The sequence below is a fragment of the Panthera onca genome, chromosome C1 (genome assembly GCF_046562875.1).
Source record: "Panthera onca isolate mPanOnc1 chromosome C1, mPanOnc1 haplotype 2, whole genome shotgun sequence".
Classification (NCBI taxonomy): Eukaryota; Metazoa; Chordata; class Mammalia; order Carnivora; family Felidae; genus Panthera; species Panthera onca.
The window spans coordinates 29,674,391-29,962,748 of record NC_138346.1 but is presented as its reverse complement, the minus strand read 5'-3'; the positions used below and the strand labels follow the sequence as shown (position 1 = coordinate 29,962,748).

The following is a 288,358-nucleotide window of genomic DNA, read 5'->3' as shown; positions in this document are numbered from 1 at the left end:
GGCGTTATCGAATCGGTGCCTCCAAAGTGCACTGAGACCTTTGGCTACTTCTCCAAATACGTTAGACAGAGGTTCCACCTCCGTCCACTAGAACCACCTGGGAGCTTTTCAAAGTTACTGCTTCCTGGGTCCCACTTCATAATAATTGAATCTGAATCTCTGGGGATGGGGTCTGGGCATCAGAATTTTGTAAAACTCTTTGGGTGATTCTGATGTGCAGCCAGGTTGAAATCACTACCTTAGAGAAAGGGATCCGGAACGGGAGAGACAGACCTTGTAATAAACACAGCATATAAATCTCAGAGTAACCCTGCAAAAAACTTCAGAAAAGTTTTTAGAAGTGTGCAAAGAAATACAATCAATGGTCACAATGGTAATTATGTCCAATAGGTCTGGGAACAACAAATTAGAAAATAGTGATTTGTTGTTGCTCCTGTACGTAGAGATACATATCTCACATCGATTGTCATCTTAAATCCTAAAAACAAGTGATCCTGGTAGATTCTATTTTATTCTGCAGAGGAGAAAAAACAGAGTTCAGAGGTGTTGTGACTTGCCTGAGACCATTCCAGTAACAGGTGCCAGAGATGAGGTTCAAACCCGGTCCAACTGACCACAGAGCTGAAGCTTCTTGCACTACACCATACTGCCCCCTACCGACTCCGTCCTCTGGTCATCTCTGCGTGAGAGCTCAAACCAGCAGAGCGTGGCTTTGTTCCACCTCGGTTGGAAACAAGTGCAGGTCCCGTGGCCACTCAGATTTTCCGTTGCTGGGTGCATTTCCACAAGTATTGATTTTGGAGTTACAAATAAATTTCAGCGACTAGGTGAATATGCAAACATGGTGTCTGCCAACGATGAAGATCAACTATATTTAATAATATTGACAGTAACAGTATTTAGATATAAGTGACCTTTGCCTCCTCATTTCTCCATTTTTCTAAAATTCCTTTCATGTGTACTTTTATAAGTAAGTAATTTAGTTTATTTTACTTTTATAAGAAAGATTTTAATTTAGTTTAGTTTATAGTTTACTCTAGACTAAAAATCTTTTCCATGGCATCCATCTGTTTATAGCCCTATTTCTTCTAAAGTCTGGCTTTGACATATTTCCATGAGAATTGCTTTTAAGTGCTAATTGAAAAGGTATATTTCTGTCCCGCCCCTTTCAAAACTACTAAAATAGAATCTCTAAGGAACCCAAGAAGCTGCAGTTGTCAATGTCCTCCACGTTACTCTTACATATGCCAGTGGTAAAAGACATTTGCTCTTGCAGTCTCCAAAGAGTGAGGGTGAAATAAGCATATTTCAGCTAACGTGGCTGAAAGAATTCACCACTCAAAAGCCACTCTCGAAGAACTACTGAAGGCTATACTTGACTGTAAGACAGGAATTGAACCTAGGAGAAAGGATTGGAGTGCAAGAAGCAATGGTGAGCAAAACAGTTGGCAAGCATATGGTAAATCCGAAGAATTGCCTATAGCAAACAAAACAAAATAAAAAGGGGGTGGTTAAAATGAAGGAAAATTAAATTAAAATAAGAGACTACCATAAAATGGGGGAAACAAAGGTGTTAAACCATTCTGAAATCTTGGTGGAGTTGGAGAGAAGAAAGGAGATGCTGGTTAAATTTTTGTTGGAGGCATAGAAGCATGACCTAAAGGTAAACAACAAGATAATAAAACTATAAAGTATAATTTTGAAGTCTGCAGGAAAAAAAATAAAAAACTGTGATAACCATAAGAGAAAGGAAAACAACAACAACAACAAAAAAGCAAAGACAGGAGGAGAGAATGTTTCAAACAAAGAGAATGTGTGGGCAATGTAATAGAAGTGAAGACACTCTATTGTCAGATCTGAAATTTGATTTTATTCTATTTACATGCTAATAACTCAGTCTATTATGGATTCATGGGTGTTGGCAGAAGACACAAGATTCTTGGATAAGATACAAAAGACTTTATTACTCACAGCCTGGCAAGGAGCATAAGCATCATAAGCACAAAACAGCATGTTTGTGTCAGTTCGCTTGTTTCCGAGGCCCTGTGACAATGACACAGAGGGCCCACATAGATGTTTACACGCAGTAGGACATGAACCTGAGCTGGGGAACCTGTTCTTTTGTAGCAAGTGGTAAGCAAGCTTGCTCTTTGTCCAAGAGGGAGACATTGCCTCATCTCCAAAGCTTGATTGCTGCAGACACAACTCAGAAATGGTCCTGGTAAAGATCACTTAGGGCCTTGCCTGTTTGGTACATCCAGCAAGATATTTAGGAGCACCAGAGACCCACGGAGGAGTAGCTCTCAACACATATAAGTGAGAATCTGAGAGTAAATCGGTTGGCTGGACTGTAAGGTGCATTGGGTTGGAGAGGAGGGAAAGGAGTGGGGAAGGAGTGGGGAGAAGTAATGTAATAAAAAGTCCCACTGTTAAGGGCCTTTGCATGGCTGTTGTAACAAAATTCCCCACAACTAGGTGGCTGAAACAGCAACATTTATCTCTCAGAGCTCTGCAGGCTGGGAAGTCCAGGATCAAGGCCCCAGCAGGACTTATGTAACATCTTAATATAAAGAACATAGGGGCGCCTGGGTGGCTCAGTTGGTTAAGTGTCCAACTTCGGCTCAGGTCATGATCTCACAGTTTGTGAGTTCGAGCCCCTCATTGGGCTCTGTGCTTAGAACCTGGAGCCTGCTCCAAATTCTGTGTCTCCCTCTCTCTCTGCTCCTCCCCTGCTCATGCTCTGTCTCTTTCTCTTCTTCAAAAATAAAAACATTTAAAAAAAATATAAAGAACATAAATTTGTGGAAAAGTGTCAAAAAAAAGTACTTTGAAAGCTTCTAGAGAGTGGCAAATTGGGGGAAGGTGGATATATGGAGAAAACTAATAGAAGATAAGGGTTCTTTCACGAAGGTTTCAGCAAGGTATGCAGGTATTACCATCTCTGAGGGAAGAGTATAGAGTGGTCTCCAATGATTAAGAATGGAGACAGGGGGAGGACAGAGAAGTTTTTTTTTAAGATTAAAAAAATTTTTTTTAAGTACTCTCCATACCCAGTGTGGAGCTTGAACTTACAACCCTAAGATCAAGAGTCACATGCTCCTTCAACTGAGCCAGTGAGGTGCCCCAGAGAATTTTCTTTGTGCCTGTTTCCCCTCAGTTGCTTTCAGCTCATAATAATCCTCGTGCCAGAGTGGCATATTTTGGGGTGGTATACTCTGAACCCCTTCAACCACTACATTCATGAATTATGTACATTTAAAAATATACATGAAAATAGATTGAAGAAAGATAAAATGCATAGATATATATATTCAATACTGAATATATTCAATATTCAAGTTCTAATATTTTCTTCCATCTTGCACTAGATTGTTTTATGTACCTTAGTACATATCACTCAGTTTGGAGACCATTGCATCTTAGGATAGTTATCTTTAGAAATGTATCCGTGATATCATAATTTATTTTCTATGATCTACTTACCAGCAATTGGGCTTTTTTTTTTAATCAAAAAATGCTGCAATGAACATTCTTGGACAGAAATACTTGTTAATTGACGATGTCTGTAAAGTGAATTTTTTTATAGTAGTAATGTCGAATCAAATGCCATATGCATTTTACATTTTGGTAGATGTTCTCAAATTGCCCTATGAAAAAGCTACACTAATTCACATTCCAAATGATAGTCTGTAAAGGTCCTCCTTCCCACTTTCTATGAAACTTGGTATCAATCTTTACAATTTTGTCCAATAAAATAGGTGAGAAATAATATATTATGGTATATAAAAATACCATTTAAAAAATAATTAAATTCAAGTTCAAACATTTTAAATTGAAATTAAACCACTGAATTGTGTGTTTATACCCTATGTCATTTTTTCCTCCCTTTTGGGTATGTATCTCTTAAAGCTCTGGGTAAATGAAGAAAATTAGCCCTTCATCACATATGCTGTGAGTATTTTCCCAGGTTGCCTTTTGTTTGTTGAATTGTTTGTGACCATGCAGAAATGTTTATTATTTTTTTTACATTTATTTATTTCTTTTGAGAGAGAGAGAAAGAGAGAGAGAGAGAGAGAGAGTGTGTGTGTGTGTGTGTGTGTGTGTGTGTGTGAGTGGGGGAGGGCAGAGAGAGAGAGAGAAGAGAGAGAATCCCAAGCAGGCTCTGCACTGTCAGCGCGGAGCCTGATGCAGGGCTCCAACTCCTGAACCACAAGATCATGACCTGAGTCGAAATCAAGAATCTGATGCTGTCTGGCTGAGTCACCCAGGTGCCCCTTAACTTCTTCTTCTTCTTTTTTTTAATGTAGTCAAATCAGTAGCGTTTCTGTAGAGACTTATGCCTGGAGCAGCATGAGGAAGGTGGTAACCTCAGCATCCACCTCCTTGAATGCCAGGTTCAGAGCTAGGGTGGGAAGGTGAGACTTAGGGTTTGTGGTGTGGGGGCTGTGGTTTGGGAAAGATCAGCAAAATGGGGGCAGATTAGGAAATTCTTAGGATAGCGAGATCACATGGGAAATATGAGTGAGGGCTCTGGAGCCAGCCTTTGTGAGTTCAATCCCAGGACTAATATTTATAGAATGACTTTGGCCAGGGGTGGGAGGGCAGGTAATGACACTTCCTGTGCCTTTGTTTCTTCATGGAGAAATTGTTAGTATTTTATCTGAGGTTTACACGAGATGAGGCACTGTGCCAGTGCCTGGCAGACAGAGTACTTTATAGAGAAGAAATAAAGAGAACTTGGGCTGGGTTGTAGGAGAAATAGGAATGAATAGACATATTGAAAGATTTGTAGAATGTAGGTGAGGAGGATCAAGAAGAATGCATCACCCCCTTTCTCTGGTTAAAATCATGACCATATTAGTGAAAACAACAGGGGAACACAGTGATGCTGTGGCAGGAAGGTTCGACAGAGACCCGAGAGCCACATAACTTGTTCCAAATTCCAACTCTACCCCTCACTAGCTTTGTACCATTGAATAAATCACTAACAGTTTGGAATAATGATTCCATCTCTCTTATAGATGAAGAAATGAAAAGTGAGCTAATATATGTAAAGCACCTAGAATACTATTTGGCACAGAGTATGTACTTAAAAATATTAGCCATTATTATTATTATTAATTTTTTTTTTTTTGCATTATGTCAGGTACCATCTCATTTGAGTTTTCTGAGATCCTTGTTCCTTTCTTTTTTTTTTTATTAATATATGAAATTTATTGTCAAATTGGTTTCCATACAACACCCAGTGCTCATCCCAAAAGGTGCCCTCCTCAATACCCATCACCCACCCTCCCCTCCTTCCCACCCCCCATCAACCCTCAGTTTGTTCTCAGTTTTTAACAGTCTCTTGTGCTTTGGCTCTCTCCCACTCTAACCTTTTTTTTTTTTTTCCTTCCCCTCCCCCATGGGTTTCTGTTAAGTTTCTCAGGATCCAAATCCTTGTTCCTTTCAATATGCACGCACCAATTGTTAAGATGTTCCCCATTTCACCAGGTCCTAACTATTGGGGCTGACTTAAGTCTGCCTTTCCATATTCTGGATCTATCTTATTCCACGCTAAGCTAATAGCATTCTGTGTTATTAATAGGCATTGATAACTTCATGTTATCCCTCTCAGATGACATTTGCATTTTAACAAGAATTTTCAAGGCCTTGACTCAAAGGAGTGACTAATGTGGTTATTTTAGGTATCCTGGCAGAGAGAAACGGTCCTTGGGCTGGGCGAGCTTTCCTAAACTCTAAATTTATATCAAGCCAACAGCTGCCTACTCTGCTCACTCAGAATATGGTGTGGGGGTTGTATTGGTGATTGAAGAATGATTTTAAATCAATTAGCCAGTATTTTTGCCAGGAACTGTATTAGGTAATGTGGGGAAGAATGTAAAGATGAATAATCCTTGTTTCAAGGAACTTATAACCTCACTGAAGAGATCAAGATGTAGAATAACGAAAAAGGTAGTTATTCTCATTGCCACGGTCATAACAGATGTGAGACTGTTGCCTAATGGTCAGTATACCAGTGTGAGGTTTTCAGGGCTAGGTCAAACCAGGAAGGAGATTATCTAAAAAGCTGCTCATAAGATCGTTTTACCACAGAGCCAAGGCAAGAACAAGTGCGTAGAAATGGAGCTGGCTCTGTGGCCAGAAGCACTGAAGGGGGAGATAATGCACTAAGTTTTGCATCAGATGGAGCATCTGGGTGAAGCATTAAGAAAGACCGAGAGCCTGGGCCAAGGACGTGGGAGACCCATGGAACCTAGCATGTATTCACATGTATTCTGGCATGGCTTACTGAGGCGGGGATGGTTCTTAAGGAGACCACACTGAGATGAACAAATAACATCTGCTTCCTTATTCGTAAAATGAGGAAGATCGAAACACATGAGCACTGAAGTATTTCCCAGCTCTGGTAAGTAAATGATTCTAGGACCGGACAAAAGGCAGTCATAAGTAATATTCACATGAGCCACATAGACCCCGGTTTGCAAACCATAACCCATCATAGTTCTTTTGTTCATTTGCTGGGAAGTCTTTCTAGGTTCTTACCCTATCACTTGGATGTGGTAAGAAAATGTAGATTCCGTACCTCTCCAAAACGGAAATGATCTCTCTCCTTTACAAATTCCTGCAAAGTTAGGAGAGGGAAGGACAAACAAATTTAGCCCAAGTCAATGATTGAAATAGTCTTCTTAATCTTTTGTCTTTTAGTTTTTAGCCTTCCTCTCCCTGCTTGCCTTACTCCAAGATGGTGTCCTGATGTATTTGCTTATATAATCCCATGGTATTGAGTGGAGGGAGTCCTTGTGTTCACACAGCTGTGTCTCTGCTTCCTCAGTGATAACAATCTTCTACCTGGTTACAGCCAGTCCTGAAAGCATTCAAGGCTGAAACCGTTTCCTAGTTTAATTTGTGTTCTGGCCTTCCCAGTTTGGTCAGGGCCCACTGGTTTCTCTGGCTGAATGGGTTGTGCCCCAGCCCTAGCACATGCTGTGGGAAGCCCTTGAGGCCTGGTTATGACTCCCATTTGGATCTGGCCCAGTAACTCTGTACACGGTACATTCATCTTTTGCCTAACTAACACTTTTTCTTGAAACCCCCTCACCAGGCTTCCAACTGTAATTGAATCCCGTTACACTTCTCCCAAACCATTCTCACCATTGATTTGCTTTGTTGATAGATAAGGTGATTGTGTTCCAGACGTTCAACATGAACCAGAACAAGTTTTTTGCCCATGAAGTTTTCCAACTTATCTGAGTGTTTCTAAGTCCCCCTTAGCCTTTTCACCCATTCAGTCATTATATACTGAGTACCTATTATGTTTTAGGCTATCTAGGTGCTGGTAATGTAATGGTGAGCAATGGTGAAGAGTAGGGTCCCTGTTCTCATGGAGCTTATAGCGATGGGGGTTACGCACAGTGAAAAACTCACCAAACAAGTAAATAGCTGTGACTTTTTAAGTGTTATGAAAGAAACGGAAAGGATTTCTGTGGTCCAAAATAATAGAGACTTATTTGAATACCTATTGTATCAGGAGTGGTTTGGTGAAGGTTTCTCTGATAAGGCACTTCACCTGAGAAGGGTGAGAGGTAGCCAACCATGTGAAGATGGATACAGTAAATCAAGGCATAAAGAACAGCAGGTGCAAAGGCCCTCCACGTTGAAGAGCCTCAAGATGGGTTGGAAAATGACTCACAGGTGTAAGATTTTCCTTCTATTCTTATAGACAAGTGACATAATTTTCAGGCATTAAGATTACTTATTAGAACTTGCTGAGTATTAACCAAGGCCCAGACTAGGGTGAAACAAGTGAGGCACTCACTTCAGGTACAAAATTTAAGGGATGAGCAAAAAACTCACTAGTCACACATATGAAATCAAAATCAGTGTAAAAAATCAAGGATGGACAAAATATCAAAATTTTAAAGAAAAAGAGAATCAGTATTACCGAGTTTTCCTTTTGCCATAGGCTCCAATATGGCTTGGATGGCACTGGTATTAAGGATCGTTGTCAGGGTGCCTGGGTGGCTCAGTCGGTTAAGCGTCCAACTTCAGCTCGGGTTATGTTCTCATGGTTTGTGGGTTCAAGCCCCATGTTGCACTCTGTGCTGACAGCTTGGAGCCTGGAGCCTCTTCAGATTCTGTGTGTGTGTCTCTCTCTCTGCCCCTCCCCTGCTCATGCTCTGTCTCTCTCAAAAATAAAATAAAAGATTAAAAAAAAAAGATTGCTGTCATCTGTGAACAAAGATAATTTTACTTCTTCCTTTCCTATTTGGATGCCTTTTCTTTTTCTTGCCTAATTGCCCTGGCCAGAGTTTTCAATACTATAGAAGTGGTTGAATAGAAGTTCTGAAAGTAGGCATCCTTGCCTTGTTTCTGATCTTAAAGGAAAAGCTTTTGGTATTTCACTACTGACTATGATGTTTGCTGTGGGTTTTTTATGACTTTCATTATATTGAGGTAGTTGTCATCTGTTACTATTTGTTTAGCTTTTATCACGAAAGGGTGTTGTATATTGTCAAATGCTTTTCCTGAATTATTTGAGATGATCATGTGGTTTTTATCTTTCATTCTGTTAGTATGATGTGTTACATTGGTCAAGTTTTATATATTGAACCATCCTTGCATTGAAAGAATAAATTTCACTTGGCCATGGTGCATAATCCTTTTAATATATGGCTGAATTCAGTTTGCTAGTATTTTGTTGAAGATTTTTTGCATCAGTGTTCATAAGGGATATTTATTTGTAGTTTTCTTTTCTTATAGTGTCTTTGTCTGGCTTTTGATACCAGGGTAATGATGGCTTCTTAGAATGAATTAGAAAGTGCTTTCCATCTTCAGGTTTTTTTGTAACAGTTTGAGAAGAATTGGTTATTAGTTCTTTAAATGTTTGGTAGAATTTGTCAGTGAAATCTAGTCTTGGACTTTTCAGGTCCAGGGCTTTTCTTTGTCAGAACAAATTACTGATTCAATCTCTTTACTAGATATAGGTCTATCCAGATTTTCTATTTCTTCATGATTTAGTCTTGGTAGGTTTTGTGTTTCTAAGGATTTGTCCATTTCGTTTAAGTTATCCAATTTGTTGGCTTGCTATTGTTCAGAATAGTCTCTTAAAATCCTATTTATTTCTGTAGAATTGGTAGTATTGTCTTCGTTTTCATTTGTGACTTCAGTAATTTGGGTCTTTTTTTCTCTCTTAGTCTGTCTAACTGAAATTTTGTCAATTATGTCCATCTTTTTGAAGAACCATCATTGATTTGACTGATTTTCGCTGTTATGTTTCTATTCTGTATTTCATTTATTTCTGTTTTATTTAATCTTTATTATTTTCTTCTTTATTCTAGCTTTGGGATTAGTTTGCTTTTCATTTTCTAGTTCCACGATGTGTAAAGGTAGGTTGTTGACTTGAGATCTTGGTTAATGTGAGTATTATAGTTATACATTTTCCTCTTAGTACCGCTTTCACTGAGTCCTATATGTTTTGGTATGTTGTATTTTCATTTTTGTTTATCTCTAAATATTAAAAAAATAATTCCACTATAGTTGTTTTTTCCCCTTGAATAAAACTATATATATGTGTATATACATATATATATATGTGTGTGTGTGTATATATATATACACACATATATATATATACATATACACACACATATATATGTATATGTGTATATATAATTTATTGTCAAACTGGTTTCCATACAACACCCAGTGCTCATCCCAACAGGTGCCCTCCTCAATGCCCATCACCCACTTTCCCCTCTTCTCCACCCCCCCATCAACCCTCAGTTTGCTCTCAGTATTTAAGAGTCTCTTATGGTTTGCTTCCTTCCCTCTCTGTAACTTTCCCCTCACCCCTTTCCCTCCTCCCTGGTCTTCTGTTAAGTTTCTCAGGATCCACATATGAGTGAAAACCTATGGTATCTGTCTTTCTCCTCCTGACTTATTTCACGTAGCATAATACTCTCCAGTTCCATCCATGTTGCTAATGGTGTAAGAAAGTGGTCTAGTTTCAAATGGCCAGATTTCATTCTTTCTCATTGCCTAGTAGTATTCCATTGTGTATATAAACCACATCTTCTTTATCCGTTCGTCAGTTGATGGACATTTAGGCTCTTTCCATAATTTGGCTGTTGTTCAAAGTGCTGCTATAAACATTGGGGGTACAAGTGCCCCTATACATCAGCACTCTATATCCCTTGGGCAAATTCCTAGCAGTGCTATTGCTGGGTCATAGGGTAGATCTATTTTTAATTTTTTGAGGAACCTCCACACTGTTGCATTCCACGAACAATCCAAGAGGGTTCCTGTTTCTCCACATCCTCTCCAGCATCTATAGTCTCCTGATTTGTTCATTTTAGCCACTCTGACCTGTGTGAGGTGGTATCTCAGTGTGGCTTTGATTTGTATTTCCCTGATGAGGAGTGACATTGAGCATCTTTTCACATGCCTGTTGGCCATCTGGATGTCTTCTTTGGAAAAGTGTCTATTCATGTCTTCTGCCCATTTCCTCACTGGATTATTTGTGTTTTGGGTGTGGAGTTTGGTGAGTTCTTTATAGACTTTGGATACTAGCCCTTTATCTGATATGTCATTTGCAAATATCTTTTCTCATTCCGTCAGTTGCCTTTTAGTTTTGTTGATTGTTTCCTTTGCAGTGCAGAAGCTTTTTATCTTGATGAGGTCCCAATAGTTCATTTTTGCTTTTAATTCCCTTGCCTTTGGAGATGTGTCAAGTAAGAAATTGCTGTGGCTGAGGTCAGAGAGGTTTTTTCCTGATTTCTCCTCTAGGGTTTTGATGGTTTCCTGTCTCACATTCAGGCCCTTCATCCATTTTGAGTTTATTTTTGTGAATGGTGTAAGAAGGTGGTCTAGTTTCATTCTTCTGCATGTTGCCGTCCAGTTCTCCCAGCACTATTTGTTAAAGAGACTGTCTTTTTTTCCATTGGATATTCTTTCGTGCTTTGTCAAGGATTAGTTGGCCATACTTTTGTGGGTCCAATTCTGGAGTCTCTATTCTATTCCATTGGTCTATGTGTCTGTATTTGTGCCAATACCATGCTGTCTTGATGATTACAGCTTTGTAGTAGAGACTGAAGTCTGGGATTGTGATGCCTCCCGCTTTGGTCTTCTTCTTCAATATTACTTTGGTTATTTGGGGTCTTTTGAGGTTCCATACAAATTTTAGGATTGCTTGTTCTAGCTTTGAGAAGAATGCTGGTGCAATTTTGATTGGTATTGCATTGAATGTGTAGATTGCTTTGGGTAGTATTGAGATTTTGACAATATTTATTTTTCCAATCCATGAGCATGGAATGTTTTTCCATTTCTTTGTATCTTCTTCAATTTCCTTCGTAAACTTTCTATAGTTTTCAGCATACATATCTTTTACATCATTGGTTGGTTTATTCCTAGGTATTTTATGATTTTTGGTGCAGTTATGAATGGGATCAGTTTCTTTGTCTTTCTGTTGCTTCATTATTGGTGTAAAAATGCAACTGATTTCTGTACATTAATTTTGTTTCCTGCAACTTTGCTGAATTCATGTATCAGTTCTAGGAGACTTTTGGTGGAGTCTATTGGGTTTTCTATGTAGAGTATCATGTTATCTGCAAAAAGTGAAAACTTGACTTCATCTTTGCCAATTTTGATGCCTTTGATTTCATTTTGTTGTCCGATTGCTGATGCTAGAACTTCCAACACTATGTTAAACAACAGCGGTGAGGGTGGACATCCCTGTCATGTTCTTGATCTCAGGGGGAAAGCTCTCAGTTTTTCCCCATTGAGGATGATGTTAGCTGTGGGATTTTCATAAACAGCTTTTATGATGTTTAAGTATGTTCCTTCTATCCCGACTTTCTTGTGGGTTTTTATTAAGAAAGGATGTTGTATTTTGTCAATTGCTTTTTCTGCATCGATTGACAGGATCATACGGTTTTTATCTTTTCTTTTATTAATGTGATGTATCACATTGATTGATTTGCGAATATTGAACCAGCCCTGCAGCCCAGGAATGAATACCATTTGATCATGGTGAATAATTCTTTTTATATGCTGTTGAATTCGATTTGGTAGTATCTTGTTGAGAATTTTTGCATCCATATTCATCAGGGATATTGGCCTGTAGTTCTCTTTTTTTTCTGGGTCTCTGTCTGGTTTGGGAATCAAAGTAATGCTGGCTTCATAGAATGAGTCTGGAAGTTTTCCTTCCCTTTCTATTTTTTGGAAGAGCTTGAGAAGGATAGGTATTATCTCTGCTTTAAATGTCTGGTAGAGTTCCCCTGGGAAGCCATCTGGTCCTGGACTCTTATTTGTTGGGAGATTTTTGATAACTGATTCAATTTCTTTGCTGGTTATGGGTCTGTTAAAATTTTCTATTTCTTCCCGTTTGAGTTTTAGAAGTGTGTGGGTGTTTAAGAATTTGTCCATTTCTTCCAGGTTGTCCAGTTAGTTGACATATAATTTTTCATAGTATTCCCTGATAATTGCTTGTATTTCTGAGGGATTGGTTGTAATAATTCCATTTTCATTCTTGATTTTATCTATGTGGGTCCTCTCTCTCTCTCTCTCTCTCTCTCTCTCTCTTTTTGAGAAGCCTGGCTAGAGGTTTATCAATTTTGTTTATTTTTTCAAATACCAACTCTTGGTTTCATTGATTTGCTCTGTTTTTTTAGATTCTGTATTGTTTATTTCTGCTCTGATGTTTATTATTTCTCTTCTTCTGGCTTTGGGGTGTCTTTGCTGTTCTGCTTCTAGTTCCTTTAGGTGTGTTGTCAGATTTTGCATTTGGGATTTTTCTTGTTTCTTGAGATAGGCCTGGATTGCAATGTATTTTCCTCTCAGGACTGCCTTCACTGCATCCCAAAGCATTTGGATTCTTGGGTTTTCATTTTCATTTGTTTCCACATATTTTTAAATCTTCTCTAATTGCCTGGTTGACCCATTCATTCTATAGTAGGATGTTCTTTAACTTCCATGCTTTTGCAGGTTTTCCACACTTTTCCTGTGGTTGATTTCAAGTTTCATAGCATTGTGGTCTGAAAGTGTGCATGGTATGATCTCAATTCTTTTATATTTATTGAGGGATGTTTTGTGACCCAGTATGTTATCTGGCTTGGAGAATGTTCCATGTGTACTCGAGAAGAAAGTATATTCCATTGCTTTGGGATGTAGAGTTCTAAATATATCTATCAAGTCCATCTGATCCAATGTGTCATTCAGGGCCCTCATTTCTTTATTGATTCTCTGTCTAGATGATCTATCCATTGTTGTAAGTGGAGTATTAAAGTCCCCTGCAATTACCACACTCTAATCAATAAGGTTGATTGTGTTTGTGATTAATTGTTTTATATATTTGGGTGCTTTGGAATTCAGTGCATAGACATTTATAATTGTTAGCTCTTCTTGATGGATAGACCCCGTAATTATTATATAATGCCCTTCTTCATCTCTTCTTATAGTCTTTAGTTTAAAATGTAGTTTGTCTTATATAACTATGGCTACTGCAGCTTTCTTTTGACTTCCAGTAGCATGATAGATGGTTCTCCATCCCCTCACTTTCAATCTGAAGGTGTCCTCAGGTCTAAAATGGGTCTCTTGGAGACAGAAAATAGATGGGTCTTGTTTTTTTTTATGCATTCTGATATCCCATGTCTTTTGGTTGGAGCATTTAGTCCATTTACATTAAGTGTTATTATTGAAAGATATGGAATTAGAGTCATTGTGTTATCTGTAGGTTTCATGTTTGTAGTGATGTCTCTGGTCCTTTGTGATCCTTGCAACATTTCACTCACAGAGTCCCCCTTAGGATCTCTTGTAGGGCTGGTTTAGTGGTGATGAATTCCTTCAGTTTTTGTTTGTTTGGGAAAACCTTTATCTCTCTTTCTATTCTGAATGACAGACTTGCTGGATAAAGGATTCTCGGCTGCATACTTTTTCTGTTCATCTCATTGAAGCTTTCCTGCCACTCTTTTCTGGCCTGCCAAGTTTTAGTAGATAGGTCTGCTACGTTGTATGTTAAGGTCCATTTATCCCTAGCTGCTTTCAGAATTCTCTCTTTATCCTTGTATTTTGCCAGTTTCACTGTATGTTGTGCAGAAGATCGATTCAAGTTAAGTCTGAAGGGAGTTCTCTGTACCTCTTGGATTTCAATGCCTGTTTCCTTCCCCAGATCGGGGAAGTTCTCAGCTATGATTTGTTCAAGTACACCTTCAACTCCTTTCTCTCTCTCTTCTTCTTCTGGAATTCCTATGATATGGATATTGTTCCGTTTGACTGCATCACTTAGTTCTCTAATTCTCCCCTCGTACTCCTGGATTTTTTTATCTCTCTTTTTCTCAGCTTCCTCTTTTTCCATAATTTTATCTTCTAATTCACCTATTCTCCCCTCTGCATCTTCAATCCACGCTGTGGCCGCGTCCATTTTATTTTGCACCTCATTTATAGCATTTTTTAATTTATCATGACTATTGTTTAGTCCCTTGATCTCTGTAGCAATAGATTCTCTGCTGTCCTCTATGCTTTTTTTCAAGCCCAGCGATTAATTTTATGACTATTATTCTAAATTCTTGTTCTGTTATATTGCTTAAATGAGTTTTGATCAATTCATTAGCGCTCACTACTTCCTGGAATTTCTTTTGAGGGGAATTCTTCCATTTCATCATTTTGTATAGTTTTCCATCCCTTATGCATTTTAAAAGCTTATTATGTGCTCTGTACCTGCGAGCACTGCTATATTAAAGGAGGGTCATACACTGTCCAGGGCCTGGCCCTTCAGGAGGTGTTTTTTGGAGAGTGTTACTTGCTCTCTGTTGTTGTGACTTTGGTTATCTTATTACCCTACTCATAGTGATATTTTGGACCTTCCACCAGGTGTGCTTTGATTTGTTCCTTGGAGTAACCCTGAGTTCGCAATGGCAGAGGCCCAGCAACCATTGCCTTCTCTTTCCTTCTTGTTGGGTCCTTCCTAGGGGATGGGCAGGATCCAGAAGAGGCAGACTGTCTCCCTCTCTGAGCAGGGCAAGAGCCAAAACAATATTTATTTCTATTTTTTTAAAGAATATATAATTATTTTGGTGGTCCTTTTTCTCCACGTAATTCCTAATTATTTTTCAATTTCACCTCCTTTTACATTAAAAACATTTTTTTTAATGTTTATTTATTTTTGAGAGAGAGGGAGATGGAGTGTGAACAAGGAAGGGACAGAGAGAGAGGGAGACACAGAATCCAAAGCAGACTCCAGGCTCTGAGCTGTCAGCACAGAGCCCGATGCGGGGCTTGAACTCACAAGCTGTGAGGTCATGACTTGAACCAAAAAGTCAGATGTTTAACCAACTGAGCCACCCAGGTGCCCCCCAATTTTTTTTTATTACATTTCTTTATTTTTGAGAGGCAGAGAGAGACAGAGCACAAGTGGGGGAGGGGCAGAGAGACAGGGAGACACAGAATCCAAAGCAGGCTCCATGCTCTGAGCTGTCAGCACGGAGACTGATGCGGGGCTCGAACCCAGGAACTGTGAAATCGTGACCTGGGCCAAAGTTCGATATTCATCCGATTGAGCCACCCAGGCGACCCCTCACCTCCTTTTACATTTTTAAGTTAAAAACATATTCTGGGAGAATTTGAGCCTATACTTGCTTATTGCTTCCCTATTGTCTTAAAAAAAATTTTTTTTTATATTCATTAATCTTTGGGAGACAGAGAGAGACAGAGCACAAGCGGAGGAGGGGTAGAGAGAGGGAGACACAGAATGTAAAGCAGGCTCCAGGCTGCGAGCTATCAGCACAGAGCCCCACGCGGGGCTCGAACTCAGAAACTGCGGTATCATGATCTGAGCCAAAGTGGGACGCTCAACCCTCCGAGCCACCCAGGCGCCCCTTCCCTGTTGTCTTTGACCGATTCTTGAGTCGTTGTCTAAAATGACAACAGGCTGCTAAAGACTTGATTTCCTCCTACACTTGATAGCCTGCCATATCAGTTTGTTCCATGTTACAAGGAACATGTAGACATTCTCTTCGTTAGCCAGACTTTTGAGTTCACTGTACCACATGCACGGTGTGATTCTTCAAAGTGTGGCAGAGATAAATCCTGGCCGGGAAGGTGCTAGTGGGCTAGAGGTGCTCAGAGTTAATTTTCTGGAGAAGAGACGTTTGGCACTGACTTTCTGGGTCCTGTTCTCAGAGCATCCACTTGGAGCATCGAGCGCGCAGAGACTTCAGCTGCACACGGAGCCTCCACAGCAGCGGCGGCTCCAGCTCAGTGAAACACAACGCAGCACCTTCAGCCAGCGCAGGAGCCGCACTTGCCCACTGTAGTTAATAGACAGTGTTATGTTAGTTTCAGGGATATAATATAGGGATTCAGCCATTCTATACATTACCCACTGCTCATCATGGTTAAGTGTATTCTTTAATCCCCATCACCTATTTCACTCATCTCCCCTACCAACCTCCCCTCTGGTAACCATCAGTTCTCTAAAGTTAAGAGTTTGTTTCTTGGTCTGTCTCTCTCTTTTTACTTTGCTCATTTGTTTCCGAAATTCCACATATGAGTGAAATCATATGGTATTTGTTTTTCTCTGATTTATTTCACTTAGTATTATACTCTCTAGCTCCATCCATGTTGTTGCAAGAGGCAAGATTTCATTCTTTTTTATGGCTTAATAATATTCTATTGTATATATGCCACATCTTTACCCATTCATCTGTCAATGGGTACTTAGGCTGTTTTCATAATTTGGCTATTGCAGATAATGCTGCAATAAGCAGAGGAGTGCATATATCTCTTTGAAATTGTGTTTTTGTAGTTTTGGGGGTAAATACCCAGGAGTGTGATTTCTGGATCTTGGGGTAGTTCTATTTTTAACTTTTTGAGAAACTTCCTCCCATTCTGTAGGAGTTTTTAGTTTACTTTTTAAAAAATTTTCTCTTTATTTTTTTTCTCTTTCTCTCTCAAATAATAAACATTTAAAAAATTAAAAAAAAAGTGGGGGGTGCCTGGGTGGCTCAGTTGGTTAAGTGGCCGACTTCAGCTCAGGTGATGGTCTTGCAGTCTGTGGGTTCGAGCCCCACATCAGGCTCTTTGCTGGCAGTTCAGAGCCTGGATCCTGCTTCCGATTCTGTGTCTCCCTCTCTCTCTGTCCCTCCCCTGCTTGCTCTCTGTCTCTCTGTTTCTGTCTCTCAAATAATAAACATTAAAAAAATTTTAAAAAGTTTCTCTTTATTGATAGTTCCATTTTGCGTACACATTATTTTCTTGACTTTCTTTATGTCTTCCGTTAGTTCTTTGAACATGTTTTAGATAGTTGTTTTAAAGTGTTTGTTTAATATATCTGCCATTAGGTCTCTTTTAGGGAGAGTTTCTCTTACTTTACTTTTGCCCTTTGAATGGGTCATACTTTCCTGTTTCTTTGTATGTCTTGTGATATTTTTGGTTAAAAGCTGGACATTTGAATCTAATTGCATGACAACTCTGAAAATTGGATTCTTCTCCTTCCTCAGGGTTTGCTAGCTTTGTTTTATTTTCCTATTTTTGCTTTTGGCTGTTGCAGGCTGTCTTTGTACCAAGTATCGGCCTAAGATGTAAACTTAGTCTTCTTGGTTCTTTTCAGAAACAGTACATTTCCCTGGCATGCGTGGAGACTTTTTACTTCTACCTGCATATGTGGTTGCTTTTTAATGTCCTAGTCCTCAACGTCTTGCTCCCAAAAGGAGAACAAAAGAAAAAAGGAGGGTGGAAAGGTGCTGGCCTTTTAAATGCCATAGGAATCATTTCAGCCCAAGGGAGAAGGCTTGTAGCAATTGAGGGAGGTACAACAACTATGCTGCTACCTTTTTTTCTACACTTCTGTGATCAGAAGCAACAGTCAGTTATCAGAGAACAGATTCCCAATGTTTGGTACAGGGTCCTTTTTACCCATCCTGGTTCCCACTGCTTGCATGCTCCTAGAACCTGCTATGAGGCTGTAGGGTGTGGGATGAGTAGCTGCTGTGCCAAGAGATAAAATTGACTGAAATTAACCACAATTTACCACCCGAGTCTTACCCTGAAAGTTGCAAACCTTCAGTAGGCTACAGAGTTCCAAAAATGTTACATCAGACAGATTCTGTCAATGTGGTTGTCTAGGTAAGGTGACTGATTCCTGGTGTTTCCTACTCTGCCATCTTTCCAGAATCCTCTATCCTCCTAAGGATTACTAAAATTTATAATTCACAAAAGATGTTTGGAATGTCTGTAAAGTTTGAGAGGACTGGTCTTTATGAGTACATCTTATGTGTTGATTTGAGTTGATAATGGCTTTCTGTTCATTTAATAATTATTTAATAAATATTTTTCAACATATATGAAAAAAATATATTTTGTGAGATATTTTGATATACTTTTGATATATTTTGGTAATTTTTGATATATTTATCAACATGTATGGATAATATAAATACCAGAATATTTTTCCTTTGTTAGATTTTTTTTTTCTTGTATCATCATCTTGATTATTCTCAAATTCTTCTTCCACTGGGAATTGGGAATGGACAGAGTAAACCATAGGAAATGATTGAGAAGTGTCAATATATCTCATAAATCAATAGGTAAATTAGTTTGAACAGGCTTTATGGTGGTTTAGGGTAGAAATATGGTTTAGAGATTTAAGCGGCTATTTGACTCACTCACCACCTGAGAGGAGGTGATGGGCCAGGGCTGTGGCCAATAGGGCTGAGAGATGGAGTGGAAACTCCCAATGCAATTCTGTGGTGAATCTGAAATCAGAGATGTAAATAAAGCTGGAAACAGTTGTGTAGGAGTTCTGAGATTCAGGGGGCCATTAGGCAAGCTCTGGGGACAGCCACAGCTGAGAAGAGCTGGAGGCTGCTAGGACAGCCAGTGTTTGAAACAAGAATCATGACTTCCGCGGTTTCCCATCCTCTGTGTAGCAGTCAGAAGCATTGATTAGGAGGGGGGTGCTATGAATATATTAAGAGTAGAATCAGACAGTATCACCCACTTAGTTAATCTCCTTCAAAACTATCTGAGCTGTGACCTTCTCTTGCTATGTCTCTATGCCTTTGTTCAATTGTACTTAGATTGCAATCAGGTTAGAAAAGGCAGGTAGACCTCTCATTGTATTCTTTATCAACCTTACCACCCGACAGTTGGTTTGTTGCTGATTTTCTATTTTTCTGGACTGCTGAACTACTTGCACTGGGTAATCAGAAATCCTAAGGTATACCTATAGAGGAAGACCTTGGATATCAGTTGGCCAACTTCCAGAAGAAACAAGGCTCAAGAAAGACCACTGTCTTCATCTTGGATGTACATATGTAACTATAGTTAGCCTAGAAAGCCTGGGAGTTTGTTAGTGTTCTCCTGGAAACACAGTTGCAGTCCCTGTACCCTTGATTCTGAACATTGTGCTGAGAGTGAGGCCACCTGTCCCTATATCTGTATTTTTTTCTCAAAGAGCTGAGTGATTGCCTAGAACAGCTGTGGGTATTTGTGTTTTATTTTTATAAGCCCTAAGCAACTGAGTGAAAAGCAAAGCCGATTATGTCATTGAGTCCTTTAATATGTATGAACAGGATAGCAGAAAACTGAGTCAACCATGGCAAATATAAGGTTTATATGGAAGAAGAAACACTGAAATTTGGTGGGGAATCAGTGAACAAAGAGGCCAAATATTTGCTTTTTGAGGGGAAAGACTGTTTTCGTTTTCTTTACGTTCATTTTAGATAAACTATCTTTACACAAAGTTTCTTTAAATCCTACAAACACTGACTTTATCAATGCAAGATGGCAGACGAAGCGTGGTGGAGGACATGCTACATATTAAGTCTAGCGAAGAGAGTTCGATCTTTATGAGCAGTAACCCCTACAGATTGGTTTGTTCTTTGGGCTGTTTAAAATAACGTTCCCTTTTTTTGAAGCCTACGGAGTTTAAATGTTACTGTAAAGTTCAACATTCACTCTGAAAACTTACTTGTGGCATCATAGCATTAAGTCAAGAATTTAGATAGCTGGAGCCAAACTTCTGGCATTCGTGTCAAATGCCAGAGGGCCTTTGGCCACTGGCTGTCATCAGTCTCCAGGTCGGTGTAAGTGAGAAGGCAGTTTTATTTAGTATTGTGTAGCATCTCACTTGGAATTAAAAGTATCTTGCATGCTTGGATCTACTACTACATTTTTGGTGGTGGTGGTGGTGGTGAGTGGTGACATTTTGGGAAGTAAAATAAATAGAATTTCTAATCTTAATATGAAGACTCATAGATTTCCTTCTAGCCAACAAAACTGTCCCAAAATTTGGGGCATTTTGCTCTTTCTTTTCCTTCTTATTTTAAGGTGAACCCAGTGTCTCATCCCAGTTTGTTATATTTTTCTTCTTTTTTATGAAAATGCAACTTAATTCTTATTTTTAAAGCTTTGGAAAACACAGAAAAACTAAGAATAAGAAAAATCCTATTCTAAAGGGCAAGTGTTGTTAGTATCTCTCTTATTTTTGTTCTGTGTGTGTGTGTGTGTGTGTTTTCATGATCAAAACCATATTATATGTACAATTCTGTATTCTTAAAAAAATTAACACTCTCATAAGCTTTCTCCAGTGTTATTAAAAGTTCCATAAAAAATTCTACCACTTTCTCTATTTCCTTCCCATTCTCTTCCTTCAAAGTTCTTGTTGGGGGCACCTGGGTGGCTTACTTGGTTAAGTGTCTGACTCTTGATTTCAATGCAGGTCATGATCTCAATGTTGTGAGATGGTGCCCCACAGCAGGCTCCATGCTGAACGTTGAACCTGCTTGAGAGTCTCTCTCTCTTCCCCTACCCCTCCCCTTTTTGTGCTCACTTGCTCTCACTCTTTCAAAATAAATATAAAAAAGAAAAGAATTTATAAAAAAATAAAGTATTTCTTGTCTCACTTTTTTCTCTTTCTTTCTTTCTTTCTTTCTTTCTTTCTTTCTTTTTTGTCAAAATGCCATTAATGAAATGTTTGCTTCTGGAAATGTTTGCTTCTGGACAAGACAGCATACTAGGGACTGACTTTTCCCTAAGGTCTATGAGGAGATGGCTGTGTCAGTCCAAGGAGGCAGCAGCTAGCTTTTGTGGGCACAATACCAAAGAAGAGTGAGCCTTCTAGAAGTAAAGCTCTGAACATCTGAAGAGCATCCCCTCTGAGTTTCATCTGAGGACTTAACATATGTCCGTGAGGAAATGGCTCAAATTTAGGGAAAGAACTACCTAGAAGGACTAGAAAGAAAAGTAATTGGGGTTCATGTAGGGCTTGGAAGAGTTTGTATTCCCCATCAGCCAGAGTGGATAGACTTCCCAGATTATGGAAGTCAGACAGTGCACTCAGAAGGATAACGCTGTTTAGGAGTGGGACAAAATTTACTCCAGATTAAAAGATGTTCTGGTCTTACATTAAAAAGCATAAAAGCAAGCCTCAACAGGATTAAACTGTTTCCAAGTAACTTTATTCCAAGAAGAAAGCTCAAGAGTATTTGTAGAAATATGAGGGAAAAATCTAGCACCCAACAGAGTAATATTAACAATGTGAGGTCCAATAACAAGTTACTAGGTATTTGAAGAAGTATGAATATATGAACTATCATGGGAAAAAACCAGTCAATAGAAATAGATAACACAAATTATGGAATTAGTAGATAAGAACATTAAAACATATTGTAAATATTTCATGTTCAAAAAGGTAGATTAAAATATGAATACATTAAGGAGAGACTTGAGAGGTATTTTCAAAAACTCAGAGCAAACTTTAAAAATTGAGAATACAATGTCTGAAATAAAAAAGTATACCAGATGGAATTAACAGCAGATGAATCACCTGAGAAGGAAAGATTAGAGAACTCAAAGACATGGCAATAAAAACTACTTAAAAATGAAATACAGGATAAAAAAAAAAGAATTGAAGAAAACTGAACACAACTTCAGTGAACTTATGACAAGGTCAGCCTAATACATATATAATGGAAGATCCCAAAGTAGGTAAGTGGAGACAGAAAAAAAAAAATATTCAAAGAAATAATGGCTAAAAAATTTCCAGATTTGGTGAAAACTCTAAATCCACAGATCCAAGAATCTCCAGGAACTCCAGGCATAAGAAACATGCAAAAAACTATACCAAGTTACATCATAATCAAATTTGTTAAAACCAGTGATAAAGAGAAAAATCATAAAATGAAGATGTGAAAAAAACAAAGATAAGAATAAATATAAACTTATACATGGGAAACAATACAATTAAAGAAGACTTAACTAAATGGAGATTTAGCTGTGTTCATGAATTAAAAGATTAGGTGTTAAGATGGAAATTCTCCCCAAATCACAGTCCAGTATGTTTTTTGTTTTTTAGCAATTGGCAATCTGATTTTTTAATTTTAATTTTATTTATTTTAATATAATTTATTGTCAAATTGGCTTACATACAACACCCAGTACTCATCCCAACAAGTGCCCTCCTCAATGACCATCACCCATTTTCCTCTGTCCCCATCCACCCCCAGTTTGTCCTCAATATTTAAGAGTCTTTTCTGGTTTGCCTCCCTCCCTCTCTGTTTGTAACTTTTTTTCCCCTTGCCTTCCCCCATGGTCTTCTGTTAAGTTTCTTAAGATCCAAATATGAGTGAAAACATATGGTCTCTGTCTTTCTCTGCCTGACATATTTCACTTAGCATAATACTCTCCAGTTTCATCCACGTTGCTACAAATGGTCAGATTTCTTTCTCATTGCCAAGTAGTATTCCATTATATATATAAACCACATCTTCTTTATCCATTCGTCAGTTGATGGACTTTTAGGCTCTTTCCATAATTTAGCTATTGTTGAAAGCACCGCTATCAACATTGGGGTGCATGTGTCCCTATGTGTCAGCACTCCTGTCTCCCTTGGGTAAAATCCTAGTAGCCTTATTGCTGGGTCATAAGGTAGTTCTATTTTTAATTTTTTGAGGAACCTCCACACTGTTTTCCAGAGCAGCTGCACCAGTTTGCATTCCCACCAACAGTGCAAGAGGGTTCCGTTTCTCCACATCCCTACCAGCATCTATAGTCTCCTGATTTGTTCATTTTAGCCACTCTGACCTGCGTGAGGTGGTATCTCAGTGTGGCTTTGATTTGTATTTCCCTGATGATGAGTGATGTTGAGCATCTTTTCACATGCCTGTTGGCCATCTGGATGTCTTCTTTGGAAAAGTGTCTATTCATGTCTTCTGCCCATTTCCTCACTGGATTATTTGTGTTTTGGGTGTGGAGTTTGGTGAGTTCTTTATAGACTTTGGATACTAGCCCTTTATCTGATATGTCATTTGCAAATAACTTTTCCCATTCCGTCGGCTGCCTTTTAGTTTTGTTGATTGTTTCCTTTGCAGTGCAGAAGCTTTTTATCTTGATGAGGTCCCAATAGTTCATTTTTGCTTTTAATTCCCTTGCCTTTGGAGATGTGTCAAGTAAGAAATTGCTGTGGCTGAGGTCAGAGAGGTCTTTTCCTGATTTCTCCTCTAGGGTTTTGATGGTTTCCTGTCTCACATTCAGGCCCTTCATCCATTTTGAGTTTATTTTTGTGAATGGTGTAAGAAAGTGGTCTAGTTTCATTCTTCTGCATGTTGCCGTCCAGTTCTCCCAGCACCATTTGTTAAAGAGACTGTCTTTTTTCCATTGGATATTCTTTCGTGCTTTGTCAAGGATTAGTTGGCCATACTTTTGTGGGTCCAATTCTGGAGTCTCTATTCTATTCCATTGGTCGATGTGTCTGTTTTTGTACCAATACCATGCTGTCTTGATGATTACAGCTTTGTAGTAGAGGCTAAGGTCTGGGATTGTGATGCCTCCAGCTTTGGTTTTGTTCTTCAATATTACTTTGGCTATTCAGGGTCTTTTGTGGCTCCATACAAATTTTAGGATTGCTTGTTCTAGCTTTGAGAAGAATGCTGGTGCAATTTTGATTGGGATTGCATTGAATGTGTGGATTGCTTTGGGTAGTATTGAGATTTTGACAATATTTATTCTTCCAATTCGTGAGCATGGAATGTTTTTCCATTTCTTTGTATCTTCTTCAATTTCCTTCATAAGCTTTCTCTGGTTTTCAGCATACAGATCTTTTACATCTTTGGTTAGGTTTATTCCTAGATATTTTATGGTTCTTGGTGCAATTGTAAATGGGATCAGTTTCTTTATTTCTCTTTCTGTTGCTTCATTATTAGTGTATAAAAATGCAACTGATTTCTGTACATTAATTTTGTTACCTGAGACTTTGCTGAATTTTTGCAGATGAGATGATATACCTGGAAAACCCAATATACTCCACCAAAATCTGCTAAAAAACCAACTCTTAGTTTCATTGATCTGTTCTACTGTTTTTTGGATTCTATATTGTTTATTTTTGCTTTGATCTTTATTATCTCTCTTCTGCTGGGTTTGGGTTTTCTTTGTTGTTCTGCTTCTGGTTCCTTTGGGTATGCTGTTAGATTTTGTATTTGGGATTTTTCTTGCTTCTTGAGATAGGCCTAAGTTGCAACGTATTTTCCTTCTAGGACTGCCTTTGCTGCATCCCAAAGCATTTGGATTGTTGAGTTTTCATTTTCATTTGTTTCCACATATTTTTTTAATTGCCTGGTTGACCCATTCATTCTTTAGTAGGATGTTCTTTAATCTCCATGAACTTGGATGTTTTCCAAACTTTTTCCTGTGGTTGATTTCAAATTTCATAGCATTGTGATCTGAAAGTGGGCATGGTATGATCTCAATTCTTGTATATTTATTGAGGGCTGTTTTGTGACCCAGTATGTGATCTAACTTGGAGAATGTTTCATGTGCACTCAAGAAGAATGTATATTCTGCTGCTTGAGGATGAAAAAGTTCTAAATATATCTGTCAAGTCCATTTGGTCCAGTGTATCATTCAGGGCCATTGTTTCTTTATTGATTTTCTGTCTAGATGATCTGCCCATTGTTGTAAGTGGAGTATTAAAGTCCCTTGCAATTACCACATTCTTACCAATAAGATTACTTATTTTTGTGATTTACTGTTTTATATATTTGGGTGCTTTGGAATTCAGTGCATAGACATTTATAATTGTTAGCTCTTCTTGATGGATAGACCCTGTAATTATTATATAATGCCCTTCTTCATCTCTTGTTATAGTCTTTAGTTTAAAATGTAGTTTGTCTTATATAACTATGGCTACTCCAGCTTTCTTTTGACTTCCAGTAGCATGATAGATGGTTCTCCATCCCCTCACTTTCAATCTGAAGGTGTCCTCAGGTCTAAAATGGGTCTCTTGGAGACAGAAAATAGATGGGTCTTGTTTTTTTATGCATTCTGATATCCCATGTCTTTTGGTTGGAGCATTTAGTCCATTTACATTAAGTGTTATTATTGAAAGATATGGAATTAGAGTCATTGTGTTATCTGTAGGTTTCATGTTTGTAGTGATGTCTCTGGTCCTTTGTGATCCTTGCAACATTTCACTCACAGAGTCCCCCTTAGGATCTCTTGTAGGGCTGGTTTAGTGGTGATGAATTCCTTCAGTTTTTGTTTGTTTGGGAAAACCTTTATCTCTCTTTCTATTCTGAATGACAGACTTGCTGGATAAAGGATTCTCGGCTGCATACTTTTTCTGTTCATCTCATTGAAGCTTTCCTGCCACTCTTTTCTGGCCTGCCAAGTTTTAGTAGATAGGTCTGCTACTTTGTATGTTAAGGTCCATTTATCCCTAGCTGCTTTCAGAATTCTCTCTTTATCCTTGTATTTTGCCAGTTTCACTATGATATGTCATGCAGAAGATCGATTCAAGTTAAGTCTGAAGGGAGTTCTCTGTGCCTCTTGGATTTCAATGCCTGTTTCCTTCCCCAGATCGGGGAAATTCTCAGCTATGATTTATTCCAGTACACTTTCAGCCCCTTTCTCTCTCTCTTCTTCTTCTGGAGTTCCTATGATATGGATATTGTTCCATTTGACTACATCACTTAGTTCTCTAATTCTCCCCTCATACTCCTGGATTATTTTATCTCTCTTTTTCTCAGCTTCCTCTTTTTCCATAATTTTATCTTCTAATTCACCTATTCTCCCCTCTGCATCTTCAATCCACGCTGTGGCCGCGTCCATTTTATTTTGCACCTCATTTATAGCATTTTTTAATTTATCATGACTATTGTTTAGTCCCTTGATCTCTGTAGCAATAGATTCTCTGCTGTCCTCTATGCTTTTTTTCAAGCCCAGCGATTAATCTTATTACTATTATTCTAAATTCTTGATCAGTTATATTGTTTGTATCTGTTTTGAGCAATTCTTTAGCTGTCATTTCTTCCTGGAATTTCTTTTGAGGACAGTTCTTCCGTGTCATCATTTTGGCTAGTTTTCTGTCCCTTATGTGTTTTAAAAGCTTGTTATGTGCCCTGCACTTGTGAGCACTACTATATTAAAGAGGGGTCATACACTGTCCAGGGCCTGGCCCTTCAGGAGGTGTTTTTTGGAGAGTGTTACTTGCTCTCTGTCATTGTGACTTTGGTTACTTTATCTCCCTATTCATAGTGTTGTTTTGGACCCTTCACCAGGTGTGCTTTGATTTGTTCCTTTAAGTAGCCCTATGGCCTAACAGGTTGTCCCGGTGGGTCCCAGGAAGCAACTCTGTCTCTTCGTCTCAGACTCTTGGGGTTCAAAGTTCTTTGACTTCACTACTGCTTTGTTTGAGAGATGAGGGAACTTCGGATCCCTCTGCCTCTCTGCCATGTTGGTCCCAGCTTCAACAGATCCTGTCACATAAATACAGAGGCTCTTCTTATTTTATAGACCAGAGACTGATGCACACAGAGGTCGACAGCTGGCCCAAGGAAGGTTGGGAAGGGGTTGCCAGCAGGGCAGAGTTGCCCCAGAGTCTGTGCACATAAGCCCGGTGGTATGCAATCCCACTCTTTGCTCAAAACCCTCCTCACTTTTTTTTTAGATTTTTTTTTAAATTTATGTTTTAATTTACATCCAGGTTAGCATATAGTGCAACAATGATTTCAGGAGTATATTCCTTAATGCCCCTTACCCATTTAGTTCATCCCCCCCCCCCCCACAACACCTCCAGTAACCCTCTGTTCTCCACATTTAAGAGTCTCTTATGTTTTGCCCCTCTCCTTGTTGTTATATGATTTTTGCTTCCCTTCCCTTATGTTCATCTGTTTTGTCTCTTAAGTCCTCATATGAGTGAAGTCATATGATTTTTGTCTTTCTCTGACTAATTTCACTTAGCATAATACCCTCCAGTTCCATCCACATAGTTGCAAATGGCAAGATTTCATTGTTTTTGATTGCCAAGTAACAGTCCATTGTGTGTGTGTATGTGTGTGTGTGTATATATATATATATATATATATATATATATACACCACATCTTCTTTATGCATTCATCCGTTGATGGACATTTGGGCTCTTTCCATACTTTGGCTATTGTTGATAGTGCTGCTATAAACATGTGTCCCTTTGAAACAGCATACCTGTATCCCTTGGATAAATACCTAGTAGTGCAATTGCTGGGTCATAAGGTAGTTCTATTTTTAATTTTTTGAGGAACCTCCATACTGCTTTCCAGAGTGGCTGCACCAGCTTGCATTCCCACCAGCAGTGCAAAAGAGATCCTCTTTTTCCGCATCCTCGCCAACATCTGTTGTTGCCTGAGTTGTTAACGTTAGCCATTCTGACAGGTGTGAGGTGTTATCTCATTGTGGTTTTGATTTGTATTTCCCTGATGGTTAGTGAGGTTGAGCATTTTTTCAGTGTTGGTTGGCCATCTGGATGTCTTCTTTGGAGAATTGTCTATTCATGTCTTTTGCCCATTTCTTCACTGGATTATTTGTTTTTTGGGTGTTGAGTTTGATAAGTTCTTTCTAGATTTTGGATACTAACCTTTTATCTGATATGTCATTTGCAAATATCTTCTCCCATTCTGTCGGTTGCCTTTTAGTTTTGCTGATTGTTTCCTTCGCTGTGCAGAAGCTTTTTATTTTGATGAGGTCCCAACAGTTCATTTTTGCTTTTGTTTCCCTTGCCTCCAGAGATGTGTTGAGTAAGAAGTTGCTCGGCCAAGATCAAAGAGGTTTTTGCCTGCTTTCTCCTCGAGGATTTTGATGGCTTCTTGTATTACATTTAAGTCTTTCATCCATTTTGAGTTTATTTTTGTGTATGGTGTAAGAAAGTGGTCCAGGTTCATTCTTCTGCATGTTGCTGTACAGTTTTCCCAGTACCATTTGCTGAAGAGACTATCTTTATTCCATTGGATATTCTTTCCTGCTTTGTCAAAGATTAGTTGGCCCTACTTTTGTGTGTCCATTTCTGGGTTCTCTATTCTGTTCCACTGATCTGAGTGTCTGTTCTTGTGCCAGTGCCATACTGTCTTGATGATTACAGCTTTGTAGTATAGCTTGACATCCGGGATTGTGATGCCTCCTGCTTTGGTTTTCTTTTTCAAGATTTCTTCGGTTATTCAGGGTCTTTTCTGGTTCCATACAAATTTTAAGATTATTTGTTCTAGCTCTGTGAAGAATGCTCATGTTATTTTGATAGGGATTGCATTGAATATGTAGATTGCTTTGGGTAGTATTGACATTTTAACAATATTTGTTCTTCCTACATAGGAGCATGGAATCTTTTTTCCATTTTTTTGTGTCTTCTTCAATTTCTTTCATAAGCTTTCTATAGTTTTCAGTGTATAGATTTTTCACCTCTTTGGTTAGATTTATTCCTAGGTATCTTATGGTTTTTGGTACAATTGTAAATGAGATCGATTCTTTGATTTCTCTTTCTGTTGCTTCATTATTGGTGTATAGGAATGCAACCAATTTCTGTGCATTGATTTTATATCCTGTAACTTTGCTGAATTCATAAATCAGCTCTAGCAGTTTTTTGGTGGAATCTTTTTGGAAAACCCTCCTCACATTTTAAATCCATCTGGTAAAGAAACTTTTTCAACAATCTGATTTTCAAATTCATATGGAAATATAAAGAAGCCTGGAATAACTAAACAACTTTGAAAAAGAATAAAGTTTGGGGCTTCTAATACTTGATTTTAAGACTTATTATAAAGATACTGTAATCAAGGCAGTATGGTATCAACGTAACCTTGGAAAAATAGTAAAAATCAATGGGTAAAAGTGACTTCATGGGAACTTTGAGTACTAGGTAGGAGATGGTGAAACCCTAGTGCAGTCCAAGACCCAGGAGAGTTGTTTTGAGAAGACATGCTTACAACAAAGTGGCTGACTCACTGTGGTCCCAGCTACAGAAATAAAAACTATATTACTTAAAACAGTATGGTACTATGGGCGCCTGGGTGGCTCAGTCGGTTAAGCATCCGACTTCGGCTCAGGTCGTGATCTCGCAGTTTGTGAGTTCAAGCCCTGCGTCGGGCTCTGTGCTGACACCTCAGAGCCTGGAGCCTGTTTCAGATTCTGTGTCTCCCTCTCTCTCTCTGACCCTCCCCCATTCATGCTCTGTCTCTGTCTCAAAAATAAATAAACGTCAAAAAAATAAAAAAAAAATAAAACAGTATGGTACTGGCATAAAAATAGAATATGGAACAGTGGAACAGAATACAGAGCCCAGAAATAAACCCACTCACCTACAGTCAACTAATATTTTATGATGGAGCCAGGAAAACTCAATGGGGGAAGGACAGTCTCTTCAAGTAGTGTTAGAAAAACTAGATATTCACATGCAAATGAATGAATTTGACTCCCGTCTTATACTACTCTCAAAAATTAACTTGAAATGGATTAAAGACTTAAGCAAGATCTGAAACCATAAAACTCCTTGAAAAACTCCTTGACATTGGTCTTGGCAACTAGTTTTTGGATATAACACTGAAAGTTCAAGCAACAAAAACAAAAATAAACAAGTGGGAGTATATCAAACTAAAACTCTTTGGTACAGCAAAAGAAACAGTGAATGAAATGAAAAGGTTGCCTATAGATGGGAGAAAATATTTGCACACCATCTATCTGATAATATGTTAATATCAAAAGTATATAAGAGACTCATACAAATCAAGAGCAAAAAACAAGTAATTCAATAAAAAATGAGCACAGGAACTGAATAGACATTATTCCAAAACAAAAAGGCAACAGGATCATCAGGGAAATGCAGATCAATGCTGTAATGAGATATCACCTCACACCTATTAGAATGGCTATTCTCAAAAACCTCCAAAACCCCAAACCAAAAAACCCAAGAGATAACAAGTGTCGATGAGGATATGGAGAAATTGGAACACTTGTATCTTGTGGTGGAAATGTAAATTGATACAGCTGCAATGGGAAACAGTATGGAGTTTCCTAAAAAAATAAAATTGGATTTACCACATGATTCAGCAATCCCACTTCTACCTGTCTGAAGGAAATGAAATCATTACCTTGAAGAGATATCTTCATCCCCATGTTCACTGCAGCGTTATTTGCAATAGCTAAGACATAGAATCAACCTTAGTATACACTGACATATAAATGGATAAAGAAAATGTGGTACATATATACATAGAATATTATTCAACCATAACAAGGAAGGAAATCCTGCCATTTACAACAGCATGGATGCACCTTGAGGACATTATGCTAAGTGAAATAAGTCAGACAGTGAACTACAAATACTGCATGATTTCGCTTACATGTGGAATCTAAAAACACCGAATTCATAAAAACAGAGTAAGACGGTGAGGTTGAGAGAAATGGGGAGATGTTGGCCAAGGTGCACAAACTTCCAGTTGTAAGATGAATAAGTTCCGGGAATCCAATATTTAGCCTGGTGACTATGGTTAACAATACTGTATTACATACTTGAAAGTTGCTAAGACTGTATACTTAAATATTCTCACCACACACACAAAATTGTAATTATGTGAAGCGATGGAAGTAGTAACTAACCTTATTGTGGCAACCATTTTGCAATATACATATATGTACCAAACCATCACTTGGTATACCTTAGACTTTTTAAAATATTATATCTCAACTATATCTTAATAAGACTGATAAATAAGTAAATGGGAAGACTTCTTTAGTCTTCCTTAGAGCAGAAAACCAGTTACTAAATGTAGAAGAATACATGGTATTAGAAAATCTTCATTTGGCAAAAATCAGAGTAATAATTAACAATAATGGTCATCAAAGCAAGTGAGTGAAAGTGAGGTGAAGACTGAGATTTTATATAGTGAAATTATCTTTCCTCAAAATATTATTGATTACAAAAAGGGGAAAGATACAGCATTACAGTTTTAGGGACCTGACAAATACAGTCTTAACCATGCGAAGTTAACACCACTAGCAACAGGACTTTTGTAGAGATGGGATGGACCACCTACCCAAAGTTGGTTCAGATGTCGAGACCGATGAACACACACAGACACACACAGTCACACACACACACGCACACCTACCCAAAGCTGGTTCAGATTTCGCGACTGATGAACACACCCAGACACACAGATACACGCACACACACATGCACACACACCTACCCAAAGTTGGTTCAGATTTTGAGACTGCTGAACACAAACAGATATAGAGACAGAGACACGCACACCACACTCACACACTCATACCCCAGGACGGAGAATAGGGCAGGACCCCATGCAGATCTGAAAATGGCTTGGGAGGGCAAGGAGGGTGACTGTTTTTGGCTTTTATTTTGTTTAAGGGATGGAGTTTTTAGGCACGGACCAGGGATTGCATGGTTTGAATTTCTCACCTACACCAAAAGAGGGAGCATCTGAGCTTTCGTATCAGCATGCCCAGCCGCGGGCAGAAGGAGAGGGATAGAACTTGAAAGCCATCAGCTGTCAAACATCTGAAATGAAATCACATTCTTTATTATAGGGGCCAGTTAATGCCATGATCCACCCAGTAGATACAATGAGAAGAATACACCATCTGTGACAGTCTAGCAAAAATATGTTACCTGGGTCTAATCTTAAGAAACATCAGAACAAATCTGTGTAGAAAAGAGTTCACGCAGGAGACTTTAGAAAAGACGTTTTCTTAGAAGGCCCTCCTTGTGAGATTGGCCCTTGTTGGCCTCTGGGAACTTGGATTTCGGAAGTGTTCCCACCACACTAACCGACAAGAGTAGCTAGCTCACTGTGCCTAAACTGTTTGTACGAACGATGTGGTTTATGCTAATGCCTGTTTCCTTCTGGGAGCCTGGAAATTTGCTAGGCAGAGGTGCCTAATGTGACTGGCCCCCAGTAAAAATTTTGGGCACTTGAGTCCCTGATAAGCTACCCTGGTAGACAAAGTTCACATGTGTGAACTCTAGTCACACTCTAGAGTCACACTCTAGTATCTCTAGTCACTGCTGGGGAAGTTAAGTGTGTCCTGTGTACCTCCACTGGGAGAGGATTCTTGGAAACTTGCCCACAGTTTTCTCTGGACCTTGCCTATTGTGCATTTTCCCTTCACTGGTTTTGCTTTGTATCCTTCAGCTGTAATAAATCATAGCTGTAAGTAAGATGATACGCTGAGCTCTGTCATTTCTCCTAGCAAATCATTAAAACAGGGGGTGATCTTGAGCGATCCTGACATTGAAAGACATTCTATAAAATGACTGTCCTATAATCTTTTTGTTTTTTTTTTTTTTTTTTTTTTTTGATTGTCCTATAATCTAAAGGAATGTCAGAGTGATAGAGTCAAGAAAGGCATACCAGTTGGGAACAATAGGAGATCCTGGACTGGATGCTTCAATAAAACGGGTTACTTCTGGGATAACTGGCCAAACTTGAAATGGGTCTCTGGGTGATGCATATATAGGAGTTTCTTGTGCCAACTTTACAACTTTTTTTGCTAAGTTTAGAACTGTTTTGAAATACAATATTTTTCAAAATTCTGAAAGCATATTTTTACTGGCTGCATAATATTCTACTTAATGATGCTACCATAGTTTCCTTAACCTAATGGTTCTCAACCCTGATGCATGTGAGACTCACTTGCAGAATTTCAAAAAATATGCATACCCAACTCCTACCCCCAGATAGTTTGAATCAGTTGTTCTGATATACAGCCTAAGCATCATTATTGTAAAAATAGAGTTCTTTAAGGGATTCCCATGTACCACAGTTGACAATCACTAGGCTTAAAAAACTATGGTAGCAACCAGTCCCGTAATAATTGACTACTTAGGTGGTTTCTATCCATAATATTTCAGTAAGAATCTTTGTACATAAAGCTTTCCCTTGACTTCACATCAATCCCAGAAGTCAAAGGGTATGAATATTTTTAAGGCTCCTTTTGCTATATTTCCAGATTGTTTTCTTTTTTTAAAATTTATTTTATTATTATTATTTTTTATTATGAAATTTATTGTCAAATTGGTTTCCATACAACACCCAGTGCTCATCCCAACAGGTGCCCTCCTCAATACCCATCACCCAGCCATCCCTCCCTCCCACTCCCATAAACCCTCAGTTTGTTCTCAGTTTTTAGGAGTCTCTTATGTTTTGGCTCCCTCCCTCTCTAACCATTTTTTTTCTTCCCCTCCCCCATGGTCTTCTGTTAAGTTTCTCAGGATCCACATAGGAGTGAAGACATATGGAATCTTTCCTTCTCTGTATGACTTATTTCACTTAGCATAACACTCTCCAGTTCCATCCATGTTGCTGCAAAAGGCCCTATTTCATTCTTTCTCATTGCCACGTAGTATTCCATTGTGTATATAAACCACAATTTCTTTATCCATTCGTCAGTTGATGGACATTTAGGCTCTTTCCATAATTTAGCTATTGTTGAGAGTGCTGCTATGAACATTGGGGTACAAGTGCCCCTATGCATCTAGATTGTTTTCGAAAAATAAGTATCCCAGCGTCTGTTTTACCACATGTACATGCAGCATTTTAAACATTTTTGTTAATATGATAGACAAAAATGTCATCTTGTTTTAGTTTTTATTTATTTGATTTCTTTACAGGCTGAAGTGTTTACAGTTGTTCTTGCCCCTCATGTTTCCTCTTTTGGAAATAATCTTCAGAGCTTTTTATGTACTGGGGCAATAGACTTTCTCTGATAGGTTTATGTAAGTGCTTTATCATAGTCATTGCAGTATTTCCCCAGTTTGCCAGCTTGCCTTTTAATTTTGGGCATTTTGCTTTTTGAGAAAGAACATTTTCTTGGGAGTGAGAAAATATGCTGCAGCAGCAAGAAGAATTGCCAAATTCAAGGCTTGTTCTATATCTGGAAGGAGTTCCTAAGACAGAGGAGGAAGGAAATACTGCAAGCTTTGGCTAAGGGGCTCTGTGTTTTGTGTTTTTGAGGTATTTTGGGATAAGGAACACGTATTAAGCCCCGTACAGTATATTTTGATTTTAATCATAGGTGCCCTGTTTTGAGGACTACATTAGAGTAAATGACACGCACTAAATGACTGTTTTTCTCCTTGGCCATAGAGTTTTTGGTAAGTTGGATACTAAATTAATTGTAGCACAGCCTTGAAAATAACAACTTGTTCAAAAAAGGAGTTCACGTAAGAAGTGCCATGTGGGTTGGCAAAAACAGATAGGAATAAGTTTATTGTACTATTTATTATTGAGAAAAATATTCTGGGCTAACCCCAGCCATAATCACTGCAGTATTCAGTGTTTCAGGACAAGAACTCATCACAAAATGATGTTATTTCTGAAAATGCTATAAAAACACATCAAAAGGAGAGAAATGGATTGCACATAGAGATGAGAAATCTGGGAGAGTCTGCAGAAACCTATTCACCCCACCCAGGTTAGTGGATTGCTTCAGCCACGTGGGGGAGCTCACAGCTCACTTCCCTCAGCCGTTACTCCACCCCCCCAAAGAAGGTGACAGCAGACATTGCATTGGCCAAGTCCAAGAACACCGTTTAGGACACTGTGCTAAGGCCTAGAAGTTTTTCTGTGCTGAAGGAAAAGTTACATGCAGTTCCTGGTGGCAGAATTTCTTTTCGGCTCCTCATTTTGTTGGGTTTTCTCTCTTTGATTGGCTTTTTGGGAAGACCAGTTTCCCCTTACAGCTGCGGTGATAAAGAGGGCCTTGCTTAGGTGGAGATACCTGCTGCCCCTGTAAGGTCTTGGGGGAGATGGATGGTTTCTAGAAACTAGGAAAAACTTTTCTTTCCTTCCTTGTTTTAATTGTGGTTTGACTGGAATTGTCTTTCTCTCCCCATCAGAGCCAAACAATGAGAATGACTGCAGGTCAAGCAACACCCTCTGGGTAATGAGAGAGAACTGATTGCAGTAGGTTAGGAATTCATTTCAAGGGCAAAGAAGGGCTCTTCTCACAACAGGGCTTCTCTGTAGAAAATCTTGGACGGATGGTGTCAGCAATTGTGGACAGTATATTCACATTCAAATGTTTTGTTTTCCTTCTTATCTTCTTATTCTTAAGTTGGTCTGAGATAAATCTTGATAAGGGCAGGAGCTTGGAGCACTAAGAATGTCTGATAAACCAGAGCTATGAAATTAATCACTAAACAGATGAAGAGCAGTGGAAGTCCTTCTCTCTCTGTTATTTCCTTCCTCCCACCTTCCTTCTAAACTTCCCTCCCTCCCTATCCTTCCTTCCCTCTTTCCCAGCCTTTCTTCCTAACCTTCTTTCCTTCCCTCCCTTCCTTCTTCCCTTCCCATCCTTCCCATCTTCCTTCCTCTCCTTCCTCCCCCTTCCTTCCTTCCCTCCCTCCCTCCCTTTTCCTTCCTTCCTTCTTTCCTTCCTTCCTTCCTTCCTTCCTTCCTTCCTTCCTTCCTTCCCTTCCTCCTTCCTATCCTTCCTTCCTTCCCTACATTCCTCCTTCCCTTCCTCCCTCTTTCCCTTCCTTCTTCCCTTCCCATCCTTCCCATCTCCCTTCCTCCTACACTTCCTTCCTTCTTTCCTTCCCTTCTTCCTTCCTCTTGTCCATTCATCTTTTTTCTTTTGGAGGTGGTTCCATCTAAGATATATCAATAATTGCTTTTCCTGTTTAAAATTAAACTTTTAACTATATAAGTGATTCCTGAATGCTATATTCTCCTTCCAAAAAACCAGAAACCTACAGCTAACGCTGCTGAGGAGGCCTATTGCAACACTATCCCAGTACCCCAGTGCTGTATCTCAGGCATGGTTGCAGAGTAACTAAAGGAGGGCTGGCACCAGATTGCCTAGGTTCAAATTTAACTCTACCAATTGGCTGACTGTGCAACTCTAGGGAAGTTACTTAACCTGTCTGTGTCTAAGTTTCCCTATGTGGAAAATGACAATGTTATTAATACCTACTCCACTGGGTAGTTTTAAGGATAAATGTTATAATATATGTAAAAAACTTAAATATCATATCAACTTAATAAACACTTAATAAATGTTAGCTGCTATTACGCCATTTCCAACTTGAGATGTATATACTTCTCAATTTCCAGTGGTAACCACTATTGCGAGCTTTCAGAATATCATTTTAGTATTCTTTGTGTGTGTTTGTGTGACAAAATGATATCATATTATATATATATATATTTTGCAGTTTGCCTTTTTCAATTAGCAGTGATGTTTTGTGATTTATCCATGTTGACACAAATAGATCTAGTGTATTCCTTTTAAAAATTTATTTATTTATTAACTTTTTACTCTTTGTTTAAATATATAATTTATTGTCAAATTGGTTTCCATACAATGTCCAGTACTCATCCCAACAGGTGCCCTCCTCAATGCCCATCACCCACTTTCCCCGCTCCCCAACCCCCCATCAACCCCAGCTTGTTCTCAGTATTTAAGAGTCTCTTATGGTTTGCCTCCTTCCCTCTCTGTAACTTTTTATTTCCCCCTTCAGCTCCCCTCTGGTCTTCTGTTACGTTTCTCAGGGTCCACGTATGAGTGAAAACATAAGGTATCTGTCTTTCTCTGCTTGACTTATTTCACTTAGCATAACACTCTCCAGTTCCATCCATGTTGCTACAAATGGCCAGATTTCATTCTTTCTCATTGCCAAGTAGTATTCCATTGTATATGGAATCTTCTTCATCTTCTTCATCCATATCTTCTTCATCCATTCGTCACTTGATGGGCATTTAGGCTCTGTCCGCAATTTGGCTATTGTTGAAAGTGCTGCTATAAACATTGGGGTACAAGTGCCCCTATGCATCGGCACTCCTGTATCCCTTGGATCAATTCCTAGCAGTGCTATTGCTGGGTCATAGGGTAGATCTATTTTTAATATTTTGAGGAACCTCCACACTGTTTTCCAGAGCAGCTGCACCAGTCTGTATTCCCACCAACAGTGCAAGAAGGTTCCTGTTTCTCCACATCCTCGCCAGCATCTGTAGTCTCCTGATTTGTTCATTTTAGCCATTCTGACCTGCATGAGGTGGTATCTCAGTGTGGTTTTGATTTGTTTTTCCCTGATGAGGAGTGACATTGAGCATCTTTTCACATGCCTGTTGGCCATCTGGATGTCTTCTTTGGAAAAGTGTCTATTCATGTTTTCTGCCCATTTCCTCACTGGATTATTTGTGTTTTGGGTGTGGAGTTTGGTGAGTTCTTTATAGACTTTGGATACTAGCCCTTTATCCGATATGTCATTTGCAAATATCTTTTCCCATTCTGTCGGTTGCCTTTTAGTTTTGTTGATTGTTTCCTTTGCAGTGCAGAAGCTTTTTATCTTGATGAGGTCCCAATAGTTCATTTTTGCTTTTAATTCCCTTGCCTTTGGAGACGTGTCAAGTAAGAAATTGCTGTGGCTGAGGTCAGAGAGGTTTTTTTTCCTGATTTCTCCTCTAGGGTTTTGATGGTTTCCTGTCTCACATTCAGGTCCTTCATCCATTTTGAGTTTATTTTTGTGAATGGTGTAAGAAAGTGGTCTAGTTTCATTCTTCTGCCTGTTGCTGTCCATTCTCTCAGCACCATTTGTTAAAGAGACTGTCTTTTTTCCATTGGGTATTCTTTCCTGCTTTGTCAAAGGTTAGTTGGCCATACATTTGTGGGGCCAATTCTGGAGTCTTTATTCTATTCCATTGGTCTATGTGTCTATATTTGTGCCAATACCATGCTGTCTTGATGATTACAGCTTTGTAGTAGAGACTGAAGTCTGGGATTGTGATGCCTCCCGCTTTGGTCTTCTTCTTCAATATTACTTTGTTTATTCGGGGTCTTTTGAGGTTCCATACAAATTTTAGGATTGCTTGTTCTAGCTTTGAGAAGAATGCTGGTGCAATTTTGATTGAGGTTGCATTGAATGTGTAGATTGCTTTGGGTGTTTTGAGAGACAGAGACAGAGTGTGAGTGGGGGCAGGGCAGAGAGAGAGACACAGAATCTGAAGCAGGCCGCATGTTCTGAGCTGTCAGCACAGAGCCTGATGAGGGGCTTGAACTCACAAACTACAAGATCATGACCTGAGCTGAAGTCAGATGTTTAACTGACTGAACCACCCAGCACCCCCCCCCCCTTTTAAACTGTATTTTCATTTTAAGTTTTTATTTTAATTTCAATTAGTTAACATACAGTGGTATATTAGATCTAGTATATTCCTTTTAACTGCTATACAATGTACTATTGTGTATCTATAATTTCTTTAGCTATTTTCTTTTTTTAAATTTTTTAATGTTTATTTATCCTTAACAGAGAGAGAAAGACAGACAGACAGAGACAGAGCGTGAGCAGGGGTAGGGCAGAAAGAGAGGGAGACACAGAATCCGAAGCAGGCTCCAGGCTCTGAACCGTCGGTACAGAACCCCACACGGGGCTTAAACCCACAAACTGCGAGATCATGCATGACCTGACTGAAGTAGGTTGCTTAACCAACTGAGCCACCCAGGTGCCCCCTCTTTAGCTATTTTCTTATTGGTGGATGGTTAAAATGTTACTTATTTTTATCTATGGCAAATAGTGCTGCACAGAACCTTCACATAAGTGTCTGTGCCATATTGTGCATATGTGTTAGTTTCTTGCAGCTAGAAATCTATATGTGGAACTGCTAGGGTGTAGGGTGGAATTAATTTATACTCTCTCCAGCAGTATCTGATAGTACTCCCTTCCTTAAAACCTAGCAAAAGCTCATTAATAAAATGAAACATTTCTGCCAATCTAATGGAGAGAAATAATATTTATTTAAATGTTTAATTTTATTAATGACATAATATTATTTTAATTTGTATTTCCATGGTTTCTAGTGAGACTGAACCTGTTTTCATGTGTGTTCTGGTTATTTCTATTTTCCCTTCTGTAAATCTTCTGTTCATAACCCTTATTTGGATTTTTATCATGCTGTTAGTCTTCTTCTTATTACTCTGTAAAATAATCTTTTGTTAAGTATAAGGCAAATACTTTCTCTTAATCAGTTTTGCTTATTTTTTAGCTTTGTTCATGGAGTCTTAGATCATTCACACCTAAATTTGGATGTAACCGGGTTGATCAGTCTTTTTTCATGTGTTTATCATTTTACTTTTAGCATCTTATTTAAGACACCCTTGTGGCTTTAAACTTGGCACAAGTTTATAAGGATATCTATCTATATATCTATATCTATATCTATATATCTATATCTATATCTATATCTATATCTATATCTATATCTATATCTATCTGTATCTATCTATCTATAAAACCATATCCATATATCTGTATATATGTGTATATATATGTGTATATATATGTGTGTGTGTGTGTGTGTGTGTGTATATATTTCTCTCCTCCCCACCCCCTGCAGTGGACCCTTTCTCTACAGGGCTGTGTCATCTTCTTGGCCTATGGTGCCAGAACACTTTGGTTCTACATAACATGTTTCCTCAGAGACACAGGAAACACTGCAGACCAAGAGGGAGAAGGACTCAAAATCCAATTTGGGATCAGTAAAGGATTGCTTGGGCTTTGGAAGCGCAGCAAATCTGGAATGTGGAAAGGAACAGCACTAGCTTTAAAAATACATTTTTGTCTTGAGAGCAAGTGGAAAGAGAACAGCAGGAAGGATGCCACTGGGGGGACGAGTGTGAGCCCACGTGTTGTAGAGGAGGAATGGGGCCAACCTAGGAACAGTGCAAGTTTGGAAAGAAACATCTGACTCTACCTGAAGAAATATGAATTCCTTGAGGGAAATGGAAATGGAACACAAGAGTAAGGAATTAGGTTGCACCACCTCAGAATATGAGGCAGAGAAAGCAGTATTGCTGTTGGCCTGAAAGAAAGTTGGAAAATACATAGGAGATGACACAGTGCTGTTTTCTGCACCACCAAAAGCTTGAGAAACGTCACCCATGGTGACTCCAGCTCAGGAATTCACTGATGGAAGATTCTCCAGGTGGTACAAATGTGGAAGCAGAAGGGAACTCGAACCCCAGATGAAGGGTTGTTAAGACTGAAAAACTCCAGGGGTGCCTGGGTGGCTCAGTCGGTTAAGTGTCGAACTTCGGATCAGGTCATGATCTCACGGTTTGTGGGTTTGAGCCCATGTTGAACTCTGTGCCGAGGGCTCAGAGCCCAGAGCCTGCTTCAGAGTCTGTGTGTCCTCTCTCTGCTCCTGCCCTGCTCCTGCTCTGTCTCTCTCTGTCTCTCAAAAATAAGTAAATGTTAAAAAAAAAAAAGACTGAAAAGCTCCAAAGTTTAAACCGGTCACATCTTCAACATAGATGACATCACAGCTTCAACCACCCAACCAAGCAAACAAACATATGACATCTGGTGGGGGGAAAAAATAGAGATGAGCAAGAATTGAGACTATGGGGACTAAAGACCGTGAACTGTGGGTGCTTGGAGATGTCTCTTGTAAATGGGCAGCACTGTTATAAGGGAGCAGATACTTCACTCTTAGATGGGGTTTAGACTCAGCTCAGCATTTGGACACAGGAATATGGGAACAGATGTGAAAGCAAATTAAGAAATTTCTAATATGCAGAATGAACACCAATAATAAGAAAAGGAACTTAGAAAGCTCTGGGAATTGGGGAGACTCTCAGTCTGAATTTCTGAATCATGCAGGAAGAGGGACAGTCTAAAGGACTGGTGGATTTTTCAACAAATTTTGGAATTTTGTATTCCTATTAATCTCTTGATTGCATTTCTTCTGCGTTTAAGGTCATGGGGGTCGATGGGGTGGAATCTGAAAAACTGCATGGATCATCCTGGCAATGTTTCTTTCTCTTTTACCGCTTTCTCTTTAGAACGTGTCTGTACTAGTCTTACAGTAAATATGCATTTGAGCATTATCCATTCCTCGGATAATTCCTGTTGCCTTTGGTTAGATTACTTCTGCGTGTTTGGAAGGAGGGCCATTCTTAAACAAAACTATGATATTTTTTAACTTCTGACTCCTGATGTGCAGATTTATCTATGGCTACATGGGTCTTTATTTTCTTTCCAAACTTCCCCATCAAATGGTGCTCTGAGCGTATCCTTACAAATTTCCACCTCTGCTCCAAACTTAAAGGACACAGCTATGGGGAAAAACCAAAATAAACAATAATTAATATTTTCATGGGCCAGAAATGGAAACACTCAACAGTAAGCCAGGATTGCAGCATTGACCTCCTGGGCTATAGGTCTAGAAATAGGCAGAGTTAGGGGTGTCACTCCTGCAGGAGAATGAAAACCAAAGTGACCCACATGTGGTGAGGCACCAGGGCAAGCATCACTGTGTAAAAGCAAAGGCTAGGTGGGCCTTCCCTGGAAATGAAAGGCGGTTGAAATACCTCTGATCCCTGCTTTCAGCTTGCTTTCATAAAGCTGAATCCCTGCAGGGGACAGGAGGAAGTAGAGCAAGGCTGGCAGCAGGACTTGTTTGGCTTAGTAAGTAGATCTAAAATAGCCCCATCATTCTATGGTTGGTATTGTTCCTCTAGCGTAAGACCTGGTTCTGGACTTGGGTGGTAGGTCTCCCTGGGGACTGAGTGAAGGCAACTGCAAAACTTACAGAAAGGAGTGATCACAGAAAGAAAAAAAACAAGACAAAACAACAGCAAGAACAACAACAACAACGATGAAGACCAACTCCACCTAAGATTAGCCCATCCACATAGAAATTCACTTTTAGAAAAACTACTGCTAAAAAAGATAGTCAACAAAATAATCAGAAGGATTCACTCCTAATGAAATGCAAAATAATAGGAGCATATCAAGTGATTTAAAAAATTATGTTCCATATCTTCAAAGAGATAAATAAGAAGAAGTGACAAAATAGAAGTAGGCAGATCTAAGAAAAGAACGGATAGACTACAAACAAAAAGAAATTAAAAATTGTGAGAGTGAGGGCATCTGGCTGGGCCAGTTGGTGGGGCATGCAGTTCTGGATCTTGGGGTCATGAGTTTAAGCTTCACATAGAGCTTGGGTGTAGAGCTTGAAAAAAATGTGAGAGTGAAAATAAACTAATGAAGTAAAAAACTTAATAGAGTAAACACTATATTGGACACAGTAAAAGAGCATGTTAGTGAGCTGGAACTAAATAATATTCTAAGTAATATCACATTTTCCCTCTTCCTCTGACAGTCTTGTCCATGAAGGTGCTTGTTAGATGGATCCTTCTTTCTAAGCTTCTTCACTCTAGGTGTTTTTCTACATAACTTGTTTTCTCCTATGGATTAAATTTCCTCCTATACCCCAAAAGACATGAAAATATTAGTCACAAGAATAATTGTACAATTATCTGTAACTGCAAATACAGCAGATGATACATGGACCATGATAGCTTTTATTATTGAATCGTCTACTAGAATAGTAAAGCTGTTATTTAGCCAATATAAATGTTATACTTGCCACAAATTGGCTTCTAAAGTCTCCCCTGCTTTTCTACAATAGGCATTATGATGAATAAATTGCAGAGGTTCCATGTATTCATATGACACATAAGTTATGCTTATAGAATTATTCTGACAAGCTTATCTTCTCTTTACCAGTGTGTTCTCTTCATAAAATTGATTTTGAATTTTGAAAATTGCCTATAAGACTTTGGTCTTAACTGACAGGAAGGTCTTTACATATACCTACTTTGAAGGCACTTCATTTTCAGAATTCACTTAAGGAGGTAGACCCAACTTAAAAGGGTTAAATTTGCTGAGCAATCCAGAAATCAACTTCAAGTGCCAGTAGGACAGGTCTTAGCTATTTATGGGATCACATATATGCTTGGAGTTCCGAAAAAGGAATTTGGTTAGTGGGTAGAGTTTTTAAAAAAAATTTTTTTTGTTTTACATTTATTTATTTTTGAGAGACAGAGAGAGACAGAGCTTGAGCAGGGGAGGGGCAGAGAGAGAGGGAGAAAGGAGAAAAGACAGGATTTAAAAACCATTAAGTCTCTATAAAAAGGGGAGCACAGAGTCTGAAATTCTGCAGCTCAATACTGGCAGAGCTCTGGTGGGAAGGGCAAATCTCCAGGAGCAGACAGCAAGGTCCAAGGGGTCCTCAGGCCATACAGGGAGAGGCAGTTCCCCTGCTGGAAGAATATTTGGTAGAGGCTGTGCAGTCTTCCCACAGGCAAAGGTCCCAGTGGACCCTGGGGAACAACGACGTTTGCTGGTGTTGGAACAAGGACATTAGGGTGAAGCCTGGTGCCGGATGTGTGTTGTGATTTACCATAACACCTGAAACACTGCTGCTACACAATCACGTGAACTTTTTCTGGGGCAGGCTGGCACCCAGCCACAGTCTCTGGGCAGCGTGGTCATGCAAACATTCCTGGGGGTAAGCCGGCACCCAGCCATTGCTTGGCTAGACCCTCCCCCAGAGGGTTGGAGTGGGTCAAAGCTGCAGGGTCCTCATAAGTGAGGGATTTGGAAACACAGTCCCATCTGAGATAAAACTCTGGAGGAAAGTGTTGCTTGGCAGGCTGATGGCTTGGTTGTGGACAGTGCAGAAGCAGGGAGTGGATGGAAGCTGGAAACAAAGGAGAGGTCCTTGATTGCCAGTTGGCAAGAGCACAGAGTTCTCTCTTTTTTAAAAATTTTTTTTTTATGTTTATTTATTTCTGAGACAGAGAGAGACAGAGCATGAGTGGGGGAGGGGCAGAGAGAGAGGGAGACACAGAATCAGAAGCAGGCTCCAGGCTCTGAACTGTGAGCACAGAGCCTGACGTCGGGCTCAAACTCACAAACCGTGAGATCATGACCAGAGCCGAAGTTGGTCGCTCAACTGACTGAGCCACCCAGGCGCCCCGAGAGTACAGAGTTCTGATACTAGAGACTGGGTAGCTGGGTGACACCATTTTCACTCCTGCACTACAAGGATCCACCCCAATAAACTGAACAGTGCCATCTGGTGAAGAATGAAGCCGTTACACCAAACCCTGTCCAATTGCACCAACCACACTCTAGAGGAGCACCACAAGTCTCTATCTGCTTAGTTTACAGACTATAAAGTGCTTCATAGTTTGGCTTCTAGGGGAAACTTTTTTTTCAATTTTTTTCTTTTCTTGAACACAGAAAGAGAAAAAATTTATTTTTATTTTCCGTTTTTATAAAAAAGATTCTTCTTTAATTTTTTTCTACTATTTTTTTTACTTCTTTGTAACTTTTTTATTTAATTTTTTTAAATGTTTATTTATTTTTTTTGAGAGAGAAAGAGAGAGCGAGGGGAGAGGCAGAGAGAGAAAGGGAGACACACAATCTGAAATAGGCTCCAGGCTCTGAGGTGTTAGCACAGAGCCTGATGCAGGGCTTGAACTCTGACCAGAGAGATCATGACCTGAGCTGAAGTCAGACGCTTAACCAACTGAGGCATCTTGGCACCCCCTTTGTAATTTTTAAAAAATTCTGTTTTACTTTCATCATTTCATTTTATTCTATTTTTTTATTGTATTCATTTAAAAAATTTTCAAACATATTTCTTTTTTTCCCCCCTTTTCTTTTCTTTCCCTTTTTTTCTCTATTCTATCAATCTTCTTTCAACAACCAGACCAAAACACACCTAGGAGCTGATATCCTTTATTTGATTTTTTTGTGTTGTTTTTAATTTTTAAATATTTATTTATTTAATTCTTTTTCTTCCTCTAAAATGATGAAATGAAGGAATTCATCCCCAAAGAAAGAACAGGAAAAAATGACAGCCAGGGACTTAATCGATTCAGATACAAGAAAGATGTCTGAACCAGAATTTAGAATCACAATAATAAGAATATTAGGGGTTGAAAAAATAATAAGAAAAATACTGGGGTTGAAAAAAACATAGAATCCCTTTCTGTGGAGATAAAAGAAGTAAAATCTAGTTAGGATGAAATTTAAAATGCTATAACTGAGATGAAATCTTGAATGGGTGCCATGGAGGCAAGGATGGATGAGGCAGAGCAGCGAATCAGTGATATAGAGGACAAACTTATGGAGAATAATGAAGCAGGAAAAAAAAGGGGGAAAGTAAGGCAAAAGAGCACAATATAAGAATTAGAGAAATCAGTGACTCATTAAAAAGGGGTAACATCCAAATCATAGGGGTGCCAGAGGTGAAGAGAGAGAAAAAGTAATAGAAGGTTTATATGAACAAGTAATAGTAGAAAACTTTCCTAACCTGGGGAAAGACACAGACATCAAAATCCAGGAAGCACAGAGAACTCCCATTAGATTCAACAAAAACCAACCATCAACGAGGCAAATCATTGTCAAATTCACAAAATACACAAACAAGGAATGAATCATGAAAACAGCAAGGGAAAAAAGTCCTTAACCTACAAGGTAAGACATCAGGTTTGCAGCAGACCTATCCACAGAAACTTGGCTGGCCAGAAAGGAGTGGCAGGATATATTCAATGTGCTGATTCGGAAAAATGTGCAGCTAAGAATTCTTTATCCAGCAAGGCTGTCATTCAAAATAGAAAGAGAGGTAAAAAGTTTTCCAGACAAACAAAAACTTGAGTTAATGACCACTAAACCAGCCCTGCAAGAAACTTTAAGGGGGAGTCTCTGAGGGGAGAAAAGATGAAACAAAACAAAAAAGACCAAAAGCAACAAAGACTAGAAGGACCAAAGAACACCACCAGAACATGAACTCTACAGGCAACACAATGGCAATAAATTCATATCTTTCAGTACTCACTGTAAATGTCAATGGAGTAAGTGTTCCAATCAAAGACATAGGGCAACAGAATGGATAAGAAAACAAGATCCATCTATATGCTGTTTACAAGAGACCCACTTTAGACCTAAAGATACCTTCAGATCGAAGTAAGGAGATGGAGAACCATCTATCATGCTAATGGTCGCCAAAAGAAAGCCAGAATAGCCATATTTATATCAGACAATCCAGATTTTAAAATAAAGACTGTAACAAGAGATGAAGAAGGGCATTATGTCATAATTAAGGGGTCTATCCACCAAGAAGACCTAAAAATTGTAAACATTTATGCTTCAAACTTGGAACACCCAAAAATATAAATCAATTAATCACAAGCATACAGAAATTCATTGATAATAATACTCTAATAGTAGGGGACTTCAACACCCCACACACATCAATGAACAGCTCATCTAAACAGAAAATCAACAAGGAAGCAATGGCTTTGAATGACACACTGGACCAGATGGACTTAACAGATATGTTCAGAACATTTCATTCTAAAGTAGCAGAATACCCATTCTTCTCAAGTGCACATGGAATGTTCTCCAAAATAGATCATATACTGGGACACAAATCAGCCCTCAGCCAAGTACAGAAAGACTGAAATCATACCGTGTATATTTTCAGACAACACTATGAAACTCTAAATCAACCACTAGAAAAAATTTGGGAAGACAACAAATACTTGGAGACTAAAGAACATCCTACTAAAGAATGAATGGGCTAACTAAGAAGTTAAAGAGGAAATTAAAAGGTACATGGAAGCCAATGAAAATGATAGCACCACAGGCCCAAACCTCTAGGATGCAGCAAAGGTGGTCATAAGAGGGAAGTATATAGCAATCCAGGCCTTCCTAAAGAAGGAAGAAAGGTCTCACATACACAACCTAACCATATACCTTAAAGAGCTGGAAAAAAAACAGCAAATAAAATCCAAAAACCAGCAGAAGATGGGAAATAACGAAGATTAGAGCAGAAATCAATGCTACCAAAACCAAAAAAAAAAAAAAAAAAAAAAAAAAAAAAAAAACCAAAAACAAACCAAAAAAACCAGTAGAACAGATCAATGAAACCAGGAGCTGGTTCTTTGAAAGAATTACCAAAATTGATACGCCCCTAGCCAGTTATGTCAAAAAGAAAAAGGAAAGGACCCAAATAAATAAAGTCAAGAATGAAAGAGGAAAGATCACAACCAACACTGCAGAAATACAAACAATAGTAAGAGAATATTATGAGCAATTATATGCCAATAAATTGAGCAATCTGGAAGAAATGGGCAAATTCTTAGAAACATATAAACTATCAAAACTGAAACAGGAAGAAATAGAAAATTTGGACAGACCCATAACCAGTAAAGAAATCAAATTAGTAATCAAAAATCTCCCAAAAAGCAAGAGTCCAGGGCTGGATGGTTTTCCAGGGGGATTCTACCAAACATTTAAGGAAGAGTTAACACCTATTCTTTTGCAGCTGTTCCAAAAAATAGAAATGGAAGGAAAACTTAAAACTCATTCTATGGAGCCAGTATTACCTTGGTTCCAAAACCAGACAAAGACCCCACCAAAAAAGAGAACTACAGACCAATTTCCATGATGAACATGGATGCAAAAATCCTCAACAACATACTAGCAAACTGGATCCAATAATACATTAAAAGAATTATTCAGCATGACAAAGTGGAATTTATACCTGGGATGTAGGACTAGTTCAATATCCACCAAACAATCAATGTGATACATCAAATCAGTAAAATAAAGGACAAGAACCACACAATCCTCTCAATAGATGCAGAGAAAGCATTTGACAAAACACAGTATCCTTTCTTGATAAAAACCCTCAAGAAAGTAGGGATAGAAGGATCATACCTCAAGATCGTAAAAGCCATATATGAAAGACCCACTGCTAATATCATCATCAATGGGGAAAAACTGAGAGCTTTCTCCCTAAAGTCAGCAACGTGACAGAGATGTCCACTCTTGCCACTGTTATTCCACATAGTATTGGAAGTCCTAGCCTCAGCAGTCAGATAACACAAAGGAATTAAAGGCATCCAAATCAGCAATGAGGAAGTGAAACCTTCACTCTCTGCAGATGACATGATACTCTATATGGAAAAGCCAAAAGATTCCACCAGAAAACTTCTAGAACTGGTCCATGAATTCAGCAAAGTTACAGGATATAAAATCAATGCACAGAAATCAGTTGCATTTCTATACAAAATGATGAGGCAACAGAAAGAGAAATCAAAGAATTGATCCCATTTATGATTGCACCAAAACCCATAAAATACCTAGGAATAAACCTAACCAAAGAAGTGAAAAATCCATACACTGAAAACTATAGAAAGCTTATGAAAGAAATTGAAGAAGATACACACACACAAAAATGGAAAAAAGATTCCACACTCATGGATTGCAAGAACGAATATTGCCAAAATGTCAATACTACCCAAAGCAACCTACATATTCAATGCAATACCTATCAATATAATGTTTATCACTCAGCTAGAACAAGCAACTCTAAAATTTGGAAATGGAACCAGAAAAGACCCTGAATAGCCAAAACAATCCATCCTGAAAAAGAAAACGAAAGCAGGAGGCATCAGAATCCTGGACTTCAAGCTGTATTGCAAAGCTGTATCATCAAGACAGTATGGTACTGGCACAAAAACAGACCCTTAGATCAATGGAACAGAATAGAGGACATGTATGGCCAACTAATCTTTGATGAAGAAGGAAAGAATAGCCAATGGAATAAAGACAGTCTCTTCAGCAAATGGTGCTGGGAAAACTGGACAGCAACATGCAGAAGAATGAACATGGACCACTTTCTTACACCATACACAAAAATAAACTCAAAATGGATAAAAGACCTAAATGCAAGACAGGAAGCCATCAAATTCCTCGAGGAGAAAGCAGGCAAAAACCTCTTTGACATTGGCCGCAGCAACTTCTTACTCAACACGTCTCTGGAGGCAATGGAAACAAAGGCAAAAATGAACTATTGGGACCTCATCAAAATAAAAAGCTTCTGCACAGCAAAGGAAACAATCAGCAAAACTAAAAGGCAACTGACAGACTGGGAAAAGATATTTGCAAATGACATATCAGATAAAGGGTTAGTATCCAAAATCTATAAAGAACTTATCAGACTCAACACCCAAAACAAATAATCCAGTGAAGAAATGGGCAAAATATATGAACAGACACCTGTCCAAAGAAGACATCTAGATGGCTAACAGACACATGAAAAGATGCCCAACATCACTCATCAGGAAATACAAATCAAAACCACAATGAGATACCACCTCACACCAATCAGAATGGCTAAAATTAACAATTCAGGAAATGACAGATGTTGGTGAGGATGCAGAGAAAGAGGAACCCTTTTGCACTGCTGGTGGGAATGCAAACTGGTGCAGCCACTCTCGAAAACAGTGGAGTTTCCTCAAAAAACTAAAAATAGGACTATCCTATGATTTAGCAATTGCCCTAGTAGGTATTTATCCAAGGGGTACAGGTGTGCAGTTTCGAAGGGGCACATGCACCCCAATGTTTATAGCAGTGCTATTGACAATAGCCAAACTATGGAAAGAGCCCAATGTCCATCTACAGATGAATGGCTAAGAAGATGTGGTATATATACAATGGAGTATTACTCGGCAATCAAAGAGAATGAAGTCTTGCCATTTGAAGCTACGTGGATGGAACTAGAGGATATTATGCTAAGTGAAATTTGTCAGAGAAAGACAAATGTCATATGATTTCACTCATGTGAAATTTAAGATGCAAAACACATAAACTTAAGAGAAGGGAAGCAAAAATAATATAAAGACGAGGAGAGGGACAAAACATAAGAGACTCTTTAATACAGAGAACAAACTGATGGTCGCTGAAGGATGGTGGGAAGGGAGATGGGCCAAATAGGTAAGGGGCATTAAGGAAGACACTTGTTGGGTTGAGCACTGGGTGTTATACATAGGGGATGGATCACTGAAATCTACTCCTGAAATCATTATTGCACTATATGCTAACTAACTTGGATGTAAATTAAAAAAAAAAAAGAACATGTGGGAATGGATAACAAAGAAGATGGAATATTACATGGCTGTAGAAAAAGAATGAAAGCTCCCCATTTACAATGACATGGATAGACTTAGAGGGTATAATGCTAAGTGAAGTAAGTCAGTCGGAGAGACAAATACTGTATGATTTTACTCAAATGTGTAATTTAAGAAACAAGTCAAACAAATAAAAAAGAGACAACTCCCCCACCCAGACTCTTAAATATAGAGAACAAACTGGTAGTTACCAGAGAGGAGGGAGTGGGAGGATGGACGAAATAGATGAAGGAGATTAAGAGTACACTTATCATGATGAGCACTGAGTAATGTGTAGAATTGTTGAATCACTATATTGTACAGCTGAAACTAATATATAACACTATGTGTATGTGTACACACATAAACAAAACTGAGTTAAATTTGCAACAGAAATGGAAAACGTGTTTGCACGGGGCCAGTGGGCTGGGAAGAAGAACTTGATAGTAATTGTACAATTATAAAATAAATTGTAAAATACAACCAAATGACACGTTATATAGATTATTTAATTATATAAGTGGATAAATTTTTATTTCACATTGTTCTGAAGATTCTGGCTAATGCAATTAAATAAGAGAAACAAATCAGAAAGGAAAACAAAACCAAAAACTTAGTGGCTTAAAATAGCAACTGTTTTATTACCTCTAATTGCTCTGTGTGTTGATTGAGAACATTTGGTGGTGTTTGTGGTCTTTTTTGTGGCTGCAGTTAGATGCTTACTGGGGTCCTTGGACAGCTGGGCCTCTCTCCCTGTCAGGTAGGCTCAGAATTCTCTCCACATGACCTCTCCGTATAGTCTTTCTTTTTAGTAGGGTGGCTAGACTTCTTATGTTGTGGCTCTGGACTCCCCAAACTAAATTCCAAGAAGGAGAAAGCAGAAGCAACTTCTCTTCCTAAAGGCTTGAAGTGGCACTGTGTTACTTCTGGCACATTTTGTTGGGAGTCTGGAATCAGTGTAACAGGAGACTACACAAGGGTATGGATTCCATGAGGCACGCACTTTGGGAGCCATCTTTGAAAATTAGCTCCCCCGCAGTGTTTGTGGCTAGATGTTTGCCATTGGAAGACAGCAAAAATGAGGTAATAATTCCTTAATGATGGACATGATTGCATTAGAGGTTTTGCTCCAGTTCAGGTAGAAAGCTCCTTACATGTATGTGTATGTAGACATTTGAATATTTGAAAGTGCCCACACTTACTGCCTAATGACAGATTATTCAGAGAACATTTATACCTTGCTAAGTGAAGTGATATGGGGGTTAACATCACATACAATGAACTCGAGGCTAGAAGCCAAGGAATTCCTCATCTGAACCAGAAATTGCTGCAATACAGGAGTGTGACTTTGGACAAGTCTATACTTCCCTAGCTCACTCTTTCCTCATCTGTAAGAACCCTTCTGTGTTTGAAATTCTAGGACTCTAATCACCTGATATTAGGACTGTAATCACCTCATCAGTCCAATACTACTCTCAAGACTGAGCTAAAATATTACCTCCTTTGTCATCTCTTTCAACATCTAATGTCAGCTCTTTCAACATCTGAATCATGACCTCTGTAGAGTGATATAAATTTCTCAGATTTACAGCAGGCAGAGTATGCAAAAATGTTTAAATGTTTAACCACATTTACACAACAATTGAATTGCTAAATCAGACCATAATTCAAATTATTTAGCAATGGGCCGAAACATCAAGTTTGTCATTTTTTTAGTTTCTGGATGTAAAACATAGGGGTATGTTTCTATGTAGATGCCTGTTTTAATAATTGTGTTAATAGTGCTCACTTTGGCAGCACATATACTAAAAAAAAAAATGGGAATAATTGTGTAAATATATATAAACATGTCTGTTTTAGTTGGGATAGACTAGCTGCTAGACAAATAACCCCAGCATTTTTTTGGCTTTGCATAATAAAAATTCAGTTTTTGCTGATGTTCAACATGGGTTTTGGTCAATACTTTCTCTGATGTACTAAATGCTCCATTAGAAAAAAAGTCTTGGTTTAAAACTGATAATTCATTATCAGCTCAAGTCTTGCTTTGTAGTAATTCCTTTGATTTCCAGCACATTAAAATCCAAAGTGATTGGCAGGTTGTAGTCTGAAGAATGAGAAGAAATACATTTCATCATTTCAATAATTTTGCATCTTGGTAGCTCCCTCAGCTCTTTACCATTTTCACCTCCAAATAGCCAGTCGTTAGAAGCATGGAACTGCTCACTCTCTAGCCCACTAGAGATAGCACTGGCTAGTACTTTGATAATGGGCTTATCAATGCTCACACTGTCAGATTTATGAAGTGGAAGAAAGATATTTTAGTAATGGGGCAAAATTCACTTCCAAGGAGGATATCTCAGCCATATTGCCGGTTCATGTCAAACACAGATCAGTGGAAAGATAGACTCCCTGACCATCTGCTAAGGCGGTACCCTTTTTTGGTTAACTCTCCACATCTGTCACTGGGATAAGTGCATCTCAGTAATAACATGTTGAAGGTGAAAAAGACAATAAAAAGATACTGTATTTTAATTGTCTTTATGTTTGTTATACAGTATCTTGTTTCCAGAAATGGTTTAAATTTAAAAATTGACTTAGCTGGAGTTGTTTGGATGGAGAGAGAAGTCACTGTCTTTAAAGTATAGAAAATGTCAAAGTTTAACCGCTGTTCTCAAGTCTAACAATGACTGCAGACTAGATTATGAAAATGGAGTTGAATAGGGTCTTTTTCAAGCTTACAATGAGTCTGTTTTAGTCTCAGTGATGTTTTGGCCAAAAAATTTTTTCCTTGGATGCTAATTAGATCCTCCTCCTTAGTTATACTTAATCTTCCACTTTGAAAATTCTACTAAGTACCACCTAATGGTTAAATTTAGAATAGAAATTAAGGAATTATATTGCTGCTATCAACATAAAGTTAATATATTTCCATTGTGCTAAATTGAAAAATGCAGAAAATAGAAAAGAGAATGATAATTGCCCCGATCTTATTACTCAGAGACATCTACATTTATCATCTTGGAGTTTTCTTTTCCAAATATAGATACTTTTTACAAAAGTTAAATGGTTGTAGTCATGCTCTTCATCTTGATTTTTTACTGAGTATCATAAGCATTTTTCATCTCATTACAGATTCTAAAAACTTGTTTTTGCCGAGATACTTTATAATTATAAAAATGTCTCAGTATTATTGTAGAAAATTTAGAAAATACATAAAGGTAAAGAGAAGAAAACAAAAATTTCCCCTAATCCCATCAACCAGTAGCTCTTTGGCCATTTTTTTGGATATTAATATTGTACATATATTTTAAATGATTGAAATTGTAAGTCATATTCAATTTTGTATTCTGTTTCTATCACTTAATAGCGCAGTATAAACATTTTCCTATGTCATCAAAACTCTTTGTACATTAAGTTTTAAAAGTTTTATAAAATTTGAATATACGATAATTTATTTTATCAATACCTTGTGTGCAAAAAAATGTTATGTTGAGTATCTTTGTATATAAAATTTTGTTTGTATTTTTGAAATTTTCCTCAGGAGAGATTTCTAAAAGCCCAGAATTTGAAAATATTAAGACACATAGTTCACATTTCCAGAATGGTGTACCTGTTTGCATTTCTACCAGCAATGAATGTGTACTTGTCTCACACTGCATTTTAATATTTAAAAAAAAAATGTGTAGATGATAGATGAGGACCAACATCAGGTCCCTCTGATCAAGCTGATTCTGAATGGTCAGTTCAGTATCCTGGGGACTTCAGCCATTTGAATCTTATACCCTCCATTCTGAACTTAAGGCAGGTTTCCCAACTGATATTCTTAAGTACTGTATATAGTGCAAAGATATCAAGCCTCTTGGCCTTTGGAGTACCTAGGTGGGGTCTGAGGTGACTGGAACCCTTGGGATAGTCACCTCTGGCAGACATCAGATTTTTCTGTTTACCTCAGTGTGCCATGCAAATATTATTAAATATTATTTTTAATGCAGGCCTGAATGTGACTAATATTGGGGAACACCGCTTCCCAGTTGTCTTGATCTTTCTACGGTTTTGTCTTCCTCAGATATACAGAGTCATGGTCAAGAACAAATATTTTGTGAGCCAACCAGTCTTTCTTCATTGCCTCCCATCATACATACATACATACATGCTATGATGTTGATGGTGGTGGGGCATGCTCACAGTATCTGCAACCTACAATATAACTTGGTAAAGCTCAACATTTCTTATTGTGGGCTGAAACAAGCTCTTTGTAAGGTTGCAAGACTACCTGGGACAAAGAAAATCTCTATTTCTTGAAAGTTTAGACAGCATTTAGGCAAGGCTCTGCATTACAGCGGAAAAGATCACACTTTCAGAGATCTTTAAGAACTTTCCTTTAATCAGGGGCACCTGGGTGGTTCAGGTTACGTGTCTTCGTTTTGGTTTTGGCTCAGGTCATGATCTCACAGTCCATGCGATTGAGCCCCACATCAGGCTTTGCACTGGTAGCTTGGGATTCTCTCTCCCCCCTCTTTCTGCCCCCCCTGCCCCCATTCTTTTTCTCTCTCTTTCAAAATAAATAAAGAAACGTTAAAAAATTCTTTTAAAAAAAGAACTTTCCTTTAATCATGCGCTTCTGATATGACAGTGTAGTAGCAGTAAATATTTTCCAATAAATCACTGCAACTTGCAGGCAAAGCATCTGGGTAGAAGCAGCTTCACAGTCCCCAGGTGCTCCCGGATTTAACAGTCACCCAACTTGACAGTAGACTGTCAAGATATGTTCAGTTTAGTTTTGGTTAAATTCAGTGGGAAATTCTCAGTCCTGATCTTCCTTTTTCTATCAAGCACTGGCACAATTGATCACCCCCTCTTTCTTGAGACCTGACTTTTACCTGGCTTCCAGGCACCACACTCCTCTGGTTTTTCTTGTATCTCACAAGCTGATCCTTTCCAGTCTTCTTGCCCATCTCTCCTTCCTCTTACAATTGGAGTGCTTCCAAGGTCAGTTCTCAGTTTTTCTATCTCCACTCATTTCCTTGGTGATCACGTGCAGTGAGGTGATCTCATGGCTTTAAATACCACCTACATTATGACTCCCAATTGTATCTTTTCCCTATGAACTCCATTTTCATATATCCAACTGTTGCCTGTTATAGTAGGAAAGGCCAAGTGGAAGGCACTAGAACTGACCCTATTTAGGAAATTGGTAAACCCAAACCAATATTACATTCCTGAAGGGAGTGTGGAGGTTAGTGTTATCATCAAGAACTTGAAAGATGTAGGAGCGGTGATTCCCACCAAATGCCCATTCAACTGTCCTATTTGGCCTGTGCAGAGGACAGATGGATCCTGGAGAATAACAGTGGATTATCATAAGCTTAACCGAGTGGTGTTTCCGGCTGCAACTGCTGTGCTGTCTGTGGTTTCGTGGCTTGAGCAAATTAACACATCCCCTGATACCTGGTACGTAGCTATTGATCTGGCAAATGCTTTTTCTCCACCCCTACCTGTAAGGTCCACTAGGAGCAGTTTGCTTTTAGCTGGCAAGACCCAGCAATATACATTCACTGTCTTACCTCAAGGGTATATCAACCCTCCAGCCCTGTGCCATAATTTAGTTTGTAGGGATCTGGATCACCTTTCCCTTCCACAGAATGTCACATTGGTTCGTTATATTGGCGACATTATGCTAGTTGCACCTAGTGAGCAGGAAGTAGCAACGGCTTTAGACTTAGTGTTAGGACATGTGTATGTCAGAGGTTGGGAAATAAATCCAGCTAAAATTCAGGGTTCTTCTACCTCAGTGGCATTTCTAGGGTTCCAGTGGTATGGGGCGTGTATTCTTTATTCCTTTAAGGTAAAGGATATGTTGTTGGCTTGTTCCTTACTCAAAAAAAGAGGCACAACACCCAGTTGACCTTTTTGGATTTTGGAGGCAGCATATTCCTCATTTGCGTATGTTACTCTGGTCCATTTCCTGAGTAGCTCAAAAAGCTGCTAGTTTTGAGTGGGACCCAGAACAAGAGAAGCCTCTGCAATAGCTCCAGGTTGCTGTGCAAGCTGTTCTGCCACTTGGGCCATATGAGCCTATATATCCAGTTGTACTAAATATGTCACAGGCAGATAAGGATGCTGTTTGGAGTTTTTGTCATGCTCCTATAGACGAATTGCCACCTAGGCCCTGAGGATTTTGGAGCTAAGTCCTGTCATCCTCTGCAGATAACTACTCCCTTTTTGAGACAACTCTTGACCTGCTATTGAGCCTTAGTGGAGACTGAAAACTTAACTATTGGAAACTAAGTTAACTTGCACAGTGAGCTGCCCATCATTAACTGGGTGTTACCTCCCACCAAGTCATAAAGGTGGATGTGCACAGCAATACCAGAGGGAAGTGGTATGTTTGTGATTGAGCCGGAGCAGGCCCCAAAGGCACAAGTAAGTTACGTGAAAAAAGTGGCCCCAAAGCTCATGATCTTTCCGGAATAGACACTTACTCTGGATATGGATTTGCCTTCCAGCATGCAATGTTTTTTGCCAAAACTACCATCTGTGGACTTACAGAATGCCTACCCGCTGGCATGGTATGCTGCACGCCATTGCTTTGGATTAAGAAACTCAGTTCCAGCAGAAGAAGTGTGGCAACGGGCTCATGCTTATGGGCTCCTTTGGTCTTACAGTGTCCCCCACCATCCTGAAGCAATTGGTTTTAAAGAATGGTAGAATGGCCTTATGAAGACTTTGTTACAGTGCCAGCTAGGTCACAATATCTTGCAACCTGGGGCAAGGTTCTGTGGAAGGCTGTATTTGCTCAGAATCAGCATCTAATATATGGTGCTATTTCTCCCAAAGATAGAAATCATGGGTCCAGGGAACAAGAGGTGGAAATAGGAGTGACACGAGTCACTGTTACCCATAGTAACCCACTGGCAAAATTTTGCTTCCTGCTCCCATGACCTTATTGTCTTCTTGTCAGAGGTCTTAGTTCCAAAGACAGGAATGCTTCCTTCAGGAGACATACTGGTGATTCCATTGAACTAGACTGCTGTCCAGCCACTTGAAACTACTCATGCCTCTGAATCAATAAGCAAAGAAGGGAGTTAATGTGCTGGCTGGAAAAAGTGATCCTGCCGACCAAAGGAAAATTGGACTACTACTCCACAATGAAAGTAAGGAGTGTATCTGGAATGCAAAAGATCCCTTAGGGTCTCTCTCTCTCTCTCTCTCTCTTTTTCTCTCCAGATTAATTAAGATAATTGGCATATAACATAGTGTAAGTTTAAGGTGTATAGTGTGACGATTTGATACACGTATATATTGTACATTGATTAACACGGTAAGATTAACACCTTCATCACCTCACACAGTTACTTCAAAAAACTTTTTTTTAATGTTTATTTATTTCTGAGAGAGACAGAGACAGAATGCGAGTGGGTTAGGGGCAGAGAGAGAAGGAGACACAGAATCTGAAGCAGCCTCCGGGCTCTGAGCTGTCAGCACAGAGACCAATGCGGGGCTCGAACTCACTAGCCGTGAGATCATGACCTGAGCCGAAGTCAGACGCTTAACCGACCGAGCCACCCAGGTGCCCCTCACATAGTTACTTTTTATGATTTACTCTCTTAGCAACTTTCAAGTATATAATGCAGCATTGTTAAACTATAGTCATCATGCTGTACATTAGATCCCCAAAACGTATTCATCTTATAATTGGAACTTTGTACCCTTTGACCAACATCTTTTCATTTTCCCCAATCCCTAGCCTTTGGCAACAACCATTCTACTCTCTGTTTCTATGAGTTCAGCTTTTTTAGATTCCACATGAATGAGATTATACAATATTTGTCTTTCTCTGCCTGACTTGTTTCACTTAGTGTAACGTCCTCAATGTCCATCAATGTTGATGTGAATGGCAGGATTTCCTTCTTCGTTATGGTTGAAGAATATTCTATATGTATATATACCACATTTTCTTCATCCATTTACATGACTATGGATACTTAAATTGAATCTATGTCTTGGCTATTGTGAATAATGTTACAATGAATATGGGGGTGTAGCTATCTATTCAAGATAGTGATTTCACTTCCTTCAGATATATACCTAGAAGCTGAGTTGCTGGATTACCTGGTAAATCCGATTTTAATTTTTTAGGAAACTACATACTATTTTCCATTTTGTCTGTATCCCTCCAACAAGTGTACAAGGCTTCCAATTTCTCCACATCTTCACCAACACTTGTTATCTCTTGGTTTTGTTTTTTTTTTTTGATAATAGCTTTTCTAACAGGTGTGAAGCAATATCTTATTGTATTGATTTGCATCTTCCTGATGATGGGCATTAGTGATGTTGAACATCTTTTTATGTACTTGTTGGCCGTTTGTATGTCTCTCACCATTGAATGTAATGTTACCTGTGGGCTTGTCATATGTGGACTTTATTACATTGAGGTACATTAATTCTAAAGCGACTTTGTTGAGAGTTTTTTTAATCAAAAAAAGATATTTCTATGATGAATGGATGTTAAATTTTGTCAAATGCTTTTTCTGCCTCTGTTGTGAAGTTGGGTGCTAACTGCACTCTGTCTCCCCTACAAGGAGGTGTTTCTTTCCATGCTGGGCTGGCCAGGCTTGAGAAAGTCATGACAGGGGTAATGAGAAACTCTTTCCTACTGGCTTCAATCAATTTTTCCTTATTTTTGGGCTCCACCCAGGTGCTGTAATGCCTCACCTGGAATCTATTTTCATGCATGGATAGTTATTCCAATTGGTGTTGCTGGTAGGAGACAAGTACTAGAAATTCTTATACTGCCATCCTGCTTGGGCATCTCTGAGTATCACCATGCCCCGTGGTAAAGGTCAATAGAAAACTACAACAACCAATCTAAACAGGAAAACTAATGACTCAGACCCTTCAGGAATGAAGGTTTGGGCCATCCCACTAAGTAAAGAATTACAATCAGATGAAGTGCTGCCTGAAGGCAAAGGAAATACAGAATGGGTTTTGTAAGAAGGTAGTCATAAATACCCGTTACAGGGGCACCTGGGTGACTCCGTTGGTTGCGCATCTAACTCTCGATTTTGGCTCAGGTCATGATGTCACAGTTGTGGGACTGAGCCCCGCATCAGGCTATGTGCTGAGTATGGAGCCTGCATGTGTGTGTACATGCACTCACTCTCTCAATAAATAAATAAATAAATAAATAAATAAATAAATAAATACCAGTTATAACCACATGACCAGTTACTGTAACTGCCAGGAGTATTTCCTCCTTATAAATTTTTTTGATTACAAATGTGTATATTTACATATATACATGTTTATATTTATAGATATCCATCATATATGTATCTATCACATATATTATACATATATATGACATACATCTCAAATGTTTTTGTTTTCTTCCTTCTCTTATTCCTTTATTATGTAATATAGAGGTATGGAATTTATGTCATAGTATTTATTGTTCAATTTACATCACAGTATTTAAGTTACCAATTTGAGTTATGGATATCAAGGAGAAGAATAAAAGTCACTCCAGGACTTTATGCCCTCTTCTGTGGAAAGAGCTAGTCCATTTTTGTTTGTATGCATGATAGTTATATCATGTTTGGCAGAATTATGACCTTGTTATTGTCTTTATTCTGAGATTAAGTATGGTTTAAGGAGATTTATATGGGTGCCAAGCTGACAAGGGGTGGACTTTGTGAATGGTTAATTTTACATGTCAACTTGACTGGGCCACATGGCCCAGATATTTGGTCAAACATTCTGCTGGATGTGTCTATGAGAGTTTTTGCATGAGATAAACATTTGAATTGGTAGACTGAGTGAAGCAGATTGCCTCCCTAATGTGAGTGGGCCACATCCAATCAGCTGAAGGCCTGAATAAAACAAAAAGACTGACTCTCTTGTGAATAAGAGGGAACTCCTCCTGCCTATTTGAGCTGAGACATTGATTTTTTTCTGGCCCTTCGACTCAGACTGAAACACTGGCTCAACTTTGGTCCTGAGCCTACTGGTTTTCAAATTGGAACTTACACCATTGGCTCTCCTGGTTCTCAGGCCTTCAAAGTCAGGCTAGAATTATATATTGACTTTCATGGCTTTCCACCTGCTGGCTAAGATCCTGAGACTTCTCAGCCTCCATGATTGGGTGAGCCAATTCCTTATAATAAATTTCTTTACGTGTGTGTGTGTGTGTGTGTGTGTGTGTTTGTCTGTGTATATATCATATTGGATATATTTTTCTCTAATACAGTGCTTTTTTGAGTAATATGAATTACCAGAGTTCCAAGCCATGAGGCTACCTTTAATAAAATAAACTAGAGTTTAGATTTTTAATGTACTCATAACTAATACAGTATATAAATATTACAGTAAAACTATTTGATCAGAATTTATAATTATTAATCCAAGATGATAATTTTGAATTTTGCCATATACCAATAGACATTTTTTAATGGTTAATCCAATTTTTTTCAAACTTCTAAATCCTGTTTTAAAAATCTTGTTTAGTGTCTACTACTAACTAACTAGTTTGGAGCAAGTTACTTAAATTTTTGGGGATTCACTTTTCCTATCTCTAATATATAATGATACTGAACTAAATATTCTCCAAGGTTCCTTTCCATTACAGTGAGTGATCTGTGGCATTTCAGAATCTTCTGAGGTGAGAAAAAACATGGTGGACTGTATTTTTCAGAGAGCCCAATAAATAGCTGCCTAGTTGTCTCAACAGATTCTGTACAATTTAAAGGAGGGTTGGAGGCTGAAACATCACTCTGTTACTGTTGGAGGACTTCTATTCTCTGTGGGCAGCTCAATCCCAGTAGAAGAGAAAGGGAAGTTGGTCTGAGTATGTCCAGCTCAGATTATTCTTTTCAATTTTACTCATCAGATAAATCTCATCTGTACCCCAAAGGTGGAGACAGTAAAGGGACAAAGAGAAGCTAGGAGTAGAATGTAATAGACTTCCAATATGCTTTGGAAAGAAACATAGAGAATGGAAGAATAATTTCTCGCTAACAATATGTCAGAGCAGAAGGTATAAACTGGGAGATTAAAATAGGTAACCATGTGTCAAATTACAGAGGCACTTGAAACCAAAGACAATAGAGAGTCTCTGTAGGTACCTGAGAAGGAGCAAGGTGAAAACTAAACAAAATTTAAAGAAAAGCATAACCCAGTGATAAATTAAGAAAAAAAAATTTGGAGAGCAAAGAGGGATTGGATGGATTAGAAAGGAAAGAGGTGATAAAGGGTTAGGCATTTTGTTTTTGAAGGACATATTTCAAGAACAGAAGGGAGATACACGAAACAGGGTTATTCTGTCTTGATCTGAAGGACAGAGTTCATATGATCTAGAGTGGAAGTTATGCCACTATGGTCTTTGGTTCAGTGTAAGAAAGAGTTCAGGATTAGAACTATTGAAATGTGTGTTGGGCTACAGTCAGGTTTTTTTGTGCAGAGCAAGAGGAATGGTTGTGAGCCAAGTGTGGCTCACTTTCACGTTGTCTTTGAGTTCAGGAGGTATTTTTATTTTATTTATTAATTTAATTTAATTTAATTTAACTTAATTTAATTATTTAATTTTTCTTTAAAAAACTTTTTAAAGTTTTTTGTATTACTTTTATTTTAGTTAGTTAATATACAGAGCAATATTGGTTTCAGAAGTAGCATTCAGTGATTCGTCACTTACATACAACACCCAGGGCTCATCACAAGTACCCTCCTTAATACCCTCACCAACCTAGCCCATCTCCCACCATTTTAAAACATTTGAATAAGTAGTTAATATTTAATCTCTTTTAAAAGTCACCACAAATCTGGATTTCCAATTCCTCTTGAAATATTAGGAGAACTAGCAGCAACGGGCCCATTTAACTGAAGATCACAACTGGATAGAGCTGTGTAGGGACTGCCCCATGTAGACAAGGCGCGTGTTCCCTTTTGGCCACAGGCCCAACAACTTCTTCTTCTTCTTTTTTTTTTTTCCTTTTCTTTTCTTTATTTATTTTGGGTGGGGGGGAGAGAGAGGGAAAGACAGAGCTCATGCATGCAGGGGAGGGGCAGAGAGAGGGAGAGAGAATGAATTCCAAGCAGGCTCTGCACTGTCAGCGCAGAGCCCTATGCGGGGCTCAAACTCGCGAGCTGTGAGATCATGACCTGAGCCGATCCAAGAGTCTGACACTTAACCGACTGAGCCACCCAGGTGCCCCCCCACCACTCCTAATTGCATGATACCTTCACTTTTTTCATTACCTGTCTGGTCCTTCTAGGCATTTGACTTTTCTATTCCTGTTATAGATGGAATCTCTGTTCTGAGAGGGAGGATGAATTTAATGACTTTTGACCCAGAACTTCTTTCATACCATGATTTCTTCTATTTTTCTCTAACTTTATGTTATTTTAAATATGACCAGCTTCCTTCTGTTGTGCTATTTTCATTATCCAAATTTTCAATATTCCGGTAATATTTCCTTTTGCTTTGGAACAACCATGTGAACTTTCCATCTGCAATAAACAAAAATGGCCAGCAGAATCTGCAGATAGGTTTGATCCCAGGCAAAATGAGTATGTGGCCAAATTTGTTAGAGGCATTGCTTCTCCCTCTCCCATCCCAGTACTCCCTCATTGAAAATGGAGGCCCCCTTGTTATAGGCGCATTCTTTCAGCTTACCCTCTCTAATCGTTGCTTAACAAAGCCCCACGGCACTCTGCATGGTTCCTGGTTGACCTGTTGGACTGTTTAGCATATCTTAATTTCTGAGAAATTATTCCAAAGCCATGACAGAAAAGCTATATACTCCATAGTCACCCTAAGGAATACTGATCACAAGGGATTAGATAAGTGAGAAAATGATTCTAGAAAAGCTAGGGAGAGATGCAAGGACCATGAGGGGACAGAAGCAATGGGAAGCTAGATGGCCAAGGGAGCAGTGGTAGGGCAGGGGAGGGACTGGCAGTGGAGGGATAGAGCAAAGTGTGGGTGCATAGCAGAGTGGGTATAGGTTGAACTTCTTCAAGTAGAGATCATAACTACTGTTGTTACCTTTATGTATCCTGGTACTGGACTGGAGGTGGTTCCTTTTGTGTTTCCCTCACCTGGTTGACTGAGCATGGCTTGCATCTCATTTCTTCATAATGATTGACAGAGAGCCAATAAAATAGATGAACACTTGGTATGATGACAAAAGGAAAAGAAACCCTAGGTACTAAGGAATATATATATTAATAATAACAAAACCCCTACAATATAATATGTATATGCAGTGCTCTACCCCATATGGTGGCTTTTCACTCACAAACATTGCCCCATTTCTCAGAAGAGTCCCAGAAAATGAAATGAAATACGCGTCCTTGGGTACCACCAAACTACGGCTGATGATTTGTCCCAAGGCTCATGCTATAGTACAGCATCGTTGTCTTCCATGAGATAAATATTAAATATCAGAGACATAAACCAAACCTGTTACTTCCTTATGATAATTTATATCAACCAGCAAACATTTAACTAACTGTAAGTTCCAAAATATGATCATTGGCAAGTTTGCAGTATGTTAGAATTTATCAAACACTTTCATAGATACCACTTTTTAAATTCCTCATAAGGCTGAAAGATGACCTTTGATTCTTCAGCCTTGAGTTGCATGTTCCTCCCACTGCACAGTTGTGCCTTCTGCTGTTCCCAGCAGTTCCTGAGTTTTGCGAAGGTACGTTTCCCATACGCTGTTCAGTAAGGCAGATCAACACCAAATGTGTTGTGTATCCCCAAAAGAATAATGTTGTAATTGAGGATTGCCTTCTTGACTTAGAACGTGAAATACCAGGGTCAGTAAATCGAAGATTAACTACCAGTATTTCTCTTTAAAAGACAATAAAATGGAAATGAATGTGTATACATTTTGATTGCACAGGGCTCAGATATATCATAAAGTTGATACAAAGACCAGAACGGGGGCGCCGGGGTGGCCCAGTTGGCTGAGCATCTGATTATTGATTTTGGCTCAGGTCATGATCTCACCGTTCATGGGTTTGAGTTCCGTGTTGGGCTCCATGCTTGCAGCACAGAGCTTGCTTGGGATTCTCTCTCTCTCTCCCCCATTTGTGCTCTCTCTCTCTCTCAAAAGAAATAAATAAACTTGAAAAAAAGAAGACCATAGCAATCCTAGCTCTACTATATTATAAATATGCCCCATCTAAACAAATACATTGGGTAAAATAGCCGTCAATTACATGTGCAAGAAGCCCTATGTATTTAACGTAACAGTGTAAAATATTCAATGATACTGTCTTAAGTTCTACATGCAACCATCCTTTAAGAAACTACCACTTGTGTAGTTTTAGTTTAGTAGCAAAGATGGATGAGGCATACTTACACTAAAAATTATTCATTATTTATCTGACATTCAAATTTAACTGAATGTCTTGTATTTTCATTTGCTACATCTGGCAATGTAAGCCAGAAAGGTCAGGCATTTATTTGTTTATAAGTTTTTTATTTTTTATTTTCTTAAAATGTTTATTTTTGAGAGGGGGGGGTGCACAAGTGGGGGAGGGGGAAGAGAGAGAGGGAGACACAGAATCCAAAGAAGGCTACAGGCTCTGAGCTGTCAGCACAGAGCCCCACGTGGGGCTCGAACTCACGAACGGTGAGATCATGACCTGAGCCGCCCAGGTGTCCCTGTTTATAAGTTTTTTAAAAGTTTATTTATTTATTTTGAGAGAGGGGGAGAGAGAGAGACAGAGAGAGAGAAAGTGCATACATGTGTATGCGTGAGCAGGGGAGGGGTAGAGAGAGGGAGAGAGAGAATCCCCCAGTTGAGTAGGGCTCAGACTCATGAACAATGAGATCATGACCTGAGCCGAAACCAAGAGTTGGAAGCTTAACTGACTGAGCTACCCAGGCGCCCCAATAAGTTTTTCATTTTAATTCCAGTATAGTCAACATACAGTGTTGTACTAGTTTCAGGAGTACAATATAGTCATTCAACAATTCTACCCATTACTCAGCACTTATCATAAGAAGTGTAGTCTTTAATGTTTATTTACTTTTTTGAGGCAGAACATGAGTGGGGGAGGGGCAGAGAGACAGAGAGCCACAGCATCTGAAACAGACTCCAGGCTCCGAGCTGTCAGCACAGAGCCCCACACAAGGCTTGAACTCACGAACCGTGAGATCATGACATGAGCCGAAGCTGGACCCTTAGCCACCTGAGCCACCCAGGTGCCCCGACAAGTGTACTCGTTAATTCTTTTCACTCTATTTCACCCATGCTCCCACCGAACTCCCCTCTGGTAACCACCAGTTTGTTCTCTATAGTTAAGAGTCTGTTTCTTGGTTTGTATCTCTTTTCTTACCTTGCTCATTTGTTTTTCTTCTTAAATGCCACATATAATTGCAATCATATGGTATTTGTCTTTCTCTGACTGATTTATTTTGCTTAGCATTATACCCTCTAGCTCCGTCCATGTTGTTGCAACTGGCAAGGTTTCATTCTTTTTTTATGACTGATTAGTATTCCATTGTATGTACACACACCACCTCTTTAAAAAAATTTTTTTTAACATTTATTCATTTTTGAAAGGCAGAGAGACAGAGCTTGAATGGAGGAGGGGCAGAGAGAGAGGGAGACATAGAAACCGAAGCAGGCTGCAGGCTCTGAGCTGTCAGCACAGAGCCCGATGCGGGGCTCGAACTCACGGACCGCGAGATCATGACCTGAGCCGAAGTCGGACGCCCAACTGACTGAGCCTCCCAGGCGCCCCCACCACATCTTCTTTATTCATTTATCTATTGCCAGACGCTTGGGCTGCTTCCATAGTTTGGCTATTGTAAATAATGCTGCAATAAATATACAGATGCATATATCTCTTTGAATTAGTGTTTTTGTATTTTGGGGGTAAATACCTAGTAGTGTGATTGCTGAATTGTAGAGAAGTTCTGTTTTTAACTTTTTGAGGAAACTCCATGCTGTCTGTCTTCCACAGTGGCTGCACCAGTTTACATTCCCACCAATAGTGCACGAGGTTTCCTTTTCCTCCGCATCCTCATGAACACTTATTGTTTCTTGTATTTTTCATTTTAGCCATTCTGACAAGTGTGAGGTGATATCTCACTGTGGTTTTGATTTGAATTTCCCTGATGCTGAGTGATGCTGAGCATCTTTTCATGGGTCTTTCGGCCATGTGTATGTCTTCTTTGAAGGGGTTCATGTCTTCTACCCATTTTTTATTGGATTATTTGTTGAGTGTTGAGTTGGGTCAGTTCTTTGTGTATTTTGAATACTAACCCTTTATCGGATATGTAATTTGCAAATATCTTCTCCCATTCGGTAGGGTGCTGTTTAGGTTGGTTGATTATTTTTTTTTTGCTGTACAGAAGCTTTTTATTTCGAGGTAGTCCTAGCGGTTTATTTTTGCTATTATTTCCCTTGCCTCAGGAGACATATGTAGAAAGAAGTTTTTATGGCCAATGTTAGAGAATTTTCTGCCTGTGCTCTCTTCTAAGATTTTTATTGTTTCAGGTCTCACATTTAATATATTCTGAGTTTATTTTTGTGTACGGTGTAAGAAAGTGGTCCAGTTTTATCCTTTTGCATTTAGCTATCCAGTTTTCCCAACACCATTTGTTGAAGAGACTTTTTCCCATTGCATAGTCTTGCCTTCTTTGTCAAAGACTAATTGACCATATAATTGCAAGTTTGTTCCTGGGTCTTCTGTTATGCTCTATTGATCTATATGTCTATTTTTGTGCCATATACTGTTTTGATTACAACAGCTGTTTTGATTACAACAGCTTTGTTATATAACCTGAAGTCTGGAATTGTGATACCTTGAGTTTTATTTTTCTCTTTCAGCATTGCTTTGGCTATTTGGGGTCCTTTGTGGTTTCATACAAATTTTAGGTTAGTTTGTCCTAGTTCTGTGAAAAATGGTTTTGGTATTTTAATAGGGAGTGCATTAAATCTGTAGATTGCTCTGGGTAGTGTAGACATTTAACAATATTTATTCTTCCAACCCATGACATGGAACGTCTTTGCATTTCTTTGTGTCATCTTCAATTACTTTTATCAATGTTTTCTAGTTTTCAGAGCACAGGTTGTTTACCTCTTTGGTTAAGCTTATTCCTAGGCATTTTAATATTTTTGGTGCAACTATAACTGGGATTGTTTTCTTAATTTCTCTTTCTGCTGCTTCATTATGAGTGTTTAGAGATGCAACATATTTCTGCACATTGATTTTGTATCCTATGACTTTATCGAATTTGTATGTCAGTTCTATTTTTTGGTGGAGTCTTTAGGGTTTTCCTCATACAGTATCATGTTATCTGCAAACAGTGAAAGTTTTACTCCCTCCTTACCAATTTGGATGTCTTTTATTTCTTTTTCTTGTCTGGTTACTGTGGCCAGCACTTACAGACCTATACTGAATAAGAGTGGTGAGAGTGGACATCTTGGTCTTGTTTCTGACCTTAGGGGAGAGGCTCTCAGTGGTTCCCCATTGAGTATGATGTTGGCTGTGGGCTTTTCATATAAGGCTTTTATTATGTTGAGGTACATTCCCTCTAACTCTACTTTGTTAAGGGTTTTTTATCATGAGTGGATGTTGTACTTTGTCAAGTGCTTTTTCTGCACCTATGAAATGATTATATGGTTTTTATCCTTTCTTTTATTGATGTGATGTATCACATTTATTGGTTTGTGAATACTGAACCACCCTTGCATCCCAGCAATAAATCTCACTTAATTGTGGTGAATGGTTTTTCAAAGTATTGTTGGATTTGGTTTGTTAGTATTTTGTTGACAACTTTTGCATCTCTGTTCATCAGTGATACTGGCCTGTAGTTCTCTCTCTCTCTCTTTTTTTTATGGTGCCTTTATCTGGTTTTGCTATCAGGGTAATGTTGGTCTTCATAGAGGAAGTTTTCCTTCCTCTTCTGTGTTTTGGAATAGTTTGAGAAAAATAAGTATTAACTCTTCTTTAAATGTTTGGTAGAATTTTCCTGAAAAGCTGTGTGGTCTTGGACTTTGTTTGTTGGGAGTTCTTTGATTACTAATTTAATTTCATTGCTGGTAATTGATCTGTTCAAATTGTCTATTTCTTTCTGCTTCAGTTTGGGTAAGTTATATGTATCTAGGAATTTATCCATTTCTTCTAGGTTGTCCAATTTGTTGGCATATAATTTTTCATAATATTCTCTTACAATTGCTTGTATTTCTGTGATGTTGGTTGTTATTCCTCCTCTTCCATTAGTGATTTTGTTTATTTGAGTCTTTCCTCTTTTTTTTTTTGAAGTGGTCAGGCCTTTATATCCCTCCCTAAACCAGTTCAATGTGGATCACCCATGGAATGGTGTGATCTTAGGCATGCCTGGGAGTGGTATTACTCTCTGACATCGAAGCAATCCCTAAAGGGGCTGACATCTGAGAGTGTCTGCTGATATAAGTCCCATCAGCTAGGGCAACAAACCTTTTTTGAGGGACATTCTGGGCATCACAGCTCCATGTTAATTATACTATCTTTTTGCTATTTTTTTTTAAGGTAAGTTCTGTGCTCAACATGAGGCTTGAACTCATGACCCCGAGATCGAGAGTCACATGCTCTACCAACTGAGCCACTCAGGTGTCCCTATTTTTGTTGTTTTTAATGTTTCCCTACAGTAACCAGAAACAATGAAAAATCATTTAATTAACTTTAGTACAACAATTAAAGTGAAGATTATTTTTTTCAAAACCAGTCTCTGCAATATTCAAATACTGCATACAAAAGTAAATGTGTAAGAATGGTCATTGTTCTTTTCTTTCATTATTGTCTGTTTACTAATAAGGACTAGGGGGGCCATACATATGAGTTTTTCTAAGACATTTTTGGCTTACATGTCCTCTTTTGGCTTAAATATTAATAACACCCATTTCACTCTCAAAAGTTCCTCGGTTTGGAAAAGAAATTCTTTTGGTGTCCTTATTAGGATCCTCTTAGTGCTTCTCATGGCCAATGGACATTATTTTCAACTTCTGTACAATGAGAAACGATATTGTTGGGCTTTATAACCCCATAGAGGGACCCACTCTCTTTTTCTAGTTTCAGTTTAAGAAAAGTTCTTATAAGGCAAGGATCTCCCCTCTCCTTTTCTTTTCTTTTTAATTTTTTTTAATGTTTATTTATTATTGAAAAACAGAGGCAGAGCACAAGCAGGGGGGGGCAGAGAGAAGGGGAGACACAGAATCCGAAGCAGGCTCCAGGCTCTGAGCTGTCAGCACAGAGCCGGACGTGGGGCTCAAACTCACAAACCACGAGATCATGACCTGAGCCGAAGTCAGACGCTTAACTGACTGAGCCACCCAGGCACCACTCCCCACTCCTTTTCAACATCATACTGGATTCTAGCTAATGCAATAACACAAGAAAAGGAAATAAAAGGTATACAGATAGGAAAGGAAGAAGTAAAATCGTGTTTCTTCACAGGTGATATCATCTATGTAGAAAATACAAAAGCATCAACAACAACAAAAGTCCTGGAACTGACTAGCAATTATAGCAAAGTTGCAGGACACAAGGTTAATATACAAAAGTTAACTGCTTTCTTATATACCAGCAATGAACAAGTGGAATTTGAAATTAAAAACACAATACCATTTATATTAGAACTCCCAAAAGTAAAATACTTAGGTATAAATCTAGCAAAATACGCAAGATCTATATGAATAAAACTACAAGACTCTGATGAACAAAATAAAAGATATTTCATGTTTATGGATAAGAAGATTTAATATTGTCAAGATGTCAGTTCTTTCCAACTTGATCTATAGATTTAATGCAATCCCAATCAAAACCTCAGCAGGTTATTTTGTGGATATTGACAAAGGTACAATCCATGAAAGAAATAATTGTAAGCTGGACTTCATTAAAATTAAAAATTTATGCTCTGCAAAAAACAATGTCAAGAGAGTAAAAAGACAAGCCATAGATGGGAGAAAATATTTGCAAAAGACACATTTGAGAAAGGACTGTTGTACCAAATATACAAAGAACTCTTAAAGCTCAACAATAAAAGGGGTACCTTGGTGGTTTGGTTGGCTAAGTGTCCAACTCTTGGTTTTGGCTCAGATCATGATCTCATGGTTCATGAGTGTAAGCCCTGCTTTGGGCTCTGCGCTGATGGCATGGAGCTTGCTTGGGATTCTTTGTCTCCCTCTCTTTCTGCCCCTCCTCCTCCTCTTCCTCTCTCTCTCTCAAAAATAAATAAATAAACATTAGAAAAAGCTCAACAATAGAAAAAACAACTGAATTTAAAAATGGGCCAATGACATGAACAAATATCTTGCCAAAGAACATACACAGATAGAAATAAGTGTATGAAAAGATGCTCCATGCCATATGTCATCAGGGAAATGCAAATTAAAACAACAATGATACCATTACATATCTATTAGAATGGCCAAAAATCTACAACACTGATAGCACCAAATGCTGGCAAGGATGTGGGACAACAGAAGTTCTTATATATTGAGATGGGAATGCAAAACGGAACATTCACTTTGGAAGACAGTTTAGTGGTTTCATATAAAACTAATCATACTCTTACCATATGATCAGCAAGCATTCTTCTTGGTATTTACTCAAAGGAATTGAAAACTTACGTTCACACAAAAGTCTGCACACAGATGTTTATAGCAGCTTTATTCATAATTGCCAGAACTTCAAAGCAACCATGATGTACTTCAATAGGAAAATGACTAAATCAACAGTGGTGCATCCAGACAATGGAATATTATACAACACTAAAAATACATGAGCTATCAAACTATGAAAAAATGTGAAGGAACTGTAAAATTACTACTAAGTGAAAGAAGCCAGTCTGAAAAGGCTACATAATTCCAAATATATGTCATTCTGGAAAAGGCAAAAATATGGAGACGTAAAAAGTTTAGTATTTGTCCAGAGCTGGGGGAAGAAGGGTAAATACGCAAAGCATAGAGGATATTTAGGGCAGTAAAAATACTCTGTATGATACCATAATGACGGATGTATGTCATACATTTGTCCGTATCCATAGAATGTACAACAACCAAGAGTGATAGTTATGTAAACTATGGGCTTTTGGTGATAATGTGTCAGTACAGGTTCATCAGTTGTAATGAATGTACCGCTGGTAGGGGATGTGATAACGGAGGAGGCAGGGAGTATACGGGAAATTGCTGTACCTTGCCTTCAACTTTGCTGCAAACCTTAAACTGCTCTAAAAAAAGTCTTAAGAAAGTTTCAAGTAAGGACTTGATTGGCCATAGTGAGTCAGTCAAATGTGCCTGGAAGATCAAACAGTGTGAGTGGTCCATCTTAGGTCAGGTACCTGATTCTAAATGAACAAACTATGGCTGGATTTGGAGAGGAACTCGGGGAGCAAGACCATGGATTATAGACCTAATCATGGGGACCTATTTCTTAGAACATTTTCAGAAGTGGGGAGATACCTGAGTAGGGGAGGTTCCCCAAGAAGGGTCCACTACAAATTAATTTAACACAATGTGTGGTGCTACTTGTTACTTGCACAAAATCTATCACTCAAATTTCAGATGCTACCCTTTCATGAACATATTTTAGGATTTTTTTTTTTAATTTTTTAATATATGAAATTTACTGTCAAATTGGTTTCCATACAACACCCAGTGCTCATCCCAAAAGGTGCCCTCCTCAATACCCATCACCCACCCTCCCCTCCCTCCCACCCCCCATCAACCCTCAGTTTGTTCTCAGTTTTTAACAGTCTCTTATGCTTTGGCTCTCTCCCAACATATTTTAGGATTTGGATGGTTATGCTCACCTTATCTACCCTGGTCATGATTTTAAATTATTATTTTTTAAAGTTTATTTATTTCTGAGAGAGAAACAGGGCATGAGCTGGAGAGAGGCAGAGAAAGAGGGAGACACAGAATCTTGAAGCAGGCTCCAGGTTCCAGTTTCCGGCTCTCAGCACAGAGCCCCACGCAAGGCTTGACTCACAAATGGTGAGATCATGACCTGAGCGGAAGTTGGTCGCTTAAGAGACTCAGCTGCCCAGGCGCCCCGTATACTGTTCATGATTTTAAAGTCTTTGAAAATATCCTCATTATTTATCTTGCCAGATGGTATGGTTCTTATCTTTTTAGGTGTTTTCATCTGGCAGCAGCTTGGTCATTTAAAATGCCTTTTCCTGGATCATGTTTAATTTCTTTATAGGACTTGTATGTCATAGTTTGGTGTGTCATATTTTCTATTTGATTATCAGTATTGTTTTGCTGTCATTTTTAGATAAAGTTGTTTTATTCAGGAGGCAGTCAATTCCACAGTCTGTTTCCCACATTGGAGTTGAAAGGGTGTGTGTGTGTGTGTGTGTGTGTGTGTGTGTGCGCGCGCGCGTACGCGCATGTGTGCGTGTTATTGCCAGCTGCAATTTGGATAATAAACCATGGGTGCAGTGATGTTTGAAGGTGGGATGTATAGCTATTTAGATATATAAATAGTTTAGGTTACTCATTTCAAAACTTACTTGTTGATAATAAAATTCTTTTATTAGTTTTTTGGCCATGTCACACAGCCTCAGAAAATTTGTTTATAGTTTATCTCAGTTCACCCAAACATTTTATTACATGGAAAAACTTACTGTGTTCTGCGGGATAGGGCATTTTAGCATGCAATATACCCCTTAGATAATTTATCAGAATAGCAAGTAAAAAGTCTTAAAACTTGTCTCTGGAGAATCCTCAAGTTTCTCTTTTCCTTCTGGAGAAGTGACTTTCTGTGTCGATCATTTGTTCTCTGTCCCTCAGCCACGTCTGTATCCACGATATGAATAGTCTAATCCCATGACAAGCTAACAGAGATAATCTAGCTGGCTCAGCTTTAATTTATGTGCTGCAGTATAGGAAATGACAAAAGGTGAGCAAAAGCATATTATATGATCTAAGGAGCTCTATAAATGTTAGCTGTTCTTTTTGCCTTAGAAGAACAGAATAAAAATATATAATGACTACTGATCAAGGTTTAAGCTTTCATAGTTATGTCTTTAGAAATCTCAACACGTTAATATGTTGGCAAAATATAATATTAATACTTAATAGGGTAGATTAATAAATGTTGCTAATTATAGTGTTGATCAGATTAAACTAAATCTAATGGGTGATGACGTGGTTAATTTAAAGTATAGAAAAAATTAAATTCTCTAGTAAGTGAGATTCTTGGCCCTCTCTTAGGGAGTGGTACTTCAATGTAAGAAACAAATATCTGCACCATAATTGATTTTGTTTTGGAATTATACAAATAATTGTATAGAATGGCTGCATTCAGAATTCTCTAGTAAGGAGTTAGGAACATAATTCTGAACAGTTCTGTGTATGGATCAATATGTCGGTGGTTTTAAACAGACAAAATAAAATTTTAAATTGTATTTATAGCCAAGTGCCATGATTTAAAAATATTATAGATCCTTTCAAGAGACAGTTTCAGGTATTTTGTTTTGGGGCGGTGGTCAAGTAGATTTTGCTTCTTTAGAGTCAGGCAAACATGGCTCCTGACCCAACTCTGCTTCTTAGTGGTCACATGACCATGGACATTTCTTCACTCAGTCAAACTGGGGGCAATAATGGTAGTTCCTTGGGCACCTGGGTGGGTCAGACAGTCAAGTGACTGACTCTTGATTTCGGCTGGAGTCATGGTCTCATGGTTTGAGCCCTCATCGGGCTCTGCACCGACGTCGTGGAACCCATTTGGGATTCTCTCTCTCTCTCTGCCTCTCGCTCTATGTCCCACCCCTGTTTCTCTCAAAATAAATAAATAAACTTTAAAAAATGTTTAAAAAAAAGTAGTTCCTTCTTAGAATTGCCTGAAATTAAATGAGGTGTCTAGATAAAGGGCTTAACTCAGTATCTGGCACACAGTAGGTGCCGTATAAATAATTCCTCTTCTCCCTCCTCCTTCTCCTTGTTATTGTCTTGTTTTTATTATTTCTTGTGTTCTTTTCTGTTTCTCACTGAATTTGGGACTATCTAAAACAGGATTTAAGAAGCTACAGTTGTCGAATTCTGAAGATATACTGAAGGTAGTACAAGAAAATTCACTAGATGAAAAAATTATCCCTTGGAAATATCTGAGACACAAAAGACTAGAGAGGTAGGAGGACAATAGCTATTGTATTTGGATGGATTTCCTCTGAGGTTGCACGGGGCCTCCCCCACAGTACTTTTCGTTCATGTTGGACAGCTTCCAGTGCTGCGATGTGCGGCTCCTTTATGCAGCCAGACTATGGGACTGGGTGTAGAGGGACTGGTCCTATTGGGACCGAGACTTCAGAGCTACAACCTTCTTTGTGTTTACAAAGCAATGCCATATGGGAGATCGGAAATGGATTACACTGTAGACTGACCAGGATTTTTGCAAGTCAATTTTTTTTTTTTAAACAAACCATGTACACAGCATGATAGAAAGTACTGGAAAGCCTGGAAAAAGAAAACCTGAATCCAGTCCCAGCTCTGCCACAGATTGATGTGACCTTGAGCAACAAGCTTAAACTCTGCTCCTTTGCTTCTATGATTGTACAATAATGACTTTGAATTCCTAGATGATCTCAAAGGTAATTTCTGACTCAAATGTTTTCTAATTCTATATTTTCTTAAGTCCTGTGGCAATTATACTAAACTGTTTTTGTTTTTTTTTGTATCATTCCTGGTTCAAGGTTAACTTGTGAAAAGAGCAGACATGGGGAAAAAGACCTCAGGAACAGAATAGGACTTGAATTCAGGGTTCCAATTCCAGTTATGATGTCAAGCAGCTGTATGATCTTGGGAAATCCATTGGCCCATTGCATTTAACCCTAGCTGCACATTCAATTAATCTGGGAGGATATTAAAAACACTGATGTTGGATCCCACTCTTGAAGATTCTAAATTGTCAGGCATTGATAAGTTGTTAAAGCTCTCTAGGTAATTGGATGTGCAGCCAGGGTAGAAAATCACTGCAAAATCAGTGAGCCTTAGTGTCCTCACATCTTAAGATAGAGCTTCTAAAACATGATAGTATTTGCTCTCTCCATGTCACAGAATTGAGGATCAAATAAAATAAAACAGATAAAACTACTTTGTGATGTGTAAATGCACAGTAATTATTAAAGCAGACATTATTAAAGGGCTTAGCTATTGTTACTATGCAAATGTTAGGGATTATCATAGGTATATTAATTCTGTTGCTGGGGTTCTAATCTTTTCCGATAAAATTCAATTGCTGTCTCTAAAAGTAGTTGAGGTCCCCCCACCTCCCACCCAATCCTATGTGGCAATTTCCTTCTGCAGAAATTCCTGGTGTTGCTCTGGGACCTGGTGAAGGCTTAATGATTATGTGTTGACTCAGATTATTCTTATTAACCACAATTCCTCTAAGCTTTGCATAGCATATATCATCACCACCAATCACCACGACATGCTGCTTTATCCCTTTGCGCTACAGCTTGTAAATGCTCTAAACTGTGGGTAAACTAGCCTAATGTGTGTGTCATGGGGAAAAAAAATTAAACTGTGTTTCAAATGTATCTTATTCTGTCAGGAAGTCTTAATTATCCTTCCTATAACATAATATTGTTAATATAACAACTGTTATATTGTTATAAACTTAATTATAGTTTTTTTCATATTTTAAAAATTTTATTGGAGAGAGGAAGAGAGAGTGAGAGAGCATGCACCAGCGAGGGAGGGGCAGAGGGAGAGAGAGAATCTTAAGCAGGCCCCCTGCTCAGCACAGAGCCCAATTTGGGGGTCTGATCTCACGATCCTGGGATCATGACCTGAGCCGAAATCAAGAGTTGGATGCTCAGTCGACTGAACCACCCAGGCACCCCCTTAGTTTTAGGTTTTAAGAGGGGTCACCTTTCTTTAGATATTTTCACACTTCGGCAGTTTGATACATTTTTGTGTGTTCCACTATTCCCCTAGAAATGTCTGTGGCCATTGCAGTTTTGATAGTAAATATCTTTTCTTTTCCCAGAAAAATAATACTGTTGGAACACTGTTGGAATAAGTCACATCCTGACTTCTGGAATTGTTCCACTGTGGTCTCTTCTTCAGAACGAGCACAGGTATATTTACCAGAGACTTGTAGAGTGATTTTTCATGAACTTGAAGGTTGCCTGAGATGTTGGGTGTGGCCCTGTGTCAGGAGAACATATCTGTTGCCTCACAGCCTCTTAGGACTGAGTTTTGGGGAATGCAGGCAGATCACTGATGGCAACAGGCTCCAGGAAGGGCTGCCACTGAGCGTTACTCCATCCCCTCAGCTGTCATGGCTGTAGCATTTATTCAGCATCTGTCTGCTCACCAGAAAATACACCTTGGCAAAACAAAAGAAAAGTCTGGGATCTTTCAGTATCTGTGCTTTTTGGGAAATGGTTTCTGACATTCCCCTCCATTGTCTAAGTTTGGGAATTATCTCTAAAACAGAGTAATGCTTCTTTCCTTAAGAATCCCTTCAAGTGATGCATGTGAATTAAGAATGAAGCAACTACACGGGGCGCCTGGATGGCTCAGTCAGTTAAGCGTCCGACTTTGCCTCGGGTCATGATCTCACGGTTCATGGGTTTTAGCCCCGAGTCGGGGCTGTGCTGACAGCTCAGAGCCTGGAGCCCACTTCAGATTCTGTGCCTCCCTCTTTCTCTCTCTGCCCCCTCCCTGCTCACGTTCTGTCTGTCTCTGTCTCTCTGGAATAAATAAACATCAAAAAAAAGTTGAAAAAAAGAATTAAGCAACTATATTGTTAATTAAATGGATAGTTAAATTTCAGTGAGAAGTGGCTTTGTTTGGAGTTAGAGTCATGTATAGCATTGCATATGCTTTTCTGCTCACAAGCATAGGAGATAGTGCAGTTGAAAAATGTTAACCTTAAGATAGATATATATACACACATATAGTTAAAAATGGTAAGTTGACAAACTAGGCCTGTAGGCTGCATGCTTTTTACATTTTTAAAAGGGTTGTAAAAAAAAAAAAAAAAAAGGAATATGCGTCAGAGACCATATGGCACACAAGGCCTAAACTATTTACTATCTGGCCCTTTATAGAAACTGTTTGCTGACCCTTGAACCACGTGCAAAGCACCAGTAATAGATCTCACTCCTTTTTTTTTTTCACTTTCCCCAAAAGCACACTGTCTTCTTTCTTTGGTGATATTAATTGCCACTCGCAAACTCAGTCTTCACAGCCATTCTAAAAAGAGAGGGAGAAACCTCCCTGAGCGGAATCTGTACCGGATCTGCCCCCAGCCAGCTCTCTTGACACTGAGCCCAGCCACCCTTGGCCCTTGTTTGTGCTGTTGCTGTCACTCTGCAGACCGCTCCCCGACATCATTGCCATCCACTAGTTTGCTGCATGCCTTCTTTGACCTTGGCTTTTTGGCCAAATCGTTCTTCCATTCTAATTATACTTGTGCATCTGCTCTGTTACGTCACCCTCCTTTTTTGCCAGCTTTCACCCACCAAGGCCCCTTTTCTGTGATGCCTTTATCTCCCTTCTCCCCCAGAGTCTCAGTGCGCTAGAGGCAGAGGCCTTCCAAATCTAATATTTCTACCCTTACTTTTACATGGTCTTGTCCAGGCCCAGTTTTCTCACTGGTTATAAAGTGGGTCCAGTTCTGCCCCTGTAAAGAGAGGACTTCTGGTGTCTTCCAGAACCAGACCAACTGAACCACTTACGTGAGCAGTATGGCTACTCTTTCTGGACACTGGTCGCACATCCCCTTGTTTGCGTTCACTTGGTGTCCATATCACTCGGTTAATTTCCTTCCCAAGGATCTTCTGGTCTCCTGCCTTCACCTACGACTGCAGCAGATTTCCATGCCTGTCACTTTGACCAGGCCACTCCAATGGTCCCTGATGTCCTTGGAATGCAGCACACATATCTAACCAGAGCTATCACAGCACTCAGACTTCTCATACATCCCTTTCTACATTCGAATCCAGCTTGCTGAATGCTTCCCTCTTCTGCCTGTGATTGGCTGTCTACTCAGCACACATTTATTGAGTGCTGACTCCATTCCAGGTACTATTGTAGGCTCTGGGCATCAGAGATGACCAGGATGCAGCCTAGTTCAGTATTTTTTTGAGAGGGGAAAGGTGACAGCACAAACATGAATATAGAGCAAAGCACCAGGTGGTGGTTAACGAAGTATTAAATATCACGAGAGCACAGATAATATTTGGAACTAAACTGCATAACCATAAATATTCTAAACTATCTGATAAGAATATTTCCAATCTAACAAATTATCCACTTAAAGAATATTTAATTCTGGGTGGGGAGGGTACCTGGGTGGCTCAGTTGCTTAGGCGTCCAACTCTTGATTTCAGCTCAGGTCATGATCTCACAGTTGTGAGATCCAGCCCTGCATTGGGCTCTGTGCTGGGTACAGAGCCTGCTTAAGATTCTTTCTACCTCTCCCTTTGCCCCTCTCCCAACTCATACGCATGTGCGCGCACACGGGTGCTCTCTCCCCCCTCCCCTCAAAAAAAATTTTTTTTTGATTCAGTTTTTAACCTTCACTGAAATATATGGTTTAAGGAACAAACTTCTGGTAAGTTTTTCTGAGTGATTTACTCCTTCTGTAACTCACTATCTCATTTGCCTCCAGCCATGCCTGTAAACATTAAAGTTCTGCAAATAAATGCAGTCTTTTGATTATAGTGCAAAAGACAACTTCCTGTAAACACTCCTGCTCCTTATTAGAAACTGAAATGAGTCCTCATTCTGTTCCTTGAGTGCATGGAATGGTGGCTTAAACTGGTATGTTCACTTGGTCCAGGTTGACAGATAGCTTTATTTACTGGAATAGACTTTTTTTTTTGCACTTTATTTATTATTATTTTTTAATATGAAATTTAATGCCAAATTGGTTTCCATATAACACCCAGTGCTCACACCAACAGGTGCCCTCCTCAATTCCCATCACCCACCCTCCCCACCCTCCCACCCTCCATCGACCCTCAGTTTGTTCTCAGTTTTTAAGAGTCTCTTATGGTTTGGCTCCCTCCCTCTCTAACTTTTTTTTTTCCTTCCCCTCCCCCATGGTCTTCTGTCAAGTTTCTCAGGATCCACATAGGAGTGAAAACATATGGTATCTGTCTTTCTCTGTATGACTTATTTCACTTAGCATAACACTCTCCAGTTCCATCCATGTTGCTACAAATGGCCAGATTTCATTCTTTCTCATTGCCAAGTAGTATTCCATTGTATATATAAACCACATCTTCTTTATCCATTCATCAGCTGATGGACATTTAGGCTCTTTCCATAATTTGGCTATTGTTGAAAGTGCTGCTCTAAACATTGGGGTACAAGTGCCCCTATGCATCAGCACTCCTGTATCCCTTGGGTCAATTCCTAGCAGTGCCATTGCTGGGTCATAGGGTAATCTATTTTTAATATTTTGAGGAAACTCCACACTGTTTTCCAGAGTGGCTGCACCAGTTTGCATTCCCACCAGCAATGCAAGAGGGTGGAACAGGCTTTGAGACATTGTCACTAATTGCAGGAGAGTCCTTTCAAATAACTGCATCTTTGCGTCTTTCATTTCCTTCTTTTTTCTCATTCCTTGTACACCTCCTTCCTCCCAAGCCCTTTTTCAAGATAATAGCATTATATCAAATATAAGTTGGGAAAACTTAGCCAAGACATGCTTGTCTTGGGACACCCTCAAGAACACTGACCTACAAGTAGGAACTACAGGGAGGAAGAAGTGTTCATCAGCTTGCTCCAGTGTGACTCCTGCTATAGTGCACCACACATTTTTGTTTATTCATTGATGACATATTTTCTGAGTGCCTTCTTGGTGCCACAAACACCATACTAGGTTCTAGGGACAATACTGAGCCAAAGGGATCATTACTGCTGCCCTCATTTGGGGGAAACCAGCATCAGTTACAAGTTTACATTAATACATGTGTGATAATAAGTTAATATCTTAGTTATGATATAGAGAGGATGAGCTAATATTAGTGTTTAACCCCGTAACAGCTCTGTGATCTCTGGTCTCTGTATTATCTGTCTGCCTTCCTCCCTCCTTCCATCTCTTTCCCCACTCCCCACCTCTTCCTTCTTTGTTAAATGGGGGTTGTTGGGGTGGAAAAATTTTCCTCTATATTTCAAAGGTTCTTCTGGCCGGCCTAAGAGTTAAACTGACACAAGACAGATTAAAGGAGAAAAATAAAATTTAATTTCATACATATGAGAACTCTACATACATGGGAGTTCTCAAAACAGAAAGGTGAACTGAGATATATACACTATCCTGGGCTGAGGAATGGGATAGGCGCTGGGGGTTCCAAAGGAGAGAAGGTCAATGCACCTGGCAATAAGAATAAGCACATGTTTGGTAATTAGATGCTTGCATTGCTGTATGGGGGTCACTCAGATAAATGTTATCCTTGGTAGTAACTCTTATTCTGAGAAAGATCCCCAATTTAAATTCTTTTAGGCAGTTAAGGGAGGGGCAAACTTTTCTCTTGAGCCCACAGGGTTTCCATTGCCTTCAGCTCTAAATAATCCACATGCCAAAGTGGCACATTTGGGGAAGCCTTTTTCTGAACCTCTTTAGGGTGGAGAATATGGCCAACAACACTAAACCCTGTCATCACTATGGTGCTTTATACTCGTAGTTTTTTCTTTTAGTTTTGGAACTCTGGATCCCCCGCAGTGGATGTTATAATCTCCATTTTAAATACTAATAATGGAGTAAGACAACATTGTTATCACTCACCGCCATTGGATGGATGAATAAAGGAAAGCTTGCATTGTGGGGCTTTGGGGGCAGAAATATGTCACAGGCCCTAAATGGAAACAAACCATAGGATTTAGTGGCTGCTAACCTACCTAACTCAGGGACTCTGGATTTACATTTTTTTACAGCAGCAAGAGAAAAATCGCCCCCTTACTCTGAAGAAGTCAGGGCTGGATCTCAAAATCTGTGGTGTGTCCTCCCCAGTGCAAGTCCACCCAGATGGCTGACAAACGATGGATTTCCCCAAATAGCTGCCACACACTTGGTTTCTAAGTCTTCCCAGATACACCCAGTCACGCTTTCTGAACTTTTGAGCAAACACCCTTCCGGGTTCTTCAGCTTTCGGAAAAGCCCCTACGCATAGGCACAGGGGACAGAGGCCCGGGAGTGGGGGTGGGGCGGAGGGGGAGCGCCCCAGCTCTGGGGATTCCTGCGCAGGAGTCTGGCTCGCTGCGAGGCCTCCTGGCTCAGCGCGCCCACCAGCCCTCACCAGCCTGCAACGAGCAAACGTGCTTCGCAGTCCTCTTTTCACCGGCTAAGAGCCAGCTGAATGAGGAGCAGCGCTATTTTTACCTCTCCGGCCGCAATCCTTTATATTAATTTGCAGGAAGGAAATAAATAAAGGATTAGGAAGGAAATGCTTGGCCTTAGGGTCTCCCGGAGAAGGGGGTTGGAATAGGAGGGGGGAGTATTTAAGATCTGGGGTGGTGGGAGAGGCAGGTAGATTTCTCTGGTTGATTGTTTCTCCCAAATCATCTTTGTCTCTGGCCTGGAAACCGCGGTACGCTTCTTTCTTCCCCTCTGGCTAATCTCTTATTGCCAGCCACCCCCCTCTCCCGCCCCCACCTCTGAAGATGCCACCGTCACCTCTGATGCTGCCTGGGATGCTGCATCACTCTGCTGCTTTTTTTCCCTCTCCCTTTTCCTCCACGATAAAGCATGCGCAGTGCGTCCTGTGCCAGGCAATAGCAAGGCATCCGTATCGGCATCAGCATCAGCATCAGGACCCGAAGGCGCGCTCGGGCGCGCTCTCGAGGGCGGGGCGCACGCCCGCGCCGCGCGCCCCCGCGCCGCTCGCTCTCACGCGCCGTCTCAGCATCCTCAGCCCCAGCAGCAGCCCCCGCAGTTGCTGGAGCGGCCGCGCCCGCCGCAGGGAGGGAGGAGCATCTGGGGAGGCTCCAAGTTGGCGGAGCGACTAGGACCCCCGGACTCTTCAGCGGCCGCCCGGGAGGGGCTGAGAGGCGAGCAGGGGAGGGGGCGCCGCCCAGCCCCTAGTCCCGAGCCCCGAGCCCCGGCCCCCTGCCCGCGGCGGCACCATGCGCGCTGAGCCGGCGTGACCGGCTCCGCCCGCAGCCTCCCCGCAGCCCAGCCCGGCGCTCTCGCTGGCCACACCGAGCGGCGCCCGGGAGCTATGAGCCATGAAGCCGCCCGGCAGCAGCTCCCGGCGGCCGCCCCTGGCGGGCTACAGCCTTCCCCGAGCCTCCGGCGGCCCCCGCGGCGGCCCCGCCGGCCCGGCGCCTGCCCGCGCCCTGGCCCGCGCGCCGCCCTGCCGCCTGCTCCTCGTCCTTCTCCTGCTGCCTCCACTCGCCACCTCGTCCCGGCCCCGTGCCTGGGGGGCTGCTGCACCCAGCGGTGGGTATGGCCCCGGTGCCCTTTGCATTGCCTTGCCTGCGGGCCCCTGCAGAGGAAAGCGAAGGGCACGCGGGTCCGTGCGCTCCGGACACGTCCCGGGCCCGGCCTTTCCCAGCCACCCTGCCTGCCTCTCCACCTCTTTCCCAAACCCCTGTTCATTCCAGTTCACTTTTTGAAGTCCGTTTCTGTTGCATTCACTAAAAACCCATTCCAATTACTGTCGGTTCCACTGGAAGGTATTTAGTGGATGCGGGGTCCCTCAGCGATCTGTGTAACTTGGCGGAGGGGAAACCGGTGGACGGTAAATGCAGTGAGGGAGCAAGTTGCTTCTTGGGTGGAGAGCCTGGATGTGAATGCGGGAGGCTGTAATAATGATAGTGGTAATGTGTTGTTTCCTCACATCGCCTGCTGGGTTTATTCACTGCTGTTGGACTTAAGATGGGGGAGGGAAACTTCGGAGAGAGAGACCTTTAGTTTGTAATTCTCAAAATGCTTGTCATTATAATGAACAATTAACATAATATGATATTCAATACGTCGATGATTGGAAATCAGTGGAAGCAGAAAGCTGGCCTTGGCAGGAAAATAAAAGGAATTGGAACGCTGCCAGCATCTGCTTCCCTCTATGGCAGAGAATTTTTGCTCGTCTCAAAGTTTAAAGAAAAAGGAATTGTCTGTTTTGTTTAATGCATCAATTGACAACCCGTGCCCGTGAATTCAGCACTCCAGTTATCTTAGGAGCATTCTTAGCTCTCCGATGGGATACTCCTAGTCAGAGTCCCATTGAGCTTTCTGTAGACTCAAGGGATGGAGAAGAGGGTCAAAACCTCTGAGCATGTTCATTTAACGTCTTCCTTCAAGTCCATTCCACCCCCCCACCCCGACTCCCCATACTTAGAAGTGTAGATTTGAGACTGGTTAGAAATACACATAAAAAACACTAAGACAATAAATAGTACATTGTCGTATAAGCCTCACTGGCCATTAACCTATCCAGGCCATTTCATTGTTGGGATAACTTGCTTTGCTGTGTCTCTACTTCTTACCTGCTTATAAATAGAAAACTTTGTTTTTGCAATTGATGGAAAAACATTGTAGTACGTATGTATTTATTGGGCATATGTGTGTATTTGTGTATCTTTGTGCACCCCCCCCCCCCCCCAGCTCCGCATTGGAATGAAACTGCAGAAAAAAATTTGGAAGTCCTGGCAGATGAAGACAACACATCGCAACAGAATAGCAGCAATGATACCAGTTACAGGAATGCAATGCAGAAAGAAATCACACTGCCTTCAAGACTCATATATTACATCAACCAAGACTCGGAAAGCCCTTATCATGTTCTTGACACAAAGACGAGACACCAGCAAAAACATAACAAGGTAGGCATGGGTCTGGGTATGTAAAAGTAGCTGCCATGGAGAGTTGTCTTTTGATTTGATTTGCTGCCAGAATCCGATTTCACAAATTTTACTGCAACATTTTATTAGGAAATCAATCAATATTATGATAGAGACTGGAGGAAGTAAACCTGGGATCTACTGGGATAGGATTGCTGTTTGTTTTTTTCTCTCTGACACTAATGTGGAATTTGAATTTCTTATGGCTTTTTAAATCCAATAGCTGAAATGTGGTCCATGTGTCTTTAAGTTGCATTGGACACTGAAGGGTAGTTAAGTGAGTATGTTTATGGTCCTGACTTATTTCTGTGAGGCTTTTTATAAGGGTGCAGTGTTCTACACCCCATGATGAAAACTGCTTTCAGTCTGCAAACAGAAGATTGCTCTATGAGGCTATTTGTCTGCAGAGTCCCTATCACTTTCACATAGAAACTGAGTGTTTAACTTTGATTTTAAACTTCTTTAATTGATCAGAGTAAAAAATACTTTTTTTCTGACATATTTTCAGCAGGTAAACAATTTGGCATTTAAAAAGATTATAGCGAATATATACAAACTGTTTATGTAATATAGAGACCAGTTTTGGCCATCATAGTCCTTCAAGACTTCATCTGCATTCGTTGTGAGTCGTTGCTTTACTTTCCAGTTGGTTCAGAAAGTGACACTGATTTTTAAAAAGGCATTCAACAGAAGATGAGGGGCTTAATGTCCAAAGAGTTTGAAGGATCTTTTTTTCTTGCTTACTGCTCTTTATTTGAGTTAGTAATATTTTGGGTGCCAAGCAGATTTATACAACGGGTTGGTCATCAGTGCCTCCGTTCTTTATCAGGAGCAGAGAATAGAGTTTGTATGTCAGATATTTTACTTTGGACTATACCTGTTCAATTGAGAAAAGCAGTAACTGTCTAACATCTAGTGTTTAAGAAAAGTATCTGTGGTTCATATCATTGTTTTGATTTGTTTTCTAAAACATAGGTAAGTGGTAATGGTATTTATTCCCATTTTACAAATGAGGAGTTAGAAATTTAAGGCTTTTGGGTGATTTTCCGAAGATTGTAAAATGGCTAATATAAACTTCAAGAGGCCTGAACATTTCATTTTTATTATTTTTTACAAGTCAGGTTTCTGAGAAAATGCTTCCTATTCAATACAGAATATTATTAGAGCAGCTAATTTTGTTTCACAGTATTGTGATGTGGCTGTTACCCACCTTGGCTGAGATGAACTCCAGGACTCTGTTCTCACGGCCCTATGACATCTGCTCCTGTGTAACTTAATGACTTGACTCCTGGATCCTGTCTGCCCATTTGTCTTGTTGATAGGATGAGTGGATGGTGACTTTAAGGAAGACGAATCCAAGGCCCTTTTGAGAAGTGCATTGAGACCCATTTTCTGGCTGTCCTAATTAATGAAACCTTCTGTGGTTGGGTGGTAGGCTCTCGAACTCCGGTGCCTTTGCATAGGGTGTTGGAGGAATAACACACACACACACACACACACACACACACACACACACACACAAGTTGCCTTAAAGTGTATTTCAAAGAATGCTCAATTCCTCCTGAGCTGAGACTTAAAAATATTTCAGAGGAATATTTTTATAACTCAAGTTTTAAAGGCTATGACTGATGCCTATCTTCTGGTCTAATGTTATGTGGTTGCTTTTTGGGTAGGCCATGGTTTGACTCCTGTATATCTTAATTTTTATGAAAATATGGTTTGTTAAACCTTGTCCTGCCACTCACGTAGATTTCTCACCACGGAACACATACTTGCTGTTGGGGCGCGGTGGTGGGGGTTCTTTTTATCTTAGAAAAAAATGCTTATACAGAAATTACATTTGGAAGCGTTTTTCTCCTTTTCTTATTAGTTCAATTCAACACACACTGGTTGCACATTTTTCCCATGCAAAGGAGTATGCTAAAGATTCAGAGATAAGAGATAAGGGTGCACAGATGGACAAGGCACCGTCTGACCCCCAGGAGACACTAACATGAGATAAGCAAGATTCTAAAAAGTGCCCCCCGCCGCTACAGGTATAAACAGCGTCTTGTGTCGTGAAATTTCCCTTTGTGTTCTGTGATTTCCCTTTTATTTCTGTTTTTAAGCATTTCTGGAACGAGGTGACAAAAAGTGTCCCATAGGTTTCCTGCTGTGTCTTAAGATAACTGACTTGCCAGTAATAGTCATGGGAGACACTTGTCAGTTCAGCTGCTTTACAAATGTTTCAGCAAAGAGAGATTCGATAGAGTTTCATCATCCTTGCTTTTATACAAGAAGTTTTGATTTTAGTATGTGTATTATGTACCTTTTTTTCCTTTCCTGATTTCATTGCACTCAAGCACATTTTAATGAATGCCTTAGAAATGCTGAATCACTGTGCCATTCTCGTGGATCCTCAGACCGGGGGTACAGGTGTATAGGGAAGTTCCCAGAGAGGGGTTGCAAGGCAGAGTTTTACATTTATTTCACAAACATGGAGTGTTGATCAGTCCTTATTACTTTACAACTGTGCAAGTGAAAATGTTATTAACTCTTTCACAATTCACGAGTTTAAAAACAGATGATGCAAAGCACCTCTGTAATAGTAGTGTTTCTGAAAACCTTAAAGTTCTCTTTGTCAGAGATTGTTTAGGAATCTTTTTGTCTCCAGATAAGGTGATGAATAACTTATTGTCCAAACTGTGCCATTTTTGAGAGTGACAGTGGGCACGCTTAATCATCAAGCTAGGATAATAGACATAAACTGAGATGGTCAAGAGCAGATGGGGAATGTGGTCACCTTGGATTGAAATGGTTATATTCCTTGAGTTTTGGTGCTTACCCCAATTCAAGTTTCTTTATAGACAGTTTTATTTTCTGATGAATTAGTGTAAATTTTTCCTTACTAGGAAGTCAGTTTACCACCTTGTAGAAGTTTCAGGGTCTGAAATGGAAACATTTAGTTTTGCTTTGTTACCAAGACTTACCTTTTTTTATTTTTTAATGTTTATTTTTGAGAGAGAGAGAGAGAGAGAGAGAGAGAGAGAGAGAGCTAGCGTGCGCAAGTCGGGGAGGGGCAGAGAGAGTGGGGGTGCAGAGGATCTGAAGCCGGCTCTGTGCTGATAGCAGAGAGCCTGATGTAGGGCTTGAACGCAAACCGCAAGATCATGACCGGAGCCACAGTTGGTCACTTAACTGAGTGAGCCACCCAGGTGCCCCAAGATATTTATAAGCAAAAATGGATGATTACTAAACGCAAGCATTTTATGAACCACTAATGCAATATATTAATTAAATGGACATACATTTAAAAAGAGGGAGAAACAATTTGGATTCATTCATTCACTCACTCATTCATTCATTCATTCTGAGATAATCCTATGAGATCTGTTCCTAAGAAAGTTAATGAGCCTGTAGAAGAGGAAAAATAAATTTCCCTCTACCCTTCTAAGTTCTGGGCTGAGCCACACCCTGCAATAAAAGACAGCTTAACAGGAGGAAAACAAACAGAAGTTTTATAACATGTGTACCTCCTGTATGCATGGGGGAGACCCAGGAAAACTGAGTAACTCTTCAGAATTGCCCAAGTCACTACCTTAGATAATATCTTCAGCTAAAGACAAAAGAAGATGTTGGGGGTGGGTGGGTGGGGATCCAGTTGTGGGAAGCTATCAGGAAAAACACAGTAAGTGGTGAGAGAAGACTCTGCTTTCTCCATTGATGAGAGTTTCTAGATGCTTAGAATCATTGTCTTCCAGAGAGAGAGAGAGAGAGAGAGAGAGAGAGAGAGAGAGAGAGACACCCTTACAAATGGAGAGTTCTTATAAAATGGAAACCACTCTTTTTTTTTTTTCAACTTTTTTTTTTTTTTTTTTTTTTTTTTTTTATTATTATTTTTGGGACAGAGAGAGACAGAGCATGAACGGGGGAGGGGCAGAGAGAGAGGGAGACACAGAATCGGAAGCAGGCTCCAGGCTCCGAGCCATCAGCCCAGAGCCTGACGCGGGGCTCGAACTCACGGACCGCGAGATCGTGACCTGGCTGAAGTCGGACGCTTAACCGACTGCGCCACCCAGGCGCCCCTGGAAACCACTCTTACAGAAGGGTAACTTGTGCTCTGGTTTTCAGAACTTCTCCTGTGTCTGCTGTTTCTTAGAAATAATCAGACTAAAATAGTTCTTATGTCAAAGAAGTATATTTAGGATGGTGTATTCTTTCCCTTTTAGACCTTTTCGCGGAACTTTCCTTTAGTAACAAATTAGTTACCCTGTATCCTGCTCCCTTGGGATTCTTTTCTCTTCCTGTTGGGAAGGGATGGAAGAGGTACACTATGTATAGCACAGAGTCTAGGGAAAAGAAATGTCACCTCCTTTGACTTCCGTTGGCCTGCACACAGCTCAGTCTTTTGTTACCTTCCCTATTGTGGGGAGCCAGAGCTGGTGTGTGGAATTAAGAATACGCAGAATGAGGGGGCACAAGCCACCCACACAGGGGTTGACAGGTAGGTCCCCAAGCACCTGAGCAGTCCTCCGTCCCAAGTCACGATGAGCAGGACATAGACAGCAGAGAGAGCAGCAAGCACCTGTTACTTATGAGGCATTTGGGGCCGAGGTCACTAAGTTTTCAAGGGCTTAACTCCTAAATGCTAATTCTATTTTATTTTTTATTTTTAAAAATGTTTATTTATTTATTTTGAGAGAAAGAGCATGAGCAGGGGAGGGGCAGAGAGGGGGAGACACCATCCCAAGCAGGCTCTGTGCTGTCAGCACAGAGCCTGATGCAGGGCTCAGTCCCATGAACCGTGAGATCATGATCTGGGCCGAAATCCACAGTTGGACATTTAACCTACTGAGACACCCAGGTGCCCCCTAAGTGGTTATTTTAAAAGGTGCCCTGGGAAAACCAAAGTGGGAACTGAGAGTGGGAATCCTGAACTCAAGTTCTTATCTAAATGTCCAGACTCTGGGTGTGAGCAGGGTTATCAGGCTATAAAATGCTTAGGCAGCAGCTCAGAAACAACAACAAAAAAGTTGTTTTTCTCATCACAATTGACCCTGTGCTGCTTAGGAATTAATCTTTAGGAAAAATTTTAGGCACTGCCAGGATGGTGGAGATATTAAAAGGCACGGGCAGAGTTTTGGTCACGTAACCCATGAACATTGGAACAAAGCAAAATGTCAGTAGACACGTGACAGTTTGAAATCCTGTCCGTAACCATTCCCTTCTCTTGTTGAGATCCAGCCAAGAAAATAAAGCCCTTGAATAAGGTTAAGGTATTTGTTTGGTAAAACGCTTGGGTGAGGGTATGAAACACTTGTACCTGTTGGGCCATCTTTTGTAAGTTTCCCAGAATTTGTCCAGAATTACTGATATACATGCAGCAGGTGATTCCGTTTACAGCGCGTATACCTCCTTCCTCGGCCAATAAGTAATCTGAAGCTAAACGGTTATACAAAACCACCTCTGCTAAAGAATCGTGTTGTTGTTGCATTAACAACGAAGTCTTGGTGGGGCGCCTGGGTGGCTCAGTCGCTTAAGCATCCGACTTTGGCTCAGGTCACGATCTCACGGTGCATGGGTTCGAGCCCCGCGTCGGGCTCTGTGCTGACAGGTCAGAGCCTGGAACCTGCTTTGGATTCTGTGTCTCCCTCTCTCCCTCTGGCCCCTCCCCTGCCCTCACTCTGTCTCTGTCTCTGTCAAAGATAAATAAATAAACATTAAAAAACTTCTTTAAAAAGACTCGGGTTTGGTGTAACAGCCCAATGTATTCAGCCAGAGTTGCTGGCCGGTGGGTGTGTGCCTTAATAATTTGCTTCTGGGTGCCTGATTCAGCAGTGCCTTGTCCAGTCCCTATGAGATAGTAGCAGGCCTGCACCTGACGTAATGGGTATGAACCCTGCACACTGTTGATGTGAGGGAGGCAGGAAGACAGACTGAGGGTTCTGCTTAGTGGTTTGTGAGGGTAGTCCTGGGGAGACCATAGTACACGTATATAGACAGACAGAATTTCCCAGGGGCCAGCAGGGATGCAGATGTATTGGAGGTTGAGGGAAGAACCAAGACCATGGGGACTGTGCTCCTTGGGACAAAGTGCAGGTCGCATTCATCCGTGTGGTGTCGGTGCCTGGGGCAGATATGGAGGATTGTAAAGGGCACATGCGGACAGACTCCTGCAGGTGCCACATGCTGTCTCGCAAAGTGTCCGGCATGGGAGCAGTTGAGCACCACGGAGAGCTGCGGGCAAGCTGCAGGGACCGGTTGAGTGCCTTCTGTTGGGCGAATGGGGGCCGAGTCAATAAATCAGCTGAGTAGAAACTTGGGAAATAGCCTTTGCTGAGCTCAGTAACATGCCCAGCAGTTACAGCAGCCCCCCAAAATGAGCTTGATTTCTGTCCATTGTGTAAATATATTAAGACTATATTGGAGGGCTTGAACAGGAGCTCTGAGTAGTGGCTTTGTGGGAGGGTCCCCCCCAGGGTGGTGTAGAGAGGTGACCCTGTAACTGTGGTCCTTCCAGTGGGTGTAGAAGGGGATGCTGCGGTGGTGGCAGGATCTGCAGTCAGGAAGGGGTCCTCTCAATGGAAGTTAAATTCACTGAGTCCCAGGAGGATGCATAATGTGGGCCAATCTAATGGGTGTGGGGAAGGCAGGCAACCGAGTGAAGTGTTTAAAAGGGCTCCCATAAGGTTGTGAGATGGACGCATACCTTGGCCTTCCCAAACTCATAGGCTCAGCAGAGAGCAGCTTGGCAGCCAGAGTCCCACCCCACACCTGAGCAGCCAGCATTGTGGTAAGCAAGAGGTAAACACGTTGTTAACTGCAAAATACCCCCCAAGGGGGTCATCACTAGGGAGTTTAGATAAACAGGTGTTCAGTTCCTCAACCAAGTCTGCTGTGTCTTTTCTGGGTGTCATCTCTGCCATAGTGGAAGGTTGCAGAGGCGGTGTTTGGGATGAGGTTGTGTCCCATGACATTGTGGGCTTGGGTGTTGTCATCTCCAGCGTTGCCACCGGTGGAGGGAGCCATCCCAGAGAGAGGGGTGGCTCTCTCAGGTAGTTACCCAGGAGGGGAACTGAGGGATCAAGGGGTCTAATAAGGTTGCAGAGATTTGGGGTGCCCAGATTAAGGTTTGCTTGAGCCATCAAGAGCACTTACTAGTATCACAAATTCTCAGTAAGTCTGAGGGGTCGTTGGGTGCACCTTGTAAATAATTAGGCAGTACCCTTCTCCAAGGAGGTCTCCATCCATAAGTAGTAAGGGTTGGAGGCACATGTGTAGCTTGGTTTAAAGGAAACTTAGTTATATGGTCCCAACAATTTAATGTTTGGTTCTCTATTACCAGAGATGAGTCTGAACTACATAAGCCTGTCAGCCAATTAGGGTTGAAATCAGGGCAATGTAATGGCCAGTACCCAGAGGTCAGGATATCTGTGAACATGTAAGCAGGGCTGGTGGCCTTTAAGCTAACATCCATACCTGGTGGCTTTTGGGTGCCACACCTCTAAGGGCTGACTTCCAACACGTGCTGTCCTTCCATGCTGGGATGCAATTGTGAGTGAGTGCTTTATGGTCCAGCGACTTTGTAGTGTTGCTTCTCTGGGTTGAGGAGAAGCCCTATGACCCGGAGGGCACTCAAGGCCCAGAGTAAGGCCAGCAGCAGTGAGCATCTGTATTTTATAGTTTTGCACCTCCCCACTGACTGCCCCATGTGAAGATTTATTAAGGGGTTGTTGTGGGTCAACAGTTCATTGGTAGCCTCCTCCAAAGCGGGGTAGGGCCAAATGGTGTAATCGTATCGCCATGCTGTCATCTCCTCATGCTGGTGTCAACCAGCCTGAGTGCCTCTCCCCCCCCCCCCCCCTTTTAGAGCTCCACGCCATCCCTTTAGTGGGTCTTGGTGCAATTATTTCCACCTCCTTTGGGGAGGTATGGTTAGGAGAAAGCAGCCCTCCACTAAAGCCACCATACCTTGGAATCTCAGGCGGAATTTGCATGTCAAGCAGGTAAGTGTGCTCCAACAGCAGCACAGTGGGTCGATGTTCTTATGGGCCAGGACTAACTATGACCAGGGGGTCATAGCCCCCTTGCCCCTGATTGGGTTGCCAAGGAATTTTGGAAGGTGAGATGGCCAACATTTTAAGTCTGTGACGGGACTCAGAACTGTTGGGAAAAATGTAGGTAATATTGTCCTCTAAGCTGAAGACATCAAATTCCCCCATGATCACAGTCACAGGCAGCATGGCCTGGTGAGCCCAGTTGGTATGATGATCATGCTGGCCGTATGGCCTAGAGTTTAAAGTGGTAAGTGCCCTGGCAGCCAGAAAGTCCATTTAGGAGTCCAATTACTACTCTGTAACTTAAGGGGCAACTTGGGAGATGAAAGTACCACTGGATACCCTGTAGGAGAGCCCAGTGCGGTGTTATATGGGCAATAAAATGAGATCCTTGATCTGTGTCAGTGGTGTCTGGAGGGCCAAATGGGGACAGGATGTACTTAGAAAAGAAAGAGATTACCTGCCACCTCTACAGAGAGGTGTAGCAAGCAATAGGCCAGTAGAACTATCCATAATTGTCAAGTGGATAGTGCCTGCTGACAGAGGGAATGGCCCTATGAAACTGACCCCCAGAGGCGAAGAGAGTGGTCCTCTTCCAGAACTGCAGCATGACAGGGCAGTGTGCAGTCTGTGGTTTAGGAGCATAATTTGCCATTCAGAACAAGCAGAATGCCCTCTGGTGGGCCCAGGTCATTATGGCAGCAGCTCCCCCATGCCCTGAAGAGATAAGGGACCCTTTGGCCAGGGAATAAAGAGCATGGAAGTGGTGACTAAGAAATGTCAGAATGGTGGAGCCAACAATTGATTGATGCATGTGTGTGTGTGGGGGGGGGGGGGGGCGGGGAGAGGGGCTGTAGTTTGGTGATGGCGGGTGGAGCAGGTGGAGCCGGTGGACTCACTGGTAAAGAGTTGGTGGCTGAGCTCCAACTGGTAGTGACCTAGCCAGGGCATCCACCTTTCAGTTAAAGACAACCCCTGGAGCTTGAATGTGCTGGAGCTTTGAATGTGCTGAAACGTGGGTAACCTTAATTATGACTAGTGCCTGGCCAATGTCCCTTCAAATTGGGACACCCCCAATGGGATGGCCTTGAGTGGGAAAATTGTCCTGCTGCCATTGGCCTGATCAAAACTCTAGTCCATTAGCAACCTCCCACGAGTCAGTAAAAATATGGACAAGAGGCTTGTCATGGGCAATGGCACTCTGCACAGCCATTTGTACTGCTACAAGCTCAGCGAGCTGAGTTGACCCGACTGGCCATCTTTGGTAAGTGTGGTGCTGCTGGCAGGATAGTATGTTGTCGTTCTCCAGAAGGCTCCACTGGGTACAGTGGTGGTGCTGCCATCGGGGAAATACACAGACTCCCCTTCTCATTCCATCAGCTCTTCCCAGGGGTTATCCCAGGTCACCAGGGACTAAGGCAGTGAACACACTGTCCATCAGTTCTTCAAGGGGACCGAGAGGACTGAGGAATGGGGAAGTCACATCCTCCTGTAATTTGGAAAGACCTGTCACATCAGGTTTAATCTGTTTCTGAAGGAACCATTCCCGTTTTAGCAGAGAGGCATTTATAGCTGTGTGAGCCTCCATTGGGAGGCATCCCTTGTCCATGTCATAATGGTAATGTGGGTATAAAGGACAACAGGCTCCATTCCCACAAAAGCCTCTGTTTCTTTCCTTTGTTTTTTAATTTAATTTTTTAAAATTTACATCCAAATTAGTTAGCATATAGTGCAACAATGACTTCAGGATAGATTCCTTAATGACCCTTACCCATTTAGCCCATCCCCCTTCCCATAACCCCTCCCATAACCCTCTGTTTCTTCCCCATATTTAAGAGTCTCTTAATGTTTTGTCCCCCTCCCTGTTTTTATCTTATTTTTTCTCCCTTCCCTTATGTTCATCTGTTTTGTCTCTTAAAGTCCTCATATGAGTGAAGTCATATGATTTTTGTCTTTCTCTGACTAATTTCGCTTAGCATAATACCCTCCAGTTCCATCCATGTAGTTGCAAATGGCAAGATTTCATTCTTTTTGATTGCCGAGTAATACTCCATTGTGTATATACATACCACATCTTCTTTATCCATTCATCCATCAATGGACATTTGGGCTCTTTCCATACTTTGGCTATTGTTGATAGTGCTGCTGTAAACATTGGGGTGCATGTGCCCCTTTGAAACAACACACCTATATCCCTTGGATAAATACCTAGTAGTGCAATTTCTGGGTCGTAGGGTAGTTCTATTTTTAGTTTTTTGAGGAACCTCCATACTGTTTTCCAGAGTGGCTGCACCAGCTTGCATTCCCACCAACAATGCAAAAGAGAGCCTTTTTTTCCTCATCCTCATCAACATCTGTTGTTGCCTGAGTTGTTAACGTTAGCCATTCTGACAGGTGTTAGGTGGTATCTCATTATGGTTTGATTTGTATTTCCCTGATGGTGAGTGAGGTTGAGCATTTTTTCATGTGTCGGTTGGCCATCTGGATGTCTTCTTTGGGAAGTGTCTATTCATGTCTTTTGCCCATTTCTTCACTGGATTATTTTTTTGGGGGGTGTTGAGTTTGATAAGTTCTTTCTAGATTTTGGATACTAACCTTTTATCTGATATGTCATTTGCAAATATCTTCTCCCATTCTGTTGGTTGCCTTTTAGTTTTGCTGATTGTTTCCTTCACTGTGCAGAAGCTTTTTATTTTGATGAGTCCCAACAGTTCATTTTTGCTTTTGTTTCCCTTGCCTCCAGAGACGTGTTGAGTAAGAAGTTGCTCGGCCAAGATCAAAGAGGTTTTTGCCTGCTTTCTCCTCAAGGATTTTGATGGCTTCTTGTCTTACATTTAGGTCTTTTATCCATTTTGAGTTTATTTTTGTGTATGGTGTAAGAAAGTGGTCCATGTTCATTCTTCTGCATGTTGCTGTCCAGTTTTCCCAGCACCACTTACTGAAGAGACTGTCTTTATTCCATTGGATATTCTTTCCTGCTTTGTCAAAGATTAGTTGGCCCTACTTTTGTGTGTCCATTTCTGGGTTCTCTATTCTGTTCCATTGATCTGAGTGTCTGTTCTTGTGCCAGTGCCATACTGTCTTGGTGATTACAGCTTTGTAGTATAGCTTGACATCCGGGATTGTGATGCCTCCTGCTTTGTTTTTCTTTTTTAAGATTTCTTTGGTTATTCGGGGTCTTTTCTGGTTCCATACAAATTTTAGGATTGTTTGTTCTAGCTCTATGAAGAATGCTTATGTTTAGGAGTTGCATTGAATATGTAGATTGCTTTGGGTAGTATTGACATTTTAACAATATTTGTTCTTCCTATCTAGGAACATGGAATCTTTTTCCATTTTTTTTGTGTCTTCTTCAATTTCTTTCATAAGCTTTCTATAGTTTTCAGTGTATAGATTTTTCACCTCTTTGGTTAGATTTATTCCTAGGTATTTTATGGTTTTTGGTACAATTGTAAATGGGATTGATTCCTTGATTTCTCTTTCTGTTGCTTCATTGTTGGTGAATAGGAATGCAACCGATTTCTGTGCATTAATTTTATAACCTGCAACTTTGCTGAATTCATGAATCAGTTCTAGCAGTTTTTTGGTGGAATCTTTTGGGTTTTCCGTATAGAGTATCATGTCATCTGTGAAGAGTGAAAGTTTGACCTCCTCCTGGCCGATTTGGATGCCTTTTATTTCTTTGTGTTGTCTGATTGCTGAGGCTAAGATTCCAATACTATGTTGAATAACAGTGGCGAGATTGGACATCCCTGTCTTCTTCCTGACCTTAGGGGGAAAACTCACAGTTTTTCCCTGTTGAGGATGATATTAGCGTTGGGTCGTTCATATATGGCTTTTATGATCTCGAGGTATGATCCTTCTGTCCCTCCTTTCTTGAGGGTTTTTATCAAGAAAGGATGCTATATTTTGTCCAGTGCTTTCTCTGCATCTATTGAGAGGATCATATGGTTCTTGTCCTTTCTTTTTTTGATGTGATGAATCACATTAATTGTTTTGTGGATATTGAACCAGTCCTGCATCCCAGCTATAAAATCCCACTTGGTCGTGGTGAATAATTTTTTTAGTGTATTGTTGGATCTGGTTGGCTAATATCTTGTTGAGGATTTTCACATCCATGTTCATCAGGGAAATTGGTCTATAGTTCTTTTTAGTGGGGTCTCTGTCTGGTTTGAAATCAAGGTAATGCTGGCCTCATGGAAAGAGTTTCAAAGTTTTCCTTCCATTTCTATTTTTTGGAACAGCTCAACAGAATAGGTGTTAACTCTTCCTTAAATGTTTGGTAGAATTCCCCTGGAAAGCCATCTGGCCCTGGACTGTTGTTTTTTGGGAGATTTTTGATTACTAATTTGATTTCTTTACTGGCTATGGGTCTGTTCAAATTTTCTATTTTTTCGTGTTTCAGTTTTGGTAGTGTATATGTTTCTAGGAATTTGTCCATTTCTTCCAGATTGCCCATTTTATTGGCATATAATTGCTCATAATATTCTCTTATTATTGTTTTTGTTTCTGCTGTGTTGGTTGTGATCTCTCCTCTTTCATTCTTGATTTTACTTATTTGGGTCCTTTCCTTTTTCTTTTTGATCAAACTGCCTAGTGGTTTATCAATTTTGTTAATTCTTTCAAAGGACCAGATTCTGGTTTCATTGATCTGTTCTACTGTTTTTTTGGTTTCGATAACATTGATTTCTGCTCTAACCTTTATTATTTCCTGTCTTCTGCTGGTTTTGTTTTATTTGCTGTTCTTTTTCCAGCTCTTTAAGGCATAAGGTTAGGTTGTGTGTCTGAGATCTTTCTTCCTTCTTTAGGAAGGCCTGGATTGCTATATACTTTCCTCTTATGATCGCCTTTGCTGCGTCCCAGAGGTTTTGGGTTGTGGTGTTATCATTTTCATTGGCTTCCATATACTTTTTAATTTCCTCTTTAACTTCTTGGTTGGCCCATTCATTCCTTAGTAGGATGTTCTTTAGTCTCCAAGTATTTGTTACCTTTCCAAATTTTTTCTTGTGGTTGATTTCGAGTTTCATAGTGTTGTGGTCTGAAAGTATGCATGGTATGATCTCGATCTTTTTGTATTTACTGAGGGCTGATTTGTGTCCCAGTATGTGGTCTATTCTGGAGAACATTCCATGGGCACTGGAGAAGAATGTATATTGCTGCTTTAGGATGAAACATTCTGAATATATCTGTTAAGTCCATCTGGTCCAGTGTGTCATTCAAAGCCATTGTTTCCTTGTTGATTTTTTTGATTAGATGATCTGTCCATTGCTGTGAGTGGGGTGTTGAAGTCTCCTACTATTATGGTATTACTATCAATGAGTTTCTTTATGTTTGTGATTAATTGATTTATATATTTGGGTGCTTCCACATTTGGTGCATAAATATTTACAATTGTTAGGTCTTCTTGGTGGATAGACCGCTTAATTATGATATAATGCCCTTCTTCATCTCTTGATACAGTATTTATTTTAAAATCTAGATTGTCTGATATAAGTGTGGCTACTCTGGCTTTCTTTTGGCGACCATTAGTGTGATAGATGGTTCCCCATCCCCTTACTGCCAATCTGAAGGTGTCTTTAGGTCTAAAGTGGGTCTCTTGTAAACAGCATATAGATGGATCTTGTTTTCTTATTCATTCTGTTACCCTATGTCTTTTGATTGGAACATTTAGTCCATTGACATTTAGAGTGAGTACTGAAAGATATCAATTTATTGCCATTCTGTTGCTTGTAGAGTTGGAGTTTCTGGTGGTGTTCTCTGGTCCTTCCTAATCTTTGTTGCTTTTGGTATTTATTTATTTATTTGTTTATTTATTTATTTATTCATCTTTTCTCCCCTCAGAGAGTCCACCTTAAAATTTCTTGCAGGGCTAGTTTAGTGGTCACAAACTCCTTTAATTTTTATTTGTCTGGAAAACTTTTTATCTCTCCTTCTATTTTGAATGACAGCCTTGCTGGATAAAGAGTTCTTGCATATTTTCTGATTCAGCACATTGAGTATATCCTGCCACTCCTTTCTGGGCTGCCAAGTTTCTGTGGGTAGGTCTGCTGCAAACCTGATCTGTCTTCCCTTGTAGGCTAAGGACTTTTTTTCCCTTGCTGCTTTCACGATTCTCTCCTTGGAAGGCCTCTGTTTCTATCAAAGCCCAACAAGCGGCCAGAATTTGATGTTCTAAGGGGGTGTAGTGGGTAGCTGTGGAAGGCAGCCATAAGGTGCAGAAGCCCGTAAGGCAGCCAGGAGGAGCTGTGTTTAGTTCATAGACTCCAAGGTGCATAGTCCATGGTGGCCAGTGCCTCAACCCAGGAGGAGGAGCTGTGGGGATCTGGGGGTCAACTGATGAATTGATCTTTGTGCCAGCGGTAAGGCTGTTGTTGAGTCTCTCCCCAGTAAATGTGGGGGATTTGCATGTAACTGCATAAATGGGTTTAAGAATGATGTGTTGTCTCCAAAATAGGATAAGACACGTTGGACTTGCCATAGTATGATGGAGAGCTGAGGAGTTACTAACTCACATTTAACCACAAAGGAAATTTCTCGGCATTTAGAGGACCAGTTAGTACTCAAAAATTAAACAGTTGTGGCTTGTCCTTGAATTTTATGTGGGGCAGTAGCGTACCCTCTATGGTGTGGGTGGGTCACCAGCTGTGTTGGGGCCTCTCCCACCCCATCCTCCGAGGGGCCCTACATTAAAATGTCATCATTACAACACCAGGTGGTGCAAGTGACACTGTGAGGATATTCAGGTCTTGCTGGCCAAGACTATGGGCAATAGCCAGCTGTTAAGATAGCTCATAGGCAGCCAGGTGAAGGTATTTTGGGTGCCTTCAAACGTGAAGGTGAAATGCCATTGGGACTCCTCAGTGACTGATACTGAACACAACGTATTAGCTAGATCCATCATGGCAAAGTAGTGCCCTGGAGCCCTCTGGATGTCCTCAGTTAACTGGAAAATATTGAGAATGGGAGCCTGAGCTCTCATAACAGGGGGCGCCTGAGCATTTAAATTTCAGTAGTTGGCTGTAAGACACCACTTATTAGTAGTGGGCTTTAATATCAGCGAGATGGGAGAATTGAAAGGAGAAATGGTGTGTTTAATGACTTCCTCCTTTAATAAATCTTGAATTATAGACTGCTGTCCCTCTGTCCCCTGTCACAAGAGATATTTGGGGGGCATTTAACATCTTAATTGGGAGCTAGCAGTCATAGGACTCCGGTATACAGCTCCCACTAGAAAGATCAAGAATTTGGGTTTGTTCCAGATGGCACAATGGCATGTCAAGGCAACCACACCTATAACAGGAAAGGGTAGGGCCAAAGGGGCCATCACCATTAAAAGATTTTTCATAAATATTGTTCCAGTAGTGACATCCAATAGAAAACGAATACCTTGTACTATCCTGTTACTCCTTGTCCCTGGCTTATGTTTGGAGGGATTCCTGAGCAGCACTATAATTTGGGCTCCAATGTCAATGAAAGTGGTAAAATGTCTGGTATGTGTGTCATAATGGATAATTAGGGAAGTCCCCAGAGGAGGGACAAGTTCAGGGTGCCTAGGGCAGGGGCATTGGCAGCCCCTCTCAGAGATGAGGGTATGGGACTCTGGATCCTGCCACTGGGCCTGGAGCGTTCTGAGGGGCAATGGCATCTGCCCTCATTGGGGTTTGTAGGGGACGGCCGACAGTCCTTTGAAGTGCCCTCAGTGCCCGAGCAAAGGCTTCTAACTTATTTTTGGGCTGTGCAGAGATTAAATCATCAGGGATTGTGATTGGTGATCTCTGGAGTAGAGTGGCCAATACAGTGAGGCCTGATGGTCATCTCAAGAGGGAGGGGGATGGGTCAAGGCACTACCTGTCAGTGAGGACTGAAAAGAGTCCCAGGAACCCCCAAATCCCCTAGAGCTCCTCCATTGGTTTCCTGGCTGAGGGAGCAGTGGGTTCTGTTCACCTTTACTAGCAAACACGTTTTTGGCTTCAGGAAAATTCTTTTTCATGTCTTGCTACAGCACTGAAGCAGTCTAAAGCCTGTTGTATTGTGTCTGACAGTTCTGTGAGTTGTAATAGCATGTTCTTATGCCTGGGGGGGGGGGTTGCCGTTTAAGAACTTAGATTATGGCCCTAAGGGCATCTCCTCTGGGTTGGAAATGGTCAGGGAGCCTGTGAGACCATGATACTCAGCAAAATGATATACCCATCAAACCATCCCAATTTGACATAAGAGGAGGTGCGCTTCCTCTAGAGTTGCCTACTGGTAGTGACCCTAAACTTGGTGATAACGCAACAGGCAGATGGGCCCCATGCCAAACTATAAAAATCCAAGTGAGGAGAGGCAGTGTCTTCCTCCTTATTCCTGTGGACTCTGGAGGTGTGGGGTGGTCTCTTCCTCAGAACCCATCCCCCCTTTTTTTTGTTTCATTTGTGTCTCCTCTCCTAGTGGCTTAATGCATTTGGGAGTGCCCCTGCTGTGGTGAAAAATCTGGGGGTTCTTTAAGATGTCTCTAAGGGCCCTCACTACTTTGGGATTTTTAAACAAATTACGAATTTTGGGGTCTTTGACCACTCTAGCCAGCTGGTGCATCTCAGCTGCTGTAGGCAAAAGCTTGAGGCCAGTTCCAAAGACTCATAAGAGCCAATCAGTGCCCTTCTTCTCCTTCCTTTGGACAAAATTTTCTAGAAAATGTTTCATTTGTATCATGGTATAGTTAGGTGTCTCTGTTTTTCATTCATGCTGATTGTCATTCAATATTTTGGCATGATGGGTAATAACAGGGGACACCTGGGACAGAGGTTATTTTTTCCCCTGGCTCATAGGCTGCTGCCTCCTTTGCTAGGGTATCCCAGTCAACTTCCAAGGAGTTGGGGTCCACCTCCACTAGTGAAATGTTAGCCAGTGTACCAGGGAAAGCCCCCAAGCCCCAAGAAAGTAGCATTAGTGATTAGGCATATATGTATGCCACTGTGCTAAGTAAAACCTAAGCCATTTGAGCAGGGGTCTTACAAGAATCTGACCTCTTCTGGGAACTTGGGAGGGGCTGGTACCAGATGCTTGGGAGCCCTACTTAATTGAGAATTTGTTTTGCTGCACCATGGCAGGCATGGGACTTCTGGTGTCCCAGGGAGTTGGGGACAATCTGTGACAGCAGCCAGGAATGCAGCAATGTAGAAGAAGCTTGCCTTGATAGTGTTTGCTCACCCGGGTGCCATGATGCCCCTGGTAGAGATGTCACGGGATAGGGCTGGTTTCCCAAGCTCGGCACGTGGTCCTGATTACTGATGCACTGGGCCCAGCAGCCTGCCTCCCCTTTTGGCACTGACCTAGGGAAACTCTCCTTAGTTCCTAGGACCTGATAGCTGGAGCCCCTGGTCCCTGCCTGAAGGATCATCCTTAGTTATCTCACCTTGGCTCAATGCTGAACTTTTGCGTATAATCATAGCCCAACATCTCCAGACCCAACACACAGTGGGGTCTCGTTTAGAGACTAATGGGAAACCCATCCACCTCAGACTGAGTTCTGCTGGTTGTCCTCTGTGGCAGAGTCTGACCTTGCACAGCACTCTCAATTTAGGGTGGGGACTCGAGACAGTACCTGGCAGGAGCAATACATAGCTGCACAAAGCAACTCCACAGACCACTAGTGGGTAATGGTTCCTTCCTAGGGAGACTGAGCAGTCTGGGAGAGGAAGTTCATAAGCCATTTGTGGCTCAGAGTAATCGTATGGGATACAAACTCTGCCCATATTCCGTCCTCATTGCCAGTTGGGAATCCTACACTCGAGCCCTTATCTGAATGTCTGGACTCTGGGTGGGAGCAGGGTTCTTATGTTGTAAAAAGTCTAGCAGCAGTTCAGAGAAACAAAAGTTGTTCTCCTTATCAGATCTACTCTCCACCACCCCAGATTGAAGAGAGAGAAGAGAGATGTTTAAATGAGTTTAGATCATGATGATTGTTATTACATCCCACTCTAATGCAGAACAAGGCTGGTTCCACATTTCCTCACCATCCAGAAGCCAGCTGCTCCCTTGTGCTTGGTGTGGGACAGCAGAATGAGTTACAGGGTCCTTTCTCAGAATTCGTACAGCGGTGACCATTAGGTTATATGATATTACAAACTTTTGTGCTGGCCTCACCGTTCTGTCCCGGTTTTCCAGGTGTTCCTAAGCAGTTATTACAAAATCGTAGTATATAAAATTCAGGCTTGTAATGGTTTTGTATGTAATTCCTGGCATGTTGTAGGCTGTCACTAAATAGCTGTTGAATGAATTGAGGATTGGACACTCATATGATAGAAAGAGTACAGTGCTTTCTGTGAAATTTCATGTTATAATCGAATTGGCATTCAAAAGATCCTCATGTTACTGTTGAGAATTTTTGGCATAGTGACATATCAGTAGGAGAGATAATTTTGATCTTGAGTTTTTAGTGCTGGATAAATCACACTCGCTATATATTTACATTACCTAAAATAGTGAAATCATCTATATCAACAGTTCTTAGATCATCCCTATCACTGTCACCCATTATTAACCATTAATGTGGATAATCAAGAGCTGACCACGTGGTAGTTTTTGTTATTGCTGTGGGTTAGTTCTCAATGGTGGAATAAGAGGTGTATCCACTCATGGTTTCCAATAAATCAGATTTACATCTGTTAGACATTCAGTTCTGCTTGGTTCAGCAAACATTTATTGAGTAACTCTTTTCTTTTTTTAATGTTTATTTATTTATTTTTGAGAGAGAGAAAGAGAGAGCCAGCAAGCAAGCACAAGCAGGGGAGGGGCAGAGAGAGAGGGAGAGAATCTTAAGCAGGCTCTGCACCGTTAGCGCAGAACCTGACGCAGGGCTCGTACCCATGAATCGGGAGATGATAACCTGAGCCAAAACCAAGAGTCGGATGTTTAATTGACTGAGACACCAAAGTGCCCCTTGAGTACCTGTTAGGGATCAGGCACCGTGCTAGACTCTGAAAGAAGTGGCAAAGAGTAACGCCCAGTCCCTACCATTGCTCATAATTGAATGGGCATCAGAAACAAGGCAGTTGGTGGTGAGTGGTTCGTGTCAGTGCAGTTGCCAGTTGTAAGAACAAAAATCTGTGGGCACCCAGGAAAGTCCAAGAAAACCTCATGGAGGAAGAAACAATTGAGCTGGCCCTAAGGAGCAGTTAGGAGGTAAGTTTTCAGGAGGTGGAGAGGGGGTGGAAGGTGGAGGGTGAAGGACACCTACAGAGTCAGCAGGCAAAGGCTCTGGCCTGTTTGGAGGCAGTGGGGAGTTTGGTGCGGTGGGTGTAAGAAGGGGAAACCGGGGCGCCTGGGTGGCTCAGTTGGTTAAGCATTGGACTTCGGCTCAGGTCATGATCTCGCAGTCTGTGAGTTCGAGCCCCGTGTCAGGCTCTGTGCTGACGGCTCAGAGCCTGGAGCCTGCTTCAGATTCTATGTCTCCCTCTCTCTCTGCCCTTCCCTGCTCATGCTCTGTCTCTCTCTGTCTCAAAAATAAATAAAAACATTTAAATAAAAAAAAAAGAAGGGGAAACCCAAGTGTGGGAAATTCAAAATCATTAGGCATTAGTGTTATGTTTGTAGTCAATTAAAAAGAAACTCACTAATTCCTCTAAAAACCCAGTAATGTACATGCTTATAGATGTGGCAGTATTTATTTCCTTCACAGTGAAATAAATAAACTTATTTATTTATTAAAAATCAGGTGCAAATGTATTTACTTATGAGAAGACAAATCACAAGTTAACAATTTTGTGTGTGTATGTGTTTCTTCCAGTTGTTTTCAACTGTTTTTTTTTTCTTTTTCTTTTTTTTTTTCTTTTTTTGCAGTTGAGATCTATAGTTAGTGTCTTTGTAAAGAACAAACAGCTAGTCAGTAGCAGACAGAGCCAGGATTTGAACCCATGTCTTATCCTTCACAAAGCACATGCAGGAGAGAGACTAGGGTCCATGGGAGTGGTCAGTGGTGAGTGTGAAAGTCAAGGGGTTTGGATATTCCAACTGAGATGGTGAAGCCCTGCGAAGTCAGGAGGTGAGCACATTGTCGGTGGAATGTTGATTGAGTGTCAGTTCTGTGGCTGCTCAGGGAATTCACCTTCTGGTGGCAGAAGATAGACCATAAACATAGCAAGGCTAGCACCAGCAACAGTGACACAAAGATGTCAGGGATTGACAAATGCTTGAGGAAGAAATAGTGTATATGGTAGAAGATGGGGTGGGGTGATTCTCTTGAAGAATCAGAAGATTGGGACAATTGTCTTGGGTGGGAGTCACTCCTCTTTACATGGGGTTAGCACATGCTGTTGACTTCAGTCTCCCCACTCCTTGCTGCTGAACACCCAGCCTTCCTCGTTTCTGATTCTTGCTTGGGCCCTAGAGATGTTTCTTTGATCCTTTGGTCCCATGTAGTCTGGACTGTATTTGATCACTTCACCCTGGATTGATTTGATGGCCTTTCAGCGGTCTGTGCTGAGCTGTGCCGTTCAAAGTCTTGCTTCAGTATGTGTTTCTAGGTAATGTTTCCTGCTCTTTCCGCATAGGGGTTGACCTATTCCTGCTAACTATGTAACTATAGTAAAACATTGGTTTGTGAGCATAATTCGTTCCAGAAACATGCTTGTAATCCAAAGCACTTGTATATCAAAGTGAATTTCCCCATGAGAAATAACAGAAACTCAGATGATTCATTCCACAACCCAAAAATAGTCATATAAAAATGATTACAATACTGTAATATAATACACAATAATAAAGGAAACACAAAATACATAAAAAAATTAACCTGTACTTATCTTTGAAAATCTTCGTGACTGGTGTGAGGGAGACGAGAGAGGAGGGTTGTTGTGTAGGACGACTTTCACTATCATAATGGAATCAGTGCTATCTATTGGCTCATTGGAATCTGTTTCTTTTCGTGCAACTTTAACAAGGAACCTATCCAATGACACTTGCTTTTGCCTCCTTTTGAGGATTTCGAGGAAATGTGACATTGCATTGATGATCATCCACAATCCCGTAGCGAGAGAGGAAGGCAAAGAGGAACCGTTGGCTCAGCTGGGGTCATGTGACATTCGGCGTCACATACTACTCGCATTGCGAGACATCTCTTGTTTATCAAGTTAAAATTTATTAGAGATGTTTGCTTGTCTTGCAGAACACTAGCAGAACAAGTTACCCGCAATCCAAGGTTTTATTGTAGTAATGTCAGTCTGTCTCACTTATTCTCAGGCTTTGTTAACAGAGTAGGCCACTGTCCTTCTCTCTGGAGCCAGGCAGTAAACCAGGACCATTTAATTGCTTGATGCAGTTGCCTGGGCTTGGTGTCATCACCCAATCTGAGAGTCAGGTCAGTCGGGAAGAGAGCTGTCCGTCTGCCTTCCTCCTTTTCCCCAGTGGCACTGCTGTTTTTCAAGCCATCTGACAGTGAACCTGGGGAGTCATCTTTGACTCTTTTCTCTCCTTCATCTTCTCTCTATAAATAGTCACTTATTAAGTCTTGACGTTTCTCCCTTGAATGCATTCCTCCTCCTCTCTCTGTATTGTGTTCTTGTCATTACCTCTTGTCTCTCTCTGTCAGCCCATCAGTCCCACTGCTGACAGATTAATCTCGGAACACCTACTTTATCCCATGACTCCCTTTATTCACATGCAACAAGCATGTTTCAGCTAGGTGGATTTTACTTGTGGAGCGAAGGAAACAATGTGAGGCATTCTGGAGAAGAGCTGGCGCTCCCCTTCCACACACTGTATATGTGTTTGCTGTTCTGCAGTCCCTTCGGCATGTTTCCAGGCCTGTTTACCCAAAGGTCAGCTCATCACAGGAAGTCATTTTGTCTGGATGATTCCACTCATATCCGTCCAAACTCTGGGGATAGTTAGCGAAAATCCTTGTGATCAGTGGTAACAACCTAATCTGTCAGTAATGAGTTCTCAGGCCTTTGTTTTAGAGTCAAATACTCTTAAATTCCTGCTTCAGAAGATCCTGTCTTTTCCATCTTTAAGATCTGAGTAATTAATTATTTCTACAGTATAAGTCTTTATGAATAAAAATATTTTATGCCTGTCCAAAATGTACGTACTCACAAGGCTTTATTCACACAAAATGTTTGATTCAGAAATGACGTGGGTGCCCTTTAACCTTATGAAAGACTCATTCATTCACATAATTCATTCATTCATAATCTGCTCAGCATCTGAGTTTGGTAGTTTTACAAAGGAGTCTTTTGTGTTTAGAATTTATATAAATTCAGTACAATTTTAATCAAAGCCATTGCTAGGGATCTTATTATAAAAAGGGTAGGTCCAGTTACCGTAATTTACTCAGAGTAATGAGAAGTTGAAAACAATCATGTTCATTCATAGCAAATTAGGCTAAAGTTTTTGCTTTTTATAGAGTAACATGAAAAGTGCATTCTTCATCATGGGGTACCCATCCTGGGACAGAGCCAAATCTGTGAATTGGCTCTATGCTCCAAATAGGTATGTATGTATGTATGTGTGTATTTATTTATCTATTCATTCATTCATTCATTCATTCATTCATTTATTATATAGGTTCCTCCTATGGCTAAAGAGTAGACAGAGGCTACTTTCCTCATCTGAAGGATTTCAAATTAATGAGTTCAAGGTCTACTTTCATTTCTGTTGTGAAAGATATTTATTTGTTAACTAAATGTTCTCTATTTAGAAATAAAAAGGATGGAAATTCGAGTAAGTCTCCTCTACTGATAGACACTAATTGGAGAGAGTTAAGTTCAAGGAAACCAAAGAACAGAAGTATAAATAGGACCCGATAACTAATAACTGTATTGCTGTTTAATTTAGATCTATTATAATATAGTCGAGGACATTCACCTTCTTCTTATCTGCGTGGCGTGCCCACTTGAGGGAGTCATGCTGGCTCATTTTTAACCCTAGGTGGATACTGGGAACAGGATAATCACATGCTCCTGGACCACTTCCTTCTGCCTTCAGTGGCGTAACGATTAATTTTAGAAGTCAAATCTAAGCACACCTGGAGGCATATCATAAAAATATTCCAGGACCACGAATAAATTGATTTTTGAGTCTTGCCGATGGGCTCCATTAATAACATAAATCAATCAACACTTAGGGGAGTCCCTCATCTTCCATGTGTCTTCTTCCTTTTTACTGTTTCAGCTAAGTTGAATGCATTCAGTCAGCTTGCAGTTCACTCCACCTTACACTGACGACAGCAAAGATAGTATGTTGCCTTTGTAGTGACCTAAACAGTTTTACCGAGGCGTCTTCACATCTAAAACCTCGCATAGTCCTCGAAGCCAACAAAACAGGTTTTGTTACTAGTGATGCTTATTTCTGCCTTCTAGAAGAGAAACCCAAGTCCAGGGACGTCAAGTCAGTTGCCCCGGTCTTGAAGAATCGTTGGCATGATGAGAATGACCTGAACTTCCAGTCCCTTAGTCCTTCATCGCACACATCTGTGGGTTGGACAGGGGACGTTTCCGTCCCGTTTAGACAACTTTCCTCGCTATGAAGAGGGTCTATGAACTAATGACACCAGAAAACACAGCTGCGTATACTTTGGCCTTCTGTACCCGGTTGGTGTTTTTGCCCTTGCCCCCGCCCCACATGAGAACTCCAGATAAATAATTTTGCTTAAACTCCTGACATGTTTGCAGTTGTTTGGCTTATCTGCCTACCATTTCTTGTTACTCTTCCTTAACTTTCTTTTTTTTTCTCTACCGGATTTCCTTCCTTGTTAACTGAACCAAGGGTGTTCGTATTTGGAGTTCCCAAATTATAAGTTAGACATTTGACCACTCTAGAAAAGCTTTTCTCTTTTGGAAAAATATTCTCTAACACAGGAGGCTGCAGCCTGAAGAAATAGGTCTTTGAAACAGGCTGAATTTACTAAGAACTGGTTCACTTACCCTCTATTTTTTACTAACACCCGATTTAAACTTTTTGTCAGCATGTGATAACCAGTGCTCCTCACAGACGTGATGTTATTTCAGTGCAAAACAGGGAAATTGACACCTTAATGATACAGTATAGGCATTTATTTGTGGGGAGAATATGACTTGGCGCTAGGTTGTTTAGAATGTCAGATATTCTTTGACTTCCTTTACTAACTCGTTTGCGACACGGTGTGGGGGAAGGATGGTTGGGGACGCAAGGGTCATAGCTGTTAATACCAGCTATGCTAAAGCTCCAGTTTTCTTCTCAATAACACGGACATAATGATAGCCCCCACCCCAGAGGCTGTGCCTGGCTGAAATGGGATTGCCCGTGTAAAGCGGTTTGCACAATGCCTGGCGTATAGGAAGTACTCAGTAAATGTTACCCATTAATTGCTAGGTATAGGCCTAGGGAATCCAAGCTGTGAACTGCCCTTTTATGAATAAAGGATTGTTTTGCTCAAAAAGAAAGTGGGCTTGAAAGTAATTGTGAGGACATTTGTGGGGAGGGGTGACGCTCAGGGTCTCCCTGGTTTTACGGCTGCAGGTGAGCTTGACTGAGTCACCTCAGAGGGAAGCGGCCTGCTTACGCAGGAGTAAATACTCGGAGATGCGGGGTGGTGTCTTAGGGCCGCAATCCTGTGAGCCGGGTTGAGGCAGGAGTATGTCAGCGTGGTGTTTGTACTCTGGAGTATAGAGGAGTCTTCCTAAACCCTCGGCAACGATCAGGACTCTCTGGGGCAGGCTCAGAATCAGGCATTTTGTTGTAAGGTGAACTGTTTTCTTTGCGGAGCTAATTTAATTACAAAGCTGGGTACGGTGTGGCACCAGATACTATAAATAGCACGTATCTGTATATTTTCCCTAAAAAATGGCCCAATTAGATAAACATCCACATACTTCTCCTCCTTCTTCCCGCTCCCCAAGTCCCCAGACAAAACCAAACGAAACCCAAGAAATACTTTCATCTGCAGTGCATGGTTTTCTGGCTTGGAATGAAATGTAACAATGATAAAACTATAATAAATGGAATAATCGATAGACCCCCTAACCGGAAGCATTTAAGAAGGTGAAGATACCAGAAATAGAATTCTGGGTTTTCAAAAATGTTTATTTATTTTGAGAGAGAGAGAGAGAGAGAGCGTGCGCACGTGCATGCACATGCACACTTGTGCCCCCGAGTGGGGGAGGGGCAGAGAGAGAGGGTGAGAGAGAGAGAATCCCAAGCAGGCTCTATGCTGTCAGCACAGAGCCTGGCATTGGTGTTTGATCTCATGAGCCTCGAGATGGTGACCTGAGTCAAAATCAACAGTCAGGTGCTTAATTGGCTGAGCCACTCAGGTGTCCCCCCCCCCCCACCCCACCCTTGTAATTAATTGATTAATTAATTAATTAATTTAGATGCTGGGATATTACTAAACATGCCATGACCAGGAGGCAAAATTTTGAGCTTTGCGTCTTAACTGCCATTAACCAAGAAGAGTTCATATACTGATTCTCTTATAAATCACAGCTAAAAACAGTGAATTATTTTAACCGTTTTAAGTGTATATTTCTGTGGCATTAAGTAAATTCACATTATTGTGCACCAACGCCACCATCCACCTCCAGAATGTTTTCATCATTCATTCGGTGGATGTTCTCACTGAAACTCTGTCTCCAGTAAATATTAACTCTCCCCTCCCTCCTTTCCCTAGTCCTCAACAACCACCGTTCCTCTTTTCCTCTCTGTGAATTTGACTATCCCGGGTACCTCATATAAGTAAAAATCATACAGTATTTTTCCTTTTGTGACTGGCTTATTTCACTTGGCATAATGTCTTCAAGGTTCATCCATGTTGTACCCTATATCAAAATTTCCTTTTCTTTTTAAAGCCGAATGATATTCCTTGGCATGTATACGCCACATTTTGTTTATCCCTTCATCTGTTGATGGATACTTGAAATGTTCCACCTTTTGGCTGTTGTGAATAATGCTGCTGCGAACATGGGTGTATAAATACCTGTTTGAGACCCTGCTTCCAGCTCTTTTGGGTTCATACCCAGAAGTCGAATTGCTGGAGCATATGGTAATTCTATTTTTAATTTTTTGAGGACTAACCATAACATTTTCCACAGCAGCTGCATTGTTTTACAATCCCACCAGCAATGCACAAAATTCTAATTTTTTTCACACCTGCGTCAACACTTGTTTTCTGTTTGTTTGTTCAGTAATCTTAATCCTAATGGCTGTAAAGGAGTATCCCCGTGTGGTTTTTATTTGCACTTTCTGATGATTAATGATGTTGCACACTTTTTCATTTGCTTATTGGCTATTTGTATATCTTCTTTGGAAAAATGTGTGTTCAATCCTTTGCCCATTTTTTAATTGGGTTTGTTGTTGTTGTTGTTGTTGTTGTTGAGTTGCAGGAGTTCTTTATATATTCTGGGTATCAGTTTCTTATCAGATATATTTTCTCTTATTCCATGAGTTGAGTTTTCTTTTGATAGTATACTCGAATGCACAAAGTTTTTAATTTTGATGAAGTTCAATTTATTTTTTGTTGCTGTTGCCTGTGCTTTTGGCGTTATATCCAAGAAATCGTTGCAAGATCCAGTGTCATTAAGTTTTTCCCCCTGTATTTTCTTCTAAGAGTTTTATAATTTTAGCTTATACATTTAGGCCTTTAGATTCATTTTTAGTTTGTTTTTGCATATGGAGTAAGTTAAGGGTCTAACTTCATTTTTTGCATGTGGATATCTAGTTTTCCCATCACCATTTGTTGGAAAGACTGTCCTTTCTCCATTGACTGGTCTTGGCACCCTTGTCTGAAACCATTTGATCGTATGTGCGAGGATTTATTTCTGGGCCCCTCAGTGCATTGTCTGTATGTTCATCTTTATGCCAGTACCACACTATTTTGATTACTGTAGCTTGGTGGTAGGTTTGGAAATCAGGAAGTGTGAGACCTCTAGCTTTTTTCTTTTTCAAAGTTGTTTTGGCTATTTACAGTCCCTTGAGATTCCATATGGATTTTAGGATGGATTTTTCAATTTCTGCAAAAAATGTAATTGGGGTTTTTCTTTTTTAATAGGGATTGAGCTGAATCTGTAGATTGCTTTAGGTCATGTTGACATTTTAATAGCATCGAGTCTTCTAATCCATGAACACAGGATGTTTTTCCATTTATTTGTGTTTTATTTTATTTCTTTCATCAGTGATTTGTAGTTTTCACTGTCCAGGTTTTTCACCTTTTTCATGTATAAAACTGAAGCTAATATTTGTATGTTGATTTTGTATCCTGCAACTTTGATGAATTAATTTATTAGTTTTTATAGTTGTGTGTGTGTGTGTGTGTGTGTGTGAGAGAGAGAGAGAGAGAGAGAGAGAGAGAAAGAGAAAGAGAGAGACATCCTTACGGTTTCTCATAATTCTGAGATTCTCGCACGTTGGAAGGTGAGTAGGAATTATCTAGTGTGGACTCTTATTATTTGAAAGTGAGACAAATAGCTCCAGCAATAGTTGGTGTGAGGTGATGCCGGGAGAAAAGAGTTTTTGAAAAATAGAGTCAGAGGAAGCGTAAAGAATAATTTTCCAGAGATGCTGCCGGTGGGATCATAGTGCCCTCTGATTTACCACCAAGAAGTCCTTGGTGGGAGCTTCCGGTGGGGAAATTCCAGAGAGCAGTCTTGAGAATCAGAGGGAAGGAATATTACAGTAGGTGAAAAACTGATGACAGATTTTCATATATAAACATGCACAGCCTCACTTGTAAAATTAGTGCAAATATCTGTGAAAAGTTAGTAGTTACTCTACTTTGTGTACATGGTTTAAGAATTCAGAGTTCATAACAGAATAAAATGAAGAGTGAAAGTCTCTCTCCCGACACTCCCCAAAGGCTGCTAAATTTTTATTTTTAGTTCTTTTAACATTGAATAATTTATCTCTGCCCTGTTTTTAGATCCATCAACCTAAGATATTATCTTTTGTCTGCTTGCTATGAAATGTGAAGAATATATCACACTATGTTATGCTCCTTCCTTTCTTTCCCTTACCTCTTGATGTTTCCTTCTCACATATTTTTAATTTTCTGGTAGTTTTAGAATGATTTTTATCCTCAAAATGGACTTGGAGAGGGAGGGCATAGCGTTAGAATTAGTGGCAAGTTGCTGTCTTTGGCCTCTGGAGAGAGCTGGGCAGGACAGTGAAAGCAAAGTGCCTTCCTTCGATGAGTTACCAGGAGCTCTTCCTCAGCCTTGGCAGGTTGATGGGGAGGGAGGGAGAAAAATTCTGTGGAGGAAAACATTGCGTATTTCCTTCCTCCATTATTTTTTAAAGGGAAGAAAGGACCAGAGGCTGAAGGGCCTGTTAGGATTTTGTTCTAGTTATAATGGGAAGCCACTGGTGAGTTTTAAACACGGAAATCACATCATCTGATTTGTATTAAAAAAAATTATTCTGGCTGTGTCACAGACGATGGGCTGTAGAGGGGCAAGAGTGACAGCAAGGAGACGGGTTATGAAATGCTTGCAATTGTCCAAGGTAGAGTCTGTGTGGCCATCACTAGGGTGGTAACAGAGGAATTACAGGGAAGTGGGATTTGGGATGTGTATTAGAAGTCGAGCTTCCAGGTTATTGGTGATTTGAGGGTGAGTGGGCTAGTAAAAGAGAGGAGCTGTGGTAGACAGAATAATGCCTTCCCCACTCCAAGATGTCCACATCCTCATCCCCGGAACCTGTGAGCATGTTACCTCCCATGGTAAAAGGTGGCTCTGATCACCAAATTCCAATGTGTGGAGGGATTCTCCACGCCAGCAAGCGATTCTCAGGACACCAGCAATTCTGACACTGTTTACCGGGGGGGATAACATCAGATCCCACAGGTTAAGGGGTCAGACCTATGAGACTGCTCCTCAAACCCCACTTCAGATACCAGTTGCAACCCCAGGTTACCTACCACCTGTGCTTTTGGCTATAAGTAAGATGTTTCTACAGCCCCCTCTTTGGGGTTGATTAATTTGCTAGAGTGGCTCGCAGAACTCATAGAAACACTTTACTTGCTAGATTATGGGTTTATTATAAAAGGATGTATAACTCAGGAACAGCCAGATGAAAGAGATGTCTAGGCAAGGTGGAGGTAAAGGGTGCGGAGTTTCCTGCCCTCTTGGAATGTGCTACTCTCCCTAAATCTTCACGTGTTCACCAATCTGGAAGCTCTCTGAACCCTCTCTCTCCTTTTAGGTTTTTATTGAGGCTTTATTACATAGGTATGATTGATGAAATCATTAGCTATCAGTGACTGATTGAACCCCCAGCCTCTGTGTCCTCTCCAGGGGTTAAGGGTTGGGACTGAAATTTCCAAACCTCTATTCATGGTTGGTTCCCCTGGCAACCAGCCCCCATCCTTAGGTGCCTTCCAAAAATCATCTCATTAACATAAACCCAGTTGTGGTAGGAAGGAGCCTGTCATGAGTAACAAGATGACATTGCACCATTATGGATCTGAAGCGATTTCAGGGACTGGGGACAGAAAACCAAATATTACAACAAATGGCACTCCCATTGCTCTTATCTCAGGAAATTCCAAGTGTTTTTGGAACCGTGAGCAAGGAACTGTGGACGAAGACCAAATATATATGAGAAATACCTTTTGGTCATCTGGATGACTAAATATTTATATTTCTTATAAATCACAATATTGTATGTGGCAAAAGAGATTTTGTAGATGTGATTCAGTTAAGGATCGTGAAATTGGAAGGTCATCCTGGAATATCTGGGTGGGCCCAGTGTCATCCCAAGGGTCCTTGTAAGAGTCAGAGTCAGAGAAAGAGATATCATGATGGAAGCAGAGGTTGGGGCCACATGAAGAAAAACCTAGAAGCCAAGGCAAATAGGCAGCCTCTAGAAGCTGGACAAGGTAAGGAAACTGATTCTCCCCTTGAGCCTCCAGAAAGACTCTAGACTTCGATTTGGGACTTTTGACCTCCAGAAGTTTAAGATAATAATTTGTGTTGTTTCAAGTCACAAAATTATGGAATTTGTTATTGCAGTAAAAGGAAATTAATACAGAAATCAAGAACGATTATAAGGCTTACAGAAGTGTTACTGTTTCCCAACATGGAAAGGGCTGGGGAGGAAAGTTGAAAAGGAGGCTAAGAAGAAACTGACTGTGTGCCCTTCAGGTGGACTGTTGGTCATCTGTGTGGGTATGTTGATGAGTAAATTGGCCATGGTCTCCAGGATGGGTCGGGATGAGATAGAACTATGGGAGCCACCAGTATATAAATGGTATTTGGAGACCTGGAGTTTTATACCCACGGAGGAAGCATATTACATTAATCATGGCAAGACAGCTCAGTAACTTCTAAACAGAAGCCACATACTGACTTATCCCCCCTCATTTCATGCTGTTTAAATTACAGCTGTTTTCTTTTGAGTCACCAAATGACATTTCAAAAGATAATAAGCTGCCACTTTGGGAAGAAAAAAAAAACAACATTAAGCATCCTTGTAAAAGATCAAGTTTCAGGACTGCGTAGCTGCAGTATTTCTTCATTGTTTTTGGAAGAATGCATATGAGCTCATTTAACAGATTTAAACCTATAGCTTTATTTAGGGGGTTTTCTATGGTATAAATGTTCAGATTTTGCTTCTTATTGGTTAGACAACATTTAACTTTTGAAAGAACCGAACTCTCCTTTTCTGTTGGTATCAGTTGCTTCCTGCTGTTTTGTTTCAAGGGCTTTGGTAACAGCTGAAAATGAACTTGGAAACCAAGGTTAAATTTTGTGTAAAGGCAACACATCTAGAGGAATCTACATAAATTCATAGATTTCCTGACCATGTAGAACGAGGGTTCTCAACCAGGGAGGATCTACTCTCCCCGGGAGACATTTGGCGATGTCGGGAGATAGTTTTGGTTGTCATACTGCGGATGGGATGCTACATGCTGCGGATGGGATGCTACTGGCATCTAGTGGGTAGAAGCCAGGGATACTGTCAAACAAATGTCTGGCAGTGCATAGATGCATGCAGCCGAAACTGTCAGCAGTGCTGTGGTTGAGAAACCATGTTATATAGAACTTTCGTAAACCTACGTACGGGTTAGGGAAATGGCAACACTTTTCTTTCCGTCCTTTAACGTATACACTGTTTCCTACATAAATCTAGTTGTGCACTGAGACTTTTTATCTTTTACTGCTCTGACATGAGTGCTACAACAATCTTGCAGACTCTATAGTTTCTATTTTGTGAGAAACTAACTAATTTAGTGTTAACTGGAATGGAAGGCAGAAAGAAAAGAATTTTCTTGAAGTCTTAATTGAAATGGCTTTTTTCTTTCTTGGCTAAGATAAAACTGTTAAATTTTTTATAGTCTTATATTTACGGAAGGATTTTCATAGTCCAGAAGAAGTTTTTTGTTTTTGTTTTTAATGTTTATTTAGTTGTGAGAGAGACAGAGAGAGACAGGGACAGAGCGTGAGCAGGGTAGGGGCAGAGAGGGAGTGAGACTCAGGATCGGAAGCAGGCTCCAGGCTCTGAGCTGTTAGTGCAGAGCCCGATGGGGGCTTGAACCCGTGAACCACAAGATCATGACCTGAGCTGAAGTTGGATGTTTAACCAACCGAGCCACCCAGTCACCCCATATAAAAAGTTTTTATTTAAAAAGTTTTAAAAAAATATTTATTTTTGAGAGAGAGAGAGAGAGAGAGAGAGAGAGACAGAGAGACAGAGAGAGAGACAGAGTGTGAGCAAGACCTGGGGAGAGGCAGAGAGAGAGAGAGAGAGAGAGGAGAAACATAGAACTTGAAGCGGGCTCCAGGCTCTGAGCTGTCAGCACAGAGCCCAACGTAGGGCTAGAATTCACAAACTGTGAGATGGTGACCTGAGCCAAGCTGGACAGTTAAACCAACTGAGCCACCTAGGTGCCCCAAGAAGTTTTTATTTTGGACTATTTATCAAGTATTCCTAATATCGTGCCCTCTCTAGTCATGACTAATTAGATATCGCCCTGATATAGTTATTTGCTTATTTTAGGGAAAAAATCACCTAAAATAACTATAATTGAAGTAAAGTGAAATTTCAATTATTGCTTTATCTCTTTATTGCTCTTTGGAACTGTTGAAACAAAAACATTGTGATTTAAAAAAAATAATCAAAGAAAAATTTCCTTACTGCCATTTGGTAACTTAAGTAGCAGTTCAAGGAACAGATTTAAGAATGAAGAGGTTTATACAGTGCTCTCGAGTCTTCTCATTTCTAAATTTTGCAATATAAACTTTAATTACCAGGTTGGTTAGAGACTTTTAGAAATGTACATTATTTAGTAGGGTGGTGTGGAGCATACCTTGATCTCTGTGACTTAAGATCAGGCTCCTAAGATGATAGATACAGTTAGTAAATTAAAATCAGTAAGTGTATACGTTTAAAAGTTTCCAAAAAGTGATATAATAACAATGTATACCTAAAAGCAGTGATATATTTGAAATACTAAAAGCTGTTAAGATAGTGTGACTTCCAGAATATGGAAATTAGTGTGGGAAATCAAAGGTCAGAACTGTGCTGTTTTATAAGAATACCATATATATGCATATGTATGTATGTATGTATGTATGTATACATACATACACATCCATGCATATAATCTATGTACTTTGTTACGGAACTGATCTCCTCATTTGCTGATCATTCTTTTGTAATTTTAGCACATACATACAAGACATGAAAATGATGCTCTTGGACTTCAGTTCTTTTGAGGGGGTTTGTGGTGCATAATATACCTCTTGGGTTCCAAAGTGACACTGTTTTAATTGAAAATGTTATTTTAAAGCCCAGTGGAGTGGGTTGCTTTGTACTGACTTCTTTAGTTTTCCCCAAGTTATCTTATTTTCTCCTTTACACCCTCGCTATTTCAGAAACTAGGTTATCTGTTGAAGTATACACTCCTCACTAGTTCTTTTACTGGAATATTTTTGTATTCCCAGTATTAATTCATTTATTCACTCATTAATTCAATGCTTAATCCTTCATTTACTCACTTATTGCTTCTTAAAGTACGTAATCACTCAGTAAACATTAATGAAAAGATATATCTTTGTGCCTTATATCTAACTGCCTATTCTACATCTCCAGTTGGATATATAAGGTGCATATCAAACATAATGGTCCCAAACAGAAATCTCTCTATCACTTGCTCTTTCTGTGGTGTTGCTCATGCCACTACATTGCTTACTTCTTCTGGTTATTCAGGCCAAAAATTCTGAACTCTTCCTTGTCTCCTCTAGTTCATTCATAACCCATATCTAATCTGTAAGCAACTCCTGTTGACTTTGCTTTCATCATGCACCCAGAATCTGACCGCTTCTTGTCAATTCCACTGTTACCCCTAAATCCAATTTACCGTCAGCTTTTACCTGGATTATTGCAACAGTCTCGTAACTAGACCCTCTGCTTTTTCCCTGGCCCCCACAACCCTTGACCTTTCGGCTGTTGTCAACACAGTAGCCTGAGTGAACTTTGAAAAATGGAAAGGAGGGGCATCTGGATGGCTCAGTTGGTTGAGCATCTGACTCTTGATTTTGGTTCAGGTTATGATCTCGTGGTTGTGAGATTGAGCCCTGTGTCGGGCCCCATGCTGGGCGTGGGGCCTGCTTAAGATTCTCTCTCTCCCTCTGCCCCTCCCCCACTCACCCTCTGTCTTTCCAAAAAAAAAAAAAAAAAAAATGGAAAGGAGATCATGTCACTCCTTAGCTTAAAATATTCAGTGACTTCTTATTTCATTAAGAGTAAAAGGCAAAGTTCTTAACAGTGGCCTACAAAGCCCTGTATGATTGACACCTCATTGCTTCTCTAATTCATTGCCTATGACACTCTCCTTGACCTATTCCACTTGACTCAAAATTGGCTTATTCTTTAACATACCAAATATACCCCTGCCTCAGGGCTTTTGCAACTTGCTGTTCTCTCTGCCTGAAATTCTCTTTTCCCAGGTATCCAGGTGACTTGTTCCTTCATCTCCCAAACTTTGCTCAAATCGAGAGTCCTCCTCTGTCTCCCTCCCCCCCCCCACCTCATTTAATACTGTCACCTCTCCATACTCTGCAACTCCTAAATTTCTGTGCCTCTTTCCTATTTTATTCTTTTTTGCCTACTTGGCTAAATTTATTCCCAGGTATTTTATTCTTTTTGGTGCAATTGTAAATGGGATTGTTTTCTTATTTTCTTTTTCTGCTACTTTTTTCTTAGTGTGTAGAAATGCAACAGATTTCTGTATATTAATTTTGTATCCTGAGACTTGATTGAATTCATTTATTACTTTTTTAAAAAAATTAATATTTATTTATTTTTGAGAGAGAGACACACAGAGTGCAAGTGGGGGAGGATCAGAGAGAGGGGGGACAGAATCTGAAATGGGCTCCAAGCTCTGAGCTGTCAACACAGAGCCTGATGTGGGGCTTGAACTCACAAATGGTGAGATCAGATCTGAGCCGAAGTTGGACACTTAACTGACTGAGCCATGCAGGTGCCCCCATTCATTACTTCTAATAGTTTTTTTTTAACAGAGTTTTTAGAGTTTCCTATAAGTAAGTATCATGTCATCTGCAAATAGTGATAGTTTTACTTCTCCTTACCAATTTGGATGCTTTTATTTCTTTTTCCTGTTTGATTGCTGTGGCTAGGACTTCTAGTATTATGTTGAATAAAAGTGGTTACGTAGACATCTTTGTCTTTTTCCTGATTTTAGAGGAAAAGATTTCAGTGTTTCACCATTGAGTACGATGTTAGCTGTGGGTTTTAAATATATAGCTTTTATTCTATTGAAGTATGTTCCCTCTAACCCTACTTTGTTGAGAGTTTTTATCATGAATGGATGTGGAATCTTGCCAAATGCTTTGCCTGCATCTGTTGAGATGATCATATGGATTTTATCCTTCTTTTGGTTAATGTGATGTGTCACAATGATTGATTCGTGAATATTGAACTGTCTTTGCATCTCTGGAACAAATCCCCATTGACTGTGGTGAATGATCTTTTAATGTATTGTTGAATTTGGTTTATTAATATTTTATGGAGGGTTTTTGCATCTGTCTTCAGCAGGGATCTTGGCCTGTAGTTTTCTTTTTTCTTTCTTTTTTTTTTTTTTAAAGTTTACCTATTTATTTTGAGAGAGAGGGAAAGAGAGAGAGAGGGAGAGAGAGAGAGAGAGCAGGGGAGGGGCAGAGAGAGAGGGAGGTAGAAGGAATCCCAAGCAGGCTCTGCATCAGTAGTGCAGTAATGCAGTTGAGCCTGACATGGGCTCAAACTCTGAACTATGAGATCATGACCTGAGCCAAAACTAAGAGTCAGACACTTAATCAGCTGAGCCACCCAGATGCCCCTGTTGTTTTCTTTTTTTCGTAGTGTTTTTGTCTGTATTTGGCCTCAGGGTAATGCTAGTTTTATAGAATGAATTTGGAAGCTTTCCCTCCTCTTCAATTTTTTTTTGGAATAATTTGAGAAGAAAAGGCATTAAGTCTTATTTCAATGTTTGGTAAAATTCACGTGAGAATCCATCGGGTCCTTGTTTCTTGAGAGTTTTTGATTCCTAATTCAATTCCATTACTAGTAATCACCCTGTTCAAGTTTTCTATTTCTTCCTCTTTCAGTTTTGGAAGATTGTATATTTCCAGGAATTTATTCATTTCTTCTAGGTTGTCCAATTTGTTGGCATATAATTTTTTGTAGTATTCTCTTATAGTTCTTTGTATTTCTGTGATATCAGTAGTTATTTTTCTTCCTTAATTTTTGATTTTTATTTGAGGTATCTCTTTTTTCCTTGATGAGTCTAACAGTTGGTCAATTTTATCTTTTCCATTATTTTTTTAGTCTCTGTTTCATTTATTTCTGCTCTAATCTTTATTATTTCCTCTCTTCTACTAACTTTACTTTATTCTAATTTTTCTCATTCCTTTAGGTGTAAGGTTTGATTGTTTATTTGAGATTTTCTTGTTTCTTGGGATAGACCTGAATCACTATAAATTTGTCTCTTAGAACTGCTTCTGCTGTTTCCCAGAGATTGGACTGTTGTGTTTTCATTTTCATTTGTCTCCATGTATTTTTTGATTATTTCCTTTGATTTCTTCATTGACCCATTGGTTATTTAGTAGCATGTTGTGTAGCTTCCATATGCTTGTGTTTTTTCCAGTTTTTTTTTCTTGTAATTGATTTTGAGTTTTAGACTGCTGTGGTTGGAAGAAATGCTCGATATGATTTCAGTTCTTAAATTTATTAAGATTTGTTTTGTGGCCTAACATGTGATCTGTCCTACAGAATGTTTATGCACACTCAAAAAGAATGTGTATTCTGATGTTTTTGGATGGAATGTTCTGCATATATCAAGATGTTTAAAAAAGTTTTTTTTTAACGTTTATTCATTTTTGAGAGACAGAGACAAAGCATGAGCGGGGAAGGGGCAGAGAGAGGGAGACACAGAATCTGAAACAGGCTCCAGGCTCTGAGCTGTCAGCACAGAGCCCGATATGGGGCTTGAACTCACAAATTGCGAGATCCTGACCTGAGCCGAAGTCGGAAGCTCAGCCAACTGAGCCACCCAGACGCCCCTGCATATGTATCCAGATGTTAACCAGGTGTTAAGTTCATCTGGTCTAATGTGATATTCAAAGCCATTGTTTCCTTGTTGGTCTTCTGTATGGATGATCTATCTATTGATGTTAAGTGAGGTATAAAAGTCCCTTACTATTTTTTTAAAATATTTATTTATTTCTGAGAGAGAGACAGAGTGTGAGCAGGGGAGGAGCAGAGAGAGAGGGAGACACAGAATCCAAAGCAGGCTCCAGGCTCTGAGCTGTCAGCACAGAGCCCGATGCAGGGCTCGAACTCACGAACTGTGAGATCATGACCTGAGCCGAAGTCGACGCTTACTGGCTGAGCCACCCAGGCGCCCCTAAAGTCCCTTACTATTATTGTATTACTGTCAATTCCTCCTTCTTTACCTGGTGAATTTATCATCATCTAACTTGTTTTATTATTCTTTTTAAAAATATTTATTTAATTTTGAGAGAGGGAGAGAGAGAGAGAGAGAGAGAGAGCACATGTGCACATGAGTGGGGAAGGGACAGAGAGAGATGGAGAGAGAGAACCCCAAGTAGGCTTCATGCTGTCAGTGCAAAGCCCCGTGTGGGGCCCGATCCTACGAACTGTGAGATCATGACCTGAGCTGAAATCAAGAGTTGGACGCTTGACTGACTGAGCCACCCAAGTGCTCCTAACTTGCTTTTAATTTATTTGTTGATTGTGTTACTCCCCTTGCCCTCCAACACACACTAAAATACAAACTCTGAAAAACCAGAGCTTCTGCTGTAACACGGTAGATACAATAATTATCTCTTGAATCAGTAAATTATTTCATATATGATGTAGATGCCAATGAGGTAGGATGTAAGCTGAGAAAATGGAGATATTTCAGAGTACTGTTTTATATGTTTTTAAGATTCTGTGTAATTCTGGGTTCTTATCTGGAGATTAAAATGGAGTTTTAATGAATCTAAAACATTCTGTAGACATAGTGAGATTATCATTTGCTTACCAAAATAGGCACAATATTCTGTGTAAGAGTCAACATTCTAAATGTTAGTTTCAAAAATTATGTGACTGCATGCTGAATGGTTGGCATTTTGCAGAATTCTGTGAAAGATGAGTGTTAGAGAAAATGAGGTCACATCAATATTAATTTTTCCGTATCCAGCTTTGAGTAAAGCATGTGTATGTAGCACACATGATACCTGTTTTGAGTAAAATTGTGATACATGACAATTGTGGAGTCTCTGTGTCCAGAAATAGATCTTAGTAGTGTTACTGAGGAAGTCTAAGGGCACCTGCATGCTTGTAAAATGGGAAAATCCATTTTTGGGTTGGCCCCTAATTTGGAAGTTACTCTTACTATCTAAAAGGGCAGAACACAACACATCCATGGCCATAACTGAGGTCAGAATTTAGAGCAAAGGACAGAACCAGACACAACTGAGAACCAGCAAACATAGAACTCTCTTTACATCAAAAATGTGGATGGAGCTGGATTCCTGTAGACAAAAGGAAGGTCCACCCCCTAACACAAAATATTGTGCCACATATCTCCCAGAGAGTAGTTAAGGAAAGCAAAGACATCTTGGGAATTCCGCCATCACACAGCTGTGTATTTCTGATGAAGTCATATGTGTAGCCTGAGAAATTTCTTCAAATAGAAGTATAGAGATCCCAACACAAATCAGCTTTGGGCAAGAACAGTGTGAGACCCACCAGTGAAGATCAGTAGAATCAAGATGCCTGAAGAGATGAGAGATCTGGCTGGACAGGTCTGTTTAGCCTTCCTTGGAAACTAGAAATTAATATTTCAATTTATATCATTTGTGATTTGCTGGATATAACGGTTTTCAAGTGAACTGTGTATCGTAATTTTCATTTTGTATTTCAGACTTATTTATTATTAACTAATCCTATGTGGTCATCCTAAAGATCCAAGTTAAAGAACTTTCTTTGCTCTGGCTAGATATTTGAGCCCCCTGGGGTCTTGTAGCCAACATTTCAAGGACAAGAGTAGGCAGACAAAGAAGACAGGGCTTCTCATGGGGTGCTATTTTACAGAAGCTTTTTTTCTTTGGGGATAGTATTAACATTATATAAGCAAATTAACAAATCTGTCATGTAATGAGTCACAGATATTCAGCATGGAGCTTGGTGGTGTTTGTTTTTCAAAACGTATGCCCTATTTCTATTCTTTTATTTAAATTATTAAGTGGGTATTCAATAATTCTGGCTAGAAGGACAAAATATGTTCTCTTTTATGACAAAGAGTGTTAGCAGAGAGAGAATCACTCCTTGGGGTTGCACAGTTTGGTCATGTAGAAATTGATGAGGCAAAAAAGGTGAATCACACCTCAGCTACTAGATTAATGCATCAAATTAAACGTTACTATTCAGGAAGGCAGCAGAAAGAAACTGCTTCCATGGTAACTGTTGTCATAGTTGTATTTTTACTCGTCTTTCAGAAAATGTATGAAAGCTAAATAATATAGCTGTAGTGATGCTTTTAATGATTTGCCCATTTTCAAATAGCAAGAGCTCTGGAGGCTTATGATTTCATCTCTCTCTTGAGTTGGTATTGTCAGCTTCATATCCAGCAAACATCAATCACTAGGGGTAAATGTGTGGAAGGCAATCCATAGAAATGTCCAAAGATGCTTTGTCACTGAAGGTGTATTTTTTCCAGAGTTCTCCTGGGTTACTAAATGATCACCCAGGAAGATCTTAGTGTGGTTCTATAGGGCTAAAAAAAGACCCCTCCCAGGTATTTCTAGCTTCTCTTCTTTGGCTGGCCATGAGGAATATTAAAACTACATTTTTAGTGGAGCGCCTGAGTGGCTCAGTCGGTTAAGCGTCGACTTCGGCTCAGGTCATGATCTCGTGGTTCGTGAGTTTGAGCCCTGCGTCGAGCTGTCAGCCCTGAGCCTGGAGCCCGCTTCAGATTCCGTGTCTCCCTCTGCTGCTTGCACTGTCTCTCGCATTGTCTCAAAATTAAAAATAAACATTAAAAAAATTTTTTAAATACGTTTTTAGTGCAACTACCTCATGATTTATAAACTGGAATATCTGTTTGGATTATCAATACCTGTTTTTCCTCTTTCTCTTCAGGATCTATCTTTTGTCTGTATCAGATTTAGAGAGCACTTCAAACTGAGTGACAGTAGGTGAGAAGAAGGAAGAAGATGAAAAGTGGATTCTCTTTAAAACTGGTTTATTTAGCAAAACACTCTTGGAAAAGATTTGGTCAGATGTTAAACTCAACATGGCATCCTTTTTTTCTGAATCGTCAGACTGGATAGTTGAATGTTGGCTAGATTTCTTTCAGAATGGAAGTTCTACCTTTCTTGGCTAGGTTGGCTAAGGGAACAAGGTCAAGCAATGACTTGCCTCCGTCACCGGGAGAGGCTGATCAGTCCGTGGCCTGTGAGGACAGTGTGCTTTGCTGTTGTTGTGGTGTTGTTTCTGTAATATCCATCAAGGTTGGGATTCCAGCTTTCTAGTTTAAGGCTAAAAGATAGATTGATTACAAAATACATTGGTATATTTTAGACTTGTGTGTGTTCACGTGACTTACTGATCTCGTGAAATGCTTTATTTTATATTAAACTGCCATGTTTTGATTCCGACCACAATTCAAACTGTAGTTTCATGTTCCAGAATGGAAGACATCCTGTGTTTTACTTTAAAAGCATGTTTCTTAGGTCTCTGTTTGTTAGCAAACACTTAGAAACACCTTGAAATTTCGTCCTGTTAAATCAATTTTAGGGCTACCTGAATTCTAGCTATGTTTAAATGCCAAGAAAGACTTCTCCAGTAAGCTTTCCTCAGCCCTCTCCAGTCCTCAGGATTCTGGCTCCTTATATTTAAATGTACTTGTTACCCATACCATACAATTGTTAACATTAGATTGGGGAATTAATTGTGCTTAAGTTGTATGTGGCATCTTTATGGATACTATTCATCATTATTATTATTTAACTGAAGTATTTAACTGAAGTTTCTTATTCTTTGTGGTTTCTCATCTCATTCCCCTTACTACATTGTAAACTTTCATATAAATACTAATTCTTCTATATCTTTACATTTGTCACGGTATCTCCCACAACGTTGGGATTCAATGCAAATTTGCTAATGGGTTAACCAGTAATCCTGTGAATTGGAACATGCTAGAAGTAAACATGATAATGTTCTCTCCCACAAGCTACCTATTTAAATGCATCTTGGGAAGAATTTTCAGCAAATTACCTTAATTTGCAAAATTGCCTTCATGTAACGTTTGCAGCTGTTCCACATCTCAGGAAAATGATTCATATTATTTTAAAGACACGGCAACTTGAACAAAGTCAAAGCATAATGACACGACAACTTGAACAAAGTCAAAGCATAATGCCTAATGGTAATTAGCAATAAAAAATATTAAATTTGTGAATTTTGCAGAGGATAAATGCACACTGGATTTTCTAGAAGGTGGCCAGCTATATTGGGAAGGAACTTTTAAGGTGGAGCTGACTGATAACCTTTCCAAAACATTAATGTAGTTTTCTTCTCCCCCCCCCCCCCCCCCTTGTCCTTCAACTTTGCCCCTTCTTCCTAAATTATTGAGCTCTTTCTATGTGGCCAAACTTTTCTAGGAACTTCCCTCATACTCATCCTGTTGGTAAGCTATTATTATTTATATTTTAATGACCAGAAAACATTGAGGTTGGATGGATAAGGACTTTTGGCATAACTTGGCACTTTTTCCTCACTGAACTGAAGCCAACACTTCATCTTTCTTCCTTTGATGTGTGACCTTGAACAAAAAAAATCATTTAACTTCTGTGTGCCTTCTAAAAATGCTTTTCTTCTACAAAAGGGCAATCACAATGTCTGCCTACTAAGTCAACTGCACAGGGTACCATATTATTCTGATTGGTCGAGATAATTAAAACACAAGGAATATAGGGCGTTGTTATTTTCATTATATAAAAGTCTTGATCACATTGGTGATCACCAGTGTGCACACTTAGGATCAGGGGTTGGAACCAGATTATAGTTAAAATGATCTATTAGTGTTTCCTTTTGAACATTCAAACTCCTAAGATATATTTACATATTTGAGTTTTTACACTGTACAGGAAAAAGATCCACAAGCTAGATTTCTGTGTTTCTTTAGCTGTGTGTGGGATAGACCCAGATGCGTTATTTACAGAAAAGCCTGTGTGATCTAAAGAAGGTGATGTATTTTCCTCAAATGTATTCCAATTTAAACTAGATAGTTTATTTCTTATTGGAATTTAATTATTCAGGTTGCTGGATTCTGGGCCTCCTGTGACACAGAAGAGAAAACCACTCTGTGTAACCCAGTGATGCAAGGCTGCATAGCAAAGCTTCTTCCTTCAACCACTCAATCCGTTACAATGAAGCAGGCTCCTTGTAGGATATGATTGTAGGGGAAAAAACTATAAGCAAAAACATAAAGGATGAGAAGAATATTTCCTGAAAAACTTATAGTTTTTTTTTAAAGTTTATTTATTTATTTTGAGAGAAAGAGAAAGAGAAGGAGAGAGAGGGAGAGAATTCCAAGCAGGCTCTGCACTGTCGGCATAGAGCCTGACGTGGGGCTTGAACTCACGAACTGTGAGGTCATGACCTGAGCCAAAATCTAGAGTCAGATGCTTAACGACTGAGCCACTCAGGTGCCCTGAAAAGCTTATAGTTTATACACGCAGATGCAGACCCACACTCGCTATGAATATAACATTTTCGTGAACATAGGACGAGCAATATTATGGCAATGAGGGACATAAAAATAAGAAAGAAATTACCTCCAGTGTCACTAGTAATCAGCTATTTAGCTGTTTTACTCTTTCCATGATTCTTTGCAGTAGAAAAGACAGTTTATTGATCCTGGGTTCCTGGGTTCTAACTCTAATTACAACATTTTGATTTCTCTAGCACCTTCTTTCCTAGAAGCCCACAGCTCTCTTCTTTAGGAAACAGAGCTGGAATTATCCCACAGCTCTCTGCTCGGGACTGCTTCATACTTTCCAGGGCTTCTGCAGGCCATTTGGAAAGCATTTGTTTGTCTTACTGATATGCCGCTCCAGACAGGTTTTCTTCATTACTTCAGTGAGTGTTTCCCTAAATAAACTGAATATATCTTAAGAGCAGGGTAACTTCTTCCAAACTTTCTTCTGTTTCCCAAACCATATACATTACAGAGCATATTAAAGTACATTACCCGCTCAGAGGATGCTGTGATGGACAGTGTAGAGACCTCAATTCAAGTAGCTCCCTTTCTACTGAATTATGACATTCAGTCTCAAAATATTTTCTGAATTCAGGGAAAGTTTAAACTTTCCACTTCCTATATTTAGTTTCAGTTATGTGTACGAGTCCTTGCCAAGTAGTGAAGAATATTGATTGAATACTCATTATGTGTGAGGCATTTTTGCATGAAAACATACGTACTCTGGAAATGTCTGATTTCTATTCTAGAAGTCGAGAGAGTCATCTTTTTCTCTTGTCGTCATGTCCATATTAATGTTAACTGTTCTAGAATATAAGTCCCAAGAAAACGTAACTATGTATCTTCAGCTTATGTAATGTACATGATTGCTCAATATCATAACATAGCTCGCTAAGACGCAAAACCAGTCTTAAGACGCAAAACCAGTCTTCACTGAGGAACCTGACAGTCTTCCAAAGTTATTTAATACGATACCATTAGGTGCCATCTACTAAAAAGAAAAAAAAAAAACCCTAGAAATACAAAAGCACATTGTTAAATGTGTAAATTGTTCTTCAGTGAAGGAGGTTTGTGTATATAATTGAGTTTAGTTGTTTTTTGTTTATAGAGTTCCTGTAATTTCACTGTTCCAGATTCTGAGTCAAAAGAAAAATATCGAAGTGCTTAGGCAACAGCTGTTTTCAGTCCTTCAGGGTGTAATTCTGAGCCCAGGGCTATGCTTATTCTTGTCGTGAAATGATGCTCTTTGACTGTAAAACCCTGCATTCTTTCACACTGCTTTTATAGTGACTGTCCTTGTAAAAACAAGTGTTAATCATCAAGTCTGTTTAACAAATATCCCAAAGGAGAAATAATCCATTACGACCTTATGTGTGGTTCATGAACTTTTCTCTAAAGTATATCTGTGATCCAATTTTGTATTACTGAACACATTTCTAAACCTCACTGTATGGTTCCTTCTTTGTAAAAAAAGTCATGTGTTATAAAACCTTCTACTCATCTTGGCCATTCTTCTGATGTTTCTGTCATTTGAAAGAAGGGGGTTACTATGAAGTAAAAACAATATCCAAAAATGTAATTTGTAGAACAATAATGATGAGAACTTGTTTTACCTGATTTGAAAACATAGTTTAATTGGACAATTTTCAAAACTGTATAGTATTTTGTAACATAAAAAATGATCAGTTAGTTGATATGGAGTAGCAGAGATTCCAGTAGTTAAAAACTATTTTAATCATGTTTCAGACGGAGCAGAAATTACAGAATGATAGGGGAGAAGTAGCATTTGTCAGGTACTTATTTCGATATAGAGAAGAATCTGTACTCTGTACAAATGCTGAATGTATAACAATGGAAAGAGCAATGGAACATAAGAAAAATAATGTATACCATTGTATTGAAATTCCTTAAGATGGATACAAATGTATTAGATGAATATACCAATTCTATTTGATATATGTACAAGGAAAATGAATGCTTGGGGAAATCTTAAATCATTTATAGGAAAATGTGCTGCTTCTTTGCATTAAAATAAGTTAAAATGTTAAAACATTCTTACTGATAAAGGTAATACGATCAGATATTTTCTTTCCCCATGGAGAAACAGGGATGTTGTTGATGGCACTGTAAGTGTTTCAGTTGTGGACAGTAATCTGTCAATATGATTTAGTTATAATATCTTCATTGATGATGGTGGTGGTGGTGACTGGGCATGTGCCAGGCACTGTGCTGAGTAAGTGGGGGCACATTTGGAGGAATGCTTGCTGTCTTGGCCACAGGTATGTCTGTGTGACCAGACATGTCATTGAGCATGTCACACAAAGCCCCACAGTCTCTGGAGCACCTTTTCAGATTCATTGTTTGACATTTCCTTCAAAAGCTGTTTGTTTGTTTTTTTTTTTTTTGTTTTTTTTTTTTTTTTTTTTTAATTTATTTTTGGGACAGAGAGAGACAGAGCATGAACGGGGGAGGGGCAGAGAGAGAAGGAGTCACAGAATCGGAAACAGGCTCCAGGCTCCGAGCCATCAGCCCAGAGCCTGACGCGGGGCTCGAACTCACGGACCGCGAGATGGTGACCTGGCTGAAGTCGGACGCTTAACCGACTGCGCCACCCAGGCGCCCCTGTTTGTTTGTTTTTTAAGTTTACTTATTTTGAGAGAGAGACAGGGAGAGAGAGTGAGCAGGGGAGGGGCAGAGAGAGGGAGAGGCGGAATCCCAAGCACGCTCCGCACTGTCATCGCAGAGCCCGACACAGGGCTTGAACTCACCAACCATCAGATCATGACGTGAGTGGAGATCAAGAGTTGGACGCTTAACCAACTGAGCCACCCAGACGCCCCCTCCCCCAAAACTGTTTTCTTTATAAGCCATATTAATTTTTTAAAAAGTAAAAAAACTTTTTTTCCATATTCGTTTTTTACTCTATTGTTGTAAATGTTTCCCCCCATGCCCTGAATGTCTTCTCTTCGTCTGGCAGGTGGATTCTTTTTCATCTTTTGGAATTTTGTTCAAACTGCACCTGGTCAGTGAAGTCTTGGTCCCTGTGGCACCTTAGACCCACCGAAGCTGGCAGGTCTCCCTGGAGGGGAGGGGCTGTGTTCCAGTCATCCTTATGCACACAGTGAGACTTAACACCTGTGTGGAGAGTGAATGAATAAAAAAAAAAAAAAAAGGAAAATCCCAATAGTGATGTTATTTGCCCGCTCTTTCATTAAATTCTGTTAAACTGAATCTTATCACATTGACTCAGTATAAGTTTATTTAATCCTAGAACTCCCAACAAGGCTATAAAATGGGGTAAGCAGTTATTACCAGCTACCTTATCGTACAACAGGCTTCTGTTGGGGTTTGTACTTGTCTCGTTGCTTATTTGCTGTAAGATGAGCCTTTCAGTGGTTAATGTCAGGTTCTTTTAAGTTGCTTAAGGCAGTAATTTATCACCCTTTTTAGGCCAGGGTGGCATTAATGAACTCTTCTCTCTATTTAATATTCTTAATAGAAAATATGCTTAAGGGCCTATCTTTTTGTAAATTTAAATCCAACTTAGTTAACATATAGTGTAATAGTGATTTCAGGAATAGAATTTAATGATTCATCACTTACTTATAACACCCAGTGCTCATCCCAAAAAGGGTCCTCCTTAATTCCCCTTGCCCATTTAGCCCATCCCCCAATCACCTCCCCTGGAGCAACACTCAGTTTGTTCTTTGTATTTAAAAGTCTCTTATGGTTTGCCTCCCTCTCTGTTTTTTTTAAAAGAAAAATTTTTTTAATGTTTATTTATTTTTGAGAGAGACAGTCAGAGCACGAGTGGGAGAAGGGCAGAGAAAGAGGGAGACACAGAATCCAAAGCAGGCCCCAGGCTCCGAGCTGTCAGCATAGAGCCCGACGCTGGGCTCGAACTCAGGAGCCATGAAATCATGACCTGAGTTGAAGTCGGAGGCTTAACCGACTGAGCGACACGGACGCCCCTCCCTCTCTGTCTTTATATTATTTTTGCTTCCCTTCCCTTATGTTCATATGTTTTGTATCTTAAATTCCACATATGAGTGAAATCACATGATATTTGTCTTTCTCTGACTTATTTCACTTAGCATAATACACTCTAGTTGCATCCATGCTGTTGCAAATGGCAAGATTTCATTCTTTTTGTTTGCCAAGTAGTATTCCATTGTATATATAAACCACATCTTTTTTATCCGTTCATTAGTTGATGGACATTTGGGCTCTTTCCATACTTTGGCTATTGTTGATAACGCTGCTGTAAACATTGGGGTGCATGTATTAAGAGCCTATCTTATTCTCAAGAAGAAAGTTGTTTTTTTCCTTTAAACTTTTGGGACCCAGAAATGAAAAAATTTCCCTTGTATGCATTATTCATCAAAATCTTCATGCAAAAATTAATGCTTCAAGACACAGAATGAATTTAGAATAAGAAGAATATGGTATTTATGTCAGGAGATGAAGGTTCTGATGTAGATGACCGAGACCTCAGTTAACAAGACAGGAATTTCTTTCTCTGTCATGTAGTCATCTGGATGCAGGAAGAGCCCGAATCAAATATGATGACCGTATTCTGCATGGTTGTTGGGGGTTTGGCGAGTTGTGCCAAGGTGTTAGGTATTTGGGCTCCTTGTTTCTCATTGCTTTGTATTTCAAATTTAATACTTATTAATTTCATTTTTATTTCATGTTTTGATTATTATTTTTAATTTTTTAAATATTTATTTATTTTTGAGAGAGAGAGAGAGAGAGTGCAAGCATGAGTCGGGGAGGGGCAGAGAGAGAGGAAAACACAGAATCCAAAGCAGGCTCCAGGCTCTGAGCTGTCAGCACAGAGCCCGATGCAGGGCTTGAACTCACGAACTGTGAGATCATGACCTGAGCTGAAGTTGGACGGATGTTTAACCGATTGAGCCACTTAGGCACCCTATGTTTTGATTATTGTAGTGATTATGCGGTTAGCAGTTGTGCTTGACTGGAAGTAGAAGTTATGGTTTATAGTATTTTATGGGTTTGGCGTGGCAAAATAGTCCTGACAATAAATATTTGGCTTAGAAGTTCATATGTTTTGAGGAAGGGCCATTAATCTCCAACTGTTTGCAATACCTTGTGATACAAGTTGTTCAGGCTGGGATGGAAAGTGAGCCCACATCATGGTGCAGAGTAGAAGCAGATGAAGTGTTCCTGGAGCCCTGAGGATGAAGGGTTCACTTCCAACCTGCGTGTGAAGGAGGGCTTCGTGGAAAGTAATGCAGTTGGGCTGCCCTTGAAGGATGAGTAGGGTAGGATGAAGACAGAGAGGAGCATGGGTGGTATTGCCGGGAGGGGTCGGGGAGGGGAGGAGGGGAAAGTACCAGAGCAGGAGGATGCAGTGTCTTGTTGCCATGCAGGTAGCACTTCACAGATGGTTTGTGACACCACCGTGCCTGAAGAATGGAGTTTGTAGGAAGGATGTTTTCAAGCAGGGAAGAGAAGGGAAGGGAGTATAGATGTTGCATTTATTCTTGTCTTTAAAAAATTTTTTTTTCTTGATGGAAGGATAGAGGGGAATTTTATCTTGGGTAAGACTTTAACAAAACTCCATTGATTTGTTAACTTACATTTTTCGAGATAATTCTGTGAGCTAAACTAATCTTTAACACCTAGTACATATGACTCCTGTTTAGATGGGATTATTGTTGTATTTTGAGTTAAGGCACAGTAACGACAGTATTTGTTCTTTTTTCTTTAGGTGTATTTATTTATTTATTTATTTTTGAGAGCGAGAACATGCATACCATCAGGGGAGGGGCAGAGAAAGAGGGAGAGAGAGAATCCCAAGCAGGCTTCTCACTGTCAGCGCAGAGCCTGACTTCGGGCTCAATCTCATGAACTGTGAGATCGTGACCTGAGCCAAAACCAAGAGTTGGACGCTCAGCCCACTGAGCCATCCATGTGCTCTAGTAATGACAGTATTTGTAAATGTGTGACTTTTTCAGGGGGACATACACTCTGAGGGTTCCTGAGGGGCATGGGTCTAAGTGCTTTCTGAAGTTAAAAGGTTGTGGGTTCGCATTTTACTGCCACATTCTGCTGATAGATCATTTATAGAAAGTTCTAGTATCTGATGAAGAACAGAGTGCTGACATGAGTTTTCACTTAGGTGTGCAGAAAGAATTGGTTAGCTTTGTGCGCAAAATAGGCTGAAATCCAGCCTTAATTAGTCAGACTTTTGCATAATTCATCGCAGTCACTTTGAAAGTCCAGCTGAATATGCTCTTGATTTTGATCACAATGGGTTCATTTTAAAGGACCGATTGTCTTTTATTAGTTCCGTGCTACACAGGTGTTTATGTCTTTCAAGTAAAGCCATGACAATGCACCTAGTATCCTTTTAAAGAAATGGATTGTTACACAGGGATCCATAAAGAAGTGCATCAATCCATAAAAATGTTTTTCTTATTTAATATCATTGCTACCAATCTAATCAGCTTTAAAGACAGGAAGGTAAGCTAAGTTTGTTTCTGTCTCTTTGAATCCATAGGCTGTCCATCTGGCCCAGGCAAGCTTCCAGATTGAAGCCTTTGGCTCCAAATTCATTCTTGACCTCACACTGAACAAGTAAGTGTTTGGTTATAATCCTGTTAAGAAGCAAGTGCAATAAAACTTTACTTCATGATAATGGTTTAGTCAAAATAGTGTCTGTTGTTGAAGCAATTGATATTTTTTAGCTGACTATGTCATATTGCACTTAAAGAAAAATATAAAAGTCTGAAGTGAAGTCTGTCTTTTTTTCTTTTCCTGAAAGAGAAGGCATTTAACATCTAACTTGTTAAATATCTCCAGTAGAGTACTTACATATTATGATTTTAAATGGAATAAGTCTTTGAAGTAATGCTAGTTAATCAGTGTTAACTATGGTCATTACTATATATAGGAAACATGATGAATTACTGACTTAAGTATAATTAGACTTCAGTCTAGAAATTTCCATTTTACTTTTCATTATGCAATTCACATGACTTCTGTATGAAGAACAAAGAAAATCATGACTTGCGATACCTATTTTGAGAAGGTTCTTCCTTTGTAATTTTCTCTAATACAGGTTTTTAGAGATTGGTCCTGATGAAAATCCACCCAGTTTTTCTCTGAGCATGTGTTTATGTTGATATTTAAATGCCGTTTCCCAAGTTGGAACCGATTGTACAGATATCTTTGTACAAAGCATGAGCAAGCGCTATTTACTGAAGCAGGCCTCTTCAGCTCTAATTGAGCTAGCAGTGAGCCTTTCTTGGGTGAAGGAGATTTCCTGTATGGTTCTCTTCAGCTGAGGGAACCAGGAGCTCCAGTGAATATTTTAAATTCTCCTCAGTATCTTGACCAGAACTGAATCTTTGCCAGAAAGGTGCCACATAAGGCCATCAGACACTGTAATGTAGGCAGCCGCAGTCAATATCTGAGAAATTGCAAAGGAATATATAGAACAACTATTAGATTTCTTATATGCCAAATTCTGTGAGCTCGGCAGAAAAAAAAAAACAAAATAAAACGCAGAGTCAGCTTGGGTGTTCCTTACTCAAGTTTTGTTGCAGCTTTAAGTCAGAATGAATCAGCAGAACTCAGTTTCCGGTGGTAAAGCTGTTGCGGGTTTTCTTCTTTGAGTCTGCTGAGCATTGGTTGAGTGCCTTTTCACCCCGCTGTGTCAGCACTGTCCCTGCCTAGGAGATTTGTCTTGCCAAATCTTAGACTGTGTTGAGTAGCGAAGCATGGCTAATTTTAGTTTGTTTAAGGTCCTCTGTTCCTTTAACTCTTACTGCAATGGAGACTGTCATTCCAAACTGAAGGGTGGTCATAGCAACTGACATTGCCATGTATTTTGAACATTAAAATGGCCACGACATGTCACGGCCACGACAGAGCCTCCCAATCGAATGACTGAAGAAGTCTCCAGTGGACTTAGAGATCTGAAAACACACGAGAAAATCATTTACCAGTAATATTTAACATGCAGAGTAACCAAGTTGAGCACCTACTGTGAGTGGCCCTTGCCTTGAGGAGCTTCTTGTTTAGTCCAGAAATGTTGATAGGTAAATATACAATTTTAGAAGAGTGTGAAATTTGCTGTGCTAGAGATAAACGTGGAGTTCTGTGGTAGCACCAAAAAGGCAGCTCTTCAGGCGGGAACAGTGTGGAAAGGCATCCTGGAAATGGTGACAGTTGAGCTGAATCTTCTAAGACAGGTGCTAGTGAGGAGGAGAGTTGTTGGGGAGAGGGATAGGAGAGGAAGAGGAAATGGAGAATTGTGTCTAGACAATTCTTAGTGTGTGCTAAGGAGCCAGGCACATGCAGCTGTGGGACATGTTAAGGAAGCATGAGACTTTTATTGAACTTCATGGTAAATTACAAGGTTGAGGCAGAGGGAGATGAGTCAGAATAGGTAGGCCCAGGGACAGCTCAACTCATGCAAGATCTCGTCTGTCATGCTTAAGAGCTTGGCTGTTATCCTCTAGAGTCTGAAAAATAAAGTAAGGGAATAAACTGAAGTTCTGTTCTTAAGAAGTGCCCAGAGGCATGGAGAGGGAATGCTCTCAAGAAATCTTCAGTTGATAAAAATCTTCAGGATTGCTTTGATATGGATGACAAGGCAGAAAGAAGAGTTAAAGTTAATAGGTGCCTTGATCAGATAGCTAGGTGGAAGGTATCCAGCAGAAATGGGCAGCACAGGGAACAACTCTTTAAATGATGAAAAGGATCTGAAATCAGAATAGACATAATTTATTTGAAAGGTTTGGGACATATATGGGGCCATGCCTAGGAGGTAGGTGGAAATAACAATCTGAAGCTCAGGGAAGAGATGGGGGCTGGAGATAGTAGAGAGTTATTTCCATATAATGTTAATGACAAGCATGGTTGTGAATGAGATTGCCCAGGGAAGGTAGGTAGAATGAGAACATAAGCTGGAAGACAGTTAAGAGTTGAGGAGAGGAAGAGGAATCCACGAAGGGACAGAGAGTGAGTGCTCAGAGAAATGGGGGGAGAATCGGGACAATGATTAAATTGAGAGTTTCAGAACAGGAAGATGTGATTTATAGCCTTACATGAAAAGGATCTAATGAGATAAGGAGCCAAGATTACCCTCTGTATTTATCCATTAAGTATTCACTGGTCTGAAGACAGTAGTTTCAGTGAAGCTTTGGGGGCAGAAGCTAGGTTACGACTGGCTGGAAAGGACTGAGAGGAGGTGATGTGGGGACAGCAAGGGCCCACCGAGGAGGTCTGGGTGAGAGGAAAAGAGAACGAGAGCAGTGGCTAGACGAAGACACTGGGATCAAGGGACGGGCTGGTAGGGGTAACACAGCAAATTGATAGGCTGAGCAATGGAGCTGGAAAGAGGGAGAGGTAAAGATACAGAAGAGACAGGAGATAATTTATGGAGCCAGATCTGAGTGAGGACAAAAGGGAGTGAGACCAGTAGCACAAGGGCAGTGTGTAGTTGTGAACCAGGAGGGACAGTTCATTCCCAACTTATGGGCGTGTGCAGGTAGAGATTGGTTTGCAGGTGAAGGGGTGACATTCAGAAAATGCCTCTCTGGAGAGTTCCTTCTTGGGGACAGCATTATCTGCCATAGGAATTGGGATAGAGAGGAGGGGTGGGTTGGGCTTGAGGAAAATGACAAAAATTTAGGCTCATCGCTGGGAGGAATGGGTGAGGAAGTTTACCAAGGTCATGTTAAAGAATGTGTGAGCGATTGTCATTAGATATCAATCATGTGTTACGTGTCAATCTTTGAGTCGTTCTTCCCGATGGTGTTCTGTTTTGTTTTCCTTAACCTGGGGTGCTGCATCATTGCAGCATGTGAGGGTAGGAGGGGAGGCAGATTGTAGCATGGATCAGGGTTCAGATTTTCTGGTGGTAGCACAGGTGAGGAAGAGTGGAAGCACAGCTCTTTGAATGCTGGTCAATAACTTGGGTAGTTAAGTACCAAGATCCAGCCTGGCCAAGGAGGGAAATGATGTCAGGAGGAGGCTTCGGGACTGGACTGGGAATAACTGGAGGTCTCTTTATACAGGGAAAAGTAAATCAGTGGGAGGGAGGCCATGAGAGCTGTACTCGTGCAGTATCTCCCCCGTGCAGAGTCTCGAGCCTTCTGATGCAGCTTTGAGTATGCGCTATGGGTATGACTTAGAGATGCGAGGGAATTGTGTCAGGGTATGACGTGTGCAGGCCAAGGTGGGTCGCTAATTTAAATGACTTTCAATGGCTGGGATTAACTAAAAAGTGTGATTCATGTTAGAATAAATTAAAGAGAATTTTTTGATCAGTCATGGAGGAATCAGAAGAGCTTTTGAGGAAGGAGGGATCTCCATTTCCACCATGGAGTGGTCATCACCACACTACTTACAACAATTTGAAGTGTCGGAACATGGAAAAGGGAAAAGGTACGTGGCAAGTTCATGGGCTCGGGGAAGGAATAAAAGCATAAAGATATCAACATAAACTAATCAAAGTGGTGGCCGCAGAATCTAAGTGGTGAATGAGCTCATCGGGCCTGGACTGCCAGCTTGTGAAGACTACCCCAATGTGGGTTCCTGAGAGGAGAGTGTTTTTGAGTCTGTGCTTTTATAGATTGAAAAAGCGAGGCCTTGGCTTACTGAGGCATCTCATGGCAGAGATGTGTGTTTTATTGGTTTGTTCAGCAAGTGTTGAGCAAGCATCTGTTGTCTGCCTGGGACTCCTGTGGGTGCTGAAGCCGCTGAGAATAGGATGGGCGGGGTCCCTGCTTCCGGCCATGGAGCTTTGTTCACTAAATAAAGCTAGATCACATGTGATCACGGGGACTGCAGGTAGGGGTGGCCAACATGATTTGGATGTCACAGAAGCCAGAAGGTCTGTCAGAGGAGGAACAGTGAGCTGAAACCTGATTGTCAAAGATGAGCCACCACCGAAGCTGGAAGGCTGAGGACAGTGGGGGCAGTAAGTGCAGTGGGGGTAGACTGAGGAGATGAGGTCAGAGAGGAAGCCATGAAGCCAAATCGTGAAGGGCCGTCATCTGTGGAGATGTGTTTGATGGGAAGCTATCGGAGGGCAGCAAGCATGGATGTCACACTACTGGAGTTACATTTCATTTAGCCAAGAATCCTAGTTGTGGCCTCAGAGGACTTTTGGTCATTATCCTTTTAGGATACTTCCTTTTTCAATTTTGTTTTGTTTTTCTTCTAGGATAACTTTTTCCAAGTTAAGAATGTTTTAAAAAGCTTACCAGATTGAATGCTTAACGTGTATTGATCCTTGGAAGTCCTAGAGTCCAGTGATTGTCTCCTCCATACGTGTGATTGGAATCATGCCAAAGTCCATATTACCTATCAATTAGATATGCTGGTGTGTTCAATAATTGTTTATAGGGAGTAAGAGCGACCAGAGCTGCATAATGGTTGAGATCACAGTTCTGGAATCATATAGACACGGGTTTGAATCTGGGGACTATCATTTACTAGCCATGTGACCTTGGGCAATTTTCTTTGTTTTTTGTTTTGTTTTTGTTTTTTTAATGTTTATTTATTTATTTTGAGAGACAGAAAGAGAGAGAGAACAGGGGAAGGGCAGAGAGAGAGAGGGAAACAGAAAATCCCAAGCAGGCTTCACATTGTCAGCATAGAGCCTGATGCAGGGTTCGAACTCACAAACCATGAGATCATGATTTGAGCAGAAACCAAGAGTCAGATGCTTAACCAACTGAGCCACCCAGGGGCTCCATTTTTTTTTTCACAGCAGTTTTTTTTTAAGGTTTATTTATTTTGAGAGAGAGAGAAAGAGAGAGCACATGCAAGTGGGGGAGGGGCAAAGAGAGAGGGAGAGGGAATCCCAGCTAGACTCTGCACTGTCAGTGCAGAGCCTGACATGGAGCTCAGGCTCATGAACCACGAGATCATGACCTGAGCTGAAGTCAGATGCTTAATGAATGAGCCACCTGGTACCCCAAGTTTCTTTGTTTTAATAACAGTTTGAGATATAACTTACATGCCATAAAATTTACTTCTTTAAAGTGTACCATTCAGTGGTTTTTGTTATATTCGCAGACGTATGCAATTACATCACCATCTAACTGAAGAACATTTTTGTTGTTCTGCAGAGACCCTGCACGTTTCCCATTCCCCTCTTCCCCAAGCCCTTGGCAACCACTCATCTACTTTTTGTCTCTGGATTTGCCTATTCTGGGCATTTCATATAAATGGATTTATGCAACTTGTAGCTTTTTGCAATTGGCCTCTTTTGCTTAGCATAATGTTTTTAAGGTTCCTCTATGTTGTATTAAATAATATGCCATCATATGGATATATTCTTAACTTTTTAAGCTTTAGTTTCCTTCTTAAGCTGTAGGTTGTTATAAGGATTAAATGAGATAATAATGTGTGGTATTTATACATGTCTGCTAATTGGAAGGGTGTGTTAATGCTGTGGACTGAAATTTGTCTCTCTAAAATTCCTATGTTGAAGTCTTAACCCCCAATATGACTGTATTTGGAAATAGAGCCTCTAAGGAGGTAATGTTAAATGAGGTTGTAGGGTGGATCCTTGATCTGATAGGATTAGTGTTCTTATAAGAAGAGACACCAGAGAGCCCCCATCTCTCTTTATGTTGGGGGATTCAGCAGTGAAGAAAAGATTCATTGATCTCATCAAGCTTCTGATCTAATGAGAACAGGACAGGTCCACTTCAATGTCAGTCAGTATTTTTTTCTGATTTTGTAAATGAAAGGAGGGTAGTGTACTGTATGATCTTCTCCCTGCTGAAAGGGGACTGAAGAAGAAATTAGAGATGGCTGGCCTGTGGTTGATATGCACTCAAAGTGATGAGTATGGTTGGTCAGAACCTGACATCCATTGGGCCATAATCTAGGTACTAATAGGTAGGGTTGCTTTATCTAAAATAATGGAACTGGGCTTTGAGGGCTTCTCACACTAACATCTGTTCCTGGGTGAGGTGGGGAATCCCTTGGTTCTTCTAGATTCTACTCTGCAGTCAGAGCACATATTCAGGTACTTATTATTGTAGCTCTTCTGTGTGAAACTGGGTAGCTGGGCTGAATCAGTTTACCTCTGTGGGCTCCCTGGAAAGCCGCTTTGTCTAAGGTTCCAGCCACATTCTTCAATGGCACCTATTAGGAAAATTGTATGTGGGGGCTAACCTTTGTCCTATATATGGCCCTATCCTTTTGTGTACATATTCTGTTGGCTGGGACATGGAATGGTGATTGGCCCCCCAACAAAGGTTAAGCCTCTGTAACCTCCAACAAACACTGGAGAAGACACTGCTAGACCTGGATCATATCAAGATTGGGCCTTGGGATACATATGTACATAGTGGTGACATTTGACATTGGGCCACCAGGAATCTCAGAAAAGGAAAATCAGTGTAGCATGCCTAGTTGAGAGAGGTACACAGACCTTCTACGTGGAGGTCATTGCATTGAGTCATAGTGATGTTTCTCTTCACCCAGGAATGGGGTTTGAGGTGCTTACTGATGAGTGCATGCGGGAGAGTGGGGGTAGTGCCAGGGCACAGATGATTGAAGCAGTCTTAGTGTCACCACGTGGGAAGGGATCTACTCCAAGGAGTGGCAAGTAGAGGCAGCATGAAAGGGTCAAAGTAATGTGTTCAGTACGGTAGTTCTGCATTTAGGAAAAGGTCTTTGTTTCTTTGTTGTTGTTTTTGTTTTGTTTTGTTTTTGAATCAGGGGTGTTTGATTTAAGATGAATATCTAGAAAATGCTGATTTAAAGAAATATATGCACAGTAATTTGCTCATGAAAAGTAGTTCATACAATGCTTTTGAAGGAAGAAAACAGCCACACTGATGTAGTTTCGGTTAGGTTAAATCAAGAGCCTGACTTTTGTGCTGGTTATTATGACCAATGTAGTCTTCATTTAGTCAACAAACAAACATTTATTGAGTATCTTTTTTGCATAAGATACTGTGCTGAGGGACCCACGGAATTCAGAGGTCTGCAAAAGAATTCTTCACAGGAACCCACAGTAAAAAAAAATGAGATGAAAACATATACAAATAGTCTTAAAGTATGATAGGAAGTGACTTGTGAGGGCTAGATGCTGAGGGAAGGTTTTATGTGGAAGGTGGGATCTGGTGTTCATCTTAAAGGATGCTATCTTGGCTTTGGTGGTAGACCCTGAGGTAAGGATTCCAGGAAATACCTTCAGGGTGTAAGGAAGTGAGACGTGGAAGAGAAAGGAAGCCGAAAAAAATGCGATTTCCCACTGGGGCTCATTCCTGCTGAGGAACCTTGGGCGTTGGGTGGATTCTTCTTCAGAATGTCATCCAACTGAGTGATGAGGAAGCTGGGGTTTTGTCCACCAACTGCCAGTCTGTTGTTGGTCGAGGGCTGGTTCTGGGGGCAATAACTCGTGAGTACTTCCGCTGCCTCCTCTTGGAGACAGAAAAATGCCCAGAGGCCAGGAACCTAGGTCTTCCCAATCAGCTTCCTGCCACGTGTTGACGTGGCTGCTGAGGGCCCACGGGTGGGACAGGGCAGAGTCTGCGACACACGCTTTTCACTTGGGAAGATGTGGGAGGGAGAAAATCTCATTGCACGCGGGAAGGTGGCGGAGTAAAGGTGTGGGAGTAGGAAAGCACCAGATTCCTGTTGGGAGGGAGTGAGGACTGGTGAACCCATCACTCAACGAAGCTGGAAGTGTCAAGGAGCAGATGGAAGGCGATCTCCTTGTTTGGACTCATTGGATTCTAAGTGGGAAATTTAGTCTCTTTCAGCTCTGCAGATTTGGAGATACGAACTTCAATTTGGTTTGTAACAAGGAACGTGGGGAGCAGAGACAGGCCTCCTCCTGTGCCATTTGCCTTCTGCGAGTGAGTAGGACCAGGAGTTAGGAGCTGTGGCTGGAGAAGAGGGTACAGCAGACGGCCTGTACTCTAGCCGAGACGAGCTGTTACGGTCTTCCATCTTGGCTTGTAAATTTGCAGGACTTCTGAACCGAGATCGGCTGGGCCAAGTGTGCCAGTGCTAGCCCCCCACTCCTGTCCTACTTTCTGCTCATCAGTCTGCTAACTCATAGGCTAAATGCTCTATTTCCTAATTTTCAAGGTCTGCAGAAGGAAGCCTTTCTACTACAGTGGCCATGATGGTGACAGACTGAATGCTAAGCCCTTTACCCATTTTCTCCTATTCAAATTCCTTTAGAACCCTGTGAGGAAGATGTGATTATTCCCATTTTCCAGCTGAGCAACTTGAGGCCTGGTAAGATTCAATCACATGTTGGGACTAAGCATGGGCCCTTAGTCTTGAGTCTTCTTCTGTGTCTGCTTTGATCACAACACTGGACTATCAAATTACAAGCAAGCTGGGCATAATTCTAACGATTGCTCATCTGTTCACATAAAGTGGGGAAAAAAGAATTGAACTATTTTAGTCAGTTTTTAACAATATAAAGAAAACACACAATTCTCCAATAGGATTTAAAATAATCCTGTTTGTTGAGCATGCCATCTGTTGTGGGCTGAACTGTCTTCCTCCAAAATTCCTGTGTTGAAGTCCTAACCCCCAGTGCCTCAGAATGTGACCAGATTTGGAGAAAAGGACTTTAAAGAAGTAATTAAGTTGAAATGAAGTCTTTAAGGTAGGCCCTAACGCAATATGACCAATATCCTTATAAGAAGAAGAAATTTGGACACAGACCTATGTGTGCACAGAGGAAATACCATGTGACGACAGTGAGAAGGTGGCCGCCTGCAAGCCAAGCAGAGAGACCTCAGAAGAAGCCAGTTCTGCCCACACCTTGATCTTGGGCTTCTAACCTTCAGGACCAGGAGGAAATAAGTTCCTGTTGTTTAAGCCACCAGGTGTGGTACTTTGCTATGGTAGCCCTAGCAAATTAATATACATCCTAATGCATTTATTGCTTACTTATTGTAGTGAGACATTCAGCATTAAATGTTGCTGTTTGTTGAACGGGAAGTCTCTCATAGCTAATAATCCTATAATTTCCAAGTGCTGTTTTGAGAGATTATGGTCTCTTTTGCATTCATAGAAAAGGAAAGGTTAAATTATTTTGGTAGCTTTGAAAGAGTTTCTGTGATGGTAAGGAAGCTTGAGAGGCAGAGATTCCCCAAAGTTGTCGTAAGTATCGATTGCCACTATGTCATGTGCAATATGATGTAGGTGAATATTGATTTTCATATGTCCTAGAGGCCCTAGAGTATACTAAAGTTTCCAGTGCTGTGGGGAATGAGGTGCTGTGGGGTATTCTCCCCCCCACCCCCCCTTTTTTAAAAATAAGGCTTATTTATTTATTTTGAGAGAGAACGAGAAAGTGTGAGAGAGAATCCCAAGCATGCTCAGCACTGTCAGTGAGGAGCCCAGTGCGGGCCTCGAACTCATGAACTGTGAGATCATGACCCTAGTTGAAATCAAGAGTCAGATGCTTACCTGACTGAGTCACCCAGGTGCATCCTGCCTTTAAGGCATCCTTTCCTGTCTGGCTCCAAACATTTTGATTCTATAGTGCTGGGTGACTCCTCTTTTTGCTGTATTTTCTCTGATTAGGTGAGGACCTATCAAATCTCCCTTAGGCATTTCTCGTTGGAGAGTCAACCCTATATTGGGTGCTTTGGATGTTATAACTATCATTTGCTTTTGATGACCCATCTTTATGCTGGTAGATCAGGTCCAGAAACTCTTGAAAAATGTATAATAATATAAGTATTGCCTACATATTAATAGGTTCTAGTTCTCTTTTTTAGGGTGTGTATCTGACCTACTTTCAAAATGGTTTGACAGTGACTTCCACAGTCAAACATAATAATAGCAGAAACATTAAAAATAAAATCCCAATGAAACCACTGGCATTTATGTACTGATTCTTTATTTCCATAGGTAGACATGATTTAGTATAACTCTTGGGTAGTGAAGGACAATGGATGTTTGCCCTCTAACTGCAGTAATTATGAGACTTCCTTACCCCATGCCCTCTTGCCTGTCGACAGTAATTGTTATGGGTGATGGGACCCAGGGAAGTTAAACACCAGACTGACAAAATCAGAAGGGCCATAGAAGCTAGGTTTAGGCTCTAAGTTCCAAGATTGTCCAAAAAGGAGAAATCTGTGACTATAGTCTCTAGAACCACAGAGAAAAAAAAAAGTCACCTAAGAATTTCTAGCAAAATCAAAGGGCTCTAATTGTCCATGGAATCACAATGCACTGCTTATTTAATCTAAGAAAGAGAAGATATCTAGTGAATTAAGAGACCATGTCTTAACTAATGGATTAAAAAAGACCCTTTGCAGGTATCCACCCTAATGCAATGTGGGGAAATAAAACTTGAACTTGGTTCATTCTTCAGACCACTTCTTTGTCTTTTTTATTTTTTTAATTTTTTTTTAAAGTAGGCTCTATACCTAATGTAGGGCTTGAACTCAGCACCCTGAGATCAGGAGTTGCACATTCCACCACCAAAAGCAAGACAGGCACCCCCATTTCTTGGTCTTTTGAAGACAGATAAATTTATAAAAATTGCAGCAGAAGTTAATCTTGACAAAAAATTGGAAAGCATTGAGGATTAGATGATACCAAGCATCTGTGATGAGTTAATTATGGTAGTTATTGCATTTAGATCTTACTTTTCTGACAGGTGAGAAAAGCCACATACTGGCATATGTAATTACCATTATCTGATAAAAGAAGTTTGTCTGTCTGGAGATATAAACATTTTCCTGTCAAAGAGGAATTTATCTCTTTGGCTCTGATACTGGCAGAACATTAGGTAGCATAATGGTTAAAGTCTGCAACCACGGTTTTGTGAATGATCAGAAACGTTACACTTAGATGGATATTTTGTTTTGACACTCTGTGCCAGCCAAGTGCATGAAGTTCTTTCCAGCCTCAGTGGATTGATCAGTAGATTTCCATGGATTGAAACCTTTACTGAGGCATTCCAAGCACTTCTTATTCCAGAAGTGTTTATTTAGTACCTGTTAAGTGCCAGACACTGTTAAAGCCACCAGAGAGAAATCCTTCCCTCATGAAGCCAATGGAACAATGGAGGAGAAAGAAATCTACAGCCATTTAAATGACAGTCTGGGATGTACCATGGTGGGAGAAATAAAGGATGCTTTTATCACACATAGGAGGGGAGGGAGGAGATAGGGAACTAAATGTCTAAGCTCAGATGTAAAACTTCAGAGTTGGCCAGACAAAGGTTTGAGGGTTAGAGCGTGAGAGCCTGAAGAAGGTAAGTAAGAGAGGTGAAGTATGGAGTGAAAGAAAAGGCAGGCTTGGCGAAATTAACAAAATCACACAGCCACTAAGCGACAGAGCCAGGATCAGAACTCAGGATTGCCCACTGTCACAGCCTTTGAGAGCTGAGACACTTTTCAGTGATGAAGGAATCCCACTGAAGTTATGTGTGAAAAGTTCTATAAAGATGAACCGAGGATGAATAAATTTTGCATCACTTGTCTTTTACATCTTGCTTTACTTCCAATACTACTCTGCCTTGTATAAATCTAATGCTAAGCAATAATTCTACTAAAATTTTCTCTTATTATTGTAGAGATTTATATAAAGTAACTGCTTGACATCAGATAAAAGGGCTCATTAAGATTCTTGGCTATCATCTGCCGCCAGTAAGAATTGTGTTATTTCTACAACCATTGTTTTTGATGATTCGTAGACTGGCGTCATCATTTACAGTCGTTTTCCCTAATCTTTTAAAATTAATTGTAATATTAGAATCCCCAATATTAGAATCCTATCATTTATTATGATTTGTTTATAAAAGTGATCTCTTTAAACAATCCGTTCTAATTCATCTTCCATGATGATATACACGTGCTTTATCATTTGGTTATGTGTAAAAACAAACCAGTATAGGCTTTTCCATAAGACCCTTTCTGCAAAAAGTTTCAAGTCCTTATTTCAATTAAGATATTTTTAAAATGAAAACTATATTTATCTTTCTTGTAGGAATATTTTTCAAATAAGAGGCAGAAAATCTCTAACACATTGTAGAGTGCACATGCCATTTCTTCTTCCTTTATTTTTTGCCCAAATGACTTCACACGTGCAATAAATCAGACTAAACTATGTGACAAGAAAGATTTCACAGCATAAGGACAAGACTATGTCTCTTATAAATCCCTAGAATTTCTTAGAGACTTAATTGTGTGTGAGCCTCTTCCTCGTTACTGTTAGTATTTATGCATTAAGCACAGCCTGACCTGGTACTTGACCCTAAGGAGATGCCTTGCTCTTTAAAGCTATTCAGATGATGGTAAAGGGTTTCTTTATGTGACTTCTAGCGCTTGGCCATCCTCGCTCTGTCTCTCTGCACGACGCTAGTTTAGGGGGAAACAAAGCAGAATAAGATGCAGCTTCTTTAAGGAGCTCATAATTTAGGTGAGATTAGGGAAAGCTGCACAGAGGAAGAGGTACTGAAGCTGAATTTTGAGGAAGGAATAATTCAGGGATCAGTAGATAATACTTTTGGATGGGGGCGGGTGGGGCAGGAACTCTTTTGAGCGCTCATTCTTACTGGTGAGTCAATGTTTTTGATAGGGAATGTTCTTCACTGGATACATATGAGTGATGGGCTGTTAATACAGGGTAGTTATTTTGAATCTTTTCCATGCTAGTATCTGTACCTGATACAGCGTTGTAGCCAGTGGTAGTTTTCTGAGGTGTAAAAATGAAGTACTGATATTTTACCGACGTTAAAAATACATATGTGCCCTTTCCTCATTAGGAAGTTTAGTTAACTCTGTTCCTAAGCGATCGTTAATGTGCTCATGACTGAATGTAAACATTTAGTGACAGCAGTGCTTTGAGAAGTAAATAATATATCTGCCTTTTCATCCAACTTTGTGTCCTTTCGACTTGGAGAACTGTAAAAAAAAAATGAACCAACTGCGCGACATTATTGGATATTCTTTTTTATGAAAGCAGTTTGAGGCAGGGTTTTCAGGTCTGTGGATTAAGGGAGGCAAGCGTTCCTGCACTCGGCACCATCAACAAAATGCCCTACTGCATTTCCCTTGTTCTGACTTGATCGCTCTCCTCAAGATATGCTGTTCGGAAGTGCTCTTTATGATTAAAAACTGCATAACTTGTTTTAAAAAAATTGTGTGTGTGTGTGTGTGTGTGTGTGTGTGTGTGTGTGTGTGTGTGTGTTTTCTATACAGGAAATTCTATTTTCTTCCTGTAAGTCCCAGTGAGGAAGGTTTGCTTAATGCCTGGTTATATCGGCTTGGAGATACTAATGTCAGTGCAGAGCAGCTCATAATGTTGTACCCATTGTCCTAGAGCAAAGCTGTATAGAAAGCCAGAAGAGAACCAATATTTTTTGGCTCGTCTTTGAGGTCCACTTCCTGGTAAGTAATAATTAAATGACATGGCTCTCAAAGTACAAAACCCCACTAATCCTTAGGTGTTACCTAGCAAGTGTTCAGCACAGGTATGTGGGTGATTAGACATGATGATGGACGATAGTGGCACATTCATGAAAACTGGCCTTTCGTAAGGAAACAAGACCTTTTATGTTATAAAGACTTAGCTCTGCCACGGCGGTGGATGATACAGGCCCTGGAATCAAAATGTTTTTCTCAGTATAATTGAACTAACAGCACTGTAGCAATGCTTTTTCTAGAGTAGCATTGAAGCCCTTCTCTTTTCCTTCCTGATCCAGAGGGTCAGCCTTGTCTTTGCTTTGTCCTTGGCATGAGAGAAGTCCAAGAACATAAGTGTGTGTGTCTTTGAGCTGAATCTGCTGTCATCCACCTCCACCTGGGAGGGGAGCCTTGCGTTTCCATCCATTGACTCTGTCATCTTCCACTTCTCAGTTTGAATGTCTCACTTTGAATGTCGCAGCCTCATGCTTTTATTTATTTTTTTTTTAAATAAGGATGTTTTCTTAATATTTGAAGAAAGCATGGTCCAAATTGTGTTTTGAGAGTTGGATTGAATTACAGAATATTTTCTATTCTGGTGTTCTTCAGGGTCTTCAAATATAATTCAGTTTCTTCAGATATAAATGTCCTTTTGATTCTTAAATTCCACGTAAGAGTGAAATCATACGGTATTTGTCTTTCTCTCACTGACTTATTTCGCTTAGCATGATACATGCTCTGTACCTATTCACGTTGTTGCAAATGGCAAGATTGCGTTCTTTTTTAGGCTGAGTAATATTCCAATCACAACTTCTTTATCTATTCATCAGTTGATGGACATAGGGGGAAAAGGAGAGAGAGAGGCAAACCATAAAACAGACTCTTAACTATAGAGAACAAACTGAGGGTTGATGGAGGGAGGTGGGTGGGGGATGGGCTAGATGGGTGGCGGGTATTAAGGAGGATACGTGTTGTGATGAGCACTGGGTGTTATATGTAAGTGATGAATCACTAAATTCTACTCCTGAAACTGATATTACACTGTATGTTAACCAACTAGAATTTAAATAAAAACTTGAAACAAAAAAATAAATAACATAATGTCCTTTTGAAAGGTCTTGTTTCTTGTATTAAAGTAGAGTTGGGTGGGCTTCCTGCCTCTGTTGACTTGGCTGAAGTGTGCTATTTTTCAATCTCCACTTTGAAATCGGAAGGATTTACAAAGGCTCTGCTTGTGACTTCTGAATGAAAATGATTACAGGTATATTTGTGTATTTGGTTCCTGTTTCCAAGAACAGCTTACAGCTTCTTTTTGAATTCCCTTTGAATCATGATAGAGCAGGCTTAGATGCGTTAAGACTCATTCAGTGTAACCCCCTAGCTGATTTTCACATCTCTTCTTACCCTACTGAGTGGTCTTCTAGTGTGTTCCAGAACACCTCCAGACCTGAGGTGGCTGATTCTTAGTCTGTGGCTGCCTTATGAAGCCCTTTTTTTTCTATCTTTCTGTAATTTTTTACCTCCCAGTTTCAGATTTTGTACTTAAAAGCCTCTCAATCATAAAGACCGAATATTAGTCTACTTCATTCAATTATCAGCAGTTTTCTAGAAATTGGTTTGTGAGATTGTTCTTGTCCCTTCAAAATAGCTAAGATTATGTTCGTAGGTGTTCCCCTAGAATATGAAATAAGAATACAGATCATCTTCCAAGAAGAAAAGATTGGAAAGTTATAAAAAGAATTTTTCTAATACTTGAGAAGTATTATTTTTTAAGCATGTAAGAAGTTATTTATAGTTTCTCCCTGCCAGTGCTCAGTACTATTAAACAGCAGGAGGCTTTTGCAGCCTAAAAAATGGTATTTTCAAATTTGGAAGAACTTTCTACAAGGTGAAAGCAATCTCAGGTTGAACTGCCAGATTTTTCTGCCTCTATGTGTTTTACAGATGAACTGAATGTAATGCAGTCTATTAAGAGAACATTTAATAACTAACTACCCATTAGTAGATATAAAACCCAATGTATTAGGTATAATTTAGTTTTTTTTTCCCCTAAAATCGCATTGAAATATGATAATATATTTTAGTATTCTGGGTAAAATTAAAATGTAGTAATTTAAAAATGTTTTTAGTGTTTTCTTTGGAGATAATATTAGGCTATTTCAGAAATCAAATTGGATGTCCAAATTAATCTCCATCTTATTTGATCATATTGGGGAGAATAATATCAAAACACACTGACTTCCTTTGCCTTATTTTGGAGAGTGATGGTGGTATATAGAAAAATCATCTTTTACCATTGGTATGAAATACGATACTTTTGTGTATTCTTTTATTGTCATTTTTTAAATGTACATTTTTAAATTCCAGTGTAATTAACATATGGTATTATGTTAGTTTCAGGTGTTAAATATAGTAATTCATCAATTCTATACATTACTCAGTGCTCATCATGATAGTGTACTCTTAACAAAGGCAAAACTAAACTATTGGGGACTACATGAAAATAAAAAGCTTTTGCACAGTGAAGGAAACCATCAACAAAATAAAAAGTCCACTGAATGGGAGAAGTTATTTGTAAATAATATATCCTAGAAGGGGTTAATATCCAAAATATAAAATATATTTGTTATATTTATTATTCTTAACACATCTACCACCCAAATCTGATAGAATATTCTTTATATATGCGCACAGCAGACACTTTGAGTTTAAGTGTGTACACTTTAAATTGGCTAAGTTTTTGGCCATTGTCTTCACTCAAAAATAGGCCACCTTCTGATGAATTTAAAGAAAGACATTTCATAAATAGTTATTTTCTCCTGTGTTATCTGTGAGCCAGCAAAAGCATTTCTTCTGTGTTTATGAATTAAGTATTTTTTGAATGCATGTGTTTTTTTTCAATAACGTGCTGTTTATTGAATCTTTACTATGTACATCAAATACTAGTGGTAAAAATCAGTATTTTCCATTGACTTTGAAGAATAGTAGAAAAGAAATCAAGTGCTCAGAAACAGCATGTTTTGGTGATTATGACTGATATGATTTTGATTTGCACATAAACTTCAGGTGCTAAGGGCTGCTGTGCACAAACATTCAGACCACTAATCATCTTTCTCATTCATGGCACATTACATCATTGGCCTGGATATGGCCCAATATTGTTGAAAGTTTTCAATCTTGTCTATCTCCAGGCCCCTTCTTATACTCCCCACCCCATCCTAAAATGTTTAACATGGTCTTTTATTTGTATGTGTTCTTATAAACATAGATATTATAGTTTTGTGGGCATTTAATTTTATTTTATAAATAGTGTTATACTACAAATCTCTACTCAACACCATGTTTAAAAAATCTGTGCTTGTATGTAACTGTTGGAGAGTATCCATGGAGAGTGTCTAACTCTCTTCCATTTCCCCAGGGCACGAAATCTAGATTTCCCTTTGGCTCTCTACAACCGTAGCCATATGGTAATGGACCTGTGGATGCATTGCCTGTGTAAGAATTTCTCAGGGGCATATACCCAGGAGCAGGACTGCTGGTGTATACATAATTTAATGTAGTATAGCTGGATTGCCCTACAGAAAGTCTGTGATAGTCTACTCTTGGTGCTCAGTAGAGTGTTTAAATCCCATTCATTTGTAGGCTGGGCCAAGTGATTTTTTTTTTCCCTCTAGGCATAGTTATTTTTTGTATGTTGGGAAGCTATTGCTTATTTTTTTTTTTAAACGTTTATTTATTTTTGGGACAGAGAGAGACAGAGCATGAACGGGGGAGGGGCAGAGAGAGAGGGAGACACAGAATCGGAAGCAGGCTCCAGGCTCCGAGCCATCAGCCCAGAGCCCGACGCGGGGCTCGAACTCACGGACCGTGAGATCGTGACCTGAGCCGAAGTCGGACACTTAACCGACCGAGCCACCCAGGCGTCCCAACTATTGCTTATTTTTATTGGTTAGTGATTTCAGAAATATAATATTAAACCTTATAAGAGGAAGTAGCATCTCCTTCAGTAGAAATTGGTTCTCTTGGGATTGTGTTAATTTGGCGAGGCCACCATGAGCCTGAGGTAATGGAATTTTACCCTTCTTGTGCACTGTATTGTCCGATGTTGTCATGGTGTGAACTTGTAAAGCTTGCATGATTACAAAGGAGAAGCATATTCACTTTAAAGAATTGGATTCATATTTATTTAAAGCCAAGGATTATACCGTATGCCAAGAGAGCCCTTGGTAACTGTGGAATAAGAACAGTTTGTAGGGTGAGAGGTGAAAATACTAAGAGGGACAAAGGAATACATGGTTCATGAGCACCTAGCACATTGCTGGACACAAGGTAGAGGTGCAGTCAGTATTTGGGTGATGAGAAAGTAAGTAGTGTGACGTGGTGGAGAGTGTGCATTAGGTGACAGCTAAATGTTTTGATTTGCATTCTGATTCAGCCACTTGGGGAATAATGGCACCACTCTGAGCCTCAGTTTATTAAACCAAAAACTGAGATTGACAGGAGAACTAGCCGAGGTGCAGAGTGGGAAAAACTGGAACGTAGAACAGACCCTTACGAGGTGTTCAGTTCCTTCCACAAAGTGCACTTCCTACCTCCTGACTCTTCACGATCTCTTGCCAGTGTTCTGTCATAAAGCGATCCTGGTCTTGGCTGGTATAAGGATTTCTAAACAGTCTCTTGTTTTCTGTTTTTCTATTCACAGAAGCACTTAATTGAAAACTGTAGTAAGGTTCTATTTAAAAACAACTCAAAATGATCATGGCTTCCCTACACAATTGTGGATCCCGACACTATGTAAATTTCGACCTATCTTTTCCCATCACCTAAAGCCTACAAAAGACTAGTTTTAAAGGTCTGATATTACGAAACGTCGAAGATACAAGGTTGCTGAGGCATGGATTGTTCCACATTAAGCGGGGTTTGAAGATATGCTAAACTTAAAAAAAAAAAAGAGTTGTTTTTGAAAGAATCCTTCCAAAGTGGGTTAGATATTTTTCTGTTTCTTTGGTAGACCATGTATTAGGTGTAATTTCACTTTTTGTTTTAATATGCCCGGTTGCTGTTTGCTTGCTTGACCTGCAGTGTAATAGGCATTGCGGCTGTTTTCGTGCTGTGGGCTGTAATTTTGGCTCCTATTGAACCTGCTGCGTCATTCCAGCTCTTTTAGTTTTTAATATGTTATAGCTAGAATAAGGAATAACAGAAATTATTAGCATTTTAGGTAAATCAGGAGTTAATAACCTTGAATAAAGTCTCTAGCCAAGCGTAAGAGTTGCTCTGCCTTTAAAATAATGATTTCAAAGACTCAATGAGCCCTTTCCCTTGTGTCCTGGATGCTGGCTAATTTCCAGGTGGCTAAGAGGATCAGCAATCTGAGGTCTGGAGAATAAGGGGTATTATTTTACTTTATAACAGAATATCTTTAGAAGCATAGCTATCAGCTTGGTACGTACTCCGTAATTTATAGAGTCATAAAGTTTGCACCAAATTTTACCATTTACAGATGAAGACCCTGAAATTTAGTAATAGTCTCCTTTGCCCAAGGTGACCCTGGTACGTGTGGAGTCCTAGAACCCAGGATTTTCAGCTCATAGCTCTGAACATTTTCCTTTCTCAGTAAGGAATGTGTTGCCTGGAGGGCTCTCACGTATGCAACAATAGATTATGTGCTTGGAATTATTAAACTGTATACTCTGTAATAAATCTTTTAAGTTATTTAAATAGTAAAGATTAAGTAGAAGGAAGAGTGAGTGTATCAGAAACTGGATGAGGATTCTGGGACTGACAGTCTAGATTTCGAGGTATGAAATACCGGACTTGATTCCCATGAGGTTTCCTCTCCTGAACTGGTAGACTGGCTTGCAGAGCAAAAAGGGCTGTCAAACCTACCAGCTATTAAGTTTGCAGGTGGGAACACATTTGGAACCTAAGGCTTCTAATAACAGTGGTTTAGATCTGGTTTTCACCTCCAAAACTATCAGCAGAAGGATAACAATTTTAACTCAGACAGACAAGGTCAGCAAAACTTGGGGTTCAAGCAAAATGACAATAATAATGGACATATTGAGAACTTCTAGTGTGGGCCACGTTTCAGAAAACCTTATGTGAATGGACTCATTTACTCTTCACAACAACCCAAGAGATGATGAACCAAGATGATAAAACCAAGGCACAGATTATTAGACCTTGCATGTTGAGATCACATGTCTAGTTAGTGGTAGCCTGGGATTTAATCAACATATTAACTCTAGAGCTGCATGGCTTCTCTGAAGAGGCAGCTCCATCTAGCTGTAAGGAAATCCAGGTTTCCATCCAGTTTTTCCTCTCCGTGAGAGAAAGTTTGGTGTCTCTGGGGTAACTCAGATTCACATTGATTCCTAGGAAGGTCTAGCCTCAGTTCAGTTCTGTGTTGACATTCAGTGGACCATTACATTAAGAAGGGATAGACTTCAAAGTTTAAAGTTCTCTCACAAGACCGCATCATTTCTTTCCCCCCGCATTAACACATGCCGCTCAGAGGCCACCAGACCCCTTGGAATGCCTTATCAAGACTCTAGATAAGCCACACATTATTTCTTAACACTGCAGTCTCTACAGACAAACGGCCATCTTTATGTTCATCGTTATCCTTCGTCATATTTGAGCAAGTTTTGCAGAGGAAAGCGCTTATGGGAAGGAATTAGTTACCACGTGCTGACTCTGAAAAAGGCAGGCTGATGGTGGGGGGGTGGGGGGTAAAGAGGGAACGGGGTGGAGACTCAAACAGTGACTTCGACTGAAAAATAAAATGTGGTCTTAAGCCTCTGTTCCCGAGGTTCAGCAAGTGGTTGGTGTTTTTCCCGGGTGGAGGAGAACCTAAGTGTAGGAGTCTTTCTCCAGGACTCCTCCGCCTGCTCAAAATATAAGCTGTCATGCTCCTCAATATTCCCATGTCCCCACTCTCTGGCCTTCACTCTGTCAGTTACAGTCTGGAACCCATGTTTACATGTCCAGGGAAGCAGGCTACTTTCACTTGAATTTTACCTTCTAGTATTGCAGATTCAGTCTTTTTATTTTTATGGATGTTTGCTGTTGGATGGCTAAGGCCTTCTGTGTTTTCTGATCAGTTGGGAAAAATTTTAATTTCTCTGTGGCTGACCAAACAGTTAATTTCTTAACAGATGTGTAGTTATGACTCAGCTTTGTCCAAGTGGAATGGCAAAAACCTTGTTTTCCAGTTAGCCATACTTGTAGTTTCACACTGAGCAGTAACCGTTTGCCTAAATTAATGATTGGCTAAACCTAGAAAGGTAAATGAAAGCGGGTGAGATGACCGAAATAATTTTTAAAAATGTCAGAAAGCGTTCAGAGGATCTGAAAAACATTGTGGGATTGTACATTATCTTGCAATAAAAGAAGATTCACATCTATTTAAGGACTTTTGCTTTTCAACATTGACATAGTTAGAAATAAATGCAGGGCTATTTTTTTTTTTTAACAAGAAGAAAGTGTATTTAAAGTTCTGACAGTGGATAAAGTCATGACATTCTAGGTGACAAATTGCAGTCAGATCCTTGCCCGACAGGATTTACTATATGGAGTTTTACCAGGGGCTTCATTTGAAATGTACTTTCTTAGTGAGATTTTGTCTAAATGTCTACTGTTGCGTATTTTCGAGTCATAATTTTATGCTTCTGTTTGGTCTCACTGATAGAAAAATGCAAACATGCTTTTTAGTTTGTAGGTGGCTATAAGCTTTGCAGGAGTGTTCTTTTTTCATGGTAGACTTTATTCAAGCCCTTAAATCTATAGGCTGGGAATAGATGGTGATTATGGAGCACAGATCTATAGGGCAGTCATCACTGTGCAGCCTGCTGGGACTTCTTCACGTCCAGGTCTGTTTTCCAATGGAGATAAGGGTATAAAGGGAATGGGGAAGAAAAAATAAAAAGATCGCTTTCCTCTTTTTTTTTTTTCTCATTGCCCACTTCATTTTAAATTCCTTTCCCAATAGTATTTAGAAAAGTAAAGGGCTTAGTAAAGCCCGCTGCTTTTCAGGTATCACTTATTCAAGTTAGATGTGAGCATGCATTGAGCACCTAGCAAGCCTCATGTACTGAACCAGGCCTTTTGTATTTGAGTAGTAAAGATCTTTTCTTATTTCTGAGAAGTCAGCACCAACAAAACACTGTAACAAAGCACCCCTTAGTAGTTCGATGGATCATTCTCTCAACTTTCCTCTCTGAGACCATTGGCAAAGTTCAGTCGTATTGATTTCCATCCAAAAGCAGAAGTTCATTAGAGTGGCAGCTTGCCATGGCTAAGTAATGGATATCCCAAGTTACTCCTTCATCTTCAATATGGAAGTTACAGACCGATTGTTACTGAGCTGTCATATAAAAAGCAGCTAATGGAGGATGGTTAGTTTCCTTTTAATTGTCAGAAGTCTATACTTTTGAGGCCCAGAAGAGTAGCTGTTAAATCAAAAGCAATTTTCTGAAAAATATTTTATTGTTTTTTTGTAAAGATGATATTGCTTATTATAAAATTTAAAGTCAGTACCTAAAAGTACAAAGGAAAAAGTTAAAAATTACCATTCAGAAGTAGCCATTGTTAATATTTGTCAGTTTAATTCAGAGAGCTTTCTATACATACAGATGGAAGGTTTGGTAGAGAGTTTACAAAAAAGAGATTATTCAGGGCACCTGGGTGGCTCAGTCAGTTAAGCATCTATTGATTTAGGCTCAAGTTGTGATCTCACAGTTTGTGAGGTTTGTGAGATCGAGCTATTCTATCAATAGAGCCCACTTGGGATTCTCTCTCCCTCTCTCTCTGCCCCTCCCCTGCTCTTGTGTGCACTATCTCTCTGTCTCTCTGTCTGTAAAATAAATAAACTTTAAAAACAACGACGACAACAAAACCAAAAAGATTATTCTATAACGATATTTTAAACAAATGACTACATTTAAGAAACTTGGATTTAATAAATATTAAATTTAACAGAAGAAGTGAAATTAAAGAAATTGATGAAGGCAGATGAATATTTCTTCATGATGAGATGTTACTTGCTAGACAATGAACATTGTTTGGAGTCATTAAAGAAAAGGATGTGTTTCAGCTAGATTGTATATTTGAATGAAGAACAAATTTACATACTTATACTTCTTCCACTTTCTTTCTTACCTGTTATAATATTCTTTTTACATTGTCAAGGTTTATAACATTTATATTTTGTTCAATAATTACAGTTCCCATAACTTAAGGGGTTCAGTGCCCAACTTGAATCCTTTTACCATGGCTTCTAGAACTATTTTTCCTGAGTTGTTTGTATTTTGTTTGACTGGAATTCATTGAAAAGTTTGTTGTTCAAGATAGATTTTTGTGTGTTATAGTTCATGTAGCTCATGAACGTAAACATGTTTGTTTATTGACATTATACTTGAAGAATAACTTGGCTAAATATAAAAATTTTGAATCATACTTCCCCCAGGACTTAAGGGGATGGCCCCACTGTCTTTGGGCATTGAGAATGCTGACGAGTCAGAGGCAACCTAGTTTTCTCTCTTTAGAGAGATTGCTTCTTCTGGCTTAACATGATTATATGACTTTTCCATATCAGTAGCTTCCCCAAGGTTAATAACACTATCCAGTATTAATGGTGCTTTATAAGCTTTTCCAGGAACATGGTTTATTTGTTTGTTTGAGCTGCATATTCAAAGCTTTTTTTTGATTTTAGGGAATTTATGTTCTATTTTTGTCTATTTTTTCTCTTCCATGTGTTTTATTCTCTTCAGGAATAATAACAATGTGTATTTGTGATCTTCTGTATACCTCATCTCTATATTATTTTATTATTGATTCCTGACTATGTTTTTTCTTTCTCTGTTTTCAGCTTGATTTGCATCTTTATAACATTTATTTTTTTCATTTTTTTCCTCCTGAGCTTTGCCAACTTCCTTTTTATCTTATTCTAATCTTTTATGATGTTCTTTTGAGCTCCTTTCAAAAAAGAGGTCATGTCTATAATTTCTTTGAGGTCAGAGGGAAATATTTATCTGAGCATTTCCTCTGTTTCCTTGTGATGTATATCCTTCATCTCCCCTGGCTTTTTTTTCTTTTCTTCCTTATATCAATGCTCAAGTCCCCTGTTCTTTTCTTTTTGATTATGATGACGCCATGGCTGGGATCAGCTGTTTGCTGAAGCATTGTGTGGGAGAAGAGGGAGTGGCAACAGGGAGGGGGATGGTGAGCCAGGGCCCCACAGCTCCTTTGGGTATGTTTCCTGTTCACTCTTCACAGTCCATGCCTCTCCTTGGGAGAAGCCATCTTACTGGGGGTGTGAGGGGGTCAGTGGAGCTCATTGCAGAGCTCCTGGGAGCTCTGTGTGCTAAACAGAAGTTTGCTCTTCTGCCTTCCTTCACCTCTGAAAAGTCCTTTGACCCATTCAGATTCTGGGGGGATACACGTTGGCTCAGAGTTTTCAGTATTTAGCTTTATTGTTTTTAGTAGCTTGAAATTAAGACCATTTCTCTTTGTAGGGAACGTGGAGTCTTCTTTTGCTTCTCTAATTTTTATTCTTCTTTTGTTATTTATGAGGAGTTTATGATCTGTGTAAGGAATAGGGTATGGGAAAGAAAAACAATGATAGGCTTAAGACAGAAAATGAGAGGGAAGGAAACATTTTCAGTTCTTGGAAGTATGATCATTACGCATTTCTCTTAGATATTGTTATAGTGGCAGTACCCTTGGATTTGTAGAATGGATGAGTCGGTAACAATGAGGATCTATTAACTAGGAACCTTCACTGTGTTGACCTTCACTGAGTTGTCCTGTGCTAGTTGAAGATGACTGGGGTTTGGGCTGTTTAGATCATCGCTTCAGTGACACCTGTGGTGAAATTGGGTGATATAATCCAGATAAAAGAGCTAAGGAGAACTGATATCCACGTGTTTGTTATCTGAGGTTATGGGATAAAAAAATTAGAATTACCTTTCATTTTTATTTATTATTATTTTAATGTTTATTCTTGAGAGAGAGAAGAAGAGAGAGAGAGACGGAGACAGGCCAAGGACAGGGGAGGGGCAGAGAGAGAGAGGGAGACACAGAATCTGAAGCAAGCTCCAGGCTCTGAGATGTCTGAGATGTGGGGCTTGAACCCATGAACCGCAAGATCATGACCTGAGTCAAAGTTGGACGCTTAACCAATTGAGCCACTCAGGTGCCCCTAATTGTCTTTCATTGTTAAAACAAGCTGTTTAATATTCTTTTAAAAGCAAACTAAAAAAATTGTTTTTTAGTTAAGAATTATAGGATGATCAGGCATAAGGCACAGAAAAAAGGAAAAATCCTCATTATGCTATTACTTTACTCATCCTTTCGGATTTTAGATTGTACTTTAGTGTGCGTATTCAAATTATTAGTCATCTCAAAAATATCCTCTCGTTTTAGATATTATTAGTCATCCAAAAAGGCTAAGTGCCATTAGATGGCCTGAGGATTTTTAAAATTGTGCATAAAAATAGAGCCATTTATAATACTGATCTGACCCTCTGAGCATACACGTGAAAACACCCTAGAATAACCTATTTCAGAATTATTGGATGTGCTAAATATTCTAGCACTGTAATATATTTTCCTTGATGAAAAAATAGGAACTCTGAAAAAGATTTTATCTTGTTGAGCAAAAAAAAAAAGGTCTGGAAGTGACTTGTGCTGTATGAGTGTGACACTGGTCTTGCTTTTCCTCAGATCCACTGCTGGTGTTATCACTCACGAATTCCACCTTCCTGTGTGCAAATAAATCTCTTAAATAATAGGAGAAGGTGGGAGTGAGAAAGAGGAGACATTTGTTGGCATTATGAATTCAGAAATATGTTTTAAGATAATTATCAAACCAACCAAGACTGATTTTTTTTTTTTCCAGCCCTGGTAAGTTTTGGTGATTGAAAACCAGTATTTGTTTTTTAAAAATCAAATTTAAATTTGTAGATTATTCCAGTGAAGGGTATGGGATGATGTCACTTACCACGTTCTTCTGAAACCAGTTATCAGCCATGGCAGCTCTCTGTGGGGTTTGCCCTTAACCTTGCACCATGCACATCCTTCACTGTCCTTCTGTAGCTCCACAGAAAATCAGTGCACAGGAAGATTTTGTTTGTCTCACGCCTTTCATCATCAGCTGTCTAGTTCAAGAGTTAAATATTTTGGTAATAAAGTCATAGTTCAAATCCTGTCTGGTCTATTACCATTGGTTGTATTTCTGGAACTTTTCTTTTCTGTACTTTGGTATTCTCCAAGAACTTCTTTTCCCTTTCTAAGTTCTACTCTTTTATAGAAATGGACTCCTACATGAACACTGGAGTCTAAAAATGGCCTAATAAGCCTGCTATTTTTAGGGAAGGAGAAAGTTGCCTTTTGTTCTCTCTGTGCTTTTCACTTCCCACATGTTCTTTAGACATTTTTCCCCTCTGGTCTTGGTAGTGATAGCTTTTTAATTCCAGATGCCTTTTCCTTGGTCAATTTCTGGCTTGATTTGTCTCATACTCAACATTTTTAACGTCAGAATTGGACTGGGCTCTTCTGTTTTTATTACTTGTAGATATTTTGGATCACTTTCCTCTAATTTATTAAAATTATGAAATATTGTATGTAAAAGAGTAGAAACATTTTTACAGTCTAAGGAAGAGTTAAATGGGCAACCATATATACTCACCATGCAGGTTGAGAAACAGGACATTACCAATGTCTTAGGGGCCCCTTGTGTGCTTCTTCACAGACACATTTCTTCGATTCCCACCCTCCACCCAGGCAACCTCTCGTCCTAAAGCTTGTGTAAGAGATTTGGGAGTGGTTTTTTGTTTTTTGGTTTTGTGTTGTTTTTTTTTTTTATGAAAAACCAAAACCCAAACCAAACCCAGCAAAATAGTAAATAATAAGTAATAACAATAGAACTTTCAGAAGAAAATAAAGAAATAAAGAAAATGTGGATGCTTGTTTATTTCTTGCATTCCGTAAAAAAAGTTGTGTAGGATTGTAAGAAGGATTATTAATATTGGAAGGGTCCAGTAATTCATGCTGACTTACTGAAATTAGAATTAGAGTAAAATGAAGAGGTCAAACATATGCAATGAAATATTCAGTGGACTGACACCCAGCATACCTTTGTCAAATGTTATAAGGAGCAATTAGAAGTTTCCTGTATTGGTCTACCAGTTTGAGAGCATACAACTTCTTTTTACCTCATTGACTCCTGGTCTTTGGGGATACATATTAGCGCCATTTCCATGTCTTACAGTTTGTTTGTTATAGATAGCCTATTAAATTATGTGTGCATACACACACACAGATGCAAACACACACGTGCGCGTGCACACACACACACACACTCACATTCCTTTCATAAAGCTCCAGGCAGAGGTTGAAATAGTAAGAGACCTGCTCTCATCCTTTCTTCTTTCCACCATACATTCCCACTCTTCATGCACTTACTGCTTGGACTGGTTTTTGACTTTGTGGATACTTACCTAAAGATAGAGACAGAAAGTAACCCGAGTCTCAGTTTTCTTGCTGCCATGTGTTATCTCAGGCCTCACCTTCCTTACTTGGGGCTGAGCTCTGGTTGTAGGACCTTCAGGTTCCCATGGATTCTTCAGACTGGGGGGTGGTGTGCCATCTTGTCTTCTGTTTCTTGAGCTTCCTGGCTTGTGGACTCATTAGCAGCAGAACTTTATTAGGATACCTCCTCTGTGTAGGCGACAATAACAAGAACTGTGGATACAACATGGTACCTGTCATTTCTATGGGGTGGTAGTTTGGAGAGTCTCCTTTGCCTATCTGGTGTTCACATGCTGGTGATCTCAGCTCTGTGTGTTTCAACTCCTGAATATTCTCTTGGCCCAGAGTTTTGATTCTACCAGACTACTAGCTTCTGGATATTTCTCGGAATATAGTCCACTCCATTTTCTACTCTCATTGTGAGTTACCAAACTGGGATGTGAATCAGTTTACTTAGGATCTTTCTTCTTACTATCATCTCCAACTCATGATTCTGGAACTTACTGTTGATACTTAGTGAATTTACCACTATGGATCACATAGTTAATTGTTAGAATTTTCACCAGGGTTCTAAAAAATGTCTGGTTTTAAGATTAAACTAAAAATAGCATCTCTGAAAGGACCTAAATAGAATAGTTTCTCCTTTTTTCTGTGTCAGTCTCTCTGGGATTTGGCTGCTTCTAGAATCTTATGAAGGTTTTGCTTTTGATCCAAACATTGAGAGGCACTTTAATTGTGAATGTGGGTAAGATTGTCTACATGGACTTAAAATTTTAAGATTGGATTTAATGAAAGTTTTCTGGCTCAAGGAAAAGCCCATTTATAGAAATTGGCTTGAAACTCTGCTGTTTTAGATATCTGTTGTTCTGCTTTTTTTTTTTTTTTTTTTACCACCACTGATTTGATTTTAGCACCAGCACGCTATATACATTAAAATAGAAAGAATGTGTCTGCCTACAAATTATTTTAAATGACTTAAGACATATATTTAGAGAATCAAGTGCCAATAGTTAATGATTTGAGTAGCTTTTAAAAGATAAAAATTCAGTTTTAGCATTATGCAAAATGTCCAGACTGTATAATTAGACTGGTATAGATTAAAGGATTCACCTGTAGTCATGATTTTACATGTGTCTTTTAAAGTGACGTGAAATGCCATCAGATTTGCTTATCATTAACTCCCCAAGCAGGATAAATACTTATTTTTCCCTGTTATCTTTGATCTTCAGTATCGTCATGATAAAGCATGTTAGTACAACTTTAAGTCTTTGAGATATTTTTAGTTACAATCAAGTAATGGTTTTGTAATTCTTCTCTGATTTTTTAACACACTGCTTAAATAGGTTAGTATTAATACAGATATAGCTTCAGCAATTCTTAAATATTAGCTCTTAGAGTAGTTTTTATGGATAAGTTTTTCGTTCATTATTAATTCAATCTGCAGAGGTAGTTTATCACTTTACATCTTGGAAAGGGAGGTGTTTGTTCTTTTTTGGTTGAGGTACATGGAAATATGTAGAATAAGAAAAAAAACTATAAAGTGGCTTCTTGCAGTACATATGGAACATGGATGGAGCTTTTCTTTTAGCACCATTCTCCAACATGTTGGCCGAAGTCATTCCAGTATATTGATAGTTGATTATTTCACAAAGTGTGTACTGAATAGACGAGCTATGTGCGTTACCAGCCCCTAACTTCCAGCTTAGCACAGGTATATTTTTAGGGTAGGAGGTAATAGTAGTCATTCACTATTTTATTATTTATTTATTTATTTATTTATTTATTTATTTAGAGAGCATATGCAAGCAGGGGAGAGGGGCAGAAGGAGGGAGAGATAGAGATAGAGATAGAGATAGAGAGAGAGAGAGAGAGATAGAAGCCCAAGCAGGCTCCACACTCAGCACGGAGCCAGATACAGGGCTTGATCCCACAACCCTGGGATTACCACCTGAGCCTAAATCAAGAGTTGGATGCTCAACTTAGCCACCGAAGTGTCCTTAGAGATCCTATAACCCAGTGTTCTTGTTATTTGTAAGAAAACTTATACAGTATAGGTCTTCAGTATTATTGTTGCACAATATTAGGGACTTCTCCAAGGTCTCAGAGACAATCAGTGTCATATCCAGGCCAGGAACCGGACCTCTTGATTCCTGTTTACCTATTCCTTCTTTAATTGACATTAATTCATTCAACCAACAAATACATCTGGGTGCTCGTTTAGTTCAGGCATTCTTTCATAACTGGGGATACAATGGTAAGCAAAGTAAACAAGGCCAAGTTAGCTCTGTAATGACCTACACTGAATCTGAAAGTTCACACCATTTTAAAGCAATCCCTTTCCAAAGAAGCTACAACATGAATAGTTTTCCTGATAAATTCTGTACTTTTCAGAGGTCTGTATTTTGCAATTATGTTGAAATAGTACATAATTTGGAAGTATGAAAAATTCTCTGGCTAAAGAAATTAGCTGGGCTTCAGAAACTCATGATTTTTTTTTTTTTTAGCAATCAAAGGCCCAGTGGATCATTTTTTGATGCCATGAAATGTGGAATGAATTTGAAGATCATTTTTATAAGTGGTAATTTTAAAAATGGGTGCTATTTTGTATAATAGTAATTTTGTACTTGAAGAAACCCTTAAAAAGTTCTCCTCAAAGTCTCCTCTTCTTCCCTCTTTCTCTTCTTTTTGCTATTTTGTATTCTTATCTCGCCTATTGGTTTGATATTCCTGCAGAAGTATGTTTCTCATTGCTACATTGTGATAGTTTCTTAAACATATATAATATTTAGAAAGGACAGTGGTTGCCATTTCTAAACATCCCTGTGTTATATGTATGAAGTATCCCCTGATTTCATAGAATCCTGTTTTCTGCTTAGGACAGAAAAATCAGGGATGACTATTTTGAATGCCTTTTCCTTTACTGGGTTGTGCAGCCATGTCGTCTGTCAGTCTGGGGCCTTAGGTCTCGGTTTAGCCAGCAGACGCTCTCCAGGCTCTGGTTGGGGCAGTACTGGTGAGAAAAAGGATTAGACTTCTCCCACATAGGGGAAGAAGAGAAGAGGAAAGCACACAAAAGATCCTTCTGGCTATTCTACAAAAATCTTACTCTTCTTTAACTATTAAAAGAATAGGGGCGCCTGGGTGGCTCAGTTGGTTAAGCGTCCAACTTCAGCTCAGGTCATAATCTCACGGTTCGGGAGTTCAAGCCCTGCATCACGCTCTGTGCTGACAGCTCAGAGCCTGGAGCTTGCTTGGGATTCTGTGTCTCCTTCTCTCTCTGCCACTCCCCTGCTCGCACTCTGTCTTTCTCTCTCTCAAAAATAAATAAAAACAATAAAAATAAATAAATAAAAAGAACATAAAATTGCAGAGTTCACACTAGCATTTGCATAGTAGATTTTAGGACAAAAATCTATAATTTACAGTGAAAATGTTTAAAGAAATGGAAACACTTAAGTAAATATTAAGTAGCCTTTGTTGATCTTTTGTTTGACCCTTCTCTGTTTTGTTTCTCACTCGGTCTTGAGCCACTAATTGAATGAGTGAAGGAAAGTTAAAGCTACAGGTTTTCATATGTGGAAGGCCTTTTCTTAGTGTTTCTGCCGGTCTCTTGCTGTTCTCTCCTGCTGCTAACATTAATTACTTTGCAGATGGCTCTAATTGACCCAGTAAAAGAAACTTATCGGTGTTCAGCCCTTCTCAGGCCCGAAAGTCTTTACAGCTTCTGAGGACACAGAGCATTCTGCACGTTTTCAGGTCTGACAGAAAGCAGAGCGTGGTCGTCCAAGTTCCGAGTTCCTGATGCTAGAGTGTCTTTCTTTTTCCAGGTTACAGCTCCTTGCTTAAACCGGTGTATTGCCTGAGCCCAAATCTGCCTTTTTAACACCACTGCCACTATGACTGATGCCCTGGCCCAACTGGGCTTTTAGCTGCTTCCTGAATATGCCTCCCTGTCTGCACACCCTGGTCCCTTTGTCTATCTGACCTGCTCTTTCCTGCCTATATTTCCCTGAGCGTATTTTGTCATGAACCTGCCCTGGCCTTTCTTTCTTACAGAAAAGTTCCCGATCATCTTAGTTGAAATGCATTTCCTCTCTGAGGGCAGCTTGATGCTTTGTTATTAATACTGGGGTACCTGCAACCTTGTCTTACTTAGGTAGGAGATTATAAACACCTCGAGGAAAGGGACTGTGTTGGTTTCTCTTTCTGTCCTCACCCACTCCCTGTAGCATGGACAACCTCCAGGTGTTAAGGGAATGTCAGGAACATTGAGTTGAGGGGGACAGAGGCAGACAACCTGGCCCCTGCTCCCTCAGTGATAGAACAGGCTGTTGGTCGCATCGCTCGTGTCTGTGATTCTTTTCCTTTCCTGGGCCTAAAATTAGCCATTAATTAATTTCTTCCTAAAGGAGCTATGTTTTTCTTCTTTTAATTTTTTAAAAATGTTTATTTATTTTTGAGAGACAGAGATAGCACAAGCAGGGGAGGGGCAGAGAGAGAAGGAGACATAGAATCTGAAGCAGGCTCCAGGCTCAGAGCTGTCAGCACAGAGCCCGATGCAGGGCTCAAACTCACGATCCGTGAGATCATGACCTGAACCCAAGTTGGATGCTTAACTGACTGAGCCACCAGGTGCCCCATGTTTCTCTTCTTTTAAAAAATATAGCTTGTATTGTGGTTTCTTATTTTAAAAGGTGAAATATATTCATTGTAAAGCTTTAGGAATTAATGGGTAAGCAAAAGAAAATAAAAACTATTCAAAGTTCTACAGAAAACAATAGCTCACTGTTACATTTGTGTGTGTGTATATGTTGCAGATTTTTTTCTTTATGTAAGGTAAACATAACTTTAAAAAAGTTACCAAATGTAATATTCTTTCATTTGCTTTTTTCACTGAACAATGTTGTAAACATCTTTCCAATTGTCTGTAAAAGCGCATGTAAACCGACTCATACCTACAGCATCATCAGAGAATCATCATATGTATGTTAGTGTTTTTGTGTGTGTGTGTGTGTGTGTGTATGTGTATGTGTGTTTGCTCTTATCAGTTATTTCCTCAGGAAACCTTTAAAAAATTTGACCTGAGCCAAAGTGCGATGCTCAACTGACTGAGCCACCCAGGTACTCCTGAGTTTTTACACTTTTAAATAGTTGAAAAAATATAAAGAAGAATATTTCATGACATGTGAAAAGAATATGAAATTGGGGCACCTGAGTGCCTCAGTCAGTTAGGCGACTGGCTTCGGCTCAGGTCATGATCTCACGGGTTGTGAGTTCGAGCCCCGCGTTGGGCTCTGGGCTGACAGCTCAGAGCCTGGAGCCTGCTTCAGATTCTGCGTCTCCCTCTCTCTCTGCCCCTCCCCTGCTCACGTTCTGCCTCTCTCTCTTTCAATAACAAATACATGTTTAAAAAAATTAAAAAAAAAAAAAAGAAAAGAAAATGAAATTCAAAATTCAGTGTCCAGAAAATACAAATCAAAACCACACTGAGATATCACCTCATGCGGGTCAGAGTGGCCAAAATGAACAAATCAGGAGACTATAGATGCTGGCGAGGATGTGGAGAAATGGGAACCCTCTTGCACTGTTGGTGGGAATGCAAACTGGTGCAGCCGCTCTGGAAAACAGTGTGGAGGTTCCTGGAAAAATTAAAAATAGATCTACCCTATGACCCAGCAATAGCACTGCTAGGAATTGACCCAAGGGATACAGGAGTACTGATACATAGGGGCACTTGTACCCCAATGTTTATAGCAGCACTCTCAACAATAGCCAAATTATGGAAAGAGCCTAAATTGTCCATCAACTGATGAATGGATAAAGAAATTGTGGTTTATATACACAGTGGAACACTACGTGGCAGTGAGAAAGAATGAAATATGGCCTTTTGTAGCAACGTGGATGGAACTGGAGAGTGTGATGCTAAGTGAAATAAGTCATACAGAGAAGGACAGATTCCATATGTCTTTACTCCTATGTGGATCCTGAGAAACTTGACAGAAGACCATGGAGGAGGGGAAGGAAAAAAAAAGTTAGAGAGGGAGGGAGCCAAACCATAAGAGACTCTTAAAAACTGAGAATAAACTGAGGGTTGATGGGGGGTGGGAGGGAGGGGAGGGTGGTTGATGGACATTGAGGAGGGCACCTGTTGGGATGAGCACTGGGTGTTGTATGGAAACTAACTTGACAATAAATTTCATATTAAAATTTTTTTAATGTTTATTTTATTACTTTTGAGAAAGAGGAAGAGACAGAGACAGAGTGTGAGTGGGGGAAGCACAGAGAGAGGGAGACAGAATCCAAAACAGGCTCCAGGATCCCAGCTGTCAGCACAGAGCTGGCTGGACGCGCGGCTCGAACCCAGGAACTGTGAGATCATGACCTGAGCTGAAGTCAGACGCCCAACCGACTGAGCCACCCAGGCTCCCTTCCTCAGGAAACCTTTATAAGTAGCACTTAATGAGATTATAAAAAGTTATGGATTTAAAAGAATATGTTTTTTGGACTTTGATAACTGTTGCCAAATTGTCCCAGGAAGGCATACTAATCCAGGTTCCCAACAGTAATGCGTGGAGGGCTCCTCTACACTCTTGCCAGCTCTGGCTGCTACTATTCATTTCTACTTTGTAAACCGAAGGGAAAAATTGGTCTCTTACGGTTATTTTAATTTACAGGTCTTTTATGACTAGTGCAGTTGTGCATTTGTGTATAATTGAGGGTCATTAGTATTTCTCATTTTCTTTTTCTCGTGAATTGCATTTTGCACATTTTATTTTGTGAATCGCCTGCCTACATCCTTTGCCCATTTTCTATTGAATTGTTTTTCTGTTTTTATTGGTTTTCATTTTGGCTTCTTGTGTTAAGTATGGCAATCCTTTGTTTTTCATATATTTTGGGAATGTTTTTTCTTAGTTTTCCTTGAAATTTTGTTCATGGATTTTTTTTAACTCATATAAGTTAAAAAGTTTTTTGTAGTCATATCTATTGTTCTTTATAATTCTGTGTTTAATATAATGCTTCAAAAGGTCTCTCTTCCTAACATTCAGCTGTATTTTTATATCAAATTTATGGCTTTATTTTAAAACATATATATCTTTAATGCATATATTTTTAGTTTGGTGTAAGATATGATTAGGGATCTGACTTTTCCCAAAGTGTTAAATCACTTGTCTCATATTTATTTATTCTTTATTCTCTCTTGTACCAATTTAAAATGCCATTATTTTAATACATAAGGTTTTTGGTATGAACTTGAATTTCTTTCTGAACTTTCTTTCCCGCCCTTTGGGCCATCTGTCTTACCAGGTAAGTGCTCTGTATGTTGCTTATTACAATATTAATGTAAGTAATATAATAGTAATATCCTATTATAACTCTGCTTTTAAGGAAAATGATTGGGTGGTCATAAACATTTGTGTTTTGAGATGAACTTGGGAATAATTTTGTCAAGTTATAAAAACTTATCGAATTTTGTTTAGAATTAACATTAAAGTTATAGGGTATATGTACATCTATACATGTGTACATTTATGTTTATGTATCTACATATATAACACATCTATGAGATTTGTTTCTGTTTTTGTCATTGTTGGTAGAAACTTTCTCGCTAGACTACTTCTAGGTGGTTTTTGCTGGTGCACATAAAACTGTATTTTATTTTTGCATATTTATCATGTAAGCACCTACCTTATTTAACTCTTACTATTTCTGATAGATTTTCCATTGGTTTCTTTTTTTATTCTTTTTACCATTTCATGTATACTTGGAAAGAATGGAACACTATGTACACAAATGTGCAGTTTTCCTGATAAAATGAAAAATAGAAGTAGGGAATTCCTGTCTCAGGGCGTGGCAAGAATTAGACTTGGCGGAGAGCTCTCTGTCCTGGACAAGGTTATGGGAGGTCAAGGGGTGGGTGACAGGTCGATATCCATTCTCTATGATGTGTGTTGTGCCAAACTTAATGGCTGTAAAAAGAAATGTTGGGCATATCAGAAGAGCACCCACATTAGCAATATTCAACACACGACAATATTCACTGTTAGCTTTAAATTTGTGCATCAGAGCATTTCAGTTATGTGTAATTGTGTTCAAAAGGTATGACAGTTTTATTTGGATTCAGTTTTCCCTGTGTTTAAAAATCTTTTTTGTTTCATGATATGTGGGGGTCAAATCACATAGATGAGAAATACCCAGGGTCCTGCTACGGAGGAATCTCCGAATTACTGGTGTGCACTTGCAGAGGTATTGGCAGCCACAGCTAGGAATGTGTCAGCCACTTCATATGGTCTGACTTCAAAGCCGAGGAAGAAAAATTAAACATCTTTCATTTTTACTTAATTAAAGATGTCTGTTGATGCCACCTTTTCAGAAGGGAACTCTTAAGTGGCTACTCTCCTTGGCTGATCAAGCCAGCTTGGGCGGTGGTCACCAGCTTTCACATCCCCTCGAGTTCGTTCCTCCTGTTTCCCCTAGCTCCTCCTTTGTCTACTTCCCTGTCTATTAACTTGCAGCGCTGCTTGTGTCTCCTGTTATGTTAGACTAGGGTGTTCTGATCTGTATTATGGTGCATGGGGCCGTCACCTATGAGTTGCAAGAGTGCCTCCACATTGAAATTTCAGCTGCAACCTCTCATGTTACTTAGTAACTCATTAAATTCCTGTTGTGACCCTCAAAGAGGTTTACACTCCCTCCATCCTGCTCCCTCCATCCTGCTTATGCTGAGTTTTCTCCACCTGCAGCTCTGTTCCTATGAAATATGCCCACGTTCCCAGCCCTCGCCTAGCAGGCCGTCTTTGTTTGACTTAACACAAAGCTTCTATTCAATCTGTAATTACTTTTCCCCACTTAACATAGCATTTCTACACTCTTAAATTCCAACCTCTTCATGCCTCCAATCCTTCAGCACAGCTTCAAAGTCTTATTGTATTGTTTACACTCAAGGGATTGTATATTTTCTAGCTGAAACACTTTTGGTATAAAAATTATTGTAGGTGGGATGAGTAACTTTTTCCTAAAACCTGAGAAAAGTGGTGACTGAAAGATCATTTGACTTTTAAGCCTATTATTTTCCAAAAAGGAAAGCGATAGAAGGACAGAAAGATAATTATAAGGTCATAGGCTTATGCCTGTATGAATGTACTGAGGTTAAATTTTATGTCTCTCTTCATCACAAGTTATAGTACCTTATACAAGGTACAGATTACTATACAAATAGTAATTATTTGACGAATTAAAAATATGTACGTGTATAAAAGGAAAAAAGAGAAGCTTCTAGTGTACACAGGGGACAGGCATGGTGCTTCATTGTACATTGCTGTTATATGCTTGAAGCCCCATGAGGTTGCGAATCTCCATAGTGACCAGCGTTTGTTATTGAATGAATGAATGTGGGGCCTGGTGGAGAGGGTGGCAGGAGACTTTGCCAGTGACTCTGTCAAGGGCCATTTGAGATGATCAGGGCTTCCAGTATTGAGAAGCTAAGCACTGTCAAACAGAAGGTCATCAGGCGAGTGAATTTACATTATGAAACTGGACATTAGTGGCAGTCTTTTTTCCTAGACACAATTTAATTTTTTATTCTTTTGCTCACATAAACGTTGACTTCTGTTCCAGTCCCAGTTTTGAATCCCTATGCAAGTAACTTATGAGTTTCACCACTAAGAACTAAATTAAAATATTTACGCTACCGTTCACTTAAGAACAAAGACATCGTGTGACAAGGAGCATGGCTAGTCAAGGCCTGACGTGTCTGGTCTACTGCAGTGAATCTGGATTCATTGCTCTCTGGCTTCTGCATCTTGGACTGCTGACTCCTCTCCAAGTACCTACCTCCTGATGTTATACACTCAGAGAGAGAGCCTGAGGGGACTGCCCAAGGTTGTCCTCAAACAGTGGCCATATGAAACATAGTCACAGAGGTCAAAAGCAACTGGGAAAGAGACATACTCACAGACTTCTTGCTTAAATAGCATCTCAGCTTTAAGGTATTTTTCATCTCCTAGACTAGCCTGACCTTCCAAGATGGCCTGTTTTGGATGATAAATTATATGACCATCCAGTTGTTAAGCTTTGGTGCTTGCTCTTTTCTTCCTGACTTTTCCCTAGCTCTGATGGTGAAGGAATGCCCTATTGGCCTCTAGGTCCCTTCAGAAGAATGTATTCTGCTCCTAGAAACCCACACAACATTTTAATCAGAGGTATACACTCTGAGGGCTCAACACAGTAATTTCAGTGAATGTAGACTTCAGAACTGGGCTTCTAGAGACCGATAGTTTGACTTTTTTTTTAATAAGGAAGTAAATTATTCTTATTCATGTTGACCAGATGGTTTCCTTGTGGTCCAGTGTTTGTCTTTCCTGGCATTTTTCCTTATAGCCCAAGGCACTGACCTTTACATTGTCTCATTCTGAACAATGTAATTTGCTTGATTAGCCTGCTTAGCCTTTCCTGACAGAGTCACCCAAAAGAAAGCATAGGATTCTTTCTTTAAAGTAAGGGATTCAAGTTATTTTCCAAAAACAACCTAGGAGTTATCTACCAGTCTTGGTTAGTAAGATTTTTAGGCTCTAGGGATTCCTGGTAGCTAACTTTTCCAGTTACTGGATCCTTGGCTTCTCCATAATGAGCCTCCCTGTACTGGAAGATATAAACCTTCGGGAGTTTTGATCACTTGATTATTCGTGTGCCTACTTTCATTAGACATGTAAATCTCAAACCTGAGGACTCTCCCCAAGGCATATTTCTCTCTTTGTTTGAATTTCCAATGCTTAGATCTTACAGAAGCTTTCTATGTCCATTTGCTGATGATTCTGAAATTCTTTAAACGTTAAATTTCTAAATATTTCTTTGTGATAAATTTTGGAATTAGGATAGTTGAGGCCATGTTTCTGTAATAAAGATGAAATCTGGGATTTAACACTATAAAATTTTGTCTCTTACCTACACATTATGGTCTAATACAAGTTGAGTGGCTTTCCTAGGAAGCGTTTCTCCAGGTCAGGATGTAGGAACCTAGGCTGCACCCATCTTACAGCTATGCCATCTGGGGCATGTGGCTTCCAGAGCCGCCATGGAAGAGAGACTTTGGATAATCCTGCATGGAATATAATGGCCACACCGGAGGCATAGACTTCACTTCCTGTTCTCTCTTATGAGCCATAATTCAGTCTCTTGGCCTCAGCCTCACTGCTGGAGAAACTTTGAAATATAGTCTTACTGTGCCAGGAAGGGGAAAATGAAATGGGATATGGTGGCTACATGGCATTATTTCTACCACAGCTCCCTTCACCAGTCTGATTCTTAGCTCACGTGCCCTGTTTTAATAGTCTTACCATTCTCCTGCTCTTAGAGTTCAGGATCTTCAAGGTGCTCACCCTTGTCCTTCATATTTGAGTAAAATCACATTCTGTCTGTCTCTAGAGTTCATGTTGTTTTTGCTACCTCTGTCATACAGATTGACCACAAAGGTGCAGAGTGAGGGGGTTAAAGAGAATTTCCGTATTCCAGTTCTGCTCTTTTCCAGTTCAGCAAAGATGTTTGCTTTGAACTTCGTCCTGTATTTATCCCTTTACTTCCAAGGATCATCCATCTTTCACCAGATAACTGTCATGAAAAGCATTGTAGTAGCCATCGTATATAGTTTTTCTGTAACTTAAATGATTAGAAAAGGATGTTTATTTCAGAATTTAGGGTGTTCCAAAACTCCCTTTTATCGGTTTCTGCAAGTAATTAAGCACCCCATTGGCTGACTGACAAAGCAAAATGACCATTTATGCTTGGGACCACAATTGCCATGTAGTTTCGCATTAGCAGGTGAGAACATTCTGATTCCACAGGACATTCTACTGGGGCAACCAGGAGAAGCAGAGGTGGGGGAAATGCCTTGAAAGGCATCTGCAAGCAGGGACTGCAGGACAATTCATCCTTAGGAGTCCAGAGCTTGAGATTACCTGCTCTTTCTCTGCTGGGTGGGGCTGGCGACACACTGCTGCATGCTTAATTATTCATTTCTTCTTTCCAGTGTTACTTGTCCAGCTGAAAGATCTTACTTCAAAATTACTTTAAAACTGTTACAATCAGGGACGTGTGGGTGGCTCATTTGGTTAAGCGTCCAGCTCTTGGTGTCGGCTCAGCTCACGATCTTGTGATTCGTAGGTTCGAGCCCCACATCAGGCTCTGTGCTGATAGCATGGACCCTGCTTGGGATTCTGTCTCCCTCTCTCTCTACCCCTCCCCTGCTTGCTCTCTCTCTCTCTCTCTCTCTCTCTCTCTCAAATAAATAAATAAACATTAAAAATAATTTTTAAAAAGGCTTATAATCAGATTACATTTGGTTGTTAATTCACTTTTAGGGAGATTACAGATAATATTTAGGGTGAGATGACTAATCTCATACATTTGTGCTGATTTTGTTTAGTGTCAATTTCAGAGAGTTGCATTCTTCATCTCAGCCTCCCAGCCCGTAGTGTGGGCCTGGCACGTAGTAGACGTTGGCAGATGTTTGATTACTCAGCAGGTGTCAGTTAAGGGCCTACCATGTACTAGGGATTATGCCACGTGCTAGAGATGACGTGTTGAGTGACAGAAACAGTGTTAAGGGAGAGTGCCGTGATCAGCCAGGAAGAAAGGATGGAGCAAATGGGAAGGTGGTGCTTTTTATAGGAGGTGGAGAGTAAAATGGTGCGGTGACAGGAGCGTATGGTGTTACGTTCAGCTCAGTGTCTGTCACAGGCCCTTCTAGAAGTCTCTTTTTTTCTTTTTTGAGACTGTCAAATGCAGGAGATGTTAGATGTCCACAGTGAGGGAAAAGCCCTTTAAAAGGGGTAAGTAGGATAATTAAAGTGACCTTTATCAGGGGCACCTGAGAGGCTAAGTCGGTTAAGCAACTGACTTCGGCTCAGGTCATGATCTCATGGTTCGTGAGTTTGAACCCCATGTCGGGCTCTGTGCTGACAGCTCAGAGCCTGGCACCTGCTTCGGATTCTGTGTCTCCCTCTCTCTCTACCCCTCCCCTGCTCATGCTTTGTCTGTCTCTTTCAAAAGTAAGCATTAAAAAAAAAGTGACCTTTATCAGATTTGGCAGTCAATGGTTAGAATACCTTTGTCATCACAAGCAAATAACTTTGTTTTCAACTCTTAGACATGCTTCAGTGATTGTGTGGTTGAGAATCTTGAAAATAATGCAGAGAGAGATAATTAGAGGGTAGTTAGTGAAGCCCCTCTGCCTCCTCAGAGAAATGTTACCATCAATAGCCTTGTTTATGTATATTCATAGTGCTGGTAGCTGACTTAATTAACTAGATATGAAACAAGTTTCTACACCCTGTCAGGTATTTTTAAGTACATAGAATTAAGATGTCCTTACATTGACTCTTACTTAGATTTAATAAAAAGAAAGTTTATTTTTGAGAGAGAGAATGAGCTCGAGTGGGAGGGGGAGAGAGAGGGAGGCAGAGGCTCCAAAGACGGCTCTGCACTGACAGCAGAGAGCCCGACGTGGGGCTTGAACTCACGAACTGTGAGATCGTGACCTGAGCCAAAGTCAGATGCTCAACCAACTGAATCACCCAGGTGCCCCAAGATTTTTAAAAGGGAATGAGTAGATGTACCCATAATTTAGTTTCAAATGTAGAAACATCAGTAGATATACATTTGATTAGTAATTTCAGTAGAAAAGCGTACCAGCATCTGCCTTATTTCTGTGTTGTAAAGGTTGGCCTTCGGCTTACGTGGGGACTATCCTGAATGCACATGTGGGCCTCCCCCTCTGTTGACTGGCTCCAGGCTGCCTCCAGCCTTCCTCACTGGGGCATGTTAGAACTGCATCAGGTGCAGTTCTCAAAATGATGCAAAACCACTGAGTTCTTCCATACTTCTGTTAAAGAAGTAGTGTCAAGACTTCCTACCAAGAAAACCTACACGTAGGCAGAACCATACAAAATAGAATGTCAGCGTAGGAAGGGACCTGAGGAATCATCTACTCCAGCCCATCCTTTTGCAGAAAGGCAAGTGGAGGCCTCAAATTAGGGCACACATCTGGCTCATACATGGTAGAGCCTACTTTTGTCCTCCACTTACCATTCGGATGAAATGAATTGAACTCTTTATAGCCCTTGTGCAGTGCCCGAACATAGTGAGTGGTCAGCACATGTGAGTCATCATTTGTCATCAGCATTTGTAGTCGCAGAGCCCAGAGAGGAACCCGGATGCCCTAATAGTGCCATGCTCTTTGCGTGGCTCGTATTTTGCATTCCCCACATGTGTAGGGAGAAATGTGTTTGAAGAAGCTGAATTGAAATAAAAGCAGTGATGGCCTCAGAGCGCTCATTGCTGAGCACGTACTTGGTGCTGAGCTCTGGGCTAAGCCATGCATGTGCTTTCATTAACTCTCCAACATCCCATGAGATTCGTACTCTCTGTCGCCTCCATTTGACTCATGGAAAGGCTGAGGTGGGTAACTTGCCCGTGGTCACACCACCAATATGGGGCCGAGCTAGGCTTTAAATTCTGCTTTGCCCGATTCAAAGTCTATGTTGTTAACTGTCATTTTATTCTAGGGGTTGGCAAACTATGGCCCGTAGGCCACATCTAGCATACCTGTTTTTGTACAGTCCTCAAGCTAAGAATGTTTTTTTTTTTGCATTTTTAAATGGTTGAAAAAATTAAAGAAGAAACAATTTCATGACACATGAAAATTGTGTGAAATTCGTATTTCAGTGTGCATAAATGAAGTCTTGTTGGAATATAGCTATGCTCATTTGTTTACATTGCCTGTGTCTGGTTTTGTGCTAACTCAGAGGAGTTGAGTAGTTGTGACGGAGACTATGTGGCCTGAAAAGCCTAAAATATTTTTACTCTATACTTTTCCTCAGTGATTATGTTTTGAGATTCCAGTTATTTAGAGCATAATTGTGGGATTTTTATAGGGTCTGTCTCCTCCTGTTACTGGCTTTTTCTGTTTGTTCCATATCAGTGAACCTATCAGTCAAATGATGCATCATGTGAATAAAAAGAATTCATTCTTATGTTATCTATATTTTGTCTTTGTAAACAGAGTGAGGAATGATTTGTTCCTGGATAACAGTCGAGGCTTTTGATGAGAACCTGTTCTTATTGTGGACTGCAGCTCTTTGTGGTTTATAGGCTCCTTGCAGACGTCTATTGAGCTGATTATTTTTAAACCTCCAAGTGTCTTAGATGCAGAAATCACTCTATTTTCTTTCCTTTGTAGTGGTTTGCTGTCTTCTGATTATGTGGAGATCCACTATGAAAATGGGAAACCACAGTACTCTAAGGTATGGTTAATAACACGGGAATCCTGTAGCATAAATATACTCAATCATAGGATTGTTCATTGCACACTGCATCGTTTTGATGTCTATCTCAATAAAATTATCTGTTCTCTTGTACAAGGGTACTATTTTTAAATTTCAAATAAGTTTAGGATAAATTTGTTAAGACTTACAAATGTTTGAGATAACATTGGAGATTCTGCGGATTCAGGCCCATAAAGATATAATTATTGTTTTGGTTATACATACTGTTATCTTCTGTCAGTGGATGGTATGGAGAGCTATACAGTTCCATATCAATACCTTCAAGGAGTAGACAACCAACTCATGGTCATAGAATCTGAACCATAAGACTGGATGGACTACTAGAATGGCTCTTCAGTCCAAGTGACTTTGGTGCCCAAGAAGGGCAGAGGTCAGGTTGGGGAAGGGAGATTCAGGGAACACTCTCCCTCTTAACCTTCACAACAGTTTTGGGAGATGGATATTATTGTTTCTGTTGTGCAAAGCAAGAAATTGAGGCCGAAAGAAGACAAATCAACCTACTCAAGGCCCCCATGCATTGTAATACAAGGGTAATTGGGTACTTGATTTCCTTAGTTGGAGTTTAGCTGTTCTCTTAACAGAATGTCAATAAGGAGCAAGCAGGTTTAGATTAAAATGAGGTTGTTTGTATGTAAGGAAGACAGTCATCTCCACCAGTCAGGATGAAAATCCCTGGAATGGCTACATTCAGAGACTCTGATTTGTAGGAAGTCTACGGAGTGCCACTGAGCCTAAGCAGTGTCTGCAGGGTGGATACCACAGGTACAGGAGAGGAAATAGGGAAAGAAAATATAGTGGGAAACACTGGATTCCTTCCCCCTGCCCCATATTGCTAATGAGTATTGGCGCAGAAGTGGGCCTTTTATGTGTGGGCTTGCTGGGTTGTACAGCAAGAACTGGGTTTTTCCAGTGTGACAGCCTCTCAGCAAATATTTGTGGGTGACCTTAATTGTAAACACTGCCCAGGGGGTTATGGAATTTCTCAGGATTTACAACTGTGCAATTAAGTGGGCACATTTGTAATTTGATGTGTGTTTTAAACCTCTGAATTTTATGTCACAGATTAAGGACTTCAGTTATTATTCTTACTATTCTGTCAGTTCTTGCCTGAGGCTTCATCTTGGGGGTTGTTGAATCTCCCTAAAAGTTAATGCTGTGGAAAGCAAGCAGAAATGCTAAATCAAGCACGGGAACGGTGCTTTCCGGCATTTGTACAAACCGAAGCTTCCGTCAGCTGTGCCAGGGCCCCGAGCACTGCGGATGCTGAATCATGAGTCTGGAGTAGAGAAGATTGCATGAGAACTTTATGAACTCAGCAAAGGAGCCACCTTTGCAGGCCACAGTAACCTGAGTCAAACTTCTCACTAACAAGTTCAGTCAGTTTTTTTTTAGAAGCGGAGTAGCTAATTGGCCTCCAGAGGTTATTAGAGGTCCCAGAAGGAAGCCTTGTCATCAACAAGACACATCGAATCTCATATCAGTTATAACTAGAATTTAAAAGAAAGGGCATTTAAACTCTGGCAAAGGAAGTGTTTACTGCAGTTTGTTTTCGTTTTCATTGCTTTTCTCTTATTTATGCCTCATTTTCTCCAAACAGATCACATTTCCAAACTTATTTTCTCCCAATATAATGAATTAAGCATAACAGTCTGTTTTTTATGTGTCTATATTTACATATATACCCCAGAAACTGAGTTGACATGGTGCACTATCTTGAAGCAGAATTAAATAAAAAAATTTTTTTAAGTTTTTATTTCTTTTTGGGAGAGAGCAAGAGAGAGAGAGAGAGAGAGAGAGAGGGAGCGCAAGCAGGGAAAGGGCAGACACACACACACACACACACACACACACACACACACAGAATCTGCAGGCTCCAGGCTTTAAGCTGTCAGCACAGAGCCCAATGCAGGGGTCAAACTTGCGAATCGTGAGTTCATGACCTGAACTGAAGTCCAACGCTTAGCCAACTGAGCCACCCAGGTGCCCCTTGAAGCAGAATTTTTAAGAAAGCTAATAACATTATAAATATTTTAGCATATTAAATAATCCTCTAGACTTTTATTTCTAAAAATACATAATATTCTTTCCTATTAATTTGCCGTAATTTATTTTGAAATCCCATAGTAATAGACATTTAGATTGTTCCCAAACTTTCACTATACAAATAATTATAAGGAAAGGCCCTCCTGATACATGTTGAGCACATCTTTAATAATTGCTTAAGGATTAATTCTGAGAATGGGATTTTCTGTGTCAAAGAATTGGTACTTTTCTTTAAAGGCTTTTGGTACATACTGATAGTTTTTCTTTTTGAAAGTTTATTTAGATCCACCACACTCCCACTACAATTACACACGGTTTTTAAAACTTTCTTTTTAAACTTCACATTGCCTTACATGTTAAGAAAATCTTTGTTTTCTTTGCTTCACAGAGTACCAGTGAAGGAAATTAACATGCAAAGATGATTAGGTTCATTAAACCTGTTTCAACCCAGCGTGCAACTTTTCTTCCAAAGGCTTCAAACTATTTAGACAAAAGTATTTGTATACACACACACACACACACACACACACACACACACACATTGGAAAGAATTACTTGGAAAGAAATGGAAAGAATACAAAGCTTATTTGGCTTTGACCTTAAATATAAATGTGGACATTTAAAATATTCTGGAAATTAGTTTCAGATAGAATGATGAATCCCCCCCTTGGAGAAGCTTGTCTAGTTCCTGCTTCACCACCACCAAGCCTCTACCTAGTTCCCACTTTTTGCTAAGAAAGACCAATGTCTTAGGCTTTTATTTTTATTGGACAAAAGTGGGGTATAAGGACTTCTTTCCTTGTGGAGCAAAGATAGGAACTGGAGAGGTAAACAAATTAAGTAGTCAGGATAGAATAGGTGCCAGGCATCAGTATGAATATGGAAGAACTTTGGTTCTGCCTTCCACAGAGCAAGAGCTTTTGTTAGAATTCCTACACGGTGCTTTACACACACTATATGGTAAAATAACTTCGTTGATTTGTTGATCAACTTTGTTGATGAACCTACTAAAAACGAGTTAATTTTTACCGTTTTAGTTCTTGTAAAAGAATTAGGTATGAGTATGAGAGTGTAAAAGTACTTTTCAACTTTAACAGATTTCTATTAAGTCCCTGTTACGTGAACCAATAACTTTGAGTGCTTACTAATACTTTGGTTTCAATTCTGCTGATGAAAAGAACTATCAGCTGGCCAGCAATGTGAGCCTCAACAGATTGATGCTGGACTCCTATCCCTGCTTCCCTCTACGTTATTACTCTTTATCATTATTGGGTGGGGAAAAGGGCCTTTCCTGGCTCTGTTTACTCACCCTGGCTTCTTCCTGTCCCCTTGCTCACTCCCACCCTAGAAGGAAGAGCAGTTCAACTGATGGGAAGGAGTTGGGTATGTCTGTGTAGTTCTTATTCCTGTCTTTCATGGTGTCCATTTCCTTATAGGAAGAGCACAATTTCTGTACTTTTCCATACTCTAAGTTGCACAGTGGCAGCCCAGGGTGTGTGTGTGTGTGTGTGTGTGTGTTGGTGGTGGGGGTTTGTTGTTCCGTGTTGTCTACCCCTGGGTTGGTAAGTGTAGCCACCTCACGGGTGAAGCATTAGCAGACCTACTGGATTCTCAGCTAATCCTCTCCTCTGGTATATCAAAAATTAAGGTGGCACTTTGATCTGTTTCGGTACTGTTTCAGCCCTGGGTCACTCTCTCATTTGATTTTTAAACTTGTGTGGGTACCGCTTCACACACTCTAGGATACCTGTAACCAAGGTGCTGGCAACAGTTAAGTGTTGGTGAGGACATGAAGAGCTAGGACCCTCATCTACTTCCGGTAGGAATGTACAATGTTGGAGCTGCTTTGGAAAACATCCTGACAGTTCCTCAAAAAGTGAAGCAGAGAATTACCTATGACCCAGCTGTTCAACTCCCGAGTAGATATCCAAGTGAACCGAAAACATAGGGTTAAGCAAAAACTTGGACGTGGATGTTAACAGCAGCCTTATTCGTAATTATTCAAAAAAGTAGAAACAACCCAAATGGCCATCAACTGATGAATAAATAAGATGTGATATAGTCACACAAGGGAATACTATTCAGCCCCAAGTGATGAAGTACGAATACAAGGTACGGCATGGATGAATCTTGTAAACATTATGCTAAGTCAGAGAAGCCAGCCATGAAGGGCCATATGCTATATGATTCCATTTATTTAAAATGTGTAGAATAGGCGAATCCATGAAGACCAAAGGTAGGATATGGCTGCAAGGGCTGGGGTAAGGAGGGATGGGAAGTGACTGCTAAGGGGTACAAGATTTCCTTTTGAGGTGCTGAAAATATCCTGGAATTAGGGGTGATGGTAGCATAACTCTGTGAGTGTACTAAAGGCCACTGAATTATACTCTTCAAAAGGGTGAATTTTCTGGCTTGTCAGTTATATCTTAAAGAAAACATAACCCCTCGGGTGGGGAATGGGGACTTACGTACCCACCTTCTCAACAAACGTGAATCCTTTGCTCTTTTAAGATTGGTCTTGTCATTCAGGGTCATAAATAAGTCATCTGTATTCATTAAACACACACCGATTTAGCTTACTGTGATCTAGTCCCTGTTCTAGGTACTGGATGTACATCAGTGAACCACGCAGATAAAAATCCCTGTCTTTGTTCTTTTCTTTATCACTATAATCACATCACCCTCCTAGAAGTTTTTGTGCTTTTTTTAAAATCAGATCATCACCATGGCTCAGTTCAAGCTCTCTTCTTCATGAAGCGTTCTTGGCAGGGATTCCTATTGGAGGAAAATGAGCCTCTGTGGGCATGGCTCCTGGCCGGGAAATTTAAAAAATTCAAGAGAGCAGACAACAGTGGGTCCTCACAAAGCTATTTTAAGTTTGAATAGGATAATTTTGTATGAACTGTTAAAAATTTACATAGCATTGGTACAGCTAAACTGTGTTAATACTTGAATATTTTTCTCCTATTGAGTTTAATGAAGGTAAACTAAATTGGTATTGGGGTCGCAAGTTCCCTGATTTTCTGAAAAAATTTTTTCGTTTCCTTATGCTGAGGTATTCAAATTCAGGTATATGTGTCCAGGGAAAGATACCTTTTTCTCTTTTGCTATCAGCCATCTGACGTGTTAAATACATTGATAGACCCTGATGATTGATAAGTTTGAATGTAAAGATATGCATGTAGAATGATCATTTGAACAGAGTGTCAAATTTCATTATTATATTCAGCACCTGGAATATCAAAATATACACATTCGTGAGTTAAGACCTGTGTAGTTTTTTTCTCAAATGTTTACCCAGAAGGGCAGGAGTTTATTTGAGCTTTTTAAGCAATGACGATAATAATAACTGGTTGGCAGACCTTTACTGACGTGCAGGTGAGCTAGTTAAACAGACACAAAGGTAGAGCAATTTTAGAATAAATCAAATTGAAACAATAGGTTCTATTGTCCAATAGGTTGTATTTAAAGTGAGTAGAATCAAACTGTTTCCGTCATTTGATCGATAATACCAGGGAACCAAATCTTTGTTTCTCCCTACACATTATTAGCATTGGACTCACAGAGCTGTCATCCCAAGCCACCTCTGATTAGGAAGTGTTTTAAAGGATACACACTCAGTGTTCCATTACTTGCAGGAATGGCCTGGTGGTTTCCAATGGGGTTCTGAGCTTGGAAACCTCCTGGAGCAAAGTTGCTATTATTTAAGCGTTATCTGACTTGCAGAGTGTTCACCTGTGTGGCAGTGGTAGGTTGGGGAGCATATGTACTAGGATTTTTAAGTTCCTTCGAGTGGCCAATAATTTCCATGTATCAGATGCTCTGTATTTGTTGAATTTAAATAACCGATGGACAGTTTTGAATTCGAATATGCTGATGCCTGTGGGGACTCATATAGACTTATGTCATGTGCTGAATGAGCCCATTTGGGTTGTCCTGCCTGCTGTTGGCCTAGTCACAGATCTGTGATGCGCTCACAAGTGCTGATCTGGAAGTGGCTGGGCAGTGCTATAGAACTGTCTGAGTCCTTCCCAACTGGGGAAAGAAACACTAACTCGAGAGCCTGAAAACGTGGCATTCAGTTTGGTTTCTTGCTGTCTTTAGCAGTCTTTTAGCACTTTGTCTGTGTCTCCCTATCTGTACATGGAGATAGTAGTTACTGTGAGACAATGAGTGTTCAAGATGGTTCGATCCTTGGGTGGAAGGCACCCCCAGAGCTGACTACCCAATGTCACTGCTCACAAAGCCTCTGGGAGTGGCCTCTTTGCACTATTATCGCTGTTACCCAAGAGGAAATGCCTCTTCTCGGTTAGGATTTACTGGATATGAAATACTTCAATAGGTTCCTTTGCACTGGTATTTATAAAAGGCTACATATATCTGGAGAGTTGCCAAATAGTATTTGTATGGTAATGGTTTCTTAAAAACTTATAAATTTAGTAATAAGAAACTCAGAAAATCCTCGAATACTACCAAATACTAACTTAGAGTCTGCCAAATTGCTCACAGTGCTTAATATAACTATAGAATTTAGATGTTCAAGCTTTCTAATGATAACAAACATCAGGGATTTCATGTTACCTCAAGTCTTATTTAAGGTTCAGAAAATATGGTGATTCACCTTCATATACATGGAGAACCAAAACAATTCCTTCAGATAATATCCTATCTTAATTAAAACAACTAGCAATGACCTTTGTACTGAGAGAGCATCAACCTTCAGTTTCCAATGTGAATGAAGCTTAAGTCTAAGAAAGGACTTGGAAATATTTTCTGGGAGAAAAAGATTATTTTTAGGAAAATCTGGGAAATATAGCTTTTCTTAGAAAGGTCAGGTAATTATGACAGGGTTTGCTATGCTTTTCTAATAATCACCTGACTTAAGATAGTCTCTTGGTGTGATACAAAGTGCTAAATAACCAGTTTGATGGAATTTACAGGTCCCTGTGGTTGTTTTTAGAATCATGTGAAGAGTTTGGAATTTAATTGCAGAATATTGACCCGGATTCCCAAATTGCTGAGATGTGTGATACCATTTGTCCTTATAAGTCCCAGTGTTGACTATGCAAATAAAACTTGTCATATTACATACACGTCAATATTTATATAAAAGGTTGCTTTTTGAGAACCAAACCCTATACAAATGCAACCTTTTACAAGATACTAACAAGGTTGTAATACAAAATTTAGACAACCAGCATTGGAAATGTGTATTATAGTCTCGAGGAGGAAAGAAACTGAGTTGGTTGGGGAGTGGTCATTTGATGTATGGGTAGGCACCCTTAGTCACTGACGAGCCTCTGAGACTATGGTAGTACAGTATAATGAGCAGTGATCAAAATAACTGTAAATCATCGAGAAAAGTCAAAGTGTGTCCAGTACATTCTATTTGAGAAAACCAATAAGAAGCTTCTGGTTAAACAGTGGACTCAATGCTTATATTTATCTCTATTCCATCCCATTAACCTACTCAAATAATAGTTAAAGAATAAAAAAGGATATAAACCCACAAGGACAAAGACAGGAGAAGAAAATACTGCAGACAAGAGGTATCCATAAAATTTTGGGAGATAGAAAGCAGGTGGATGAGGGGTAACTGTGGGGTTTGCGCTTCGTCTGTTCTGCTAATTTCCATTAGGGGAAAACCAAGAAGAAGCAAGCCAATTGAAGAGCCAGGAATTGAAGACACATGAAAACAGAAGGGTTGATTGAAAGTGTGTGTGGAGGGCACTTACAGCCATATAGCCAGGCAGACATCACTTCTCTACTCTAATAGAAGAGCTCCATTTATAGAGAAAAATGGAAAGGAGGGAATTATCAGAGAAATAATAAAGGTTTCCTAGAACTGAAGTTCATGCATTTTCTTTTTTAAAACAATTTTAAATGTTCATTATTTATTTTGAGAGAGAGAGAGAGAGAGAGAATATCCCAACCACCGTTCCCACTGCTAGTACAGAGCCTGACATGGGGTTCGAGATCATTACCTGAGCAGAAACGAAGAGTCAGATGCTTAACTGACTGAGCCACTCAGGCGCCTCTGCATTTTCTTGATTAAAAGGTTTGACAGAATGCTCAGCACAGTGAAAAAGCAAAGACCTGCTCCAAAGCATGTTATGAGATTTCATAAAAATGGGGATAAGTAAAATTCCCTCAATTTCTCTTGAAAGGGGAAATTCTATTTTATTAAAAAGTATCTAACATGAGAATAATGTCCATTTCTCAGCAGCAACATCAGAAGTTGTGCACAATGCTGTTGAAATGCCAAGAGAAAGTAATTTCCAATCTAGGATTCTCTACCCATCCAAATGATTGATCTAGGGTGAAGATAGAAAAAGAAAATTTTATATGTGCAAGTTCTCACCAAATCTATCTTCCATGATCACTTTTTCAAGAAAGTACCAGAAGATGTGTACCTTCAAAAAAAGGGAAGGTGAAACCATGGATGGAGAAGACATGGGGGTCTAGGATTCTATATAGAAGGGAGGCAGAAGACTTCCCAAGATGACCCTACACAGAACTCCTGGTTGGTGGCTCTGCATCAGGCCTGGCCGGAGGTTGAGGGGAGACAAGAGGGCTGTCTGTAGGAGTAAAATGCATGTGATAAATTACCCGATATGTCTGACCATAGGAGAGGAGTTGTAGATAATATTTCAGACAATGAGAAAGATGTCAGTGCTCAATACATGGGAAAATAAGCCAGCAAATAAACGAATCAAAACATCTCAAAAAGTTAAAAGTGGACCAAGAACGAAAATGTAATCATAGTGACACAGCTGTGAACAGTATTTGCAGAGTCATAATGAAAACACTAAATACCAATTTAACCAAAAACTGGTGATGTGGATTGGCATGTATTGGGAGCAAGAGAGGTTTTCAAGATTCTACATTAGGAAGATAATTTCTAAAGTGAAATAAACCAGGATGTAGCAGTATAAATATTCCATTGAGAAATACATAGGCAAACAGTAGGAGAAATCGATAAAAGAGTTAAAGATCGTTGCCATGGAGGCAGGGAGAGAGGGAGAAAGTAACTGCTCTATTTTTTTAAATAGGCCTTGTAGTTACTACTTGAATTTGAAAGTTAAGTTCATATAATACTTCCGAAAAAATTTTAAACTAATTTAAAAGGTAGGAAAACAAATAATAAGGTTTTACGTAGCTTTCCATCATTGATCACAATTATTAGCAACACCTTTGGGGTCTCTCCTCAGGTAGGTAGAAGACCTTATTCCATAACAACATCAGGTACGTATCTACTCCCTTACATGTTTACAAAAAGTGCATAAGTTGTACCAGTTGCTTTGGTTTTTTATTCCTGTTATGGTTTTTTTTCTCCTTCATTAAATTTAATAACACAACATCATCATAGAAAAGCTGAAAAATTGCTTAGTGCCTTTTCAGATTTCATATCAACCAAGAGCAGTTTCTAGGACCATCTTTGCCATTCTTTTGGTTCACAGAAGCTTCTATAAGAGTGAATGATGACAAAGAAAGCTTTGTTAATCAATTAACCCTTCTGCTTTGTAGGGTGGGGAGCACTGTTACTATCACGGAAGCATCCGAGGTGTCAAGGACTCCAGAGCAGCTCTCTCAACCTGCAACGGACTTCAGTATGTGGGATTCTCAATGGGAGAGTGGATTTGCTTTCATCCATTCACTGTTTCCATCTTTTCTTTCACAGATGTTTGTTGTAGTCAATCTTCTGGGCTGGTCCCATGTTCTGTTAACATTTAAAGTTTGCAGGAGATTCAGAGATGAAACAAGTGATTACACAGATTAATATTTAATTGCCATTCTGGTAATTGGAACTGTGAAGGGGAGCATCAGGGACTTATGGGGTGACCAGGAAGGTCCAGGAAGGTTTCCCAGAAGTGTGTGCCAGAGGACAAGCAGTCAGGTGGTATTGGTCAGGTGAGGATGGGGGGCCAAAGAGAGAAGTTCGTACATCGACTTCAAGGCGGTCTCTAGAAAAACCTCTTTAAACACCTTTTGGATGCAAATAGTAACACTTGATGTAAGGATCTAGTTGTGGCCATGGGGTGGAAAAGGATCTTGAAAATCTTATCTTGCTATACCTCTCAAAATTAAATGCAACAGAGTCATACTGCTTAATGGAAATTCACGATTTGCAGCCATAAGTATACTTCTGTTTTCGTCTTCAGAATCAGATGGTTTTATTTTTTTATTTTTTTAAAGTTTGTTAAAATGAGAGGGAGAGAGGCAAAGAGAGAGGGAGAGAGAGGTTTCCAAGCAGGCTCCACGCTGTCAGCACGGAGCCCCATGTGGGGCCCGATCCCATGAACTGTGAGATCATGACCTGAGCTGAAATCAAGAGTTGGAGGCTCAACTGATCTAGCCACCCAGGCACCCCAGAATCAGATGGTTTTAGATTGTTCTAATGCACAGATTACCTATTTTCTTATAGATGATGTTGGATTTGTGTAACAAGAAATTTGTACTAGTTGTACACTGTCTGCAATTATATAACTTGACATACTGGAACTGTATGAATAGTCTTGTTCCAGATTAATCATCTGATCTGTCCATTTTGTTTCAAAAATCAATTATAACATTTATAATATGTATGCTTGTGGGATACACTTTAATACTTCCTGTAGCCTATCTGCTGTCTAGTATAGTGCTGAGACCACAGTGGGATTCCATACAGATATATGCATTAGATTTGGGGCAGTATAAAGACATTTGTCCAGATATACTCTTCATTTTTAAAGATGCAATATGAAGCTCATTTGCTGTTTCTTGCTGTTTGCCATATTTATTAATTTTCTCCTTGTGTGGTTTCTTGTCTTGTAGTGGTATGTTTGAAGATAATACCTTTGTATATATGATAGAACCACTGGAGCTGATTCATGATGAAGTAAGTCTGTGACCTTAGTTTCCTTATGGTGTTTTATTCTTTTTTTTAAAAATTTTTTTAACATTTATTTATTTTTGAGAAGAGAGAGACAGAGCATAAGGGGGGAGGAGAGAGAAAGAGGGAGACACGGAATCTGAAACAGGCTCCAGGCTCTGAGCTGTCAGCACAGAGCCCGACGCGGGGCTTGAACTCACGGACTGCGAGATCATGACCTGAGCCGAAGTCGGACGCTTAACTGACTGAGCCACCCAGGCGCCCCATGGTGTTTTATTCTTTTATCATCTTTGCCTTTGAGCCATAAAGAATATTAAGTGGATGTCAGTGTGCATTTATATGCAACACATTTTTTCAAACGTAGAATGACACCGTGAGTTTTGAAGTTTAAATTGCACATCCCAGGTCTTTTGAGAAGCTGGTGCTGGTGTGTTGAATTTAGAATATGCAGATTATGACCTGCTGAATGGGGGAACACAAGCCACCTACTTAGGCTCAGCAGGTGGCTCCCTTAGCATCTGAGCTCCCACTTCAGGAAAGTGAAATCCATGGTTGTTTGGATTGACGATGCTGTTCCAGTACACTCACACAGGGGAAGTACAGTCATGGGATTTATTACATACAGATCCTGGAATCTGGGGTGGTGGGGCAGTAAGCCAGAGGCAGGGCAGTCTTCCATCCCAGGCCACGAGTGGGCCAGGGCTAGAGAGCAGGATAGCAAGCGCCTACCTATTACTTATGAGGTGGTTGGAGTAGAGGTCCCTAACTTTTAGCAGGATTAATTCCAAGTGGTTATTTTTTTTTTTTTTTATTTTTTTTGAAATTTATTGTCAAATCGGTTCCATACAACACCCAGTGCTCATCCCAAAAGGTGCCCTCCTCAATACCCATCACCCACCCTCCCTTCCCTCCCACCCCCCATCAACCCTCAGTTTGTTCTCAGTTTTTAAGAGTCTCTTATGCTTTGGCTCTCTCTCCCACTCTAACCTTTTTTTTTTCTTTTTTTTTCCTTCCCCTCCCCCATGGGTTTCTGTTAAGTTTCTCAGGATCCACATAAGAGTGAAAACATGGTATCTGTCTTTCTCTGTATGGCTTATTTCACTTAGCATCACACTCTCCAGTTCCATCCACGTTGCTACAAAGGGCCATATTTCATTCTTTCTCATTGCCACATAGTACTCCATTGTGTATATAAACCACAATTTCTTTATCCATTCATCAGTTGATGGACATTTAGGCTCTTTCCATAATTTGGCTATTGTTGGGAGTGCTGCTATAAGCATTGGGGTACAAGTGCCCCTATGCATCAGCACTCCTGTATCCAAGTGGTTATTTTAAAAGGTGCCCTGGGAAAACCAAAGCAGGAACTGAGAGTGGGAATCCTGAACTCAAGTTCTTATCTAAATGTCCAGACTCTGGGTGTGAGCAAGGTTATCAGCCTGTAAAATGCTTAGGCAGCAGCTCAGAAACACAAAAGTTGTTTTTCTCATCAAACAGGTCACACACCAGTAAGGGATGATAAGAGGTGACAAATCTAGGCTTTTGGAAGTGAAGGCAGTTCTTTCCAGTCTATAGAGCAGAGAGGACATTTTGTTTTGTAGTGACCATCTTCTTTTCCTTTAAACTAGCTTTTATTACCACCACTTCTTTAGATAATTGTATACGCATATACCTAACTTTTATGAGCCTAAGAATCTTCAGTGGGGAAATGTGTAGTTGAACTATGATTATATTAGATAGTATTTAGTTATCTTTAGAGGTAGGGAAAAAAAATGATGCCTACAGTTATGCACAGGCCAGCAACCTAGATAGGAAACCATGAGGGCATTATGCTAAGTGAAATAAGTCAGACAGAGAAAGACAGATCTTGCTTATATATGGAATCTAAAAATACTGAACTTAGAAATAGAGAACAGGTTAGTGGTTACCAGAAGCCAGTGGGGGAAATAGGTGAAAGTGGTCAAAAGGTACAAACTTCCAGTTAGAAGATAAATGAATTCTGAGAGATAATGTACAACTTGGTGACCAGAGTACATTTGTATATTTGAAAGCTGCTAAGACATTAAGTATTAAAAGTCCTCATTACAAGGAAAAAAATTGTAGTTGTGACATGACAGATGTTAACCACACTCATTGTGAAGATTATTTTGCAATATATACATAGAGCAGATCATTACATTGTACACCTTAAACGTATACAACATTATATGTCAATTTTATCTTAATAAAATTAGGAAAACAAGAAATCATATACTCTTAAGAGTGTTGCTCACTAATAGAATGTAAATAGATCTGAAATTTGGTCTATATTTGTTAGGTATTGTAGTGAAAGCCAACTACAGGCTGGGCACTATTTTAGATGCTGGGGATAAAGTGGTGAACAAGACAGACATAGAGCCTGAGGCTCATGGAGCTTCTAGTCTACAGGGGGCAGACAGCGATAAACAGGATGAGTAAGTAATTACATATTGTATGTTGGACAGTGGTACGTGCTAAGGAGAAAAAAAAAATGAAGCCAAAATATGAAGGTAGAAGTAAACCTTCATATTAACCATCCAGAGAAGAGCGGAATGAGATGGTAGTTTTGAAGGAGGACTTTCAAAAAATTAGGGAGCTGGAAGAACATTCCAGGAGAACAGCAAATGCCCAGGCCCCGAGGCAGGATTGTTTCTAGCGTGTTGTAGAAACTTTGAGGAACCCCGCTGGTTGGAGAGGGGTGGACAAAGGGGAGAATGGTAGGAGATGAAGACGCTGACAGGCGGCAATAAGGGGAGTCATAGCAGTGAAGAGAGCTGCTAATGGGAAGATAATATTCTGAGAGTGATTGAGTCAGAATATTGCAATCATTTGATGGGGAGGAGAGAACAGTTTTTTCTCTTTAGAGATTTCACATGTAGATAAAATAAGTTTTGAGACAGGTACTGGTCATTTAGACTGTTGATAATCACAATTGAACAAACACGTATTTTCTTTGTCGTGGCGATGTATATGTAAATACCTTGTAAATTTCACATTTGAGACAGAAATGCCATTAAATTTTAAATGTTTAAACCTGTTTTCTTAAACCTTATCGTTTTTCAACTGGTAAATTTAAAAACTACTGGATAACAAAGATACTCTCCACCCTCCCCACCCCCTGATAAAGACATTTTGACTAAGTAAATGTTTTTCCCCTACTGTAGTGGTAGGGAAATAACTTGTATATGGCAAGATTATTTGACTCGGTCAGCCAAAAATTGGCTTTGATTTCTTGCATTGATGAATGGTCCTGTTACCCTAAACAGACCCCCAAAGAACAAAACAAAAAACCCAAAATAACAACTCCCTAAGCCTCAGAGTTTTTAAAAATATAAAATAAGATCATTTTTCTGTGCATCCCTAATAGGTCAATTTTTCAGGTTTGATGAATTCATAAATGTACATGACTATGTTTAATAAACTGTTGAAAAGGTTTATAAACAAATTGTTATTGTCATAGTATTTCAAGTATTGGTTTTATGTTGTTATACCCATAATCATATTCTTCAGGGGCTGATTGTTACATGTTTAATGCCTTTTCTCTTTTGCCTTCCTCCTTACTGCCTGCCTTCTGTTCAATTAACAATCTGCCCTCGTCTTCACATGGGGAGAGGGAAAAGAACAGTGCTTGAAACTTTTAAATCAGTCAGTTTTTAAAATTGCGCTGCTAATCCAATTGTGAGTTTCATTGCTCTAGATATCATTTCACTTGTTACCAGAATTAAGAATTTACCAAACTGGAATTTAGATTTTTTGATGTTTAGTTTATTATTATTGGTTTTAGTATGCTTTACAATAAATCAAGTAATATGGATGGGATATTTCTAATGAGAATTCATATTATCTCTCAAGTAATGAGTAGCAAAACTCTTAATTGTTGTGAGTCTTTTATGTAATCTATTAAGAACACTCTTTTTATAACTATTTTTCTGATTAAAACTAATACATTGTAGGAAATCTGGAAAGCAAGAGAAGCCAATACTTAGCTACATGGTAATTATCCATTATCCCATCCCCAAGAGAGAATTTCTCTTCACCTTTCAGTATACATTCTTCCAGTTTTTCAATGATATGTTCTCATATATGTTTAAAGTAAATGGGATCATTATTCTGTAATAGAATTTTAGCTGAATGATGTATCTCTCTGGGCTGCAATATTTTTATTTGTAAAACAAAGGTAAAATATGCGTTATATAGATCTCTTGCGAGGATTAAATCAGGTACTGTGTACCCTAATAGTATCTGGCACATACAGGCACTCAGTAATGGAAGCTAATAGTAATAATAGTAATGGAAATAAGATGCTTCTAAAAGCGTAGTTACTAGGGCAAAGGATATGAATATTTTCAAGGTCGTTGATAGACATTGCTAAATTTCTCTTTGAACTGTGCTCCCAATTTACTCCTATCAGCAGAGTATGAGAGTGCTTTTTAACTTGCCACCATAATTAACTATGGTTATCATAATTTAAAAACCTTTGCCAACTTGATGGCAAAAATTGGTATGTCTTTTTTTAAATTTGCATTTTGAAGGAGTATTAAAGCATTCATTATATATATATATATATATATATATATATATATATATATGTATGTATATATTGGTTGAACATTTGTGTTTCTTTTTTTGTGAGTTTCCTATCCATTGCTTTGAAGAAAGCTGAAGTTGAAAAGTAGCTAATAAAACTATGCTTTTATCTACACTGGAGCAATTGGATGGTGTTCTGTTTTATTTAAAATTAAAGTTTCAATAAGACATGCTTTTCATTGTTGATAGCTAAAATATTAGCATATAAATGTTCCCATTTTCAGAAAGATATGGTAGAAAGTTCTAACACTGTTCCAAAGAAGCTTGATCACATCTTGCTTTTTAATTGTCTACCATTGTTTTTGTTTCAGAAAAGCACAGGTCGACCACATATAATCCAGAAAACCTTGGCAGGACAATATTCTAAGCAAATGAAGAATCTCAGTAAGTTCTAATTAAGATAGCCATTTTATATTGTGTAATAGGAGCCGTGACTTGGTGGAGCTCAGTACACGCAGGCTTAGTGGGAGGTGGAATTGGTCAGTGGCGAGCAACGTGGGTGGGCAGTGGCATTGCCTGTGGCTGGCGTGTACTGAGGCTTGGAGAGTTATTGCTGATGGAAATACCGAAATATGAAGCCCGGGAGTAAAGCTCTGTTAGGAACCAGAGAGTGTGGCTAAATTTAATGGTGATCTGCAGTCAGGTGCATCCTTAAATTTCTTTGGCAGTTTACTGCTGTTTAGCCAATTTGTATTATCTCTCTCTTATGCTCTGGGCCTGAGGCATCTTAAGCACGCTGATGTTGACAAAAGCTTCTTTTGGATTATTGGGGTATTTGATATTATTTCTGTATATTAATGCCAAAAGTCTTTGATAGTTTATGCAAAATCTTATGCCATACATTATTTTTAATTCTAAAATGAATTAAGCACAGTGAAATTCTCCCAAATTTTCAGATATTGAGGGTCAGGTGGTTGTAGGTCAAATATGCATATTCTAATGAGTCTTGAACAGCTCATTACATTTTGGGTGATGTTTGGAAGAAAATGATATTTGCATTATAAATTAATTAATTTGTGAATTATAAATGGAATTAGATTTGTGACCATGAGGATGTGAAATGTTTAATGATTGGCATACTTTTTTCACCTTAGTTTATTTTGATTTTGAGATGACGTATGTTATCAATGTTGCTGTTTCTTCACGTAGTAATTTTATTTTATTTTATTTTATTTTTTTATCATGATAAGTGTGCTGCTTAATCTCCATAACCTATTTCACCCATTTCCCCCCAGCCACCTCCCCTCTGGTAACCATCAGTTTGTTCTCTGTAGTTAAGAGTTTCTTGGTTTGTCTCTTTCTCTCTTTTTTTTCCTTTGCTCATTTGTTTATTAAATTCCACTTATGCATGAAATCATATGGTAATTGTCTTTGACTGACCTATTTTGCTTAGCATTATACTTTCTAGCTCCATCCATGTTGTTGCAGATGGCAAGATTTCATTCTTTTTTTTGTGGCTGAGGAATATTCTATTGTATATATATATACCACGTCGTCTTCATCCATTCATCTATTGATGGACACTTGGGCAGTTTTCATAGTTTGGCTATTGCAAATAATGTTGCAGTAAATATAGGAGTGCGTGTATCCTTTTGTATTAATGTTTTTGTAGTTTTGGGATAAATATCCATAGTGCTATTGCTGGATTGTAGGGTAGTTCTGTTTTTAACTTTTTGAGGAAACTTCATATTGTTTTCCACAATTACTGCACCAGTTTGCATTCCCACCAGTAGTGCAGGAGGGTTCCTTTTTCTCCATATGCTCGTCAACACTTGTTTCTTGTGTTGTTGATTTTTAGCCATTCTGACAAGTGTAAGGTGGTATCTCATTGTAGTTTTGGTTTGCATTTCCCTGATGATGAGTGATATTGAGCATACTTTCGTGTGTCTGTTGGCCATCTGTATGCCTTCTTTGGAGAAGTGTCTGTTCATGTCTTCTGCCCATTTTTAATTGGATTATTGTTTTTTGGGTGTTGTATCAGTTCTTTATATATTTTGGATACTGACCCTTTATTGGATGTTATTTGAAAGTATCTTTTCCCATTCAGTAAGTTGCCTTTTAGTTTTGTTGATTTTTTTCTTTTGCTGTGCAGAAACATTTAATTTTGATGTAATCCCAATAGTTTATTTTTGCTTTTGTTTCCCATATCTCAGGAGACATAGCTAGTAAAATGTTGCTATGGCTGATGTCAGAGACATTACTGTCTGTGCTCTCTTCAAGGATTTTTATTGTTTCAGGTTTCACATTTAGGTTTCTGATCCATTTGAGTTTATTTTTTATGTGGCAAAAGAAAACGGTCCAGTTTCATTCTTCCAACATGTAGCTATTGTTGAAGAGACTGTCTTTTTTCCATTGTATATTCATTCCTCCTTTGTTGAAGATCAATTTACCATATAATTGTGGGTTTATTTCTGGGTATTCTGTTCTATTCCATTGATCTATGTCTGTTTTTGTGCCGGTACCATACTGTTTTAATTACTACCACTTTGTAATATAACTTGGAGTTTAGAATTGTGGTACCTTGAGTTTTGTTTTTCAGTATTGCTTTGGCTATTTGGTGTCTTTTGTGATTCCATATAAATTTTAGATTGGTTGTTTCTAGTGCTGTGAAAAATCCTCTGGTATTTTGATAGGAATTGCATTAAATCTGTAGATTACTTAGGGTAGTGTAGACGTTTTAACAATGTTTGTTCTTCCAACCCATGGGCATGGAATGTCTTTGCATCATCTTGGATTTCTTTCATCAGCGTTTTATAGTTTTCAGAGTACAGGTCTTTCAGCACTTTGGTTACGTTTATTCCTAGATGTTTTATTGTTTTTGAGGCAATTGTAAAAAGTATTGTTTTCTTAATTTCACTTTCTTCTACTTCATTATTAGTGTATAGAAATGCAACAGATTCCTGTACATGGATTGCATATCCTACAACTTTGCTGAATTCATTTATCAGGTTTTTGGTGGAGCTGTTAGGGTTTTCTGTTTATAGTATCATTTCATCTGCAAATAGTGACAGTTTTACTACTTCCTTACCAATATGGATGCCTTTTATTTCTTTATGTTGTCTACTTGCTGTGGCTAGGACTTCCAGTACTATGTTAAATAAAAGTGGTGAGAGTGGAGGTCCTTGTCTTGTTCCTGACCTTAGGGGAAAGGCTCTGTTTTCCATCATTGATTATGATGTTGGCTGTGGGTTTTTCATTTATGGCCTTTATTATGTTGAGGTATGTTCCTTCTAGACCTACTTTGCAAAGGATTTTTATCATGAATAGATGTTGTAGTTTGTCAAATGCTTTTTCTACACCTGTTGAAATGATCATATGGTTTTTACTCTTTCTCTTATTGATGTAATGTATCATGTTGATTGTTTTGTGGATATTGAACAGCACTGGCATCCCAGAAAGAAATCTCACTTGAATGTGGTGTATGATTTTTTAAAATCTATTGTCAGATTCAGTCTGCTAATATTTCGGTTCATCAGGGATATTGGCCTGTAGTTCTCTTTTTTTGCGGTGTCTTTATCTAGTTTTGGTATCAGGGTGATACTGACCTCATAGAATGAATTTGGAAGTTTACCGTCCTTTTCTATTTCTTGAAATAGTTTAAGAAGAGTAGGTATTAACTCTTCTTTAAATGTTAGAATTCATCTGTGAAGCCGTCTGCTCCTGGACTTTTATTTTTGAGGAATTTTTTGATTTCTGATTCAATTTCATTGCTGGTAGTGGGTGTGTTCAAAGCTTTTATTTCTTCCTGCTTTAGTTTTGGTAGCTTTACATAATATTTTAAAAACATACTCCCATTGAACTGTAGTCAAGTGTAAATTTTGGTATTCTTTTTTCTTTTACACAGGTATGGAAAGCAGTGACCAGTGGCCCTTTTTATCTGAATTGCAGTGGTTGAAAAGGAGAAGAAAGAGAGCAGTGAATGTGAGTGTGGCATTGAATCACGATCAGGGCCGCTTCACTCAGTTAAATTGTGTGCCCAAAATCACATAGTATCTCAGTGTACCTAAAGCAGTTTAAATTTGGGCAACTTCCTCTTACAAACAAAAACAACAAACCAAACTCCTCCTGTGATTTGAGTCTTATGGGCATATCAGCCTTTTCCATTAGTGATATAAACGGATTCCAGTGTCCTATGAACACTGATGGAGCGTATTGTATTAGCTTCCTTTTCAAAGCATGTTCTTACAAAACTTACAGTGTGTTTTTTTCTATTAAAAGTACAGCAGACTTTTTCTCACATGGCTTATATAACAAATTTGAAACATTTTGATAAACAAAAAGTGTAAGGGGAAGCATTAGATTTTGAAATGTTGGCTAATTATGCTTATTTGTATTTCTTTCAAATTAAAAGTTCTGCTACACCAAAATTTGAAGCTGGATGTGTTTTTCTAAGGATCTATTTGATCATTAGTATCATGACAGTTACTAAATAAGAATCATGTAATTATAATCAACAACAATCATATAGCTCCCATGTATTGATAAATGTATAGGGGCTTTGTCATTGAAATTATGTTCCTAGTCTTTTTCATAATAGATTAGAAAGCTGTAATGATGGGGACTGTTTCGTAATTACATGGTGAATGCTATGTAACCGAGAATTAATTCCACAGCATATAGATTACATGGTAATTTACGAGATAACTTAATGAGTAATTATACTGAAAATTGCACATTTTAGATAATGTTTTGCTGAATGTATTTTTTTGTGAAAAAATTAGACCACCAGCCATCAGAAACTTAGTTACAGGTTAAATCGTCCTCTCTTTTATGAGCCTTTCTTCATATTATGGTGATTGTGGATACAATTTTTGTTTTTTTACTTAGAGACTTTTTTCTTGTTGTTTTCCTTACTCTTGAAGATGTGGTTGGTAATAATAAGTTTTATATAGGCTACTGATATTTCATGATAGTCCACCCTTATCAAATGTAAACTGACGAATGACCTTATACATAAAGAAAAAAGAGTCATCATTATTGATTTCCCAGTTATGAAAAAAGAAAGTCCAAATGATGGCTAAAATGCTTAGCACTTGCTTTTAAAATTATCTAGTAATAATCAAAATTTAGAAGAACTTGGAAAAGAGTAATTGTCAATGTTTGTTCCTTTAGGAAGTTGTGTGGTTAAAATGTAATACGTTATTATTATAATTTCACTCCATTGAGTTAATGCGTCTTTTGACTATATGTATATATTTTAATTTTTTTTGTTTACTTATTTTGAAAGAGCACATGCATGCAAGTGGGGGAGGGGCGGAGGAAAAGGGAGAGCGAGAATCCCAAGCAGGCCCCACGCCATCAGCACGGAGCCCGACACGGGGCCTGAACCCACACACCAATGGATCATGACCTGAGCCTAAACCGAGTCAGACGCTTAGCTGACTGAGCCAGCCAGGCTGCCCTTCTCTTAACTATATTGATAGCTGTTCCATGTGTGCTGTGCTATTCTTATTAAATGAATTTTAAGTAGATTTTCTTTGAAGTTTGAAGTAGATATGAATCTTTTTTTGGTCACAGTTTAATGCCAAAAAAATTGAGATTACTTATTTTAGCAGAATTATACTGTGCATTTTTCTCTAGAATATTTTTACATATGAAAATCATATAAAAATAACATGGGCTGTTCTTTGATGAGTATCTTAATGATAATTAAATACAATTCTTCTCTGAATACTTGAATGTTTGCCCACACTTTACAGTCACTTTCTTTGATCTCCTCACCAAGTTTCCTTCAGGGTGTTTATAAAGTTAGCAGGATGGGGTTCTTTGGAAATTCAGAGTCAATCTCCAAGTTCAGAGTTAGCATCAGAGATATATCTGACCACTCTGACCATATATGTTTATTTTCCACAGCCATCTCGTGGTGTGTTTGAAGAAATGAAATATTTGGAACTTATGATTGTTAATGATCACAAAACGGTAAGAATATAAGGAATTAGTGAGTTTTAAACCTGGTAGCTTGCTTAAGAAAGAGTACATTTCACTTTATATTTAAAAATTATTTGTTACTTACTAAGGCCAATATATTTAGATGTTTTATTTCTTTGGAACTATTGAATGGCTTGATTTATTTCATGGTGTTTGGAAACAGTGGGTTTTATAGAATTTTCACAACTCTGAACTTTCCTTTTATTTAGTGATTATAATTAATGAGTTTAACTGTCTGTTTGATGTCTTTTACACATCTTCATTTAAAATTTTTATCCTCTACTTTTCATCATCTATTTGGCCACTACGTTTTTAATTTTATCACGTGTCTTTGTTCTGCTAACATTTTTTTCTTAGTAATTATTATGGCCTGTGGCAAAAATAGTTATAGGAGATAAACATGTATAATAAAGGCATATCCATGGGGCGCCTGGGTGGCTCAGTCAGTTGGGCGACCGACTTCAGCTCAGGTCACGATCTCGCGATCTCACGGTCCATGAGTTCGAGCCCCGCGTCGGGCTCTGGGCTGATGGCTCAGAGCCTGGAGCCTGCTTCCGATTCTGTGTCTCCCTCTCTCTCTGCTCCTCCCCCGTTCATGGTCTGTCTCTCTCTCTGTCTCAGAGATAAATAAACGTTAAAAAAAAAAAAAGGCATATCCAAAGAGACTATCTTTGATGATTTATCTTCTTTAAATTTTAGAAAGATGAATAATATTGTGTTACTTATGTCAAAGTAAAATGTAAGTTAGCGTGTCACCTCAGTAACACTTAAGAGACATGAAAAATGATTATTGCCTCCTTTAGCCCTTCTTGAAAATAGAGTAGAAACTTTCTTAACCTTATTTTGCTTAATCATGTCCCTTATAAAATGGGTTGGCTGAAGCCTACAGCTTTTTAGAGTCTAACCAACACTTGGGGTATGCTGGTAAGTGTTTAACACCCAACTCTCTGGAAAAAAAAATACCTTGATTTATAATGTTTGCTGATATCGGTGGTGTAAATACTCCCATCGTAGCTGATTTCAAGCTACCCAAGTGAGGTCACTAAATGAGGAGCTGGAAAAAGTTGCATCCAGTTGGCTCTCGTGAACTGTTGGGAGGGGGCTCCAGAACCCCATGGCCACACTTCCCAGACTGGGTAGGCCAGTCATAATTTTTGTTGTAATTACATAACTTAGTTAAAAAATTATATAAACTAAAACAAAGAGTACTTGCTTTTATGAAAATTCAGTTACATTCTGGAAAGATGAGAATCTTTAAGAAACACCTGAAAGTCAGGTATGGGTAAAAAACCTGTAAAGGATTGCAGCAAAAATTCAGATTGCCTCACATGTATCATTAAGTCCTTTTTTAAAAAAAGTTTTTTTAACATTTATTTATTTTTGAAAGACAGAGAGAGACAGGGTACTAGTGGGGGAAGGACAGAGAGATAGAGGGAGGAGACACAGAATCCTAAGCAGGCTCCAGGCTCTGTTGTCAGCACAGAGCCTGATGTGGGGTTCAAACGCACGAACTGTGAGATCATGACCTGAGCTGAAGTCAGATGCTTAACTGACTGAGCCACCTAGGCACCCCAAGTCCTTGTTTTATTTTGAGGAGACCAAATTAGATTAGCAGACTATAGGGTAAAATGACAACATGAAATTCTAATTAGTAGAGGCTACTCAAAAAAGGCCTTGAAAAAACCGTATATTTAAAAATGTGGTGACTTTTAATTTATTTTTAAACTTTTGAGTCTCTACTTTAGCAGACATTTTCCATTAAGTTGCCAAGTACTAGTTCAATTATGTTAAATATTATTCAGTGGAATACCTCTTCATTTTATATGCAGATTTATTTTATTTACCAGTAGCTTTTTTATATATTGCTTGCTATATGTTAGAAGCAGCAGAATTTATCAGAATTACATACAATTTAGGAGAGGTCTTTTCTGGTGGGAAGGAAAACCAAATGTGTAGACAGCCATTTTAGCTAATGAAAGCTAAAAAAGGAGTTTCAGAAGGACATTAATTTTCTTGAAACCCCAAGATAATTTTTCACCTGAACTATTTTTGTTGATTGGCCCAATGAGTTTTTATCTAGCTACTTCTCAGTCCTTAGCACTGTGGTATGTTGTGAAATTAGGGCTTTAGACACTTAAGCTTTTTCTAATACCCATTATATAAATACTTTTAAAGTAGTGGAAGCAATAATTAAGCTACATGCAATGCCTTTAAATTCACAAAGTACATTCGCATATAGCTGAGAATTAATAGAACAGTTCTCCAACCGATTACTTTTGTAATTCCACATTTCCTGGTCCACCATACTCTATTGGGAAGGTACATAAAGCTATAAATCAAAGAGTAGATAGCAGTAACTGTATAAATAGAAAAAAATTTTTAAATTTATATGCTTTGAATTTATTTTTTAATCCTTTTAAATGGAAGCATGTGAATAATCTTGTCTTTGTCTTATGAATGATACAGTAGCACCCTCCCATTAAAATACCATTTTCATAAATAGAGATTTTCTGCACATTATACCATATATTCTGTGATAAAGTTAACTTGTTTCCGCTACCGAATTTGTTAATGGTAAACCTTGATAATTATTTTATTATAATTAAAATTGAGTGAGAACTAGGCATGATATGTTCATTTATCTTTGAAGCTAGAAGAAAAGAACCGTAATTTGCAGTGATAAATTTGGAGGCAATGCACAGTAGGAAATGAAAAAAAAAAGTTTTTAAGTAGTTGTTGAATTTGATTGACACAAAGAAGAAGTAATTCAGAACATGGATCAGAGTACTGAAATTCATGTTTTGAAAGTAAAACTGAAGTAGAATAATTACCATCTATTTTTTTAATATCTGAATATTTGCTCTTGGGTTTTAGAATGATCATCCCTGGAATTACTCATCATACAATGTGTGCTAGATGAAGCAGCACAGTTGTTTTGATAACCGTCATCCTTGGGTTGAAAATCAAGCTTTAATTTTAATTTTTTCAAAAAGCAAATTTCTTAAACGTTGTAATTGTTCAGGAAGGAAAGTAAATTTGGCACTTTAAATGTAAATTATTTTCAGTGATCACAAAATGTGAAAGTAAGTTTTATCATAAATGGAGATTTTACAGTTTCTTTGTATGCAAAATTCTCATTCATTCAGGGACTAGAAACATTTTGCCTCCATTCACATTCAAGCTCACCTGTTTAATTCAGAGTAACCTAATATTGGCTTCCTGAAAAAATGCAGACACCTTACTTTGAACAAGCATCATGTTTTCAGTGGCTTTCAATTAGAAAAGAAAAATCCCTCAATTTTGTAGAAAGCATCTTAGTAGCTGTCTGGTGGAACCTAATTTGTGAGCCAATTATAGCTTTGATAAGGGTCTGCAAACGTTTCTTTGAGCCACTTGGGCTAAATATAAATATGAAAAACCTTACTCTAATAGACGGTTGAAATATTTTAAAGTGCACAAGAAAACGTCTTGCTTACATTTTTGCTGTCCTTATGTATAAGTCAAAGAGTGCAGGTGTGTTATAACTGAGACATTTTTTTTCGATTTAAACTTCAGTTTAGACCCTATTTAAAAACCACCGTATTTATGGGCACCTAACCAATTATGAGTTCTCATCAATAATCATGATGTATCGGGAATATACATAAACTATTTTATAAGAATTGTTAACGGAGAAGTTTTAGCTCCTGTCTGAACCCAGAGTAGGCATTGAATTCCATCTGTGTGACCTTGGATAAGTTCTTTGTCCTCTCTGAACCTCATATTTCTAAAATGGGGCTAGTAAACGCCACCTCATAGAATTGTGAGGCGCATATATTTATTGTAGCAGAAACACTTACTGGTCCTGGTAAATCCTAGCTGCTCGGGTAAATGGCACTGCAGGTGAACAAATCCACTGGGTGCTACTAGCTGTCATCATTTATGCTCTCTCAGCAGCCTTGGACGCGGCTCAGCACGCTCTCCCATTTGAAACATTTTCTTCATCTCTCAGCTTCTGTGACACAACAGCCCCCCCCACCTCCCTAGTTATTTCTTCTTAGTCTTGTGTACCTGGCCTCTAGCATTTTGCGAATACCCCTAACTTGGTTTGGGGCTTTCTTTTCTTTCTAGAACTCCCCCAGAGTGCCCACTTCCAGTCTCAACCTTTAACTAGTATCATGACTTTAAACTTGACCCTCTCTACTTTATGCCTCTAGCCTCCTGGATCCATCCTTATGTATCCACTGTCTACTTGCATGCCTACTTCAGTACTGAATAGGCTCATCTCCAACATTTCTGAATCACAACTCTTGATTCCTTAGTCCTAATCTTCTCTTCTCCTAGTCTTTCTCATTATTTTAAATGGCACCACTATTCCCCCAGCTATCCAAGTTCAAAACGTAGCAGTCATCTTTTATTTTCTTCTTTCCTCACCTCCCACATCGTATACATCAGCAAGTCGTGGGACCCCTGCCTTCAGAGTGTGTCCACTTACTTCTCTGTCCAGATACCCAGCCTTCCTTACCTCTTACCTGGACCATTGCAGTAGTTTCCCGGCAGGTCCCTCTCCTTGCATGCTGGACCCTCTCTAATTCACTTACCCCACAGTGGGCAGAGTGGGCTTTCTAAAAAGGAAAATAGAGACGTGGAAATTACAAACATGAAATAAGTGAAAAACATCACATTTTGATAGACTTCCAAAAAAGACCTCATTTTGTTAAATTTTTTAACTTGCATGTCGTATTTTTCCAGATAATTATATTATAAAAAGAAGTCTACAAAATGGACAAATTAATGTTCAGAAGAAAATAAAGTGAGTTGTAATAGGTGCCTTAGAATAGGTGTCAGCTAATATCTTTCCTTTCTTTTTTGTGCTTCTTCACGTTGAGACTTTTTAACATTTTCATCACCCCAAAGGGACTTAGTGTTGAGACTTTTGCTTTTAGCTTAAAAAATGTCTTTGACATTTTTTAGTCTGTGGAATTTGCTGGACAACTTAAAATCCTTAACTATTTACAGCAGCTTCTTTATGCTAGGTTTGAAAACCCTGTTAAAGTACCTTAAGTTTTTTCAATCAATACGATGTTTTATGGCCCAGTTATATGCACAGATTGATGTTCACTATCAGTAAAGAACACATAAAGATAGTTCAGGTCAGACTGGAATGCACAGTGGCAGCAGTAGCATAGAGTCTGAGTCTGTTCTGAGTCCAAGTCCATTCAGGTTGGCGTAACAAAATACTGCAGCCTGGGTGGCTTATGAATAACAGAAATTAATTTCTCACTGTTCCAGGGGCCGAGGAGCCCAAGACTGTGGTGCCAGCATGGTTGTGTTCTGGTGAGGGCCTGCTTCCCGCTTCATAGCCAGCACCTTACTCTGTCCCCATTTCTTCTAGTAGAAGGGGCAAGGGAGCTCTCTGGAGCTTCCTTTATGAGGCACTACTCCCACTTATTAGGATTCCACCTCATGACCAAAGCATCTCCCACAAGCCCCGCCTCCTCAGACCATCATTTTGGGAATTAGGATTTCAACATATGAATTCGGGGGAATACAAACATTCACACTATGGCAAATGTTACAAATGTAAATGGTTATAAATTAACGAATGCTACCAAACCAATAGGACGGTACTAATTTATGGCACATTTTTCATGGGTTGTCATATATAAAATATGATAAAAAATAAATATCGGGTATCTAAGCATGAAGACCTAGATTCTTTGTTAAAAAAAAACATAGTACCACAGGTAGAGAGAATTAAATGAAGGGAGACTGACAAATTTATAGTGTGAAAAGTGGGCAAAGGAGAAGAAAAAAAGAATATCATGGGTTTCCAACATAGAAACATTTTTAATAGTTGTGAAAGACATGTTATTTTAGTAATTGTGATTAAAGACAGATTTTAAGATTTATGGTGCAAATCTGATTCAGTAGTTTTGAGTCTGTTTTCCTTTCTCCTCGGTAGAGGGCGTGATCCCCCTGCGTAGATGTCAGTTTTCCAATGCCCTCTCAAAGACCTGCTGCGCAGTATTTGCTAAAACTGTAGCCCTCCAGATGTTGTTGTGGAATTATTCTGTTAATTGACTTTTGTTTATTTTCTCAAATAATCATAAATAACCATAAACATTCTTGAAAGCTTCCTGTGGAGGAGACATTCTTCTGAAAGAATATACTGAAATGTATGAAAGAATGCATTCCGTATCATGGGCAGTATCTAAAATGCTGCCGAGGAAATTTTCTTGGTGTGTGTATGGTCTGGAGTTTAAAGTGAGAAGGGTGTCGTATTGGGCCTAAATTTCTTGGCTAAGCTCTTTGTAAACTGGTAAAGGTGCTTTCAGTGAAAACAAAAAGGTTGCATTTGTAGACATTAAGACTGAATTAACAACTTACTTCTCAGGTGTAAAGCCTCTCACACAGGTTTCTTTTTTTTTTAATTAAAGTATTTTTTTTATTATTACTATTTGTAATATAATTTACTGTCAAATTGGCTTACATACAACACCCAGTGCTCATCCCAACAAGTGCCCTCCTCGGTGCCCATCACCCATTTTCCCTCTCCCCTCCTCCTACCCACCCCCCACCCTCCCCATCCACCCTCAGTTTGTTTTCTGTTCGCACAGATTTCTACAGGCGCTCTCCTTACCTGGAACTGGTAAGGTGTTTTAGATAGAGTGTTGCTGCTTAACAGAGAAATAAAATAGAACACCACCATATCCAACATGGCACAAGCTGAACTGTGTATTTTTGATCCCCATTTGTACTATTGCTGTGAGATTTCTGCTTTTACTGTATTTTGAAATTTACCATGAAATTATGATTTAGCAGTGACTGGTTTATCCTTTCCCCCCCCAGTATAAGAAGTATCGCTCTTCTCACGCACACACCAATAACTTTGCAAAGTCTGTGGTCAACCTTGTGGATTCTGTAAGTATCCTGATTTTCTTGAACCTATTTTTCCAAGATGGAATGGTTTATATTTCTACCTGTTTACTTGTTATTTGAATTCTTTCTTGGGAAAAAGTAAAAATGCCATCCTTAAGCTCATCTGGCTAACAAGTTATAGGGTGGAAACTTCACAAAGAGTAGTGTCCTCAGAGCTAGGAGGGCTGCTGAGTCATTCTCAGTATCCCAGAGATGCATTAGTGCTGCTTATAAGTGATGTCCAGACCTGTTTGTCACCAAGCCTATGAAGGACAAAAACACAAGAGAAAATAAACTACCAAAAGAGTATAAATTATACTTGCCAAATGAGACTTTGATGATAATAACCAGTTGAGCTTATTGTCTTAAATATATGGCAAGAGAGCTAGTAGATTGAGGTGGAGTATGTTTGGAGAATATAGGAAATACAGTTTTATTTTGTTTTGTTTTAACTAACATTTACTTTCTTAGTAGTGAATGCTTCAGATTTTATTTCTAGATGACAGCATTAAGTGCAGTCCCCAAATGAAACTAATTCGAAACAGTAAAATCTGTATCTTCTTACAAAGACTTCTAACTCTATAAAATCGTTCATATCAATATTTTTTCCCTCTCATTTTGTAAGTTACAGAGAATAATGGTTAAGGTTTTCTTCCTTGTTCCTGCTTTAGCTAGAATTCCATAGATGTGGATATTATTTGCTGTGTTCCAATAACTGGTTCTATTTGCCATAGCCATAGGCTAAATATAGCATACTGCTTTGTGTTCTAATGTAAAGTGCTCTTTTGTTCAGTTAAATATATTTTTATCTGATATTTATTATATGTCCCCTCTTACCTGGCAAAAGAAGACTTTTTATGAGTTGCCAACTATCTAAATGATACTTGTTTTCTCCAAAGAACTGCCTCCTTTTCTGCCTTTGAAACAGTCCCCGAACCTTCAATGTTGTAAATACTCATAACATACGACACCTACAGGGACAGCTAGGTAAAGGCATAATACGGGTGGATGAGCATAGTGGGTCATACAGAGTTAGGACTGAAATTCTGAAAGCCAGTTTACACGTGGGTAATTAATTTTCCGTAATTTCAGCTCTTGTCAGCCGCCTTCTCAGACAAAAACTATAAGTTAATATGGAAAAGAGAGTATCGGGCACATCTTTTTCGCTGCCAAAGTTGTTGACTTGGTAGCATCTTTGTGTTGGTCATTCTACCATGATTGAATGGAATCACATCTTGCAAAGTGCAGTTTTTGTTTTGGGCTCTCCTATAAGCTGACCAGCTCTAACTTGCTCGTCGTAAAATCATTTTAGCTTCGGGTTGAGTCAGGCACGATGATATTTTCTTTCTTCGGTGGGTTCAAAGACATCCATTATTTTCTTAATTAGCTTGAAAATAGGACAAAGTGACAACAGTCTTTGAAGTCGCTTAATTGTGTGAATTGTTTAGCTACTGGGCCAGAACTGGAGAAAGAGAGCCGAAAGATACAATTTAAATGTTGTGAATGATGCCACCCCATGGCGAGGGTGAGGTGGGTGAGACGCATCTGCTTTTCCCTGTTGTGGCCCAGATCCACGACTCCAGCTGGCTGTTATTCTAGGTGTCATGTCACAAGGCCTCCAAGGGCAAGCCAGCCATGTTGCTGGTGCTTGTCCAAGGATTTACCAGACTATTCCAATCCTGCAGGACTTGCTGGTCGCACTGCGCTTACCCGGAGCCAGTATGTCAGGCTCCTACGTGTCACCTCCTGTGAGGTTTGGAAGGGTGATTTTACTCCACCCTGTTTAGAATTTATGTCCAGACTTTCGAATCTTGACATCCCTACTGTCCATCCCCCAGTAGGATGCCTGGCCACTAAATGTGCTCATTTGGGATTGAAATAGTCTAGTAGGAGAGAGGCTGAATTGTGTGATTGTGATTTCTTTTTTTAATTTTTGCTCTTGGAAATGAGAAAGGAAAGAAGATTCTTTATGATGAGCTAATTGTGACCTCATGTTCTCCTCTCACCTCCCCTCCTGTCCTTCCACTGACTCTGAATCACTGATTGTGCATGTTTGACCCAGTGTTTTCCTCCTGCACCTGTCCTGTTGTATACCCTCAGATTTACAAGGAGCAGCTTAATACCAGGGTTGTCCTGGTGGCTGTAGAGACCTGGACTGAGAAGGATCATATTGAGATCACCACCAACCCTGTGCAGATGCTCCATGAGTTCTCCAAATACCGGCAGCGCATTAAACAGCATGCTGATGCTGTGCACCTTATCTCGTATGTACCTGTGGTCTTTGGGTTGACATTTATCTTGATCCCTTTATTGGACCACCTAAGTTATACATAAGTGTACGGATCCTGAATTGATTCCTTTCTCTGGTTATATACGTAGCAGGGAGGTAAGCCTTCTGGTGCTGGGAAGGTGGTTCCATGGTCATAAGATTTACCTTCAGAGCATGATCTTACTTTCACACTTTACATCTTGCAGGTGAACTCATGATTCAAGGTGGCTGCTGGTGCACCAGCCTTTATTATGGGCACCAGGAGTACAGGGAGGGAAGAGTGCAAGAGAGCACTCCTTCCAGCTGAGTTAGCTCCATTAAAGTGGATTTCCTGAAAGTTTGCACATATCAATTTTTACCAGTAAATCATTTGCTAGCCCTTTGTCATAGCCACACCTAGCTGCAAGAGAGACTAGGAAATATAGTCTTTTGAGGTGAACCATTGAATAAAATTGAGATTTTATCCTTAAGGAAAAGGATTGCCATACTTTCTTTTAATATAATAAGTGGTTTCCTTGTCCACTCATTACAAAGCTGTTTTCAGACCATCCTCTAAGACCAACCAAATTCCTCCTTCCTTGCCTCTCACCTTAGCTCTTTACTCATTTCTCTCAGTCCATAATCAGCAACTTCTTTTTTTTAAATTTTTTTTAATGTTTGTTTATTTTTGAGACAGAGACAGATTGAGCATGAACGGGGGAGGGTCAGAGAGAGAGGGAGACACAGAATCCGAAGCAGGCTCCAGTCTCTGAGCTGTCAGCACATAGCCCGACATGGGGCTGGAACTCATGAACTGTGAGATCATGACCTGAGCTGAAGTTGGAGGCTCAGCCGACTGAGCCACCCAGGCGCCCCCAGCAACTTCTAATAATTTATAAATTTATAATAATCAGCCAGTGCTTCGTAGGTGCTCAGTTAATGTTTGTTCTACGGAGATTGCTTAACATAACATGAATCTAAAGGTATTTAGAATGTAGTTTTTGATTTCCTGAGGGAAGTTGAATTTGGGGTATTCAGTGTAGAGTGAGTAGACATGTTTTGGGACATGATGGTCCCATATATGATGGCCACCACATTGGCTTCCTGATTGCCCTTTCTTTTTCTGTAGGCGTGTGACATTCCACTATAAGAGAAGCAGCCTGAGTTACTTTGGAGGTGTCTGTTCTCGCACAAGGGGCGTTGGCGTGAATGAGGTAAATTTGATCAATTTTCTTAAAGTAGAGCTTTATCTTTGCATCTGATCTCTTTCTTCCCTGTGGCCTAGTTTACATCCCTCTTGGGCTTGTTTAAAATGACAGTGACACCGGGAATAAGGTATAAGTGATTTATATTAGTAAATAGAACCCAAAGTGGTCTTTGGTGTTAAAAAAGAGGTATTGCTTCATTTCATAATGATAGTATTTCATATTTATCAGGCAAATGCATGCCAAAGATTGATCCAGATATTTTTTTCAACTCTATGGATAAATTTTTATAAACTTATTAATCCTTTCCTGATAACTTTAAGCTATAATGCTCTCCTGCAGATGTAAGCTATAATGCTCTCCTGCACATTTAAATCAAAGAATGTGTGATTATATTTAATCAGTATCTTTGGTTTCTCCCTATGTAAAATTTTCATTTTTATGCCTTCTACCTGTCTATCTATAGAATTCATTGAAACAAATGTTTCCTTCATCTCATTGTTTGGATTCCAGTACCTTCATTTATATAAAGGAAATTCTTACAACAGTTGGCGACAGCACTCAAAAAGGCTGAACCAACTATAGCTAAACCCTGATAAATGCCAGGATATATTATAACAAGTTGTAGCCAATAGCCATCATTCAGTAGAGGCCTCTCTGAGGCCTCTCTGAGCCATCATTCTGTCAAGGCCTCTCTCTCGACATATTTTTAGTAAGTTGAATTTATTCTTGGTTTGGAATGAGTTGGACTGGGGCACAGCCTTTTACGAATTGTATCTTATGTTTCCATGTGAGAGCATCAAGTTCTGAGAGATGCCACATAGGAAGAGAGGCGTTCTGCTTCTTGGGCCCAGTTGCAAGGAAGAGGTGCTGAGGAACGTATGCCGTCTTTTGATGCTGTGAGGCTCTGCTTAGGGAACTGAGATGATATGTGGTGATGATTAAGAAATAATAACTAGCTTTGTGCACTCTCTCAAATGTTTCCCACACACTTTCAACTCTGAAAAACAGTATGGTCTTCCAATGGCAGTGGCACAAGTATTATCGCAGAGCCTGGCTCAAAACCTTGGAATCCAATGGGAACCTTCTAGCAGAAAGCCAAGTATGTACATTGACCTTCTTACTCACTTTCATGTGCCATTCTGTCTATATAATGCATGTCCAGTCAATAAATAAATATTGTTCATTCCTAAGTCATTATAGTTTAATTGTAGTCTACTTCCTTCCTCTTAAAAAAGATGATCAAATGAGCGACTTAAGGTAATTTTTAATTCGTTTGGGTTGTAGATATCTCTCCTTTAAAATTCATAAAATCATACTCACTTTCTCAGAGTGGGATCAGGTCTTTCTCACACTGCAGAATGTTGGGGGTGAGGTCGATGAGTACTCACTCTCTGGGTTCTAAGCAGCGGAGTATAGAAACTGGATGCCAGTGAGACTCCATCAGGGAGTTAATAATAGTACATTTGGATCAAGGAATAGCTTAGCTCTACTATAAGAAAGCAGCGCCAACTCTAATTAAAATTCCCCACCTACCTACCTCCAACTGAACTCACTCACATGGTCCCATCAGAAGAGTTCAAGAAGCCTCCCCTCCAGGCAGCTCTGCCCTAGGGCCCTTTAAGCCTGGGAATGGGTGGCAGATGATAACACTCTAGTGGGCAGGCAGTGCCAGGAGGGAGTCCACACAGGGCCCCAGATCCCATCCAGTGGGAAAGTGCAGCCAGTGACGGCTGGTGTCACTCTCTTCACTAATCAGAAGAGAGGAAGATGGAAAGACAGGACTGAGCTTCTGGTAGCAAAATATCCAAGGCCCACAATGGTTTTAGGAGTCCATGAAAAATTTGAATTTCTTTAAAAATCAGAATGAAATCCAACCTGGATTATATTAGTCTTTAAACCAACAAAGTAGCAAAATACAATTTCTAATACACTTTGGTGGCACGAGGCCAAAGTGCCTAAGGCTCACAAAAATAATAATGCGACCTTGTGGATAAAAGGACCGAGGTATTCACTCAAATTATTCTCTTAAGTGGAAGTCTGCTCCCCTCTGTGAAACTATCAGATGCTTGAAGTAAAGGTCTCCTTGCCCACCTCACTTCCCCAAAGAAGAAAAGGACAACGATCTACGTTCACATTATTCTACATCTTATACTTTTAAAAAAATATATTTTTTTAATGTTTGTTTACTTCTGAGAGAGAGAGAGAGAGCTAGAACACAATCAGGGGCAGAGAGAGAGGGAGACACAGAATCCGAAGCAGGGTCCAGGCTCTGAGTTGTCAGCACAGAGCCCGATTCAGGGCTCCAACCCATGGGCCGTGAGATCATGATCTGAGCTGAAGTCAGATGCTTAACCAACTAAGCCACCCAGGCACCCCGATTTTATACTTTTTTGACGACTCTCAAATAATTGTTATTAATGCACATGTTATGGGAACTTGAAACAAAATACATATCCACAGGCTTCTCAATTTCCTTTTTGGACGTATTAAGTCATCACTTTGTGGGTGTATTAAGTCTGGTGGCACTTTGCAAATATCCATGAACTTTCATTTATTAATATCTTGCTCAGAGTATTTGCTTTCCCAAGGAAACACACAGTACACATCAAAGGAGGTATTTGGGGTTCCATCAGCGGGATAGATGGCTTTAAAATCTGAAAGAGTAGGGCCAGGTATATGGCCTTGTTTGAGAAGGCTGGGGCTGTGAAGAGGCCAGCGCTGGGGTCAGCAGAGACCTGTTACAGAGTTGGGTGAGGGTCTGCGGTGAGAAGTAGGGGTTCATTACTGATGCCTGGAGTAGTTCCTTCCTAACATGTTTTATTCCTTTGTGAATTATTTGTTTAGGTAGATAGTTCATTAGTTCTGAACTTCGATTTTTGAAAAAATCCCATCTGGAGTCTTTCTGTAAACACATCTGTGTTTATGATAGAAAAAAGAATAGGAAAAATAAAAGAACAGCCCATTACTGTATCAGTATGGCAGTGTCTGACATCCATGTTGAGTTTATGACTATTGTTTAATTTAAATGACTATTTACACTTTTATTTTAGAATGCTCTCTTTTCCTAAACCTTTTAGCGTAGTGTTCTTCAAGTTCCGGCCCAACCTCACCTTGACTCGAGCAAATGGAATTCTCTCCTGGAACCTCCGTGTGCTCTGTTGGCGGAGCTTCAGTGATGACTCGTTATATCTGTGCAAGCGAGCCTTCCAGCTCACAGAGCACATACAGGCGCTCATCTTGCATGAGCCCGCGACCCACTCTGGGAGATAGGCAGAGAGGTTATTCCCCGTTTTCCTCATCAGGTGGAGTTTGGACCAGAACTCAGGCTTTTCATTTCCAGACCAGGCTACTTTTCCCTAAACATTAATTGAGTTCTCTGAGTTACAAACACGAAGAGAGGCACAGTTTTATTCCTTAGCAGCTGTTGTCTTAGGGAGCAACCTATACTCCTGGAAAGGATAAAGAAGTATTGTTTTAAAAGAAATAGGTTTTGTTTGGAGAGACCTCACGTTCTGTATCTTTAGGACATGAAATTGGTGATGAGAATTATCTCAAGAGCTGCAGTGCAAAGTAAAGATGTGACTTTTGTTGTTTCTCTCTTTTTTTTTCTTGCTTATTATTTCATCGGACTAGAATGTGACTGCACAGAGTCCTGGGGTGGCTGCATCATGGAAGAAACAGGGTAAAATTTCATTATATATGCATTTGAAATATGCCTTTCACTGAAATTGCTGTTTATGATTAGATACACAGTCTCCCAAGTACTGGTCTCTTAGGTTCAATACTCAGTATAAATTCAATAGTTAATTATCTTATATTTTAAAAATGGAAGGACTAATTTGCCTTATATTTTAATTTTTTGCTTAAATTTGTTGATAATAAAATATAGTAATAACTGCTATTTCTTTCTATTGACCTTTAAAGGAAGCACATTATTAAATGCTTCTAAGTTTAGCAGAGGCATTAATTTTTTAGTGCACTTAGAATAAAAGCTGGTTGTCTGCCTGAAGCAGTCAATGAAAATCAATTTATCAATTTATATTTTAAGGAACTCTCCAATAGACATGTTTGCCATAGTAAAAATTACACTATATTGCTTATATAATCAATATAGCTTTTTTGGTTCTTAAGATACTTTATTGTGTCTAAATTAGGTATCTCCTATTGATAGAAATTTGAACATTTTCTCACCTATCTCTTCTTGTGAGGACACTCTGGGAACTAGAACCCCTTTTTAGTTGCCGTTGCAGCTGTGAACCAAAGCCTGGAAACATTGCCCCAGCCCCTGCACCCACGGGAGCCACTGGCCCATGGCCATCTAAGCTAGAGCCCACCCCTTCTAGCTGGAAGAGGTTTTCTCACCCGTTTTGTCTCTCTTGTTCCTTCTGCCCATGCCAGATATCTGTTCAACACATCACCCATTTCTGGTCCTACCCCCATCCCGAGGAGCCCCAGTGGCCAGAGGCCCTGACCTACTCATGAGAGTCCCTTCCTTACTCTTCCCCGGGAGTCCTGCTCATGGGGAAAAGACGAGTGTGAGTGTGAGGGTTTGCAGAGAGAGTCAAAACTCCGCCTGCTGCTTTAGGACATAGGTTTCTAGAAATGTAGTTTAAACGTGAAACCGTTAGCCTTCATGCTCCCCTTACTATTGCACCACAATTTAGTAACATTATGGGTTAAACAGCATTTTCAAGGACTACTCTAGGAAGGTAACACTGTTGATAATATTGCTTCTAAAGGGAGCTGCCTTCTGCCTTCTGAACTCCCAATTTCTAAATGAATTTTTGGACTGACCACCCTTAGAATATAAAAAAAACTACTTAAAAGTTTGTGTGTGTGTGTGTGTGTGTGTGTGTGTGTGTGTATTTAAATATGTGTATGTACGCCAATTTATTTCCTGATTTGAAAATGCAGTCTTATCAGACTTTTAGAGGAAATGCCAAGCCTCTTTAAGAGATCCCTGTCAACAATGGCAGGTTTTTCCTACTTCCATATACTACCCTCATGCACCAGGTTACAAAAAAACTATTGGATTACATCTCGGAATAAGCGGCCTGTCACTCTCAAATCAAGTACTCTGACAAATATGCCCGAGGAATCAGCGTGTATGATTCCATTTAATCATGACCATATGTATAATATTTCCCTATGCACTGACCTAGAGAGAGTAATTTGATTAATTTCATCACACAGGCTTATATTCCTGCTGAGTCATTAATATCACCAAATAGTTTTTGAAGTTGAGCATAAGGAGCTATTTATTACCTAATTCTAATTCAGAAGGAGCTTACCCTATGTGCCAAAAACATATATACAGATATCCATGTGTGTGTGTGTGTGTGTGTGTGTGTGTGTGTGTGTGTAGTATAATACTTCTCTTTAGGGTTTCCTTGTTTGCCTCAATTGTGTTCCTGAAGCCTGCGTTATATAATCTTTAATAAATTAACTGTCACAATTCCTTCCTCCAAAGTAGAATCTGGCAGGTTCCCTTGTGTCTTTTATTCGGGACAGAGGCAAAAAAGTGCTTGCCTTTACTGAGACAGAGCAAATAAAAACGACCACATTTAAAAATACAGCCTAGGTGGAGAAGTTTTGTGATGAGCTTTCTAAACCTCTTCTAAGCGAAGGCACAGAAGAGCTTGGCTGCTGAGGAGGTTGTAACCTGCCTCCCAATCTGTGGTTTTCTTTGAATTTCTATTTTTGTAAACTCTACCACACATACTTATTTGGCAATTGGAACATAAATGCCTTGTCAACATTTGTGTGGAAGCATCTAGATCCAGAGTGAACATTTTGTTCTAGTTCAAGGGTTTTAATTTTCTTCTTTGATGACTGCTTTTGGTAAATTATTTACATAATTGATTCTTTATTTTCTCAGGGTGTCCCACTCCCGGAAGTTCTCAAAGTGCAGCATTTTGGAATATAGAGACTTTTTACAGAGAGGGGGAGGAGCCTGTCTTTTCAACAGGCCGACAAAGGTTAGTAACTCAGAAAGAGTAATCATTTGTCCAATTTTGTTTTTGCTTCTAAGAAGTTCATTTAATGTGCATAACACTTAGGAAAGCAACAGCCTTTGAAATCATATACACCTCAGATCTACTCGCAAATCTCTTATTTGTGGGAAAAGACTTAAAAGCCATTCTTGCGTTTTACTGCTTGTGAAATGTTGAAGAGTAGCTTAATAAAACTAGATGCAGAAAGACTTATCTTTTTACAGTGGAATACTGCCAAACGTCAGATACTTGTCTTGGAAAACAGGTTTTCTTTCTGTCGATCAGATTAATATTTATAGAAGCCATTATCATCTTGAAGAACTAGTCCTGTTTAAATGAATGATAAAACCATAGTTTCCCCTCTCTGAATCTCTGATTTTTCAATGCTGGCTGTACCCCTCCCACCCTCCCCTCCAAACAAACATCCTTCAATTAAAATATTTTTGAAATTTTCATATTAGGGTTTTTCATCCTGCTGCTAAGAGATTGTGGATTAGATTAAGACATATTGCTTTAGGGACGCCTGACTGGCTCAGTCGGTTAAGCGTCCGATTGAGCCTCACATCATGATGTCACGGTTCATGGGTTGAGCCCCGCACCGGGTTCTGTGCTGACAGCTCTGAGCCTGGAGCCTACTTCGGATTCTGTGGCTCCCTCTCTCTCTGCCCCTCCCCTGCTCACTCTCTGTCTCTCTCTCAAAAATAAATAAGCGTTAAAAAAATAAAAACAAAAAAACAACAAAGAAAGATATATTGCTTTAACCCATTTCTCTGACAAAAATTCTATTTTCCTTTGGCATTCTCTCTAGGGCTTTTTTTTTTTTTATTGAGTGGTCTATTCTCCTAGACAGGAAGCATTACTAATATGAGCCAGCCAAAAAATGGCTCGAGGTATTTGTGGATCTCATAAATACATATGTGTATTTAGTATTTATTCTATAGTCCCTCTGTGTGGGAAGGTCCATGTTGTCAAATGGCACTTCATCAAATTCATATACACAGTGTCACAATCCTTATCCATAATTCCTTAATTCAAAAAGCTCAGAAAATTGGAAGTGTTTTTTATGAGTTTTCATAGAACATGTCAAGGCAGTAAAACTTGTCTTGGACTGAAAACCTTTATTATCTCCCATAGTGTAAATATTCATAAGTCTTACTGCAGAAATAGAAATGTTTTTGATTTTAGGGTATGCATGAGGCCCCTCAGGGCTTTTATATAGAACATGGTAATTGCATCATACTTTTCTAAAATCTAGCAAAGCCAGACTTTCAAACTCACTGGCTACAAAGCTTTTGGATAAGAGATTATGGACCTATCGTAGCATTTTTGGAAATGAATTTTTCAACAAGCAAAGAGATAGGATTGCTGCTAATTCGCAGATGGTATAGAAATTCTAACATTGCACATTTCATATTGCTTTTGACAATACTACTTCATAAGCCAAATATAACCCATTTGCTATACAAGAAGATTTAATGCTCTATGAATTGAGAGAGCAGTGAAATCATGTTAGCCTTAAAAAAATAAAAATCAGTGACTAATGTGGATAGTTGACAGACTAATTTACTACTATCCTCATAAGTAAGTGATACTCCTGTAGTCAGAGGATAGTAGTTTGATGTCTGACACCTATATGAAGTCTCAGTAAGGCTGCAAAAAAAGAAACAGGAATTTTAAAGTGACCTTGCATCATGTAATTCGGCTGCCTGCCTTTCATGACATTGATCTCAATACAGGAAATCTGAGAATTTCAAAGTGTTTAAAATGGGGGAAATGAGTATTAATGAATTAATGTGAGCTGCTGGCTTTATGAATTGCAATGTATGTGACTAATTTTACCTGCCTTGTGTCTCGCCAGCTAATTATAAGTAGCATGCTTGAGGGAACAACACTGAGTTCTAAAGTTTCTAGAGTGTGTTAAAGGATCCACTACTAGGTTTCTGAAATTGCCTGTGAGTAGAAAGAAAACTATTCCAATAACTTGGAAACTAAATAAAAATGACTATACATCTTCAATTTTAAAAATTAGTAAATACAGGGGCACCTGGGTGGCTCAGTCGGTTGAGCGTCTGACTTTGGCTCAGGTCGTGATCTCACGGTTCATGAGTTTGAACCCTGCGTTGGGCTCTGTGCTGACAGCTCAGAGCCTGGAGCGTGCTTCAGATTCTGTGTCTCCCTGTCTCTCTGCCCCTCCCCTGCTCATGCTCTGTCTCTGTCTCTCTCTCATCTCTCAAAAGTAAACATAAAAAAATTAAAAATTAGTAAATACAGATTTATTTTTTTAAGCTACATGGCGGAATTATTTATTTATTTATTCATTTATTTATTTATGAGTTATTTATTTATTTATTTATTTATGAGTTATTTATTTATTTATATTTTGAGAGAGGGGCGCACTCATGAGAGAATGCCAAGCAGGCACCGTGCCATCAGCGTGGAACTCTACGTGTGCGGCTCCATCTCATGAACTGTGAGATCATGACCTGAGCCAAAGCCAAGAATAAATGCTTAACCGACTGAGCCACTCAGGTGTCCTAGAAGGATTTTTTTAAGCCCCCATGGATTCCAGTAGAACTATTTATATGTGTGCATGAAGGAACTGACTCTTTTTTTCTAAGTGCTTTTAGTGAGTGAATGTATGCATGCGTGGTTTCCATGTTATTTTCGCATTATCTGTGTGTCTGTTTTCTGTGCTATGGGACTCTTCCCACTGGCCATGTTTTCCACTCAGTTTGTGATAGTGACCTGTCACAGGATGGAAGCAGGGTCCAAGAATGAAGTCTAGTAGTTGATTCCATGCGGGGCCTGATAGAAAGTGCTAGCCATGTTCCAATCTGAGCTTTCCGTTTCCATTTTCTCCTGCCTCCTGATAAAAATCCCATGGAGATTAGGACTGCTGATTTCACTCAGTGGACTTTCCCATAGGGGAGTCTGACTCCACCCAAGTACCCTGGAAACCTTTCTTGTTTCTGATAAGAGTTTTCCCTTCCTGCAAGTGGAAGGAGAATTGGGTCTTTGTCAGGTGGACCCAGTGGAAGGCAGCCCTTCTTTGGGGGCGGGTACTGCTACTGGCGAAGGAGTCTCTTTTGCCCTCTCATGCTCATGGCTTTGAGCATTTGGATTGGGATGTGCTGTTCCAGTCTCCATCCAAGTGTGATGGACGTGCCCAGGGAGATCTGGTCCCAGCTGAAGGAAAATAGAAATGTTTCTTGTAAATAATCAACTGCCTCTATCATTGGTTGCAATACAGTTTATCTGGCAAGCAAGTTATAGCACTAGCAGTGTGAGTCATTCTAGAAATTTGACTCTTCCGTAGCTCCAGAAATGATTGAGGAATTTCTATAGAGCCATGCATATGTCTGCACATTTATGTAATATGCTCTGGACAGTACAGATTTCTTTTCAATGAGAATTATGGGCAGCACTTTTTCTAAGCTTATTTGAATTTCCTTGATTGTGTATATCACATTTGGCTGTGGCTGAAACATTTTTATCTTTTTGACAATTTTATGTTTTCTCAGCCGACTTGAGATAAGTCACGAAATTAGATATCTGTGAGCCTTAGCAATGCATTTTAGCTCCATTAGCAAATATGATAAGTGATCTATTCTTTTTGACAGCTTATTTCCATTAACAAGTAATTCTCATGGTAGAGGTCATCTCTGGGGCCCATCTCCAGAGAATCCTCCAAGAAATATTACCCCATTTGGAATATGTTTTTTAGAAGTGTTGTTAATAAGTGAACAGTGTTTCCCACACAGACATCATTTATAGGTGCCATCACAACAAATCACAGAAGAATATCACATGATAGCCGATTATACGGCCCAATTGGTGTGTTGACTTTCTGTGATAAATTAAAACGTGTTTCCTTTCTCTTCCTAATCTCTTTCAGCTATTTGAGCCCACAGAATGTGGAAATGGATATGTGGAGGCTGGAGAAGAATGTGACTGTGGTTTACATGTGGTAGGTATAAGAGATCTTTTCTGTCTTCAGCACAGTTCTTACCCAGAGCAAACAAGAATAGCATTAGTGAGAAGCCTATACTGGCCTTCTCAGTGGTCTTTCTCATCTATTAATGCTTAATCCCAGCTCAGACAGGTTAGAATTAATCATGTCCTTATGGCCCCGTTTGAAAACAAAAACAAAAAGAAAAACAAAACAAAAAAAACCAAATGGGTTCTTCTAATCAAATCTCCTCCCTCTTAAAAATCCATAGCTCATATTCATCCCACTCAGATTTTACCAAATCATGAAGCATGGTGTGTGTTATTTTTGTCTTTATAAAACTAGATAGAGTCTGGGGGCACCTGGCTGCCTCAGACGGTGGGGCACGTGACCCTTGATCTCAGGGTAGTGAACGTTAGCTCCATGTTCGGTGTAGAGATTACTTAAAAAAAATCTTAAAAAAATAACTAGATAGAATCTTAAGAATGTGTTAGAGCTAACCAACGGTGAGGTGCCTGCTAAGAGATGAGCTTACTTGTTGGTAGACAAGCCTTTTCACAGAAGGTCACCCTTTGATGAAAAATAAGGCAGGAAGGACTCTTATCATTGTTTAAAGTGATTACTTCCTAAAGTATTTGCTTGCTATTGTATAAGTCTCCCCACGTGGAGTACACAGGTGGAGACAGGGTTGAATGACCAGCCCGTAAGCTTCCTCGCTTACTCACGTGAAGTGTTTCCTCTAGGAATGCTATGGATTTTGCTGTAAGAAATGCTCTCTCTCCAATGGGGCTCACTGCAGCGACGGGCCCTGCTGTAACAGTACCTCATGTCTTGTGAGTTACCTGACAATTTTGTCTTCCTTTTCATGGACATATTAGCTAAATATCTCAGTGTGTACATACAGCATTTTTAGAACTTGCTACAAATCTGTTGATTGATATGTGCCTCACAGTTTTGTACAATCAATAAATCTACCTAAAACCTGGGGGTCAAAACATCTACCTTTACTATGATTCACTGTCAACTATCCTACCCTTCAATACCTCCTTAAGAAAATATACATATACTCCTTCCAAATAAACATTGAGAGTTGCCCTGAATGCGGATGAAAGCCACATTAAATGGTTGAATAGAAAAGGGACAATTCCTGTGGTCTTTTTAATAATAGTTCCTATAATAATAATAATAATAATAGGACTTAACCTTTTTCTTTAAAACTTACCCTAATTTATTTTGGACAATGAACATAAAACCTAGTGCTTACATTTTTATGTTTGGTTTTTGAAATTCCTTATAAAGGCAAGAAAGCTAGATAAGGAATGTTCATATGTGTATATATGCAGCTTATGTGTGTGTGGACACAGTTAACTTCCATCTTAGGACCTCCAGTGAGCTTTTGAAAAGTCACTTTTTAAACATTCCTTTTTCTCATTTACCAAACCTCTAATATTACTTAAAACCATAAATTTACATGATTTTATAATTTTATTCACTACCAAGGTATGATGGCATTTTAGGACATTCTAGCTTGATTGTCTTATGTTCCCCACCAGATTACAAATTGCTTGACATCGATGGTCTCTTCCCTTCATCTTTTACCCACCCTCTCAATGTGATTGGTGTCACTGAAAGGAGTTCGTTTGAATTCACTGAAATTTGATTGTGTACATTCAGCTACAGCAAGATTAACATCCAAGCTCATAGGTATAATCAGTGTAGACTGAGTGTGGATATCAATATTCACAGAGATCTTAAATGTTTGTATTTTAGTGATTTGCTCTTTTGTCCTCAACCACACAACTGTATCTTCTTCACATAATTGCCGTCACTTTGTTTTCCAGAAGTAATACTCTTGAGACCGTGGGTTTTGAAATCTAAAATTGAATGGCTTGGGTTAATGATTCATTTTACTACAGAGAGTGGTACCTGGACTTGCAATTTCATAAAAAGAGTTTGGTGATGGTTATGATCGTTGGTGAATAAAACAATACTATTTGAAATAGTAATTTAATACTAGCTCCTAATACTGAATTTTTATTTGCAGTTTCAGCCACGAGGGTATGAATGTCGGGATGCTGTGAATGGGTGTGATATTACTGAATATTGTACTGGAGACTCCGGCCAGGTATGACAAGCTGAGTTTTTGAACAATACATTTTACTTGCAAGTATCTTACACATTGGAAAGCTTTCAGTTTGGACTACGTGTGAATATGATTTAGTTTCTTTGTTTTTTGTTTTGTTTTACTTTGTTTTCTAGTAATTACTAGATCTCCACCATGCCTTGATTTTTAGGAACGTATCTTGTGTTTCTTGGGCCTAAATCTCTTTTTTCTTCCAAATTTCCCCTTCATGATTAGTTCTCTTTATGTGGTTTCTATCCAATGAATTAATCTTTCTTTTTGTCCCAACATCTAAAATAGTATGTTCACATTCATGAAGAATTAATGTACTGTTTCCAAACATCTTTAAACCACAAAGCCCTTTCTTGTAAGAAAAAAATGGGTTGGGGGGCGCCTGGGTGGCTCAATCGGTTAAGTGTCTGACTTTGGCTCTGATCATGATCTTGTGGTTTGTGAGTTCCAGCCCCATGTTGGGCTCTGTGCTAACAGCTCAGAGCCTGGAGCCTGCTTCAGATTCTGTGTCTCCTCCTCTCTCTGCCCCTCCCATGCTCATGCTCTGTCTCTGTCTCTCAATAATAAATAAACGTTGAAAAAAAATTAAAAAAAAAAAGAAAAGAAAAAATGGGTGGGATGCCCTCTGTAGAAGGCACAGAACGAGTAGCACTGCTCTGATTGAAGGGGGATCACGAGCAGGGGCCCCCCTCTCTCAGTTCTGTCTCTCTCCCACTTACATTGTCTGGCACCATGGCCCATATGCTTTCGTGTGGACTTCTTCACGTTAAAAATTATTATACCATTATAATTGACGTTGCCTACCAGCATTCCTTCTGTATACAATTTTTATGTTTTAAAAGTTTATATTATGTTACTTTAAGGCTTTATTTTTCATTCCAACGAACATTTGTCGAGCACCTGCTGTGTATGTCAAGCACTTCTGTAAACGTCGGGATGTAGTAGGGAACCAGACAGACAAGTCCTTGTACTCACGGGACTTACGTTTTGCTGGGTGGAGAGATAAGTGAACAGAAACATCTATGGTGGGAAGTGCTCAGTGTAAAACAAGATGATATAAGATGTGGGGTGGGTAGCGTTAGGTGGGGTGGTCAGGTGCATCTTCCTGGAGGAGTTGGCATTTAAGTAGAAACACAAATAAGATGGAGCTAGTCAGAAAACAGCGAGTAAGGAAGCTTATCTTCCTCAAGAAATGGAATGAAGGCAGGGATTACTGGAGAGTAGTGGGAAAAAAATCGAGAGGAAGTCAGCCATCAGGGCAGTAAGGGAGTAATAAGAATTTTGGGTTTCATTCTACATTTACCTTTGCTCTGACATGACTTCAAAAACATTTTCCTGTGCTATTACACAGTTTTTATAAATATCCTTTTTACCATTACATGAAAGTCTGTCATGTGGATTTATCATTTGACTTGTGACTTGTTATCTAGTGGTGGATATTTGGGCTGTTGGCAGTTTTTCGTTATTATAATTAATATGACGGTGAACATCTTCATGCATCTTTAAGAGTGTTTCTTGTTCCTAAGGGTTTGCTCCTTAGGATAAATTGCCCAGGCGTGGAGTTATCTATTGCCAGGTACTGTGTTTTCCAAGAGGCTCCCAATAAGTAGAGTACAGCTGGAGGTCAAAATACCCTTTTTTCTATTGCACTGAGAGCTAAATGAGCCTCTTTCTAGATCCCATATTCAGGCTGTAGCAACAGGTTGTTGACAGAGGTGGGTCTGGAGCGACTTCTCCCTGCAAAGGTGGGTCCTTGCCTTGTATGTCTCTGTGGAACAGTGGGGAGACTATACTTTGTGTGAGGAGGCAAAAGAAGAAGGCAGAACTGAGCCAAACTGCCCGGTAGTTCTTCCTCGCTTTGTCAATCAGTCAGGCAGTCTACTTGCCTGGAGCAGGTGGGGCAGTGGGGGGAGGGAAGCAAGTATTGGAACAGAGTAGCTAGAATTACACTGAGTTCCCTTGGAGGGGAGAGGGGTAAAGAGAAGGAGGCAAAGGTTTTTAACTAGCCTTTTTGAAGATTCTCAATGTATATTATCTGAGAGTCCATTCAGAGGGACCCTTTTAAGGATGTGATACAGTGAAATATCTTCAAGCTATTTTGTATTGACTTTGTGCTTCTCTGTTTCTTCTCTTTAGATATGTAAATAGGTTTCCTTGCAATTTTCCTATGATATAGTGAAAGAGCGTAAGAACTGTGGGTTCTGTGTTTCGTGCCAAGTTTTATGTTTGGTGACAATCCCGATACACTGTTTCACTGGGTTGTATTTTTAGTTTTGTAGAATACTACTATTTTTATACCCATCATATATGGTTTTGGTTCTGTGTGTTCAGCTCTTTTCAAAGTACAGCTTTTTTCATTTCAGGCTTTAATTCCTGAATTGCCATAGAATTTACTTGGAAGTAAGGCTTTTTTAATGAGGGCTCTATGTTCTACTTAATATTCTGTAGCCTAAATTTTTAAAACATTCTTTTTGCCTCATGTGTATAAGGTGAAAATTATACTATTATACTATACTATTCAATTAATATCTCAGTGGCATATTGGAATAGCATGTTCTTTTAGCAATCATTTCCTTATATGACCAGAATGTGCCTGAAATAGATAATTGGGATAGAGGAAGCTAAGATCCGTCAGAACTCTGCTTTCTAACAGGCAGTGAACTTTGAATTTAATTGGTACTAATTATGATTAGGAAAATGGGATCTCTGAGAATCTCTGCATCTCTGAGAATCAATGTCATTGGCAACATCGTGACTTTGTCTTGTATCTCAAATTTTGCTTACTTTTGATGTTAGCATTTGCTTATCCGTTTGGGCTGGTTTTTAAATTCACGGTTTATCACAGAATAAACAATACTTGTGCAACTGAGAGAAATCCTTGGCAAACAATACCGGATGATATAATAAAGGTATTTTTGAAAGATGTGGGAAATGTTTCTTGTTAGCACTATGAAACATGGCATCTAAATGGGTGGCATAACACGATTTAAAATAAGCACATTTAAATGCTATTACACTGCTGAAGCCTGCCTCGTGTGAACCTTCCTGCACAGCATGAAACTGGGGGCTAGAATGGCATTTAAAGAAGGAATCCAGAGCTCTGCTCACAGCAGAACAAAGTATACAGATGAATGGTTCTTTTGTTTTAAGTGTCTCCAGAGAAGTAAGACATTCTGTAATTTCCCACGTTAAACATTTCAGTAATAAGCAACTCACTTTTATTAGCCTAAACTGAAAATAAATTGATTAGAAATCTTGTATGTAGCTGTGACAGTTTATAATAAGGGCTTTTTTTCTTTTAATTGGTAAGAATTCTACACATTTCTTTTTAATTGCGACCTCACAAAAGTCAAATGTGATAAAGTAATTTTAGACCCTGGTATACCTATTTGAGTAGCCACGTTTCTTTTGCATTTTTGTTCAGTGTGATTGTATTTGGCTCAGAGTAAGTGAATAATTAATGTTAGTTGATTAATAAGATAATGATTGTGTTTTGAGTGGATTTGGATGGATGAAAGAGGCCACTTTTTGTGGCCAGATCTCTGTTTTTGTGCCACGGGCCCAGTATGCTAGGTTTTAGCGCTGATAATTATGTCCTTTGAATAGTCACCATCAGATTGATCATAAAGCTGTGGTGAATGAAAGCTTATGTGAAAGCCAGTTTTTCTTTAGAAAGGGGAAAAACCAAAGCATTTTATCTCAGTGTTCCTCAGTAAGCTAGTGCTTCTTGGCAATTGTAAATTCTAAATTGGTTCTATTGCCTTTCTGTACTGAACTTGATAAACAGCTTGATATGTGGAGAACAGAGTAACTTAATTGTATCTGCGTAAGTCATTCATTTATTCCATTAGCCAATACTAATTGAGCACCTACTCAATAATAATCGAGCCTGGCTTCGTTCTAGGTGCTTGGGAGGCAGCAGGGAACCAAACATAAAATCCCCGCCTGCCTGGAGCTCACACTGGGAGGGGGACAATAGACAAACGAGTAACATATATGAGCATAAGGTGATAAATCCTAAGGAGAAGGAAAAACCAGGAAATGGGGAACGGAGAACGCCAACATGGGAGGGGTCATAGTTTTTGAGAGCAAACCACGCAGAAGTCTGGGGGGAAGTGTGAAGGAAGAGCAGGGCGGAGGCCGTGGGGGGGATGCGTGCCTGGCAGATTTGCAGTCACATCAGTCACGGCAGAGTAGGGTGGGAACAGGGCAGCCAGTCGGAGGCTGTGTCGCACTTCAGGTGAGGGATGATGGCGGATTGGGCCGAGTGTTAGCAGTGGAGGTGGAGAGAAGTGGTCAGATCGTGATTATAGTTTGAAGGTAGAGGTAGGGAGATTTGTGGACAGACTGGAAGGAGGGTGTGAGAGAAAGAGAGAAACAGAAGACGACTTCAAGGTTTGGAGCCTGACCCGTTGGAAGAGTGGAACTGACATTTACTGACAAGGTGAAGACTGGGGGAGGACCCAGTGCCTGTTGTGTTTCTTATTCCCTTGTTTTACCTGTATGCATATTGCTTTTTTTCTTTTCACAATTGCTTTAAACACGGTACAAGAGCCTTTGGCTTGAACTGTCTTCAGGTCTCTCAAATGTGGCAAATAAAATGCATAGATAGTAAAACTTTTAAATTATTCAGGGTAACTTTTTGGGAAAGTGAAGTGTACTTTTTAAACAATGGTTTGATAAATAGACCCGGGGAAAGAAAGAACCATCCCGCCACGATTGTTCTAGTGACAGGCCTGTAGTTTGAGAGGTTGGAGATGTTCGGGGATGCAACACTGACATTGAGTTGAAAGAGTATTTCTTCTTTCTCAGTGATGTGGCCTATGGGTGAGCATCAGGGGTGTCGAATGCAGATCTGACATTTCACAGGGCTGAGAAAGGTCTTGTGAATTAGTTCCCCAATGTGTCCACTCCTACGTATCAAGGTGATTCATTCCCTTGGTTGTCTGTTTTAATTCCTTCTACTTTTAACTGTAGGCAAGTGAATGTAATGGTATAAAATACCCATTGCATGGATTAATTTAATTGTTATTTTTACCAATAATACCAAGAATTTTACCGAGAATAATTACCAAGAATAATTTTACCAAGAATTGGTTTGGATAACCTACTTAACGTTACTCATGTTTTTCTAAACATTCCCGATTATATATTCACCATGGTTGGTTTTTGTTTTGCATTTTTGTATGTTGTACACAGAATCTGAAGGTACTTATGTTGAACATTAACTAAACACATTATATTTTTCAGTGCCCACCAAATCTTCATAAGCAAGACGGATATGCATGCAATCAGAATCAGGTATGCTGGGCGATAAACTTTAAATGTAATTTTAAAAGGATTAGTTTGTGAGTTCTTTTTTTCTTTTTGATAAATGTAACTTTGAAGGGAAATTGCAACTCAAAGAACAATAAATTATTTCAGTGGTCTTCTAATTCACCATTGCTTCATAGCATATCAAATACTAAATATAGTATTATATTTAACCCTGGTGACAAATTGTCTGATTGAGGGCAAGGGAAAAAAATGTAACAACTAAGGAATTACGAATTTAATTTATTGAGTTGTGACCCTCTTTCAATAACGCCAGCTTATTATGGGAAAGTCTGACTGTTATAGTGTGCTGTAATCTGTTATAATTAGGATTTTTTTCTTTCCTGAAAGCCATGTTGTAATGTAACATTCACACCCAAAAGAAGCGAAAGGTCATTCTGGAATCACCCAAGAAGCGTACCAACTTTTGTTTTCCATAAAATGTAAAACTGTAGATGATTAAGTTTTGACTTCAAGAGCTGTATCCTGAGGTCTGTTCTGGGTTTTAGAATTTGTCTGTTGTACTTCCCTTAAGATGTTTGTGATTTTTATTTTCACTGAAAATATTGGGGTATCGAGTGAAAAAAAATCAACTTACCTAAAACAACAAAAGGAGATCTTGCAGTACAAATCTGGGGGAAACGGAACCGGCTGTGTGGGCCTCCTAATGTGTGTCGCTGTCCTCAGGGCCGCTGCTACAACGGGGAGTGCAAGACCCGAGACAACCAATGTCAGCACATCTGGGGGACAAGTAAGTCATGTTTTCCTGCTTGGTGGCTGCACACAGGTTTCTCTCCATACTATCCTGCACTGCCAGTCTTGCTGAAAGACATGTACAGCTTGGTGTTTTCTTTTGTTTTGTTTTATTTTATTTTATTTTATTTTTAAATGATTATTTATTGAGAGAGAGAGAGAGCATGAGCAGATGAGGGACAGAGAGAGAGAGCTAGAGAGACAATTCCAAGCAGATTCCATGCTATCCATACAGAGCTGGATGCAGGACTTGATCTCAGAAACCATGAGATCATGACCTGAGCCAAAATCAAGAGTAGGATGTTTAACCAACTGAGCCTCCTAAATGCTCCCGGAGTGACGTTTTCAAAAAAACTCTAGGAAAGAATGAGAGTAAAGAGGACTGTGAGCGTGATCACAAAACCACAGAAAACAACTGTTCAAGCTGAGGACTTGTTATCAGAACCAAGTCGTGTCACTCAGTGATCTGGCTTTCAGAGAAGGGATGTCACATCCACTTGCAAAGATTGGGTTCAGTGGGATGGCCACATTCATTGTCGAGACACTTAAGTGATTCACCGTGTACCTTGGGTTTAACTTTTACCCCTCAAGTTAGCCTTCTGTTCTTTTACCCCAGAAAAGTACCAGACTTTTAAAAATTCTGTAATTCTATTATCTCACTTGGAAGGGAAGAAATGCAGGTCCTTCCTGAGGGGCAGACACATAGAGATTGAGAACATAGTCATGACTCTCAGTACATTCCCTAAGTGTTAATGCACCCCTTCTCTTCCTGACATTTACAGTGCCTTTGCAGCGAACTTCAACTTCAGCCTTTGGGGGCCAGACCACAACAGAGAGAAAAGGGTCTGTCTTGTGGTGGAGGCTGGGTCACCCCCAAAGGAAAGAAAGCACATGAAGGGACAATAGAGCCCCTGCAGGAGTGATTTCAGTGTTAAATATCATTTAACTGAAAGGTTTACTTTCAGTGCTTCAGTTTTGACAGAGGAAAGATGATAGAGGCATATTTGTCTTTTAAAAGGTTTATAAATCAAAACCCAAGTATCGATACAAAATCTTAACTGCCTAGGACTTTATAATATATTTTAATATTAATATAAAACAGACCTAAGGTTCTTTTTTTTAAAAATTTTTTTAATGTTTATTTATTTTTGAGAAAGAGAGAGACATAGTGTGAGTGGGGGAGGGGCAGAGAGCAAGGGAGACACAGGATCCGAAGCAGGCTCTAGGCTCTGAGCTGTCAGCACAGAGCCCAATGCAGGGCTCAAACCCACAACCCGTGAGATCATGACCTGAGCCGAAATCAGACGCTTAACCAGCTGAGCCAGCCAGGCACCCCAGGCCTAAGATTCTTTATTAGTTTTCTGTATGCCACTTTCCCTAATTCCTGCTGATGGCCATTTCTACCTCCCTCCCTGAAACCCACCAAACAAGAATTTGGGAATCAGTTTGTTTTTCAAGTTAAAAACAGGGATGTGTTAGCACTGTCTTGTAGTAGCTTGCAAGAGCCAAGTGTTAAATTTTCAGGAATTTCAGAAGCCTGTTGCCATCACATTGACGGTTGAAAATTAGCCATGTGTTAATTAGACCATGGAAATTTGCACAGTGGTATTTACACCGTGGAAATTGGCATGGAAATTGGCAAATGCTATGAGTCAGGATTTTTTTTTTCTTTTTGTGGACAACCAGTTGTTAAGCATTTACCTGCACACTGCTGGTTGTGAATAACAAAGATGACTAACACAAATTCTCTTCTCTTGCTCATCTCCAAAAGAGGCTTCAGGGTCTGACAAGTTCTGTTACGAAAAGCTGAACACAGAAGGCACAGAGAAGGGAAACTGTGGGAAGGATGGAGACCGATGGATCCAGTGCAGCAAACAGTGAGTGGTCAGCTTCAGGGGCACAATGAGTGACTTGGAAGGCCTGGCTTAAATGTGACTTGGGCACAAAATAAGTGTTACTGATTTTTAGTAAACAGTCAACTATTGAAAATGTTAAGAGTATGTACTTTAAGAACACATTAGTCTATCTAGAAGCAAATGGCTATGGACTAAGCAGTTGCCGTGGCACAGACTCACAACATTTCTGTAAAACATTTCTCCCATGTTGTCTTTCACCTGATGCTTGTCTGAAAAGACACTTTGCCAAGTGTTAAGACATAATATTGGGTCTTAATTTGCTACTTTTGCTGGAAGGTATGGCCTATGAATGTACTAGTATACACAAAGTTCTACAAGCACAATATGTGGATTGTCTATATTTCGGGGACAACTCAAAGTGAAGTGGTACATATTTTGGATCATTCCGTGAGTGCAATACCATTTGATTTAATTAAGCATCTAACGTCTATATCAGATTTTCCCCCACTTCTAAAAAGCCTCTAGTTAGTGCATATTGGAGGCATCTTTACTCAGGAAATGACATATTTTTAGAGGACACTGGTAATAGTTTTCCCTGGATTAGTTTAGGAAAGTGAAAATTGTGATTGTATGGTTTATTAAAGTTAACTCAGTGACATGATCTATGGGACCATTAAGTTATGGGCCAAATTTCCTTCATTATCCTTCCGTATCCATAAGGATTCTCCCAGTTCTGAAGCAAAGCAAGGAGTTTTTTTTTTTCTAGTTAATGACCTCTCTGTTGTACTTTATGAAACTTTGCTATTCCATGTACTCTTTGATGGTGGATGAGGCCTTAGGAGGCAACAAATCTTTGACCAAAATTTCTTTAAAATTAAACCAAAATAATAGAACGTAACGTCTCAACTAATGTCTCACAGGTGAGGCACAGACATTCCAAAATATTGCTTCTCTTTCGAAGGTGACAGACAGTAGGAGGGAGTGGGGCCCAAAGTAGTAAAAATGTATGTGGTTGGACACCTGGATTTCATTAGCTTAATGTCCTGGACAAACCTGTCATTTCTCTGTGTCTGTGTCACTTCAAAAAGTTTGGGAGGCATTGGATTGGATCATTGTAAAAGATAGCTTTTGAATATCTAGTAATAGAACATCCAACCCCCAAGGGGGTAAAGAAAATTAATGCGTGGTTTCTGAAATGTTTAAAAATCGGGATATATAACATGTAAGCAGAAAAGTGAATAACGCACAAATATTTAGTTTGCCAAATGATTATTACATGAATCTCCATGTCACTCCTACCTGGATCAAGGAATAGAACTTGCAGCATTGCAGAAAACGTATCCTTCCCTGCAAGGTGCCCTTGTCTCTCTCCCGGAGGTACTGCCATCCTTTTATGGCAATTACTTTCTTGGCTTTTACAGTTTGGCTGCCTAAGTTTTCATCCCTAAACAATATATTTTGCCTAAGGTTTTGGTATAAAAGGAATCATACTTCATGCATTATTTTCTATTTTGCCTCTTAAGGTCAGCATTTTAAGCATCTTCCGCAGTATGTGTCACTGTTCATACGTATTGTTCATTTGTTTTATTTTCATTCGTATTCATATTCCCATAACCATGATGTATTTCTCCGCTCGGTGCTATTTTAGGTTGTTTCCATGTTTTGGCTGTTAGGAACCATACTGCTGTGGGTATTCTTATACGTGTAACTTAGCGCACGCTTGTACATGTGTTTCTAAGGCCGATACCCAAAAGAAAAATGGCTAGGTCGGTGGGTATGTGTCTTTTCAGTGCCACCCAGATGATGTCACAGCTTTTCTAAAATGGCTGTACTAGTAAACCCAGCCGTCAGTAGTATGCACATGAGACTTTTGTGGAATCACATACTGACCAACACTTGGTATTAAAAGACGTTTTACTTTTATCCTTTCCGGTGGCATAAACTGCCATTTTATTTTGGTTTGAATTTGCATTTCCCTGATTGCAAATGGAATTTAGTACCTTTTTGTAGTACATTTGTAGTACATTTATCGGACATGGATTTCCTTTGTTTTGATGTGTCATTTCAATTCCCTGCCCTTTTTTAGGGGAGAGTTCATTGTTTACTTAACAAATAAGCTGGAGGTAGCTGCTCTCATGGGGGCGGGGGGCGCAGGCGGGGTGTGTGTGTGTGTGTTTGTGTGTGTGTGTGTGTGTGTGTGTGTGTGTGTGTCATTTAACAGTGTCTCTAAGGACCCAGATGATTTTGACCCCGTAGCATGTTGGAGTGTCTGTCCTTCTGCTTGTGAACTCACGATGGCAAGGTTGGATACAAAGGCTGCACATTCAAAGACAGGCAGTGTGAGAGTAGGAACAAAAGGTCTTCTCCCTGTTGGGCTCTGACCTCTTATCCAGAAAGCAACATTCTCCCCAGCAACTTCCTATCTGGCTCCTCTTCCAGTCACCACACCCAGGGGCCACTTTTAGCCCTATTAGGGCAGGACAGAGGGACAGCTAGGAAAGTGGCCGTAGGGGATGGGGGTGCCAGACTAGCTCAGACACCGGTCATGATCCATCTCTTGAGGTTGGGCATGTCGCTACCCAAACAAAACTGCGATCCTGTGAGCAAGGAAGGCGTGGGTCATAGCCAACCAACAGTATTTGAACACGTCTTTATTTAGAAGGAAAGAAAATATTTTCAATTTTTGAATAGATGTGGACTGAATAGTTTTGATTATTTGGAGCTTGATTCATCCTATCCTGTTCTGTTTTTGTTTTTATTTGACATGCTCAGTGATGTGTTCTGTGGATTTTTACTCTGTACCAATCTTACTCGGGCTCCGCGCATTGGTCAACTTCAGGGTGAGATCATCCCAACTTCCTTCTACCATCAAGGCCGAGTGATTGACTGCAGGTAATATATTAAATGTTTGAAAATCTAATGAATCACGAGAATTACAAATTCAGACAAATCAAATGAATTTTTTCTGTTTCTCACAAGAGGACTGTTGACTTTAATTTTATGATCACCTTTTTCATGTTTAGAGTTAAAAAACAAAGTTGTATATTGATTTGCAAATTACATTTGCTCAAAAATAGGACCACTTATTAGCAGTAGGGTCTTCTTTGTAATTATAACTGTTGAGTAGACTTACAGTGTCCATTTTGACCTATGGTTAAAGCTTTGAGCATTGTAATAGCTCAGGATTTGAACACTATGTGTGTTTTATTTTTTATCATAAAAAATAGACTTTATACTTCACGCAGCATATTTCTGCTTTAGAAGATGGTTTAATACTCATCATATAGAGCATATTTTTTAAGATGTTATTTATAGTTGTAGGCATACATTTGATATCCAATTATCTGCGAGTATAGGGCACAGGAAGTATGAGGCTTATTTTTTAAATCACATACACATGGTACTGTTGTGGCCCCAAACACGTCTGGGATTCCCCTACAGAACTGCTTTTAGTGTCTGCAGACTTCTATCCGTAGTGTCCTTAGAGTAGCTAACCTTCATCTTCTGTGAGTGAATGTAAGATTTGGAAACATCCAAAAAAAAAAAAAAAAAACAACTTTTGAAGAAGATTTAGTAAAGTGGTTGGGTGAGCAAATTGAAAACTGTTCTCTTGCTCGAATGATTGCTGGTTTTTGTTTCCTTTAAACTGCTCTGGAAACAATTCTAACCAGGTCCTAGACAAGAAGATCCTTCCTGGAATAAATTTGTAATCTAATTACTTAGACGCACATTCTTTGAATGTGTAAGTTTTCACACATCTTTAGATACGACAGCCTAATTAAATTATATATTCCAAACTAGTATATTGGTAAAATATTCAGCAAGCTACTCTATTAGTCTTTATAGCATTGATGATTCTTCAAATTCAGGTTTTTCCTGACTTTGACATTTTGGAAATAAATATCAGTAGAGAGGAATTGGTTTCTTTTCTCAACCATAAATAATCCTGTTCTCTAAAGTAATCATAACAATTTTCAAAATATTCTCATTTGCTACTTTGGCTCAGCATCTGCCCTTTGGTATCACGGCACACCTGAAAGCCTTGGAGCGGCTGATGTAAAAGCTGGCTTCTTTTGTTCTTAGGCAACTCACCCTTAGTCTTCATGCTGGTCTTGACAACAAGTGAAGATTTAGTATATACTTTGTGCCGATGACATTTTTTCCCCAATGACATGCAGTGCAATAATGGCAATGAAATGTATTTCCTGTCCTCCTGTTCTTTTATTGAAGGGAGGTGGGAAAGGGGGAAAGGCAGGGAGAGGTGGAGAAATGCCAGGAGCCATCTATGTCCACTGACAGCCTCTTTAATTTCATGAAGAGCAAGCCTCTTTCATGTTGGCTTTCTGTTTCTAACTATGGTGCTAATGGTTGCATGAATATCTTTCTCCTTTTAGTGGTGCTCATGTGATTTTAGATGATGATACAGATGTGGGCTATGTAGAAGATGGAACGCCATGTGGTCCATCCATGATGTGTTTAGATCGGAAGTGCCTACTGATTCAGGCCCTAAATATGAGTAGCTGCCCACTTGATTCCAAGGGTAAAGTCTGTTCAGGCCATGGGGTAAGTAGGCATCAGTGTTCCAGTTCAAACCTTTATTCTCTGGCATCCTCAAAGTTCACAGTCGTCAGACTTGCATTTCAGCCGTTCTCCTTTTGCGTCTGCTGCCAGTGTCTATGCACTATGATAATTTCCAGACTATCCTCACCTGCTAAGGATAATACCCATAGGTACCGATATGGTTTTATTTGTGTTGTTTGTTTTATCACTGGCTATTTGTATGTCCCACATTGTCTATACCTTGCCAGCTAAAGAGGTGGAAGAAATTGGTAGGGTTCCTAAAAGAACTGTAGACCCCACGTGAACTACTTTGTGCCATTCAGGATAACTTTAGTCCTCTCAGTGTTCCCTTTCGGCTACTCAGCATGTGTACTGAGTATCTGTGTGTACAAGATCACATAGACTAGATGTTGAATCACTGATATAATTCATATGTTTAGAATTGTATAGTTCTGCTCCACCCATTGCCAGCTGAAGAGAAAATGCTTTCTCCACTCACACCTGTGTTTGTAATTCTGTGAACAAGGTGGGCAGACACTGCCTGGCAAACTGAGACTTAATATCTCAACACAGATTTTAATAATTATTTAAATTAGCTTAGTAAAAGAAAGACGTTTCAAAATTTATACAGACTTCAGAAATGGGAAAAAAATAGACATGAAGAAATTGAGAGTGATAACATAAAAGGAAAATACTGGAAGGAAGGCAAAAATAATCAAAATATAGCTAGCTAGCAGAGGACGTGGAATACAACAAGGTAGAGAGGCCTTAGAAGGAAATGCCTAATGACTATTCAGGGTTTTGGGTTTGGTTGAATCCTAGGCTCACCAGTATAGCTTAGTGATTTAGAGCATGGTTTTGGAGGCTAGAAAGAACCATGGGTTTGAGTCCTGATGTGCCCCTTGGTCTCCTGGTGACTTTGGGTAAGGCACTTACCTTCTCTTAGCCACCAGAGTGATGGGTAGTATGAGGATTAAATGAGATGCTATACATAAAGCACTTGGCACAGGTACCTAGCACATAGTGAATGTTCAATAATCACTGTTAAAAGCACTGGACAGGCATTTCAGTTATTTCAGTTACCTCTCTGAAAACATCATAAAACTTAATGTCTAGAAAGGCCCTTCTTAATTCTGTACTTTTCCTCTCACTTTTTCATCCTGTTAAATAAAAGGTCAGATTCAACCTTGTTAATCACAATCATGCTATTATAACACTTCAGATTAAAAAGCTACTTATACCAATAGGCTGATATTCAGTTTATCATCTCTAATGATCTGTCTCTGAATGTATTTCACAGGCAGATAAGAATTTAAACACCTCTATCTCTAGTTTGCATGGTTGTTTATTTCATCTAAATTACAAGTCCATTCCAGCATGCTGCTTGGTCCCCAGGACAAGCAAAAGGAGACAACAATCATTCTAGGAGGGTCTTCAGCCTGGCTGACTGAGAGAAGGGTGATACCAAGGGCAGGCAGGGGAGGTGGGTGTTGTGCTCATTTGGACGTGGTGAGGTAAAACAATGCATTGGTGATTTATTTCATCAGGTGTTTAATCTCTGGCCCTGCCACTGGAGCCCTGTATCTATTAATTTCTTGAATTAAGCATATGTTTCTGAAGTATGTTCCTAGAAACAACTACTTCTGAAAAAACGACATTGTCAGACATTTGTGTAAATAATATCAACATAAACAATTAACATTTAATTTAAAATTTTCTTCCATTTTGAGGCACCTGGCTGGTTCAATTGGTAGAATATGTGACTCTTGATCTCAGGGTTGTGAGTTTGAGCCCCACGTTGGGTGTAGAGATAACTTAAAAGTAAAATCTTAAAAAACATTTTTTCTTCTTTTAATGGGTATTTGTCTATAATTAACAAGAAAACACCACTCAGCAATTTTGTATATATGTTGTCTCCCCTTTTCAACCATGGGAGACTTAAAAAATTCAAAGTGGTTTTTAAAAGCTCCCGCCCTGCCCCACGTCTCTTTTACATTTATCACCATTAGTCAAAAAAGCAGAATGAGGGGCACTTGGGTGGTTCAGCTGGTTAAGTGTCCGACTTCAGCTCAGGTCACGATCTCTCGGTCCGTGAGTTTGAGCCCCGCGTCGGGCTCTGGGCTGACAGCTCAGAGCCTGGAGCCCGCTTCCGATTCTGTGTCTCCCTCTCTCTCTGCCCCTCCCCCGCTCACGGTCTGTCTCTCCCTCTCAAAAATAAATAAACATTAAAAAAAATGTTTAAGAAAGCACCATGAAAATGTCCCATTTCTGTTTTTTGTTCCTCACAGGTGTGTAGTAATGAAGCCACCTGCATCTGTGATTTCACCTGGGCAGGGACAGACTGCAGTATCCGGGATCCAGTTAGGAACCTTCACCCCCCCAAGGATGAAGGACCCAAGGGTTTGTGCGATTTCAGTTTCAATTCATTACCTACTGAATTTGTTGGCACTCTTCCAATGGTGCCAATATAACAAGTGAAACGATTTGAAAGGAGACACTCCAGAGTATCTCTTTTGCCATTCAAACATATAATTCATGTTACTGAAGCATTAAGGATTCTAGAGTGATGTAGTGAAGTGTTTGAATTTCCCCTAGTTTAGAACTGAGATTAGAAAGAAGTAAATATACCAATTTCCTTCCTTGCAGTTTCCTTTCTTTCCTATAAACCTCCTTCCTTTTCCATAAGCACATATGTTAATCATTGTACAGTTTGTCTCCACTATGCCAGTTTTCTAATAGGTAAAATCTTTTTGGCTAACATGAGACTCTAGTCATTCCTCAGAATTAGAATCCTCCAGAGGGAAATTGCTGTCTTCTATGCTCTGCTTAAACACATTTTTGATTGGGAAGAAGTGGAAAATCTTCACAGAACTATATATATTTTTTAAGTTTATGTATTTATTTTGAAGGAGAGAGAAAGAGCATGTGTGAGTTGGGCAGGGGCAGAGAGAGAGAGAGAGAAAGAAAGAGAGAGAGAATCCCAAGCAGGCTCTGTGCTATCAGCACAGAGCCTGATGCAGGGCTCGATCTCACAAACTGTGAGATCATGACCTGAGCCAAAATCAAAAGTCAGACGCTTAACCAACTGAGCCACCCAGGTTCCCCCAAAATCCTCACTGAACTTTAATTCTTCAAAGAGAATATGAAAGATCTGGACTTTGTTTTAGTCAGTTATCAGAAAGAGAGAAATTAGAATTTTAAAATTAGAAGGAGTCTCAATGGCCATCTAGAACCACCCTCATCTTGCAGATGAGAACACCCAGGCCTTGAAGACAGGTGACATTTTATAGTTATTCAGGCAGCCAGAGACAGAGCTGGGACCAAGACCCAAGTGCCCGATCTCAGGCCCAGTCTTTTCTGTTACGTTGTGTTATAACATGCTCTTTATCATCATAAACTTGATAATCACTTTCTCATTATTCCTCCCCCATTCCCAAGCCCTCATATGAGTTCAAAGATCTAAAATAAGTCATCAATTGCAGTAGGCTTATTACAGCATCTATAGCATTGTACCTGAGAAACCAGAGTTTCTAGAGCAGAGGATGTGTCCCAGTGACATTGTACATCACGTTCTTTTTCATGGTGCCACTAATGATATTTTATAAATAACTATCATGATTTTTTCCTGCAGGTAGGAAAAGTACCTATAGAAATACTGTCATTTTGATTTGCTTAGTTTTGCATGGGAGCTCATTTAAACTCTCTGAACTTCAGCATCGGGAAAATATTGGGAAAGTATGACTTTGAAAAGTATATGAAGCGCCATGCTCCTCAGTTCCTGAAGAGATTTAGCTCATCTGGGTGCATGTGTAATGTTCAGTAATAGTGGGCGTGTTAAAGTCTCCATGCATTTACTTAATATGCCTATGATATTGAAATTCTGTAAGAAGAACCATAGTCACACCCTCACAGTCTATTTCTGTTCTCCTACTTCTATTTGTAAAAAGGAACCAGTTCCACTTTTACATTTAGTCTTAAAACTGGAACAAAAAATTCTTGGATCCACCTTCAGAAGTTAGATTTAGAGCAGATTTCAAACTGACAAGAGAAGCAGACGTTCATTCTTTCCAAATTTTCTCTCCATGGCACGTCTGTGATTCTCTTAAAGATCTAGATGCTGTTTCTTCAAGTGATATATAAAGAAGAGATGAACAGAGCTAAATTGGCTTAGCCTCTGTCCTTTTTCAGTACGTGGGGGTAGAGGGTTAGCAGTTGTCCGATTCTATTTCCCATTCCTTCACCCACCTATGCCTAGAAAGCTTAGTTGGGAGGGTGTGAAGCAAACAGCTGCATTCTGGAAAAGAGGAGATTCACAGCCGCCTTCTGTTTTGTTTTCCTTTTCCCCATGGTGCTCTTCTATATTATCTTTTAAATATAACTTTTATGACTATTCAAGTAATACTTGTTTATGGTAGAGAATTTTGGAAATAAGGAAAAGATTAAAAAGAAAATAAAAATCACCCTTAATGCCACAACTCAGAGGTAATCAGTATACACATTCTGGTGTATTTCTTTTCTGTCGCATGTTTTCTTTTTTCATTATTAGTGAAGACAATGGAGTCACTAAAGTAAAGGCACCCCCTGGTTCTAAAATTGCTAAAATCCTCGTGACTCTGGTAATCTTTATTAAATAGAAAAAAGCCATTAATTACTATCTATGAAGAGCAGTTATTATTGTAAATTATTAGATTTCTAGAAAAGTCAAGCAGTTTTAGCATGACTAAATAATAGCTTTATCTGTGATGGTTATTAATATCTTTTCAGCCTCTATAAAAAATCTGTTAATACATTAGTAAAATGAGAAAGAAACAAAATCACAATTTTAACACCTTGTTATCGGTTTTATGATTTTGTTTTTGATATTCTGGTTAAAAGAAAATGGTAAGAGAGAAACTAGGTACTTCTAATTGTATCCAGATAGCAAATATTTATTGGCCACCTACTATTTAAAAGGCAGCACATCCTTGGCATATTGTAGGCACTCAATACATATTACATCCTTTCCCTTTGGGATCATGTGAAGGAAACAAAATGGTGCATGCTAGTGCTGATTTTCAGTTTGCCAGTAACCATTTGTATTGCGTTGTCGAAGAGTAGCAGGTCATGAACTCAAGACACTGAAACAATCTGTACTTTCTTGACTGTGGGTGCCAAGGTTGCTTGTGAGGTGCCAAGGTTTTTCTGTAACTGATTGCCATATATTCTTTTTCATGATCGAATTAGTTTGGTTGGCACTGGCCTTATGGATCACAGTGTTTGGGTGCTTCTCGGCTGCTTGCCATATACAGTGGGTAAGACCCAAGTGATCTGACCTGTCATATCCACGGATGAAGGCTTTTCTGTATAGATACAGTGACAGGGTATTAAAACATACTTAGTTTTATTTAATTTTAGTGTGTTTTCTTGTTATGGAGGAAAAAATTCAAAAACAAAGCTGAGAATATTGCCTTTTGTATTATTAACATGGGCATAAAAGATAAATTGTATACAACTGCAGGCCTCTGAATCAAAACATAATTAGTAAAAAAAAAAAAAAGAGAACTCTGTGACTTTGTTTCAGCTGATGAGGGTGTCAGAAATGAGCCAATGTGTTTTGGGTATTTCTCTTATTTTAACAGAAAGTTTCTGGAAGAATAAAAACTCAACCTCTCCATCTGGGTAGGGGCAACCCCCCCCCCACACACACACATAAAAATATTGCCATTCAATCAAAAAGAATGAAATCTTGCCATTTACAACTACGTGGATGGAACTAGAGGGTATTACGCTGAACAAAATTAGCCAGTCAGAGCAAGACAAATATCATATGACTTCATTCATATGTGGAATTTAAGATACAAAAGAGATGAACATAAGGGAAAGGAAGCAAAAATAATATAAAAACAAGGAGGGGGACAAAACATAAGAGACTCTTAAATACAGAGAACAAACAGGGTTGCCGGAGGGGTTGTGGGAGGTGGGAAGGGCTAAATGGGAAGGTGCATTAGGGAGAACACTTGTTTCAGGATGAGCACTGGGTGTTATACGTAAGGGATGAATCACTGTAATCTACTCCTGAAATCATTATAGCACTATATGCTAAGTAACTTGAATGTAAATTAAATTTAATTAATTAATTAATTAAAAAGCTAAAAAGAAACATTGCCATTGAAGTTGGCTCTGCACTTGTTGACCCACAGTTTATTTGCTCCGATGTCTCAAACCGAAATTATTAAAAGACAGGAAATAGCATTTCAAAGCAGAAACCATGTGAGCAAAGATTTTTTTAAAAAAGATTTTCCATTACATATTACTTCACTCATGTTTTCTACACTGTCATTTATTTCCCATATTTTTACATATGAAGATTCTTCTGGTCCCTCATCTCCCAACATGTGTCCACTGAATTCGCTGAAAGAAGTTATTTTACTTTACCCTAATGGGGTAGAATAAGTTTGCGCCTTTTAAAAGGCCTGGAACTCCCACAGGCTATAGGAGAGTCAGTAGAAGTACTGATAATTTTTGTCAATTTGTGGGCATTTTTTCATGGTGCTTGTTATGCAACGTAATGGGACTTTTCTCACTGGATGGTTTGCAGCAGCATTACAGGAGGAAAGAGAAGAAACTGATACATATCACATTTTCATCGATAAGGAAGGGCAGAGACGCTGCTAAGAAGCTTTGGTTAGACCCTTTCATTATGTCCACAGTCATCAAATCAGAGATAGAAGGGCCTTAGTGGCCATTCAGTCCAGACCCATTGTTTTACAAATGGGTCTAACTTAATTCCCAAGGGTAACAGAGCCAAGAGTAAAACATAGATCACCTGGTCTTGAGCCTAATACTTTTTCTGTTATTGCACACTGACTGCCTCACTGAAAGCTGAGTATTAAGTTACTCTGCGGGTTCTCACAGCATAGTAATAAGTAGAAAGGGTGAGGCAATAAGCAGGTAATGATTAAGCATATTAGCTCATCCATTGCTTCTCAAGGGAGTATTATATTATTAGCATTTAGTATCTTGAAAGCAATAATTTCTAAGTCTTAATACCTTAAAGAGCATTATTAATGTTTACATTTACCTTTTGTGTATATCTGTTGCTTCCTTTGTGAATGCACCCATCTTTGATTTTGTAGTTCAGATGAGTAGATATGAGGTATTATGGTAGTATATGATTACGCTCTTGCAGAATTATGTATCACCTATGTATTTGTCTCATCAGTAATGGCCTCATCAATAACTTAAGGGTTTACCAGGTTTTAAAAGTTTTCAGTAACTGAGTTTATTTTGTTTGGGTTCAGAAAAACTCCATGGTATTTCCATTGACAGTGTCTGAAATAATATTCTTATATGAAGTTAATTTGTTTTTCATCTTTTTAGACATTTGTCCCAGTGTATCTGAAAATGAACTTAACTTTTTAAAAATTTCATGGGAAAGAGTAAGGAGATCTGATTGTGTGTCTGACAATGAAATACGGAGCTAGAAAATATATGTGTGTCATGCCAATATTGTATTCTAACATATAAAGAATATATTTAGTATTTATTTCTAATCCTAAATGTTAGCAAAATCATAAATCCCTGCAGAAAGAACTTTGGTTTATAGAGTACAAATGATGGCTTTGATGCCTCCTGCCTTTGAAGTATTCGGGATGCAGGATTATAGCGCCTTTCGCTCATTAGAATCACATGGATGAAATAATGCACCTTTTTGTTTCAGAAACTCTCTAAAAGTAAGAAAAAACCCCCAACTACTCAGTTTCAAAAGCGCAATTTCACACTATCTGAAGCATGACTTGTCTGTGGAAGAATTCTACATATAAAGTAAGAATGTCTTAAGAAAAGGAGAAAATTTACAGTTTGTATCTTAATATTACATACTTATCAAAAATTCTGCCTGTTAGCACATGTGAGCCTAGGTAGCAGGGAAGCAACACTAAAAACAATGATAATAAACCAACAAACATCAGAATTTAATAAAACAAAAATGAGGACATATTGCCAGAAAATAATTTCCACAAACAAGTTATAATACAAAGGTAAGTACGTTAAAGAATTAGGAAACAAAGTCGCATCCCTAATAGGGGGATTGCGTTATTAGCTAGAGTCTTTGCAAGTTTCATCTCCAGGTTTGGTGTAATGCAAAGAAAGTGAGGTATGTCATCATGTACCCAGCATAGTTCCTGGGACAAAAAACACATCTAGTAGGTAATGAATGAACAAATAAATGCGTGAATGAATGAACAATTACAGTTACATCGTAAATAAATTAGTATAGAGGTAAAAAGGAGAGCATAGACCCCCAAAAGTCCAAGGGAGTTTTTTTTTTCAATAAGAAGGTAAATCCTTTGTAGCTCTGGGGAGCAGCTGAAACCTGTTTTCAAATTTGTCCCCTATAAAAATCTACCCACTTGTGAGCCAGGCAATTAATTCATGTCAATTTAAAAGCAGGTTGAGTCACTGCGCGCTGGAAGAAATAACCCTGTTAAGTATCGCGATCAAGAGTCAAGTGTATTTTACATACCTTTGCAGTACACCAGAATTAAAGGTAGCAGGCAAACAAGGAGGGGGAAGACTTTTGAAAAAGCTTTTTCCCCCACTTATTTTGTCTTGTTTTGGTGCTAGCAGTGGTTATCAGTTAAGAGTTGGGAGATAATTGTTCTTGCTCAGCAGAGATTATAGACTGTATCTGTTTCTCTGGAATGCATATTTGAAGTGTCTGTAGGGATGCCTTGCTCCTCTGGTTGGTTTCTAACACCCACATGATGGATTGCCTAATTCTCTTTATGCTACAGAGAGGAATTATATCTGTAGCAAATAAAAAGTCCTTTTTAAATTGTTATTCATCATTCATGCAGTTATAATTTTTAAAAATTAACACACATTCATTTACTATCACATTTTACAGGTGTGTGTGTGTGTGTGTTTCGTGCAATTTAGCATATGTAGCTTATATAAACATTGAAGAGTTAATAGGAGTTTCAGGTATTTTGGCTCTGAGGGCCAATGCCTAAATCTTAAGCAAATAAAAAAACCCAAAAAAACCAAATTGTAATATAATATGTCCTTGTTAATTTAGTATTCTGAAGGCAATTATTTTCTAAGATCTTAAAAAAATGAGTATTTATATTTATAGTACCTTTCATTCCAGTATTTGCCTCCACAGTTTAGAAATCTGAGATATGGTTTGGTTATTTTGAATTTTAATGTACTGTCATATCTGGAAAACATCACCACCACCTTATATGTTGGTCTTTTTTCCATTCCCCTCAATGGCCTCAGTAGACTTTCTGTTTTCTGTTGTGTTTCTGTTTTTTGTTTTTTGTTTTTTTTTTTGCTTTTTATTAACAACTCAGGTTGTGCCTAGCTAAGGATAAAAACTAGAATCTCTCACTCTTATTGTTTGCCCTGAGATTAAGTGGATGTACCCCTACTCACCAGCGTTGGCGATCAAGGTTCTCTCTCTTCTTTGGGAGAGTAGTTGGACCCAAAAGGTCAATGAACACAATACTAAGCCTTAAAAAACTGTGAGTTCAAATCATGGCTCTTTGTTTTCCTTCACCGTCTCACAGCACACAATCTGTGCCATGCAGCCTTGTCAGAGTTAATCTCTCTTTTCATTAGTAAAGTGATTTGAAACCAGCACTTTTGATCGCATGAAGATAGGAGATAAAGTGTGTGTATGTCCACACGCTTGCACACGCGCACACACACAGACACAGTCAATCTTAAATAATCTGCCTTCCTGCCCCAGCACTAAACTTCTTGCGTGTGTGGAGAGCAGCCTGGGCACCTCTGGGCAGTGCAGACCCTTTTTGCAACATCTGAAAGCTCAAAGCTCAGCACGGAAGTGGTGATGTGCAGGGGTGGAGTGTCTCCAGTCAGTAATCTACCATTGGGTCATCTGAAGCAATCAGTGCTTCCCAGCGACCCTGACTTTCTCCGAGTGCATAGTTTATGCCCTGCAAACTGTAAACAACAACAACAACAACAACAACAACTAAACACCCAAAGACTGTGCCAGAAACCCAAACATTGCGGAGTTATGTGCAATACACTTTTCCAGGTGAAAATGTACTTAATTTTAAAGATAGTCTTTTAAATTTGTAGGATTTTCATAAAATTGAATGTAAGTTCTAAAGTTTGAAAAGATGCAGCTTCTTAGGTGCATTTTACAGTTTGAGAAGTTTGTGAAGTATGCTAACGGTCTGTTACTTTGGAATTAAAATCCAGACTTGCTGTTATGCTGTTTAAATGACATTTTCATTCCAACTCATTCCTTGTAGGAACTGTAACTCAAATTAGGTTATTTATATGTTTAACAGTATTTATAAGAGAGGATTTTTTAAGTAGGGTTTGTAGAGTTTGAAGTTAAATTAGCCTCAACATTATTCTCCAGTATTTTCAATGTGTATGTAGACCTTCATTTTAAATTTTAAAGCAGAGATGTCAGTATTTAACTGACTTTCAAAGCATTTCCTGAATAGATTATGTTGTGTGTTAGCGCAATCAGTGTGTGATTCGTTTCCTTTGTTAAAACCATCTCCGTTTTCCCTCCACACAGTGCACATGACCACAAGCAGGCTAATAGGTGCTGTGGCAGGCACCATTCTGGCCCTGGGGGTGATTTTTGGAGGCACAGGGTGGGGAATAGAGTAAGCATCTTTGTGAGTCTCGGAGTGTTTCTGTTTGGTTCCCGGTGTGTGAACTGACTGCTGGTACCTAATCCCCACCGCGTGTTGTCTCGTTGACGTGTTCCCCTTGCAAGTGCACCTTGTGGTGTTATTTGGATGTGTCTGTGTCGTGTGGTTTCCTCGTGCAGTGAAGAACCTTCTCCTGTCTGGAACAATGTGGGGCATAAAATAATATTGGGGTGCTTATGATGTCTTCACAATTGAGACGATGGTCCAAAAGCTTCCATTGTTCTTCTACTTATAAAAGTAATTTTAAGAGACAGACCTTTTATTGTCATTATTTTTTATTGACAAAAAATGCTTTTATGTGAGTGTTTTATTAGTATTCTTGAAATGAATGCAATCTTCACCGAATAAATCCACGTTTACAGCTGGGAATTATTAATAGTTGTAGCTTCTTTTGAAGATAATTTGAGTGATAGTCACTAATATTCCCTCCATGTATTTAAAGTGATATGGGAAGCTTTGGCTTAACTTTTTAAAGAAGATACTTAGTATATTGCCTTCATTTTTAAAATATAAAATAGATTGATAATTCAAATTAGATGCTTCCATAACTGTGTGGGACCAAAGAGTTTGAAGAAGAAAAAGATATTTATCCAAACCGGCAAAACCTTAAGGAGAGTAGTTGCAGATTATCTGGTGGCTTTGTCTTAAAAATAGCCAGTGCACAAATAAATTGTGTGTCCCTGGCCCGTGTTGATCTTTCACAGAAATACAGGTCTTCTGGTACCTCTATTAAGGTTGCTGTGTACTTGATCCAAGCCTCAGAATAGCTGTCAGTTCTCCATGGGATATTATTTTCATGAAGTTGCTGATCTGTAGACTAAAAGGTTTTCGTGATTCCCCCCCCCCCCCCCCCCGCCAATTACAGGAAGAACATTTACAAATGACAGAAATACCCTTTCCCATGCTGTCTTTGTGTTCACGGGGATGGGTGACACTTCACAGTGGCCCCGGATGAATTACTGGTACCTTAAGGAACCACCAGATAGCCTGTACTCAACCTGTCCAAACCATGGGCACGTTGATCGTGTAACACGCATTCTTCCTTAGTCCCAGTGATTGTGGCCCACAGATGCCCTTCCATACCAGTACTGGGAGACCCAGACACCGAAATAGTACAAGGAAAGCAGGCCTGTAGTTCCCACTCTGTGTGGAAGATTACCCGAACCTTCTCTCCCCTGGTTTGAAGGACTTTGACTAGATTTACACCTGCCAACTCACCTCCCATGGCTACAGACTGTGAACTAGTTAACCCAGGGCAGCTAGAAAGACTGGAAAAGATATTTTGTTTCTCTTTACCTATTAGAATATAAAGTTTTAGAGCAGAGGTAACATTTAGAGAAAACAAAAACTTTGCCTTGTAAAATTTCACCTTAGATCTGCTGACTGGATTACCTATAGAAGTAACATTCCTTTTCCAGGGGAAATTCTATACATACATATATGTGAAATTCCTCCTTGAAGAAAGGTAGTTTTTGAAAAAATCATCCCAAGTGTGGTTTTAGATTATTTATTGACCATAATTGTGATGTGCTGCAAAGTACCAACTAAGGGATGAATTTTAATAACTTTCCCTTTGAGTCTTAGAGCTAGGCAACTCCCAAGGCATTTGTTGTAAAGCATAGTCCTTGTGACCAGTGTCTGTTTTCATCATCCCTTCCAGTCTTGTTGGTTTGTGGCTATTTCTGGTTGTGACAGGTAAGTCTGTAAAAGTGTATTATTTTTTCTAAAAATAGATTTGTTATTTATCATTCTTGGCTTATGCACTATTTTTTGTTTATTAGTTTACTGATTGTTTTCCTTCAAATTCTAAATTTTGTCATAATTGCTAAATCATACAGTTTTTTAAAAAAATTCATGATAGTACAGTATACATTGTTTTAACACCTCCTGGCTTAGCTAATAGTGTAATGTTCATTTAATCACTAAGGATTCCGTGAATAGAAGGTTTAGAAGGTTTTTGTTTGTTTGGGTTTTTGGTAGCGGGGGGCAGGGGGTAATTTCTACACCTTAGTTTATAATTGTAAATCAGGACTCATTTGTCATGAATTATCTATTGATTCTAATCCCAACCTGTCTTCTGAGCTAGTAAAGTACAAATCATGTCTAAAGCCTAAGGTACATGGAAATATAAATATTTTCTAAATGTTTATTTCAAAATATGTTTCCTTGTTAAAATGTGGGGAGGAAATGCATATAAGTGGACTGTTGCATTAGAGCAGGGGTTAGCAAACTTTCTGTAAAGGGCCAGAAGGTAAATAGTTTTGACTTTGCAGGCCACAGGATGTTTGTCACAGCCTTGTGACTCTGCTGTCTTAGCACGAAAGAAACTGTAAACCACATGAAAATGAATTAGCGTGGCTGTATTCCAACAAAATTTTTTTGCAAACCAGTAAGTGGAGCCAGATTTGGCCAGTGGGTTACAGTTTGCTGACCCTTGATTTATAGCATAAGCTTTCGAGTCAGACACATCTGTGTTCAAATCTTGCCTCTGTCACTACATTCTAGAAGCCACTGTTTCTTCATCTAATAAACAGGGATAGTCATAATTCTTACCTCGTATGGTTTTTGTGAGGATCCAGTGAGATGTTTGTCACATGGTTAGACCCTCACCTGGTACACAGTAAGTGCTCAGTATAGAGTAACTAACCTGCTTTGATTGCTGTCATATTACTCTTTATTCTTATTTGTGCATTTCGGAAGGCCACTGAGATTTGGGTTCTGTAGAACCTCAGTGGTTAGTCCTGAGAATGAGTCACGAGCCCATGCGCCCGAAGAGACCGCATCCCTGAGACCCCCCGCTGCAGCTGTCTCCCACCTTTCCACTCACCCTCACAAACCCTGAGTGGTCTCTGAGTAAAAACATACAACACACACGATTTTAGTGCTGCTAAAAGTGGCATCTGTTTGTGTGCACAGTTGAGGGCACTGATGTGAGCAGAAAAGAGAATTTTGTTTTTATGCAGAAATGAACATATACACAAAGTCAAGGATTTCAGGGGAAATAGCAAAATTGGCCTTATGACTTCTGAAACGGGATATTCAGTTACGATCAGAAGTATTTTGTTGTTGGGGGCACTCTACCTGTTAGCATCCGGAAGGATGTGAGGTGCAGAATAATTCCTGTGCTAGTTAACGTTGCTTACATTTAAAAATCGTGAGCTAAGGTGTTTCCCCCCGTGAGTGGAAAGGATGTGCTGTCATATGCGTTAAGTCTTTCTTACTCAGTTGATGGAAACCCCACTTTGTATTTTCTTTCTTGCTGTCCTTTCTACTCCCTTTTTAAACTCTATCTCCAGGCCTCGAATTTCAAATGGGAACTTGAAAGATAGTCTCAGTTGAGCCGGCAGAATCTTTTTTCCATTTCTACAGAATTACCCGGATGAGTTTTACGCTTCCTCCCTATCTTGCCTTTGGAATCGCAAGTTGTTGTTTAAACACTGTATAGATCCTTACAGTGAAGAAATGCCTCTCTGAGCACAAGGCTTTCAAGTCAGATCTTTATTAGTAACCTCCTTCTGACATTTTATTTTTTAATGTTTATTTATTTTTGAAAGAGAGACAAAGTCAGAGACTTTGGGGGAGGGGCAGAGAGGGAGGAAGACAGAATCTGAAGCAGGCTCCAGGCTCTGAGCTGTCAGCACAGAGTCCCACACGGGGCTCGAACTCAGGAACGGCGACGTAGTGAACCGCGAGGTCAGGACCTGAGCGGAAGTCAGACACTTGACCAACTAAGTCACCCAGGCCTCACCTCCTTCTGACTTCGAAATTGTTTCCAAGTGGGGGCTAAAAAAACAAACCGTAGCATTCCGACAACTTTGGGTGCTGCTTGAAAGAGCACTTTATTAGAATATTTTCCCTTCTTTTCCTGCCATGATTTGCCAGTAAGATTGAGCTAATTCTAATGCATCCATGTTCTTTATGTGCTCTTTTGCTTGCTTGATTCATGATACTGGGAAAGAGGAGGAGAAGAAAGACTGGTGACGCTGGCAGTTGGGGCACATTTGCTTCAAATTCTGTGGAAGGTGAATTGAACGGAACTTAACTGTCAGCGGTGCAGAAGCTTTAGATTCAGAGGCATTCGTGTCCAAGCAGTAGCTCTCCCTCGCATCAGAAGTGCGATTACACTAAGTCAATCAAGGCGATTTAAGCGTTTAGCAATTTTTTATGCAGGGTATTTACTTCCGAAAAACCGCGTAACTGCCTTTCCCTTGTGGTGACGACAGTAGATGGCTCATATGACTTTCTTCCCATGATCCTTTGTCACAGGTCCTAGTGCCACCAATCTCATAATAGGCTCCATCGCTGGTGCCATCCTGGTAGCAGCTATTGTCCTTGGGGGCACAGGATGGGGATTTAAGTAAGCAACGCCGCATGTCTTCTCCTCAGTGGCTCTGGCATTTCTCTTTTCTGCTTACATAACCAGGTTTTGAGTTCCTGCTACAAGATTTCAAGTTTTAGCAGTAAACTGTTAAAAATGAATATTTTTATTCAGAAATGGGCTAGAAAAGAAGAAACGTGGAAACCTCAAACGTCATCTTCAGGCTAGTGGGAAAACTTGAAATGTAGAAGGAATTCACATGCGCAAGTTTGAGGAGAACAAAGTAGAGGTTCTTCAGTAGAAGCCATTCCAGCTTTTAGGAGCAAGCATTCTGAGATAACGTTTTTTATACACGATAATCAGGACACTTTGCAGTTGGAAATAAGGGGATATGAATCCTTTGTGTGTTTAAAACTCATTTATATTCCATTGACGTTTTGAATTTTTCACAACCTAAGTAACTCTTTGTTCGATATTTTCCACACGTAACACATTATGTGTAGCTTTGTGATTTGAAAAGCTTTGTGATTTTATAAAAATCAGATTAAAAAAAGTATTAATTCCCTAACCATCTGCATTGGTTTCACATTGGAATTTGAAATCTGTGGCTCTGTGATACTTAAATATTTTCTAATTAACTGCAAATTAACTGGCCTGTTTCCATAGTGACTTTTAGTCATTTAGTCATTGGATTGTGCATTGATCACTGAACTACGTTAGTTTAAATAGACATGGCAGATATTCACAAATAAACCTTCATTATGACCAAAATTTGTAAACCTAGTTTATCAAGTTTTGATGTTTCCATAGTTCAGGTTCATTGGATAATTGCTTTGTATATCTTTTCTTCGGGCTGTGGTGGCTTGATTATTATGATTTGTAGATAAGACTTCCTATGCCAAATATTCCCTCTGATAAATTAAGTCCCAACCAGATCTACAGAAACAAATTTAAGTGGGAAATAAGACCATTACCTAAATTCAAAACCCACTTTGCCTCCATCTGGTTACTCAATAGAGGAAGCTTTTTACTTGAATTCTCTGAATAATTGCATTAATTATGAACTTGATTCTATTTAATATTTTGAATCCTGAATTCAAAATATTGAAACCAGGTAAAATGTTATTAGAAACTGATTATGGAAGAAAAACAAACTACATGATGATCTAAATAAATTCAACATTTTCTGATAATTTTGTTACCATATTAGATTTAATGAGTAAGCCTACAAGTTTTTGAGTAGCTTGAACTTGGAAAGTTGTTATCAAATGGTACTTCGTTTCTACAGAGATATTTGTAAACTTGAACTTGTTTGATGAAATAGTAGTTTTGGCATCATCGTGTTTTCAAAAACACACACAAAATGGACAACTCACATTGGAATTTCTCATCATGGTATTAACAAGACATTGCCCAGATAATGAGTCACTCATGGTCCCTAATATATGGCACTCTCCTGAAACATATATATATATATATATATATATATATATATATATATATTATATATTATATATTATATATATGTTATATATATTATATATATGTTTTGTTTTGTTTAGGCTGGCCTAATTCAAGCAACAATTTTTCTTCGTGCTATATTACTGTAAAAAAGTCATTGCACATGATAGTAGTCCCATGATCTGTTATTATTTTAAAATACTTCCTTGAAATTTTTCATAAATATGCTTTAAGAAAAATAAATTTGGCTCGTGCCCAAGCTTCTGCCTTTTGGCATCAGGAAGCCTTGGTTTCAAAGGACTGGAAAATAGTCCTATGCATCTCTGACGTCCAGCCACATGCAATGCCAAATTTACTATCTCAGCCTTTGGAGACAAGAGCACTATTCTGTAGCAGGACCTCAAAACAGTGGCCTGGCCTAGCGCACAGCTTGAATTGCATGTTTCTTTGGGGGAAAATGGAAAAGCCTTTATCACTGTGTATATAAGTGGATTAGGCCCTGTACAGATGACTTATATCTGAGAGAGATGTCTACTCATCGGAGGAACAGAGAAGAGGAAGGGGAGAGGGACACTTAGTGAGGTGAGAAACAGCCTCTCCCAAGGGCCGAGAGGGGACCGCTGTGCAGACATGCGCACTGATGCGCTAAGCCAACGCCCCTTACCGTGCCCTATGAGCCTAAGAATTACTTTAAAGGAAAGCGTTGTAGGAAGGCACACACACAATCATATGAAGTATCTTTATGCCCTAAAACACAGGAAAAACTGAAGACAGAAGAATGCTTGAATGTTAGTAGTTTAAACCTGGAGACACCACTGTTCTTCATGATGATTGTTGGCCACTATATGAGGATCTGAATTTGCTTTAGATTTTAAGAGCAGCCATGTGGTTTATATTAAACATTAAAGAACTACTTCTACTTTGCAAGAGAAAGCTTTGGGTGCCAAATGATACAGTTTAGGTTTTCCCACCACTTGGGCAGTTTTGGAGATTATTAGTCTAGAAGTTATTTGCTAAATGAACCGAGTTATTTGAGTTTCCTGTTGAGTTCAATGTAAATACAAAAGAGGGTCATTTAGAATCAGACGTTGAAAATAGTTTGTAAAGGAGATTGCTCTGAATACTTTTATTGGAAATCCTTCCTGAATTACATTTTACTAGAAGAGAAAAGCAAAGCAAGTGGCAAAGTAGCCTGAGAATTTGAGGCTACATGAACTTTTAGATTAAAGGAAAACATGGTAATTGCTCAGGGGAAGTGTTGCTTTTTCCCAAAGTCACATTTCTTGAGGCATAACACTGTGAGTAATTTCAGTGTGGAAGAAGTGTCATACCGCACATGACCTGTTCAAATACAAATGAGAAAATAGCTCTGCTCTGATCCCTGACATTCTCTGCCCTTCTTTATAGCTTTTGTCCTAAACCATATTTCCTCTGAAATAGGTGGTAAAAAGCATGAGTATATGTGAGTGTGCATGCATGTGTGAATGTGTGCACCTTTGTGTGAATATGTGATAATGAAATTTTGTTAAGATAATTGTGATAAAAAATAATATAAGCTTAGATGACGTCTTTTTAGCAGAATAATAAGAGTCTGCAAGTTTTGCTTAATGCAAGCAAGACTTCCATAAGCAAAGCTGTAGAACTCCTGAGAAGAACAAAAAATGCCTTATCTGGTAGGTTATTTTATTTAACGTATTCTGATATATGGGGTATTGTGGTAGGTATACCTTAGCAACTTCAGTTCATCTTCATCCTCCAGAAGTATGAGGATACTAAAGGTGACTTAGTTTATGGATTCCCAGTCTATGGGGTGTTAGAAATTGTCTGTAAGAAATCCTGTGAAAGATGAAGATAGGTTTTTGGCACACCAGTTTGTCCCACTTTACCCCCATATCTGCATTTATTTACATCCCTCCCACCCCCATGTTCCTTTTCTTCTCCATCACCTACACATGCAGAATAAAGCTATGGACTGTGCCGCAGAGTACTGCCAACCTTGGTCCTGGTTGACTAATGAAAACTCACAGCCGCTGTTCAGTTTTGAATAGTAATGCTGCTGGATTAGATTATTAGGGCTGTTGCTTTTACTTGACATTAGAAAAATCAAGTAGATGAAGAATCATTTTAGTACCCTCTTCTCTAAATCTTAGGAAAGATAACAAATCTATGAAAAGAGGATTTCCTGTTTCCGTTTAAAAATGACCAGAATTGCTCTTAACCACCCTGGACGTGGCTTTTTATTTGACATCCCCTAAATTCGAATACAGAAATTTAGATGTGAGCAATACAGTCGTTTACCTTGCGTATGAAGTATGTGATCACTCTAGGCGATGGTGGTCAGGAAGAGAAATTCTAGGTGATAGTAGGAAAACAACTTGAAGGTAACAGTGACATGATTTGAGGATTAGTACTGAGCTCTTGCAACCATCTTGCCATGCCTCAGACTGTAGAGCCCGGTTACCACGCCCCACCACCCCACTGCTTGCTCCCTCGGTACGATTCAGTGGCAGTAGTGGTCATACTGGCCTGGCAGAGCTGCTCTTGACCTTAAAAGTGTTAGTTACTTCAGTAAGTCTGTATAACAATCAATTGTGATTTTCTCTCTATGAATAGTTACTTGGGTTACAAGTTCTTACGGAGCCTGATGTGGGCTGATTTTAAGCACTTCTGTTTGGCCTGTGTCCCGTTTCGTAGGACATACTAAAGAAAAGGTTAAAGGAAGGTAATCATGTAACTGACATGTAAAGGATCACATCTGGGTTTATCACAAGGAAAGTTGAATTGTTTGAATGTCAAGTTGGATGAAATTTGAAAGGAATTTAACATTGCCAATTATAGTTTCTCAAAAGGGTAAATGCCTTTTTATTTTGATTTTTATAGAATTAGGAAATGGAATCAATTTTAGCTAGTCTTTCCATGAGGATAACGAGACTTCGGCTTCTCTGAATTCCACTACCATATCCCAGTGGGGAATAAGGAGCCTAATTCCCTTAATTCCTGCAACTCTTGGGTTAGGCACTTTCTCATTGAGACCTAGCAGGCTGGCCCGGAAGAACCAGGTCAGCTTCCTGCCTCAGCCCCCTGGGGAAGTGAGCTCAGTCAAAGGTGGCCTAGGAGGGGTTGAGGGGAGGGTTCTCGGTGAGTGGTGATGACCCATTGTGGAAAGAGAAGAAGGCGATAGCAGTGGGTAAATATATAGCCCTGAAAGAACTAAAGCCTTCACAAACCTTCAGGGTATTGTTACCTGAAGAGCACTGTTCTAATTTTGTATAAATATATATGTGTATAATGTATATTGTAGACAAAAGTGTAGGCTTTTCACATGTCGGAAAGATTGGTGAAAGCTGGGTCAGTGCAAGGTTTATGGATTATGCTCACATTTTATAACGATCCAGAAATACCGTACGGGTTATGATGAGAACATGCGTTGCTTTTCCAGTCCTAGTGAGCAGAAGGAATTCAGATGAAACAGCTGTGGAAGGAAGACAGCAAACATCCACCCATGATGGTTGTGCTCTCGTATTAGAAATGAGCAAAAAGACTTTTTTCATATAGAAAATTCAGGACAGGCAGTTCTCAATACACGGTGAGTTCTCACGACTCACCATGGTAGCTTTGCAATTTATACATGAGGAGCCCTCACGGTCAGCCTGCCACAGGAGGGTCCCTCTCTGCCGTCATCACCGGGCCCTGCCTTCCTCCTGCTGGGGGATCTGTGGAGGAGATATAGTGCCCTGTTGGTATTCAGAGTCCATTTTCCCATAGAAATAATGGTTCTACAGGATGATTTGGCTTCTTGGTCTGACCTGGGAAACCATTCATCCTGTAGAATATATTTTCTTTAAAATAATATAATCTAAGTTTCAAACGCTGACTTCAAAGGAGCACGATCTTTTGGGCACTGGGGGTTGACGGTATGCCAGGCTGAAATGGAATTTCGTATCTCCACTTAAAAACGAACTGGATTGCATTTAAGACCTTGGACATGGCTACTTATCTGCCATTCCCTGAATTTGAATAAGGGAATTTAGATGTGAGCAATGTAGTCATTTGCATGCGCAGCACTAGCTCCCTTGATCTTTCCTCTACATTCGTTTTAATTGAGGGGATGTTAGTTTCACGTTTCTCTTCAATTCCAGCAATACAGAGCTAAATTGGCCGGAACCCCTGGTCTTTCAGGGTCATTTGGCAAGGTCAAGCAATCTTTGTTTTTCCCCACCTGACTCATGGGTAGAGTTGATCTTTACACATCTACCTTTAAGAGCTGTGAGTGTGTGGGTAGTAGGCGCAGATCCTGTGCTCTGAAGCGAACGAGCTCAGTGCCAGATGCATTAAGGGGGACATCCCGTTTGGTCTCAAAGCAGCAGCAATGGCTGCTTTAGAAAATACTGACACAAGAGAAGGTTCTTGGAGGTGGTGGGGAATAGGGAAGAAAGGAAGTAGCACTGTTGCAAATAGAGTTTGCAGCAATGGATTACCTGCTAGGCCAACAAACCACAGGCTTAGGCCATTAATGAAGACATTTTAATGAAAACTTTTAAAAGAAAAGGGAGGTTTTCTTTCAAGATTTTTTTATTTTTGCTATTTCAAAAGAGAAGCGTCAAAGTGGCCATCTGGGAGAAATGAGCACTTTGCAGGATGCCTTTATACATATTTTGAGCTTTGGTATTGTTTTAATTTTGAATGACGTGCGGGGGAGGAGGAACACGCTGTCATTTTTCGGCACGGAGGGCTGGAAGGGTGTTCAGCCGGCCCCGAGTGGGCAGGGGCGAGAGGGGGCTCGGGGACCCCTCGCTCTCCAGTTTTGCATGACGCCGTGGTGGCAACAGCATTGCACCTGCCCAGCGCACACACTAAATGCATGAGCCCCCTTGCTTGATGCCCCACATGAAGCCAGACCATGGGGAGGTTGCAACCAACTGTTGTTGTTGCCTTGTAGTGTCTTGCTGGTTCTTTTCTCTTCTCTTTTTAAACAACAGGAACCACTTTTTAGGAGACTGGACACTGAGAGCAAGGCATTTTAACTTGCTTATTTCCACCGAGCTTAACTGCTACATTCGCTTAACTAACCCAAGCCCGTGTCCATTCTCCTTTGAGTGTACCGTCTTACTGTGCACTCTGGTTTTCAACTCTGTAGATATGAAAAATGCTTGTTCCACGGTGGGGTAAGAGCTCACACACCCAAGGCAGCAAGGTAGAACAAGGCTCCTTGCCGTCTTGGCAAAGGCCGATCCGCTGACACAGAACTCTCAAGTCCTGGAAGGAAGCAGCTCGAAGCCCTTCGGAGTTGTGCGTAGTTCCCCTAAGAGCTCCCTACAATGTAGGAAGAGCCCTCTCTGTAATGTTCATCTAGTTAAAATTAGTCAGATCATTTACTTCTGAAATAAGAGACAAATTGGGCTGCGGAGGCTTCCAGTGATTTAAAATGAACAACTCGAAGCCGCTTTTGGTCTTTACAAATGGATATACTCTAGTGGAGATGTAAAGACATTCGAAAGTGTGAGCTGTTCTGTGTTTCAAGTTATTTTTGGAAATCTGCCTCCGTGTGAGTTGATTACTTTGCTCTGGAACTAGCGTGGTTGTCATTATCATCACCCTCCTCTCGCCATGATCTGATTAATATTGTGGATTTTTCTCTCTCCGCCTGCGTCTCTGGAAGAAATGTCAAGAAGAGGAGGTTCGATCCCACTCAGCAAGGCCCCATCTGACTCTGCGGCACCGGGTGAGCGGTGCCTCGCACTGTTGGGTTCTGGGCGTGACAAACTCACAGCACCCTTTCCGGAACTGTTAAGTCTGTAAACAAGAACGCTGGGTGGTAATGACCACAGAACCGAAGCTGGGGGACAGGGACGGGGGTAAAAAGAAACTGTCCTTTTGGGAAATAATTTCAAAGAACCCCTCTCACCGCCGGTCAATAAAAGGGGATAAAAGACAATGTTATAAAAAAGAACTATTTCACAGAATCTTTTTTTTTTTTTTCTAACTAAAGGAAGAAGGAACAATAACAAAAATGAAGTGCAATAAAAGAACCGTTAAAGAAATAGCAAATGATTTTTTTCTTTCCTCAGCCTGCCGGCACTTAATATCTTCTAAATGAGTTGGCATGATTTTTTTTCCCTTTCCTACCGATGACACACTCCGGTGGCATAAAGATCTCATTTCCGAAAGGGTCAAATCTGCATGGCATATATACAACAAGCAGCTAGCAAGCCAACCCACAGCCAAACCTGCAACTGAATTCCTAAGGTGAAGATGAAAGGCAAACACGTGGAGGCTGCCTGGCCCTCCATCCCTAGCCTAGACCAGGCCACGAAGGACTCCGGACCCCTGCTCTTGTTGATTTACTTCCCCGTTGTCTGTTCTCCTGGACCGAGCATCCTTTGCCAATGGGAGCTGGGACTTGAACAATGATGCTACTGTATAGTCCTTTTATAAGTGTAAATATGGAAATAAGAGATTTTGACACATCATTTTCACTTGTCTGTACTGAAATATTTTTCTTGTAAAGGTTCTCTGTAGATTTGAGTTTATTGTTTGCTCCCCATCTTTTGGGTTCTTTTCTCTGTTTTCTCTCTCTCTTCTCTCGTCACAAGACCAACACGTTGTTCAGTGATTTGGGGGCTTGTTTAACAAAGACAGACATAGCCACAGACGAAGGGAGTTTGGGCGCAAGACAGGTACAATTTACAAATGAAATGCTTTGAGTGAAATGAAATGCTTGAAACTAAACATAAGCAAAAGGGTGGGGGGACACAAACAACTAAATAACCCTTATTAAAAATACACAAATTATGTAAATGCAAATATATGTACTGACAAGTCTAAAACTTTTTGATGTCGTTATAAACGTATGTACATAATGTAAGAAAGTAGACGTCCTCTCAAATTAATCACAGAAGTGCCAAGCTCATGATTTTTGTTTTTTGTTTTGACAATTTTCTTTCCCTGTCTTTAATGTGAAAGAAGGATAAACTTAAAGCCTTAAATTAAATAACAATTTTTAAGCGTTAAAAACTTGGGGGAAAAATTAAGCTTTCCATTTTATTCGTATCTATTACTGTCAGTATCTCATTCATGCTTCATTTTCCTGCCTCGAAATATATATGGTAGAACCCCACTGTGAAACTGGGAACGGACACAGAAGCAGCAATTACCTTCTTGGGAGCACTGCTATCATAGGCTTTAAGTCTGTGTGTTGTGTTTTCAGCAAATCTTGTTGGGCCCATGGTGTGTTCCTGGTCTGTGGAATGTTCTGGATTATGATGGGATTCTACTATTCACAAGCTCATGGTGTTCTTTTGCCTCCAGGCAGACGTGCGGATGTAATCTGGGTTCCCAAGTCCCTTCGAGTTTCCTTCATTTGCACTGACTTCTTCCATTTATGATCGAGACAGCTTCCGTTCAAGTGTTAAGTATATACATCAATAAAGAAATTTGGTCCTGACTTTGTTTTGAATATAAAAACTTGTACGTGATTCCTTCAGTCAGCATCCATCTAGAGACAAGCTTTCCTGACGGCCCCCAAAGAGCCCGCTCTTCCCTAACGTCCCCTTTTCAGGAACAGGACACGCAGTTGTACTGTTTGCTTCGTGACAACCCAGTGAGTTGCTAGAGTTAGCTTTAAGTCCCTTTTCAGCAAGATTCATGACACCAGTCTCACAACTTTTGCTTTGACTTTGGAGAGGCTTTAGGACTCTTGTCCTAAAAATCTGCTTGAAACAGTGAGGTTTTTTTTTCCCCAGATACATTTAATTGTGGAAGTCTCACAATCATAGAGCAGAAACCTTAATTTCTGTATGCTACAGTGGATCACAGCCTAACATCTGAATCCTGTTACTGCTTTCTGAGTACTAGGTGCTACCCGGGTCTGCGGTCTTTCTCTAGAACTAGCTATCTGTTTATATTGTAATAACAGGGCTATCTACAAGATTTATCAGCCTTATCTCGGCTTCATAAGACACAGGCTGTATCCCTCCACCTAGTGGCGATGGCTCTTTCAGCCCAGAGGAAACTCAGATTACTTGGCATCTCTTCCTGTCGCTGCACTGTTTCTGTCTGTCTGTCGCTGGATCCCACCCACTAGTGGATTCCAAGCTGCTACCAAGCACACCATGCACATTTCACTGCTCTTCCAGAGGCGCCATGGTGACTTAACGGAAACAAAACCATGGTGGTTACAAAACAGGTTGAATCTCTACTATTAACTTTTGAGCATTTCACAAACAACATTGTAAGTGTGCGATGTTACGTTTTAAATCAGACCACAGTGGTCCCCAAATATTATGTACATAATGGCAAATGTCAGTGTAACTTTTTGTCACACTGGCAGTTTCATAGGTAACCAAACCTATGTTCCAATGTTAAATTATCTGTGTGTATATGTAAAATACACAAGCTTTAAGCCATGTGTGTATGAATATGAAAGAGAATGCAACCATCCCAATCGTAAACAATGGATTATAATCGTTTTTGGTGGCATTCGGTTATGTCGTTTCAGACTCTTTGCTGTCTTTTCTCTTGCACATGCCATTCGTTTGCTGATTTTTTTTTTTTTTTGTGGTGAGAATAGTCCTTTTTTATTAATTTGAGCTCAAAGCACAAGCGTTATCACCGTCGTAATGTTACCCAACAAGAGTTAGTGTTAAGTGATGGCAAGTTCCCATTCCACCTGCTATTCTTTGCTGCGTTAATCAATGACACCTGGATGAGGAGGTGTGCGCTAACTTCATTGCTCACTGGGATACTGCATGAGCCCACTGAATTAGTGCTACTCCTATTAGATAAATGAGCAGTACCCATAGGTGCATGTTATGAAACACGAATCACGTGGAGCTGTGGAGTTTTACCAAGTGGTATGCGTGTTTTTTGTTTCCGTTTTTGTTTTCACTATGCAAAGATGGGAAATGCACAAACTTTTCAAAGACTATAGTGTCTGAAGAACTTTACAAACAATACTTGAACCTTTCTTTAAAGTCATCCCATCAGATTTTAGAGTCATTGTTGCTTCCGTTGTTAATTTTCGTTTTTAAATGGTTTGTAATTTTTTAAGTGTACAACCTGAAGTTTTGTTGGAAGTTAATAAATTCATTCATAATCTTGTTGGCTGCCTATGAATGGAGATTCAGTAGTCACTGCATCTTTTAGACAAGTGTGTATTAAAATTTTTGTTAACATAGAATGTTGTAGCTTTATACTGTCATTATTTTTCTTAAACCCTTTTGTGTTATCTTGTATTGTTGATTAAATGGCCGTGTGCCTGATATCAAGAGTTTTAGCACGGGTTTCTCAGTCAAAGGCTCACTGAAAATTTAAGCAGTCAATGGAACAAAATAAAATCTCTGATTAATGATAAATACATCCCTGATTAGAATTCAGTTTCATTGGTTTTATTGGAAATGCTCTGCCTCTTATAAATCAGGGGCAAAAAAAAAAAAAAAAAACCCACCTTAGGATCACGTTATCATTTAGTTTTCTTTAGTGTCTCTCTTCTGAGTCTAAAAGGAGATGGCTAGTAATACTTTTGGCATGATCCCAAATTTACAATCAAGCTATAAAGAAAATAGAAGTATTTGATTATAGAAATCGTTTTATCAAAAACATTCGAAGAAAGTATTTCCTCACACGTCACATGGAATTGATGACCAATTCCTTCTTTTTTTTTTTTTAATTTTTTTAACGTTTATTTATTTTTGAGAAAGAGAGAGACAGAGCATGAATGGGGGAGGGGCAGAGAGAGAGGGAGACACAGAATCTGAAACAGGCTCCGGGCTCTGAGCGGTCAGCCCAGAGCCCGATGCGGGGCTCGAACTCACAGACCTCGAGATCGTGACCTGAGCTGAAGTCGTACGCTCAACCGACTGAGCCACCCAGGCGCCCCGACCAATTCCTTCTTTATAAATATCTTTCAGTGTATCTCCTCCATCCAGCCTCACTGCCATCCCTTGGGTTGGCCTCAGCAGCCACAGGTATGTTACTTACATCTATCACCTTGACATGGAAAGAAGCTGATCTGAACACATCGTTCCTCTGATGAGTTTGTAGGGTCTCTTCATCTCCTATCAGATAAAATTCAAGCTTAATAATATGACTTAAACTTCTGCCTCCCTTGCATAACCTCAACCTGGTTTATTTTTCTAGCTATCATTGGCTTATCCTCACAGCCATCTTACTCAGGATCCCCTTCAAAGAGCCTCTTCTACCTAAGCTAAATAATCTCATGGAAATTTTATATCCATTCACCATAATTCGTTGGTTTCTATGTCATTTTATGTAATAAAATAGGAGCCCTTTAAAATAACATGAATAGGGGCACCAGCGTGGCCCAGTTGGTTAAGCGTCTGACACTTGATCTTGGCTCAGGTCATGATCTCACGGTTCGTGATTTTGAGCCCCACATCGGGCTCTGCACTGACAGTGTGGAGCCTGCTTGGGAGTCTCTCTCTCTGCCCTTCCCCTGATCATGTTTCTGTCTCTCTCTCTCTCTCAAAATAAGTAAATAAACGTAAAAGAATTATCTGATTTTTTTTATACGTTTTCCTTTTAGTCATTCTGTTTTTGAAGTTGACATTGAAATGAGTTCTACCCCATGCTCCCTTGGTAACTGACTAAGAAAGGTGGCCTGAAACCAGAAACTCCCTAGACCAGAACAGCAGCCCTAGAGTTAAAATTTTGATGTGAATAATTAAGTAGATAATCCATATGCTCACAATGGAATTCTTAAATAGCTTTTGAAATTTAAAGTGGGCACCTTTTAGGTTAATGTGCAAGAGTTAGGGCCTTCTATTCATTCATTCATTCATTCATTCATTCAACAAGTATTTACTAAGCCTCTAGGCCCGGAACTCCTTGTAGAAATTGAAGGAACAAAAGGAAATTCTTGGTCTAAGCTTGCTCACAGTTCAGCAGAGAGAGACATGATAAATGTGACAGACTCAGGCACGGGAGAAAGGAGAACTGATGAGGGGCAGGCGGGAGAGGGATGCAGGAAGGCTTCCCGAAAGAAGTGAGTTTTGAACTGTCTTGAGAGATGACGAGAGATCACTAGTCTAATTAAGTGGGAAACACACTCACGATATGGGAAGCGATGTGCCGAGACCAAGAGGAAGAGCTGCTCAGACCTTTGGTTAAAGAAACGCTAAGCGTCTGTATTTCCTTCCAGTCTTCTCCCCTCCCTCTCTCCTTCCTTCTTTTCTTCCTACCTTTCACAAACACTTGATCTGTAAAGATCCTACAGTATTGTGCCAGGTCTCAAGGTCACAGTGATGAGCTCTCACTCTCAGATGCCACATGTAAAAACAAGGTGATAAGTGCCCTAGCAGACATAAGTTACTTAGGCACTTCAGAAGAGAGGAGAGAGACTCTATCTCTGCCCTTGAGATCAAAAATGGCTTCACAGAGGAGGTGGCATTTGAGAAAAAAGCTGTGTCATTGGACCTAGTACCATGATCATTTATTGTTATGTTAACCAGGGCTCATTTGGTTTGATGCAAGTTCACTCATCAATATCTTGAAGAAGAACAACCTGTAATGTTGAGTCTAACTTTCAGATATCTGAATTCTTTTAGCTTACAGCAAGATGATTGTTATAAGATTCTCCATCAGAACCTTGTATTTTTAAAAAAATGTTTTACTCATTTTTGAGAGAGAAAGCATGAGCGAGGTAGGGGCAGAGAAGAGAGGGAGAGAGGATCCACAGTGGGCTCCACGCTGAAAGAAGTGAGCCTGATACGGAGCTCGAACTCATGAACCGTGAGATCATGACCTGAGCCGAAGTCAAATGCTCAACCGACTGAGCCACCCAGGCGCCCCAGAACCTTGTAGTTTTAAACTGTTTTCCCACTGATGTGCTCATCATGGCTCAGTCTTAATTGTTTGGGGCCATCACTTACTAACGTTGACGATATATCGTTGTCGACTTTCTATATTTTCTTCACATAAAGATCCCTGACTAATTTCAGTCAGGAGCGAGGGGGTGAATAAAAACCACAAATGCTTTTAAAGCATCATTAGGAAGTCCTCCAATTAATGAAGGGTCAATTATTTTCCAAGTGCAATTGCACTCCCAGTCCACTAACGTTGGTGTTTATCTCTCTGTTATGCCTCGGAGAGAAGGTCACCATTCCTTGAGCTTTTCTGAAACCTGTCAGCAGGTCTGGCTCCTTGACTGAAACAAGTTCTTGGCCACGTACGTGACTTCTGGAGAGAAAGCAAATGCCATGATCCCTCATTACCTGAAAATAGTTGTCCTGCTGGGATCTGCCGATGCTCCTCTGCCAGCTGATTGCGTCCGCACACACTTGCCTTGGTGTGGCTGCAAAGACTGCACTTGTGACCCCACAGAGTCCGCCCTTATGAGAACATTTATCCGACTGTGATGATCATTGAAAGCCAAATTAGCTGAGTAAATCTATTGGTCCTACAAAAACAAGGCAAAACAAAGCAAAGCAAAATAAAACAAAATGAAACAAAAATCTTTGTCCTGAATGATCAGGAGTATATCAAGGGTTCTTCAGCTCTCTTTGGAGCTTTAAATAGCTTCCAGTCTTCAGGGGGTAAATGAGCTTGCAGGAGAGCTCCTTGCTTCTTCAGGCCCAGGTCTCATGGTGAAGACACAAAAAAGGTAACGTGGATTGTAAATGACATCAGAGATGCCTCTGGTCTGCAGCAACAGACATAGCATTATGGGGCGATTGTAACTCCCACAGAGATCGCGAATGGACTCTAGGCAGTAGCTTTTCCTATGTAGGTGAAATGGCTATCAAGCAAGGGTGGCAAATTATCACAATGAGCAGAACAGTGCAGTATAGGAGACCAGAGGGCTGGGGAAACTGAGCTGGGCTAGAGAGCACTTAGCCTGTCTTTACTCAGCTCCAGTCAATTGTCACCACACGGAAAATTGGTTCTTTCCTTGGCCCTTCCGTTTATTTTTTTCACTGGAGCCAGAAATCCAGGTTTGTTTCTATTTTTTAAATGGTGCAGCCAATTCATATTTTAAAAGCACTGTGTGGGTCAAGGTGATGTAGCCAGAACCTGTCTTTGTGTAGGATTGAGCCTGTTGGCCCCTAGTATGTAACTTCAGCATACATCAGTAAGACATTTTCACACATGGCCCCCTGAAATCTTCAGACAGCCCCAGTGAGTACACAGACATGGCCTTGCTCCCAGGCGGTGTTGTAGGTTTCTGACTGAAGGATCATGCAGGTGTTCACATGAGTTCCCACTTACAATGCTGACTTACCGTTGTTTTGTGTGGATGGCGGCACAGCCATTGAAAGCAGCCCGCCCGAAGGTACATCCTTTTGGTGGTGGTTTGTGTGCCAAGCTTATTCAGATGTGTTCATTTGTAAGCAATGAACCAATCCTGCATTGGCAAATGGGCTTTTTCTCAGGGCTCATTCCTCAGTGCTCAATGAGACCTTGTCTCAATGCTCACTAAGGCGGCTTAGTGACTCCTGGATCCTAAGCCATGTCTGCCACCTGTTAGAGAGGGTCTGGGGTTGATTATGAGTGTCTGTGACCTGGCAAGCTTAAGTACTCGACTAGATTCTTAAGACAGCCTTTCTTTCTGTCTTTGACTCTCAAAATCAATTGGATGTAGGCATGAATCAGCTAATCCAGAGGTCCTATGTAATTTTCTGGATCCAGGGAAATAGGGAAAAGATTTTTGAGCAAAGAGATGCTGAAACATTCAGCAGGAAGGAACAACTTGAGTTGTTTCTGATTAATTACGAAAAGCTACATGTCTATTGCAGAAAAATTGGAAAACAAACAAAATTCAAAGAAAATCAAAACAACTATAATCTAGTCAGCAAGATGTAACCCCCCTCCCATCACTATTTTGTTACTTTCTTGAATCTTTCATTTGTTTTCTCTCACCGCTATGGAAGCAGCCCACAAAAGTAGGCAGCAAGTGGGTCTCTCTGAGGATGTGTTTCAGTCCCCCTCTCGTGTACGTGTGTGTGCTCAGACGTGTGTGTCCTGTGTACTATGTTCTGTGTTCTACTGGCTCCAAAAAAGCATGAGACTATCAGATCATTAGGGCAAGGAAGTACTTTCTAATCTCTTGGCCTTAGCTCAGCCTGTTTCTTCTGCTGGGAAGACTTCTCTTACAGCCCCGGTCAAATTTCAGTGCCTCCCCAAGTGTCACTTCAAATGTTGCCTTCTCCATGAAGTCTTTCGTGGTCCTTCCACTGCTTTCTGGGGATGCACAAAGATGGCGGCTCCAGGTAGTGGTGGAACTGGAATGAAACCGCAGGTATTATAAGCTCCAGAGTCCATGGTCTAACCACATTGCTTTATTGTCCCTCTTTATCCCCATTTTACAGTTAAAAAAAAAAAAAAACAAAAAAACCTCAATGTCGAAGAGGGCTCTATAAGTGACAAGGCAGACTCAGGACACGGGCAGTTGAATTCTGGGTCTTTTTCGGAACCCAGGAGAACATGGAATATAGCACATATAACACAGGAAAATGAGCAGGTGGATGTTAGTGGTAGATCCTTGGAGAGAATCACTTGCTGCCTACCCCTGGGGGCTGGTTCAACAAGGAGTACTGTTGGAACCACTACTCAACTGCCATCGCTGGGAGACAGGGAGTGTCCAAGTTCAGAGAATCTGTATGGTAGAATCTTCCATTTCTAAATGTAAATGTTAACCTTTTGTACAACGAGAGAGAGAGAGAGAGAGAGAGAGAGAGAGAGGCTAGTAGGACTGAAGGAAAAGCCTGAAAATCAGCCCTATGGCATTTCACCTAAGAGGGAGGGAATACGTAAACCAGCGTGAAGTATCTGCAGGACGTTAAGTGAGAGAAGAGACAGGAGTTTTCTGTTACCTCTGATGAGTGAAGCAGTTTTCCATTATAAAACTGATGACTGAAAGGTTACAGAAATGCTATGTGCAATCCTGTATGAAGAACTTCATTGAGTCAATGAGTAATATGAAAATCTTCTAATAAAGGCACTTTGGCTAGTTATGGTGGGTCAGGAAATATGATGCCCAGATGTTGCCCTGTAGGATATTACGGTTTAATAAAGGAGCTGAGAAATAGGAGAAGAATGACCATTTACGATGAAAGTGTCACACTAGGTAAAGGAAATGCAGCTAAACTATGGAGGATCAGAAGAGGAAAATGCTACAGAAGTGAAGGAAGGAGATCCACGTGAGGAATAAAGGGAGCATAAAGGATTTATTCCTCTGTCTACTGAGAGTAGTGCCAGAAGGTGGGCATCAGCTGTGCATCCTTTTGAGATTTGCCTCTACTGAAGAAAACTGCCCTTGTTGAAGCAGCCCACATCCAGTGGTGGATCAATATGGGGTTATCAAGGCCCCAATGTGGGGTTATCAAGGCTCCACCTTGACTCAGGACAACTCTCAGGGCCAGGCCAGCTCCAAGAGCTCCTCCTTTTTGGGGCCCGCGAGGAAGTTCATCTCCCTCTGCCCAGTCCTATTCCCTTCCCTCCCTGGTGGACAGCTTGTCCCTACTCTGCCCAGAGTCTGCTTCCCAGGGAATCCCATCTGGGACAGTTGCAGCTATGGGTTTTATCAGAGCGTAGAGTATAAGGAAGAAAGGAAGGAAGTGAGGATTGACCTGTAGCCCTGGATAAAGTTGTAGATTCTAAACTGTCGTGTGTGGACTTAATTCTCTAGCAGTTGGAAGCAGGTTTATGACGATCAGGGTAAGGGAAGCGGTCTGGCAGTAGTATATAAGATGGATTGTGGGTCAGAGAGCTGGGAGGTACCATCCAGACAGATTAGGATGCCAGTCCCATACCACAGATCCAGGTAATGAGGAATTGACATCGGGCTCTGGAAAGGCAAAAAAAAAAAAAAAAAAAAAAAGAGTGAAAGAGGCAGATCACACGGGTAGGATCAACAGAAGCTGGCAGCTGGTTGTGGGAAGGAAGAGAGAGAGAAGGGTAAAAGATGAAGTCCAGGCTTGACACCTGGTAGTTGGGATGAAGGGGGCAGCCTGGAGGAGATCCTGAATTAGGGGGCAAAGATGTATTCCATTTTGGATCTGTTGGCATCGAGGGGCTTGATGGAAATCAGGTGAAGTTGTCCAGCAGGTTAGTGAAATGAAGATATAGAATATCTTGGAGGGGTCAGGATGGAAGAAATATTTAACTCGAGTACCACCTATAGATGTAATAATTTGAGCCATAAAACTAGAGGCAAATTCTTGAAGAAATATTACAGAAAGGGAAAGGAAGAGAGTGAGGGAGACAGAGAACTGATGAGATTGGGCGAAAATATGGAATAAATGGAGCAGAGGAAGAAGATGACTTCCACGAAATCAGCGCTATGCGCTAAAAGATACTGCCGGCAGTGGAACTGAATTCCGTTGGTCCCAAGGACAGAACGTAGCAAGAAGGGGTGAATCCAATCTTCCTGCGGTAGCCATGATTCCAACCAACTTGAAATCAATAATGACTTTCCATTAAGGGAGTATTCAACTCCCCCAAGTCTTGGGAGCTTCACTAGGATATATTTAATTTTTTTGAGGAAAACTGGGATATCCAACCTTGAAAAAACTTTTGACAGGATCTCCATATAGCAAAAGAATGGATTAAAAAAGATCCTTTTGCTTCCATTACTGTAACCATAATTACACTTTCTTTAGTCCAAAACTGAAATTATGAGCATTTGGCATTCCAGGAACGAGAGATGAGAATGACACTCCCAAACTTATTAGAAGCCAGATATTGATTTATCAGCAGAGTGGTTGTTTCTTATCAACAACGCGGTGGCTCTCCACAGAAAAATACTGCCCCTGGGCCACAATGATGTAAATGCGGATGCATGGCATAAGGTGGAACACAATTAAGCCGTCAATTTTTCTTCAGTCTCAAAATTACATTCTCAATACCACACAAAGAAGCGGGGAGGTGCCGAAGACATTTTGTTGGGCATTTTGAGAAATGTGAGTTGAACAAAGGAAATAAAAGAAGGCAATCCAAGTAGAAAGTCATGGTTATAGGTAATCAACATGACTCTGTAGTTCAGTGAATTCTCAGAAAGTTGTATAACCTCTCCCTTCCTGGTGATGTATTGCCCAGAGCCGCATTTCATTAGCTATGGTTAGAAATGAAGAAATAAATTCTTCTTTATTAAAGTTAAAAAAAAAAAACTCTGAGAAGACCTTGTACTCAAATATTTATATGAGACCAAACGCTCAGATGAAAGGAGGAAAATGTAGTCAATTCAGTCCATTTTGGCTTTGTTCTCAGGATATATATACCGAGTAGGTAGTTGTCCATATAAAATAAAAAGCCTTTTGCTTTTTAGAGATGAATGAATTACAGATGAATGTCCCTGGAAGAAGTCCTTTGACTATCAAAGTTTGTACCATTTCCAGTGAGTTACCCGGAAAGGCAAACAATTCATATATCCACATTTCACATATCACTTATATTAGTGGACTATTACAAATATTTTATAACATAGATCATCTCTTTGTTTGTCTGACTTTCCCTTCGTTTGGCTATAACATGGATCATCTCTTTGTTTGGCAAAACCTTATTTTGAAGGTTAATTAAATAGCTCTGAAATTAGTTTGGTTGGAACACTTTGTGTATATTTACTTTTATTATAGTGAAAGAGAAAGATGTATTTTGAATTCCTTGCACAAAAAGTGATCGATATCTAAAACTAAGTTCCTTGCATAAAATGTGATTGACAGCTAAAAATAATGTTGACATCTTGCTTTTGAAATAAGAGAATTTTTTTCCCCACCACAAAAGATTTAAAACCTGGAAGCACCCCTAACCGAATAATCCCAGCCCTTCATAATACTCTTCTCCCCGTCTAGATTTTACGAGAGCCTGAGAATGCCTTCAATTCCCTATTCAGTATGAGAGAGCCTGTTCTATAGGATGTATCATGGGGCTAATGCTTGTTCTGGGAACCATTTTAGAAAAAGGGATAAATGTGGGATCATGGTTCTGGACAGAGTGTGGTTGAACTATAGTGATTTAGAAATGAGGTGGGTCATGTTTGTGAATATGACTTTTCTCAAAAATAGTCAGACAGGTCATGAGTCTATTAGCATACGAGCATGGCTTTAACTTTGTTTTGTTTGTTTTGATTTTCTCCTTAGTTTTACTGTTTTTTTATGGCGTAAACATTTACAACTGAGGCAGATAAACAAGATGTTCAATAGTCTTTACAAGCAGCAGCTCACCAGTGTTGCCAAAACTGCCAGGCATTTGATGAAATGTTAAAATAATACACATGCTTCTGGTTATGTGGGTCATTGCCTGACATCTTTCTGGTCTTGAAATGGATTAATGCAATGGTCATATAGTCATATCATAGATTTCCTTGAAAATTCTCTTGCTCCTGTTACCTAGTAAGCCAGAGGTGTTGAACTGAAAGCTCAAGAAATTTGTTCCAAAGTCAATGTTTTCTGCTGGGGATGGCAAGTTATGTTGGACGTCCAAGGTAGATGTCATGTTTGAGTACAGAAGTGGTCAATTTTCTGATAGCAACTCTGGATCAGGTTTACAAGTTGAAAACAATCACAAATGTATACACAGGAAGGGATAAACTTCTCACTAAGACGTAATCGATGCCTTGGCTGATGTCACATCTTTGTTAGAGTCTAGAAGTTTTCTGCATGGTCATTAGTTCAAAGTCAACTATGAATGGGTGTCCCAAGATGTTAGTTAGGTATGAAACTTCATCTGAATATGGGATCCCAAGATGGGATGGAGGTACATATACATACATACATACATACATACATACATACAAACATCTATATATACATATATATTTGAATATATAACCTGCTTTTCCATATCTGTGCCTATGTAAATTAGGTATAATTAAATTCCCTTAGAATATAACCCTCAGATATGTCAGAAGCATGGAGCCTGCTAAAAGAAATGTACTCTTCTTCAGGAGCTGCTGGCCATTAGGAAAGGGGTGGATCTCCTATTATTTGGAAGGTTTTCAAGGAAGAGGTTGGGGAAGGGTTAAAAAGAAGCCTGATTGCAGAGTGGTTGACTGGTGAAGACGCATATGCTCTCCACATATCTTGGTAGGTTTCAGTAGTTTCGCATGTGTATGCCTAATGACACTTGAATTTGGTTGATACAAGTCAAATTTATAAGCATAAGGGGCTGATTATGTTCTAATGAGTACTAATGCAATCTCAAAGCTTCCATGGATTGAAGGCCTAAAAAAGTTAGAGGACTGAAGTCACTTGTACAATAAAGCCATGTTTTTCTTCTCAATCTCTATAGTAATACATGATTTTATTTCCTATATTTCACTCTTGCTCTTAAATTATCTGGTTTATATATTTGTTTACTTAAATATTTTTGGTCTTCTCTAGTAGAATGTAAGTTCCACAAAAGCAAAGATTTTGCTTACCTTGTTTATTGACATATGTCCCCCATGCCCGTAACAGCAAATGGCATTGTGTTTGTGTGTGTGTGTGTGTGTGTGTGTGTGTGTGTGTGTGTGTAATATTGAACAAATGAATTGCTTTGGTTTGGGCATATGCGTCAGTATATTTCAATACCTTATTCTTTGCCTGTCTTCATCTACTATGTTCCCCACTAGGTTCTGGGTTTATGAGTGGTTTAAAACATATCTTGATGGTCTCTCATTGCACTTAGTAGAGGACATGCTTTCAAATAGTAAATATCCAGTCATCTCAACAATCTCCTTTCTTCTCAGGAAGATGCTGTGGATGGACCCTCACATTTTATTGTCCTGACCTTACCCCAGAGAAGGAGCACAGGGATGGGGACTGATGGTCAAAGGGAATAGAGTGTGCTTATCCCAAGAGGGACTGGAGTTCAGGACAGGGTGTTATATATTTCCAGTTTCCCTCCTTGTTTTATTAGCACTAGTTAAATGACTAGGTGCTCTAATAGAAGACATCCTAAATAGCCAAGAAATTCTTTTTTTGGTGAATGAAGTTTTGCATCATTTGTTTTATCTGAGGAAAGAAGAACATCAGCTCAACAAGGTCGTTTTCTTAAAGACCTTCCATAGGTGATATGGACTTAAAAAAATTTTTTTTTGCTTGAAATATACATAAACAGAATGGGATTAGTCATAATTCTTGGTCCTTGATATACTCTTTCATTAATCCATTGAACTTTCGTATGCAGGTATTTATTTACTTGCCTACTTATTTATTTAAAAGTCTATAATATATATAAAGAATGAATCTACTGTTCACTGTGATGGTCAGAACATTCACAGTAACTAACATTGTCTGTGTGAAACTCTGTGTGAAACTGTCTTGTCCATTGAACTCTTCCCTCCTAATGTAGGTACTACCTTGATTCCTATAATAATTTTATTGCCATTTGAAACACACAGTTATATTCTTTTAAATATTCCTAATAAATGTGTTGCTTGGTTTTAGTTGTCTTAACTTTATAAAAAGGGTATCTGCATTTGTATATAATCTTTTGGGAGTTCTGTTTTCCTTTTCAATATATTTTTAAAGCCATCCACGGTGTTCCAACTAGCTGTACTTCTTTCGTTTTAACTACTGTGAAATAGTCTGTTGTGTGACTATACTACAATGTATTTATTTATTCCCTACTTTTTGGGATTTTGTGTCGTTTCTGGTTTCTTGCTGTATGAATGGTATCTCTGCGAACATTCTTGTACATATTTATCAATGTACAAATGCAAGCATTACTCTGGTGTTTACACTGAGAAGTGTATACTTACTCATAGGGTATAGCAATGTTTAACTCCTCTCTATAATGATTATACCACCTCTAATTCTTAATTTCAATGATTTTCTAAATCCAATGTTTCTAGACATTTATTTCATCAATGGATTATTCCCATAAATCATCGATAACAAATTGAGAAAGCAGAAAAGACTTTTGGAATTATATAATTGGACCCATATGATTTGCAGAGAACATTGATGCGTAGGAGAGCTGAAATGCCTTGCTCAAAGTCCTAGAAACAAGGGGCTTTCAGTTGTATCCCCAAGTAGCTTATGCAGCCATCACGGTATTTTTACTAGCATCTTCTATTTCTCAAAGAGAAGTGAATATTATTAGTGAATAATAGTGAAACTTCCAGTTTTAAGATAAAGAAGTTAAGACCTAGGAAAAGAAAAGATAAGCAGCAAAAGAGTTATCCCAATTTAGGGTTAAAGTTGCCTCATTTTCCTTCAGTTCACATTGCCTTGTGGGGCTGACTTTGCTGTTTGCTTCTCCCAAAGCCATTCCCAACTCCCTGCACAAAGTACTTTACCCCCTTCCACTGGAGCTTTTTTTCCCCAGACTTACCTGCATCTATAAATGACCATGTGGCCTAGGGGTAGCCTCTTAATTTAATGCTAAGTCCATGGTTTTAGGAAAGTTTTCATTTTCTTGATTAAAAAGTAACGGAGGTAGCTGGGCCGGAACAATCCTTCTACTTATTTCCTGCCTTGAATGCAGATGTGACGTCTGGAGCTGTGGCAGCTGACCTCAGGGTCCAAGGCAAGGATAAGGGAATCAGAAATGTAGGGCCTGATATTTTTGGTCACTGAAGTAATATTAGCACCCACACTTCTCCAGACCTCTTCTTAGGTAAGAAAAAGAAATCCCTTTTTATTTAAGCTACTGTAGTCAGGTTTTTTGTTATTGCAGCTTACTGTGTTTCTAGCTAATACAGCATGTCACCAAAATGATCTCAAACTAGATTTAGCATGTTTCTCATTTTCCAGTGCCTGAAAGTTAAACTCTTGTCATTGAATGGGAGATGTCTTTTCCTCAAGGAAAATGATTTGATACTTTCATACTTAGCATCTACTTTTAGATTATACTCTTTCAATAAAAAAATTTCATTTCAGAGGATGTGTTTATAATTAAATCAAAGTAATATCTCCATCCAGCAAAAGTATGATAAAAAGTTTGGGCACTGGATAAAGAATAAAAACTGGGGGCGCCTGGTGGCTCAGTCGGTTAAGTGTCCGGCTTCGGCTCAGGTCATGATCTCACGGTTTGTGGGTTCGAGCCCCGCGTTGGGCTCTGTGCTGACAGCTCAGAGCCTGGAGCCTGCTTCCGACTCTGTGTCTCCTTCTCTCTGTGTCCCTCCCCCACTTATGCTCTGTCTCTCTGTCTCTCAAAAATAAATAAATGTAAAAAAATTAAAAAGAAAAACTAAATTGGCTGACTGACATTTTAATTTCTTTGTCCAGTCATAAGAAAGAAATATGACCAATGCAGAGTTGTTAAATGACACTCACTACCCCAGTCTCAGGTTCAAAATGAGACTATTCTCATAAATAAATTCAATCCACACTGATTGGGCTTTAAAGCTGAGAGAGTAGTCAGACATGATCCCCATTCTGAAGGAATGGTTTGGGTGGGAGAAGGAAGGTGAAGAGAGACAGATAAGCATGTATATGAATTAGAATATAGTAAGTGCATAATGAAAGTATGAACAAAATTGTGGCAGAACAAAGTATGAACAAAATCTGGGGCAGAGAAAAGCTAACTCCCTTAGAGGCACATGGGTCAGGAAAAGTTCCTCATCCCAGGAGCCCTGCTCATACTGTGAGATGTTTTTATGCCTTCGACATATAGGTCTGTGTCCTTATTGTTCTTTCGCAGATGTTTTCTTCTGGACAAAAATCCATGATTGTCACTGGACCTCTGACTTTTTGACTGTGAACCCCTCTACTCCTCCCACACATGGTGAGATAGAGGTTTTATGTTGGTTTTTTTTCTGCTACTCTATCATAATTAAAGCCTTAGGGAAAGAAACTTGCTAAAACTTCAGACCTTTGTCATAGTTGCTTTGGTATACAAACCAAATTGAAAACGAATCACTGGTGTTGTAGTCTCCTTTGGAAATGAGTAGCCCAAAAAGACAGGACTTACAATGGTCATTTTTGAATGACTGGGATTCTTGTAAGAGATAAACTCAACTGTTGACAAAGCCATAAGGATACCTATTGGCTTTGCAACCTACTAGAAAGAATGTGCAAAGGATGGATAGATCTTGAGAAGTACCTCTAAAAAACCCACCATTGTGCCTATGATCACAACTAGAGTAACTTCACTTGTACAGGCAGGAAAAACATGAATGAACTATTCCTGTGTCACGGAGTAACTTTCCTTTTCTGCACATTTTAGAATCAATGCCCAATATCATCTGACTACTTCACTGCAATGTGTCCTTATGAATTTGATGACAATTAAAGAATGACTCATCCACTTACCCCAATGGGCATTCCAGGAAATTGTCCTTGTTTATTGCCATCTTCACATTATGGAAAAGCATAAAAGAATGAGAGAAAGTAATTATTTTTACTATCTGATCCTAAATGTTAAAGAAGCACCCTATTCTTAAAGGCTGCCCCCATCATTTGCAAATTAATGCACTGCTGAAGATGCAAACTATCTATATAACTGCTCTTGAACTTCATTAAAATTAATCGGAAGTCCTTTTTAATGTCTTTGAGAATTGCTTCAAGTGGCAAAAATCAGGAAATCTACCCATGGGGCACATTCAGCTAATTGCGATTTACTTCTCAACTAGTCATTCTTTCGCCCAAGGCTGCAACTGCATAAAACTGAAACAACTCTTTGGATGACAAATGCCAGTCAAACCGGTTTTTTGGCATCACGTAATTTTAAATGATCCATTGGTTCTCCAAATATTTTTAACAAGTCAGAATGATGATATGATAGATTGATTCCAGATATAGCTTATTAAAATGATTCTCTAAGTTGGACCCGCCATATCCTCCCTCCCAGTTGGTACTGGGGACATAGAGGAGAATAACGATAGACTACACAGTGAAGAGAATAGAGAGTGACAGATAGTAAATGTTCTCTGTTCTCATTCTTACCAGCTAAGTCACCCAGGGAAAATCCCTTAACAGCAAAATGGGGGAAGAGGAGGATAACATACGTTTTCCTTAGGGTCACATGAGACCAGGTATATAGAAACAATGTTTTGTAAAATGTTGCTGACCAAAAGTCATCATCGTTAGGGAGAGTTTAGTCTATGGAAATGAAGTCACAAGGATAAGATATCAGAATAAACATTCTAATATGTTACACAGAGCATAAAGTGTTTTATTCAAATGATTTGGTGGTGGCTTTCTTTTTATCTAAATTCCAGAATTAGTCTGCTATTTTTCTCTTGCAATCATTAAGCTGATGAGAAGGCCCAGATAAAAGACATATATTTCTTCCCAAGAATCTCTCCAGATTTCTCTGATAACCAAGGAATGAATGCTGAATATACATTACAACAGAGTATAGAGTCATTAGGATCTGCTTTTAAATAAAAATATTCAGGCATGCCTGGGTGGCTCAGTCAGTTGAGCTCTCAACTCTTGATTTCGGCTTGGGTGGTGACCTCACAGTTGGTGAGATTGAGCCCCGCATCGATCGGGTTCTGCACTGACAGCACAGCACAGAGCCTGCTTGGGATTCTCTCTCTCCCTCTCTCTGCCTCTCTCCTGCTCTTTCTTTTTCTCTCAAAATAAGTAAATAAACATTTAAAATAAATACATACATAAATAAGTACATAAAATATTCAATAATTTAATTTTCAAGTGTAAGCTGGTGAATCGTGTTTATGAGAAATGTTTACAGCTCATTATTTTCCAGGATGGCACTGCAAAAGTTATACTGAAGGTCAAAACTTCCAGTTCCCAGTAACTATATTAGGAAAAAAAAAGATATGAGTAGATACTAGCTAGACTTTTAAAAAATGTATTTTTTAAAGCCGTTACTCCTATTAGCAAGAGCTGTAAGCCGTCTCACTGGGATAGCAATGCCACACATCCTCAGCTTTTACAAATAGCGGCGACCATTTCAGTTCATGATGTTCACACTCATAGGAGAGGTGGAGCTCAACCACAGGGGTCTTTACCTTCAACCCATTTCAGCCGCTCCTTTTAGTGGTTGTGCTCAGAATTCAGAGCTGTCCCACCTCTAAAATGTGAAATGTAAATATCCCTCTCCTTGATCAGAGCCTCTCTGCCTTTCAGTACCTTCCTTCTTTATTCTTCTTACACCTGCCTTTTCCCTCCCTTATTGAGACCTCTCATTGCCTCCATTTCCTTCTAGTCTTCCTTCTCCACCCCAGTCTCTTCTCTTTTGCTAACTTGCTTTTATAAGTTAGTCCTTGAGTCCTTTGCATCCATCTGTGTCAGCATTTACCCAACTCTAACACTAGGCGAATGTAATAATGACCATTCTTTTCTCCTACATTCGGTCAGATGAACACCGCAGGAGAAAAATAATAACCAGCATTTTTCAAGTACTAGCTACACGCAGCACCATTCTGAGTATTTTCCGTGTACGATCTCGTTTCATTTTCACCAGCCACAGGAGACATTTTTGCTCATTTTACATGCAGGAAAACTGTTTCACAGAGGTCAGGTTGCCCATAACATTACATCAAATCACGAATGCGGTCAATTGTAGACATCCTATTATTTTAAAAAAGCAAAAGAAAATGCTGCAGTTCTAACTACAAAGTACCATCAGGTGATAGACACATTCTGATTTCAATGGTGTTAAATGTTAAAAAAAATGCATCTAAGAATCAATGAAATATGACCTATGAGAAAGATACAGTGTAAGCCCAGCTAGTTTGGCTACAGAATATAATAGTCTTCATTCATTAAGTTATTTTGCCTCATAAAAACCAGGCATGCATGCATGCAAATTTGTGGTCTCAAACTTTGCCTGGACTTTTAGTACTTTCTTTAGTCTCTCTTTCTTTCTTATCTCCTCTCATATCTTCAGTGATTATCCCAAAGTCTTTTCACTCTTAAGTGCCCTTCTTAACACCTCCCTTCGTTCATATTTTTGTGGCTGACTGTGCGTCTTACTTCATTAGGAAAATTGAGACCATCGCTCACCATCTCAACTTCTTCACTGCTGCCCACCTTTTAACCTACAGATATCCAGAGAGAGTCCCCTGCCCCCCCGCCTTCCTCCTTGTTCATAGAGCAAGCTTTGCCCCCTTCTGGAAAACACTGGTTTGTTTTTATTTTCATTCCTCTTCTCGTTTCCTCTGAGACTGTTAGTTGTCCTTCTCTCCTGAATTTCGACTTCTCTCTCTAGTGGTTTCTCTCCCTCAGCCTGGAAACATGATAAAGACCCAACCTCCAACCTTCTTTCCAATCCATCTCCCTCTTCTTTTCTCAACTTCATAGAAGGTGCTTCACAGGGCCTGTCTGCATTTCTTCACTTTCCATTTCTCCTCAGCCCCCCACTCCTTCTCCCTGAACACTCAACTGAAATTTGTTCCTAATAAGCAACTTGGTGGCCTCCTGTTTTTTCAAATCCAATGGAACATTCTTTGCCTTCATTTTATTGGCCCCTTTTCTGAATCTGTGTGATATGGTTGATTTCCTCATTCTTTGTGAAAACCTCTGTCTCATTGGCTTCTAAGGAACCACACTTTTCCGGTTCGTTTTGACTCCGTTTCTCAATCACTTAAATGTTGGCACTTCCTAGTTTCTATCATCTGGCTATTCTTTTCCCCACTTTACATACTTTCCTATGAGGGTTTTACCTATTGTCTACAGGTAAGCCTAAACCCCAAATCTAAACTTCTCTCTTAAATGCTGTATCCCAAGTGTTTTATCATTAGTCCACACCTTTGCCTTGCCTACTCAGCATCTCCATCTGGATGATAGTCATCTCAAACTTGACATCTTGAAAACCAAATTCTTGATGTTCCTCTCTCATATTGATTCCTCAAAACACTTTTCCTCTCTTATCTGGTGGTAATTCCAAACTTCCAGATGCTTAGCCCCTAAAACTTGGAGTCATCTTCAATTTCTCTCTTTTTCTTATACCCCGCAACTGGTCCATCAATAAGTCCTGTTTTTCCTATCATCAAAATATATTCAGAATCCACTTACTTTCATTGACTCCACTGCTACAACCTCTACTCAATTCACCGTATCTCATTTGAATTATTGTATCAGCTCCCAACTGTACTTCCTGCCTCTGCCCTGCCCCATCCACTCTGTGCTCTACTGAGCAGCCAGGATGGGTTTCTGACCACCTTTCTGACCTCACTTCTCACAATACAGAAAACACTTCTCACAGCACACTTTTCCCAAGCTTCCCTTATATCCCACTTTGAGCAATTCTTTCTCATGTATATGTATGATTCACTCTTTCACATTAATAGGATTTACTCAATATCTCCTTACCAGGAAGTGCTTCTCAGTATTCCATATAGAATAACTCTTCTCCACATCCTTTTCCAAACCTGCTTTACTTTTTTTGATGATCTTTTGTTTTTTCTAATCACAACTGATATATTATACATATATTTTGGGGGGGGAGGGCTTCAGAATGATAGACTCTCATTATTGACTCATACATGGCACTATTTGTTCATTTAATTAGCTCGTTATGTGTTTGTTTTGATATATAGCTGTAAACTCAATGTTCAACACAGAAACCGGAACTACAAATCATTATACATATACATAATATTTATATATTAATATAATTATATATTATATCATATTTATATGTATTATAATGATTTTTATATATGTATATATATATATTTTTTTTTAATTAAAATATAAATGTTCTTGGAGAGCCTGGGTGGCTCGGTTCATTGAGTGTCCGACTTTGGCTCAGGTCATGATCTCACAGCTCATGAGTTCGAGCCCTGCGTCGGGCTCTGTGCTGACAGCTCAGAGCCCGGAGCCTGCTTCAGATTCTGTGTCTCCCTCTCTCTCTCTTCCTTTTCCCTGCTCGTTCTCTATCTCTCTTTGTCTCTCAAAAATACATAAAAGTTAAAAATATATATAAATGTTCTTCCCCCATCCCCACTAGAATGTAAGCTCCATGAGTGAAGGGACTTTGTTTTGTTCCTTCTGCATACATAATTTCTAGAATAGTGTCTGGCACAAAGGCACTGAAACATAAAGCAAGCACTGAATATTAATATACCGAAGTTTTCAAAGGTAATGTCAACACATCCCAAACCAGAATTTCTGTTCTCTCTTCTTTCTTTACACTCCTTGTTTTTTCTCCCAGAAACACAGAACTGCTTTGAGTGCTCCCTCAATGTCTTTGCTCATGCTGACTTCTCTGCCTGGAGAAGACTATATCCCCTTTTGGCCCCAGGATACCTGTACAACTCCTTCCTCAAGAAGCTCATCAGTCACTTCCTCAAAGATACATTCTTTTTCCCCTCCTTTCCCTTTCCTTTCCACAGGATTCTCTCTGTGGTCACACACCTGTGTTTCTCTAATGACCTTCTCCAAAAGGCTGAGAGCGTCTTGAAGTTAGGAAGCAAGTCCAAGATCTCACCTATTATCTTTCCCTCCACCTTTTAGGGTGCAATTAGAAGCAGGCATTAGTATGTTCAGTTCACAGATTGAGTAACTGAAGGACACCCCATCCAGGTTCAGAGATGAAGAAAAAGCCCAGAACCCCTCAGGAATCCTCTTTGGAACTTTGTTTCTATCCTTCGGGTGGCTGGTCAGTTCTCTCTGTCTTCAGTAAACCTTGCTATAAGCCTGGGTTCCTCTCTGTGCCCCTCTGGAAGGTAACCATGGATACTATTGAGCTGACACAAAAGCCTTCAGTTAATGGAGACTCCAAGTGGTTTTTTAGGACACTTAGAGGGTTTCCAGGCGAGGGGCAAACCTTGGAAGCACTTGCAAAGCTAAGACTTTTGCTTCAGGCTCCCAGGCAGGGTGTGTTTCAGTGAAGGGAGACGCTAATGCTCAGCAGAGCTCCGTAAGCTTGACAGGGCTTAGTCCCTCTCTAAGGTATTAACTAGCTGTGAGTTGAGAACCAAAGGGAGTCCCAGGCAAAACGCAGGGCCCCTGAGGTGAATCTTCAACAGTGGGCTGGCCCAAGTGATGCCAGCAAAAACACGGGCTCCTGAGGGGATCCAGGCCACAGAGCCTAGAGGTAATGGGGGTGTCCTGTCCCCAGTTAAGGGGGCCTTCCAGCAACGTCTCCCTACTCACATCCTTGCCCCAGGGGCGTTTTTCTACTCTCAGCCCAGGACTACAGACAGACAGAGAAATTCACACCCATGACGTTTTTAGGAGGCTCCTTATTCCCTTGGAGCCCTTTCTGACCGCTCTCAGGGTGCCCTCGTGCCTTCTCCGACCTCCGGGAGTCCTGGGTCTTCCCTCACATCTTTGCATTCTCAAACAAGGAGCTCCTGGAGGGTGGGGAATCTAGGGAGCCCCACTCACTCCTAGACTGTCTCGGAGCTGGGTCCCAACTTTCCAGTTCCTGCCTCGCGTGGCTCCTCCCGAGGTAAGACCGGGAATCCAAACCGCAGAAAGGCTCAGTTCCACTGGGTGGAGGGTAGGTGTGCGTCAGGGTCAGTGAGGGCGTGTGTGGCTAAGCCTGCCGGTTACCTGAAGTGAGATCTCTAGGGGAGGGAGGGAAAAAGAGGGTGCGGGAGTTGGACTTGGGGGCGAGAGGTGGCGGCAGTTTCCCGGCGCTTTGACGTAGACTTGGAGAGGCGCCGAACACTCCCACTGCTTAAGAGGCACCGTAGCCTTCAGGACGCCGGGGCTGGGGACCGTCACTCGCTCCGGGAGCAGCCTGAGCTTTTCCTCTCCATACACTCGAGGGAATCCAGAGAGGGAGGTAAGTGCGAAGGGGTGCCCTCCTGAGACCTGGGAGTTGAGCCTCGGTGTAAGGAAAATAATGGGGCACAAAAGACACAGCGGGTCTTTGGCAGCTCCGCCTTGATGTGGGTGAGGCCGTAGAACCAGGTGTGGGATTGGGACGCCGCGAGCACAGCGCGGGGCTCGTAGCGGGGCGCACGCCGGACCCCAGGGTTGAGGAACTTCCAGGCTCGAGAAAGACTCCTGAGAAGGGAATCTAAAGGAGCCGGTGTGAGCGCTGTGGTGCAATCAGGCAGGGAGTCCAGGACAACACTAACTTCAGCACGCTGGACAGCGGCCCGCCCTCTTCCGATAACTTGCCACTGACACTTGGACTTGTCCCCTAAGGAAAAATAGCCTTTGGGGCAACTCGACTTTGACATTTTAGTTGAGAGGAGGACGTACTGAATATAATTTTGTTCACGGAGAGATCCTGTGTAAGTGATCTGAAATATTTTTGAATAATCTCGTATCTCCGCGTACCTCTTCCAAATAGGACCATGCCTTGTTCAAAGGCAGTTCTGGAATATTGATTTCAAGGTACCTCAATATGTTCTGCTGCTGTGCAGAAGAGACAGATTCCATCTTAAGGTGTTATCCTCCTTACATATTCCAAGATAGATGTATTCCCATAAGTGTTCCTATGAGCGGTGCCTTGCTTGCCTTTGTGATACTAACATCTAAAATGTTTGGAAATATAAGGGAAAACTAAAAGTGAGCTACATGTACTCTCCTGTTTTTTCTTTATGTGAGAGTTGTTTCAGTGTGATATACATTTTGAGTAGTCTTAAAGGGTAAGATAAGCTTGTTTCCTTGGAAAAAAGAAAATTTAGATTATTTTAAGAACATTGTTTCTCGTTGCACTTGTCTGAAGTGTAACATAATAATTTCAAAGTGGTATGTGGTTTAATTGTATTGTAACAGGCTTTGAGAGCCAGAAAAGTTGAGTGAGAGGCAAATATTTTCATTAAAATTCTTGAGATTTGTGGCAAGAAGAAAGAAATGATAAAACATCATCTTTATGAAAGTTATATGAGAATTGTAGAGCATTTTAGGTATTAATAAAGTGTCTATTAATTCTACTCTAATTGATTGAATATATGCCCCTTAGTTCTTATACTTTTAGCACACTACCTTATGTTTGTTTTTATTTATAACATTTTACTATTCTTATTTGTTTTAAAAAATTGAAAGTCACCCCGAATAAGAAAACATTTAAGGGTAAAATAGTTTAAAATTCTTAATTGCATGTGAGTCCTGGATGAGAAATAGGTAGGCTAAATTCAGATATTATAGAATAATTAAAGCCATGCAGCAAGATTTTAAATTTTCACTTACTATTCTTTTCAACTATGTTCCTCTGTACTCGGGAAAAACAAGTTCACTTATTCATCTCACAAAGGAACATGTCTTAGGAATAAACACTTTTTAATCTAAGTATCTTGGTTTTACAATACCTGGCTCGACGATGAGTCATTTTAGGTAGAACGGGGCTTATGATCTGGGAGGTATGATAAGACTTTTCCTAGGGACAATGGTGCATTTTCTTTGCTGACACCAAGGTTTCTAAAGGCATAATTATTTTCATTACTGAGTGGAGATCAAGTGAGGATTCATAAGATATTTCCATTCTGTGCAGTTTCAACACCATGGCCAATCCTGGGAACAGAAGAGGGATCTACCGCCCCTTGACCCTTACCTGCTCCCTGCTCATTGTGGGAATGTGCTGTGTGTCTCCTTTCTTCTGCCATAGCCAGACAGACCTGCTGGCCCTTAATCAAGCTGATCCTCAGTGCTGGGAATCTTCTTCAGTGCTCCTCCTAGAAATGCGGAAGCCTCGAATTTCTAACACTGTTTCAGGTTTCTGGGATTTTATGATCTACCTAAAGTCATCTGAGAACTTGAAGCACGGGGCACTGTTTTGGGATCTGGCCCAACTCTTCTGGGACATCTATGTGGACTGTGTCCTCTCCAGGAACCATGGCTTAGGAAGGAGGCAATTGGCTGGGAAGGAAGAGGAGATTTCAGCAGTGCGTCCACAGCACACAGGGAGAAAACAAGGTGGTGAACTCTAGATCCCATGTTTTTCGAAAGGGTCAATGAAGTATGAATGTGAGGAATTGTGAGGAAGAGGGAAATGGCTTTCGGGGAATCCATTGCCACATACATTCCTCTCAGGGGTGAACCCAAGAGCACATGAGTGATAGGAAGATAGCACTGCCTTTTGTATTTCATGGTAGCTGTTTGTATCAACATATTGTCATTTTCATACTTCATGTAAACAGCAGCAAAGAAGAGTCAAAAAGGCAAGTAAGGAAAAGCATGATTCTCTGTCATTTTCATACTTCATGTAAACAACAGCAAAGAAGAGTCAAAAAAGCAAGTAAGGAAAAGCATGATTCTCAAAATACAACGTAAAGGCATAAAGCGATTAGCCTGAATATTAGCAGTCATAACCTGTCTTTGCATGCTATGGATTTGGGAAGATTTGAATGTAAGTCTGGGGAATATTCACAGCACGCAAGCTCTTGCCTCTTTTAAATAGAAAAAAAGACTGCTTTCATGTAAATGGAGAGGCTCCTTGTAATGTACTTAGTTGGTGAAGTAAAGGGCATAAAAATTGGCTAGCTTGCAGATTCACTCCTCGTTGCTTTTTGAACACATCTCAAATATGTAATTAACTTCCAGCAAGTTGAATGATTAATTTTTAGTAATTTGGAACTTCTGACAAATTTAGAGATTCTCACTGGTGTAAATATTTTATTAAAAAACAGTCTTCTCTGGGGGCACTAGAAGAAGTATCCTTTATAGAATTAGAATTAGAGCAAGTGAGCCCCTGTGACTAAGCTGAGAGATAGATACCCTGGCCCTATTCATATTGTTTTTGTTCCATTTTTAGAGTTGTTTCAACCAATGAGCTTGCAATCCTTGCAGCAAACCCTGTTTGGGTGCTTAGAATCATTTAAGCAATAGTGCAAAACTGAGGCATAAATAAAATTTACATTTGTATATTTTATTGTGAGAACTGTTATAATCCCTATAATTTCCCTATTAAAACAGCACTTAACAGTAATATTTCTAGAGCAACACTTTTCCGAGATTGTAGAGCTTTTCTATATCTAGTTTGCTTTAACCTCACTAAAAATCTTATGATTTGCTGATCCACTAAACCAGATAATCCTCTGCTGTTATTTATAGATAAATTTATTATTTTGGCAAGTGTCATTGTAACTTAAAACAATTTCCATATTTAGAGGAAATATTCTTCTATCAGCTTAGCTGCTAAAGAAATACAAAAATAAGCATCTTTCAATGTTGGTTACCAATATTTAAAAATTATTTAAACAGAGGCTGTTTAGACATCAGCATCAAGAGAATTACATACTTTCTTCACTTGCAGTCAAATGCTCTACCCCTGTATATTTTCTTCATTTGTACTGTAGGACTCTTTCTTCCATTCTTACCATATTTAGTTGTCATACTCAAATCACTACCAATATTTATCTTTTATATTTTGCACTCACTTTGAATTACTAAATTATCTATAGAATAAATGAATGTAATAATATTTGTGTTCAGATGAACACGAGAATAAGTATACACACACACAAGGTCTTTCTCTAAAGCAGCTTTCAGTTTGCTTGCTTGCAATGTGGCTATCAGAATAGTCAGAAGCTTCATGTAATTTTTGGAGCATATTTCAACATAGCATTTCTATCTTCTTCTTCTTCTTCTTTTTAAAGGCAGTAGATTTATCTTCAGCTTTGGAAGCCACTTTTTTAATCTTGCTACAGAGTTGCTGTTGACTCAGCTGGTCTGCAAACTTTAGTCAGAGTGACTATGTAGCAGGAGGGAACATTCCACTTTATTGGAGTTATTTTAATGTTTGACATAAACAACTGTTTGCAGATCAGGAAACAAAGCTTTCCATTTTGATTGTATCATCACAGTCAAAGAGGGTCTTGGGTCAAGGAGACACCGTGTCTAAAAGTTAAATAGTTGCTGGAACATCGAGATTTCATCTCAAGAGGCTTGCGGAAATCTCTAGTGGCTCAGCGGGGCTCTGGATGTACCTGCACGGATTCTCCACTAACTTTTTCTATTGTCCTTGGGGGATTAATATGCTACCAGGTTGGGATGGGGGTGAGGGTGAAGAGATGTTTGTCTCTCTAGTTCTCAGGGAAATCAAATCAACCAGAGCAGAAGGGAAGAACTAATATGTCTACATAATATGCAAGAGAGTTCTTATTTTGATATCCTCAAGTTTAATAGTTTAAATACACTTGAGAATTGTTGCTATGAATCATACTTTGCTAAAAACATAAAACTCCTGGGTACCTGGGTGGCTCAATTGGTTGAGCAACTGAATCTTGATTTTGACTCAGGTCATAATCCCAATGTTGTGGGATCAAGCCTGCGTTGGGCTCCACACTGAGTATGGAGCCTGCTTAAGATTCTTCTCTCTCTGTCTCTCTTCCTCTGCCTCTCTCCCCCTCCTTCTCTAAAACAAAACAAAAAAAAAAATTAAAAAAAAAACCCAAACCATAAAACTCCTATTTTGTATGCCAGTATATCCTATTTGTTACTATTGGGCCAAAAACTATGAAAACAAGAGATATTAAATAGCTATGCAACCTCAGTCAACTTATTTAGCCCTCAGTTTCTTCATCTGAAAAAGAGGGGTGTGGAAAGAGAGGAACTGTAAAGTCTCTTTATGTTCTCCTTTCTAATGTTCTGTGATTCTATAAAAAAGAAATTTATGAGAGGCATGTATTTAACAATCAATAGAGTCTGGAAGAGCTTTACCCCAAGGACAGCTTGTTGAGCTGGGTGATGACCTAGATACTATAGTTGTTTATAACAGTGCTAAATAGGAACAGAGGGAATCTAGAAATGAGAATTCCAAAAATTCTGAGGTCTAGATGTGTTCTCACTTGAGAAAAGACTCAAAAGATCATTATTAGTTTGTCTAGAAAGGATGAGTTATTAACTGAATGCTGTAATATACAGAAGGTGTGAAAATGGTGTAACCAGCCTTAACCACCAAATTATGATGGATTTTGTCAAGGCAGAAGGAGGGAGAGAGTTATTAATTGACTTAGGAAAAGAGTAGGCTGATAACTTCCAAATAGAAAATGACCGATTTGACGTTAACTCATGGGTTAGTAAAGGCTTCAATGCAAATGAAGGGATTTTGAAGTATATCCTTGTTTGTGTCAAAACCCAATGGCCCTTTCCTTCAACAAATCATGCTTTGCCAGTGAGAGAAATTAAAAAAAAAAAAAACCTGCCTGCCTGAGACTGGCAGTTTGTATGTTCTAGAAAAATTGGGAGTCTTTGCATTCCTTCATGATAAGAACATTAAAATTCAGATTTATAATTTGATGATATTTGCAGTTGGTGTCTAACTAGCTGGTAAATGTTAGTGCTTGTTTTTGTAAAACACCAAGCATTAGAGAAAACAGTGCTTCAGAAATATAAATAATTAGATGCACCAATGTTTGATTTTTGTTTTACTTTACTTACTCCAAGAAATTTCCTAGAAACATCTTTAGAAATTACTTATCTAGAACTCTACCCTAAAGAAATATTCAGAGATGTAACCAATCATGCAGTACATGAATCTTCACTGCAAAGCTATTTATAAAAGTAGAAAATGTGGAAATAATTGGAACGTCGCACAATAAGGTAATGGTTCGCTAAATTATGGTATAAAGTGTGTATGCATAAAATTATGGTTATCTCTGAAAGATTATATTATGTGTAATTTAAGTTTTTTCTGTATATTTTTGTATTAAAATTATATAATGACCACTTTTACTTGTTTAGTCAGAACATATCTTAATACATGCATTTTAGTTAACAAGGACATGTCTTTATTATACTTTACTTAGGTTATTTAACTAAACTGCAAAGGACACATAAACACAGATTTACATGCACACTCCTGCAATAAATTTATACAGACTTCTGATAGAGTGACAGAAATAACAAACTTTAAAACCAATTTATTGACATTTAATTAACCTGAGAATAATTTGGTGCTCTAACAACTAATTCCTTTTCTCTGCTTTCAGGTGCATATTCTCAGCAGCTAAGAACACCTTTCCTAAAGAAGAAAGAGTTGATTGAAGGTGTGATAAGCATGCACTTGCACGGAAGTGGGTCTAAACTCATTGGGAAAGTCACCCGTGGCCTGGAAATAAAGAGAAAGTAAATCTAACCTCAGAGCTAACTCGTATCTTGGAACTAAAAAAAAATTGTTTCCTTGACTCCTGATCATTTAATTACTTGAAATGGGAATGTCCAGAGGTAAATATTAAGCCACATTCTCTCAGCGTACCTACTTAAGGTTTTTCATTATTTTAGCCTGCTAGCATGTTCCTTCAAAGGGTGGCTTTACTGCCAGCTCATCCCACTATCTGAAAGAGTTAAAATAGCTTCCAAAGATGACCGGGGGATTGGGCGAGTCACATTGTTTGTATTCACTCTGATCAGTTGTTCTGGGATGCTGGATCTTGGTGAACTGGAGTGCCATACATTTAACTTGAATACACTGCATGACTTCTAAGCCAGTAGCCACTGCTTACGTACAGGCATAATGGGCTATATTTATTACCAGTTACTGACTGTCTATAATACCTAAATCTTGTTTGAAAGAATATTTTTGAATAATGAATAAAACAAAGAACAAGAAAAACCATATGCAATGGCAAATAAAGCATTCTTCTAATGGAAACAAAATTAATAAAAGCTCTGGATCCCAAGTGACGTTATTGGAGTCTTTTTTTTTTAAGTTCATTTTTATTTATTTTAAGAGAGAGACAGAGCAAGCAGGGAAGGGGCAGAGAGAGAGGGGGAGACAGAATCCCAACCAGACTCCACACTATCATTGCAGAGCTGGATGTGGGGCTCAAACCCACTGTGAGATCATGACCCAAGTCAAAGTCAAGAGTCAGTCGCTCAACCAACTGAGCCACCCAGGAGCCCCAGAGTTTTTTTTTTTTTTAATTTTTTTTTTAACATTTATTTATTTTTGAGACAGAGACAGAGCATGAACGGGGGAGGGTCAGAGAGAGAGGGAGACACATAATCTGAAACAGGCTCCAGGCTCTGAGCCATTAGCACAGAGCCTGACGCGGGGCTTGAACTCATGAACCGCGAGATCATGACCTGAGCTGAAGTCGGATACTTAACCAACTGAGCCACTCAGGCGCCCCAGTCTTTTTTTTTTTAAGTAGGTTTCACAACCAGCATGGAGCCCAATGAAGGGCTTAAACTCACAACCGTCAGATCAAGACCTGAGCTGAAATAAAGAGTTGGACACTTAATTGACTGAGCCACCCAGGTGCCCCAAGGAGTCTTTTTATTCCAATATTTTAATTTTTTAAATATTTATTTTTGAGAGAGACAGAGACAGAGTGCAAGCAGAGGAGGGGCAGAGAGAGAGGGAAACACGGAATCCAAAGCAGGCTCCAGGCTCTAGACCGTCAGCACAGAACCCCACTTGGGGCTCAAACTCGGAATGGTGAGATGATGACCTGGGCCGAAGTCTGATGCTCAACCAACTGAGCCACGCAGTCGCCCCATATTTCAATATTTTATATTACCATTACTGACAATCTAAACTCTAAGAAAAGAACAGTAAGTATAAGTATCTTTCAATTAGCTTATTTTCTATTTGATTAAATAATAAAACCTTATAGGTGGTTAGTTACACTTTGCACTGCAAAGCAAACTAAAATTAAAATGAACAGTATTATAATAAAGGAATCCATAAAAAATTTTTTCCTGAAAAGTGACCAGACCCAAATGAGGCTCATAACAGAGAAGTTCAATGAGTAAATTTATTTGAGATCCAGACACAATGTGATTTTTTAATATCTAACTACTTCATTCCTCCAATTGTACTATATAACCAATGCTTGACAACGAGTTTGAATTTCAGATATGTTAACAATTGATTTGCTTTTTCCAGATCTAAAGGAAGCTTCAGGAAATGTTTTCACTGAAGGTTTAGGTCCTCCTTAAACTAAAAATCTTATCCAAAGGGTTATCAGAAGACAGCCACAACTGAGAATTAAGTCCTAACAACAGGGGAAGTGAGTCCGAGGAAGGAACTGGCTTTTCCTTGTTAACCTTCAGCTTTTCTTTGTTAAGAGAATGAGCACATTAAAAACTGCCATTTTATCATTTCTTTAAAAAAATTTTTTTTAAAATATTTATTTTAAGAGAGAGACAGAGCATAAGGGGGGGATGGGCCGAGAGAGAGAGACACAGAACTTGAAGCAGGCTCCGGGCTCTGGCTGTCAGCACAAAGCCCAAACTCACAAACTGCAAGATCGCGACCTGAGCCAAAGTCGGCCGCTTACCCGACTGAGCCACCCAGGCGCCCCTACATAGGCTTACAGTATTCCTTTCATGCCCCTCTCTCTAATACCTTTTATCACATTCTTAAAAGCCATCTCTTACAAATCATTATTATTATCTTATTATTATCTTATTATCTTATTATCTCTTACAAATCATTGAAGAAATGCCCCTCTTGCTTACAGAAAAACCTGCCTGTGGCTCCCCCGTCACCTTGGTGCTCTACAACTGGGGCTGACAATTTTTTCTGTAAAGGATCAGATAGTAACTATCATATGCCGGTAGGTCATCTAGTGTCTGTTGCAATGAATCATCAACTCCGCTTTTGTAGAATAAAAGTAACCATAGACACTATGTGAATGAATGAGCGTGGTGATGTTCTAATAAAACTTGCCTGTGGACAATGAAATCTGAATCCATATCACTTCTAAGCGTCACAGCATATTCTTCTTCTTTTGACTCTTTCAACCATTTTTGAAAATGTAATAACTACTCTTAGCTCATAGCTCGGACAAAACAGGCAGTCGGCAGGGTTTGGCCTGTGGGCTGTAGTTTGCTGATCTGTGTTGTAGGGGATGCTTATTAAACTTGTAAGGAATAAGTTGGGAGAAAGTGAGAAGAAGAGCGAAAAAAAGCAAAATAAAAAAATTGTGATAGGCTAGAGAGCAAATATTAGCATGAGGTTGAACAGGGATAACCCACTCTTAATCCTATGTAAATGGCCATCATTTTCTTCTGGGACATTACTAGAAATTACAGATCATATAAATAAAAATCCATGACTCTCTAAATGCAACATGGGTTGCACATCAAGACAATATCCATAAGACTGGACTCGTAGCAATATTTATTGAGAGAAAATACAGAGTAGAGGCCCAGAAGCTGGGTTCAAATCTCAATTTCATCAACTACTGGCCAAGCAACTTTTGACAAGTTATTGAACCTCTTTGTGCCATAGTTTCCTCATAAAATGAGATATCTATTTGCTAGTTTTGTTGTGAGGAGTAAATGAGTTGGTACTTACAAGGTGCTTAGAAACTAAGTACTCTAAAAGTAAAAAAAAAATGTTAGCTATTACTTTGGACATTATTAAATTAAGCATCTATACTGGCGGATAGGTACATTAGCCAAACACATTGGGTGCTGGATTTTAGTGAGAAATATTCACGTTTTAAAAACAAAATTATTTTGAGATCATCATTGGTTCATATACAGTTATAAAAAAATAATACAGAGACATCCTGTATACTCTTCATCCAGTTCCCCCAATGGTAACATCTTGCATAATTATAGTACAATAATGCGACCAGGAAATCAACATTGGTACAATCCACAAAGTTTATCCAGATTTCATCAGTTTTGCATATACTTGATTGTGTGTGTGTGTGTGTGCGTGTGTGTGTGTGTGTATTTAGTTCTTTGACAAGCCTGGTCTCCATCAGGAGCATCATCTCACATGAAAAAAAATGCTCATTTCTTTCAATTATCAGGGAAATACAAATCAAAACCACGATGAGATACCACCTCACACGTGTCAGAATAGCTAACATTAACAACTCAGGCAACAACAGATGCTGGTGAGGATGCAGAGAAAGAGGATCTCATTTGCATTGCTGGTGGGGATGCAAACTGGTGCAGCCACTCTGGAAGACAGTATGGAGGTTCCTCAAAAAACTAAAAATAGAACTACCCTATGACCCAGCAATTGCACTACTAGGCATTTATACAAGGGATACAGGTGTGCTGTTTCGAAGGGACACATGCACCCCCATGTTTATAGCAGCACTATCAACAGTAGCCAAAGTATGGAAAGAGCCCACATGTCCATCGGCAGGTGAATGGATAAAGAAGGTGTGGTGTGTGTGTGTGTGTGTGTGTGTGTGTGTGTATACACAACAGCGTAATAATTGGCAATCAAAAAGAATGAAATCTTGCCATTTGCAACAATGTGGATGGAACTAGAGGGTATTATGCTAAGCGATATTAGTCAGAGAAAGACAAATATCATATGACTTCACTCATGTAGAATTTAAGATACGAAACAGATGAACATAAGGGAAGGGAGGAAAAATAATATAAAAACAGGGAGGGGGACAAGAGACTCTTAAATACAGAGAACAAACGGAGGGTTGGTGGAGGCATTGTGGGTGGGG

General features: G+C 39.6%; 2 protein-coding genes and 1 non-coding gene across 7 annotated transcripts; 2 read left to right on the top strand and 1 right to left on the bottom strand.

The window, feature by feature from the left end:
• Positions 1-68,616: 68,616 nt before the first annotated feature.
• TRNAE-CUC (transfer RNA glutamic acid (anticodon CUC)) lies at positions 68,617-68,689 on the bottom strand. Its single transcript has one exon. It is a non-coding gene; the product is annotated as a tRNA-Glu (tRNA).
• Positions 68,690-81,992: 13,303 nt separating this feature from the next.
• Positions 81,993-267,999, top strand: ADAM23 (ADAM metallopeptidase domain 23). Of its 5 annotated transcripts, none has more exons than XM_081796351.1 (26): positions 81,993-82,484; positions 83,649-83,866; positions 132,666-132,742; positions 175,298-175,361; positions 184,974-185,056; positions 186,261-186,324; positions 191,235-191,307; positions 194,768-194,844; positions 196,777-196,842; positions 203,683-203,754; positions 205,852-206,015; positions 207,129-207,213; positions 208,216-208,306; positions 210,841-210,889; positions 213,086-213,185; positions 217,096-217,167; positions 217,893-217,982; positions 219,194-219,274; positions 224,534-224,584; positions 225,284-225,347; positions 227,121-227,226; positions 229,978-230,097; positions 231,600-231,768; positions 234,054-234,165; positions 253,886-253,948; positions 255,535-255,670. In XM_081796351.1, exons 1-26 carry the CDS (start codon positions 82,271-82,273, stop codon positions 255,609-255,611), a joined length of 2,502 nt encoding a protein of 833 aa, XP_081652477.1. In that variant the 5' UTR covers positions 81,993-82,270; the 3' UTR covers positions 255,612-255,670. The 5 variants fall into 5 exon arrangements, with proteins under 5 accessions (XP_081652477.1, XP_078307080.1, XP_060479174.1 ...); XM_060623188.3 differs by adding an exon at positions 246,714-246,804 and having other exon boundaries at positions 81,995-82,484; positions 253,886-255,670; XM_078450954.1 differs by lacking the exons at positions 253,886-253,948; positions 255,535-255,670 and adding an exon at positions 267,908-267,999.
• An 11,480-nt stretch (positions 268,000-279,479) lies between these two features.
• On the top strand, positions 279,480-284,594 carry FAM237A (family with sequence similarity 237 member A). Its single transcript, XM_060623192.3, has 2 exons — positions 279,480-279,896; positions 283,913-284,594. The coding sequence occupies exons 1-2, from the start codon at positions 279,485-279,487 to the stop codon at positions 284,050-284,052; spliced, it is 552 nt and encodes a 183-aa protein (XP_060479175.2). The 5' UTR covers positions 279,480-279,484; the 3' UTR covers positions 284,053-284,594.
• Positions 284,595-288,358: the final 3,764 nt, after the last annotated feature.

Excerpts from the sequence above, each read along its gene's own strand:
- ADAM23 (XM_081796351.1), top strand. The coding sequence starts at position 82,271 with ATGAAGCCGCCCGGCAGCAGCTCCCGGCGGCCGCCCCTGGCGGGCTAC. Across the intron at positions 175,362-184,973 it reads GGAAACCACAGTACTCTAAG|GGTGGGGAGCACTGTTACTA; the intron begins GTATGGTTAATA and ends TCTGCTTTGTAG. Across the intron at positions 203,755-205,851 it reads TGGTCAACCTTGTGGATTCT|ATTTACAAGGAGCAGCTTAA; the intron begins GTAAGTATCCTG and ends GTATACCCTCAG.
- FAM237A (XM_060623192.3), top strand. The coding sequence starts at position 279,485 with ATGGCCAATCCTGGGAACAGAAGAGGGATCTACCGCCCCTTGACCCTT. Across the intron at positions 279,897-283,912 it reads GCACACAGGGAGAAAACAAG|GTGCATATTCTCAGCAGCTA; the intron begins GTGGTGAACTCT and ends CTCTGCTTTCAG.